General features: G+C 52.3%; 1 protein-coding gene across 6 annotated transcripts; it reads right to left on the bottom strand.

Moving 5' to 3' along the window:
• Positions 1-6,339: 6,339 nt before the first annotated feature.
• On the bottom strand, positions 6,340-219,128 carry CNTFR (ciliary neurotrophic factor receptor). 6 transcript variants are annotated; one of them, XM_030005484.2, is made up of 10 exons: positions 218,916-219,128; positions 164,928-165,032; positions 96,024-96,105; positions 67,217-67,447; positions 30,989-31,106; positions 29,995-30,161; positions 22,520-22,683; positions 10,445-10,625; positions 8,475-8,619; positions 6,340-7,564 (listed from the first exon to the last, which is right to left on the bottom strand). In XM_030005484.2, coding segments are annotated over exons 3-10 (1,089 nt in total). In that variant the 5' UTR covers positions 164,928-165,032; positions 218,916-219,128; the 3' UTR covers positions 6,340-7,563. The 6 variants fall into 6 exon arrangements, with proteins under 6 accessions (XP_029861344.1, XP_029861346.1, XP_029861345.1 ...); XM_030005486.2 differs by having other exon boundaries at positions 164,921-165,032; XM_030005485.2 differs by lacking the exon at positions 218,916-219,128 and adding an exon at positions 178,542-178,560.
• Positions 219,129-286,597: the final 67,469 nt, after the last annotated feature.

A 286,597-nucleotide genomic window follows, 5' to 3' on the forward strand; every position in this document is an offset into this window, starting at 1 on the left:
CCTCTAGTCTCTGCCCAAGGGGTTGCTCCAGGCTCAGACTCTTCCTCAGTAGAGGAGTCGCTGGAAAGCTCTGTTGAGCTGGTCTCCTTCTTCCCCAAAGGAAAGCACACTTGATGGAGCACCTGAGCATGACTTCTCCAACATCCAGAGCCTGGTGAGATGCTGTGGCCACTTTCAAACCCCAATGATTCTCCTGGAGAAGTTGCTCTCCTGCCCTGCAGCCTCTCAGGCAGTATTTGGTGAATGCCAGTGGTTTCCACAGGGGTACCCTGTCTGCATATTGCTCTGCCCTGGTTTAATCCCTGCAAGCCTTAGCTTCTAGCCCTGCATAAAACCTCACCATGCCATTTAGGAGCAGGTCAGAGTCACCAATGCCTTTCAGCTGGCCGGAAAATTGCCTGGTCTGTTGTCAGGCAAGAGCAAGGCAGAAAGTGAGCCAAGGTGAAGCCTGGACACCTGCTCACAAGTGCCCTGTGCTGGGTGGGATCCTGCTGGGAAAGGACCTGGAACAACTGCTTGGCCAGGAAATCTTGGAAGAAGGCGGCACCTGCCTTCTGCACACGAAGGGACAGTGGTTGACCCTGTCCCCAGGGCCGCCTCAGCACCAGGCAACTTCCAAAGGTGGAGGAGATGCCCATGGGGAGCTGGGAGCCATGTACCATCAATGTCCCATGGCAAAGGCTGTGAGGTGGCCACCAAGGTCACACACTGCCATCCTTGACTGCAGGATGGGGACTTCCAGGTGGTGCCTGGCTCTTTCAGCGGGAAGATCCCGTCCCTGCTTCCTGCAGACAGTGGGGATGGAGCAACCTCTCCCCGAACTGGCTGGAGTGCCTGCGCGCAATGACTCTCACCCGGAAAGGAGGAGGGGGGCCGAGGCCTCTTTGTAACCCAATCTCGTCTGCATGGGCCCCTTTGTTGTTATTACATTTATTTATTGATCCCCCTTGGGAAAACCTTAGCGGTGCTGGACTTGCCGGGCTTTATTAATGGGGGTGGGGGGTGAGGGAAGGGGAGGGGGGCCAAACAGAGAGCTCAGACCATCTGTTCCCACCAAAGGGATGGAGCAACAATAGCCATGTTTATAAAACTCCTCTGCAACTCATTGTGTTTGCGAAAGGAGAGCTTCCACATCAAAGGCCATTTCCGCTCCCGCTGCTTGGGGCCCCTCCATCTTCTAACATCCTGCAAGGATCACCCCATCTTGGTCCCCTCCTCCCCCCGGCAGCCCCGGGCGCGTGGTGAGGTGGTGGTGGCATCACCCACGGAGGGACCACCATGGCAGGGGACACCCCAGCCAAAGGGAGCATGTATCAGCCTGCTCTTGTCTGATGGTCCAGAGGGACTTTCCAAGGTGGGGGGTTCTCCTGGAAGCAATAAAACTCTACCGTAAGGCACTGTATAGAGTTTGCCAGGCACTGGTGACGGGAACGCAAATATGCCGAGCACAGGAGGCCTGTCCCCAGGCTGGCTTCATTCAGTCTACTGGAACAGCAATGTTTGTGAAGCCACTTTGGTTTTGCTCAAATTTCAGATGTGGAAAAAAAGGAAGAAAAACAAAAAACAAGCAAGGGAGTGGGGTCTGGCCACGTCAAAGCTGGCTGATGGGGTTGTTCATAATGAAACAACTGTGTTTGGCTTTGCTCTAGGCTTGTATTAGATTATCTGTTACAATCAGACATGAAGTAAGGACCATTAAACAGCAGTGAAATATTTTGACTGAACCAGTATGTTGTTTTTTCTTCCCAAAATGATCTTTATGGACAAGATGAGGGTTTAGTTCTGGCTCAGATCAAAGCTGAATGTCTTCTTGGGGACTTGGAGTTGTCAGCCATCTTCTGACCACAACCTGGCCCTGTGGCTGGGGGACAGGCTGCTGTGGGGTGAGTCTGCAAGCTGGAGGTTTGGGACATGTCCAGGCTGTCACACGTCCCCAGCATGACTCTGAATAATGGCATGTCACCCCCTGGGACTGCAGCTTCTTCCCTGTTTGCTGGTGCTTTATGGTAGCGACTGTCTCCGTGGGGTGATTCACACACGGGTTGGTGACTCTGCTGGGGTTTGTGCCCACCAGGTGTAAGGAATGGGGAAACTTCTCCTAGGGATGTGGGAACGTCCCTGTCTAGCCTTGGACAAAACTGAGGCCTCTGGAAGATGCTGCCAGCCTGCAAGAGGACACTTTGTCACCCACGGGAAAGGCCCCTCTCTGCACCGTCAGGTTGTGCAAAGACCTGATTTCCAGCCTGTAGGAGAGGCACCCTGACAGCAGGCTGGTGGCTTGGCAGGGACAGGCTGTCTCACGCCTTCGAACCACCCCTTCCGTCCTGGAAGGGGGAAACCTTCTCAGAGACTATATGATGCCTTCTTGGGAAGAAGTCCAAGTCTCTGTTGGCTGTGTCCCCTTGACCTGTCCTCCTCCAGCCTGCTGGAGGAGACGTAAGCACGGTCCCTGATCGCTCCTGGCAGGGTGTAGGAAGCACAGTGCTCTCTCACAGCACTTAGCAGCTTCCCCGGGAACTGTGCAGGAAAGAAGAAGAGGAGCCCAGACTTCTGGGAGACACTTTCATTTCATGCCTAAGCCACTACTCTGCTGCTCAGCCACACAGCTCCATTAAGTCCCCTTCTGGCTGTCTTCTTTCCATCAATCACCCCGTCTCCATGAGCAGCCCAGACACCGGATCTGGGTTATAAATAAGACAATCAATCAGCGATGCTATTAGATAAACAGAGTGGCAGAAGCCGAATTAATGCTTGGCTTTTTCTTGAAAGGGAGGAAAAAGGAGTCAATTGCTTATTAGGGGACCCTGCTGTGGTCTGGTCTCTGTGCTGCAGCTGAGGCAGGTGGGCTGTGCTCGGCTGCCGTGTCTGCGTGCAGGGAGGTTTGGGGTGCTGTGAACAGACGGTCTGTGTGGGTCATACTGGCCAGAGCAGGCAAGGGACTGGGGCAGACTGGAGGTGCGCAGGGAGGTCACAGCACTGGGGAGGTGATGGGGAGCTGGGAAGGCAATGGTGGGTGCTGCTCATCCAGCCACAGTGCAGCTTGGGGGCGAGGAGGTGTCAGAGCTGGTCTGGTGGGGAAGGAGGGCATGAGGCTGCAGGGGAAGGTGTCTGGGGACTGGGGACACAGTGCCAGGGCAGAAGCTGATCCATTCAGGATGGACATGAGGAAGAGGAGAGTCACTGTTCAGAGGCTCTTCAAACAACAGACGGCCTCTGCTGGAGAGGCATCAAGTCCTGATCTGGAGCCACCAAGGAATAAGATGGTCCAAGGCTGTCATTTGCAGTCTGCTGTGACCATCTGTCACCTCTTGCTGCTACAAGCCTCTGCCCTAGAGCACTGTGGGGATGCTCGGCACTGCTGTTACCCCCAGGGACCCCCACCTGCAGCTCCGTCTGTGTCTCTGTGTGGTGGTAGCTGAAATCGCTCAAAGCTCCTGGGCTTTTTCCTGCACCACTGGGAGCAGGCAAGAGCCTTTCCTCATGGTGGGACCCTGGTGTCTAAGCCATCCCTCCTGCCACTGGGGGAGAAAGTCCTGGGAGGGAGGCTATAACCTGCCAAGGCCATCCAGTGCTACATCTCTGTACAGGAGACATAGGCATTTTCTGAACCAATACCCTGTGGTTTGGTGTGGGGTCTTGTATTTTGCTAGACTTGACACCATTACAAGTTGAGGACTGGGAGAGTCTGTGCTCCTCCAAGTCAAGCGGACTCTATTTACATCGTCACCCCTCGCAGATGCTGCTCTTCATGCTCTCACCCTGGGGACCACCTTCCACCAGCTCCTGCTGCTTTCGCCCCCCCCCCCCCCCCCCCCCCCATCTCCCTGTTGTTGTGATGGAGGAGGACGTTTGCCCCTGGGGGACCAGGTCTACCCCTGTGCAAATAAGCAGCAGCTCTCCTCTGCCAGCTGGCTTGATGGATCCCACCTGGCATTTTTACCTGGCTGGTCAGGATGCTCTTGCGCTTGGGTCTGGCTGTGCGGCTATCAGTGTGCTTTCTTGGCAGCCGAGCCTGCCTTCACACCCCTCTGCCTCCCTACTGTCACCTGGGACTGTCTAATGTTCTGCCAGAGCCAAAACGCACTGCATCATGCCCACTGCTCATCCTTTATCCACCAAAGCGTGGTACCCCATCAAAGCCCAACAACTCATCTCTGTCAGCCTAATTTGTGATAAATATGCTGCTTGTTATCACCTGGGGTCTCCAGGCTCCTGGGAGGCTGGTGTGGGAGCGGGAAGCTTCTCCGACTATTGGGTTGAGGAAGGTGAGATCTCTGCTGGCACCCGCCTCAGGAAAGGATGCAAGAGGTGCAGTGATTCCGACCCAGTCCACTGTTCAGCCCATCGCTCAAGCGAGGGGTCTTTCTGCTTCCTACGAGGCCTCATGGCTAGGAAATAGCTCCTGCTTTCCAGCCACACTTCTGATCCCTCTTGCAGAGCCTGGGGAGCTCAGTGCAAGGCTGCTCTCGCATCAGCAACAGCCGAAAACAACACCTAAGGTGGGATTTACTGCCACATGTGTGCTGGGAAGATACAGGGACCCGTTGCACCCGGCTGATGTATTGGATTTCAGGTTATGCGATGCACAGGTCTCTCTGAGCACTGTAATTCCCTCTTTCTTCCTGTATGGATTTATACTGCTAAGTGGATGGATTTTCTGCTTGGCAGGGATGCTCCCCTGGGACCTTCCCCAGTTCGAAACATCTCTGCACATCTGTACATAATATTGCTGGGGCACTTCATGAGTGGGCTTTTATGACACCCCTTGCTTTATGGACTGCCACTTAATCCGGCCAGGCACTGCGGAGGGGCTGATGAACGGCATCCCAGAGCCAGTGGCAGGCTCTGTGCCAACTCCAGGTGCCAGAGGGTGCCTGGGGCTGTGTGTGAAAGCCACCGCTCTCAGATGGCTTCTCATACAGCTGTCCTGGACAGTGAGAGCACTGCTCCCTGGGTCCCTGAAACAGCTTGAGACGGACAGGTTTCCTCTGCTTAATAACCTGAGACAGCATGCTTCTGGACCAGGCATGGAGATCCTGGGTGGAGATGAAGGCAATCTGTCTGTCTGGGATGCTTCCCTCAGGCAAGGGCTGGGCCTGACATTTCCATCTCTGCTAAGAGCTGTCCCTTCCCCCTGCCCCAAAGAGCCATCTGCTATGGTAGATTACCCTGGCTTTTAGCACTGTGAATCCATAATTAGTGCATAATTAATTACCAGATGTTTTTAACACTAATGAAACATTAATAAATGACGGAAGCATGTTGTCTGGTAATGGAACATTAACCAGTGAACCAAGCCAGCATGCGGGGCAGTGCTGCTGCTGGTGCAGCCAAGCCGCAGGCAGGGCTGCGTGGGACTGAGCTCTCCTCTAATAAAGCCCCAGCATGGTAAAAATCACAGCAAGTGCCTGGTGGGAGCTAGCAACCTGCTTGGTGCTGCCTTCAGGCCTTGCAGAGCCATGGCTGTGGTTCCTTCACCCCCATCCTTCCTCCTACCCATCCACCCACTCACTCATCCACCCATCTGTCCACCCATGCATCCACCAATCCATCCATCCATCCATCCATCCACCCATCTGCCGACTGGAGAGATGCTGTTGGGGCACTGGGCAGTAATTTGCTAAAAAATTGAGCTTTTTTTGCCCCTGGGATGAACTGCAGCTCGATGACATCTCTGCTCCAGTTGGTGCTCACAAGCAAGGCACATGGGGAGAGGCCAGACCCCGACACGGCCCCCTTTGCTGCACCCATCACCCCCACGCTGGGTCTCTGTGAGCCCTGTCCTGATGGAAGTTTAATTCAGAGCATCTGGGCCAGTGACATTTTCCTAACGTGAAATTATTAATCAGACAAGGAAAGTGCATTAATTGAGACTACGTGCCACCTCCAGCCTCTGGGCTGCAGCGGGGCACAGGCTGGTCTCCATACTCCTGCCTGCCCGAGAGGTGTAAGGGTGCTATCAGACCTCGGGGACACATCAGATCCCCAAGGGCCCATGAACAGGGACATGGGGCACCTTCCCATCGCAGTGCGGGTACCGCACGGGGTGGTGACGACCGTCCCCTTTACGTTATCAGGAGTTATCCAGGGGTGGGCACCCCCCTTGCACCTTCTCAGGATGTCCCAAAGGCCAGTTTTTGGGTCCCTCAGCCCCCCGGGGAGATGATGTTATGGGCTTAAGCCCTGGGGCAGGTTCCAGGGGGTGTTGTGTGTGTGTGTGTGTCCCTCTCACTGCCATCCCCATGTCCTCCCCATCACAGCCAGCACCACGTACGTGAGCAGGCAGCCAAACCCATCCACTCCAGCCAGAGGGGAAATAACACCCAGAGCTGCCAGTCATCATGAAATGATCATTTAATGAAGACCGTCTCTCCTGGTGCATGTGTGTGTGTGCGTGTGTGCATTGTCTCTGTGTGAGCTTTTTTTTATCCCCTCTATTATTATTTTTTTTGATTTTTTTTTTTATATATATACATCTATAAAAAATTCAAATACAGCATGTCAACAGTGGGAATACTAGGACGTACGGTATTAAATACTGCGCTTGGGTCCAGGCAGGGGCAAAAGGAGGTGTCTTTACAAAACAGGGCTTGGGGCAGGATGGGGAGGAGAGCAGAGCAGGCATGGGGACAGCGGGGGATAGCGGGGGACAGCAGGGGACAGCGGGGGACAGGTCTGCAGGGCTCCAGCTCTAAAGGCAACAGCAGAGCTATTCTGCTTTTGTTGGAGAATGAGACAAAGACGTCAATGGGGGCGATTCCCTGTATCCAACGTGGTTAAAAGTTTGGGGCTGATGTGGGGATGGGGTTGGGGGTGGCGAAGGCTCCTGCAGGGTGCAGCAGGGGGGGGAGCTGGAGGGGCAGCTCTCCCAGGTGATTGGCAGGGGGCAGGGGGGTTTTATCGGTGTTTCATTTCCTTTTTTTTCCCATTAAAACCCTGCCAGCTCCCTGCTCCTCACCACACTTGTGAAAGCCACCAGTTCTTCCCTCCATCGTTCCCTTGGAGGGGACCAAGACCCCCCACCTGTGCACCCCTCCAGCTTCGCCACACGGTCAAGAGCTCGGGGGAGCGAGTCCGGTCCTTGGGAGACCCCCTTCTGCCATATGGGGGTACACAGCTGGGAACATCATTCCCCTCACCACCACCCCCATTTTCATATCCCCTTTTCTCGGTGCGCCGTCACGCTCCCTGTCACCCGGGTGGGCGGCGGGGCGGCGGGCACGTCTTTGGCATGGGGGGGTTAGCTGTATGAGCGGGGTCCTCGGCTGCGGTACGGTGCCCGGGCTCGCTTCGCTTTGCTGGGGAAAGGGGGACGGGGATGGGGGGGGACAAGTGCGTCTCCTCGCTCCGGGCTGGGAGAAGATTTTGCAGCTCCCCAGGGGACGGCGGCAGCTCTGTCCTCCTCCGAAGCAATGGCGAGAAGTGTGATACGTCCTCAACGTGTGCAAAATCGAAGAGATAAGAGACTCAACCCGGGAGGGGGGCAGCAGGGCAGGGGGTGGTGGCGGCGGTGGGCGGTGGGAAGGCGTCTGCGCTGGGCTGCGACGGACGGACAGATGGGGATCTGCGAGCAAGGAGGAGAGGAGTCACTGGTCCCGCTCCGGGCTCAGCTGTGCCCAGCCACCAAGGGGACACACCGAGCAGCATCTGGCCTTCTTCCATAGGGTAATTCACCCCTTCCCAGAACCCAGCTGCCCAAACCCATCACCTCCACCTCCTCCTCCCAGGGCTGGACCCTGCCCATCCACCGCCTCTCCCACTGCCACTGCTAACGTCACACGTGGAGATGACACAGCTGGAGGAGAGAAGAGGACACTGCACCCACGGGAACTGCCTTGTGATGGCTCCTGCTTGGGCACCAAAGGATGGGTGGCATGTCCTTTATCCCCCAAAGTGACACATGTGGCTGCTGCCAGGATCGATCCCCCAGTCTTTGGGCAGCATGGGTACAGTGAAAGGGCATGGGGATGGGGGGACCCATGAGACCGCAGCCATGACCCGGAGCGGAATGGGGCATTTGGGGGCTCTCCAGGCCGCCAGCTCTGTTCTAAGCCAAACCAAGGACATTTTTGAGATGCATCTCTGAATTTTCTGATCTCAGACAATTCTTCCATCACTATGCAAAGGCCTTAGACTTCCACGTGGTTTCTTTGCCTCTTAGAAAACAGCAGTGGGAAGGGGGGAGGACTCCTGAGAATGAGGCATCAAAGACTGACTCCTTTGCAGGAAAATGTTTGAAAAGCCATTTTTGAGATCTCCACCAGAACACTCAATCTGGAAAAGCAGCCAGATTTGGTGCATTGACAAAAAACTGCAAGAAAAACCCAAATGGCTTGTTCTCAATGCCCTTCACTCACAGCCTGGTTGGACCACCCCCTTCCCAACCATGCTGGAGCCCCTGAGGTCCCCATATCCCTGCCCCCTCCCAGCACCCACATCCCCTCTCTTACACCCCCAGTTTGGAAGATACTCACTAAATAAAGAGGACACCATAGGCAGCCAAGACCAGTCCAGCTGTCCAACACACTGCCACGGCCCCACTGCCCACCACAGCCCCCTTGTCGCAGATCTTGGTGGTGGGGGGCGGCATGAAAGAGGAGGTGCTAGCGCTTGTTGTCTCTGCAGGGAGGGAGAGTGGATGGTTAGGGGACCCAGGGTGTCCTTGGATGCATCCCATAGGGGCAGCCTCACTCCCATGCCGGTGGTGACACGGTACCGTCCCATCCCCAAATTGCCCCTCTCACTGCCATGCCACACTAGGGCTGAGCTGGGGGCTGGGATGATAAGCCAGGGGATGGTGTGTCCATGAGATCTTCCCTGCTCTGGCACTGGACCTACTGCTCGGAAATGCTTGTACTCCCAGGCAGAGCTGGGTATCCCTCCTGGTCCCATCCTGCCCAGCCAGGCTGCTCTGTGTATCAGCTCTGTAGAGAATTTTAGCTAAGAAGTCAGGATGACATGGCCACGAGTGCTCGGCAGAGAGCATCACCCAGCCAGGGAATGTCCCCCAGACATGGCTGCAGCTGGTGGGCTGGCTCACAGGGCTTGTTCTCCTCTGTACAGGACCAGATGGGTTGCCTGTCCCTGTGGAGGGCTGCAGGATTGCAGGGGGGGCTTGGATGGGCAGTCAGGCTAGGGCAACTTCAGTCACATCCAGAGGGTCTCAGAGTGCTCCCGGCCAGGCTATCTGGGGGGCATGCTGGGGGCCACAGGGGGTCTGTCTTCGTGTCTTTCAGACTCCACTGAGGTGTCACAGTGAGGCTCAGCTGTGGAGCTGGGGTGTCCCACATCAGCCCTGCATGGCTGCACCCAGCTGCACGCACAGGCACATGTGTGCGAGGGACATGTGTGTGAAGGACACGCATGTGCCTGCACAGGGAGCAGGCAGGTGCCATTGGGAGTGGCATTTGCATTTAGCACGATGCAGGTGGGTATAGAAGCAAACCCAAAACTCTGACACCAGCACTGCTGCCAAGGTGTGCCTGCACTCCTTGCGGGGGTTTATGCCCCTGGGGACGAGGGGCTGTAAATCCCTGCTGCTGCCTGAACCCCCAGTTGCTCTATTGGATGCTGTTTCTGCAAAAGGAGGTGTCTCCGTGTAGGAGGCACCTCCACCCGCTGGCAGCGGGGCTTGCACCTACCACATCCCCATGCAGGGAGCATTGCCAGGGCCTACAGAGGTGCGTGCACAGCTCTGGCAGCACACGGCTTGCACGCACGTGCTGGAATCTGTACGCACATCTGGGCTAGAGCTTGGAGGGTGGGGGCACTGAGCACTCCCCCTCCCCACACGCCAGCTCACATGTGCCGCCCCAACTAGAAGCCTGGTCACTGCCTGCCTGCCTGCCTGCACACCAGTGCTTCCCCCTGCCCTGCTGCTGGTGCCAGCCAGGGGAACTGGCGCAGGGTCCGCTCCAGCCCTTCTGGGAAACGGAGGGCTGATAACGCCCATTTGGACACAGTCCCAGCTCTTTCCTAGAAACAGAGGCTTGTTAACTTTGTGGCTTTTATTTTGAATTGGCATCGCTCCGAGCCATTGTGCGGGGTCGGAGGTGTGGAGGGGGTAGGACTGGAGAGGGAGGGCTGGAGGGGGGCAGCACTTGAAAGAATAATAATAGTAGTAGTAGTAGTAGTAATAATAATAATAATAGTAATCCCAGCTTTGTTATCAGACCCCAAGCATCCTGGTGAGGAGGATGCTGGAGCCAGGTGAGCTGAGTCAGCACCCCTCAGGCCACGGTTGCATCCGCTCCCAGGGCCATGGGTGGGGGGGACACAAAGTGTAGGGTGAAGGGCTGCAGCACCCCTGGGTGCTGGGGGGGATCTCCTTGGCTGGGGGTGAAACTTGCACAGAGCCGGACAGGGGGTCTCCTCAGGAGCCAGGACTCCTGGGTTCCCCCCTGCTGTGGGCACAGCCTGTATATACTGGGAGGGGGGCTCTCACCTGTGACCTGGGCCTCCGTGGTGAGATGCTTGGGCTCCTCAGTCCAGGGGGTGGCATGGACGGCCACGCTCCAGTCACTCCACGTGCCGATGTCATTGTCTTTGGCCGCCACCTGGATGATGTACTCCTTCCCAGCATAGGCATCCGTGATGGTGTGTGAAGTCCCGTCCGACAGCTCAACCTGCGGGCAGCAGCGGGGAGGGGGGGACGGTCAGAGGAACCCTTGGTACCGGGAGGTGTAAGACGATCAGTGTGTTCAGCTCGGTTAGAGGATGGTAACGAGACTTTTGCAGCACTTTGGGAAGCGCTATAGGGTTTTGGGCAGAGGCATGAACCCAGGACAGGGATGCAGGGGGAGAATGCTCCAGCTGCAACTAAGCCAAAGGTCTGGTGAGTCCCTGTCCCGCTCCCAAACTCACGGTGCAGGAGCAGAGCGGCTTCCTCTAGAGGTCACCAGAAACTAGCAGATGTGCACACAGGCTCCGCTTGGACATGTTAGGATGGCTGGGAGCCCGACATCCAGGGCAGCGGCTGGGGTGCACGAACACACTTTCTGGGCATCACTGCCACTGCTGGGAGGAGGCTTCCCCCACCAGCACACCTCTGGCCACCCTGCTCCTGTGCCTGCTGGCGTGCCACCAGCTTGGCTTGCATCCCTTTGGCTGGGCCCTTGGACAAGGATCAAGCCGAGTGCAGCCATCTTTCCTAGAAAAATTCCCTCTGTCCTGTTGTCACTGCAGCCTGGGCCATGGGAGGTCCTGCCATCCTCCTGGAGATGCAGCTGCCGGTGCAATGGTTTAACCCCAGATTGAGTCCACACCTTCTGGGGATCTCTGATCCTCTTGGTGCTTGGCTCAAGGACAGAGGGATGCAGGTGCTCAGCAGAAATGCACCCACATCGCATGGCCACCACCAGAGAAAACATGCCTGGGTGATAGAGGAGGAGGGCTCAGCACCCTAGTGACCTTCCAGGGATGGAGCCAGGCTTGGCCTCAGGGTGTTGAGGGCACAGAGGGGACCAGGGCAGGAGCATCCTGCAGAGGCTGCATGGGAGATCACCCTCCATCCAGTCTCTGAGGCTGAGGACCAACACACTGCTGGCTTCATTCCCTCCCTGCACTGCCTGTTCATGGCATGGGGGGGACACAGGGCACCCCTTGTCCTTCCCCTGTGCCCTGGCTGACACAAACCACCTTCTCTCTGGACACATGTTGATAATAAAGATGCTGGGGGGATGAGGGATGGTGTGGGTCTGACGCAGCCCATCTGCAAGTGCTGGTGCCCAGCCAGGGGCTCATGCTGCAGCAGAACAAGCAGCACTTCACGGGTGTGCGGAACTTCATGGTGCAACCCGTGTGGGGTCCTCCACATCTCCCCAGCCACCCAGGCAAAGGTCAGGCAAAGGATCCCACTGCCCTGGGGAGTACCGACAGCTGAGTTTAAGATCTCAGTTCAACGACAGGAGCAAGATGGAGCCAAAAACTTCTGCCTGGTCCTTGATCACATCCCGAAGCCCAAAGAGAGAAAAGCTGCAATGTTGAGGTGCCCGGGGGTACCTGGGCAATGTACCTGGGGGATAAGGCTGCCCTGGCACTGCGGCTTTACACACGCAGGGATGGTGTGCATAGCAGGGATGCATGTGATGGCCCAGCCAGTGGCCAGCATGGTTAATCTCATCACTCTGCTGCTTGCAGGGGTACTTGAAAAGCAGGAAGCCACCCTGAGAAAGACCCAGCCCTTTTCCAGTCCCCCAATACAGCACATGCAACATCCCAGCACAGATTTAATCCCTTTGGCACACAAACTGCAGCCCCCCCCCCCCCCCCCCGACTTTTACAGCTGCTCTGGGGCATCCCTACCAGGGAGGGGTGCACTTTTGCTTTCTTGCTCCAGGTGACAGCCTTTCCTTTCCTTTTTCCCTCTCCCAGGATGGCATCCAGCCTGCTGCCCAGCACAGCAGGGCCCTTGGGCTCTGTGCTCCCAGCTGCCCACACCACCCGGCCCGAGCCCGCCGGAGCTCCACATCTGGAGCACATCTGGAGGCAGGCCTGGCTTGTCCCCTCTCCAGCTGTCAGGGAGCAAAGGGCCTCCTGCCGCCTGCGAGGTGCAAAGCTGCTACCAAACCTCAGCAGGGGAGCAGCATGGAGAAAGGCATGTGTCCGTCTCACCGCTGAAGGTTTTGGGGCTGGATGGGGGGAGGCCGAGTCCTGCCTTTCCTCGCACCGCTGACTTGGGGCTGACACCCATGGTGCCAGTGGGATGCAAACAGGGGATGCTGGTGGTTTCACTGCAGGGCTTGTGCGAAGTTGATACATGCCTAAGCCCTAAAACACCATTAGTCAAAGCACTGGGACAACTGGTGCCCGAGTCCATGCCTTCCATCCAGGGGACACCTTCCCACCGCACCACAGGTCTCACCATCAGGTCTGACTTGTTAGCATGGGGGCAGCTACTTGGGGTACCCACCAAGGGGGTCTGAGGTCAGAGCCTGGCTGGAAGAAACCTGTCATGGGGGGCAGGTGAGCCCAGTGACCCCAGTGGGGCTCCGTGCAGGGTCTCCCTGAGCTTCCAGCACACTGAAGAGGCTGAGAGCCAGCCCTGGGGTCACAAGTGCTGCCTCTTGTCCAGATAACGGGGTCTGGCTTAGAGCAGTTTAGCAGCTTGCAGGTCCCCAGCACAGTCTCTACTGGGGGGTTGCTGCTCCCATCCTGGGGCTGGGCACAGTGCATCCTGCAGGAAAAGGGTTTTGGACCATTTCACTGATGGGATAGGTGAAAACTGAAATCCTGTGAGGTCTCAGCAGAAGGGAAGATGGGGAAAAGAAGATGAGGAGAATGTGGACAAGAAGATGAAGAGGATGCTGGTCCCTCCTGGAGGACATGGCTGTGCATCCTCCAACCCTTGGGGGTCTTGGCTGAGACACATCCCACCAACCCCCAGCCCTGCTCAGCCCAGGACCAAAACCAGAGCTGCATCAGGGTCCTCAGAGGTGACGGGCTCTTGGCAATCACTGCTGCACCCAGCAGAGCTGAGGAGACAACTTCTGCACCCTCTTCTCATAAGGACACACCTTCGTGGCCCAGGCCCAGGGTAGGCAAGACAGGAGACCCACCAGGTTGTGAATCACCCAGCCTGTGCAAAGCATCGCGCTTGGCAGGGCACCTCCCCACAGCCTCGTGGCACACTGAGGCTGTCCCTGCCATCCAGCCCCTGGGATTCAGGCCTCTGCCGCTGGCTCCAGTCACTGCTCGCAGGCATGCTGCTTGGCACAGCAGGATGGGATGCATGTGCAGCACCGTGCACATCACACAGCGGGTACCTGCCTGGATGGGATAAGCCCAGAGCTGTTTTGTGGCATCCACCAATTTACACTGCCAAGGTGATCAAGCTCAATTAATTCCTAATGCCAATTAAATTAAATGAAACCTCACTGGGTGAGCTGCCAGTCCCCTGCAAGCCTGTTTCTCCCAGCCTGGCCTGTGCTTGGCTGTGGATGCCTTGGAAGCAGGGAATGAGCACAGGGCTCAGAAAGATGCTGGGGTTATCTGGCTGGTGTGTGGGTGTCTCTGGGTCTTTCAGCATCCTCTGAGCCCCCCGGCTGCTCCCTGAGCCCCGCAGCAAGCAGGCTGCGGGCAGGTCAGCCCTGCTGAGGTCCTGCTGGCCTGGCCAGGCTGCTGCTCCATCCAGAGTGTTTTCTCCAGCGCAGAGAGCCCTCCTGGCTGAGCGCTTCCTCTTGGGAGCAATTCCTGCCTCTCCCCAGCCGCAGCCAGCCTGCAGCTGAGTGTTTGCAGATGGGGCATCACAAGCACAACAGGGTCAAGGCTGTGCTTTGCCTGGGGGGGGGGATGTTCCTCCAGGACCCAGGCTGGAGGACCTGGAGGACCTTCCTTGTAGGGCCTGGCAAGGTGCTGCACTAAGCCCCTCTTTAGCAGACAAAAAGAGAAGGCATAGACTGCAGCATCCATATCTCCCCACACATAACTACGTCTGCACGTAGCACTTCTGAGCTGGGCAGCCAGGAGACACATCCAACATTTGCCATGGTGGGTAAGTCCCTGGGTGGGTGCCCGTGGCTCAGCACAGAAGTGCAGAAGCAGATGGGAAAGCACACAGGGACCGGGTCCAACTGGACACAGACAGCGAGAGCTGGGGCAGGACACACACTGGGGAGGTCGTGGGGGGATGGATGGACACACAGCATCAAAGGCAGAGGGAGAAATTCCTTAATCCGCGTCCCCGCCACACAGAAACAAAAGTTGGAGGAAGGCTGCACATGGTAATTTTTTTGGCCGGGGGAGTCTGCGTGTCGTTGCCTGCCTTTGTGCAACTGCCAAGAGTCACTCCGGCTGGCTGTGAAGCACTGCCCAGATTAATGAGGGATCAGTAGCCAGTGCAATGCAGAGCTATTAGCATTGGGGAAAAAAAAAAAAAAGAGAGAGAGAGAAATGAAAAAAAGCCCTTGAACCCAATAATTCAGCCGACAGCTTGCTGAGGACAGTGTGGGCTGGGATCCCATTCCCTGCCATGGCCACATACTCCCATCAGCCTGCTTAGAAAGATAACAGGGCTGCCGAGGGATGGCCGGTGCCCATCCACAGCCCAGAGCACCAGGATGAGCCCAGGGGCCAGTGTGATACTGATGGGATTGGGACAGACACCTAGGGTAGGTGAACGGGAGGATTTCCCAGCACCTGGCTTTCCCCCTGTCCGTGCTGATCCCCCCTGCACATGTGCTGGAGGACTGGAGACATCCACATGAGCCATCCACACCATGCACCCCAACAGGGGACATCCATGCGTGCCCTTGTCCCAGTCCCTGCCTGCAGAGTTTTGGCACTGCCTTGCAGTGCTCGGCACAGCAGGAGTTAAAGAAGCCATTCTGCCCCCCACCCCCCAGCTCCCCACCCAGCCCACCCTGCCCCAGGGTGCCCTGGCAGTAAAAAATGTCACTGTGCTCTGTTCCCACCCACACTCTGCTCCTGGTCCAGCGTGACCAGGTAGCAATTACTTGCAAACAGGGTGATGCTCAGGCAGGTCTGAAGCGCAGATGGCCTTTAGAAGGGGATGGAGGGGAAAAAAACCCCAACTCTCCCTGCCCCAGCAGCTGGGCTGGGGGCTGGTATATGTTGGAAGGAGGCGGAGGAGGAGAAGGGGGGATCAGATGCCTCCTTCTCTGCATCCCACATGAAAATGTGTTTGCTGGCTCCCCTGGGGCAGCAGTGGCTCTGCTTTCCATTCTTTGACACCTCCTGCTCCCTAGCGCGGCTCCCAGTGTGGGAAGGGGCTGTTCTTCTGCCAGGAAGGTGGCAATGAGGGGATGGGGGGCTGGCATCCCTCAGTCCCATGGCAGGGATGCACCACCTCTGTGCATGCCAGGACAGAGACCACATGCCTGTCCCAGGTGTTGTATGGAGCCTCAATGAGCCTGCCTTGCCCAAAATAAAAGGAGCACCCCGGCTATTGTAGGGTGAAGCTGATCTGCTGACACAGACTGTGCCACCCACAGCAAGCAGGGGAACGTGGAAGGAAACCCCTCCTAAGAGCACAGACAGGATCTGCCATGCCTCTCACGTCCTCACAACCTCCTCCACCTCTGGATGCTCCCTGGGTTATCCTGGATAATGGGGGAAACGGGAACTGGGAGGGGGACGGGGCATCCCAGTGGGCTTGATTTCACAGCCTCTCTTCCCCATAACAAGTGGCCAGATCCTGCCACCTGGCTGCAAGGTGTTCTGCTGGGACTCATGCTACACAAGTAGCTGCTGTTTCAGGTGCCTTCAGTCCCTGCAATTGTAGGGGGATCCTGGCAGGCTCCCACCTGCTCTGGGGAACAGGCTAAACCAAAAGCAGGAGTAACCCTAAAGCAAGCTGCCCCAATGCTGGGAAGTGCAGGAGCGTCGCTGCAAACAGCCACTGCTGCCTGCGAAGAGATGTCACCAAGCATAAAATAAATGTTCTGGTTTTTCCATTTCAAAGCCGTGTCTGGAGAGCAAATAGGTCTGACATTCATTACTAATAAGCAAGCCCCCAAATACCTCCTCCTTCTGCAGCACTGCAGGAATCAGTTGGGCTAGCCCCAGACAAAACTTTCTGCCTGGACTCTGGAATAACTAAAAGGTTGGGAAAAGTGAATGAACCCCGCTTATTCTCTGCCAGCTGGGTAGTGGAGGAGCCCAGCAGGGTCTGAGCTGCGGTCCCTGCTGTCACCCCCCCAAAAAAGGCTGTTGTGCTGCTGGTCTGGGAGGACAAGTTAACACGAGGCTCCTCTGCAGCCTGCATTGTGTCACACCAGATGCAGTTAAATGACTCCCTTCTGGCTTAAAATAAAGAGCATCTTTGAAAGTGGAGCTGTGAGCTCGTCAATAACGGGACTCTTCCTCCGGATGCACTGTCCCCTCCTGCCAAGTGACAGCTGGCAGAGCTCGCTTTTGCTTCTGGCTGTGGGTAGGATGGGATCAGGGATGCTCAGGGTGCTCAGCACCAGCTCTAACCCCACCCAGCACTGGCATCTGCTGCCCGCAGATGCATTTACCACAGTGACGCAGTGGGCTGGTGGTGAAAGCAGACGGATGCAGCTTGTGTGTGGGCATGGCAGGGCACGGGCATCTGCCCGGCATGGTCTGCATGTGGACAGGGAAACTAAACTTGCCAGCGCCATCCTACCTGCACGTAGCTGTGCGAGCATGGAGGTGAACACAGGCACACGGGTGTGTGCATGAGTGCTCTGCTGCTCAGTGGCACCTTTACAGCTGCCTTTGGAGGCCTGATCCTGCCAGGTGCTCAGAACTTCTCGTCACTAGCAGTTCCCAAGGGGGCTGAGAGCACCCAGACGGTGCCAGCCAACAGTCCCGAGCCCGGCTCCATCCCTCGAGCTGGGGTGGGGATAGAAAAGGTGATTTCTGAGCATTTCCCACCTCCCTCCTCCTCTGAGGCACCCTCTGCTTGAGCCCTGCTTGTCCCATGCCAAGCTGTGAGCGACACTATTACAGCCTCAAAATTTTGCTCCCACCTATTAATTCTTTTTTTTTTTTTCCTTCTTTTTTAATCACTGACTTTGCAGCCAGGAGGGGAAGGGAGAGAAGTGCCGCAATAAAAGCTACCAGGCGTGAAGCTGTAACCCAGCTCACTCAGGGTGACCTCCCTGCCAAGGTTGCCTTGCAAAGAGAGGGAGCGCAGGCAAAGCAGCAGAGGCACAGGGGGATGCAAATGGGCGCGAAGAAGCGCGCCCACCGCAAAGTGACATTGCTGCCACGCCGGCGGGGATGCAGCTGCGGCAGGCGGTGGCACTAATTGCCTTCCCCAGCTCCATCCCTCCCCCTTGGCCGTTGCAGGCAGGATACACATTAACACACACTTTCAGGTTATTCCAGGCTGCCCCAAGGCAGGAACTTACAGAGACAGCCTGTGAGATTCACCTATTTGACTGAAAAATGTTGCTTTGCCTTGGGGGATAAGCCTGAGCCCACCGTGGCAGCCACCCGCCAACATATGAGTGACAGTGGCTGGCCCTGAGAACCGTGCCCTCCTCACACCAATGAACTCTACTACCAAATATTTGGCAATACCCTCATATTGCCCATTCCTGTCCCCAGATCCCCATCTTTTGCCCAGATCAGAGCTGCTCAGCAGTAGAGCCGGCACAGATGCCCGCATCAGGGGCTCTGTGGCCCCAGCTCCTAAAATCCCAGGGTGGTGGGAGCACCTCTGCTTGCTTTTCCAAAGAAGGACGTTTCCAGCCTTTGCAAATGCTCACGGACATGGCTCTAATGCTTCCAAAACAGAAGAGGAAGGAGACAACCCAACCACATTATTAGCTTTAAATATCTCATGACCTTTTACTGCAAATCTCAAGATCTGAGGCGCAGCCCGCCTCACGGTTCATTAACATTTCATGTTGTCAGTGCAGCCAATGGGTTCAATTAGACTTCGCGACGGCATCTGCAAATTGCTGGCAACCCACCGGAGGAAATCCTCCTTCAGCCTGGCCGCCAGCTCTGACGCTGCTTAAGAAATACCTTCTGAGCCTTGCCACGTTCCCGGGACATGCACTGAGCTGTCAGTGCTCAGTGCTTGCGATCTCCCCCCAAAAATTGGGAAAAGGGGAGAGCCTGCTCCAGCAAATGCTATCGGGCGGGAGCAGACTGGGTGCAAGACCTGCCCTGGGCTCCCCAAAGATGCTCGGGATGGTGCCTGGCCACCCGCCTGCATCTAGGGGTACGCATGCAGACATGCTTGCAGGGAGATCACATGTGTGAGCGTGGCGATCGCTGCTGTTGCGAGTTAACTGAAGGAGCCTGTAAAACCAGAAACAGGCTATTAGCAATCCATTAGGAAAGGGTATCCAGTTCCAGCCTAGGTAAGCCATTAGAGGAACATCTGAGAGCATTAGGAGAGCTCGCTTGGGGCCAGGATGGGGCTATAAAACAGAAGAGGAAACCACGCTAATCTGGCTTGAATTACAAACTTAAAAGCAGGAGAAAAATAAAGGATACCCTAAACATTTAATGTTTTATATTTAGGAGACAGAAGGGGAGATTCTGCCAAAAGGAGAGAATAAAAAACCTGTTTAGGCTACAAATATCCCATCTCTCTTCTGGCAGCAGAGAAACCACCAGCCCCTCTTCCAGAAAGGGAGGAGCATGACTTTAAAGTTACTTGGGTTTCAGAGCGAGCTCGGTGCTGGTGGGGCGGAGGGGAGTCACTGGCCACCCGATGTGGCACGATGTGACACGGCTGCATCCTGAACAGCCAGGAAATACCGGTGCCCGGGTTCGACGGAGCTGCTGCGAGGCAGCAAGATGGTGCAAGGAGCATCCAGCACACGCCCCGCTACCCGCTCACGTGGAAACTCATCATCATCATCCCTCCACGATAATAATTCCCAGAGCACATCATCGTAACTCCCAGAGCAAACTGCAACACGAGAGCTGCTAAGTGGCTTGAGCAGAAAGGTGGTGCTGAGCAGGGGAAAGGGAGTGCAAATGGCATGCTGGGGCTCAAACCCACCTTTGCAAAGCACTGGGAAGGGGATGAGGGTGTCCCACCGACCCTGGGTCAGCCCCAGATATTGCTTGATGGAGGGGATGCTTGGGCCAAACATTGCTTGGCTCTCTCTGGGGGGAAATTGCACTTATGGCTAGCTTGCGTAGTGGTGGTCTCAGTAAGATCCACCACTCCCACCACGGATGGCTTCATCTTCTGGTGCCAAGCCCTGGCATTATTAAAATCCTGAAAGGAAGAGCCTGGGAGAAAGCAGGCGCTGATTGAATCAGGCCCTATGGTATTCGACAGCTCGACATCCATCTGATCCTATTAGTGCTCATTCAGTCCTGCCTGCTGAGGTGCTGTGCATAAATCAGACCCTGCAAAGATAACGGGAGGTGGAGGAGAGAAAGGGGAGCTGCTGCTTCTGCCAAGAAATGCCACATGTGAGCAGGGCCTGCATGGATATTCCTGGCTCTGGGCAGTCTCCGGTGCTCCCTTGTGGGTTTGCTCCCACAGGGATGCTGGGCTTCCTGCAGGGCTGCCAAGGGGGTGGCAGGAGATGCTTAAAACCCACGGCCAGTGCATGGATGGGTTGCCACGAGGAGGCAAGGACGGGGCTCAGCATCGGGACCTTGGGCACACAGGGATGGGCCAGAGCATGAGGTTACCCAGCTCCTCCTGGCTGCTGGTGGACACTTCTCCTCTCCGCGCCAGGCTCCCAAGCTGTCATGTTGTCAGCAAGCAAGTTGTGTGCAATGGCTTTTCCATGCCGGCAGCCAGCGGGGACAGCCAGAACCAAGATGGGAGCCAGCTTGTAGCAGGAGACCTTCACCTCGGTTAAGAGAGTTAAGACACCCCCATGCAAGCACGGCATACATGACCATTGCATCCTTTCTCAGGGCACTTGTCCCTTCAAGAGACACCCAACACCACCACCGTAGGATGAGCTGGATGGCTGAGCTAGGCTTGGCCCTACCAAACCATGTCCTTCCCTTTCCTGGCTGGATTTGGGGGAATGGGGACACCCCCCAAAATGCCAACAAGCAATAGGTCAAGCAAAGCAGACCTCAGCATGGCTTGGGCATGCTCCCAGCATGCTGGCATCGGTGGGGTTCACTTTTGGGTGCAAACTCCTGCATTTGCAGGGTGCCCAGCTGGGCTAAGCAGGCTGAGCGTGCCAAGGGGGTCTGGGCTCAGAGCAGCTCTGGCTGCTGCAGCGCTGCCAACCCCTGGTGTTTGGGAGCTGATTGAATTAGGCTTCGCAAATAATTCATCTGATGAATAGTGGCAGTTTTCCTCAAATCATCCACAAATCAGATTTTTCATTACCCAGCCGGTGGGGCAGAGAGTCAGAAAACAAGGCTGGTACCTCACTCACTGAATGCTTGCACTTGCTTGCCGAGCAAATTATTCCCCAAACACACTTCTCCATCAGTCAGTGACGGGGGACATGTCTCTTGCAAGGAGATATTGATTAAAAGCGGTACTCAGGACTGCTGTGCCCTCCTGGGATGCTTGGAAATGAGCCCTTCTTGGCCCTCCTTGCACCTACCATGAGGCATGGTACCTCAAGCCCTCTCTGCAGCTCAGGGTATCTTTAAATAGGAGAAATAAAATTTTTACTGCTCTAGAACTGCCTTTTCCAGCCAGGGTTGCCCTGCCACCAGTGTTGTTAACACCTCCATGTATTTCCCACCATTGCTGCCTGTCTGAGAGCACTGGGGAGGCCACACTGTCCCCCCTGAGGGTGTCGAGGTGGGAGGCAGCTCACTGGCTCTCGCAACATTTTTGGGTGCAAACCCCTACATTTGCAGGGTGCTTGGCTGAATCAGGCTGTGGCAGGATAAAAACATCAGCTTTTTCCACAACAGTTTCACACCCTGAAAAAAATGACATTGTGTTTGGTACTTCCCATTAATTCTTCCCCTTTTCTCACAGCTTCTACAATTCAAGCATTTCCCCCCCAAGTGAAAAAAAGTATCCACAGCAAACTAATACCCAATCTCCACCTCTGCTTTCTTACCCCTCGGGACGGTCCATGGATGCTCTCCTGCTCCCAGGAGGGAAGCTAAGGGCAAAGAGACAAGCAGGAAAACCCTCTCCCAATGATTTTCAAAGCCATCAGCAAACGCTTCAATCTGAAACACAACCTGTGGTGCTGACTTGTCAAAAAACCCAAGGAAGGCAAAATGAAAAAGTCGCTGAGATACTGCCATCTTGCAGAGACACAAACAAATCCTGCCATCCTCTCTCTCAGCCGTTTCTCTCCTTAGGAAAAGCTGGCCGGCAGAAAATCCCCCTCGGCTCCACAACACAAGTGAGCTCCCAGGGGACCGGGTGCTGCCTCCTATTTCTCTTTTTTTGAGGGGGCGGGGGGCAATATGCTTTATCAAGCAAAGAACGTAATTGGCTTTCGACTGGCCCAGCTGAGTGCAGAGGGGATGCTGGATGAGCCATGCCAGCGTAGCAGCAACTCTCCTCGAGCAGCAGATTGCTTTCCTTCACAAGCTGAGCATGCAAGAAGCACACAGAGGAAAAAAAAAAGCCTATTCGTTATCTTCCTGCAGCTAACAAATGAAATCTGTCCTCCAGGCTGCCAAGGATTTCACTGACTATTTTTTTTTTAAAGAAACAAGAAATAAAAGTAAGAAATACGATAACATCGCGGCAATCGCTCCGTGACTGTGCTCTGAGTTACGGCAAGCGGTATTTTATCTTCAGTTCAAAATCTAAATGTGGCAGAGGCGCATTTAAATGTGGTGACATTTATACTTTAAATGCCTTTTACATCTCGTTGGCAGGTTTTATATAGAACATATGTATGGAAAGTAGATAGGGGCCGTGGATGAAAATGCGGAGCAGGGAAAACCTGCAGAGCCATTTGTAGGCAGAATGTGAGTTAAAAGAAAGATGGAGAGGAAGAGAGAAGGGAGGGAGGAGAGACAGAGAAGGAGAGGAAAAAAATCTGGGTTGCCTGGGCAGTAAACAGACATTTTTTTTGGTCCCTGACCACTTGTTCCCAGTGCAACTTGTTCCCAGGCACCAGCTCCCCCCGTTCCCTCCTGTCCCGGACAGCTCAGCATCACTTACGTGTTGCCACTGGTCCAGGATGAGGGGCCGATACCGCAGGAAGAACTTGAGCGGGAAAGACTCGGGGTCGGGCCAGGATGAGGGGTTTTGCCATGACACTTCCAGCCTCCGAGGGTTATTGGGCACGGGTTTGGCCACCACGCTCTCCGGCGGGTCCGGCTTTACTGGAAGAGAAGAGGGTGGCTGGTAAAGGTTTGCACATGGCATCCTTCCCTACACCCCTTGGCACAGCTGCCTGGGCTTTGCGCCGTGTGTTTTCCAAGGGGAGCAGCCAACATACAGAACATCCTTTTCCTAAACTAATTAGATGCAAATCACCTTTTCTTCTCTAGGTCAGTGGTATGGCTGTCCTAGCTCAAAATAACCACCGTCAAGGAGGTGCCACTGCTGAAGAGACATGGAAACAACCTGGCGAGTGTAGAGAGCATCCCTCCTCCCCAGGTCTACTTGGGTCAGAGCGAGGAGCCCACCAAGCCCAAATCCTGCACTTTCCTCACACCTCATGATTTTTGGTGGTCTGACCCACATTCAAACCCACTTACCATGTGGTAATGTGGCAGAGTTTGGCCCTTGGGTTTAGGGCTGGGGTTTGGGGGATTCAAAGTGTTGGCACATCATATTTGCCAAAGGCAAAAGATTGCTGTGGTCACCTTCCACCCTAGGTATCTCTCTCTCAGCCCTGCTCTGCTTTTGAGATACTGGGGTTATTTTCTTGCTACCCGACAAGTATTTCAAGTGAATATTAATTGGCTGCAAGCTACGCAATGTGCTTTGAAGTTGCAGCTACTTTTAGAGTGCTGGGAGCAAATCACAGACGGGCTGTGATGCACGGCATTGCCTGTTGCAGAGTGAGCCTTGCTCCTCACCAAAGGTTTGCTCAACTCCCGACGGCTCAAACTCCCAATTTGCAATAGCAAAGCTACAAAAAGACTGAGATTTGGGTACACCCACGCTTCTCCGTTTCTCATGGCCAGGAAGGAGCTGGGAATGGGGAGCTGGGTGCACTGCTGTGCTGCAGGTGGAAGAGGGCTCTCTCTGTGCACTCTAAGAATAGCCATGCACATGAGTCCTCATGTCCTGAGAGGGCTCTTATCCCCCTCCAAAGTCCACATGCAGGCCAATAGATTCCCCCTGGCCCAAAAATCTCTGGACTAAGTAATGGTCCCCTGGCTCTGACCACCTTGAGCAGCAGCTTGTGAAAGTGCCAGCATCAAACTCCACTCCCAAGCATGGAGGAGGGATGCTGGGGCTGTGGGGAGCCCCTCTCTGCCTGGCAGAGGTCCTGCCCTGCACTCAGAGGTCTTCTCCTCCATGCTGACCCCAGGGGCTCACCAGCTGCGGGTGGCAGGTGATGTCCACACAGGGCCTTTGCCTCCCCTGGGAGAGGAAGGAGGTGGTGGTGATGAGTGAGCTGCTCCCTTGCTAGCCTGCCTGCCTGTTGCCTGCAGCCCTGCCCTATGCATGAAGGGCACCTCTAGCTCTGCTTGAAGCTGTGTGGGACCAGGCATTGATGTGGGGCCAGTCTGCTGCAAGCGGAGTCGTGCGTGTGCCATTCGCTACCTCTGCTTGTTCCTCTTAGGAGAAACCAGCCTGTGATGCCTTCAAACCCGATTTCTTCACTGTGGGTGAGGCAGAGCGTGGCACTGAAATGAAGCCACAGCCCAACCACCTTGGTGGGACCCAGAATTGGCCCTGTTCTCTCCAAGATATAGCCCATCACCACCTCCCTCTCCCCAGCCCTCCTGCTCAGCACCCTGGCAGACACCCTGCTGCAGTCCTTCCTTGTCATCTTCACCACCACCCTGACAGCCTTTTCTGCTTCCCATTGCCTTCCATCTGACATGGTGGGTGCAAGGAGGACTGGACAGCTTCCTCCATCCCCACTGCATTTGGTGTTCAGAGGACGCTCCTGGAGGCTTGGGGAGAGGCTGGTGAGCAAGCACCCATGTGCCTGACCACAGGTGCCTAGTGCCACCTCCCAGCTCCCACTGACCCCTCTCTGCAGCAGGATGGGACACAATTTTCCATTTACAGCTTTATCCTTGGCAGGAGGGATGACTTGCTGGGGCTGCGCCGTGCTGAGCTACTCCAGATGGCTGAGCAATTTCTCTGCTCACTTCGAATCCCAAGGCTCAGGCTGGACATCAGCTTCCATCGATAGGGACTTGGGAGTCCAAATGCATACAGAAAAGTACAAATCCATTGCTGGCTCGGTGGACTCAGTTTGCAAAACAAGTCTGGTCGACTGAACGAATGCAGATGACTGCGAAATGCGGCTCTGCAGTGAGGAAGTGGGAAGGAAAGTGCTGGGCTGGGGATAGATAGACATGATGGGATGCTCCCTGGAGTAACACAGGGAGCCTAGCCCCTGCTTTTTGGCATGCCAGCCTGGAGCCATGGCAGGGGGATGCTTAAATGCAGTTGTGCTGGGAACGGCACATGTGCTTGGGCAGCAATGAGAGATGCCACTATGGTGGATTGGAGAAAAGCAAAAAAAACGGTGACCTGATGCTGAGGTGGAAGTCGCCTGCCTCTTTTGCTGGGATGTGACCCCCCAGGCCCACCCCTTGCAGGTTGGAGACTATCCCTGGCGTGCAGAGGAGGGCTGCCCTGGCTCTGAGTGAGCACGGCAGAGCCCAGCCATTGAAGGCCGCTGCGCTCCTGGCTGCGGCGAGCCTTCAAACAGCGCTGCAGGTTAATGGGAAAATCAGCAGTCCCTGCTACCTCCTCATGCGTCCTCCCATCCGTGGGACTCCTGCCCAGGCTAGAAAGTGGAGCAATGCCAGCCCCTCCAAAAGCACAAAGCCAGAGCTGCTCCTGCCACATCCCTCCAAGTGATGCAAGGACCAGGAGAGGGGACCGCAGCCGGTTCAGTGAGGACAGACCTATGTTTTTTAGGACAGACCTCACCATGCCGTGCTCATCATGGGAAACATCAGGGCTGGTCCTGCAGAGGGTAGTTGAGGAGTGAGGAGTGATGGGCTATGTCCAGCTCCCCGATTTCTACGTGACCTTGAAGGAGTCCTTTATCTTCTGCAGCCTCATGGGTCTGGGCTCCGCACACGGGGACAAGTGCTCCTCCTTCCCTAGCCTTTGTCTGCCTCCATTTAGCCTGCACATGGTGAGGCAGGGGCTGTCTGGCTGTACATCAGCCAGCATAATAGAGCCCTGTCCTCAGTGAGGGCCTGCAGGCAGTAACATAATAAAAGCAATAATAGTAATAATAATAATGGACGATGGGCATTAGGCTGAGTACTGGTTAAGTGGCTACAAAACCAGATGTAATATTATCCCGCAGAGCCGAGGGAGCATCATCAGACATTCCTGGGAAGGGGACTTGGCTGGGAGGCAACTCACAGCTCTTCCCGCTTGGTTTTTGGCTGCTGCATCCAAGGAAGGGCTCAGTGTGCAAGAAGAGCCGCGGAGAGCAGCTTTTCCTAAAGGCTCTGCATACTCACGCTTAACTGCAAATCTTTAGCTACCCACCACCCCTGGTTGTTGTTAGACACATCTCAAAATGAAGCTGGTGTTTCAGAAAAGCAGCTGAGACCCTGCAGCATAGAGGGGCCCGTCGCCCATCCCGCCTCTCCAACGAGCGCTAAAATGGATCCCTTGTGGCCGTTAAATATCCCCTGGCATTTTCCATGAGCAGAGGGATATTAAACTCCATGTCTTAGCCAAATGTCAGTCTAGGTAATTTAATTCTGCCTCCCTAAGTAGTATGAATTGAACTGACCTTCTGCCTAGGCAACTGTATACCCGTGTTCAGAGACTCTGAATTTCGTACAGACATGGGCACGTTTGTCCTCATGCAGCCCCTCCGAGACGCGCTGCATCTTAATCACCCCAGAGTCGGAGCTGAGAGGATCAATGACCTTCCCAAGGTCACACAAGGGATGGGTGGCAGATTTGGGGAAGGCAGCCATGCCTGCAAGGCCCCATCCAAAGCTGCTTTCCTCCTTTTAATGCTGTGCATCTTCTGCTAATTTGCCCCAGGCTCACACAAGGAGAAAGGTGCTGAGGTGGGATGCTGGCTTTGCTGCGTGGTGGTGATGTCCCTGCTTTCCTGGGGATGCGTGTGCCAGCTACCTGGTTCTTGGGCTGAAACACAAGTGAGGAAGGTGGTGGTGTGTCCTGGAGGGCCACAAACGTCCTTATGCTGTCCTAGCCACCATGAGGGAGGTGGCAGCTCCTGACACACCACCTCACTCCTCCTTGGCACCTCCCTCTGCCTGCAGGCTCTCTCCCCTCCAGCTCCTCCAACCCCTTTCCCACCTCCTCCTGCTTTAGGCTGGAGCCCTGATGTCTGCAGGGCTTTGCAGAACTTTGCCCTCCCCATGGTCACCTTTATTAATATCGATACCTTTGCAGAAGACGTAATTATGAAAACAATTTCCAGGAGCAAGATGAGGAGGAAGGCAGCCCAGATCTCCTACCGATGAGGGATGGGGGCCAGAGGGCTGGAAAAGCTTTTCCAGTCATCATTGAAAATGACAATGCAGAGTGACCCCTCGCAGCTGGTTGCTAATAACCAGCACGGCACGACCGCCAGCAAGGCATGGGCTTGGGATAGCAAAAGAAAGTACCAGTCATTTTCCACTCAATTAGAGCCCATCTTCTGAGAGGCTGGGGAAGGGATTTTCTGCTGGGGGCTCCAAGGAGGGAGGAAGGAGAGAGGAAGCAAAACCAAAGGAGGTCACTCCTTCACAGGGGACTTTTTATGTTTGCCCAGGCTGGGTGGGTGGTCCAACCCAGCAGTGGGTCTGCTTCTGGCTCAGATGGTGCCGGGAGGGAGAGCTGGTGGCCCTGCACTGCTCTCGCGTTGGCTCCAGGCTGCTCTGTCCCCAGCAGCGTATGAGATCAGGGCTTCATGGCTGGGGTTTAACCTCCATGCAAAAGGTGTGATGGTTTTCTCTAGGATAAGGGGAAAACACAAGGCAGGCTCTGATATTCCCAACCCTAGGATTTTAGAAGAAGCATCATGCATTTGCTGGTTGACACCGTCTCTCCATTTTAGCAGGATGCGTGCACATGTCGCAATGCTCCCACGCAGCATTTTTCCAATAAGTCGATGCAATGGCTTTGTCCTGAGCCATAGGTTTTCCAGCCCTCCATCTAGCAGAGCAAAACACAGCACAACTTCCAAAATGAGATCTCAGTCCAGCTAGATCCACACTGCCAGCACCCCCATGCTGGGACACAGCCCCAGGTTTGCAGCCGCAGAGAAGAGATCCAAAAGAGACACCGAAATGCGGAGGCTTCTGTAAAGAAAGCAAGCAACCTGGGGCAAAACTGTGTGGCAAAATACAGTAACGCAATGCACTTGTTTTAATTGGAAACACCAGGACGGCACAAGGAGAAGCTCCGTTCAGGGTAGGTGGCTGTTGATTGGCAGCAGCTGAGTTCACCCTGTAATGACTCTGCTAAGCCTGTCGACTGCCTGCTTGAACACTCAATCACCACCGCATCTTTGCTTCTTATGCACGGCGGCCATACCAAATCCTGAGGAAGAGAATTTCATAGCTGTACAGAATGTGGAGATTTTAAGGTCACCAGATATTGAAGCATTTATGCGAGCGGGCTGGCTCTGGGGTGAAGGACACAGCCCTTCCTAACAGCACCGGCACACCGTCCCTTCCCTGAGTGCCGTCTGGAGGGTGTTAGAACATCTGCCAGGTGGTGCCGGGGGGGTCTCACCTCCCACTGCAACAGCCGGGACGTGTCCAGGCACCCTGCACCCCTCCAGGCACTCTTGCAAGAGGCAGCGATATTGCACCCGTGCTAATGGCTGGCTCAGGGCAGCACTGGCCTCTGCTCACTGCTCCTCCGACCCGGGCTGAGTTCAAACTGCTGGGCTGGATCCGGCTTGTGCTGGTGCCGGGATGCCCGGGGCTCGCAGCTGGGTGTGCTTCCCAGGGGGGTTGCCCTTGCGTGCTGGATGGAGGATCAGATGTCTGGGAAGCCAGGGAGGGCATGGGTGGGATGCAGATGTTACAGGATGATGCCCTGAACTCCTGCAGGAGGGAATGCAAGGAACTTGGAAAATGCAGCTTAATTGCTGCCCTGGGCCCCACAGGCTGGAGGTTACCTTCATTTTTAAGGAGTGTATCTTCCACAAACACAACAATTTCCATTTAAAGGCACCCAAGTGACTGAAACTCCACCACTTCTCTGTTAAGCTCCTTGCTTTGTTATCAATGTTCTCAATGCAGTGATGAATACAAGCTCCAGATATCGACTGTGGCTGCAGGGACATGGCAGGACAGTCCCTGCTCCAAAATAATTTCCCCGCTCTGTTCAGAGCTGGCACCTTTTTTATCTTTTGACGTTTTCCAGGCTTTGGGGTAGAAAGGGAAAATCTGGCATAGCAGTGGAGCTCCTCTTCTTGCGCTCCGGCACTTCCAGCCGCCTGGGACTGGGACATGCACCGCACCGAAGGCAAAGACTGACTGCTGGCTGCACTTCAAGGATTCATTTATTTGTTTTTCCGGTCCAGTAATTGCCACATGTAACCAGCAAATTGTTTTTCGACGTGTTCCTGAACTCCTATTCTCTCCCATTTTTCCTGTTCTTTGAGGATGAACACTCTTGTCACAGCACCAGCTGTAATCCGTCTTTGGCTGGTGGCAAAACTGTTGTGCCCAGCTCCCTGCTTTGCCATGCTTGGCACTGAATTCCCCAGTCCATGCTGGTCCTTCACAGTTAGAGGAGCACCCACACCATGGGTCTGGACACAGTCGGGCAGCATCCCTGTGGCACAGCCGGCGGCACAGACACCCCCTCTCCCAGCGCCTGCTGCTCCCCGTCCCACATTGCACAGCATCCACCACCCAGATGGGGCAGTGAAGAGGTGCAAAGGGGGGAATAGGGTTTTTAGGAGCATGTTAGGTAAAGGCTGGTGGAGGATGACTTCAGTAGGGCTTTAGCCTGCCTAGGGATGGGGGCAAGAGGATGGGACATTTCAATTTCTCTTCCAATCCTAACTTCAATGACTCCGCTTCCAGCACAAACACCAAACCTCTCTTTTAGGAATGCTCAGAGGGGCAAGAAGGGCAATACCATTTGGACCACACCAGGTCCACAGCCTGCTGCCCTGGTACATGGCAGCCGCTTCCCCAGCCCCCAAGCAGGGAAGAGCTCAGCAACCGTGGGAGACCTGGACCACTGGGGACCAGGCAGGGTACCAGGCCACTGATGTGACCAGCATGGGGGCTGCCTGTGGGCATCCTGCCTGGGTCCCCCAGGATGCTCAGGTGCCGGCACCAGCTACAGCAGGGCCGGGACAATCAGGGAAGGCTCAAGGAGGATGCCAGAGTGGCTCAGACCCTGGCTCCATCTCATGCACGGATAGGCAGAGTCTCCACCTGGAGAACCTGCTCCTTCCCTGGCCCATCACTCCGGCGGGCAACGCTGCATGCAGAGCAAGCCAACCCCAACACCGACTCGGAGAGGCCAGTTGCTGCCGTGGAAGTTACCTATGGCGAACTCGTCAAAGGTGACAGTGGTGGAGTTTTTGCCCAGAGCGTTCGTGACTGTCAGAGTCACCTTGTACTTCACTGTCGAGAAGAGCTGGAGGTATCTGATGTGACACCTGTTTTTGGGAAAGACATCCTTCTCGCAGACCATCTCTCTCGTGCCGTGTCTGGAAAGCAGGGGTGAGAAGAGCTGTTACCTACAGAGCAGTGCTTGGGGTGGGGATGCAACCATGCTGCTGGAGGCAGGAGGCAGAAAGAACAGCACTGTGTCCCTGCTCTGCCTGCGGTGTCGCATGCACCAGCCCCTGCCACAGCCAAAGGGCTGCTTTCCTCCTGCCGGGGAATTTTGAGGGCTCATGTGTGTGATGTTTTATCTTAAGCCTGCACAGAGACTGTGGTGAATGTCCTCACACTGGCCCCAAGGAAAGGATGAGACGCTGCTGGCATTGGGGTTGGCTCTGTCCCTCCCGTCAGAGGAACAGCATCTCCTTTCTTCTCATGACACAAGCCCCAGAAGAAAATGCATAGCACCAGCATGTATAAAGGCTGTGCCAGGACCTGGGCACAGGGTAGGGGACGATGCCATGCCATGGCCAGTTCTAGGTGAGGGACACTGCTGCTGTCCAGCCACAGCCAGTGTACAGCAGAAGGGAGCATGCCTGTGTCAAATGTGCCAAAATACAGTGGGCACAACCTCCCATGTGGACAAGTGGTGCAGAGAGGATTGCCATGGAAAGGGGATCTGGGAGCTGGGGACTTTCCTGGTCCCCTGTTGGGAAACTGGAACTTTTCTGGGACAAAACCCCATTGCAAAGCATCCAGTTTGGATGTCCCTGGAGCATCCTTCCCCAGGCTCATTTTTGGGACACCAATCTGATACATTCAGCACAGGTCAGACCCACTGCCCCAAGACTTCACGGCACTACTGGGGACCTGCTCCAGGCTGCAGGGACAGAAACTCACCCCACTGCACCCTTCCTTCCCAGGCACTTACATGACAGAGATGTTGAAGGAGTTGGGGATGTAGGTGGGAGTGGGCAGGTGCCAGCTGCAGTAGAAACCTTTTGGGTAGTTGTTGGACCGGCACATCAGCACTGGCTCCTTCGGAGGGGCTGCCGGGGAAAGAGAAAAGAGCAATTATCCGTTGAGGTGGGGTTATCACCAGGTCCTGAACAAGGGGATGTCCCTCCACTCTCAACTGCTGCCAGCTCAGGAGGGGACACAGTTTACAAGGCGAGCCTGGTCTGTGTTTATCAGCTGCTGGAGGCATCTGGGGGCCTTTGTCCCATGTCTGCTGCTGAGGTCCTCCATGAGACCTTGCTTTGGACTGGGCTGTGCACAGCAGCTCGGATTCTCCCCTGGCAGTTCACCAACTCTAATGAGAGATGGAGTGGCAGAGAAGGTTGGCAGGTACCGGGGGAGATCGTCTTCAAGGCTGTGACAGAAACGTTGCTGATGGGGAGGAGGTGCTGCTCTCTTGACCCCATTAAGCTACAGCGCTCACAGCCTTCTCTGCCACGTCCCTGGGGAGTGATAAACTTGTTGAGGGATGATCCTCCAAAAGACCAGAGGTCCTTAAAGGGAGGAAGAAGGACTGCTTATGGCAAGACGAGGAGGAACAACTTGAAACCAGCAGAGAAAATTCAGCTTTGCAGGAGGACTGGCTGTGTTAATGCTTTCAGCAGTGGGGCAGAGCATCCCACCCCAGGGTCCTGCCTCCCAGGGGACACAGACGCAACTGGAGATAGGGCAAGGGCGTGCAGTGGGGAGCAGCCTTCCTCTGGCCTCATCAGCCATTTCTAGAGCTTAGAGGCAGAAGAGGATTTTAAACCCAATCAAGTGTTGGCTTTCCCGGCTATACCTGTACTCTGTGGTCTTTGCAGGAGCACAGCCAGAGCTGCGGGAAGACTCTGCAAAATGCCAAGGGCCAGTGTATGGGGGAGAATGAGATGTGATATCTTTCAGCTGATAAATTTTGCCCATGTAGGTTGGTAAAAATCTTATCTGAACTGACACTGAAGTAAACTCCTCTCAGTACCTGGACACTTGCATTGCTAAGAGCAGAGTTTGGCTCTAACTGCAGCACCTTGGCACAGCACCTTGCAATGAAATACACTCCCCGGGCTGGAGGTGCGCCATGGTTCCCTCGGAAGGGCTGTCTGAACCTGTGGTGGTCCCTCTTTCCCCTCCTTTGTTAGCCCTCGTCCCCATGCATCCACCCAGAATGTCCCAGGACACACTCTTCTCTCCAAGCAGAGGTTTTGAAACAAACATAGCAGATCTGGCAGCCTCAGCGCAAACATCGCTGCGTACCACCCCGCTGCGGTCCCAGCAGCAGTCCCCACCACATGGCTCACCACTTTCCTCCCTGCTGCTGAGGGAGATGCCTTAGCCATGGCCGTTACCAAAAATGAGATGCAAACTGGGATGCAGTAATGCAAGAGTTCAGGGAGCAACCCCAGGCTGGCAAACTCCTTCCCCCAAGGGCTGCAAGGGAAAATCACAAGTCCCACAGCACTGTGCATCCACCATGTGTTGCTATGGAGCATCCCATACTGATGGTGCAGGGAAGCTGTGAACCAACCTAACAGCCCTCTGCATGCCGTGCCAGAGAAGAAAAGGATGCAGCGAGTCGGCTAAGGGTGCCCTCACTGCACCAGTGAGCTGGCAGCACCAGGAGGATGCCAAAGACTCAAGACATCAACGCAAAATGGGACATCCCTGCAGCCATGTCTGTGCAAATCCCCAATGTGGCGCAGAGCCGTGCAGAGCTGCTGGTCTCCTGGATGTCTCCTCAGCCCCACTTAGGCGCAGCCGAGGCCTCACTGATGTAACACACTCAAGGATGCACCCAGGACTGGAGCAGGACCCTGATGGGGAACAGCAGCCCAATTGTGCCCTCTGGAGAGTGCCAACCCGTGAGCACAGGCTGCCAGGGTGGGCTGCTGGGATCCTGGCTTGGCGTTGAAGAGCAGAGCCCATGGTCAGAAAGTAATGATGGGTTTTGCTAGAAAAGATTTCTGGTGGGATGCCCAGACGTCCAGCTGTAGCACCTTACTGCAGTCTACAGGGGGAAACTGAGACATGGGGCTTGCACACACGCTGGCGTCCCTGGGGCAGGGCTGGGGAGGGAGCAAGCAGATGACAAGAGAGCCAAGGGCAGCAGAGTCAGGGAGCAGGGAGAGGGAGAGGGAGAGGGAGAGGGAGAGGGAGAGAGAGAAGGAGAAGGAATGGAGGGGGCTGGCGGGGAGGGGAGGCTGTGCCAGTCCACGACACGTGTTCTTCCTAATGGCTATTCCAGCCTTCAGCCGGCAGACGAAGGCCAGAGCCTGGTTAATGAGCCTCCCAGCTAAATTATTCAAGCAGACCCTCCGCAGCAAAACAGAGCGGCTAATCTTAAGGCCAGAGACAAGTCCCTGCTACAGCTCCATCCTCCTCCTCCTCGCCGGCTCCTTAACCCCTTCCCTGTCCCTCAGCTGCCCCCGGGGTGAGGCGGGAGCAGATGCAGGGCAGCATCGCCCGTTGCAGGGGGCAATGGGGCAGGGTTGGGGGCTCCTGGGAGGTGTTTCGGAGGGGTTGAAGGGGTGGAGGGGATTTAGGGACAGCTCTGGGGTCCGAGCGACCGCGTGGTGGCAGTGTGGGCTAACAGCACCCGCCGGGGACCCGGCAAAGCGGGCTGGGGGCTGGAAATACCGCATGGGAGGGAGGATGCTGGGGATGCTACTGTGGACCTCTCGCCCACTTGCTGCTCGTGCTCAGCTGTGCCGCACGACATCAGGAGCCACACCGGGTAGAGGCAGCCGAGGCTTCAGCGAGCATCCCTGAAGACCTGCACTGTCCCTGCCCGACGAGGAGGCTCTGCCCTACGTGCACAGCCCCAGATGATACACTGCTACTGAGGATAATTTATCTCTGTTGTCTCTGGTATTATGCCGGATCCGGCTCTTGGTCGTCCGTGCTAATTCCTCCACCAAGGAGGCTGGGGTGGGCTCGTGCTTCCAGGTTTGCTTTGCTGGGAGAAGGAGGGCTGCCCAAACACCCTCCCACTTCCATCCCCACTCTGCAACAGCCTTTGAAGATGCCCCATTTTCACAACCTTGAATGCCTTGAAGACCCTGTCCTCTGCTCCAAGACTGGGGTCCCAAATGCAGCCCCTAACCTCTGTGCCCCCAGCATCTTCCACCTTCCATCCTCTGATGCCTTTTAGCAAGCCAGAGGTGGAAGGAGAGGCTGGGGAAGGGGGACAAAATAACCCTCATACCTCTGCTACCGTGGTGCCCATGCAGCATCCTCAGCCCACTGCATCTGAAGGGATGCTGCTGTATGAAGCGTGTCTCGCCCCAGCCATTGTCCTCTCTTTCTGGGCAGGGACAAGCTGTCTCACAGGGACACTCCTGCCACCTCTGTCTCTCCAAAGAGCCATCAGTCCCAGAGCCACAGGTGTTTTGGGAGGGGGATGTCAAACAACTGCCCCACTTTCCACCTTGATGGGCAGAAAGTCCACCCCACGGGAGAGCGCAGGGCCAGTGTGATGTGCCATTTGGGGATGTGACCATGACACCATGCCGGTGACCGTGACCATGACCGCCAGGTGCCACGAAGGAGAGCTGCAAGCCCCTTCTCAGTGGCCACGCTGCATCAGGAGGGCTGTCTTTGCCCACCCTGCCCTGGTGTCTTCTCCAAGCTGGTGGCACGGTCTCCATCTGCCCATAGTAGATGGTGGCTTGCAACCCTGTTCCTCTCCCCTCCTCTCCCAGGAAAGGCACTCGCCAGCACAGCTCATCCTGCCCATCAAAGGCTCTTAAAGAGAGCAAATAAAATTGCAGGCTCCAATCGATCCGGCGCTCCGTAATGCTGTCTTTGGAGGTGGGCCAGCCTGTCGGGCCGATGGAGAGAGCAAGAAAGGCAGTGGAGGAAAACAAAGCCATCAAGGGAGCATTAAAGGTTTTTTCTGCCCTGAGGCTTTGGGCAGTACCTCTGGGTGAGGGCTGTCCCGCCCCAACCTCCTCCATCCTCCCCCAGCTGATGTCCAGATTTCAGCCCCTGCCTGACGCTGAAAACAGCCAGAGCAACACGTTGCCCCTGCATGGGCACTCCTCCCCAGGCTCCAGCACGCAGCCTCCCTAATCCTGGCAAATGTTTACTTCCCCGTCGCCTCATGGAGCTGCTGAACTCTGTAAAGGCAGAGATCCTTTCCTTTCGCTGCAAAAGCGCCTGCCCTCTCTAATCTGTCTATTAACCTCTCGCATGGCAGGAAGCCACTTCTCCCACGCGCTCTGCTGATGTCCTCTCTCCAAACCCGGCATGTTTAATGCCTGGCCGTGGCAGCTTCCCAGCAGCTTGGGCTGCAACCAGGCTTGCTGCAAAAGCTCGGGACAAGAGGATGGAAGGCTGCGCCAGAGCTGGGTGCATCCCACCTGGGCACACTGCTTGCAAGCCATGCAATGCTCCAGCAAAATTCAGAGCTGCAAGAGGCAGCAAAAGCTGGTACCAGGGTCATCATCTCTGCAGACCCAGCAGAAGACTGGTGGCAGGGACGGGGTTGGCTTTCCCACCACACGGTGCCCCAGACTTTGCATCCTGACTGCAGTCTCTCTGGCTTGTTGGAAATAGCTGTCACTTGACCAGCTCCAGCATCTCTGCTCAGCTGGGGAGAGCACAACAAGTGGTCCTCAAGGATGAAACAGCTCTGGATGCATCAGCACAGACACAGATTTTTGTCTCCCTTCCCATCTCTAAAGCCCAGTCGTCCTTGTACCCTGAGTCCCACTGCGCAGGGGAAAAGTGTGACCAATCCATTTTAGAAACCACTAAAAATGATCTACAATAGCTTTTCCTAGCCCTGCTAGGTCATGAGATAATGGACATTAAAATCATGGCATTTTTATATATAGAAAAGTTATTTTAGGTCATTTTTAGAGGTTTCTGAAATGGATCAGTTATAATTTTCCTCTCCTGCTGAGGGCTGAACGCACTAAAGATGCCTTGCTCCACAGGTGGAGACATACAAAAAATAGTACCAATAAAAGTTTTAAGAGGCCTCTCAAACACTTCTGTAGGAAGTATTTCTTCTGGTGCACTAGGGGCACATTCAGGCACCAGGCTGCTGGGGGATACCGATTCTACAGCATGCTTGTAGGGTCACCCGCACAACGCATCATCCTGGTCTTCGGCCAGCAAAGCCTCCAGGGTCCGTGACAGCAGCATGGGTTTGTGCTAGAGCTACAGCCATGACACAGCCTGCCTGCATGTGGGCAAGACCCCCGTGCTGCCCCATGCTGGGGGACAACCCCAGCCCCGATGCTGTCCTGCCACCAGACTCCCACTGTTATCATCCCTGCCTCTCCCCAGTGCCCATGGCAGGATCACTGCCCCATCTCTTGCCTGTGCCTAACATGCCCTCCACATCCTCAGCCGCTGACTTTTTTTGCACCATAGCCACGACCTTGCAGGTGGTGGGTATGTGCTGATAAGTAAAAAGACACCCAAGTGACCAAAAGCAAAGCTATAGAGGCTGGAGGGCACAACGGGGACCTACCCAGGCATGAGATGCCAGCCCCAAGCACGCGGGCACACGTGCATAAGAGCAGCACACCCCACACATCTGCACATGCACCTACGCAGGTGCTTTTGTTATGCATACTCTGGCTGCAAGCACGATGTATTATTTATCTAACACCGCTTTACTAAAATTGTCTGTGTACAGCAGGCTGGTAGGAAACCACAAAGAAACAATGATGAATAAATCATATATCTACTGCCCGGAGGATCAGGGGAGCATCCACCTGCCGTGCACCACCTGTGCTGGAGTGTAGCATGGCTGTGGCTGGGGACGGTTCCTTCCGCCATCCCAAACATTGGGATGTGGCTGTGTTTTGTTGCTGGAGAAAGGGAGGAAGGTGAAGCTCTGAGTTTGCTCTGTTACCCCTTGTCCAGGCTGTTCTTGGATAAGGGTGAGGCTGAGGAGGGGTGCAGAGGACAGCGGCAGGGTGGTACAGAGGCAGGCGATGCTCCCCTGCATTGTGCTTCTGTACTCTGGGAACATCATGTTCATAACCACCACTTCTTCAAGAAGGATTAAGCAAGTTTTTTTTTTTTTTTTAATTAATGCAGCAAAATTCATGTGAGAGAGAATTAGAGAGCCCAGGGGTGTAGGGGCACAGGGTGAGATGGGCTCATCCCTCACTGACCTGCTGGGTGACCTGGGCAAGTGATGGAGATGGGGTTTAGGTCTCTCCCAGTCAGTCTAAGCCATCCCAAGCTTAGCATGAGACATTTTCAGGACACTCCTTCCCCCGAAGTTAGCCACTGACAACGTATCCCTCTGGAGTGTGAGCCACCCCAGCTGAACACCAGAGTTGCCCACATTCAGCCAGCACCTAGCCCAGCCCTGACACCCTCATGCTGCAGGACCTCCCTGGGAGCTCCCAAAATGGGCCAGGGACACCTGCAGCTGTAACTGGAGTCCTCTGGCCCTGTTGCCATCTAGGAGCCACCTCCCCAGTCTCAAAGAGCAAGAATTTATTCCCCAGAAGGTGCCGGAGAAAAGGTGGACTCAGCAAAAGATAAATTTCTAAAAGGCCCTGTTTTACACTGATTGGGGCTCGTAAACCAAGCTATGGATTTTCTCATTTCCCTTGCAGAAAATTCAGCGCGCCCGTCAAGAGGCAGCACTGTAAATTTTTGGGCGAGGCATTACTCATAGAGAAGAGGGAGCTCAGAGCCACGCTTTAAGCCCAAATCACAGTGCAAGCTCCTAGCCCTAAAAGCTGCCTTGAAGCAGGACAGAGTGATAACAGGCTCACCAGACTTTGCTTCATCCTGCACTGCACGAGGCCATGCTATTTGCAGCACAGCAGAGGTGCTCTTCAAACCTGAGAGCTCTCAAGCCTTCAAAAAATTAGCAAGCAAGCCTGGTTAAGCAGCAAGAGGAAAGAGCAAGAGGAGAGGGGCTCCGGCAACTGTGGTACGGGATGGGGTGGCTGGCTGGCACAGCAGCCCTCTCCGGAGATGCTCCCCAAGGTGCGGGATGCTGCGGGAAGGAGATTTAGGCAGGTGAAGCCATCAGGCATCCCACACCCAGAACAGACCCCCATGCTGCCAGCTGCAGAGTTGACTCCCTCCAGTAGTGCCGGCGCTGGGCAGCATTGCTGTCCCAGGGCAATGCCCACATGGCTCCTCGGAGATCCCGCCTGGCACACTGGCACCCCAAACCCAACTGTGCTCCTGCAGGTGACCTGGTCCCCACGGGCCAGGATGCTGGGCTGGATGCCTTAGGGACCGATGCACAGTGGGGATGCTGGGTGCCTCCAGCCTTCGCTTGGGACCGCGCCACAGCAAAAATTCCCTCCTAACCCTCCCCGTCCTCCGTCGGAAACCAAAGAGCAGCTTTGCTCCGAAACAGTATTAAATATTGAACAAAAGAAAGCAAATCTGTTATCTGGGATAATTGGGAGTAAATAAAACATTTAACCAAACCAAATGCAGCTGTTTCTACTTGGAGCCGGCACAACAGCAGGGAAGCCAGCTCAGCTACTCTGCATCCTCGTTACGGCAGCTGATTATTGTTTTGTGTATAACGGTAGCACCGCCAGGCCTCGAGCGAGGCCAGGGCCCACGGTGCTCAGTGCGGCACACCCGGAGGGGTACACCAGCAAGGCAGGACACGGCAGCACAGCGAGCACACCGGGCATGGGAAGTCCTTTGCAGCGCTGGGGTTTGCTCTCCAGCCCAGGGAGTTCACGGCGAGGCCGGCTTTCCTCCCCCAACACCTCTGCGAGGGGATTTGCATGTAACATAAACCATTTCAGAGCCAGGTCACTGGTTCGCACATAGCCCCGGGCAGTAATGACCAAACCTCGTTACCGGCTGCTCTGGGATTGAGCGTGCTGGGCCTTCGTCCAGCTCCTGGAGACCTGGAGAGCTGTGTGGGGTGAGGGACTGTGCAGCTCCCAGGGGAAGGTGCTGGCAAACGGGAGGCTCCGGGGATGGAAAGTACATCCCTGCCAGCAGCTCAGGCTGGGAGCATCCCAGGGCACAGGCTGCCATGCCCAGCCAGCGGGGAAGGGGCTGCAGCCCCTGTGCAGAAAGCAGGGGGCTGATGTGCTCTTTGCTTTCTTAGGGCAGCCATGGGTTTCCCACTACTGGGGTTTAGGGAGGAGAGCTTGACGCCCCCACAGCTCGCACCCAAATGCTGTGCCTATACCTTACAAAATGGCCAGGAAGGATGTGGGACATGAATTGCATGGGATTTTCCAGTCACTCCCAAAATAGTTTCTGCTTCCAGGGGACCCTTCTCCTCGACATGGGGCTGGATGCACTGTGCCAAGGCAATGCAGGGGAAAATGCTTCCTAGCACCCACACGGGTCCCCAGCAGCTGCTCCTCACTCAAAGGAGCTTGTGGTTGATGCACGTGGAAGCTGTGATAGCCCCCATCTCCAGAGAGGAGTAGCTGCCTCCCTTGGTACCTACCCCTCGATAAAAGGCTTGATCAGAGCAGCCCCAAACTGCTCTGAATTGTTGGTTTCTCCTGTGCCCCATCTCAGCCCACACCAGCTGCGAGGAACATGCAGTCCAAGAGCCCGAATCTGTGCAGAACCCTGGAAATCTCCAGGAGCTCAGCTGGAAAAGCTGCCAGCCAGAGAGAGGGAATATCCCCGCCTGTTGTGCCTTTCCCAGTTTGGTTGTGCCGGGGGCATGCAGGGTGCCCCTGAGGACTCCCTGGCAGGTATTGAGGAGACCAAGGATCTGTGCCATGGCAGCCCCTTGCCTCCATGCCTGTGGGGCTTGCAGAAGAAAACTCAGCATCCCCTTCTCCCTCTTTTCCCAGCTCCAGGCACAAATCCCCTGCACAATCTACATCACGCAATGCCCCTGCCCCCTCCATCACCTTATTTAAAGGCTGCAAGAAAGCAATCTGTCCTCCCAGCCTCTCCAGATGGAGAAGACGGGGAAAATACCAGGTGCAATCAGACACAACTGGGACCATCAGCAGCCATGTATCCTCGGCGAAGCTGTCCCACCAGAACTCCTGGAAATTGTATATTTATCCAGGAGGAGCCTCTGGGGGGAAGCTACAAGCACTTTGTCATGCACTGAGCAACAAGCTAGCCACGAATATTACCAGCTATCACTCCCAGCGGGGGAGTGTGGGCTGCCTCTAACAGCCAGCGGCTCTCCAAAAATGCCTCTTCTCTTCTTATTCCTCTCGAGATTCAGCCTGGTTACATCCCCTTCTCTGCTCTGCTCTTCCCCAGGCTGCTCTCCGCACTACCCCAACGAGGTGGGTACCTGCTGGCAGAGGGGTCTCTCACCCCATGGGGAATGGAGAGGAAGAAGTAAGAGATTTCTGACTCTCTGGAGGAGAGAAAGGGATATTTCTGGGCTTCTCTTCTCCTGCCTGGGCAGGAGAAAGAGCTGACAGGAGCGGTTAGTAACCAGACATACCCCCCATCCACTTTCTTCTTGCACCAGCACTGGCTTTTGCATGAAAAGCTCCTTTCCTTCAGCATTTATGGAAAAACACCCTCTCTTTTCTCCCACGTTTTGCTAGAGGAAATGCCACAGGCTGCACTCCTGTCCCCTTACAAGGCAGACCCCACGGCACCCTCCAGCCTACACCAGCTGCTCCACCTTGGGTTCAGTTGGGACAGGGGACCTGGAAGTGGGCATCTGTGTGCAGGTACCCCCCCGCACACCGGGTGTCTGTACAGGATTTGCTCATCCTGAGCCAACCCTGTGTTTGGCCATCCGGATTGCATCCAAGTTTGCTCACACACACTCAGTATCCCCTGGCCACCGACTCACATCCTCAGGACTGCCCTTCTGCCCTGCACCACTGCTCTCCTGGTGAGATGCTACACTGCTCCATGGGGCTGATCTGCAGCCTGTGTCCGCCCCTCAGCCCCAGGAACCATGCAGCCCTTCATGTGCGAGAGCCCCAGCCCCTGCAATGCTGGTGGCTTCACCCAGCTTTGTGTCACTGCTGGGAAACCAACTCCAGGCACCTTGTGAAAACTGCTGGGCTGGAGCCAGAGGTCCCCCAAGAGATGCCAGAGCTGGCACAGGACCAGAAGGAGCCTCATATGGCTTCTTTCTGTGCTGTTCCCACCCCGAATCCATGCAAGTTCCTGCAGCAGCAGCCAGCCTCCTTGGCGTGTCTAGTGAAGCCACCTGGACCATCCCACATGTCCTTCTGCATAATATACCCTGGCAAATCACAGCACCGGACTCTGGTGGGGATGGGGCTGAGATGTTCAGGCTGCTTAGGGATGCTGCTAGCCCACTAATGACATGCATCAGGGAAGATGCTTAATTTGTCCCAGGAAATGAGGTCTCCACACCAGTCCTTAGCTGCCCACTCCCTGGCTTTGAGAAAATACCAGTCAGGCATGTCACTAACAGCAGGAGGGTGCCCAGCTCAAGCCTAAACCCTGCCCTGTGCTGCTGGAACCAAGGGGCAGAGGCAGGAAGGAGGAGGGACCGCAACTGCAGAGCATCAGTCTCTGCAGCTCACCCAAGGGGCATCCTTCAAGGGGATGAAACCCAGAGGAGTGTTGCATTTCTGGAAGGGGTGGGTTGAGATACCAGCTAGGCTAACGCCACTGCTTGACGCCACTGCTCTCTTTACACGTCTTTTTTTTTATCCTCAGGCCTGAATCAGGCCCTGGCCTCATTCTTATCTTACAGCAATGAGGTCCTTGGGATGATGTAAGTCACACAACTTCAGACTTCACTGCATTTGGAAGTAATAGCTGCATCCTTAACTCAGCCGACTTCAAGGGAGGTCCCATTATTCAGCCCATCTGTAAAGAAATGGAGGTAAAAAAAGGCTCTTTGCTTTAAGAAAATGATGCTCATCTCCCTCAAATCCTGGCTTGACACTTAAATCCCCACAAGTGGCAGCAAGCAAGCCCTGGGGGATGCTCCTGGTGTGCATGGCCAGGGCAGCTCAAACAGCTCGAGGGGCTCAGGGAGCCCCTTCCCACCCGCGTGAGAGCCCACAATTTGCAAAATGAAGCGTGAAGCACAAACCGACTCGATTACTCACAGTGACTGTTTTCACCCGTTCTAATCATCACCTGTAAAATCTTTGCAAGGTTGTTTTCATTTTCTTCCCTCTCTGCTTCCGCCAGCTCTGCTCTGCAGCAAGCACCTCACTAAATTCCCTTAATCTTCCCTTTCGGTCATACGCTATCTTCTAATCCGTTAATCAATTTTCCTGTGGACTCCCTGTAATTTATCGATGGCCTTTTAACAACGAAACCCCCAGAAGCGAACGCACTTTTCCTGAGTGCATCGGCACCAGATCAGTGGTGAGAGCAGCATCATTGCCAGCTCTGCCCCGGCAGCAATAATGTGGATGCTCAGCACAACCTGTCCCTCCTCAAGGAGGACAATGGCTTCTCACCTATCCTCTGATTTGCTTCCAACAAAGAACAAATAGCAAGCAATTACTGTTATAAAAAATATTGTTATAAGTATTTTAATTATTTCTTGAGGGCTGGCAGGTCTCCCCCGGGGCAGGCAATCCTCCTGCAAATGCCAAGCACCAGAGCTGGGGACTGAGCTGTCACCCATAGGTCCCCAAATCTCTTTTGGGCAGGGCGAGGGGGGCAGGATGCCAGGATGGGCACTGCACACAGGTGATTGGGGCACTGCTGCTTTTCTGGGGGACGTACTGCACCATTCATGCAGCAGCACTGCCTAGAGCAGCAGGAGACCCTCAAGAGACCTGCGGTAGAGAGGAGAGGAGGGCATGGTGCCCAGATACCCCACTGATGGGCTACGGCTGATTCCTGTCTGGGTCATGGTCTCTGCAAGAGGCTCAGCACAGGATCAAGGAGTTTGGCAGGGAAGCCCAGGGCTGCTCTTTCTTCCCCTGCCTTTCTCACCCCCTCCAAGGTCAAACAGTCCTGGACTCTCAATAAACTGTCGTAGGGGCTCCAGGGGATTTCAGGAGGTATTTGATAGGATTTCAGCAGACCTGAAGCGTGACTTCAGAGGGATGGGGGGGAAATACCCTAGAGCATTATTAGAGTCACTGAAGGATTTTGCTGTGCTCTCTGAAGCATTGCACAGAAAATTGCAGAACAGCAAGCCCCATGGTCAAGACCTTGCCAGCACCAGAAGGATGCTGTGGTGTCCTGGCTCACATGAGCCCCACTGCCCTGTCATGGACCAGGAGCACACTGTTGCTGTGTGCGCTGCAAAAGCCTTCTGCAACAGGGACAACTCTCTCCTCGATGCACACAGATGGCTCAGCATCCTTCCAAGAGGAGGAGAGCAGCAGTGACAGGTCTGAGAGCAGGGGCTCGGCTGCAGATGAGAGCTGCAAGGATGTGCTGGGGAAAAACAGACAGGGCAGGGCAGTCTGGTTTAACCTGAATACCTTGCCATCCTCTCCTGGAGCAGAGAAAGCAGCCCTGGCTGTGTTAATGTCAATGCAGCTAGGTCTGTCCCATAGCATATGTGCCACCAGCAGCACAGGACAAAAGGCAGCATACCTGGAGAAGTGCTATGATGCTGCCAAAGTTTCTCACCTTTCCAGGAGTGACATGGGGTTGAACCTGCCCAAGATCCAGTATGGGAGGATTTGGGGTTTTTCTGCAACAGGGAGATGCTGGAGGCACAGCTTGGTACCTGTCCTGTGCCCAGAAAGTTGTTCACGGGCATTTTCAGAGAACAGTTCCTGTAACATCAACCATGGTGTTATGGCAGAGCAGCTCAGCCACGGCCCAGCATAATGAAATGCAAATGACTTTTGAGGTCACAGCTCACACATGCATCTCGGTGGCTGTCTCTCCTGCTTTCTGCACTAATATGGGCTGGAAAGGCAAGAACTGGGCAAGGACCCGGAGGGCAGATGCATGATCTTTGTTTCTCTTCCCCATCCTCATGCTTTACTTGGACCCTTGGGGAAGTCTGTAGCTTGAACACAGTCCTCGCTGTGAGCCAAATGGGTTGCAAATGTATTGGCATGTGTTGTGTCATCTGCAGCAGTTAATAGGATCCATTTTCCAAGGAAAGGGAAAAGAAAAGGAAGTAGAGGAGGGGAATGCTTAAATCTGCAAAACAAACGTCCATCACCCCTTCTGAAGCACTAAACCCACGGCAATAGATTATATGTGAAAGGTTGGTCTAGAGCAATAATCTACAAGGGCTTCACACAACAATGCAGCTGGATTCAGATGTCAAACCAAAATCCTTAGCACTTAATACCTTCAAAGCCTGTACAAAGAATGGATGTGATGCTGGCCCCGGTGCGGTTATTGGAAGATTTGTCTCTGATTTCACCAGCAGCCCCATTAACACACTAACTCCTGCTGCCCCATGAGAGGGCACGGGACATCCCTGCCCAGGGGCACCTACACCATGCCCCAACTCTAAGACATTGCAGGAGTTGCCTCCCCATGTGGCATTTGCTGCAAAGCCTGGGAAAAGTGATAAATGGGAGAAAAGCACTCTGTGCCACCTTACAGCCAAGGAAATGGAGGTACAGAGCAGCCAAGGGATGGCCACTGCGGACGGAGAGGCTGACTGAGGATGCCTGCTAAATCCCTGGGCCCTGCGTGCACCTCCGCATGTGTTCTGGTGAACCCGGGTGCTCAGTCCACCTCTGCCTGTACGAGATCATTGCTGGGCTCAGCACCAAGCTGCCCAAACCCACGTCACCCCATCTGGCCCCAGGCAGGGCTGGGAGAGCCCTCCTCGCCCGCCCGGCTTCCCCGCAGCCCAAGCAGATGTTCTGGGTCCTGTATCCTGGGACAGATTCCGGCTTGATTTATTACTGGACGTGACTTCTGGAGTTTGTCAAAGGCACCCGCTCCCCCTCCCCTGACTTTCCCCACACCCTTCCCATTTTGTTTTACGTTCACTTTGTGGTCTCCCCGCCATAGCTTGCAATAAACAGAAACTCATTTCCAGTATAAACAACTGCACACTCTGCCCCAGTGAGCCGTACGACCCTGCCTTTCCCTCTCCCCACCCCTGCCTGCTTTGGGCTCTGGGAAAACGGTCTCTTCCTTCTGCTTTTTTTCACCCCCCACCCTCCTGGCCCTTTGCATTTTTTTTCGCTGAGATTTATAACGTGCCAGCCAGAGCTGGAGTGGTCTCTCCCACTCCACGTCACGTACATGCTATTAAAAGTAACTCGACCAATAGATCTCAGTAAAGAAAGCCACCTGAAATCCCAAAGAGCTGGAGACGGAAAGAGGGCTCTGCCTGAGCTGGGGGTTTATACCCAAGATGGGGATGTTGGCCTCACTACGACCAAAAGCCTCCCAAGATGCAGGATGCCTCTCAAGGCATGCAAAAAGGCAGGATCTAGAAAACCTGAGTCATAGGCTCAGTTCTTGTGCACCGATGCATGGGGGCAAGGATGTGCCCAGTGCTGGAGCGGCTGCCAGGTGGCTACTGGGATAATGAGGCTGTTAGAGACCCCGCGCTGCTCGTAATCCAGAGGCGTTAGTGCCGATGGTGTTATACAGGGGGGATGCCAATGGCGTTCCCATGGGGGTTGTGCCTGGGCGATCACCGGCACCTGCCTGCAGCTTCCTGTGGCTGCAGAGCCCTTTCCCCATCTGGCTTTAACAAAATGCCCCCGTGTTGACCACTTTGGCCCAGAACCTGTTTCTGCTCAGACATTCACAAGCTCATGCTTGCTCAACGCAGTGATCCCCTCCGGGGTGCCCTTCCCCCAGTGATGGAGGCGTGCGGGGCAGATCCTGCCTTCCCCAAGACCTGAGTTGGGAGGGATACCAGCGGGATCAGAGGACAGCCTGATGGGAGCCAAGCCCAGGGAGAGAGGCTCTGCAGGAAGGCCATGGAATTGAGGTGAATGGAGTCACCTCTCCGAAGGGCTGGGCTGATGCTCTCAGGGTTGCCTTTATCTATCTTTAACCACCTGGACAGGAGCTGGCCAGGCCAAGCAGTCCGTCTCTGCTCTTGCTGTGCTCAATGGGGACAGACGGGCACATGGGGAAGGCAAACTGAGTCTTTCCTCTACATGGGGTACACAACTGTCTGCAGTGTCTTCATGTTTGTACAGGGAGGGTAGCCAATGCATTTGTGCTGGAAAGCCCCTCAACTTCGCCAACACGATGCCCAACAAATACCTTTGTCGCCCAGGGTGGGCATGAACTGCAAAGCCAAGCTGGCTGTGGCTTAGTGGTGTGGACGATGTACTTGACCCCACTATCCTGAACCTCCATCTGCCAGCGTGAATCCAAGCGGATGAAGCCAAAGCTGCGCAGAGTCAACCAAGAAAAATGGTAAACATTTTTGACACATGGGTAATTAAAGCCTGGAAGAGCTCACCAAAGGCTCCAGTCGATTCCCTGCCACTGGAAGTCTTTAAATCAGGGCTGAATGCTCTCCTGGCAGTAAAACGAGGGATTCATTCAGGGAGTGCCCTGGCAGGGGCCACACAGCACGGCAGGCAACAGCAGCAGTCCCCCACGTCTCCCTCACATCCCACATCAGAGGGATGCTGCAGGGGATGCACACACCTGCCTTTGCCCATGGCACAAGGACATTGGGGGGTCAGTCACCTTGCAGTGCTCAGGGACAAGGCTGCTTGTTCGGCTGCAGCTCCTTGGTTGTGATTTTAGTCTCTATTACCTTCTCTCTGGGACAAGCCAGCCCAGGACCACCAGTGGTTAGGAGTTAGTCATTTAATTCCAGGCAAGGAGCTGGTCAAAGCAGCCGATGGTTTCATTTTTTCTGGGAGATTAAAACAAATAAGGAAATGAGGTGGGTTAGTGGAAATCTGAACCCAAGTGGTTTGGCTGGAGACTATCCCAGCATTGTAAACCGGCCTCTAAGAATGCTGGAAATATCCTTATCCCTGTTGCAGACGCTGCCTGACACCAGGCTCATAGTACTGCCAGCTGGGACTCACTAGCAGCAGGGCTTGTGCAGCCCCAGACAGCTGGATTTTGGATGCTTGTGCAGCATCTCTTCATTTTGCCCCGTCTGGGGTTTTCCATGTTGAAATGAGCACCTCAAGGGGGCTGCAGAGCACTGGGGTGCTGCTGGAGGGCTGTGAAGCACCAGCAGCACTGCACTGGGAGCTCCACACCTGCAAGAAGGTTGCGCTGATTTGGAAAAAAACCCACACGTCATTTACGAGGACATTAAACCTCAATGACTGTCTCTATGCAGAGTCTGAGTGCAAGCAGAGACTGCCGTACCACAGAAAAGCCCTCACAAAGCACTGGGGAGCTCCCAGGCACAGCTCCTGGCAGCTGCACGCTCCCAGCAGCTCTACCAAGCAGGTGGGTTTGCCCATCTTCTCTTGTCCTCAGAGAGCAGCTGATGCTGATAGGGTCTGTAACGCTCCTGAGACAACCCACTGGGCAGGATCCGGGCTGAATCGATATCTCCATTCACCCACTCTAATGCATGAATGTGCTGGACTGAGCCTTGCACTCAACACAAGCTGCTCAATGCAAGTACCAGGCTGCGAGCTGGCCCCAGGGAAGCCGTGTCCTCACAGAGGGAGCTGCTCCAGGTGGTTTAAATTCCCTTGAGCAGGAAGGGACTTGGTGACAGAGCTCTGGTAATGCAAAGCCACCTTGGCGCAGCCTGTTGCTGTCTGTGCTGCAGGTCCAGCAGATGGTCTGCCCATCACATTTGATGGGAAAGCTGAAGGGCATTGGAGGGTTCCTCTGCAAAATGCCCGATTCCGATGGAAGCACAGTGATCAGGATGAAACACTCCAAAAACTTCAAGCAGAAAAATCCCTGGAGTGGACAAAAATTTCTGTTACATGCCGAGACTCATGTTCTCTTGTCAGCTTGGCTATTATCTTGCATCATGTCTCCGTTTGCCGATAGCACAGCATGACGCAGCTCCGTATCATGACAAGAGCAGTTGGCTTTGCAGGTGGCTGTACCATGGCACGAGAGTTACAGCCAGCTACAAGGAACTGTATGGGTCTGCTGGATTCCCTAACAACAAATCTATAGCAATGGATTAGCTGTCTATGGAGATAGCTGGTAGCATTTTATCACACCTTCACACCCCATTGATAAAAGCACTCTTGGTATGAAGGGTGGCCAAGAAACGGCTCTTCTCTCCCATGGATGAGCAGATGAAGCTGTCCCCAGCTGGCTGCAGCCCCTTAGCCTTTGCTTTGTCCACCCAACCAAGCATCTTCAGTGCAGTTAATCACTGCAAGCGTCGAGGCCGGAGACAGCCGAGGCCGCCGAAGCCCAGCACAGTTCGCTGACCCTGGGGAGGAATGCAGCTGACTCACACCATGGGAATCTGACCTCCATCGCGGCCCCCTGCGACTGGCTGAGATCACGGATATCCATCTCCCGGCACTGCGGCTCCTGGCAGTGCTGCAAATGGTCCAGCGTGCCCTTCAGGTCACGGCGGGTCGAGCCTCTAACCTTGCTGCAGTGATGCTCTTTAGGCATCCCGGTGTGCACCGCACACCCTGGCACAGCGCCTGCGCCCCTGTCCCGATCCCCGCTCCTGGTTCGCTCAGGATCATGGGCAGCAGTCCTGGCTCTCTCCAGCACGATATTTGCAGCTAGGAAATGCTCCAAGTGTGCCAGCACTGGAGCTCTGCTGCCTCTGATTCTCCTCCAAGTGACCCACAGGGTCCTGTTAGAGCTGCTGTTATGGTCATTTTTATTTAAACCAATATCTTCCGTGTTGTCCCTGAAGCGCTCACTCCTAATAACCTCTCATCCTCCAAGAATGCCTTCAGCCACGGTCAGATTTGCTTTGCTCTGCATAGAGCTATGGGCCTGCGACACTTCTCCTTTGCAACTCCATCTCTGCCCACACCACCTGGGAATGATTCTGCTTCCACCCCACGCGCAATTCAACCCCTCTGGTGGTCAAAAATATCTGTGGAACTCCCAGCTGGTATTTAAGCTTCCAGCCACTGTGATGGGAGGAGAAAGCTCTGAAAAATCACATTTCCAAAGACTTTCTTTAAGGGCTGGCCCGAGGTGGGAACTGATAAAGCAAATCCCCATGTGTTTGGGTTGAATAGCAGGTTTCAGGTCCAGCACCTGGCTTTTGAATCCTGCCTCTGCAACACTCCTCGTTCATATTTGCACATTCTGGCCCTGCACTTTTGGCCGTGCGATTGCCTGTGTGTCCCTTGGGAGAGCAGGGGCTTGTCTGGCTGGTGTTTCTCAACACAGAGCATGGAAGAATTCTGGGTCACTTGGTCACCTGTGCCAGCAAAAAGGGGCAGGAGAAACCCCCAGGCACTGATGAGATCCTGCTAACTGAGCAGTGCACAAAGAAACGCCCTGGTTTCCCGACATCTTTGAATTTACAAGAATAAATCCTTTCTTGTTTCATCTGAGCAAGTATGGGTGCTTTCCTACCAGAGCTGAAAGGCTTGGCAGATATCCTCTGGGTACAAGCATGGCTCAGCCTGGCAGCCACAGGGGGACAGTCCTGGGGCTGGGGACCTGCCAGCGTGAGGCATGGCCCCGAGTGGACCACAGAAGTAGCCCCGCAGGGACGTGCTGCAAAGCCAACCCTTGCTGCAAAGCACTGTGCCAGGGGTGCTGCAGACCCTTGCAGGAACAGCCCCCCGAAATGAAGCACCGGCCACCATCTCACTTCCTCTGTCCGCGCTGGCTATCCTTCCCCAAATACTTCCCCCAAGATTGTAAAAGCCAAAACCAACAGAGGAAAAAGTGAGGTGTAAACCCGTCACTGCGATGGCAGATCGGTGTGTTACGGATTTCCCATGTCAAAATAATGGATCAAAACTCAAGCTGCTGCCCGGGCTCCAGAAGGGCACCACTGCTCCTGCCCATGGATTATGTTCGATGAAACTGAGTTAGTAGCGTTTTTATCTGTCAATTAGGAACCATGAAACAGTTATTAAATAGAGTCAGAGCCCTCCTTGCTGCTCTCTTGGGCAGTGCAGGAGACACATAACAGCCTGTAATGAAGCATTAAGCAGCAGCAGTTTTGTTTCTGATAGGATTGGAAATGATAAGCCAGCGAGGCATGGCCGGATGGGGGGAGCAGGTCTCTGTCTCAGTGGCCACATACCAGCAGCAGCTATGGGGAAGATCAAGACTGAAATTTCTGCCCCCTGCCCCAGATAAAGTCTCTGCAGGACTGCCACCTCGCTGCCTCTGCTTGCTGGGGGAGAAGCGAGGGCCTGAATTTAATTATCTGCTTTTCCTGGTGCAGCTCTGGGTGATTACCATGGAGCCAGGAGGGCCTTTGGCTGTGTGCAGAGATGTTATCCCAGCCCCGAGGACAAAAAGGGCTGGTTTGAACAAGCTTTAAGAGATAGGGACGGGGCTGTCCAAGGGGATGGAGATAACACAGGCGCAATCCACTCTGGAGGTCATCAGAGTCCAGGGGACGCTGTCACTGCCCTCCCACCACAGATGCAATGCCCTACGGCATCTTTCAGTACGCTGGCGCAGCTTGGGGCCAAAGCTGTCCCCCAGGCCAGACTGGGACGTCTATCTGCCCTCGGGGGCTCTCTGCCCAGGATTTGGCACAGGGCAAGGCCAAATTCTGGGCAGAGGGGTGGTGGTCCTGCAGGGAAGGGGATCCCAGCGAGGGGGAGAGCACCGTCCTAGCACGGGAAGGGGCAGAGGTCCGTGGTCCCAGGGCCAGTGAACACACTTACCCGTCTCCTTCCCACCCCTCCTGTCTCAGGGCTTGGTAAGCCCCTGCTGTGCCCTGGCAGCTCTGCACCTACACCAGCCCCAGGGTGCCCAGAAGGGTGTTTGCTCACCCATCCACCATCACGGACCCATCCCCTCCCCAGCCAGTGCAGGCACACCTGCAGGCAGCGACTGTTTGCAGCCAAGGGGACACCCAAATGGGGATGGAGCAAACTGTCCTCCCTGCAGCTCACCCTGGTGAACACCAGGGATCTGGCCATGCCAAAGGGTTTCACACATTTGTGGCTGCTCTGCAGCTTGTTTGCATCCAACAGAAACACGACAACAGCAGCAGTTTTGTTGCTTCTGGTGATTTTAAATGGAAGGTTGAGTTTCCAGGGTTTTTCCTTTTGGAGCTCCCTCCAATTTCATTAAAAACCTCACCAAACAAAAATAAAATGAGCAAAATCTTGAACCCAAGCACTTAATTCTCTAACTTCCCAATTCACCAAAAACTTTCAGCTGGCTCTGACTTCTAGGGCATTTTTCCGAAGTTGGCAGTGAATAGCAAAACCCATTCATTTCCCCTTTCCGGGCATAATGCTTAGGAATCTGAAAACTAGTGTCTCCCAGTGCAACAAGGGTATCTGCTAGCTCCTTCTCCAATTGCCAGCCTTCAGAAACCAGGAGGGAAATGCACCATGGTGTTATGCTGGCTCATTACAAGCCAACACCATCCACCCCTCACTCCCCAGGGACTTTGCAGAGTGTTGGTGTTTGCAAGATATAAAGGGACTCCCGGACAAGTTGCACCATTGCACCTCTGTGTCCCGAATCCTGCCGCCATGGCATCCTCACAGCACAGTCTGCATTGCCTGGCCTCGAGGCTAAGCCCCCTTCTTTCCTTCCAGCCATGCAGAAATGAGAGGGAGACCTCAGCCCGGCAGAGATCTGTGCTCTCCCTGCATGGAAAAACGTAGCTATAGTAACAAATCGCTCAGGGCTGCAAGGCAATGACAGACAGGTTTCAGCATGGCAGAGGGGAGGGATGCTGGTACCCCAGTGGGTAGGATGCTGGGAGAGGAGCACAGAGGGGATGGTGATGGGCACGCTTCCCAGGGGAAGCTGCCTCCTTCTGCACCCTCTGCCCTGCTGCGTGCCCATGCCATGGGCATGTTGTGCCAGCATGGGGCTCTCTAAACCTCATGGACAGATGCAGACTTATTGGGTGTTGATGGCTACCAAGCCATCTCCAACACCTTCACCTTGCCAATATCAAGAAGATGCCCAGGACACGGCTGAAGCAGTTGTCCCCAACCTGTCTGGGGAAGAAAAGGGGGGAAAAACTTGAAGTGGCAGAAGCAACAGCTGCTGTAAAAGTGAAGGAACCCACAAGACAGGGAAGGCACAGAGCTGTGCCTGCAGAGACCAGCACACCAAGACCCTCTGCTCACCTCTGCATTGCAAGCTGCTCCCTTGAGCGGCTGCTAGCTCAGCCCTCACGCACGGGGATGGGTTGGCATCCAGGGCAGGACTTCCATCCCTGCACCACAGTGGGCTGCACATGGCTTGCAGGCAGCAGGGGAGTCCGACACCACCCAGGCTGGATTTCATTCCAGCTCCTGCTGGCAGCTTGTGTGCAAGCCCCTGTTGTGGTTCAGTATCGGCCAGTGGAGCTGTTGTGGCACAGCTGGGGTGGGCTGTGGAAGGGAAGATGCAGCGGGGACAAGAGAAATGGCAATCCCTGCCTGTTCTGGGTAGACGGCAGGAGGTTTCCAGCCCCCTTCTCACCTCGACTGTGCCAGCAAGATGGCCAGGAGGGAAGCCCATGGTGGGTTGCTGGAGAGAGGCACATTTGTATCCAGTGCACCAACATCAGGACAGGGGGTAAGGAGCAACCCAAGTGGTTCTGCCCACTCTAGCCTGAGGAGGATGCAAAATTAGGGCTAAATGTAGCCCAGGGTCTTTACAAAGCACTACCACCCTCAGCTGCCTGGGGACCTTGGCTTTTGCAGCCCCACCGCAGCAGGATGCTGTCCTCGCTGCACCTCTCCAGCACACACATGGAGGCCCCAGGCTGTTCCTCAGGGATCAGCCTCTGCTTTCAGAAAGCAGCCCAGTGGCAAAACCAGGCTGGAGCCTGCTGCTGGTGCCATAGAGCTGCTCAGCCAAGAGACAAAGCCAGGGCAGGGATGCAGACAGGAAAACCCGTGGGGGGCTCTTTGCAGCAGTGGTGAAAGGGCTCTGCAAACACCTCCATCCCAGCATGAGCATCCTCCGCCTGGCAAGAGGGACTGCTGCCTGACCAGCTCTTCTGTGCCTGCTTCACACCCGGGAGGGATTCTGTGGGCAAGGGAAGGGAAGGTGGTCAACCCCTCCTCCTGCACCTCCCTGGCTTCCCTGAAATTTGCCCAAGAACAAACTCTCAGGGATTAGCAGTGGCCACATCCTGGTGAGAACAATATTAAGGGATTATGAGATTAGAAATACCATTTATGCCGAGAGGAATAACTCTAATTCTTATCTGATTGTCTACAGATGTCAGCAATCAAAGCACCTCTTTCATGCAAAGCAGGGAGCACTGCTGAAGCAATAGGTGAATGAGACTTGGCCCCCTCCTAGCACGAGGAGAGCCAGCTCCTCCTGCCGATATGTGCCCCAGATCGTGTCTGGCAGCAGCCACTGGCATGTTAGCTTCCTTAGTAGGTAAAAGCTGCCCTGCGCTGGGCCTGCATCCTCCTCCTCTTGTGTCTCTGCTGGGCTGCCTGCCCTGTACAGGCTTGCCCGTGCCTGCTGCGTGGACGGTGCTGGTGGAGACCCTGGGGTGGTAGGTGCTGCTTTGCCCATGAGCAATACCAGCCTGAAACCCCACATCTCCAGCTCAGTTGCAAGCCCACCATGGACCATTTGCTACCCTGGACCACCAATTCCTCCTGCCTGGGCTGTGTTCCCCTGTGCAACATCAGCACCTTTGCACAAGGAAGCTGCACCGCAACCTGCAGGGTGCCCAGCATCCCCCGAGGGATGCATGGCTCTTGCTGCTCCTGGGGGTGTCAGATGGCTTCAAAAAGAGACGAACTAACATGGTCTCACCCTAAACCAGTGTGCTGCCCCGCTGCACTCTCACGGACTGCCTTACGCCCAGTTGGAGAGGCTGGGAGTGCCGAGGCTGGAGGTGGCATCGTCGGCTCCGTGGCATGACTGCTCCTGGGCTGGCCGAGCACTTTGTGCCAGCTCGCCTAGGGAGGCAGCTCCTAATGGGGCAGCCTGAGAGGCTCTGCCCGGCCATTAAGGGAGGTAAGTGCTTCTGGGTGTGCTGTGCCAAGCTCTTGTCTGCACACTGGAGGCAGAGGTTAGCGGGGAGCTGCTCACAGCTCCCTCCCCACTGCCATTTGATGGCACATTATCTCCGTTCGGCTCCTAATCAAAAGCTCTCTGTCAATCCCTCATTCGGAGGAGGGCTGCGGGAGCTTCTTCTCCTTCACGCTAATGTCTCACATGAGTCTTTCCTCCCTGTCTCCCTTCCCCCTTCCCTTTCTCAGCTTCGAGCCATCTCATCCCATTTTGGTCCATTTTGCTTTTCTGCCTTCCCTGTGCTTGCAGACACCCCAGTGCTGAGCCACTGCTCGGCTCCTCCTGGCTGGGAGCAGGGTGCACACAAAGCTGAGGCATCAGGGAGCCGGGATGGAGCAGGGCGAGGAGCCGTGATCCTCCTGAGCTCCGCAGGACTGCTGCCGACCGTCCCCTTCCCAGGCATCTTGCTCCAGGGTGCTAGTTCGCAGCTTCCCCCAGTGCCTTGCTTAACCTCCCCGCGCTGGCCTGAGCAGCTCAGTACTGCAGGGAGCACGGCTGGCTGAGACATCTGGAAAGCCACCATCGTTCCCATCCCATCACTGTCCCACAGCATCCCTGCACAGGGTTGGACTAAATCAGTTTAGACCCAGCAAGGGCAGCTCTGCCCTTCCCCACCTCCCTCATTTTGCTCCTTATAAACTCCGCTCTCCTGATGTCTTTCAGGCCAGATATGAGCACCAGTTGTCTCAGAAGATGCAGGGGATGAGGGACATGGTCTCAGCCCTATCCTACGCAGGGACATGCAGCATCCTCCAAATGCCCCACAGCCTGTTGTGCTGCAGGTTTGTCCTCACAGCCCTGCTCTGCACCGCCAAACACCCGACTCACATTATCTGACAAAAGAAACAGCCACCGCGAGGCTAAATCTGCAAGACAGGGATATGCACCTTCCTTAACTCACCAACTTGAAGGCCACAGGAGAAAATTAGTTCATCTCACCTGACCTCCTGGGTTGCACAGGCCATTACGTCCCTCCGTGACTCCTCTATTGAGCCCAATAACTCGTGTTTGACTGAATCATCTTTCAGCAAGGCAGCCAGCCTTGCTCTGCAGATAACAAGCAACAGAGGAGCCGCCACTGCTTTTGGCAGTTTGTTCCGATGCTTAATCATTTTTTCTATTAAAAATATGAGCCTCATTTCTAATTTGAACGTGGCTGTGCTCAGCTTCCAGTCATTGGCTCTAGTTATGGCTTTGCTTGCTGGTTTAGTATACAGTATCTTCTCCGCTTGGAGGTAATTACCAACGGGAGTCAGGGCATCCTTCCAGCTCCTCTTGAAGCCACTGAACAGACTATTTTAAGTCTTTCTCCTTTCAGCAGTTCCCCCTGCTCCCTTTGCATCCTTCTTTACTTTCCCTGCTTTTCCAAGGTCCTTCTCTAACTACTCCTCCCTTAACATCCCAGGACCAATCTACAAGGAGGTAAAATTGTCTCTTTGTTGGACATACGCAGCATTTGGCAGAGCTGGCTCAATCCTGGCTCTGAAAGCCCCAGAATGGTCTTTTTGGCCATCCTGTCCCAATGCAAAGTCACAGTTTGGGGTGTCTCCATCCTGCCACCTTCCTGCAGGACGTATCTTCTGTGCTCTGTGCAATTTTGCTTGTTTTCATCATAATTAAGCCCTGGAGGTGTGTGGCAGCACAGACCTCGCACTGCCACCAGCACCAAGCAGCTGCTCTGCTTGTGCCAAGTGAGAATCATCTCTGAGGTCTGCTCTGATCCACCACTCACTGGGAGACAGGGAAGCGAGAGAAGGGAATGCAGCAAAACAATGCCTGCAACGACTATGTGTCACAGCAGCTTTGCGAGCTTTTTAATGCCTGTGAAAAAGCCCACCACACTTTTTCACTTCTGAACAAAACCCTCAGTGTCCTCCATGGGCCGACACAGCAGCCCCCGCAGCACTACGGCAAAAATCACACCCACAAACACTGCCTTGGCAGCTAAAAAAGTGAGTGGTGTTTCACCTCCTGAGCCTCTGGAGGCAATGGGAGCATTGTTGGTGTGCTTATGCTGCTGCAGCAAGGCAAGCCTCAGTTGCAAAAGCCAAGTGTCACCACCGGCACTTGCAGCAAGGAGCAGCCTGGTGCTCTTGCACAGTCCCCAACCCAGCAGCATTTTCCCACCTGCTTTGCATTAATGTGAATAGCAGGGGTGGCCACCGGACCAGATAGCTCCCTCCATGCTCTCTTCTCCAGGAGGAGTGCAGGGATCTGATTTTGGACCTTATTTCACCACTTATGTCCAATGCAACAGGACAACTGGAGATATGGGAATTCCCCCCTCCGGAGGCTTCACATTTCTGTGTCCCTGCTGCAGGCCAGGAGCTGCTGCAGGGAGCAGAGAGAAGCAGAAATAAACCCACATGCTGGACAGCCATGCTCAGCCAGCTCTGGCTTGCTTGGCCAGGCAGCGGGAGAAGGAGGAGGTATGGGAAGAAGGGTTGGATGACGAAGGCTGTGGCAGAAAGGGGAGCACGTGTGGACATTGCCCATGGGCTATGTCTCCAGGCTGGCTGCCCATGAGCTGTCCCGCTCCACAGTGAGATGCAGGGACCCAGTCCTTTGTGACTAGAGCATGCTGCTTCCCCAGGGTGGGCTGCAGTGGGTCGGAGCCCTGGGGTGGGGGGACCCCAACCCAGCACACCCCAGTTGGGAAGCCATGTAGGGTGAGGAGGGCACTGAACCACTAGTCTGGTTTCTAAGCTTAGTTGTGTGGCTTTGGGAAATCGCTCCCCAGCCTGTGCCTCAGTTTCTGCTTCTTCCTTTTCATTCAGGCTCTGACCCCTCTGCTTCCCACCGAGCCGAGGCTCTTCTCCCTGGCAGGGAGGGGAATGGGAGGTGGCAGGGGCTGCCCTGTGTCCCCAGCGCAGCACTGGAGTCCGGGTCCCTGGGTTTCAGTGAGGGCAAGGGAAGAAGAGGAGGAAGAAGCTGATGAGGCCGAAGAGCTTTTGCAAAGGGCAGCTGCACCTGGCTGGTGACTCAAGGAAGTCAGGCACAGAGGGAAGGGGGAGCAGCTTGGGTCCAAATGCAGAGAGCAGAGAGGAATCCAGCACCAAGGACTGAGCGTTAGGAAATCAATCAGGAGCCAGAAAAGTGCCCACAACAGCCACAGACCCTCCACGCCAGGATCCCCTCTTTGCAAAAGCACATTCAAAGTCATTGCACACAGTCTTTCAAGCAGGCTGGGCCATGCAACCACACCGCTGTACACACAGGGATGCTGCAGCATGCAGGTAGCGATGCACAGGTACACACGGGCAGGTCGTCGTGGCCCGAACCAACAACTGCCCAGACACCTGCATGGGTACCTTTCTGCCCAGCACCCTCCGCTCTGTGCTCAGACGCTCAAACACCTGTGCAGCACCGGATCCTTTGGGCTCTCGCCTTGCCACAGGGATAGCTTTGAGAGCGCAAACCACCTTGCGCACTTCTCCGGGAGAAGTGTGTTTCGGGCCCTGCAGGCCATGCCATCAGTGTGTCCCCCGCCATCAGAGGCAGCGATTCAGGAAGGCAGCTATTGCCCAAAAAAGTGAACGGCACCATGTCAACTCCAAAGACAACAACAGACAATGATTCCCAGCCTGTTCGCCATGCACACAATGTATTTCACAGCTCCCTGGCTCCAGCCTGCCCGGGTCCCCAGGTGTTGGCTCAGACCAACACAGGTTGCACAGCATCCAGAAAGCAGCTGAAAGGCAGAGAGCTGCTCGCAGCCCTCTGCTTTCTTCCCTGACTGAGAGAACATGGCACGTGCACCCATAACACGTGACAACCCATGCTGCACAAGGCTGCTCCTTGTGCAACATGCACTGAGTTGGAGTGTGCTCAGCACGAAGCCACACACAATATAAGGCTGTGGCAAGGAAAAACATCTGGGGTTGGGAATGGTCAAAACAGGGCAGCCCAACATGAGCAAGAATACAGCACCAAGGTCTCGGTTCTGGCTCCTAACCTCCCCGTGGTTTCCTGGCATTGACCCACTGAGTGATATCCTGGCCTCCAGAGATGGACAGCAGCATCATCTCCTCTCCCTACATGTCCGACCTCAGCCATGGAGGCCATCAGGCTTCCCCTGTAGACCTGACTCTGGTCTGGCCCCGGTTTTGTGGTCGCTCTGTCCTCCACATCTCTCAGCGGGGGCAAACTGCAGCACTGGGGAGCGACTGCTGGTCCTGCTGCATGAGGTTCTGTGCAGGCACTGTTGGGCTCCAGCTCTTCACATGCCCAGAGGGAGACCAAATTTCCCCATGCTGCTTGGCACAGCAGGTTGTCATTACTCACTTGCTTTTGGCAAATGCCCCGCACCCCTCTGCCTCCCCTACACCACCAGCAGCCAGGCTGCCCAGTCTGGTACCCTGTGAGCTAGCAGGGAGAGGGATGAACGGCCCGCCGTTAGCCACATCTGCGCTTGGCAGGCTGTGCACGGCTCCCGTCGGTGCAGAGGAAACCATCCTGGAGAGAAAACAAGCAGCCGTCACCCTAGGGATGGTATCTTAAACCATTTTAATAAGGCATTTTGCTCCCCCTCCCCACCATCCCAACTCATGCAAACACTGTCTTGTTTAGTTGGCAGCAAATGATAAAGACCCCCAGGGAGCAGAGAAGGGGGAGAAAAGGGACATCTGTTTAGAGTATTTCTACTGCGTGGCTCTCCCAGGCTATTTCTATCTCTTCTTGTCAAAATTTATCAACTGCGTAATTGTTTAAACAGCATTAAAGTGCTTGGAGCAAGAGCAACTGGAAATTGTCCTGTAGTTGCCTCTGGTACCGATGCTGACAGCTCAGGAGGGGACTGGGGAGAGAAGGGATCCATCGGGCATGGGAACCCTCTGACTTCTTTTCCAGGGGGGAGACACCACCCCATCCTGCTAACGGGAGGGAAATAATCTCGCTTTATTCCCAGCGCCCTTCCCTGCTTTCCAGACCCAAGACTCTCCTCCCTCTCCTCTCCTCCCCGCCCTGACCTGCTGTTAGCACACATTTACTCTGCTAAATTATTTACAGCAGACGCACCAGCTTGAGAAACCATAGCTAATGACAATGTCTTTCACACTGAAGTACACCGGATCCTGCCCTGACCCTGCTGAGCCCTCGGCCAGGACCTCACTGCCTGCCTGGGCCCCACCATGGTTCCCACCCACCACCAGCAGTTTCGGAGAGGGATGGAGAAGCACTGGGAGCTGGGAAAAGATGAGGATTCGTTGTTGCCTGCCATCTCCTCTCTTTCCAGGCGGGAGGGATGCGGTCACAGAGGATCCCCACTGTGGGGTCCTCCTGTCCCTGGAGAGACTACCTGGCCTGGGTCCCTGCAGACATGGGCACATGTGGCCAGTGACAGGCAAGAGCTATTCCTCATGCTGGTGACATAGGCAGGGTTTCTTCTTCCAGCACCGTCTGGGAAGCAGACTGTGATTTTCTTTAAGTGACACAGCCGTGTGGAGCTGTGAGTGGAGAAGGAAAAGCAGCATCCACATGTGGGGGGCATCGACCCCTTTGCTCCCTGCCCCATGGCTGCAGTGACAGGAGGTGGCCGGTCCCTCCCCTCCCAGTGCCCTCGAAGCTGGGGACCCACTGCCGGTGGGTGGCAGGAAGATCACACCAAATATTTTGACAAGGGGCATTTAAGAGCAGCCGAGACAAAACCCTTCCTGGCACAGAGGCCACCCAGCCCTGGGCATCCCTAATTCCAAGCACTGCAGAGCAGGGGCTGTGGGAAGCTGTTTAGACTGGACTTGGGCTTTTTTAATTACGGGGCTGGTTTTGTCATGTTAAGGAGGATAAACAAACCTCAGGAGAACGGGAGGAGGCTGTGCTGCCATCCGCCTGGGACACGGGATGCTGGTGCTGCATGCAGCCTTTGGCATTCGTGCTAGGCAAGGACGGGGAAGGATTCCCAGGATGCTGCCAAGCCCCAAAGCCCTTTTTCCTCTCTCCAGCACAGCAGCTGCTGGGACAGGGCAGGGGGCAAGAGCCAGGCTGCCCCCTGCCCCATCCCATGAGTACGTCCCCAGCCCTGCTGTAGGAGGGGATGCACAGGGAGCCTCTGGGCTCATTCCACATGTAGGTCCAAAGATTGGGACCCCGCTGGGTGCTCACCAAGAGGGTTCTTACACCTCGAGCACCCTCTCTCTAATGGATGCTCCATCCCTGGCTCTGGCTGGTCACCAGCAGCCCCAAAACTCCCCCACCTCCGCGCTGGGGAGTGGGCTGGCAAGGGGGTGACCATCTTCTCCACTTCTTGGTGCCCTCTTGCCATGCGATGCTCCTGTCATGACTCAGGTGAAGCTACGAGCTCTCCATAGCACCCAACCTGGCATGAGCTCATCGGTCAGTGGGATCAAGCATGAGGCCATGTCCCTTTCAGGTACCTGCCATGGGACATGGGACCCTGCATGCGTTGGCCACCTCCCAGGCATGCTCTTCCTTCTGGCAGGGGCTCTGCAGGCCACAGCATCGGCGAGGCCGGGGCAGAGCTGCCGGCGCTGCGGTCTCGTGCTGCGGCACCTAATAAATGCCACGTGCCGCTCCGCTCGCCCCACCGCCGCACGCTCCTCGCTGCCCCCGGCTCCCCCGCACGAAGCAAGGGGCCGCAAGGATGGGAGAGGGGATATTTTTATTGTTTCTGACACCGGCTGCCCCAGATTATCATATTTTACATAGCGAGCCAAAGAAGCATCACTCTGCTATGCTGCAGCTGGGCAGGCTGCCCAGCCCAGCAAGGGAAAGGACGGGAGGAACGCAGCGGGGCGCGGGTGTGTGCATGCGTGGGTGCAAGCGTGCGAGTGCATGCACACGCGGGCCATGGGGCACGGCTTCATTCAGCCCTTCCCGCTGTGGCACGGCAGCATGCATCCCGCCAGATGGGGCAGAAAGGTCACCCGCTGCCTGCAAACGTGTTTGTTTTTCTAGTCCAGCTCCTAATTCGATTAGGACTAATTGCATTTGGGAGCGTGGTGGGGTTTTTGGTTGGGTTTGGGTTTTTTTTTTGCCTTCTCCTTAAAAAGCTGGGATGGCAATTTGCATATTGTTACCCAGCATGCCGTTCCAGCTCCCAGCCAGGCCAAGACCCAAAAGATGGGCACAGGCAGCAAAATTCATCCATTGAATTTTCCCAGCAACGAACAAACAGCTTGGCATGGAAAGGCAGTGATTGGAGAGCCTGCATGCCTCATGAAATAAAGCCGAATTTTGATGAACGAAGCACTCCTGCAACCTGGTTGACCTCGTCCATAAGAGTCTCTTTCTGTGGCTCTTGGGAACCAGGAAGGTGATGCTTGGCTGTGAAGTCTCCCAGGGCCCTTGCAACTACCCAGCCCCCAGTGCCACAGGCATGTGGGGAAAAATCAACCACAACCATAGCAACAAACCCAACAGCTTTGGGGTGCATCTCCCACTGCCGGAGTATCAGCAGCCACATGCTTAAATTTATTAGCTCCATCCCTGCCATAGATTTGGTCGAGGTTAACATAGTCCTGCCCCAAGCGCTGCTTGGGCACAGCCTGGGGGCTGACCTTGCACAGGGCCATCCCCAAGGGGCAGGAGCACATTTGGAGGGTGAGAGGGATGAATCGCAGGGGCAGGCGCTGCTCTCTGCCAGCTGGCCCTGGTGCTGGGGAACGGTCGCAGTCATGTTTAACTTGCTGCTCTCGAAATAGCCTCAGTTTACATGGCTGCGGGAAGGGATTGGATAAGTTCATAGGGGAAAAATCCATCAAAAGGGCTTTTAAAAAAAAAACAAGCCTGGCGTCACAGATCACTGGCCACAAGCAGGGAAATATCTGCACGCGCTGACCCTGAGCCCGTGCTTCTCCATCAGCAGCCGTGCCAGCCGCAGGAGCACTGGCCTGACTGACAGCACCCTGCCCTGTGGCAGAGGCATCCTTGCTGCTGGCTTGTTGGAGCCTGCCAAACCTCTATTTTCCCAAGACAGCATGTCTCCAGTGCCCTCCTGCAGTTTTTCCCACCAAAACAACCAGTGGAAGCAGGTAGGCAGACATCGGTCCCCAGCACTGCTTTCCTCCGCTGTGTAGCCAGTGCCCATCACGGGATGCTCACACCTGCCCTGGTGCTGCCTCCCTCTCCTGGGGAGCTGGAGGTATACGTCTCACATTGAGAGGTTACCTTCTTTGTTTCTTCTTCATTTTGGATGGGTGAAAAAGAAAAAGTTAGAAAAACAACAACAAAAAAAGATGCAAACTGCAGTCCAATCCTCCGGTTGCAGCTGGAGCCCAGCTGGGAGGAAAGGGACTTCTAAGACAGAGAAAAGGGAGGCTCTGATTATTTATTAGTGGCCGATGTTTGATCGCTTGCTAATCAGGCCAGAGAACACACTCGGGCTCTCCCTGCCTCCCTGCTCACATGTGGTTCCTGTTGCTGTGCCCCTTCCCCCCTCCCTCTCTCTGGTTTTGCTTTGTTTGTGTTTCTGTTAATTTGGTTGTTTTTCCATGTCGTTTTCCGTCAAACCGCATGTTTTTTCCCCTTTCTCTCGCCAGCCGCTGCAGTGACAGACATGGAGGAAGGAGGCCAGCCTGGAGCCGCTTGCCCACTGCCAGTGCCTTTCCCACCATCATCTGGGAGGCAGCAATGCCCATGGGGCAGGGCTGGGGCTGGCACCGGGCGATGAGCCCCTGTGCCGCCACGGCAATGCGGAGCGCAACTCCAGTGCCTGCATCCTGACTTGTATCCCTGCTGCTGGAGGGGATTTTTCTGTATTTCCTCTCCCGTGCAGACCCCATCCCTGCCTGCACCCCAGCCCACCAGGCAGCAGCCTCGTTAGGCAGCGGGCAGAGCGAAGGGGGCCAGCAGCACAGCTGGCAGCGCTTGGGCATCCCCAAAGCTGGGCAGAGGGGTGAAAGCAGAGGTGCAAACGGGCAGAGTCGCCGGGTCAGGATGGAGATAAGCAGGTTAGAAAGGGACAGAGGGATGGGAGTGGAAGGACAGACGCCCGCCCTGGCTGCCTCCCTCCCTCCCCTCTTTGCACACAAGGCCTCCCCGCTCCCATGTGCGCTCTCCGGCTTCTGGCAGCCTTTCCGCCGCGCGTTTCCACTCCTCTCTGGCCCATTAGCAGTATTTTTATAACATTCTGTAATGCACGGAGCCGTGTGCCAAACCTCAAGAGCACATTATTTCCCAACGTCTTTGTTATATCCATCCCCGGGCCCTGTGGCCGCGTGTTTCCGAATGCAGAGCTGTGGCTCACGGGGGCAGCCGGGAGCCCAGCGCCATGCTCCCGGTACCCAGAACCTTTCCCTCTCTCCTGCCTGCTCCTGGCGCTCAGTCCCAGGCTTAGGCCAGGGATGCCTGGTGTGCAAAAAGCCCCAGCCCCATCGCCTGCTGCTTCTGACCACGCTCAGGCATCTGCCACTCTCCAGGCTGCAGGGCAGGTGATCCATTGGAGATAAACACAGAGCATCCTGGTTCTTCACCTCGTGCTCAGCTGCCTGAAAAAAGGAGGCAGAGCAACACGTCGCTGCTCGAAGTCTCCTGGAAGAGGCTGCCCTGGAGAAGCACTACCTTCCCCTGGGCCAGTTTGTGCTCGGGATGATTAATGCCCTGGAGATGGGTGATCTGGGACCCTTAGGGATGAGCAAGCCTGTGGGCCCTTCCTCCTCTCCAAGGTGGGCTCTCCATCTGCTGCCCACACCATCCCTGGATGCACATTGTTGCTACTGCATGTGTGCTGGTGTATCCATCTCTGCAGGGGACAAGGTAGTCTGGCTACCCCCAGCCTCTGTGGGGTGCTGCTGGGCTCCCAGCCACATCCCCCATGACGTGGACCCGGGTGTCAAACCCCACCCCAAGGACCAGCTGAACTACCCATGTCCTCCCGCCCGCCTGCTGAAGCACACCAGTGAGACACCTTCAGGCACTGTGTGCCTTTTGCACCATTACGTAGCATCCTGGCCCCTCCAGCATGAAATTCCCACCCCAGAAATCCCCAGGTCCACCCGCAGCTCTCCCCCCACATCCCACCAGAGCTCCTTGGTCCTTGCGGGCCAGAGCCATTACGGTAGACACCACTGAGAGTGGTCCAAAGGCTGATGCTGAAGCTCCCCCATCCCTCCCAGCAGCTCCCCTTTCAGCACAATCTGATCCCCTTTAGCCATTTCCTAAGCCGTGTTCCAACTCTCGTACTAATCCACATTTTCTCTGGTTTAACTCATAATTTCCCATGTGGCATCATAGCAAATACTTCACTGAAGTCAAGACAGATTACATCGACCACATTTCTGGGCTTAGGAAATCAGTTCCCTTATCAAAGAGAGCTATCGGGTTAATCTGGTGTGATATATCCCTGGCAAGTCCCCCTTGTATTTTTCTCCCATTTTCCATTTGTCTCCACATCTTTAATTGCTCCCTCTTCCAAGTGCGCCCTGCGGCCCCACTGTGCTGTGGGGTCAGGCTGTCTGATCAAGATTTTTCCTTCTCTCAAGCACAGGAGACACGTCCCCTCTCCCCACAGCACTGGGTACCGCCACTGATGTCTCAGCTGCTAATGAGCCTTGCTAACGAACAGGAGATGAGGAGATGTTCTCACCTGGGGATGAGGTGCTCCCCAAGACTTCAATGCATCATTTTCTTTGAAGGTGCCTCCACAACAGAGGACCATCTCCAGGTTTTATCCTCCCTCCTCTCCCCCAGCCTGGGCTGCCCTTGCTCTCAGCATTGCTGCTCAGAGTTCATTTGGTATCAGGCTCTGCCGAGCTTACCTTTAATCTCCTCTGAAACCTGGCTGCAGAGCCAGCTCCGCTCTTCTCTCCTTGTTTGCTCCGTATTTATACGGCTAACCCCCCTCTTCATTTCCTCTGCAAGGTCTCGCTCAGCTTGACTCCTGGCAGGTCTCCCTTCATCCCTGTGCTCGCTGACCCCCATGATGGAGCTTGCTTTCCTAATTGAAACTCTTTCCTGGTCCTCGCCGCTTCTCTGCTCCTTCCCCACACCCTTCCTGCGGCATTGTCAGCCCAGGAGCACCCCTGCCTCACTTGGGGTGCATGCTCCAGGTACCGTCACTTATCTAGTGAGATCCCCGACACTTCTCCATGTGCGGCCCCCAGCCCCTCAGTCCTGCTGCCGTCATCTTTCTTGTTGCCCCAGTAAGAGAGGAAAATGCAGGCACAGGCCTGTTTTCATTTAACTTCCCATGCAATTGAAACAAAACAAATCCAAGATCCCTCAAACCCCAGGGCTGGGCTCCCAGCATGCTCAGCTGCAGCAGGGATGCTACCACAGGGCCATGGTGCAAACCTCCCCCAAGCCGCCCATCTCCATCTCCATCAACATGCCCATGCCCATCTCCATCTCCATCTCCATCTCCATCCCCATCCCCTCCTGGGATGCTCCCAAACCTGCTCCTCTGCAGCAGCCTGCGCACCTCCAGGGAATCAATCATGACCTGCAGAGGCAGGAAAGTTGGGGGAGGTGCAGGCAGGGACTGCGGGTGGCAGCGCTGGGAAAAGAAACCTCGTGGAGAACATTAAATTAAAATCCAGGCAATTAAATTAATTACCACTAAAAGCGTCTCACCTGATTAGTTCCTTGCATACTTAATTGTGTTAACAACACCGGGCATTCACTTATTTATTTGTCACCTTCTCTCCTGGGGCTGGTGGCCCCTGCAGTGTACAACCAGGCTCCTCAGCTGCCCAGTGCTCAGGGGGGCTGTGAGCCTCCAGCAAATGGGAACACACGGTAATAGGAAACAGCAGGATTTGGGCTCTAACGCTGAGCAATTCCCACGGGTCCCTGAGCGGATTGACAGGGATTACTATTAGTGAGGTGCTTAGCAGATGGAAGAGCCATTGCAAAGTCACGGCGATGACACAGCTGCAGAGGAGGTAGTTGGAGGCTGCAGCCCCCTCCCCTGTCCCCTTTTTTCCTCCAGACCTAGGCTGCAGCCCCCCATGCACTGGCACAGCCTGGGACCTCTCCTCAGATGGGATCTGCCCAAGCACAGCCTCCTCCTGCTGCCGCCCGCACTACACCCAGCTCCTGCGTTCCCTGTCTCCGAACTACACATGAACACCTCCTCACCCCAACAGCGCAGTTGAGAAGCCCCTGACCCATCTGTCACGGTCTTTTTGTCTGCCATGCTCGCAGCCTTGACACCTACTCGCTGCCATACCCACTGCCCTACGCTGACTGCTCTCCCCTTGCCCGCTTCTCACATTGCCTTTCAGCTTCTTCCAGCACCCCTTCCTCTTGGCCCATGTGCCAGGATCCCTCCCAGCAGACCTGAAACCATGAGTTGGACACCATGCAGCATCCCTCAAACTTGGAATTCTTCAGTTGACCCACAGGTGCAGTAAGCCCCTCCTGCCTGATTTGCAGGGCTTATGCAGGCCTCGGCTGTTCCTCCTGCAACCCTCTGCCCCTGGACCACGGTCTAGGTTGGAAACATCACGTTGGCTCTGATGCAAGGTGCAGAAAGTGAGACAAGGAGCAGAGAACGGCTCTGCTGTGTCCTCCAAACCTGGGAACGTACGGCTACCTACAGGACGCATCCCCACCTGGTGGGGGTCCCAGCTGGTGCCCCGCAGCATCCTCCTCAGCAGTTACCATCCCACAGACAGCTCTGCCGGCTGGTGCTCCCAGACACCTACTGCTGCCAGTTGCAGATGCCGTACTGTGAAACACACAGTTGCTATCAGCTGTACAAACACAGCAGCCCACCGAACACACAGCTGCTGTCAGCTTTCAGCATCATGTGAAATATAGCACAACTCTTATCTCCCACGCCGAGACCTGTGAATCAGTGCGTCTCGAGCTTAAGATATGCAAAATGCTGGGAAACGTGCAGCTGTCCTCCAACACGTCTGCGCAGAGGCTCCTGCAAACACACAGCAACTGCCACCACCTTTTGGCTGCTCCTCTGAAACAACCGTGTTGCAGGAACCCCGGCCAGGACTTCTCCCTCCTGGCTGCAATCCCCTCTGACAGCTCAGCCCCAACTCTTTCCACCTGCAGAGATGGTGGTCGTGGTACTGGGCTGGATGCAGAAGCAACATCCCTTCTCAAATTGTTCCTGGGGCATCATTTAATCTACTGGCTTTGATGCAAAGTTTGGGGCAGGAGGGGCTGCTCCCATCCTGCTCCTGGGATTAGTACGCCACGAGGGGCTCGTATGGCAGGGTGCAGCAGGCAACTGTATGTATGGAAAGTATAGGGGTTGGCATGGCAGGAGGGGGCTGTGAGGGGTCAATATGGGAGCAGAGAGTGTGGCTCTGTCTCCTTCAATGTCACATGCTGGGGTACTCACTTCCCACCCTCAGGTAGGTCTGGTATTTCAGGTGCCAGGAGGAGCCCTCATAGCAGGAGTACTGGCCGCTTTGTGTCAGGTCGACTTTCTTCAGGATCAGGTAGGACCCGTTCAGGTGGGACTCATCAATGTCGGTGCCATTGGCTGTCCAGGTCACGGCTGCGTCCCAGTCCATGGAGCCACACTTCATGGTCACATCCGCGCCTACCCGCTCATACTGGATGTGGCTGTCTGTGGGGAGGAAGAGGAGAAAAACAGGTGAGCTTGGAGCCCCATGGGAACGGCTGCCTTGGCAATAGGATCTTACCATCACATCTAGGAAGCAAGAGAAGGACTGGGGCATGGACTGACACTGTGCTCGTGGCCAGGTTCTCCTCCTGGCCCCGATAATGATTCATTTTAACCTTAGACGAGAGTGGATCAGCTGGCAAAGACCAGGGGATCAGGACTCATGGACCACCTCTATCTCACAGGATGCTTTCCTCTGACCTTTATCTTGGAGGAGACATGTCAGGGCTGCATGTATAGCTCACCAGCCAAATGCCCCATGGCACAGCCAGACACTCAACACCAGCAAGTCATTGCCTCTCCTGTATCTACGTGACTTGTTGCAGGATGCAAACCAAATGCATGCATGAGAAACTCCCAGCAGAGAGATGACAGAGCCCCAGCGCTTACCACCAGCAAACCTGAGTTATTTACTAGCAGAGGTGGAAAGTAGGCCCCTGCCCTTGCAATTCCCTGCCCAGGAAATCAGGTGGAAGGATTGCAACCTACCCGTGCTGGGCTTTGGAAAGGGGCAGCTGCTTGGTGCATGCTATGCTGTTTGTCTCCCTGCCTGGCTTTTCTTCTCTCTCTGCAATAACATGATGCCTTGCTGAGCTGCTTGATTTAGCAGCTTGTGAGTGGGGCAATACAGCTCATTGGGCACCAGCTGCCTAATTGAATTTTCTCAGGTTTCTGGACAGGAGCTCGAGCTGACATTCATTAATGATCCTTAGCAACTGAATCTTTCCTGTGCTGCTACACTGGCTGTGCTAAGCTGCGTGTGGCAAGGATAAAACCATGTGTGTGTGTGTGTGCATGACACGGGGTGAAGCAGGACAGGTGGATGAGCAGGGGACGAGGTTCCTTCAAAGCTTCATCAAGCCTTTGTGCACAGACAAGGCTGGTTCAGTTCTCAAAATACTCCTGGGTTTCAAGAACACATTTGACAAGGTGCCTCCCAAGGAAACCAAGCAGCCCTGACACACGAGGAAAGTCCTTGCAAGGATTTATAGCAGCTAAAGGTCAGGAGACCAAAGGTGAGAACAAGCGGTCAGACGTGGCAGTAGAAGACGTCACCAGTGAAGTTCGACAGACATCAGAGAGGGATCTGAGCTGCCCAACACCCTCATAACTCATGGGGAAAAGGGGGTCGAGGCAGTGAGAGGAGACAGCATGCTCCTGAGGCTGTCAGGGCAGCCAAGTTACAGCTGGGTGCAAAAGCGCTGCAGAACGACCTCATGGTACAGACCCCCCAGGCCATAACACTGTGTCGATAAGCGCCCAGGGATGCACACAGGGCAAATGAAGCCTTGCTTCTCCTAGCACTCATGGCTCCAAATGAGCTGCAGCCTCCATGGAAACATATCTTGGAGTCATCACGCTCACTTCCCTGAAAACAGCTCAGTGGTGACCAAAAACGCAAACCCAATGCTAGGAATTATTCAGAAAGGGATTGAGAACAACATGGAAAGCTCTGTACCCTAAAAGCCATGCACAAATTTGTCCCCATGCTATTAGGAGTACAGTTCAGCTGAAAACAGAGCAGAGAAAGGAAACAGGAATAGCAAAGGCTGGAAAGAGCCCCCGCGTAAGGACGGCTTAGCAGACTTGATCCCTTCATCCATAAAAGGAGACAACTGAGTGGAGACGTGATGGACACCTAAGCAATGATGAGTGACATGGAAAGGATGAATAGAGAAAGACCACTTGCTCCTTGCCCTAATAAAATAATTGGCAGCAAATGAAAACAAGCAGAAGAAAGTGCTTTTTTGCACAAAGTGTGATTAAATTACAGAAACTCATGTCCATCAGATGCTGTGGATGTCAACATTTGGGGGAAAATAGTGATTAAATGAATCCATAACAGAAGACACCACCCAGGGCGGTGAAACACTGAGTTGGCCCAGTGAGCCTGGGGAGGCTGCAGGCAGCTGATGGTGGGGAGGGACAGGAGAAGCACCTCCTGTGCTTGTCCTGCTTCTTTCTCCCTCTCTAGACATCAGCTCCTGGGTCCTTTTGATAGGTGGGACCACATGGGCATGATCCAGCCATTCCTTGTGTGAACGCCCACAGCGTGCGCCTGTCTGCGAAGGAGAGAGCCCCAAGGTGAAGCTGGTCCTGGAGAAGTCCTTGGCAGGTCTGAGTCCTCCTGCAGACGGTCTGTCAGGACAACTACTTCTGACAGGGAAACAGCACCCTTGGGGATGCTATCCCTGCTGGGAAATTGGGTGCTAAGAACAGACGGGGAAAAATTTGGTTGTAGCAAGTCAGATGCTGGTGAGATGCCTCAGGAACATCTCAGACACTAGCCAAGGATGGGGACCTTTGAGAAACTGCATTGATGAGACAAGTGTGTTTCAAGTGTCTTAAAAAAGCTTAGAGCATATACTGACAAGCAGAAAGAGGGGAGAACATAAAACCTGAGGCATCTGTGTGAGGAGGGGCAGCTGGAATGGGCCCAGATAAACAGGCAGACAGGCAGAAGTGTGGAAGAAGATGGATGGGTGGACAGATGAATGAATGTGTGTGATCGCAGACAGACAGACAGCTGGCTGGACGAGCACAGATGGGATGAAGGGAAGTGTATGAAGAAGAAAGGATGGATGGCTATGCAAGTGGATGGATGGATGGATGGATGGGCATATATGGGGATGCAAAGAAGTGCAAGAGGATGGAGGGATAAGCATATAAGCAGCTGGCTGGCTGGCTGCGTATGTGGATGGAGGGATGGGTGGACAGATGTGTGCATGGGTAGAGGGAGGGAGGGATGGAAGGACCAATGTATGGCTGTGGTGTTGGGTGGATGGTTGGCTGTTCAAATGGCTGTGGAGGTGGGTGGATGGAGAGATGGATGGATGACTAGGCAGATGGGTGGAAGGATAGATACAGATAACAGAGTTAAAGTAAGAGTCCCAGCATCTTACTCAAGTTCTCCTCTGATTTCTTCTATTGCATAAGGCAAAGACATTTTCTCTTCCCCTTTCCTGCTAGCTCACAAAAGGCCATTGTCTCTCCTGGCCTTACACTTGGGGATCTGCTCGGCAGAGACACTGGAGACGCTGCACCACCCACCAGCCTTGTGTGGAGAAGTGGACCAGTGCAGCAGTGGACCGACAGACCTGCCTGCCTTGCCTGGCTTCTCTCTGCCCAGTGCCCAGCCCCAGGGAAGGTCTGAGAGTGGGGGAAAGCTCTGGGGTGCCCAGCTCTACTTCTCAGGATTGTGGCTCAGAGCTTGTCTGTAGCTGGTAGCCGCAGGACTAAGTTGGGAAGGGGGAAAAGGCACCTTGAATTATTTCCTATTTGTCCTTAAACACAGTACAAACACGTTGGCACTCATCCAGAAGGGCTGAGGGAGCCATTCCTGGAAGACAGGTCTTTGAAAGCAACGCTCCCTTCCAATGCAATGATTTAAGGCCCCTGGCGAAGGAGAAACCCAAAGCACAGCTTCGGAGGAGGCGTTTCTCCCAGCCAGGTTTGCTGAGGCTCTTACTGGAGCTAAGCCAGGTCCTTACATCCCTCCTGCCCCATGCCAGGCATAGGAGTCCCACCCAACCACACTGCGGTGCGAACACACGGCAGCCCCTTTGGGAATGGGCACCATGGGGACAACCCCCACCCTCACAACGCTGGAGCAGCCCTGTCTCGTGCTGCAGACACCAGTTCTGCTTTAGGATGAGGATGGGCAAGGGTGACCAGAGTGTTTACTGGGAGCCTCCACTTCCCACAGGCTGGGTATGGGCAGGAGTCCCCTCCAAGCCCACCCAGAGCCTCATGGCTCCCTCGAGCAGGGAGGGGAGGGAGGTTTGTCCACCCTCCTGGTCGTCACGTCACTGGTAACACATGGGGTCGATGACCAAGATAGTGCCTGTGCTGAAGGGCCAGCCCTGCTGGATGGACATCGACTGGTGGCATGGGCAGAACGAGGGCCAACAGCCAGGGGCTGCAGCTCAGGAGGTTCGAGCTGGAGATGGAGGAAAATTTATTTTCCAGGAGGGTGGTGTGGTGCTGGGACAGGTACCCACAGAGAGGGGGGATCAACCTTGGAGGTTGTCAGGGCTCTGTTGACAAAGCCATGGCTGATCTGGTCTACTGTTGAGGACAGTCCTTTTCTGAGTGGGACACTGGACTAGACACCTCCAAAGATCCCTTCCCACCAACACTGCTGTCATCATTGGCTAGAAGTGATACGTAGAGATGCTGTCCTACCCCTACCACCTTGCTTCTCCAAAGTATGCTGCTTTTTGGGTTGGGTGAAGCATACATGATTGAAAGGCTGTGATGCAGCACCTCAACCAGCAACATGCCTCTGAGCATTCAACCCCACCAAAAGCCACATCCTCTGCAGCAGCACAGCAGGCCAGCCAGGCACAGCATGGCTTATGATATAAAGTCCCAGAGCTGGAGAGGAGCTGTGGTGATGCATAACGAGGGCAGAAACTCACACTCACAGCCCTGCAAAGCTCCAGTGGAGGGAAGATGGGAGCCACCCATGGGACAGACACACACAGCTCCCGGTGGTGGACCTGGGGCAGCTTGGTGAAATAAGCTGTGACCTGCTTTGCTGCCCTCCTAGCGATGATGAGTGACAACTTGACGGTATGATCTGTGCAACTGCAACACAACGGGGACCAACAGGACAGCGGTCCAGCGGAGAGACATGGAGCGAAGATGAGACAAAGCAGCTGACACACGGGGCCCGTGGGAACACATTTGATCTTTCCCAAACCCATCCTGCTCAGCTGGAGCTCCTCAACAGAAACATGACCCTCATTTTCCTTCTTACTGAATCTAGACCTGCATCGAGACTGCAAGGGCAACAACACAGGGAAATCCCGCAAACCTGAGGACTGCCCTGACGTGCGCCATGCTGGGAAGGAGCAAAACTCCTCTTGGGATCCTCCATCTCCACTGGCTGCTCTCCCTCTGTTCCTGCCAAGGCTCCCACCCTGCCAGCACAGGCATGCTGCTGAGCACTGCCCTATGCAGCATGCATGGAGCCGTGCCACAGATGTGGCCCTGGGTGTCTGTGCCCAGTCGCCCGAGGGGTCTTCTGAACAGCGAGCAGAGGAAATGGAGAAGATGGTTTGCATTCCCAGCGCCCGTGCTCACTGCAGCCCCTCAATGGGGCTCTTTGTGCCAGTGCCTGTTGCAAGCCAACCTCCGGCACGCACACGCAGGGGCCAAAACCGCCCTCACTGTCACAGCAATTTGCAGGCAGACTGGGCCAACTGTTCCCTCCAGAGCCCTCTGCCCAAACGCACTGTGGGGTTGTGGCTGGTGTAAGCAGAGAGTGTGCAAAAGGAAGCCACTGCGGCATTTTTGGGGACAGACACAAGCACTCTTCTCCTCTGCAGGGTGAACAGCCTCTGGCTGTGCCCCTCTTTTGCAGATGGGGAAACTGAGGCAGCAAGAAAGGCCATGTCCCCGCTTCCCCCGACAGGTTGTGGAGCACTTCTGCAGCAGGACAGAGAATTACGTACATGCCTTTGGACAGAGAGGCCTTCACGTCACCCGGTTAGCCTCTGTACCTCCCTCCCACAGCTAAGCAACTACCCACAAATAATTATCTCAGCGGCCAATTAGCTCTCTGTGTATGTATTCATAAATTATACATTTAATATTTACACAGTGCCAGGGCTATGCCAAGAGCTTTCCAAGCAGATAAACCAGCGAGGTCTCACACCCTGCAACTTCCCGTGGTAAATAAGACGAATAAGCCCACAGGAGACGAGCGAGGAGCCCTAAAGGGTGGAGAGGGCAAGGGGAAAGAGAGGTAGCCTGACCATCGTCCCCCTGGAGGGGGAACATTCCTGGCCTTCTCCAGCCATTGGATGGAGTAGTGGCACAACCCTGTGGCTTCTCTCTTGCTCCAGCACCCCTGCTCACCGGCCTGAGCAGCACTGACCGTGTCCACGAGATGCCGGTGGCTCTGCTCCCATCTGCAGCTTCACAGGTCTGCCCTTCTGAAGATGAGACAGCCTCTGGCACCGGAGAGGGTTTCCTGACACCAGCTTCCCACAGCACACCCCAACCTTGATCTCCTCACACCTACTCCCTCTGGTGCCACTTGGTCTTTGCATAGCTTTTGTTGCCAGCAGACACCTTCCCTTCAAGGAGAAGGAATTTCCTGCTTAAGGAGGCAGTTCTTCCATGAGTGATTTAAAACTAGATACATCTTTGTAAGGAAACAGGCGTAATTAAGTGTCATCGATGTAGCCAAAGATATGGACTGTTCAAGTTAATTTTGTCCATTAATGAAGAATTGCAGCAAGCAGAGCCTGCGTTTGTTTGCTCTACTTTGGTAAATCTCTGGAGTCAGCAGCTTTGCTCTCTTGACAAGAAAAAATAATTAGCAAGAAACTTTAATTAAGAGATAACAGATGGGTGCTAAAGGACTTGTACTCAATCACTCCATGATAGCCTGGAAGCCGACCTCAGTTTACTTCAGGAGTGTTGTAAAGGAGGCACTTTCCCACTCCAACATGCTCAGCTCAGGGCAAGCTCCAGGGCAGGAGAGTCTCTTCACTCAGCCTGGATGTGACCACAAAACATCCTCCTGTGAGGGCTGACAAAGCCCTGCTGACCCCGAAGAAGCTCTCCTCCAGCTTTGCAGCAGCTTTACCTCCCACCTCTGTCCTGCAGCAGAACCCACCTCCCTCTGCAGCTACACCCCACACGCAGCTAGGGATGTCCATCATGGGGTGAAAAGGGCCTTTGTGGCCCTTCTGGCTGCTCAGCTGCAAAAGGCTGACGCTTCTTCCATGAAACTTAATGAAATATCTACTGGGACTTTCTGAGAATGAGGGGACACTTTCGCAATTAAATATGCCGTTGTCACAAATGATAATCCACGCCACAGGCTCCCTCTTGGACCTGATGGTTGAGCAGCGGGGAGGTGCGATGCCTGCTCTGCTACCAGCTTGGCATGCTGTCCCCGGGACCAAGCTCCAGGTGGCACAGTTGGGATGGCAGCACAGTCAAGATGGTGGCACTTGCATGGCTCGTGCACGGGGGCCAACAAGGCTATGCAGTGGCAGGGCATAAGCACCCTCCTGGGGAGAAAACACAGTGCTAAACCCAGTGGGAAACCACAGAACAGAGACCCACCGCTGGAAGCAGAAGCGACACAAACTCGCAGCAGAAGCGAGAGCCAAGTCCTTGCTGCAGCACTGGCTCAGCCCCAAGGGATGCGGCAGCTCCCTGTGCCTTGTGGGCTGCGGTCCCACGCTGAGCCCTGGCTGGGAGGCATGGTAGCAGGATGGGGGAAGCTCCCTTAGCACACAAGTAACTTCAGTGTCATTTTTCTGCTTGTATCACATCATTAGGCTGGCTGAACCAACAGCTTTGGCCCTGTCTGAGCGGGATCTCGCTAGGGCAGAGCGTGCCCTTCCTGTGCCAGGACAGGACTGCTATATCCGTGTCTTGTACTGGTCTCGGTGCATTTTTGGCAGCCTTATGTTGGGACAGAACCTCTCTCACAGCTCTTTAGACCTGCCAAACCACATCAGCCTGGGGCCTCATGCTGGCAGTCCTCCTCACTGCACGCCAGAAGGGCTCCATGTAAAAGACAGCCTTGTTTTCCCACATGCCATCACATTCAGCTCTTCTTGGGAGTAGCAGGGGCTGTACAGCAGTGTCCTGCCCCAACATCAACTTGTCCCTCACCACAGGGGACAAGCAAACCTGGGAACCGCAAACCAAGTCCATCCTGCCTCAGTAACAGAGTCTCTCCAGCCCTGCATGGGTAGAAGACCCCAAAGAAGCTGCCCTTTCCCGTAGCTTCAGGGTACGACTGAGCTCTGCCAGAGGGTGCTAATGCTGGTGTGTACTCATCTGCAATGGTTGCACACCTCTAGCACCAACCATCTTGTGTTGCCACAGGCAGGTTCAGGAGAAGATGCACCTCTGCTGATACTTCTGCTTTTCTGTCTCAGCAAGCACTGCAGCAGAGAGGCCTGGATGCTGTTGGGCTGGTGATCTCCACTTTTTTTTTTTTCAGGAGACTTTTCTCTTGCATCCTAGGAGGGGACCTGAGCTCAGGAGTTGATCTGTTTTCCAGCAGGAGGTCTTGGTAAGACCTTCACTTGGATGTCCTAGTTCTTCTGGTCTAAAAATGCCTGTGTCCTGGGACTCCAAGTGCTCTCGTTGCTGGGACAGGCTGAGCTATGACACCATTTTCATCCTAAGGCAAAGGGAAGGCTGGATGGGACCTTGCCCACTTGGCTTCCTTGCAAAGCCAACTTGAGATGCCTCGTCCTGAGGAAAAGCAGTCTCCTGGTGAAGCAGCAACTCCTCCGGCCCCCTGCATCTACATCACGGCTGCCCCAGCAAGTGGGGTGGTATGATATGGAAGGGAAGGTGTTGGAGGACCAGAGGGAGATGAATGGCACTAATGAGAACCAGCACACAGCAGAAAAATCCCACCGATATCCTCCAAGCTGGGCTCACTTGAGCCTTTGCCCTTTGCTGCCAGGTGACTGGTGTTAGCACCACAGATGAATTAAAGGCTTGTTTTCCGGTCCTGCTTTTTCATGCAGGCAGGACAAATAACTCTAGGCCACAAAAGAGTGCTTAGATCAGGCTTTTCAATGCCATTTAAGGGGAAATCAATATGATTCGGAATTAGGTGCCCAAATCACAGCCGTAAACACAAGAAAAGCTCATTGTGGTCCAGCAACAGTGCAAAGATGCCTGTACTTACTGAGCTTTGGGGAGAGGGGGCAGAGCCAGATAGAGACATCGGGGCGCCTCGCACCCGGCTGACCACAACCTGCCTTTTAAGCCTGGTGCACAGCGTACACTTCCCCAACACTGTTTGCCAATGCCCATGTGCCTGCCCTCAAGTAACAGCCTTCCTCCATGTGAATACACTGGGGGCAACTGCTATTTGTTCACATAACAACCCATCTCCTGCTTCACCCCACTCAGGGCTGTGGATTAGCATCAAGCATTGTGCATTATTTTTTTTATTAGCACAGAATTATGGAAGACAGAGGCGTAAAAGACCTGTTGGGTCCCACTCAGTCCATCCTCCTTCTGCCAAGACAGTATTGGTCCCTGCAGCATATTTACTATTTCTCCGGTCTAATTTTACATACTGTACAATCTGTGCAGTGCCAAGTTACGATCCCTGTGTGAGAAGCAGAGCTCTCAATTTCCAGGCTCTTGGGTGTGTAAAATCACAACCGCGATGTTAAATTAACTTTTTTTTTCCTTGCATTTAATCATTTAATAGCTCTAAAATTCAGCCCCTCAGGCTCTTTCTGTCTGTCTGTTGGCTTGGGTTTTGCCTGCTGTAGGCCAGTGGCTTGTCACTTACAGATGTAACGCTCACACCCCTGGGTGGATCAGCAGCAGCTGGGCTTGAAGCTCGGACCACTGCAACTTAACATGTGAACTTCTGTGGCCCGAGGATAGAAAACCTCCTCCGCTTTCTTAACCACAGGTACTGGAGGTTCATGCTCCTCCTTATGGCCCAGCCACAGCAAGGAGGAGGTACTGGGCACACTGCACACAGGGCCAGGACTCAAAGTTATCACTTAGGCTAGATCTAGAAATCAAAGCAGGGGTGCAACCTGTAGCACCGAGACACAGGGGGACAGGGAAGCACTGAAGTATTCCCAAGAACGCCCAACAGAAGCACCAATACTTTTTCCCTCCATCCCTACATCCACTGGAGGTTACACCCCAGGACTCTTTTCTTCCCAAGAGAGGGATTTCTTCTCCCTGCACCAACACCAAGACTTTTCTTTGTGCATGTGGCTACGGGATACCAGAAGAACTGAGCTGCTGCCAGCACAGCACAGTGAACAGAGGGTGGGAAGAATAGATGCTGAAAAAATGGGAAGCATTTTCCCAAGTCTTTCTTTTTTTTTTGGATTCAGTCACCATCACTCAGTTCTCCAAGTAACACTTGCACTTCTGGAGCCTGGTGATGATTTCAAAGCAATATTCATAATAAGGCAACCATCTACTCTGCCCATCAAGGGCTGTATTAAAAATTAAACCAAGGCCTCGGAATTTGCCTTGGTAATAATGAGATATTACACTTGCATTTCATGCCTTTCACTCTGAAGGATCCTCAAGCAAAGCCAAGGCTGGAAGCAATCACCAGCTCGTGCTAAGCTGTGGCACTGCTGCGGAGCCGCAGCCTGACAGTCACACAGATCATCTGCTGGGTGCAAGCACCTCAGGGGTGAAAGATGGCAACATATCAGACCCATGGCACACTGGAAAGAGTGTTACTTCCACCAGAGTCATTAAGATAAACCCCTGAGCTAAAGGAGCACTGCAGACCATGACAGGACCCCAGGACAGAGCTCCTGGGTCTTGAGCAGAGCTTGGAAGCAGCCTCCAGCTGGGGCTGAATGAGGCTGGGTCTCTGGTTATGGGCTGGAAGGTGTATCTGAGCCATGGATGGCATGACTGCAGGATCGTGATCCCCAAATGGTTTCTGAGCTCCTCATGGGGCTCAGCACTATTCCAGAACCCCACAAATCCACAGGCTGCCTGAGTATTTGCAACTTAGTCTACAGTCAGAGAACTATCGAGGGTGGCACAACCTTTTGTACCTGTCTCTGGGCAGGTAGGAGAGACAGGATGTCTTGTGCACTATGTGGATGATCCCTGCAGCAAGATGTATGTCTACGAAAGAGCAGGAGACTGAAAGCACATGATGTTTTGAGGCATACAGACAGAGGCTTTACATGCCTTCTTGTGCAGATGCACACATATCCCTGCAAAGCACAATGCAGAAGCTCACAAGAGACTGTACCACCTCTGAAAAGAAAGCCTTAAGATGAGGATGGTAAGCTGGGAGCTTTCAGCTGGGTTTCCTATTCCCGGCAACAGAACAGAGTGCTTTCAGAGGAGGGTGCACGCAACTCCTTGGAGGGTCATGAACTAAGCCAGCTCCTGCCTGGTCCTGCTCCCTCGTTGGTGCCCCATGCACCAGCATCCATCACCCTTTCCAAAACCTCTGAAGAAGATGCTCTTCATTAAGCAGCTGAGCATTTCCAAGTGGCCCCTACTGGCTGGCTGGCAGCAGAGGCCCCCAGGTTCATCATGCAGAACCCGAAACAACTGCATTGTAATTTCTATATGATGTTGGCTGCCTCTCCGTTTCTGGAAACACCCCCTCCTCCACAGAGCCTTTCCTGCTCGTCTACCCACCACTATTCCCTCTTCGTACCACTTTTATTGCCATCGTTCTGACTAAACTCTCAAAAGCAGAGAGCAGCACTGCTTTCAGGCTCTGTGAAATGGGAGCTCAGCTTGCCTTTGAGAGCATCTCCTACCCTCCAATTACTGATACTGCTGTTTCAGAGAGCCCTTAAGTTGGTGGGGTTTTTTTTTCTTCCCTGTGTTGGGGATGATGAGCAAATGTTAGTTTAGGAGTAGACATTCATTCAGTATGATTTGAACTAATTGCCCATTATTTCCTAAATTTCAACACTTAAAAGCTTCAAGTGTCTTGTTGCAAAACAACAGCTAAAAGGCCAGTTATGTTCATTGACTGAAATACAAATAAACGTGCCCAGTTCTCTGGAGGCTTCTTTGGTTTGAAGCAGAAGAAGATTTTAGGAAAGCATATTTCTGAAAGTAAGATTATACAGAACCTCACCATATCTAGAGCTCCAGTTATCTGAAGGCACTACTGAATTACAACTATTATTAGCAGAAGAGATACTTGAATTCTGGAATTTCTGTCAAACGTTTTGAATTCAGGTTCTGAAGCATTTAAAGGACTTGAGAAAATATCTTTGGCTCCAAGTCAGAAAAGCACTTAGGCAAGCCCTTAACTTTCAGCATGTGTTTAAGTACCTTGCTGACTTGGGGCTTTTAACCCCGGCAAAAAGAAAGCAAAGAGGAAAGAAAAGCCAAAGCAAAAAGTTCTAGTGTGTGTGGAAATCTCCAGGCAAGCCAAAATAATAAGGGAATCTCTTCTGGAAAGTAAGAAAATAAAAACTACTAGTGACTTGCTTTAAAATTAAACACTAGAGGAAGCTTTCTGGAGGGGGGAGAAAGAATCCCAGAACAAATGGAGTATTTCAATGTAGCCTAATGCCGGCTTTGCTCTCCTGCCTCTTCAGCATGCTGAAATTATTTATTGCTGGAAAAAAAAAAAAACACAAACCCAAAACCTGCTTCCCCCTCCCACTTCCAGACTAAGCGTGATGGGAGAGAGAAAAATCTTGGCTTCATTGGTGAAAATACATCTCTGAAATAAGTCAGCTGTGAGAGGCTGTCTCCATCAGGAGGAAGGAAGAGGAGAAGGGATGAGGGAGTGAATGGTAGTAAGGAGGAGGAGGAAATTGCCCACAGGCAGGAGCCTGCAAACAACCCCACACGCTGCCTGCGGGAGGGGGGATACGAGAAAGTCCATAAGGTGAGAAAATCAGTGCAAATCTATGCACACAAGCAGGGAAAGCAGCTACAGGCAGCAAACGGCTCTTGCCCTACCTCCAGCTTAAGCCCATGAATAGAAAACAAACTGAAGCAGAGCAAAAAGAGGATGCTCTGCAGCCCACCCAGGGAGAGCGGCTGCTGGCCCATGGGAAACGGCAATGGGGAGAGCAGCCGCCTGCACAGGGATGGACAAGAGGAGATGCTCCTGCTCCTCTGGGCTCTGGTGCTCGCAGCCCCCCGTGGCTCTGGCACAGCCGGGGCAAGCTCAGGATGCCATGAAGTTGGAAACGCTGCTCCGGCCCCCTTAGGGCACAAGTCCAAACTTCCAGAAATTCTACATTAAAGAAGGGGAAAAAAAAAAGAGCAAAGTTCTTTCCTTCAGAAGGAAACCAAAGGTTTTCATGTATTTTAGTTTTTTTTCTAAACCATTCCACTGTATTGTACAAAAGGCTTTGCAACCCTTTTTTTTTATGGGGAAAGGGGTGTCTATTCAAAGTGAAGAAGCTAACCATTTCTGAAAAATACCAAAAAGACAAACCACAGCCCCCCCCCCCCCCCAACTTCTTTTTTTTCTTTCCCTCTGACAGAGAAACATGATTTTGTAAAACATTCGGACGTTGATGGGACTTCATTTTCCAACAGAAAATGGCTCCCCTGAGGATTTCGCCCGTCAGCTCTGCTCAGGACAGATTGGCAGCAAGCGCTTCACTTCCTGACAGAGATGCTGCTCATGGGAAGCGCAGGGTCCTGGCGCAGGGGATGGAGGCGACTCTTCCCCAGCACTCACGCTGCTAAACTGCCTGCAGACCCCTGGGGATGGGCACCCTGTCACCCACTGCTCTGTGCCAGTACCCAGCAAGATGCAGCTCTTGCCTTAACGAGCTGACAACTCAAACATATGAGACAAACGAGGAGAGCATCGTTCTCCCTGTCTAACAGATGGAGCTGAAGTCCCGAAAGCAGATTAAATGACTGGCCCAAGGGTGCGCAAGTAGTTTGCATCAGAGCTAGGCTCTGGTTTTCCTCCTCCTCTGTGATCCTACGGCAGCTGCTACATTGACGCCAGGGTTTGGCTGGGCTCTCCTGACCCTGATGAAATACAAACATCCAAAGTGCAGGATTCATTTGAGCTGGTGTCTTTTTATCCATCTTGAACTCCTGTACACCCCTTGGGATGCCAGCACTCAGATGCTGCAGGGGTGGCTTGTGGGGCTATGAGATGGCTGCTGTGGCGTACAATGGTGATTCCCCCTAAAGTAGCAAGCAAAAAGCCTTCCATAAATACTGGTTATGCTAAAAAAACTCCTCAGGGCTAAGCAAGTTGAGAAAAATGGCCCGAATTCACTGAAGGAAGGAAAACACAATTAAATCACCTAACAGCCCGTATCCACTAATCCCTTGTGCTACCAGGCTTGACTTGAACGTCTCTGCCTGCTGACACCCACCTCCCACCCCTCTTCCAGCCCTGGCACTGCTTTTCCCAGTACACTGGCAAGGCAGCTGTACATGCCTGTTGTGTGGGAGAGAAAGCCCACCAGATCCCAGGGCTCCCAGCAAGCAGTCACAGCCTTACTGGGATCCCCTGGCAATGGGTTGCGCAAGGACAAACTCAGGAGCTGCTGTCCCAGGCCACAGCACGAATTAAAGACACTCAACATTTGCAGGAGGCTTCAATGTTCACCAGGCTGGGAGACACATTTGCAACACATTAAAAAAGCTGTGACACGCTTTTGGTGGCTCTTGCTATGCGGTCTTCACTCTGGAGCTGTGATTTAGGGCAGGATGAAGAATGTAACAGGATTAAATCTGCCTAACTAAATCCTGAACTTTTCCTTCTGGGTTTATATCCCAAAGTCCTACTCATAGATCAATAGAAGGATGCCCGGGGCCATCTCTGTGGAGCTGCCAAGAAAGAAATTGCAAAAATATGGAGAAAGAAATGCATCACGGATACAAAAGCCCATGGACTCGCAGAGCTCAATGGAAAAGACTTGCCCAGATTATGGAGTGAGATGGACAACTTCAGGTGGAGGGAAGGTTCACCAACACAGAGAAAGGCTGACCACAGGGTATCTTCCTCAGATAGGGTAAACACCTCCATTCTCAAGTGACTGATCCAACCCCCAACCTCCTCCAAATTTCTTGGGGGACAAGGCATGTTCCACTTCCTGAATAGCACTTCTTGGTGGCCCAGGAGTTGCCAGGTGGCTGCTGCACTTGGACAAGGGAGCTGGGAGCAAAGGAAGCACATGGAGGTCCCACGCTTCAATGGCCGTATCTCCTGGTGGGCTGATGGACCCTGCTGCCATGCAGGAGACACGAGCAGCACCTTTGCTAAGGCTAAGTCAAGCTACAACAATGCCAAGAACCAGGAAAAAAAAAAAGGAAAAAACCCAACCTTGCATAAATGTATAAACAAATGTTTCTTCAAAATGACAGCTTCTGAAGTCCCATGTCATTACTATTCCCCCAGGATTTTCCTTTCTGTCTCCCACGTTACCAATGCAGCAGCTATGTAACTTTTGAAGAGCACCGACTGGCAGCATGAAAATGGCTGCGGTGATTGTATTGCAACACTTCACTGCTTCCCTGAGCTGCAGCTCCCTCCTCCACTGTTGGAAGTGAAGTACAATCAATGCTAATTAATTAAGGGCCAGAACCTGCCAACCATGGTCACACCAAGTTCAGTGCTGTTTCTTGAATATTCAGGGCTCACTCTCCATAAAAGCAAGGATCAGTCTCCAGCAACTCGGGTTGAAAACAACAGAAACTCTCTTTGCAAACTGGGAGGGATGGATGGACAAGTCCGTCTCAGGGCTGAGAGCTGGAAGAGTCACCTGCACAGGGACAGAACCAGTGCGCTGCTGCTGTAAATCAGCAAAGTGCCATTGACATGATGGGAAGGGCAGTAAGGCAGCTTGCAGGCATCCCTAAAGGCTCTCTGCCAACAGGAACCATGGAGTTGGCAGAGCTATTACACCCAGCCAAGGCCAAGAGGAGGATGCTTGTGATGGGCCCAGCGCAAGAGCACAAGCAACCTCCAAGACCAAGGAGGAGCAACAGCCTTTCTCTTAGCACCCAAAGGGCTGCGCCCTGTGATGCTGGGAGAGAGCAAGGCAAGGTCTGGTTGTTACTGGGCAAAGCTGGGGGGGTCTCCTCAAGGGCAAAGGAGGCAGAGAAGAGTCCCAGTAAACTGAATGGACTTCCAGGTGGAGCGCCAGTGGGAATGGTGCTGCAGCTCACCAGCAAGTGAGCCTGTGGCCATTGGCAAAGGCCACGGTTCCTCCCCTGCCAAGGGGCTTGTGTGATGCTCTAAGAGCTAGGAGGCACCACTGGGGACCCAAGCTCCTGAGCTGCCCTTCTCCTGTGCCGCACAGCAGGGATCCTCACCCAAAGCGAAAAAAGAGACAAACACAAGGCCTTGTGCTTCCCACTATAAAGTAAAACTAATTTTCAAGTCTGCTAAGCACAGGAAATTGGATGTGATCACCAGCCAGGTGCCTTGCTGCATCCCAGGTAATGCTAACATCCCCTCCCAACAGCAGGAGTCCTGCAGGGCTCAGCAGCCCCATCCCACTCCTGAGCAACATCATTGGATTTTCATGCTTTGCTCCAAGCCTTTCCAGTTGTCCCAGCAGCTGGCACAGGTTGTGGCAGGTCTCCAGACACCCAGTTATGGCCAGACATGGGGGCTTCCCATAAGAAATTGCAGGGAGAGGACTGGACAGACATTAGCTTCTGGATTTAATGTACTCTGACTCCTGTGTGCCTCAGTTTCTCACTTGCACAGCATGTTGTCGGCTGGAGTAACCACACTTGCAGCGTGGGCAAGCCACAGACGCAGCAGAGTCCGACCTGCCAGGGCTTGTGGCTTGGCTGGAGTCAGAGGCTCTCTGTGACTCATCCTACAGAGTCTCAAGTTCACAGCTACGGCTGGAGACTCCCCTCGGGAGCACCCCAGGCTCGGCTTATTATCCCTCTGGGAGCCAGTTTGCACATAAACAATGCGGATGGTGAGCAGAGCTCACCTGCCTGGTTGGAGAAGATCTGCACTTGGACGGATGCATGGACGTGGGGCTACCAGGACAAGCCCCCAGCAGTGGATCCCTGTGCATATGGTCTGCATGATGCAGGTTTGCACCAAGCTGCTGCTTTTGTGAGCCTGCTTTCCTGCCACTCACAACAGGACGGGACTCTGATCCCTCTCCATAGCTCTGTTACCTCTGTGAGGGATGCTCAGCAACTTCCCTGGCTTTATTTCAGTTTGGATCCTGGCGGCAGCAGGCGTGGTCCCCTGCGAGCAGCACAGACTGGCAGAGTACAGAGGGGACCTCTCTCCAGAGAGCAGAAGCGCACTTCGGCATAGCAAAACATCTATTCCACACCAGCTCTCTGCCAGCAGAGCTGTGTTATCCGGCAGCACGCCCGACGCCTGGACATCAGAAATACATGCACACACATGCACACCTCATTACACCTTCGCAAATTCAGCAGGAATCAAGCAAGACACACTACATGCTGCAGCTCTGCTTTAGCTTGTGCATCCCAGTCAGCTCCTCGGTGTGACAGTGCCGGCTCTCTTCTGCCTACAAAGCACACAGATCTTGGCTGGCAGAAGTCCTCCAGGCTTCCAGCCTTGCAGGTCAATGTTTTTCAGCATCAGCTCTGCAGATCTCTGGCTGCTTTGCAACACTCCAGAATAGACAACTAAGAAGAGCCTGGCTACTGGCAGATGGCTTAAGTCTGCTAACACAGATCTGCACTGGGGGAAACACCTCAGGCTTTGCAAGCTAAAAAAGCTAGAAAGGTCAAGTATGTTGAACCTGGGATGAAGGGTGGTGCATGGCTCTGCCAGCCGTGTGCACCCTGCACCAATGTTCTGCCTTTTCCACAGGAATTTTGCAGGTGGATGTATCAGGGATGCAGGTGCATGCAACTGTGCAAGAAAAAGTTGTTAGCCCCTTCCCGTTGTCTCCTGAGTGGAGGTGAAGGCTGTTTTATCTCCATGCTATGAATCACATACACAAAGCTGCTTCCTCAACACCAGCCTCCCCAGTATGGCTCTAAGCAAAGGAAGGCAGTGCAATGAGGCTCCAGACTCTTCAGCTTCAATTAGTATCTGGTGGCAGCTAAGCCTAAATAACAATCTTTCCCAGCAAATCCTACACCAAGAGATCAATGGTCCATACGCTGGACTAATACCCCTGTAACCCCTCCTGCCTCCATCACCGTCGATTGCTTTGCAGTTTCACTTCACTTCTCCACCTGATTGGCCTTCCTGGAGTACTCATTACAAGGTGACACGCATCGCTTTTCCCCTCTGTAACGAGCCTGCCACAGCCCCTCCTCAATCCTTCTTCTCCTTTTCCTTTTAATATGCCACAATTATATTGGCTTCTCTGCATGGATCCACTCCATTTAGTGCTGCCCAAGACTGCTTATCCTGAAAGATGCTCTTTTCATCCACAGGACAGACTGCACATCTTGCAAGTAATTCTTCTGTTTATTTGTTACACTCCAGCATCTCCCACCCAGATCAGGAATCTGGGTATTAGGTATTTCACTTTGCACAGAAATACAGTGTTTGCCCACAGAAATTAAACCCCCCAAAGACTTTGATAATAAAAGTTTGTGCATGTCGTGTCCCATTATCTGCTCTCCTGACCATGCTTCATGGTTCCTTTGCTCTGTTCCCAGCCTAGAAAAATCCTCTCCCCGGGAAGCAGAGATAATGGTGTTTAGGCTCAGTGTCTTGCTCTGGCTATGCTCCCACCATCCAGGGCTCTGCTTGCTCACAGACATGTCACAGGTGGTCTAAAGACAGCAGCAAGTGACTCACTCCACGCTCAACACTACTGATGGATGTGCAGGACCTGAACATCTCAGCCCCAGCCCTGCCTGCCCTTTTGGTCCCGGCGTCTGCCTCACACAACTCTTCTGACACGCTCCAGGGATGATTTGTAGCACCCTCTGCTAAGGTCGTGGGCTCCTGCAAGCAGTGCCCGGAGCTGCCCCCAGAGCTGCAGCACTTTGCTCTTTCAGCCTGACCGGAGATTGGCTTTGCAGTCCCAGGGCAGCCTATGATCTAGGACTTCAGACACTGGAAACCCTTCAAAGGGGATAAATAATGAGTGGCACCTTCAGTCCAAGTTCAGTTGAACACATGTCTCTGAACAGGCTGGCAGGGACCAGGCTGCTTTGGAAATGTGAGATGGCTGGGTCCCTGGGATGGCCACATGTGACTTCCAAGGCGAGACCTTTCTGAGCTTTTGGAGGCTAATTGAAGCCAAACCCCTGAAGCACTAAAGGTTTCCACTCCAACTGTCACTGTTTTATGAGATCTTCCATTTCTGAAGCCTTTGAGAATGTAAAAGCAGGCATAAAAAAACAACAGGCGTAAACCATGGATGAGGATTGCTTCCTCCCTCGCCAAAAGGAGCTCAGTGCTAGGACAGGACACGGCCCTTCTTCAGCAGCCAGAGCTCACACAAAGAGCAAAGCCCACAGCTATTTCCCACGTGCTGGGATATGCCTCAGCTCCCTGGGTCTGAAAATCTGTGCAAATGAGATTTTGGCTTCCACCAGCATTTGGGGGCTCCCAGCTGCTATGGTAATGTCTCGATTTACAACTGAGCGTCAGCAGAGGAAGCAATACTCCTGCTCCACACAGTGGGATGATGCCATCCCGAGAAGTAAATGACCTTTATCCAAACCCTTCCTTCCAGCCCTTCCCCAAAGAGCAGGGCTTGTCCAGCAGTGGGTTTCAGCAAGGATTTGTTGGCAAGGACCCAGCTGGCTTACGCAGATGCTCCATGAACCAAGTGCTGCTCCTCGTCCCACGCTGTCCCCTCTGCACATCCAGGTGTGCCTCCTGCCTCCTCCCTGTGGGTTTTGGCAGCTTTGCCCACGTCAGCAGTAACTCCCAGGGCTTCGTCCTGGGCTGAACACTCTCCAACCAAAGCTCCTCTGGGTGTCTGGGTGGACTACAAACCCCATTCCTCCTCCTTCATTGCTTGTCGTTACGTTTAATGAAGTCTAAGAGACTAGTGAGACATGGTTTTCCTTGCTACTAGCAGAACTAATGAATCCTAGCAGACTGCGATCCTCCCGGTGGTTTCTTCTTCTCACCACACACATGAACTAATTTCACCAGTTTTGTGGGATCACACGCTTGTCCAAAACCTGCCAGATTTACACTCCTTTTTTATTCTTTTACAGCTTTGTGATCTGCTTCAATACACAGGACCTGCAACTGATGGAAGGGTTCATATTTTTGTTAGCATCACAGATATTGCCAACTAGATTTCCTTCCAAGCTCTTGGATGGCTCATGTGGGCCTGAGGACAGATCCCCATTTTACTCCAGAACATCATCTCCACTTTAAATAACTTCTAACATTCCCAGAAGGGGTAAATTCAGTGCAAGTGCTTCCAGACAGACTTGTATAGCAAAAGCAGGCAGATTCTTTGCAATATCCTTTGCATGTCTCCAAATCTTGGTAACTTGCAAAGAGCAGGTCTTCAAAGCCCTGAAGCCACCAAGCTGTGCTCCCTCTCACATAAGTGCCAGTCCCTCTATTTTTCTTCTTGTCCTTCTCCTCTGTCTCCCACCTGCACTTTAAGAGCATCTCTTCTCATACATCCGAGAGCACTTGGCACAATGGGACATCAATCTCACACTGACCTGTGGCTATTTTCCAAGCACAGACCCTAGGCGAGAGCCGTGAGCTCTCCACTCCCTGTCTGACAGGCATGAGCCATGCTCCCACGGCATGCCCCAGCAAGACAGACCACCCTGCTCCGTGCACCAGCAGCTTTCGGTGGTGTGAAATTAACAGACACTACATGGACATCAAACCTCTCGATTTCCCACCTTCCAGACAGGAGAAGCAAGCCTAGGATGTGTGGGGCTATCCTGCACCACTGGCTGGACCCCCACGAGATACTCTGCTCTGGGACCTGTGGGGTGATGAGGCAGCGGGCAAGGAAACACAGGCACTAAAAATAGGCTGTTTGCGGTAGGGGCTGACCACATTTATTAGTAAGCCTGTGCTCCAGCTGACCACAAGGTCAGCCTTTGAGAGCTTGGCCATAATTCACTCTGTGTCTGGGCAGGAAATCTACTTGAGCTCAGAGGCATGTCCAGTAATAGAAAAAGATGTTCCAGGACCTGGGGCTATTTTTGCTGTTTTCTTTTACTTTGCAGACAGAGAACCTTTTGGGAGATGCATCTTGTGCTGGACTGTCCTGGTTTCAGCTGGGATAGAGTTAATTGTCTTCCTAGTAGCTGGTATAGTGCTATGTTTTGGGTTCAGTATGAGAAGAATGTTGATAACACACTGATGTTTTCAGTTGTTGCTAAGTAATGCTTAGACTAAGTCAAGGATTTTTCAGCTTCTCATGCCCAGCCAGCAAGAAGCCTGGAAGGGCACAAGAAACTGGGAGGGAACACAGCCAGGGCAGCTGACCCAAACTGGCCAACAGGGTATTCCATACAATGCGATGCCATGCCTAGCATATAAACTGGGGGGAGTTGGCCTGGGGGGCAGATCACTGCTCAGGAACTAAGTGGGTGTTGGTCAGCAGGTGGTGAGCAATTGCATTGTGCTTCACTTGTTTTGTATATTCCAATCCTTTTATTATTATTATTATTGTCATTATTAGTTTCTTCTTTCCTGTTCTATTAAACCGTTCTTATCTCAGCCCACAAGTTTTACTTTTTTTTTCCCTGATTCTCTCCCCCATCCCACTGGGTGGGGCAGGGAGTGAGTGACCAGCTGTGCTGTGCTTGGTTGCTGGCTGGTGTTAAACCATGACATGGAGGAAAAGAAAAAAAGCCAGGTGCTCTGGGAAAGACAGAGGGGTAGGAAGGAAAAGGGGGGTGGGATGTGTGTGCAGAAGTTTGTGCCTGTTTGAGTCTGAGGTTCTTCTTATCAGAGAGATTTACCTTCACCACGTAGGGCAGGGAAGCAGCCAGGAAAGATCAGAGCAGCAAGGAGGACCCCACACCTTGATGGGCTCTTAAATGCCCTAACAGCATGCAGCAGAGTTTAATGGGTTGCAGCTGGGGTGTCATTGCAGGTGGGGTGAGTTGTTGTTTCTGCTGCTTCCCTGCAGCTGTGGGCTGGCAGGGAATATGGGGAGGCAATGGAGAAAACAATACAGTAATGAATGCCCAGGGATGGAGGTGATGGACCTTCCTTGCAAAGGCATCAGAGGGCAATTTGAACTACAGCCAGGTTGTACCTCTGGCCAGCAGAGGTACCTACAGGATAGGCCAGCAGATTGGCTCCCAGCAGATGCAGCAATCCCACTGGGACGATGCTGGTCCCCAGTGGACGGCCACGAGCTTGGGCTACCTTAGCCCTGAGCAGCAATTATCAAGGCAAAGGAGGCAAAGAGCGGATGCCTGCCCTTGAACGGCAGCCTTCAGAATGATTTAAGCAGGCTCCGTCTCACGGAGAAGCTCGAGTCGTAATCGCTGCACAAAAGCTGCCGGCACTGGAGCCTTGATGTGAGGGGTAACGTGTCCCCGGTGAGTCAGGCTGACTCACCCGCCGGGTACACGAGTTGCCTACAGAAGCGAGATGAATGCTGGGGGGGCCCAGAGGTACAGGCAGCACTGCTCTGCCAGGGGTGCTGCCATCCAGGGGTGCCCTCACCTTCGGCAATGCTTTCCCCTGCTGTCCCAGTGCTTATGTCTTTCCCCTCTTGCAGCTCCAAGGCAGGAGCATCTACTCATGACATGCCCTGGGACCGAGGTTTTCCAGGTACAGCCGGCTCCTTCAGCAATTATGGGAACACCACCATGAACTGAGCTCATTCAGCCTGAGGACAGGCTGAGCTAAGCCCCCTGACTTTGACTGCACTGAGCAAACCCTGATAACATCCTTCCAATGCTAAGACATGTCCTTTTATAGATCCAGCACTATGCCTTGATTCTGGATCTCCAAGCTCTCCACAAAGCAAATTTGAAGAGCATTTTGGCTTTGAGAAGGCTTGCAAAGACTGAGGGATGGTGGGGCAGGTAAAGGCTACCCCAAACCTTGCTTCCTAACTGGAGAGAGGTCCTGGAGATGCTCTGAAACCAGATCACACGCTGAACAGGGCTGCATTTTGGAGCGAGGCTGGTATTTCAGCCAGCTGGATAATGAGAGCATCCAGAGTTATAACAGGAAGGATTAAAAAATGGAATTGCTAATGGGGAATTAATTGTTAATGGGGAATCGTCATTGCAGGAGGGTGTTCCCAGCGCGGCCCTGCAGGGCTCTGTTCTTGGCCAATTGCTAATCACTCGTCTTATCAATTATCTTGAAGGCAACATAAAATTGTTGCTGGCAAAGTTTGCCAGTGACACAAATGTATATAATGGAAAGGACGAGTCCATTGCATGCAGAGCTCCAGAGCAGTTAATATACTAGCCTTCCCTCAGCAAGAGCATGTGTTTTAGGCAGCCAAACACAAATCCATTCATCTCCAGTGGAGAAATGTAGGTCAGACTCGCAGAAGGCAGGGCCGCATCCTGGGGAGGACGACGCTGATAAGGCCTTGGCAGGAGCCACCCGGAGATGAAGTGCCAGCGTGCTGTGATGAGAGCAAAACTTGGCCCGAGACGCAAGGAGGTGTCACGGGAGGTGGGAAGGTGCTTTGTAATGAGGAGACAGAGCTTCCTCCTGCACTGGCCCCAGCCTGAGCGTGAAACAAGGCTCTGCGGGAAGCACACACCATCTCCGGCCACCCGGTCGGCTGCTCAGCACACACACAGGCGCTCCCTTTGACCTTGCCTTCCCCAGCGAGTGCCTGCGCTCGGGCAATTACAAAAATTCCAAAACACTCTGTTGCACATGCATCTTGCCCTGGGGAACGGGTGGAAAAACAAACAACACATGACAGATGTTAGTCATGTCGCTTAATGCATGACTGAAGGGCTCTCCAATAGCGTGGTGGGTGAGAGAGGAGAGGAGAGGAGGGAAGAGGAGAAGGGAAGAAGAGAAGAGAAGAGAAGAGAAGAGAAGAGAAGAGAAGAGAAGAGAAGAGAAGAGAAGAGAAGAGAAGAGAGAAGAGAGAAGAGAGAAGAGAACAGAACAGAACAGAATGTTCTGTACGTGTATTTGGAGAGACTACTCCTGCAGTGCTGTTGTAGGTTGGATGCACTCCACCCCTGCACACCCATGGGCAGAAGACCAAGCTTCCAGGCCCAGGTAGCCCATCGGACCACTTGAATCCAGGCAACTTAACTGAACAGCATTTGCGCAACAACCAAAACCTACTCAGATGTCTACAAACAAACCACACGTTCCTGCATGAATCTACAAACCATCTCCTACACAGAAAACCCAGAGAATACCCCCAAAAGCAAAGCAACTAGTTCAACCGTGCCAGGCAGATGCCCTGGGGAGTTGCATGGGCTGATTGATGGGGGAGGAAGCAGAGTCCAAAAAGAGCTGGTTGCATCCCCATCAGCCAACAAATGCCACACGGAAAACATTGGACAATATGGGGAGGGGAGAGGGGGAGATATCTACAGTTGGTTTCTATTCGAAAAGCCAATTTGCATGGCTTTGCTGTGCATTTTGAAGGCTGTTTACTGGCCCAGGCTTTGTCTTAGCTGAAATGTGGGCAGCATTTCTAACGAGGCGCATGCAAACTGGAGCTCCCGGGAGGCTTTGCAGCAGAACCGATTGCAAAAGATTAGTGCCAGGGCTTAAGAGAGCAAGAGAGAAGGGAAAGTAATGAAACAAAATCTCTCTTTCTTTTCCTCGGTTGAGGAATGATGGGGGCTAATTGCTTGTTGCTGGTGAGAGAGGAGATAGCAGCTTCTGCGCCCATCAATAAATTAACCCCAGCATGTGGCATCTGAAATGCATTCATTTCCAGAGATGCTTATCTGTTTGTCTCCTCTCCTGGGTGAAAACATAATTATTGTTTAAACATGAGTTAATTCAGCAAGGTGAGGATCAATAAAGCAGAATTACTCCTCTCTTAAAAGCAGAGAAATCTCAATCTGAGACAGACGTGGACATAACTCTGGGAGAGCTGACAGATGGGGAAGATGCTTTGGTTGTGGCAGGAGCCTGGGGAAGCAGTGCTCCCTCTTTCCAGGACTGCTGTAGCCCTTGGGTCTACTGGGAACAGCTAAGTCCAGCCATGGGCAGCCACAGCAATGAAGAGAAAGAGCTGAAATCACCCATGCACGTATGTTTTATGGCCTGACACGCAGTTGGGCATCTCCACCATGTACACACTTCCCAGGTAAGGAGCTTTAGCAAAGCCCCAGGGCTCATGCTGTGGCCTCTCCCCTTCCTTTGAGGGTGCCCAAGCCCTGCTAGGGAGAGGGTCTCTGCACTGCAGGGACCCCCGCCAGCACTGCTCTCACATGATGGAGCCCTGGCTAACCAAAGGTGCGAGTGTCGCAGCAGGCAGCATCACTTCTGTGCTCTGCTGAGCTTTCACCATCACCTTCTTCTACTCTGAAATAAATCGGCAGAAACCACTGCCTGGAGAAGGAAACGCACGAAGGAAAACTGAGCTACCCACAATAACGGTGAGGGCACCAGGCTCTTCTGTACGGTCTCAGCCAGTTCTGCCTCCTCTCTCCCCTCCCATTTCTTCTTGCAGCTCCTGTCCATCCCTCTGTGCTGGCCGGGAGCTGTGCTGGTGGGAACAGCCCTGCAGCTGACCAGGGCAATGCCTGTCTCTGGAGGCAGGCCGCCCCCCACCCGGCAGCCCCATCTGAAGGTGGTTTACTTCTAGTGCTTACCCATGCACCTGGGGGACATCCCTGGACCACTTGCCCAGTGAGTCCAGCAGGAGGGCCAAACATCACCCTATGCCAACCTATTCTGGCAGCTAAGCCCTGCAAGCCTCAACTCTTTTTCCCCCACTTTCAATTTTACTCAGTGCATCACCTTTTCCTTTGCTAAATTCAAGAGCACTGAGCTGGCTGTTCAAAACGACCCTGCGCCAGCTGCCCCAGCTGGGCTGGGGAAGGGTGTGCGTTCAATGCAGCGGCAGCGAGCAGCAGCAATCCCACCCACACCGAGCACGCCGTCGGAGCCTGCCAGAGCCACCCAGCGTGAGGGGCTGAGGGACGTGGGGTGACTGGTTCAGCAGCAGTAGGATTAGCCATGAGTGCACCGTGCAACTCCCGTCCGACAGCAGCGCTGGTGGCTCCAGCGGCACCCGTGGTCCCAACCCTGCTGCCCCAAAACACCAGAACCAAAGACCCCATAGTGGACGTGGGCTGGGAGCAATCCCCATTCGATGGCTTGAGCTATTCTAGGGGCGAAGACACAACCTGAGAGAGAAATCAGGGATGTTTCTCCTGGGGGGTGGCATCCCCCACCCACAGCCAGGCATTCTGCTCTATCCACATGCTTCCTGGTCGGGGTGACACAAGGGGCTGTGCTATGGCAGAGCACCTCACGAACACCCTCTTTTGCTGCCCTTCTGCCCTTCCCTGCAGCAGGACACCCAAAACCCAGTGCCCAAGCCAGAGCATTAGTGTAACCCTGCAAGCATCCCCCTGGGGCTGCCCTGAGCGATGGCCCTGGTCTCCCACCACACAGTGCCCACCCCCGAGGGTAGCTGGAAGCAGCAGTGCCCAGCAGGGTGGTGCAGGTGTGACTTTAGCAACCTGCCACAGATGCCAAGCAAGGGAACTCTGTGACCAGAGGGAGGGAGGGTACCCAAACCTGCTGACCTCTGAGCCCCTCCACCCCACCTCACCCCCAACACTGGGGAGCATCCTGGGTTCCCGCATCCCAGACAAATGCACCCTTTGCTCTGCCAGCTCCAAGGAGAAGGACCAAAGGTGAGCAGCAGAGGGGTTAATGCATGAACAGCCTCACCTCCACCGAGCCTGAGCTCCAGTAATCACCAGGGTGCACGTGAGAGCCAGAAGCAGTGGCCAGGCTCCCTGCGCTCGCTGCATCGTGCTCGTGCTCACTTAACAGCTTGTCACATCCTCCTCACTCAAGTATTCAGTGCTAATGCATCTCTTAAAGTGCTTCATGAGCTATTAAAGACAAGCGTGCCTCAAGTGCATGATAAATGGACTCTATGCCAGCGTCCTCCCCCCACTCCACCCAGTCCCTGCCACCAGTGGGATTAATCCATCCTCCCACCCCATTCCTGCTGTGCTTTTCCAGCCTGAGTACCGGGCTGGTGGCGGATGAGCCCCAGGGTTGGCTGGTGAGGGGAGGCTGCAGGGGGGGCAGGGGGTGAGCTCTGGGTGGGGAGGATGGAGCACACCCCTTGGGTCTCCAACGCGGGGCAGACCCTCCCCAACTTCACTTGCATGCGTGCAGCCTCCCCAAGCCAGGCACGGTGGGGTGGGCAGCTCCAAAGTCCCTGCCCAGAACGTCACACCAGTGTTTCAGAGAGGTGCCCAGGAGGGACACATGGTGCCTCTGGGGAACAGATTGAGGACAGTCCTGGAAGTGCCCTACAAACCTTCCTCCAGCTCTTATACCCAGTTTTCCCCCTTCTCTCCTTGTTATGTCCCCCAGTGCAGAGCAGTCTCTCTGGCTCCTGCAGATGGGGAGAGCCCTGCCTCATGCCCCGCTCCCCATTCAGGCGCTCGTTGATGCCCTCAGGTCTCAGCAGCTCTGGTTTCAAGCTGGTGCCCCAGATACCTCCCTCCCGGCTGCAGCCAGGCAAGGGAAAGAGGAGGGACACAGGGATGGGGAGGCTATGCTGCCAAATCCCTGAATCCTGCTGCATCACAGAGCAGAAGGTGACAGTTGTTGCAGCTCGCCTGGCCAGCGGCCTTACCCGGAGCCGTGCTCTCTGTGCCAGCATGCTGCTGCCAGCAGCAAAATGCATGGCTCTGGCCAGTGCTGGCCAGTGTGTTCCTCTGTCTAGACAACACATTTCAAGTATGCATAATCCTGAAGTACCTGGCACTTCTGTGTTTTGTGCATCTTGTGTCTGGGCTGCCATCCCCACAGCATGGAGGGAAACAGCATGGTGCAACTAAAGGATGCTCTGGCAGCCTTGACACTGGCTTCTTCAAGGCTTCCCAGGCAGCAGTCCTGCAAGCAGAGCGGGACCAAGCAGCATTGCTTCTCTGCAGAAAGCATCACACCACCACAAGGAGCACACAGCTCAGCACCCGAATGCTTTCAGCAGGCACCCTGGGAAGGTGCTAGGAACGCTCCTGGAACACCACCCAGCAAGCTCCCTCTGCGTCTGGAGAGTGGATGGGGATGTGCTGCCAAACCCCAGCTGCTTCACGTCCAAGCTGGCAGCTTCCAGCAATGTAAACCCACCCAGATGGATTTAGGGCAACTCAGCAGGGTACTCTGGCTGGGTTCCTTAATCCCACAGAGCCCATGGATGCACAGATGTCCTTACTGGAGTTAATCAGCAAAATTCCCCCCTATAATCCACCAAAAGCAACTACAGCCAGGCTGACTGCCAGGAAAGCCAGCGAATTTTGGAGGTCTGCCATTTTGTCCCATTTTTGCAGGGCTGCCACAGGTAACCCCACAGTGGGACCCAACCATCCCCTGCATAACCTTCCTGCTCCTGCCTAGACCCAACATCACGTGGGGTCCTCCAGCTCCAAATGCCACCAGTGACTCTAAAATGTAGTCTCTCTCAAGCCGTCACTAAGGTAAGCCCTGAATCCTCTGCTAATCTGGAGAGGAGCGAGCTAGTGGTGGGCACCAACATGTGGTGGCAATGGGGACAAAGTCACCCCAAGGAGGTGAGAGCAGGATGAGGCACCCAACACAGTCACCAGGTAGGGTGTCAGGGCTTGGGGCTGTCAGGCTGCTGCTCCTTCCCACCTGCTCATCCCTTCACGGGTGCGTTGCACAGGGCAACATGCAAAAAAGGGGGGGTGCAGAGATGGGAAGAGGTGCCCTGGCTGTAGCGGCACCCTGGGACATGCAGGGATGTGAGCAGGGCGAGGGGCACCAGCAGGCACTGTGGGGGATGCAGGATGCCCAAACCCCACAGCAGTGGGCAGGAGGGGATGCATGTGTCACGGAGAGGAGAAAAGTGACAACATCCAGAAACGTAGTATCAGGCAAGCCAAGAGGGTGCACCCGGCTCGCCCCAGGAGAGACACCAGAGGAGCAGCATTCACATTTTTCAGGACCTCCAAGGTGGGAGAAGAGACTCACCCTGCTGGCTGTGTCTCTGGGCGTACACCACCACCACCGCGGCGAGCACCATGCAGCAGGCTGACGGGACAGGGTTAGCCATCTGTGGAAGCAAACACAGGCAGGAGCAGTCAGGGTTTGCCCCCAGGAGACCTCACACGTGGCATGCCAAGAGCCGGTCCCTCCCAGGCAGCCGCAGGGCGTGATGGGACCACAAGGAGATGGCCACGGAGTGAGACTTCATCTCAGCCACAGGGGAACTCACTGTAAAATGAGGCATTTTCCTAGCACGTGCTTCATCATTCAATAGCCTGTGGCACTTTCCATGGGAGCTGCCAGCACAACCAGGTGCCCGCAGGTTACAATACGCCTTGCACAAATGCTGTATTTTCCTCGTCTCATTTTCAACATTTCCCTTAAGAAAGTCAAACCCTGGTGCTGGGCTCTCCTTGGCAGCTGCAGCATCACCCTAGGAGCACACACTGCCTGCAAGTGGGTTGCACAGGTATTTTGAAGGGATAGGAGCACACCCAGGCACTTCACAGCAGCAGCCGGTGCTTAGGATGTGCAAGGTACAGATCCGAGCATGTGGGCAGCTGCCGCTCCGGTGTGGCCCCTTCTGCTGCTAGCACCAAGCACCGTGCTGTCCGCCAGCCCAGCGCAACAGCAGCAGCAGTATTTCTGGGCATGCCAGGGACTGCGTAACCCTCATCGCAGTGACCGATGGGTGCAGCACGCTGCCTCAGCCACCTGCCATCAACACCCCGCTGGGCTACGGTCAGCCCCGTCTCTCTGGGCTGGGAGAGGGGCTGCTCTGTCGAGGTGAGCCGTGCCGTGTCCCAGGGGATGCTGGGGCGCAGGGAGGTGTGGAAGAGGGGACAGCTAAGAAGGCAGCCGGGTGGAGGCATGCTGAGCTTTAGGGAAAAGCAGGGAACATCCTCCCTGCATCAATGAGCCGCCCTGGGAGTGCCCAAATGGCAGCAGCAACAACTGCAAGGATGCCCTGCACAGGCCTGCCAGGCTTGGAGATGCCCGAACTCTCCTCTTCTTACAGCCAGGGCTGGTAGAGGAGACCGGAGCCGGGAGGGAGCTGCTGGGGACAGCATCGGGGATGCCGGCCCACCCGCCAGGAGGTAAATAACACCATGCGTGAAAAGCAAATTACACCTTCAAAACCGTTTAAACCTCTCTAATCTCCAGCACCGTATCAGTAACGCGTGGAGGATTGCCTTTTAATCTAGAACATGAGTATGGGCTCGTTAGCCAGATGGCATCTATTTAAACCTAAATAAAGGGGGAGCTGTACTGGCCAGAGAAAAAAACCCAGCAAAACATATTCCATTACCCAACACGGCTGTTGCAGGAGCCCAGATGGCCTTGGGTTCGCAGCAGGACATGAGCCTTTGCAGGGCTGGAGGGGAAGGCAAGAGCGGCTGGGAGCGGTATCACGAGCAGATTTTGGGGTGGAGCTGGACCAGCACGGCCTCAAATGCCTCTCAGGGGAAGGGATGCTCAGGGAGATGGGGGGGTCTGAAAATGTGGAGCCTGAAGATGGGCAGAGAGGACCCACAGCCTCGCTGCTGAATTTGCAGTGCTGGGTTTGGGCCGGGAAGGCTGGCAGCGAGAGCCATCCCCAGTGCGCTGTGGCTGCATAGCACAGACATGCCAGCCCCAGAGCCGGCTCCCAACCCAACCCTCCCGGGTCACCTTGAGCAAATCGCTCTCACTGCCTCCCCCGTGCCTCAGTTTCCCCGCCTGTAAAACAGAGATAATGAAGGTGACCTTCCTCTGAAAGCTCTGGGCAAGGAGCGCTAATTACAACATCGTTATCATTCACTCTGCTTCTTCTCTCCTGCTTCTCTTTTTCCCCGTGCATGCTCTCTGCTCTGTCTCCTCCATGTGTCCCCACTGTGCCCACAACGTGGCCCCCGTGCTGCCACGCTGCCTGTGCGCTAGCTCCCATCGCAAGCGGCGGCTCGGGGAGTGGGGTGATGGCCGGGAGCCGAGGTAGGTGGCAATCCCATAACCTGGGGCAGTGCTGGCATGCAGGGCCCCAAGCAGCTTGGGAGGACCTGCCTGCAAACCAGGAGCCGACTCTCCCTACCAACGCCAAATTCATTTTCCACTGAATATTCCCTCCCTGCAACCCTGGAAGTTGGTGGGTGGCACCAGGAATTGAAGCAGGCAAGGAGTTGCACCAGGGCCAGAGCCCCCCCCCCCCGCCGCACCACAGTCCAGGTACCCCCAGGTAGCACAGCCATCCCATCTCTGGGGACAGTGGCAATGATGGGAGGCAGGACAGGATCCCCTCCGACCCCCCTGCAATCACTCTGCTCTTTGAAAAGCATGAGATCTGCTCGCTGCAGCCTTCGGTTTGGCTTGCGCCTGTGCAAATATCATCACCAACCATCACGCTCTACCTCTTGGTCCTGCCGGGGAGCAAAGCCATCCACGCTCCCCTGCTGCTCCTCATCTTATCAGTTGTTAAAGTAATTGCTGCTGCTCCTGCCCACGTGTCTGGCAGCCTCACCCAAGGCTGGAACAGCGTGGAGACAGGCACCACAGTCAGGTGGCAAGGGATGGTTTCTGTCTGGAAGCACTCACACTCTCAAGGGTGATGCTGTTTGGCTACAGGTCTAAAAAGAGAGAGAGGAGGGACCCGGCCGAGGTCCTGGGGACTCTATGGCATGGTCAGGACACAGGCAGAGGCTCCCAGTGCAGGCACAGAGACTTCACTGCTCAGCTGCTTTCGCCCTGCAAAACCTTATTTCTTCTCAGAGATGAGCACTGCCACCAGGCAGGAGCTGGAGTTACTTTAGTGCAAAAAATCTAGCCAGAAAACCAACTTTTTCTCACCCGAATTGCAATTTCGCATGCAGTATTTGCTTTGTTTGCCTGTTTTTCCCAAAGCCATGTTGATTTTTTTTTTCCAAAGCATATAACAAAAGCTTCACAATTTCTGCAGATGCTTCTAAAGCAAATTTCCATTTGCTGTATTTGCTCATTTAATGGTTTTTCTAGCAAAAGCCAGCACCCCAGCATGCAGGCACATGGGCCACTGAGCAGCAGCTCCCCAGGTGTGCAGCTCCCTGGGCTGCATCCCTGTTCTGGCAGGGACCAGCAGAAAGGTGATGGTAGTGAACTGCACTTATTACACAGCAAATCCAGCAGTGGGAAACTCAGCCTTCTGCAGAAAAAGAGGTCAGAGAATATTTGCTTTTGACCCTGTAGTGAATCATCTCTTGGTGCTGGAGGGGAAAGAGGAGCCTGAGCGGGAGTGGAGGGAGGCAAGGGGGCACACGAGATGCAGTGGCCTGGTGGCTCTGGAGCTGGAGCCACCTCCGGCAGCCTTCCTTGCTGTCCCCAGCTTCTTGTTTTGGGAGAAACTAGTTGATCCTTCCCTGCCTTGTCCTCTGCAGCAAGGGTAATGAGGACATCAGTCATGGTCACTCTTAGCAGAAGACAACTCAGCGTGGACATGAATATGGTCCCCTCCAGCAGCTCTTGGTCTAACCAAACGCATTTCCAGTTATGCTTTCCCTGAGCGGGATCAGGCTACGCAGAAGGGGGTTGTGGCCAGACCTACATGAAGACAAGTCCAGAAGCCGCCCCTGCAAGCAGGATTGAAGGGGCACAGTGATGTGACTACTGTGGTGTGATGGGGTGAGGACAGTCCCAAGGTGGGCAGCAAGAGAGAGGGGGATCGTGTATCCAGACAAAAAGTAGGGTGCCACCGTCTGCTGAACAGTCCCAGTGTCCTCTTCTGAGCAGGCAGAGGGAGGAATCTCTCCAGCTCTCCCTTAGAAGGATCCCCAAAGCCTTGGGGATGCTCACTTGGGGTACCAACTGGCAGCTGGCAACAGCAGCTCCAGGGCAGGGCTATCCCTGGCTGGTGAGGGACACGGGCTGCACCCCAGCCTTCCCCCGCAACTCTCACCTGCCACAGCCCCCTCCCAGCAATAATAAATAAGTAAGACCTCATTCTGGAAGTGGGTGGCTCACACACAAAAAAAGTGGTAGTTTCAAAACCTATTGTCTCCAGGACAAAGTCTTCTGTTGGGCAATTCCCCACCAGGTATTGTTACAGGGTCTGGCTATGAAGTGATGAGCTGGGGGAGAAAAAAGCTCCGTTAAGTCGTTTCCTTCCCACACGCCCCCCCTGCAGCCTTGCCTAGAGCCTTCCAAAGGAGCTCGGCAGCGCCTGTACTCCAGGCACCCACTGTAGACACTATGGTGTGCCTGTACTGCAGACAGCAACTGTAGACGCTTTGGTACAATCTCTACTGCGGACAGTGACCGTAGACGCCATGGTACGCCGGTACAGCAGACACCGACTGTAGCTGCTACACTATGCCTGTACTGCAGACACCGACTGCAAATGCTCTGGTGTGCCTGTACTGCAGACACCAACTGTAGATGCTATGATACACCCGTACTGCACACACTGACTGCAGACACTACCGTACACCCGTACTGCAGATGCCAACTGCAGGCACTACAGGACACCTGTACTGCAGATACTGATTGTTGACCTTACAGCACACCTGTACTGCAGATGCTGACTGTAGATGGTACCATACACCTGTACCGCAGATGCTGACCATAGACACTGCAGCACACCTATCCTGCAGGAGAGGTCACAGTCTGCCTGTCCCCAAGATGTGATGTTACGACGCCTGTAGTGCAGACGCCAGCTGTAGGCATTACCAGTGCACCTGCACTGGAGACGCTTGCAGCAGACACCTCCTGGGCCCCAGCCCCACAGAAACACCCTTACCAAAGCCACCCTCAATTGCTCAGCCCAGCCCTTTGCTAGCAGAGATCCTGCCAAACATTCCCCAGCCCCAGGGGGTTTGGGGTTTCTCCAGCGAGATGCCATCACTCCTGGAGGGCAGTGCATGCTGCTGGGACGAACATTTGCTGTGGGCAGGACACCCTCCAGCCCCAGTTCCCACAGGGATTGCACCACTCCTGGGCAGCACTGTGGGCAGGGGGGGCAGCCCTGGGAGCAGCGCTTGGGAGCTCAAAAGCAGAGTGCCGTCTCCTCCCTTCAGATCACCCCTGGCAGCAAGGCAAGGGAAAGGAGAGGAAAAAACAGTTGTCACTTAATGTTGTACACTTGCTAACAGCCCTAAAACCTCCTGGCCTTACAATGCCCCATCAGCGTTGAACTCCACTTTGTGGCTTAAGAGGAGGAGAGAAAAGAGGGGCTTTATCATCTCCTTAATATGTGCACTCAGAAAGCGTTACCTGCAGAGTCAGAGCCCCTGCTGCTTGAAAAGCCTTCTTAAATCTAATTTAAACCCCCACTGTCAACAGGGTGATTAGCACTGCCCCCCTGGACCACGAGCGCCACAGGGATGACTGGGGCCAGCTGAAATTAATTCGCTCATGGCTCTCGCGGACTGCGACTTTCCTCCCTCCACCTCCTCCCTTTCTCCTAACGAAGTGGAGACGCTGAGTGAGTGGATGCCCTGGAGGAAGGAGCCCCCCCACAGCAGAGCCCCTCCATCACTCTGCCTTTGCTGGCCTGGGGAGTGCCACTGGACCCCTGGGCGGCTGCGCAGACCCTCCTGCCCTTGTGGTCTAGGAGCAATGGACAGAAGGTGGAGCGATGGCCCTCAAAAAATATCCCAGCTGCTTTGGTTGAAGATGTGCCCCTGAAGGTAGCCGTAGGCCTGCAGGGCTCTTGGCTCCAACATAAGTGCTGAAGCCTGGAGCTGCTCCATCTTCCCTGGATGTCACTGGTAGGATGCCTCAGTGAGAAAGGCAGCAATCAAAGTTGCTCCCCATGCCCACGGAGATAAATAAAGAGGCTCTCCTGGAGGGACCATCAGCCCAGTTAAAACCAGAGCTGTTTTCCAGGGGGTACTGCAGAGGCCAGGGGCTTCTGGAGTAGCTGGGATGCTTTGGGGAGGAACAAGCAACCCATGAAATGTCTCATACTGTTTGGGAGCCTGCCTGACTGGCAAGCTGGCTCCCAGGACAGGTAATTTCTTGCTCGAGTGGATCACAGTGATGTGCTTGTGCTGGAGCCGGGAGCTATGGAAAGGCCAGCAGGGCCCTGAGACCCCCAGGAGCAAGGTCCCTGCCCTGCAGCTGCAGGGGCTGGGGGATTTCTGCTCCCGGAGCAAGGTGGGTTCCTCTCCTCTCAACCCACACATCGCAGCTCCTCCGAACTGACGAAGCGAGCCCTAACGCATCAGGACACTGCATCCCACACCCTGTTCCCAGTAGGACAAGGGACACACACAGGGCTGCTATGACCTGCCTCCTCCGTAGCCTGAGGAGAGGCAGGGGAACCGTCCTTGTGGCATGGCTCCCTGCCAGCTACAACGTCCACGAGCCATGTCAGGAGAGCACTGCACAGGTACACTGCTGGGAACCTCTCCAGCGACCCTGCCTACCAACAGCCCTTGGTGCCACAGCCATTGTGGGGCAATGCCGCTGCACAGGCAGCTGCCTGCCGCTGCCCGTCCCTTCTTGCTGCTCAGAGCATTGAAGGGGGACGTTTCCCACAGCCTGTACCTGTCCTCGCAACTACCATCGCATTAACCGGCCTTTCTGCAAGCAGAGGGCAGCGGTCCAAGCCCAGCCATCTGCTCCAGCAGTGATAAAAGCCAATGCAAAGCATGGCATACTAATAAGCATCGCCCGTCTTCGAAATCAGCGCTGGGGGAAAGCACAGCAGGGCAGGAGGGGGCCTGAATCCCCACAGCAGTGGTTGCAGAGAAACATTGCCCCAGGCCTATTCCTCAGGGACACCAGTGCCACCCGGACAGGAAGATCAGCTGAGCCACCATACCCACGCCCCACTCCTCCACACCCCACATCCATGCCCAGACAGCCTCCAAGATGGAGGAAAGCTTGGACCAACAATCGGAAATGTCATTTTCCCCCTCTTTTTACTCAACTTTCCTCCGCGCTGAGCATTTCCCAGCTCCCTGCAGATAGAGATTGCAGGAATCAATCGGATGTTTGCTTCTATTAAAGAAGTGCCAAAGATGGTGTTTTTTTCTGGTGCCTCCATTCAAGCGTGGTCTTGGGCTGAGTTTTTCCACTGATGCTTCCCCCAGTGGCATGGAGCTGATGGCACCATGCCAGGGACAGACAGAGGAGATCAGACAGAGACGGGAGGGAGATAGGACATGGGAGATGCTTGCGGTCCAGGCGTCTCCCAGTGCTCCTCCCTGGAAGCTGGAGAAATCACCCAAGACGGACACATCTGGGGGCACATCCTACTCACTCCACCTCTCCAGGCTGTGATTACCATGGGAAGGAGCTCCTGGTGTCGCAATGAATTTTGGCACTTCAATTCCCAGTCTCCACTCACAAAAACAGAATATTAATGATGGGGAACAAGACCCAAAACAAAATGCAAAAGCAAAACCAAACTGCCATACACCGAGCAAACAGCCCCAACCATTTTAGGAAGGTCCTGCTTCCTCACGCCAGGTTCATTTTGTGATTTCCAGGCAAACGCTTGCAGCGTTTCTTATTTTTGTCCGCCAGGATGCATTGCCCTTCAAACGCCCCAGGATTTTGCTCACAACCCTGCTTTTTGCCTTGAGGAGAGTCTGTGGCCAAGCTGCTTTATGAACTTCCCAGCCTCCCTTAAGACGCAAACCTCCAGGGCAGAGAAAAACATCCTAGTGTTAAAATCTGGACTGTGCCATAGTCACGCACTGTCCTGAGCAAAACAAAGAGGAGAGGGAGGACAGATAGAGCTTGTTGTCCAAACTTCCTCCATCAGCTGGATGCCCGTGGCACAGTGGACATGGTGTAGGGCAGCACGGTGTTACCAAAACCTTTCCGAGCCTCAGGAGCCTTGCTGCTGCTAGTGGGGATGTGGGGGGGTCTGGCCACAGACAGGAGCTTTAACATCCCCCTCAGTGGTACCTGGGGACACAGGGACAAAGGGGTTTGGCTTGAAGTATGAAGACTGAACCTCTTAGTAGCCCAAACTTGCTCCTCTGGAGGTCTGTTTTCTGCAGCACCCATGCAAGTGGCTGGACACCAGCATGGGCACTGGGTCCAAAATTGCTGGCGCTGGGGTTACCCCAATGCTACCACGTTGGAGAGGTGAAGGGCACCGCGATGCTGCAGAAGCACAGGGGCAAGTGGGGTACAGCTGCCAGCTGCTGCCCCAACCCAACTGCTGGCACCCTGCAGCCCGCAGGACCCCTTCCCTCCAGCGCAGGCAGGACCACTCTGGCTTGGCCCCAGAAAAACTCCCAGTGGTGATGTTCCCAAGCCAGGGAGAGCTACAGCTCACTCTCAAATCCACAAACACAGCCAAGGACTGAAGCCACAGCATCGCCGCTCAGAATGCTGAGCAGGTTTGCTTTTTGCCAGCATGCTGAGACAAAGCTGGAGGAGGATGAGAGCCTGAAGCCCGTGTTGCAGGGGCTCAGGGACATGAGCATGATCGGAGTGAGGAGCACTGGAAGAGACCTTGGCAGCCCATCTTGTCCAGGGAGGGAATAAGACGCTGGCTTAGCAGCAGGGAGCATAAGGGAGGCAGCATCCAGTTGTATAGAGCTTGCTGGGCATTTAAATTTTGGCTTGTTTATATTTTTGGGCTTTTTTTCTTTAAGTGCTTGGCAAAATGACTCTGACGCTGCCTCCCCCCAGAGATGCCTCAGGATGATTTGTTTTGCTTTGCTTCATCTCTCCCCCATGCCTGCAGTACGAGCTGGCAGGAGGACGGGGCAGGCAGGGGCCAGGCAGCCTCCAAGGCCCAGGGAGGGCAGCGGGTGCTGTTGGAGGCAGTCGAGGGCTCAAGATGCTGGGGACCATGTGCTCCCCACTGGTCTCTGCTTGCTGTCCTTTCCCATCCAAGTCCCATGGGAGATGCTGGCCTCCCCACCCTGCAACCTGTCCACCCGCCCCAGAAGCTCCCTCCATCCCCTGGCATGTGGTCTCCTTCTCAGCACAATGGACCACGGTGGACAGCAAATGGCATGGGGAGAGGATCACGATGGTCTGAGGACCACGGGTCTGGCCAGGCTGTGAGCCTACCACAGCCCTCTCCTCTCACCCACTGCCCCGCAGGGTGCAGGGGGTCCTCTAGACCCTCACCACATAGGGTGCTCCGACGGAGGAATGCTGCTGCAGGTGGGCGAGTGGGATGAAAGGCACTCCTCCGCCGGCTTGAATGCTCACCAAGCTGTTCTGCAGACATCTGCTGATGAAATGCATACAGCTGTACCACAGCCTGCCCAGCTGTACCCTTCATGAGTCCCCCGGCCCCTCTGCACCCCAACCCACCCCACCTCCGCAGCCCCGGGCTCCCCCCCAGCTGACCAGCAGGTTTTGCAGGGGAGATTGCCATGGTGGGTTGTGCCTGATGGCCTGCTGCTTGTGGGTTTGCATGAGCACCACGCATGCCTCCAGCTCCAAACACCTGCAAGAGCACTTGGGGCACGAATTTGCAAACAATGCAATGGGGCAGCATCCTGGACAGTGGTCCCAGCAACGCCTTCACACCACCAACTAGCGTGGGGTCACGAGCACACAAGCTGCTGTGGGGACACAGGCCACCCCAGGCGGCCAGGACAGATGTGACGGTGGGGACATTTGTCTTGCACCTGCATATTACGGGCTGCCCCTGGCCTTCCTCCCCACCGCAATGATGCTGCCCAAAACCTGGGCAGGGAAAAGCACAGGCTGGACAGAAACATTGCCCACCTCGCAGCCAGATGGTGTTTGGTGCTCATTGGTTCTCCCAGTTCCACCCAGTTTCTCCACCCTGCTCACCCCACACTGTCCCACAGGCTCCCAGCACCCCCCGTGCAGCCTGCTGGGGACTGTTCCCAAACGCCACAGTGGCACCCAGTTTTTGCAGCGGGCAACTGAGCTGGCTGCAAGATGGTGAGCTTGCGGAAGCTGAGGCATGGGGCTGCTCCGTGACGCCCTGAGGACAAGTGAGGAGAGCGGTAGCACAGGGAGGGACTAGTCCTTCCCTTTGGCGGGGGCAGCCCACCTCGGGGACTTTCTGCTGCCAGCAGCCCCTGTGGTAGGCACAGGGGTCTGCCCCAGAGCTGAGCCCAGGGCTGGCGCTGGAACTGGGGCGACGTGCCTGACCCCTTTGCCTGCAAACACCCTCCTGGGAAAGCAGGGGGGAGGAATCGACCCCTTTTCGCTCCAACCCCCCCCAAATGGCCCCACTCGCGCATCAAGCCTCGCCATGCACCGGCAGATGTCTAGCCGTCACCGCCGCCTCGGTTTGCAGCAGGACCTCACTGACCCCGGCCCCCCCTGCCCCCCCCCCAGCCTGGCATTGCCTGGATGGAGCTGGGAGAAGGGGAAAAACAGCCGCGGGAGGCTGAAGCGCAGGGTCTCTCGCCCACCGGCATTGCTGAAACGGGCTGGGGGCACCCGCAAGCCCCAGGCTGGTGCTGCTCACCTGGCCTCCAACTGCTGCCTCTTCGGGGGGGGGGGGGCTCTGGCCGCTGCAGCCTGGAGCTGGCAGAGCGCATGGGGTGAGCCCAGTGGGCCACCGAGAGCACCTCTGAAACCCCCTGGGGACCCTCGCCCTCCTTGGGGTCCTGCCCCAGCCCCACACACAGCGTTTGCTGAGAGTGCGCAGAGGATGAGGAGGCAGCAACGGAGTTGGCCCAAGGCAGCTGTGCTGAAATAAAAGTCAAGAAAGTCTCTCGCCCAAAACTACAGGAAAATTTAATTATCAAGGACAAAACACCATCTGTTTGTGTGGACTGTGACCTCCCGCTGCCCCCTGGCTTTAACAGCTCTTAAATTAGCATGTTTGTTAGGGGGTATTAGCTGTCTGACATCAGGGAAGCAGTTCCGACGGGGCGAGGGGGGGGACAGAGCGACCGAAATGCGAAACGCGTGCCGGGGCGGCGTGGGGGGCTTGGCGGCGGTGGGGGAAACAAAACACCCCTTTGGAGATGAGGATCCCCTCTGAGCATGGCTCTTGCTAGCAGCAGCGAGCTCTGGCAAGCCCAGCATCGCTGCGTGCTGCCACTGGCAGGTGAGCTGTGGTGCGAGACTGTATTTAGGTCTCAGCCTCTTTCCGAGAAAGAAAGAGCCAAGAAGATGTACACTCGGAGGAAGATTTTGCATGTAAAGCCAGCAGAACTAAATGAATACTCAATATAAGAGAAATTGGGTTAAAATCCAATTTGTTTCCCGCCCTGCATGGGAGGGAAGATGCACACATTGGTACCAAGCCCTGGAACCGATTTAGTGATGTCAAACCACACAGATCCTTTCTTTCTTTCTCATGGTTTACAGGGTACAGTATCCAAGATGGATATATCATCACCTTCCTACCTATCAACACTGGATGCAGCGAAAAGAAAACAGTCTGAACCCAATCTGGCTATTTAAGAGAAAAACAACTCAGCTGGGAGAGGTCCCACTTTGCAAGATCGCAGTGGCTTTCTTCTCCGTTACCGGAGCTTTGCTCTGCAAGCTCTGCTCCGCTCTCAAGCCCCACAGCTGCCGCAGAGGAGGCTGAAGGCGAGGGCGGCTGCTGCCAGCATTGCTCCTCCAAGACACTTTTTCTACCAGTAAACCACCAAAGCCAAGTGCTAAACTTGAATGCAAGCGGCCACTGTGACTTACTACGGAGACTCGCATCCAGGGAGCACGGATCCAGGCCTAAATCCATGCTGGGGCAATTCTAAGGGCTGTGGCTCCAGAGGTGGCACATGCTGCCAGACCCCAGGAGCGAGCAGGGGAGCACTTGATGCTCCTCCTGCTTGGCCCCACGCTCTCTGCCACTGCTGCTGCACATCACCCTGCTGCCCATCACCGTGTCCCACTGGCCAGGCCCTTGCTGGACTCCCTGGGCTCTCTTTCCTTCCAATCCACAGAATCAGTACCTACCTCCCATCCCTGTGCCCCCGACAGGTCAGCTCCTCTCCAACTCTGCACCACGTTCGTACGCCTCAAAACTAGCAAGGGGTTTTGGCCCTGCACTCAAGACAAGAGCCAGCATCAGGTCTCATCCTGCATATCTGCCCTTCCTCGGGCTCGCTCTCCCTCCAGCCATTGCCCGGTCTCTTCCACCCCCAAAACCATGCCATGTCTTTGCTCCTTCTCACCTTTTACCAGCAGGCAAAACAGCCGGTACATGAAAAGCAGCCCTTGCAATGTCAAACTTTGCTTGGTAGTCCCCCTTGCCCACCTGCACCGCAGTGATCTCCATCCCGGGAGGCTAGTGCTCTTCAAACCTCCTGCCCAGAGCCTGCGCTCATCCCTCCCCTCTCTCTGGGGCCAGGCAGCAGGCAGGGGCCAGGCTGCCACCCCCTGCCCAGCCAGCTGCCTTCCACCATGCATGGCCAGGCAGATGCAGACCATGTGTGTGCTTTATCTCAGGACCCTTCCTGCAAGCTCCAGAACCGAAGGAGGAAAAAAACCAGCAGCCGAGAGCAGCCGTGGAGTCCCTGGCGGCCTCCAGCCCCCTCCCAAACTCTGGCTCAACTCCATCCACTGGGGCAAGACTCAGTTTAGGGGAGGGCTTGCTTTTTAATTAGAAAATATTCATCAGCGTTTAAAAATCAAATAATAAAAAAAAGTGTCAACCAGCTGGGGCTGCGAATGCTGGGGCGTTTTGGCTCCCGACCGAGCACTTTGATAGAAAGGCTCTTTGGAAAACGCTGTAGAAAATATTTAATTTCTCCCAAGGCCTGCATATGGGGCTCATCACTCGTGCATATTGCACAGGAATATTCATGTGCGCTGGCCTCCTGCTACAGGATGACGAGGGTTTGCCGGTGCAGCATGCGAGAGGGGCTCCTTCCCTTCCCTTCTTTTTTTTCCACTTTGGAAGAGGAAAGCACTGTATTTCACTTTCAATCCCCAAATATTCGTCAACGGCAGAACAAAGGAAAAGCTGAGCCAGAGTCAGGTCTACTCGTACTCATCAGCTTGCTGCACTCACCACAGGGTAAAGCCACAGATGAGCAGCAAATGTGAGGATACACATTTCTGTCCCTGGTTTTGCTCCTTTCTGGTTGCCTGAGCCCATTGCAATGCTGCCTGGATAGAGAGCAGGAGCCCGACTTCCACTTCCCTGGCACGGCAGGAGGTTTCAGTTAGAACCCCACTCTCCACCCCAAGGATGCAGAGATGGCTTATCCTGGACCTGCTGCTGGGCATATCCTTTAGTCAATGCCCTTCCACAAAACTCAGGGAGGGTGGAAGTACTCCACCATGGCCACAGAGCTGAATCTGTCCCAGCGAGGGGATGACTGCCATAGCTCACTCGGTCCCTCATCTCCCACCGGTACTGCTGTCTCTCTCCCAATTCACCCTCAGCTTTTGGCTCAGCAGCAATTGAGCTCAGGGTTTTTCTGCAACAAGCCAATGAGCTCTTCTGAAAGGAGCCAACCTTTCATCTTCCTGCCCTCTTGCAGGGATGCTCACCTCCAGTAAACGCTCCCTTTGTCCACTTGAGACCCCCTCTTCCCATGAGCCCCCACCTCCAAGGTGCTCTACCTCCTGCCCCACAGACTGCTCAAGCTGCCCAACCTTCTTTAACCTTTCCTAAACGGTTTGTGCTCCCTTTCCCCATCTCTGGCTGCACCCCTCACACCCATCAAGCTGCTCCCAGCACAGTGTACAACAGCCCTCGCAGAAGCAGATTCTGCTTCTGGCCCCAAAAAAGCTTCCTCCTGGCAGATGAAAACTCAGAGCACTAATTAAGAGAAAGTCTGGGCAAGGAGAGGGGGTAGGAAAATAAACCATCTGAGTTCACTGTCTCTATGGCTGAAGTGAAGCTGAAGGCAGCTCAGGGAGAGGGCACAGCTCCCGCTGGGGCTGCAGAGGAGCCTCTGAGCAGAGCAGCGCATTTGTGCAAGGGTCAGACTGCAGTTCTTAAACAAATTCATGCGAAGTATTAATAAAAAAATCTATTGAATCTTCAAAACAGGAATCATTCCTAAGTAACTGTGCACACAAACATACACACACACATGTACACTTGATTAATTTTGTTATTTTTTGGCAACCTTTCCCAACCAGAGGGGAAATTTGATGCCAGGTACATGCCCAGGCAGGGTCTGCAAGACCCGCTATGGAAAAAAAAATCAAAGAAAAAAAAAGTCCTTCAACCACACCTGGAGCATTGTGCCCAGTTCGGGGGCTCCAGTACAAGATGGGCATTGCTGACCTCCAGCAAGTCCAGTGAAGGGCCATCAGGGTGGTGATGACAACATGGGGACATGGGAGACCACATTAGGATGAGGACAGGCTGAGAAAACAGGGCTTGTCCAGCCCGGAGAAGGGATAGTTTCAGGCAGACATAACAGCAGCCCGACAGTACCTACCAGTAGATTATTGAGAAGACGGAGACAGACCCTTTCCCTCCATGGTGGGAAGATGAGAGACAACAAGCATGAGCCACAACAGGAGAGGTTCGGGCATGCTATAAAGAAGATGTTTTCCTGCGACAGTCACCTGCTGGAAGATGAACCCAGACAGGTTGTGGGATCTCGAGCCCTGGCGGTTTTCAAGACCCAGATGGGCAAACTAAACTGGTCTGCACTCAGTATTCACCCTGCTTGGGACAGGAGGCTGGACTAGAGACCTCCCAAGGTCACTTTTCACCTGGACGGATGTATAAGCACGCTAGTGCTGGGAAAAATTAAATATTGAAAAGTCCCCCACAAATTTTGGGAGGTGGATGTCTCTGCTCAGTGTTCCTTTCAAACATGTTGGAAAGCAAAATCTGACTGAACAAGTCCAACCAGCTCTCTGCCTGGAGTGGGACAGAGACCATGGAGAGGGATGGAGACCTTGGAGCTGCAATGCAGCAGGGCCAGATCCTGCGCTTAGCCCATCCTCATCGATGAAGTGGAGACTGAGGAGAAGGCCGTCTTCCTCTCTTCCAAACCTCCTTCTGTGGGGACTGACTCGCATGACACCGGTAAGTGATTAATGAGCGGCCAAGCCCGTCAGCATGCAGGCTGCGTGCATGGGCGCTTGCGTGTGTGCACGCCGCTCCCCGAGACTTGGCGGGGAGGGCAGCTGGGGGGAAGAGCGCTGACAAGCAGATGATTAATTGAAATGCAAGGGGGAGGAAAAGTAACGTCCGCTAAAACTATCAGGCGGCGCGAGCATGGGAAAGAAACTCAGAGATGCTGTCCCCATCCCTGCTCCGCACGCATTGCACCTCCCAGCTCCAAGCTGCTCGCCAGTCCCTTCCTGGCTTCTATTTTTGCAGGTGCAATTTCATATTTGAAAATAACCATGCTGCACACGCACATATATTTTTTTCCTCCCCGGCCCCCGGCTCATTGCACACGGAAACGGCAGTGATGGGAGAGCAAACTTCCCAGTCTGCGGCACACGGCAGCAATTAGACATCCAAGTGCTCGTTACCCTGCGCCTCTGGGCGAAGGCACCCGCAGCCTGGGCTCTCCACACCGCCTGCACCACCTGCACCTTCCAAGCAGCGGAGGTTTGAAAACACACATAAAGTTACCGTTTTGCACTAAAATAATAATAAGAAAAAAAGAACAAAACAATAAAATAAAAGAGGCTGAAAGCTCAAGCTTGGCTCAGCTCTGAAACCTTGCTTAGAGTCTGTAAATTATACCCCAAGCATTGGAGCTGGCACGATTGCACTATCAGCAAAGAGGATGAGCAAGATTCTGTTCTTCATCTGGTGCAAACAGGCTCAGCTTGGGTCACCAAATAAATAGCATGGAGATGCAAAGTGGTACAAGCTGTTTCCCTACACCACTGCTGGGAAAAGCACAGAGGGGGAAAGTGATGGGAAGGGGGAGGTTTGAAAGAGCAACAAAGGGATCTTGTTATGACCAAGGTCAAGGTTAGCACCCCGGGAACCTCCTGCCTCCAGCTCCTCCTCCAAGGAGGAGGACCAAAGGGAAGACCAAAGGGTCTTCCCACAGAAAGGAGATGATCCTGAGCTTCAAAGCCTTGGGTTGGAAAATTAGGGATGTGATCTCGCTGGTGCCCTTTTGATGCAACCGTGGTGCAGATGACAAACACCAGATCCTTGCCCGAATGAGCACCAAGCGAGCGGGGCTTTACGGAGTCTAGCAGAAGGAGATGTACACTGGGGTAAAACAAGACCCAAATTTGGGCTGCTGGAGCACGGTTATTACCAGCTTTTGCTCAGCAAGCCCATCCCCAGCCAAGACAACTAGCTTGGAAAATTAACTCAGTGAGTTGTTCAGCACTTTGCCACTCAGGTAACGAGCAGAGCTGTAGGCGATTGCATCGGAGGGCTTCACGAACCGCTTGTACCATTGACATGGTTTAACAGACTGCTGTTTATGAGACAGAGCAGTATTTAAAAGACACATTTCTCTCAGAGCCGCACATAAAATTTGATAGCTAAATAGCTGTAAATGCTACTGAAGTCTGACAACTCAAAGAGGAATCGAGGGTCTGTCATGCGGAGTATCCGCCAATACACCCGGCCCCGCAGAGCCAGCGAGACTTCCAGTCTCATAAAACCTTTTTTATATTGGAAGTGAGAATTTGTGCAGCGCATATGAACTCTCTTTTATTGGGCTGGTGTGATGCTGAGAAAATGCAGTTAAAGTTGTACAAGTCCTCCTTGGAGCGCTATCGGGGCGCCTATAAATCAAAAGCTTTATCCTGGAACGGGTTTGCTAAATAAACCTGCTTTAATTCGGGCTTGCGCCGAGCAGCAGGAGCTTGCAGTGGGAGTGGGTGCCTCCCCTCGACGCTGCCCGTTCGCACTGGCAGAGCGGGGCCAGCCCCAAGCGAGAAGGTGTCTGGCCCATCTCCCCAGCCTTGGGGCCAAGAAGAGCATCCCAACAACAGAGCATCCTCTAGAGCCTGCCACCACTCTCCTGTCCTCTAGCATGGGGTTTTTACCCTCCCAAAACATCTATGGCCCCCCACGATGCTCTCAGCTCACAGCCCCAGCCCAGCTGCTGCCCTGAACCCAGTCCAGACCCCTGTGCCTACGCAGCTGATTCGGAGAGCTCCCGGGAGCATCCTGGGCTGGAAGGACCACAGACCCACCTTCGGCACCCAGTGGAAATGGAGTATTTCCGAACCTTCACGAAGGCCTGGAGCGCTCCGGTTGGGGAAGAAGATTTGGGCCAGCTCCCTTATCCCCTGAAGACTCCTACATCTCCACTCTACAGCTGCATTAATTATTTCATCTTAGTCTGGCTTCCTCATTAAGCTAACCTAGACGGCCCGCGGCTGAGTGACAGCAAGCTAGTCTGCAAGAACCGAAGCCAGCAGCGCTGGAAGCCATAGGCTTGATGTGATTTACGCGAACTAATATTACACATATCTCAAACATGCAATCTTTAGAGGACCTGAGGCTGCCGGCTGGATGGAGGAAAGCCCACGCAGAGCCTTCAGCGCAGCATCCAGACCGAGCCTGGGTATTGGCATCTCACCCTGCACTTGGCCAGGAGGGTCAAGCCTGATGGTGGGAGCAATTCCCTCATGGATGCCCTAGAGGCACAGGGAGTGGAAAGCCCAGTCGCTGCTGCCAGCAGATCCAAGTGTGACACAAAACATCTGTGTCAAAGCAAGGACCAGGAAGCACAACTCCTCCGGCACCAGCCACAGGACAGCCCCTTCATCCCACTGATGTGGCTGTGAGTTCAGCTAATTTTGGCATGGGGCTACCCTTGGGATATCTGGCTTTCATGGGCTGTAAGAACGATGCTTCAGGGCATTACGCAGATCCCCTTTTTCCAATACTGCCAAATCCGAGGCTTTTGTGTGAATTCACCACATTTTGCCGTCTCTGCAAACAAGTGTATAGAAATACAAGACTTCAGTCCCCTGGAAGCCTCCAGGGAAAATTCAAAGCAATGAAGAAATATGAGTTGTTTTTCCATGAACCCATCAAAAAAAGAAAAAAAACCCACCCTGAAAAACCCCACGTTACTTTTCAGCCCAGTTTTGCCAGCAGTACAGGTCTTTTTCCCACAGTCTAAGGAATCAACACATTTTCAAATCACTCCTGCTTATGGTATTGAATATCAGAAAACGATTGCCTTTCATTCAGCAGCTGTTTTGGGACACCGAGGGAAAAGGCAAACAGCCTAAACTTAGCAAAACATGAAGAAAGGCTTCGATGCATTTAAAAACTAGTCACAAGGACTGAATGGGAAAGGAGAGGTCTGCAAGGGGCGCATGCAGAGAGGAGTGTTTCAGGGTTGTGGCATCCTTCCACGAGGCCCCAATCTTGCTCGGTAGCAGAGCGACCGTCGCAAGACTGCTCCACTCCTCCAGCTCCTTGGCAAAACACAGGGATGTGTCCTCATTTCCCCAGGAAAATCAGCAGTATCTCCTGATTTACCCACCTTCAGCCTTTCCAACACGCGGTTGCCCTGGCATCTCTCTGCTGCTGGTGGGGAGCGGGGCTCCAAAAATAAACCAAGCGGGTCTGTGCATTAAGAGGAAACCCAAAGGAGGGAATAGCAACAGCAGTTGGAGGATCTGCTGAAATAAGTTTGCCCTGAAGCACTGGAAGGAGACAAGCCCTGGTCTCCTACAGGCTTGTGACATTTAATCCTTCCGTGCCCCCAGCAACAGCTCCAACCTCCTCCTGCTCATCCTGTGTCCCCTGCTTCATCCACAGGGAGGCTACCCAAAGCCCAGAGCTTTCCCGAAACAAGGGCATGGACCCGGCCACCGACTCCAGTGGCCTTCTCTGTCTATAACACCCAGTGGCAATTGGCCAGCAGGATGGCAAGCCTTCACCGGGAAAGGCTGACAGCCCAGCCGACCACAAGAAGGGGAATGAAAGGGAGGGGAGATGGGGACAGCCAAACCTGGCAGGTATCAGCACTCAACTTGGGTTGTGCAGCCCATCAACCTTAATCAAACATCCCCAATGATACCCCTGGGCGAGGGACCAGAGCAGGGCACCTTGTCCCCATCCTATCTGACCCCTGGTTCCCACCTGGCCCCCACAGAGCCACAAAAAGCCTTAATGCTACCAGGTAAGCAAACAGCCACGACCGGCAGGCTTCTAACAAAGACAAACTGCCTCTCTCCTTCCTCCCAGATTGCAAGCAGATGTGTGCTTAAATTACCTGCTGCTGACCGTGACGCTTAGCAAAGCGACGTGGTCTAGGAGCAGAATGAAGAAAAAATGTGTGAAATGAGGGAGGGAAGGATTAGCGGGAATTCAGCTGGCTCTGGGAGGGCAAAGTGTGGCCATTGCAGAAAACAAATGTCACTTCCATTGCAAGAGGTGCATTCATGACAGCTAGCACAAGGGAAATCCTGACTTTGCTAAAGACAGCGATGAAATTAAGAAAGCCTGGGGAAAGGCTGCAGGGTTGGGTCTGGGCTCCCCAAAGGGAATCACTCCCAGCCTACAGCACGCTACAGGAGCAGCCCTGCTTGCATTACATGGCCTTGGCTTCCTCTTCCAAAGAAACTCTTCAGGCCTGCATACCCAGCTGCCTGCATGGCTTGTACACCCTGGCTCTGACCCAGCTGCTGCTGGTGTTGGCTCCTGCAGTGGGCTGCATGCATTTATCCATCCTTCTCCATGGGTTTCCCCAGTGATGCCATGGGAAGCCCACCAGCAGCCCCTGCGCCCAGGAGGGCACAGACACTCAGGGCCCATCTCCAAGGTGCTAAGAACAATGATAGTGGAGGGAAAGCCTGCAGAAAGGTACCCCCACTGCGATGCATGACAAAAATGGGACCCCCGTGCCCTGCACCACCTCTGACCCTACTCAGAGCCAGCATGCACTCGGGCCGGTGGCAGCTTTCCCCTCACGGGAGCCCAGACACTGTGTTTCTACTGCACTGTGGGGGCAGCAGCTTGCTGCAAGGATCTCCGGTCTCTGGAAGAGCATCCAAGGGGGGTCTCCCATCTCCCAGCAGCGTCCTGCACGGCAGGACAGCATTTTGCAAACCGAGCCACAGAAATCAAGCCCAACCTGCTCCCCTTCCCCCTCACTGCTCCTGGCTTGCTCTCTGCCGAGCCCTTGCGGGTCACACGTGGCGTCCCACTTCCCGGCACAGCTCCGCCGGCTGGAGCAAAGAGCAGAGTCAGACCCCAAATTGCAGATTAGTGCGTTGGGTTCATGCACGGGAAACAAAAGATCGGAAATCTCTGAAGTGCACAGCTGGAATCCACACCCTGACCATGTTTTTGTGAGATATCACGTACGTTTTTAAAAGCTATCTAGAGAGGGTTCTGCTTTAAAACAGCCTGGCAGCTGCTGCACTGTCACCACTGCCTGTCATGCTGACCAGGTCCTTTGATTGTTCCCTGTCCCCCACAGGCCATACTCATCTGTAGCCTTTAGCCTTAGGTTATGAAATTATTCAAGGAAAGGATTAAACGTCCTCCTCTGCATTTGTTCAGCACCAGCTGTGGAGGGAGAGTGGGAAGGGAAGGATGTGCGACCCAGAAAAATCACTGCGGGATACTACATGCCAACACCCCAAACTGATGGTCCCCAGAAACCCTGGGGTTTCTCTCTCCATCGTATTTATGGCCTCACAAGGTCACTGCAAGGGATAAGCCCACAAGAAGCCATAAGATGCTCACATGGCACCATGAGGAATGGGGACCGCCAAAGCACTCATCTCCCTCTCGTACCACAAATGTGTCTTCTTCTCCCTTCGAAGATCCTGCAACAGCAACTGTATGTTTATGGGTTGCTAAACTATGAGGTCCTTCTTTGCCCCTTTCCACATACCAGGCTTCTGGGCTAAGAGCGATCCAAGGTGAGATCAAATATCCTTGCGAGATGCTTACTTACCCTGTTCGTCATCACCACTTGTCTCCAAGGAGTTTCTCAACATGCTGCAGGAGTCTGGGCAAGGGTTTAATTCCCCTTAGGGCTTTGTTTCTTCCTCATCACCTCTTCTTCCCATCTCTCATGCTGCCTGAGTTGCAAGCTGCCCTCTCAGCTTAGCTCTGCAGGACGTTTGCTTCACCTTAATTCACAGCCGCCCATCTGTGCGCCCTTCCTGCCTGCATTGCCAGCCAGGAATGACCAGTGAGCCCTGCCTATGCGTGCTCCTTCCCAGGCCTCCTCCTCCCCAAAGCATCATCCACGATAAACTCGCGTCAAGCATTTCCTGCAGGAGAACACAGTTTGCTCCATTCAAACTGACCTGAGAAAAGTGGCAGCTTCTCCACCCCCCCTACCCCCTTCATTTGGACCAGTGGAATCGACATGAGACATTGCATTTCCAATTGAAACAATCAGCTTAAAAGCCCAGTTTGAAATTAAAGGTCCAACCCAGTGATGTGCCACAACCAGCCTCCCCAGAGAGAGAATATTTTGGGAGCCTCTCCAGTGTTAGTCCTTTAGAGACTGTAGAGAAGGTGCAATGCGCTGCCAGGATCCAGCAGACACCATGCTCAATGCACTCGCCCTGCTGGGGCATGGAGCTGGACCCCACACCCTGTTTGGAAAAACACTTTCCCAGCCATATAATAAATACCAGAGCAGCAATACCCAGCAGTACAGCCACAGGCTTACTTTGACACAGGGAACAGCCAGGACAAGCCGACCTGGGACAGCAAAACTGGGAGCAAAAACCCCCTCCAGCAAACATGGGGCCGACAATGAGATGCAGAAAGGATATAAGTCATTGAACGAAGGCGTCTGCTTCTTCCAGCACACGTGTGGAGTTATTCTCACCTGAAATCAGTTTTTGGACAGCTAGAGAGCACATGCTGTTTCAAGCAAAACATGCGCGGGCCACTCTCCCAGGCAGGGAGTTATCTCAGGGTTTATTAATGGGCAAAGCCACCGCGCTGACATGCTTGCAGCATTGTGGTGAGAGTGGCAGGGAAGAAGAAGCAGCAACCCGCTCTGCTCCTCCCTAGGGAAATGATCAAAAAAAGAGCAAGACCGTCACCTGCAGCCAGAGATGCCCAGCACCGTTCGGATGGCTCCAAGCCCGGGCTGCCCTCCCTCCCACGCCAAGATGGGAAACCCATTAAACACTGCAAGCAATGAAGCCTCCACTGCTTCCCTGGAGGCACTTTCACAGTCAACTTGAGGAAATTGTTCCTGATATCCAGCCTAAATTTCCCTTTGTTGATTTTCAGTTGAGCAGCGGAAAGGTGGGAGCTTTAATGAGACAAGCGGGGCCGCTGCAGGGGAAGGAGCCGTCAGTTTGAGCGAGGCAATGCACAGAGCTGCGGTTTAAGTGGAGCAGCTATTGCGAAAAGCCCAGAATCCTACAAACTTGGGATGGAAAATGTCTATTAACTTTCCCAATGGACTAACATGAGATTGTTCCCCCATTTTCTAATTCTTCTCCCAGTCCAGCTATTTGATTGGGACCAGAGCTCTGCAGAATATGAAGGGCTTCTTCTTCTTCTTCTTCTTCTTCTTTTTTTTTTTTTTTTTTTTTAAGGAATTGCTGCGTGTGGAATAAAATGTTGGGTTTTACGGCCAGATTTTCTTGTTTCATTCAAGGGCAAAATTTTTTTATGTTTTGCCTGCTCTACACAGCTTCTTCTGCCCTGCAAAACCCCCCAGAATTCTTCTGGCACATGAGTGAGGGCATGAAGTGCGTGGCAGCAAGTTGCTACCAGCTTGTGTTTGAAAATAAGAGCTTTTGGGAGCGAGAAATGAGACACAAAACTGCAGACAACTGCCTTCTGGGACATGGCTGCTGCTCAGCAAGGCATCACCCACCTCAGGCGCTTCCTTATAGGAGCCCAGCATGACGCTGTACTGCAAACCGGCACGAGGAGAAGTTTGCTAGATATGAAGCCAATGCCATCCTTCACTATTTTTTCCCCCTTTAGCTGTGGAAAAGGCTTTTCATCAGCAGATAAGACACTGCAATGCTCACAGGAGCGTGCCCGGGACATGCAGATTTGTGTGCAAGGAGTATATAAAGGAATGATGGTGCAGCCAAGTGGGCTTGGCCATGGGAAGAGCATGACATCCATTGCTTCCAGCAACAGGGACATCAGGCCCTAAAAATCCAGCTTGAGACATGGGCTTCAGCAAGCAGAGGAGCAATGGTTGGGTCCAGGAGCAACAGGCTCCTCTGCCTTACTCACCTGAACAGCATCAGCACTGTACAACCTTCAATCCCCAAAACAGGCTGGCTGCTTCGGGGTTGCTCTGTGGGTAATGAAGCTCCCAGGCTGTGCTGCACCGCTGCAGCTAGACCCCTTTGCAGCGGACAGGGGTTTGCCCAATACACCCACAGACACCCAATGGGGTCATAGAAACGGAGGCATCGAAGACCCAGGCCATGCAGGACTAACCCACCTCTGGCAGATGTTTGCCTTAATCACACACCATTTTCTTAAATGTCAGGTGCTGCATGGCAGTAGAAGGGCGCTTTTCCACTCTGCTTTTACAGGATTGTAAAGGCAAAGTGGCTGCACGCTCCCTGGAAATGTCAGGCTCTGTTTTCCTGAGGACCTGCCATCCATCAGGTTTTACCAGCAGAAAGAGGAGGGTGTGCTTGGTGGTGCTGAGCGAGGGGCTTGCGCGGGCAGGTGTGGCTGCAATGAGCCAGCCCTCCCTCCCCTTGCACCCACGCTGGGTCAGAGCGATGAATTGCCTCCCCAAAATCAGCACCCAACTTCCCGTGCAGAAAGGGACAGAAGGGATGGCACCAGGGGCTGCGGGCACCCACTCCCTGACGCTAACACCAGGTTTTGCAAGCTTGGCAGGCAACGCTGCTGCGGAGAGCACCCTGCGATTAACCCCGAGCACACAGGCTTGGGATTTCCCCACCATTGCCCTCGCAGTGCCCTGCGGTGTCACAGCAATACCCTCGCAGGATAAAGCCTAAGCACACAGGCTGCAAAAACTTCGATAAGAGAGATCTGTACTACAACATTAAAAAAATCCAACTTCACCCTCCCTGGTTTTGTTGCAAGGTATAGCTGCAGGACAAACCTAAGTGAAGGGGGATGAAATAGAGATTTTCTCCATCTAATTCCTAAACGTCAGATGAGGGAGCATATTGCACGGTACATTGCAAGTTTGGGATGTGGCAAGATACCAACTGCATTTTATGTGTTGCAAAACCACCTCCTCTGTGGCAGCTGAGATTTCAAAGCATAAGCTCCGACCTTGGTAATATTTTTTACATATTGAGTCACTGCCGACACTGGAAATAGCAGGGGAAAAAGGCTGGGATTTCAAAGACTTTAATGCATGGCTGGATCTGCTAAGAACTGGGACAGCCCCAGCTGCCAGCCCGGCCCTCCAGCCCTCTGCCACTCTTCATTATGGGCATAAGGCAGCGACACTGAAACGCTGTGAGGCGACGTAAAGCACTGGCACACCAGACTAGGCAAGAAGAGGATGAGGATTCAAACGAGGATGAGGCTCAGCCCTCCGACATGCCCCACAGGTAGCCCTAAGGGTGATGAGCACAACTGAGGGGGTGACTCCCGATTTTTTATTACCCACCTCCAAGGGAGGTTGGCTTGAACACTCTAGCCCTTTTTTTTCCCTTACGGAACAAATCAGGGCAGGTTCATGTCCTTTGTGAAGGCAAACAACCCAAAACCTACAAGGGGAGAGGAGAGAGGGGACTCAGCAAAGACCCCTTTCCACTGGTGGGAGCAAAGCTAGATGGGCAGATGGATAGGGAAAGAGAGGAATCCTTCTCACACATGACATCCCACCCCATCTGGTCCCTTCAGACTGACCCTCAGCGTGAAGGTCTACTCCTCTCAGACACTTTACCAGGTACAAAATTTGATTCCCTGACTCCCCCCCTTCTCCCAGCAAGGGAATAGCTGTCTCTGATAGCCCTGATTTGCTAAATAAAACACTCCTTGAATGCTCCCCGCAATAACATTTGCACAGAAAATTGACATTCTTCCTCCTCCCACCAGCCCCGACAGTGTTTGTTTGTGAGTTAATAACTTGGACGCTCGGCTGAGCTATTGATCCCTTCTCAGAACAATCATTCTTTTGGGTCCAAAATACACAAAAAATAAAGGAACGAGCTAGTGATGGCAAAACGAACTTGGCGCTGGCACTTGGCCCCATGGCACTGGCACTGCAGGGGGACTCAGGTCCTTCCCAGCCGCTCACGATGTCTTCTACAGATGCAATCATACAAAGTTGGATTTATTTCTCCATCCCTCTCCAACATCAAGGAAGAGCTGTGGCAGCTTGCAGGCAGAAAGTCAGCTTTCATGACCCAAAATTATCATTTAGCTTTAAATATTCATCACCTAACCAGGGCTTTGTAGCAGGACAGCTGGTCCATGTAGGTGTCCAGGCTACAGATCTCCAGCAGCAGTGGTGCATGGGTACCATCACCTTTAGCTATAAGGAAAGGCAGTGTTTCAGAGCTCCAGCTCCCCCGCTGAAGGAGAGAGGGCAACACCAGATCAGACCCTCCATCCAGGGAAGGGTGCCCTTTGGGCTTTTATTATATTAGACAGGACCTGGCATGCCAGAGGCAGAGCAAAGCTACGGGTTTCATCCATTCCCTCCTGCCAGCACTCGCCTGGGAGCGGATCTCCCTCCAATACCTGCTGTAACAAAACCTGACTAAAGGAAACAGTTAAGGTCTCTGCAATGCCCTCATCCTCCTTAACTGCTCCTGTACCAGCAGGGCATTGCACCACCTCTCCCAGGGGAATCCTTGCTCATGCCCTGATGCTGTATTTTTGCTTTGCAAACTGCTCACATGCCTCTGGCTAATTGTTCTTCAGACTGCTCTTTTCAGGGGAGATTTTCATGGCAAACAATCAATTTTTCCTAAGTTGCATTTTTTTCCTTCAAAGCCTTTGATGTCTGGGAAAATAACAGGCAACCTCAACACACGGCTGAGCATCAGGCGAGGGCTGGGAAGCACTAAGCGGAAATGCATTTAGTTGTCTGGGTCAAAAACCATTTCCTTTGTTAAATGATTATTATTGTTCCAAGAGGATTTCAGTGGGAATTGAGGGTGCTTAGATAGATGGATTCACAGGTTTGCTGAGCTTCTATAAGGGTCTCTATATCCTCCACCATAATTCTACATCATAACTTCCAACACCAATAACTCTTCTATGACTCCCAACAGATATTCCTGTGCCTTCCAAAGCAATAACTTCTCAATGAACTCCAGACCTGCCAAATCGACTGTTTTCCCCCTGCGGACGCCTGCTTTTTGGCCCTTCTCACTGCCCTCCTGGGAATCTTGACCCATTTACCTCTCCTTCTGGTTCCAAGCTCAGCGCAAGGGGAGATGAGATCAGAAAGCGATCTGCCTCGGACGTCAACAAATAGCTCTGGCACTAAAAGCTTTCAGTCATCTCCCATTTTCCTGACTGCTCTCAACAGCCGAGGATCCAGATCTGGACCTGCTCGCACCAGGCATCTTTCTGAGCAACCCTCCCCTCATCACATGCAGCCCTTTCTCACATTGCTCATTTCTTCCCACTTGTACCTGAAAATTGCTATGAGCGTGTCGCAGGTCTCCCCTGGAGAAATTACTTAGGTTATTCACTGGGGCTAGAGAACAAACACTTAAAGAAGAAATAAATTGCAATGCATATCTTGGGTCGCCAAGCCTCCCAGTTCAGCCGTAAGAGCAGTGCGCCAGGCACAGCGGCACAGAGCTGCTACCTCTCTGTGCACTTGATCTTAACGATGTGTTAATTAAGCTAAGGTTAGAGCTGCTCGTTACCTTATTATTTTTGGTTCTATCACAGTAATGCTCAGCGGCCTCAATCAGGAACAGGCTTTCCTGCCCCCCCCCCCCCCCAGCCTCTCTGCTTTTAAGTCACAAATTATTTCAAGATCTGGTAAAAATAAATGCACACAAGCAGGCTCTGCTCTTTTCCAGGGGATTTTGCTCTGTGAGGGAAGAAATGTTTCGACTGTGTTTGAATCAAAAATGAACATATGCAAGAGGGGAAGAATGATATGCATCAAAAGTTACCCTTTTTTTGTTGAAAGGTTTTCTTTTAAACAAAGAAAACCCCCAAAAGACTAATCTCACAGCACTAGGTGCTGCGTACAGAGTCAGTTCGTGCTGCAGAGCGAATATTGAGCAAGCTACAAGGCTGCCCAAAGGAGGACAGAGGAAGGATAAGCGATTTGGCTCCATTTTCGGGCTCTCCAGTTGCTATCCCACTCGCTGACCTGCAGACTCCTCCAACTGCTGGGGCCGAGCATGGCCGCCCGCCTCTCAGGTCAACCCCATCCCACGTGCACACGGAAAGCAAGCAGTGCTTCTGCGCCTGAATAAATAACCAAGTTTTAAAAGACGACACTAAATTTGCTGGTAAGCGTGTTAAAGGAGTGTACCCTGGTGTTGGTCTCCCAGTGCCAGGCTGCCTTCACATGGGTGCAATGAGCTGCCAGTTCTCATCAGACCCCTGATGAGCCACCACAGGCACAGCCCTGCCTCACCCCCTCCTGGGGAGTGGGTACCGGGGGGCCAGAACTGGGGAGCAGGAGCTCTGCAAACCATCCCCGTCTGAAAACAAATGGACTCCAGGAGGGAGAAGCAGATGGGGAATGCCACAGGGGTAATTTGGGCAGGTCCTCTTGACCCGCTGCGGGATGCGGGTACCCATCCTCAGGGGGTGATGCTGCTGCCTTGGGAAACCCGAATAGCATTCCCCGCCTCCACTCCCTCCCAGCCAGGGGGAATTGAGTCACGAAAACCTCTCGGGGTCTTTGCAGGAAGGTCTGATGCTTCTAACAGGGTGGGCACCTCCGACCACTGCAGCTGCCAGCTTTTCCTTACAGGTGTCATTACATGTTGATGTAGGGCCAAGCCGAGGAGTCCCGCTGGGAGCACAGGGCTGGCAGCACACCCCCCAAGCTGCACCCCAGCACCCCACAGATGACCTGGGTTACCATCACGCCCACACTATCCAATTACTAATAAACAATTAAGCTGATGATGGACCTCAGGACCACCATGGAAAAATGTGAAAGGCAGCCACCTGCTCAGCACAGGGCCCGGTTTCTGCAAAGGATCTGCAACCCAGCATCACGTCTGTTGTTAAATGGGAGCCAGGACTCTTCCCCTGGTTTTCAACCGAAATCACCCTATGCCATTTCTGGCTGCTTCGGAAAACCATTTGAAAATGTCATCAGGAAATGAAACCTCTAGAAACTGTTAGTGTTTCCCTGCCCTGTGCTGAGATTGTCACTTCCCTTTGTGTTCAGTGCTGCTGTCCTCATCGGGAAAGAGCTGGTTCTGTCCTAAAACTTAACCCTTAACTTTGGAAAACCTCTTGAAAGAAAAAAAAAGCCCTTTCTGGGGATAAGCCATAGGAAAAAGGCTTCAGAGAAGCTCAGCAGTGCTTAAATGGATAATGAAGCAGAAATGGCTCCGGGAACCAGGGCGAGAGTAGACTTTTCTGGGGAGCACAGTGTCTCCTGAAGCAGCAAGTCCCATTGGCTCTAGTTTTCCAAAGAGGTCTCGCAGCATGAAGCGATGCAGGCAGACACGCAACAACTTACTCGGGGGCTCTGGCATCCAGGCTTTGAGCAGGAAGGTGCTGCACAACCGCGCTAATTATCTGCTGAACATCTGTCTCTCCACTACTACAGCGGGGCCAGAGGAGTCCTCTTGCATAGCCGAGGATTAGCGCTGGAAAAGATTTTGTTGACTGCGTGATTTTGCACAGGAGGGGGAGAAAAAAAATCCTGCAGATTCCCTGGAAGGGAGGTATTTCAGGGCAAATCTCTTGGATGAAGGAGGGGAATTCATGGTTGAAACCAGAGACCTTGCTGGAGCAAGCAGCAGGCGCTCGCCCTGCTGTGGGCCGTGGGATTTAGTTCCTTGCTCCAAATTGGGGGGAGCTGGAGCTCTGCTCCTATGGTCCCCCATGCCTCAAGCAACACCAGGGCATCTACTACAATCCAGAGGATCCTGGATTGCAATCCTCCTCCACCCAAACCTCCTCTCATGTTTCCCTACAGCCAAAAATGAAACTGGGGAAGATTAACGGAGCAAAACCACAGAGGCACGGGGGGAGCGGGGCATGGCTGGGCTCCCCCCAACCTCTCGGTCCACGCTTGGTGTGTCGCGATTGGTGTTGGAAGTTAGAACTGCCCTTCAACAAAGCCGCTGGGTTTCGGTGGGAGGGGAGCCCGGGACAGGCAGAGAGCTTGAGCAGGGCTCCTGCTGCGGCACCCAGCCTGCTTCCCCGGCAGCAGGCTTTAAGCAGAGGTTAACTGCCAAAGACCAGTCCGTCCGTGGCCTTCCAAGGACTGCTTCACTTCCCTGGGATGAAGGGGGATTCCCGAGTTCACCAGTGGCTCCAGAATTTACAGCTTTTATGGACAAATCTCTCAAACTTCAAGGAGGAGGGAAACGAAACTGAGCTTTAGATTTACAGCCTTCCCAGGTGGGGAGGGCAAACACTCTAAGACTGCACCATGGGCATGAAGAGGAAAGAAGGTTCAACCTTGCCTGGTCTGCTTCTCCCTACCCAAAAGGCTAGAAAAGGCCAAAAAATAAGACTTCCAGTTGTGGTGTGGTACCTAGGGGAAGGTGTGTATCCTTCTCACTGTCTTGGCCGGGATGCAGTTCTCCCCAGATCCCTCTATAGCCAAGGAGAGAGGCAGCAGCGCAAGGCACATAGGACAGGCTCCTGGCATAAATCACCCCCTAATAAACTGAGGAGCCTCCTTTCTGCACAGGTGATGGAGGGAATCTGGAACTGCAGGCAATGGAGCCGGGTATTGGGAATACATCGTTCATCTTTGGTCTTCATCCCACCAACCTCAAGCGGAAAAAATCTGCCCAACTTTGTGTGACATCTACCACCCATCTTAAGGAGGTGTGTGGAAATCTGTGTGCAAAAAGCCTGACAGAAGCCTAAAAAACAAACCCGTAGTGAAGAGAAGCAAATCCCCCGCTGTTTAATTAGCACAAATGTCTTGTGAGCTGGGAATCTTTTTTTTTTTTCCTTCAAGACCATCAGGGGCCAGAAACTCACACTGTAACACAAACAAAACATCCCTTAAAATCAACTGGTGCTTTTGGCCAAGCAGAAACAGTTGGGATTTCCAAATATGGCCCATGGGAACATCAGCCCAAGCATTCTCGGGAAGCATCTTGGAGCCTGAGCTGTCTCCCAAGAATAAAATCCTTCAGTCCAGCACGACAAAAGAGCCATCGCATGACAGTCGCTATCACACAAGCGCGCAAATTAAGCAATCAATCAAACAAGCAATAACCTGGAAAACAGCAGTGCGTGGTGCACATTGTACTGGCAGCGGGCAAGCAGAGCCGACCCATGGTTGCCTCCCATCACATGTGGGCTGTTGTGTTCCTTTCTCCACCAACATCACAGCAACTGGGGGTTTCTTTTTGGTTTTGGCCTTTTTATCCAAGTTTGGGGAGCAGGACCCTTTCTTGGAGAGAATACAGGTATCCAGCAAAAGCATTTGTTTTGGACTCAGCCGCTATATAAATCAATGGTTATTCTGCAGGGACGTGACAGAGCAAAAAATTAGACATAGAATTTGCCAGACGTCGAGAAACGAGCTAGAAATTGTTGCGGTCTCTCCTGGGTCGGGGAGGGAATCCTGTCTCAAAGGTTTGGGATTGCGTGTGTGCCTCCAGCTTCACATAATCATGTCCCCTGAGGCAAAAAGAGAAGGAAGACTATTTAAAACCTCCCATGACTTCTTGCCTTCCATCTCTTTTAATTGCTTCAAAGGACATCGCCGCTGCCTGTCCACGGACTGAAACCCCAGGAGGTGATTTTTGGAGCCCGGCTGTGCGGCCCCGACACCGGGGCTGAGCAGCTGCTCAGCACCCAGAGGCCCAGATATGTTTGCAAACAGATCGGGCAAACGGCTGCGTGTTTGTGAGTGTATTTTAAAAATCAGATCCTGTTGGCAGGCAACTCTCAGACAGCAAGCGGGGCCAAATCCCATGAATAAATTGCTTGGAGCGAGTAGTTTGACGCGCCATTATTCATAACTAATGCAGTCCTAGTAAACAGAAAATGGAGGCCAAATCTGCCTGTATAGACACCAATGACCTCATCTGTTTTCATCCTATTTACTGAGCAAAATAAGAGCAGAAGAGAGCTACCACCATCCTCTCAAAGGGGAAATGGCGGGTTTGGAGGAACAAATATTCCTGACAGCTCTGGGGTGAGGCAGGAGTCTAGAGAGCAGGGATGCAAGCTGAATTCAGAGTCAGAACAGAAACTTGGTCCCACTTGGTGCAAAGACACAAATAAAACCAACCAAGCACCTCTCCCATCTCCGAGCAGCTTTCGCTCGGGGTTACGAAGAGCACAGCTTGCCTGAGGCAAGAAAAAAGCTGGAGCCGGCGGAGGGGGCACAGCACCCATAGCGCACCCCCCTGAAGACACGTGCTCTGCTCCCATTTCCCAGCCAGCGTTTCAAAGCAGGTTACGCAGAGTGTTTTGGGAGCAGGCAAGCTGCAGAGCACTTCCCACCCTCTCCACAGTGAAGTTATAAGCAAAACAAACAACAAAAGCCGGGAAAGTGAAGAGGGAGCAACTGGCTGCTCCTCCACCCAGCACTGCAATCGCAGGCTGCCCAATACAACCAGCAACCAGTTGGTTAAAGCAAGCACAAGACACAACTCTCATGGTGCTTTCACGCAGTAAAACTCAGCAGAAGTCACTGCCAGGGCACATTGTTTGAGCAAAAACCCCATCCTGATTGCAGAAGGGAAGGGACCTTCAAGAAGCGCAGGTTCGCTGACGCTGATGCAGCCGCTGGAGCAGCAGCCGCTTGCAAGAAGCTCGGAGGCTACAAACCAGAGCACAGACGTGCTATTTCTGCCACGTTTCCTATGCTCTTTAAGAATTATATTTATTTCAATTTGGGCAATACATAGGAAAATTGTGAACACGGCTGTGATCACTTCTCCCTTGCTTCCTTTCCCAATAATACAAATTTTAAAGGCATTTTAGTTGCAAGCTGCTTCCACCACAAAGAGGCCAGCTCAGCACCTCCAGAATTTACCTTAGGGAAAACCAGAGCCATTGACCTGCAGACTGCCACATTCAACTTGAACGCAAAGGGAAATACTTCTGTAAATGACAAAGAAAATTTATTACACTGCTTAAAAGTTACAGCCCATTAAAAAAATTGTCCTGATTTGAATCATTGACTTTTCAAAATAAATACTATTCTTTCATCAATAAGCTCAAAATATAAGCTAACCACAAAACCCTTTGGAAAAAAGAAACATAAAAATGATATCTCTACACATTAATAACATCTATTGATCTAACTGCAAGCATATGTCCACATACATAATTTTACCATATCACACATCAATAATACTCTACACTTTTTTCATATTAAACTACGCTATTCCCATGAAACCAAACTCCTAAGTATTTCCCTAAAAAGGCCCTTGCCATTTAAATGCACAACAGTTGCATTTCAAAGTATTAACACCAAGAGCATATTTGGTTATGCAGACCGGTATTAACCATTCATAAAGTGAATGGGGCAGAGTCATAGGCATGTCAGAAAATGGAAACGCTTTTTATTTGTAATAAAACCAACAGTATTTTCTCTGCCTCCTTTCACTATTACCTTCTTCACGTCTCAGACCCTGAATTTATTAGGCAGCCAAAGCAGCCTGGACCGAGCATGGCATTGCCAGCTCTCTGCACCTTGGTGTTTCGGACAAGGCTTAGCACGTTATAATCTGTTTATTAATGCTTTGAAGAGGGCCAAGCAACGAGGAGGAAAAACTGGCAGATGACAATATTATTTAGGCTAATCAAGAATATGATGGATAGGGGAAACCATCAAAGTGAACAGCAGTGCCAGGCAGTGAGGAAGCCCAGCGTGGTGATAAATGCAAGGCACTGCACGCTGCAAGGGAGATTTTGAGCTAATCACACACATTGCTGCAGTCTAAATTAGCTGGAAACAGCCAGAAAAGTGATGTCAGCCTTTGCTCTGTGGCCACAGCTAAAATGGCAAACAAAATGTTAGGTGACATATAAAGACCCGGGATTATAAAATATGTGATGGTGTAACTCAGCGGTATGCCCTGACCTGGAATGCTCTGATCAATCCTGGATATCCTGCATAAAAAAAACCAGAGGAAAAGTGTTTCTGCTCAGAGACGGGCAATAAAAGCGATGAGATGTAGAGAAAGAGCAGGGTCTGAGACTTTAATTTACAAAGGAGGCGGATAAACAGGAAGAGGAAGGAGGTGCAGGGAGCAACGAAAGACAGCTGGCAAATGCTCTTCAAAAATGGCAAGGGCAGAAGAAGAGTCCACAAAACTGAAAAGGAGACTTGAAGCTGCTTTATTTCTGCACACGTAGCGCCCAGTGCCCAGCCAGCTCCTGGGCTGTGCCACCTCCGAGCATCCTGCAGACCCAAACCAGGGAGAGTTAAGAGCACAAATTAAATGCTTTGATTTCTAAGAAGACTAGTAAGTGTGTGGTGGCACTGGCGGGTGGTGAGTGTAGGAAGGGCCGTGCCAGGGAAAGAGCACCAAGGCTGAGGGAGATGCCACCATGGCCATCATGAGGTCTTATGGACAAAACCTGCATTCAGCCAGGAAAACGTGACCTGTTCCCCACAGGAGGTTGGTCCCAGCTGGGCAGAGCCAAGGGTCAACCCATGTCCTGCAGCAGGCAGGCTCTCCACTGCACCTCTTAGTGCTATTTTAGGTATTTATTGACTTGGGTTCTCTCTCTTCACAGGTCTCCCTCAACGCTTGATAAGGAGCACCGCTTCCAGGGTACCACTATGAATGCAGTGTCCATATGGCTCTCCAGGGCAGCCACTGCTCAGCATGGGGAAACTGAGGCAGAGTCCCCACCTTCCCTGATACCACTGGGTTGCTCCTCAACACTGCGCTCCCCACATCCACCAGCTGCATCCTAAAACCACGGTTGCCCAGGGGTGGACGGGCGGACACAAATCCTTGCACATCTCTCCATCTCTCCCCTCCCCATTTTTCTGAGGTCCAGTGATTTCCCAGCTGATGAACACATTACCACCTCATTCGGCAACGCCTCGGAGGCGCTCACGTTTCAGGCCCCGGCGAGAAAAAGATGAAGTATGAAAATCCCTTTCCTTTCCAATCCAGTCCTCCCAGCACCGGCCAAGGAGCGAACACAAAACGCCTCGGAAAACACACAAAAAACACCGGACGCGAGAGGCCGTGCCGAAGTCGCACCATATGCAGGTGTCGGGGAAAAAGGTCTCCCGTCTCCCACGCCAGCCTGCTATCTCCAGCACACAAAGCCTTCCTGTGAGGGGTTGGTACCTGGAGGGGACCCTCTCCCTCCATCAGCTCATCAGCAACCTGGACCAGGCAGAGAAGAGGCAGAGGATTCACCCAGCTGTGCCCATCAGCACCAAGAAGTATCTGGAGATGGTATCTAGCCTTGGAGGCTTCAAGTACGTCCATGCTGACTTGAAAAGCTGTGCATATGAGCCCTTGCCAAGATACCACCTCACTGCTCAGCTGCAGATATCACTGGGGGCATTTTGATCCCAGGCATCACTGCGGAAAGCACAGTCCCCTTTCCCCACCCTCAGACCTGCAGGAAAGGGAGAAAGGCATCGGGTCAGGCCAGGAGTTAAACACTACCCCAAGGCATCTCCTGGTGACAACCCTGTCTGCAAACGACCGTATTTTTTTTTCAGAGAGGGTGCAGCACATTGAAACCCATGATACATGCCATGAGCTCACCCCGCTTCTGCGGCCACTGGCTCTGGAGCCCCCATTCGGCGTATTACTTAGGAAAAGTGAGACAAGCATCCACAGGGGTGATGGAGAGAATGTCCGGTCCTGCTCCGGGAGAAGGGGGCACGTCGGACAACCTTCACCTTCATCCAGGATCCTTGGGAAAAGGCATCAACTCTGCCAGCACCTCAGGCCAACGGAGCCTGATGCTCCTCAGGCAAGGCCATGAGTCTCCTCCCTGAAACGCTTTTTGGAAAGGGAAGGGGTTTATAGCAATTGTTGCACTGTTCCTCCCCCCAACACCCTCATAAGTCCAAGCAGAACAAAAAACCCTGCAGCTTTGCTCCACGCTGGTTAGAATCTCCCCATAGCTAGAAACGGGTTGGTCACACCAAATTTGTGCAGGATTTTGTGGAAAGTGCAAAAGAAAATGGGACAGAGGTTCGTTTGGTGGCAACAGCCCAGTCCTGCCTCTTTGACATTTGCTCTGAACCAGTGAACTGCACAGCATTTGAACTTTTGTTTAGACAGATAGGTCTGTGTATTTAGAAATCCTTGAAACTCATCCATCTGCAAAGACAGTGACTCTCGATAATGCAAAAGCTCTAGCTGGGATGCTGAACTCAGCAGATCTCTCTACAAATGATTCCTATTAAAGTAAAAAATTACAATGCAAGCGTCTATTAGACAATCCAAGCCTGACATAAAAAAGGAATTAAAAAAACATAATATGTTCATGCCAGCCATCTTTATAGACCACTGAGGAGCTCAGGGAAGGCATTGGGACACCCGTTCTCCATTGCCTGCCCGGTGCCAAAACAGACCCAGAGCAATGCACCCTCCACCACCTCTGGGACCATCCTGGCACAGCCAACCTGATGTAGGTCTGCTCAGCTCTTCAGTGTCTCTTGAGATGGAGACTTGAACCTACTTGCCTGGCAGTCAGTTTGGACATCCATCCACCCTTCCCATGAGGTTCAGCTCTCCTGGCACCCAGCCTGAACTTCCCTCACTGCATTTTACACCCATGGTTTATTGCTCCAGGGACATGAGGGCTGGTTTCCCAGAGAGCTTTTTGCATCTCTGAAAGCTTACAGCTTTTTTGGGTTTTCTCTTCTCCAGCCTCAACATTCCCAAACCGTGGCCTTGGGGATGTGCGACATGCTCACGTCCCTGGCTAGTTTGTCCACCACCAGCATCAGCAAAGCACTGAGAAACTCATCACAGGTGATGGGTGCAGCCACACACCAGCACTGGTCCTGGTCCCACCAGCACAGGCATGAGGCACGGCTATCAGGACCAAAGGAAAAACATAACCATCCTAACCAAGAGCCTCGTGACCACCTGAGGCCAGAGCAAGCTGAAGGAGAGCCCTCCCTGTGGTTTCCCTGGCTGGGCAAGAGGGTGGGATGTGCCAGGGAGACCCCGCTGGCGCAGCGTCCCTTCTCCCTCCCGGCATGCCGGGCAGCAGCAGCGCACTCAGCTTCCAGCTCCCTGCCCCCCCCCCCCCCAAAGCCTAAACCAGCAGATTATCACATTAACGCTTCAAATGTTTAATTTCCTGCTCCAATTACACCAGTTTTGCAGCAGGAGAGGCGGGAGGGGGAACAAACGAAAACAAGCTGGGTCTTTCCAAATAAACCCAGAGCGACTTTGAGACCACCGGGCTTCCCCCTCCACTCTCTGGCTGGAGATGGGGGGACGGTGCTCACGCCAGTGAGGTGGCTGGATGTAGGCATAGGAGCCACCTGAGTGCTGACCTCTCAGGCCAGCAGTGCAGTCGCTCTCCATCCCGCTGCTAAAATGAAAAGGTCCTTTTGTTCAGCGGCTCCCGTGATCTCCACAGCGCTGCGGAAACATTTGCTGCACCGCAAGAAAAACAAGGCAGCTGGTGTTTGCAGAGCAAGACAGTACCCTGCTGCAGAGAGGGGCCGGGGGGAGCGTCGAGGAGAGAAAGGGGATAGGGAAGGAGGAGGGCAAAAATAGTGGGAGTAGGCAGGGGAGGGCGTGGGAGCGCGGGGGAGCAATGGAGCGAAAGATGGAGGGATGAAAAGCACAGAGGGGAACTGAGGGAGAGGGAAGGCGAGAGCACGAGAAAGGGGGAAAGATACTGTGGAGAAAGTGAGGGCGTGGAGAAGGAAAGAGGGACAAGCAAGGAGGAGAAAAGCACTCAGGAAACTTCAGGCTGCGGCCGCATGCAGGCTCCAGTGGAGCTGCCTCCGCCTGGACGCTCCCTCTGCCCCATCCATCGGGTTGCTCAATCCTTCCCAGAGGAAAAGAGAGATCTGGAGTAAAAAAGATATCCCAACCCAGGCGCCTTGCAGGGCAGCAAGTCCAGCTTGAGCTGCTTACAAGGGATATTAAAAAAATAAACCCGTCCCCGAGCAATCACTCAGCCCGAAAGCCCTACTGGCTGCTTGCAGGAAAGAGCGGGGCTCTGGGGCTCAAAATCCCATGGAAAACGCACAATGATGGCTCTGCAGCATCCCAGTTCCCCCCAGGGGGAAGGTGGCCCCCCATTGCCCTCAGCTGGGCTGGGGCAGGGGATCCCGGCTGCCCGCAGAGCCGGGGATGCTTTCCCCTCAATGCCTTTCCCGGAGGCCGCCCACGGCTGCTGTTATTTATAGCTCGCTGAGCGTGCACGTCGCACCGAGCTCACCCGAGCGCGCAGGGAAGGAGGCGAGGAAAAAGGACCGACCTTGGGGTCGGGGCCAGGAATAGCCGCCAGTGGCCAGAAATAGCTAGTGCCATGTTCAGCCCTGGTTCTTCGAGAGCCGCTGGATCAGAGCACGGTGTTTCCAAGATTTCAGCCCCAGCCAGGATAGGATTGATTTCTCCTTCGGACTCATGTTTCCCCCCCCCAAGACCCCCCCATAGCTGCTCTCCAGCTCCAAAAAAGCTGCCGGGTGGACAGAGCAGGTGGGAAGGGGCAGGAAAGCAATCCAGCGGCGGGGAGGGGACGACTGACCTCCAGAAAATGTGCTGGAAAAGCAAGGGAGGCAGGTCGCGAGGAGGGACGGGTTTCAGCACCTGCTGCCGCGAAGCCCGCCGCTGACCTGGGAAGGGGCGACGCAGGGGAGCGGATTCCAGAGGATTTTGGCAGTGTGCAGTGATCGGCGCACAGCTCGATGACTCCTTTGGGTGCCTGCGAGAATTTCAGCACATGAGATCAACACGGACGGCGTGCAAGGCACAGAGACCGTCACGTGTGCGCCTCCGTCCCCCCAAGGAGGCTGCAAGCGGAGACAACCACCTCCTCGCCCCAGGCATGCAAGGTGTGGGCATCCTCCCCATCCATCCAAGCACGTGCACGTATGAACACGCGTGTCCCTTTGCACGTGCAAACACAAAGCCTGGTGCACGCCGCCGCATACAGCCCACACGCAAAGGACTTTCCTGGCTGCCCTGGCAGGACCTGCCTGCAAATGCCCTGGACCCCAGCACACCCCACCACCACCCACCACCCACCTTGCTCCACGCTTGGCTGTGCCAGAGCTGCCTGCCCTGAGGCAGGGCTGGATGCTGCTCCCAGGTCAGGGAACAGTGGCTGAACCCTTCTTGCCAGGATTGCTGGTGGTTAGGGAGATGGTGTGAGATCACGGGAGTGGGAAAGCCTCATCCTGCTGCCTCCAGCACCAGCCTTGGCAGCCCAGCTGCTGCCAGAGGGAGACTTCAATGATTAACCCTCAAGTACCACATCCAGGGACCAATGCTTGGGCAGGTAAGTGGAAGACGAAGGCAGACAGGGGAGCATGGTGCAGCCTGTGCAGAAGGCTGAAAGCCCTGGCTGAGCGGTTCTAGCCCACCGGCTACCTGGCCTGCAAAGAAAACCGCCTCAAGCTCCCTGCGGAGAGGAGTCCCTCACTCCCTACTGACCAAGAGGAGGTTTGAGCAACTCTTCTCCCATCCTTCCTGTGTACTGCCTTCCCTGGAGAGCTTCCCAGCCATCTCCAGGGTGCTGTGGGAGGGATACTGGTGTGGCTGCATGAGTTAGGACTCCTTGTCTTCTCCCTTGCCCCACCACCTCCCAGGAGAAACACAGCCTGTCCCTTCTGCAAGGTCTCCGTGCGTGGCTGCTGCTTTCCTGTGCTCCATGGCCGTAGGGCCCTCACCCTGTGCAGTACTGAAAGGCTGAGCTGCAGGAATAACTGTCCCTGGGCTTTCTTCCATGGGTTTTGAGCCCCATTTTGGAAATAGAGGGAAATCCAGGGCCCACCTGGTCCTGCCCCCCAGCTGGACTATCACAGCACGGACCCACAGCAAAGCGCTAAACCAGCTCCCAGTGCTCCTTCCCACAAGCTCTGGAGGATGCTCTGAGCACTGTCTATCCAATCGCAGCACAGCAGATATCCCCAGTGACAGACGGGGAGAATATTCCACCCCTTGCTCCATAAAGAGCCTCTCCTGCTTAATTTCCTTATCTCGAAGCTGTTCTTCCCAGCCTCTTGCTGCTTTGGTAACCAGTGCTGAGGATGGTTGTGTGAACACACCCGCAAGGAGCCAGGCAGGGCAAAGGTGGGCAGGGAGGGAGGCAGCCCTGGGAAATCTCCCAGCCCAGTGGGATGCGTAGCATCAGACAGGTCTCACCGGGCGGCAGCAGGTTGTGCTCGCACAGCTGGGGAGTGAGGGAAGGGCCAGAGAAGGCAGAGAGAACAAACAGAAAAATAAAGGACGCCCTAAGCAAAGTGTTGAGTAGAAAATACGCCGCACTGGTCCAGACCTTCCTACCTCCTCCAAAAATACACACATGTAGGTAGTTGGCAGTGGGGCGTGTACAGGGCTGGTGGACATGGCTCCTGCAGGTGTCCCCCATCACCTCCAGCTGTCCCATCCTCCCGCGGCAGCTTCGTGCGTGGGTTTGCAGGGTGGCCGGATAGATCTGCTCCCTACCAAAGTGGCCCAAAGAGCTGTGGAGCCAGGCGCTGCCGTGAGCACACAGCAAGTCTGCAGCATGCACCAGCTGGGGGAAAATGTCCATCCAATCGTGCAGCACCAAAGCCCTCTCCCCAAACCCATTCAAAAGCAGCAGCATCCCCTGTTTGCAACACACCTCTAAGCTGAGACCATGTTGGCCCAAGGTCCCAGAGAGCAAAGGCTTAACAGCATCGGCTCCAGGAGAGCCGTGTTACAGCAGGGCCAGGACAAGAGCAGGGAGATTTGTGCACGCACATCTGGGGCAGAGCTGGCCCCGAGGAGCCTGCGGAGGCCTCCCTGCCACCCCAGCATGCAAAACTCAGCCTCTGGTCCTGGGGTGGGTTGGTTTTTTTTTTTGTTTAACGAACTACTCTCCAGCCTTGTAAGGCGAGTCCCCACGGCGCCCAAATAAGCTGAGTATTTTTGGCTGCTCTCCCTGCAGCCTTGGGCTGGCCTTTGGGAAATGCATACCCTGCAGCCCTCCGTGCCCTGGTAATTGAAGAGGCTGCCGCTCCTCCGGGCCAGAAAAGGGATTACAGGACACGCTTAAGGACTTGAATTCATAACCTTCATCCTCCCCCAGAGCTCAGGTCTCTGCCGCCTGAATTGCGGCAGCGGCACCGCTAGCTGGCAGCACCGCCAGCCATCTCCATCCCGGGCATCCGAAGGGCACGGCTGGTGTTTGGGCTTCAAGCTGGGGCAGAGCATGCTGCCCCTCCGGGCTGCTCGCAATTAACTGCTTTTGAGGCTGCAAGGAGACAAACGACTATAATTTCACAAATAGACTTTATCTTAAAACGAGCGCCTTACCCAACACCTATTGATTCCTGCTCCCCCTCCGGAGAACTCTCTGCAATTAAGTTGTCACATCCCTAATGCCCACGTAAAAATGAGCCAGCTCCAGTGTCTCCCAGAAAACCTCGCCCGCATAGGATTGCAAAACACAGCTGCTGAGTTTCCTTTTTACCCCTGAATTAGGCAGAGATGAAATTTATCTCGGTGGTAGACAGCAGAGCTTTCATCTCCATCCCTCCGGCTGCCACGCAGCTCGCAGACAGCTCGTGTTTTGCCTGTTCTCTTCCAAACTGCTGATGGTTTTGCACAAAAGTCAGGAGGATAGTACACTCCACAGGCAGGGCATTGGGGAGAGCAGAAACTCAGTTTTTGGGGCTTGTAGCTCTTGCAGAGCTGATGGGACAGAGGGACATGCTGCAGAGAGGGGCTGTGGCTGGTGGTACCCCATCAACCCGAGGGCTTGGCACAGGGATGTCATGGGCTCCCCTGTCCCACAGCCTGTCCCTGCCCTGCTGGGAGTCCCACTGGCCTGGGACACAGGCTGAGCAGCCCCAAATGCAACACATTAGCATGCCATGCCTCAGTTTCCCCATTGCCACAAACAGTCTGGGTCTTGGTGTCACCTTTGCAAAGCAGAGGAACAGCAGCACGGGTTCCAGGCACACGGTCTGTTTGCAACCAAGGGGGGCCTTCTTTCCTGAGAACAGATGAGGTGGGCATGAGAATTGCTATTTCCCCCCTCAAAGGGCCAATTAAGTTGCTGTTTTTAATACCCAGGCTGGGATCATCACCATGACACAACCACATTTATCTCGCTCCCCGGCAGAGTGGCTCAAAGGTTTGCAAGCTCAGCCAGAGCTGCTGTGTTCTCCCAGGGACCCTGTGGAGAAGCCAAGGGGAGATGGAGGGAAGGTGAAAAAGTCCTGGGCATGCAGTAGCACAGCAGAGTGGGATTCAGCTCCAGGACAGACGATGATGTCTGAAAATCCTGAGGTTTTGCATTTCCAGCGCCCCAGCCCAGCTCAGGGGGAGGATTTCTATCCCCCTGCCACCCACCAGCAGATGGAGGGGGCAGCCGAGGGGAAAGAGAGCACTGAAAAATTTTAACAGCAGCAGTGGGAAAAAGCCACAAGAGAGACCATGGTGCCAGAGATTAGGAAGGGATCTTTGAGATTTAACAGAGATTGGGGAGCTAGAACTAATTACACGCCACGCACTCCGGCAGCGAGCCACTGGCTGCTGTTCGTTTCACCGATGCAGCGTATAGATTTGATAATTGCTGCCACGTAGTGGGGATAATCTTCCCCTCACCATCTCCCGGCACTTATTTCGCTGCAGGGAGAGTTGCAGCCTCTCTCTGCAGAGAACCCTGCACCCGTTGGAAGATCTGGGAAAGTTTAGGGGTGCAGACATGTGCATCCAGGTGAGTGCTCAGCCCTGCAGCGTGAGTGCACCGTGGCGGTGCTGGGCAGGGTGTGTGGCCGTCTCTGTAGGAGCATCCCACCCCAAAACCTGCTTGCAAGGGAGGACTTGGTCCTCTCCACCAGTGAAGCCAGTGTCATTTATTGATAGTGTCCCCTTGAGGCAGGCAGGGGACTAAGCAGATGCGTGAGAAAGGCTCTGCAAAGCATAATAAAAGCAAGAGGAAAAGCCACGCTCATAAAACACTGAACGCCAGGAGTTAATAGGGGGCACCGGGGGTGCCACAGCTCTCTTCTCCGCCCTGAAAGGACCCCGAAGGAGCTTAGCATTGCAATCATTTTACCCTTAGCATGAAACCCGGGCATCTCTTGCTTGTTCCTAGGAGGACGAAGCGGCCCCCGTGCCCCAAGTGGCAGGGCTGGATCCCCGCCGGCGCTGCCGGGAGTGCGGTGGCAGGCGTGGAGAGGCGAGCCCCCCCGGCCCCCGGCTCCCGTCCTCCCTGGAACGTCAATCAGGCACCTGCCAGCGCGGCCAATTCACTTCCATTTGGAAAATTAAAGAAATAAAATGAATCGTTTGCTTAATTTGAAAGGGTGGCAGGAAGCAAAGACGCCTTGGGCCCGTGCCAGCGCGCGGAGGTCTGCCGCTTCTGGCTCGACCGCAGGGTTTCGCTAGAGGAAACATCAGCTTCTTCCCCTTCTCTGCTTGCTGGACCAAACAGCCCCCTGCCCAGGGCCTCCCAGTCCGCTCCCACCAGCCCCTGTGCTCCAAAACTGGGCAGGGGTGGGCAAGCACATGGGTGCTGAGAACACTGAGTCTCCCCACAAACCACGTCCGAGGGCCACTGGGACCAGTTGCCCTGGGAACGCTGCCCCACCACCGGACGGGAGGGTGAAACAGCCGGGTCTGCTCGGCATCACTGCCTCCTCGGGGGTACCTGGGGTTTGGGCTCTGCCCTGCCAGGGTGCTGGTCCCCGGGATCCACTGCCACAGTGCAAGATGGGAAGGAGGGAGCAAAGGTGGCGGTGCAAATGATAGGGAGGTGCAGGGCAAGCACCTCCAAAAATGTCTTCTCTCTGCACCCCTATGGGCTCAGCTCTGGAAATGCCACCCCCCAGCCCCTCAATTTTCATGATTTTGGGGACATTACAGGCAATAGTTGCTATTGCTCCCTGTCTCAGCCGATCTGAGCTCCGGGGCAAACTTCTGCTCACAGGAGCTGGCCTCATCCGGGCTCTGCAGCCCCAGGGCCTGTAGGATCCACTCCTGCTTTGTCCCAGGGAAGGCAGAAGGTGCCACCAGGAGAGGACCCTGCCCTCCAGCCAGCTCTCCGAGACTGGACTGAACCCTGGGTTCTGCCCTTCCCCCTCTCCGACATGTCTTCCTCACTTGCAAGACAAAACATCATCTCTCATTGCTTTTTTCCTCTTCCCCCCTCCAACCAAGGCGAATCCCCAAATCCCAGCTCCTTCCTGCCAAACACACGTGCACCTGCAGAGCAGCTGGTGCCAACATCCAGAGCAGAGCCAAGCACAACAAACGGGCTAAAGAGCCCTCACTACACAGAGACCAGCTTACAAAAACAACCGTATTTCACCCAAACTCTATTAAACTGTCTTGGGTTATTGCTCCATTTCCTTTCCCACCACTGAGGATCAAATGAGATTTCTGTGGCTACACAGAGATGCTCACATGTCTTCCCTTCAGCTGCCCCTTCTGTGCTCCGTGCAGGGTGAAACCCACCATGGGGTGGCACAGCCTTGCATGCAAATAATTTCCTCTCAATGATGACTTTTTCACATTGGGAAAAATACAACTGGGAACACGCTCCCGTGCATGGTTACCCAATGGGGCACCCAAACCATTTGCAAGAGCCCAAGAGAGTCCTGCAAGCTGGGGTCTCCTTGCAAAGCCTGTGCAATGGGGTTACACAGGCTTCAAAGCCAAGAGGGACCGGTGTGATGGTGATACCAACTGGCATGGCTCTGCTGTGTCCTGACACTCTTCACCTGAGGGTGCCCGCAAGCTCTGACCCCACTCTTTGTGTGGCAATTAATGCAATGAGGCATTAACTGAGGAACACGGCACCACTCCCTTCCCCTTCCCTGTGAGCATCCCTCTCCTTTTACTTTCAAGCTTTTGGGTTTTCCTCTGGTAGACTTGAAAGCCAGCTGCAAACTAGGCTCCCTGTTTACAAGTCAGAGAATTTAAAAGCCATGCAGGAGATTTGGGGCACAGCTCCCATTAATTTCAACAAGTTTTACACATCTAAGCCTCAGCCATCAGTTTCTAACAAAAAAGAGGCTCGCTTCAAGGCAAAAAATAGCCAAGAAAAATGAACTTTGCTTCCACAGGCTTTTTGAAATAAAAGTACCTGAAATGCAACAGTTCTTGCAGGCACTTGGAAGGCTTTGCAAATAGATAAGGGCGTTTGGAAACTAAAATCATGAAAATTTCCGCCGCCTGTCTTGTCCCACAGTATCTGCACACACACACACACCTCCCCCGGCTCAGCCATCAGCAGTGTCTGGAGAGAAAAAGTCCAAGAAGTTTAATGAACTGTCACAGCTTAACAAACTAATCCCTGCTTATGCTCACCTCATCCCAAATGAGAGGCTGGGAAAAAAACAAGTGTGTAACATAAGGCAGCTATCTCTTATCTGCTCTGTTCCTCTGTATGGGCAGATGATTTAGCAGAGACTCCTGGGTCACGGCAAGGCATCGCTTGCTCCTCCGCAATGCGTGGCCAGAACTGAGCAAATACCTTGCAATAATTTCCCATGAAAAGTTTGCATCTGTTTTCCAGAAATACTTCAGCTAAAGGTAAGAAATATGCATGGGAGCAGCATGGCTTACGAAATGCTCGTGGAAAGACGGCTTTGAACTCGGACATGAACATGCATTTGGCAGACTGGGTGTAGAAAGACAGTCCTCACCCTTGTGCTATTCATTCATGGCACTGGAGTTGTCTTCTGCTGAGAGCAAGACCACTGCTGAGCAAGCCAAGGTGGAGGCAGAGCAAAGGGACAAAAAGGAGGAGGTGTTTTCCTCCTGCCTGCACCAAGAAAGATTTTGCAAAAGTTTTGGGGAGAACACTGTGCCCCAAGAAAAACCTAAAGCAGGAGCCACCAGCACATCAGCTGCCCTCCCTGAAGATGCAGGGAGCCCAGCACCTTCATTCCAGCATCCTCATCCTCGAGAAGCACGGCTGGGCGCCTCGCTGGCAACCAGAAAAAACAATGCAAGGCAGGCTGCTGCTGCCAAAAACTGTGGACAAGCTGCTCCTGAGCAGTGTAAACACTTGCTGGCAGGAAGCACTGGGTAAATAACTCGCAGCAGGGCAAACAACAGCAAGTAGCGTTTTCTTGGTAAAGCAGCACCCAGGCTTTCAATCAAAGCTCAAGGCTGTATTTTCTTAGGCCCTTTATTGAGGTATCAGAAGGCTTTACCTCTCCCATCTCCCTTATAAACGTTCACATGCACATATGCACGAGCTCCTGGTCCCCAACATCTTCCCCTCTACATGAACTGCTTCCTGGCAATTCCTGGAGCAGAAAGGGAAGAAATTCATTGTGTGAAACATCACCCGCTCCCGACCGGCAGCTCCGATCTTCGTAAAAGCCAGTGCCTGAACACAGCATCATATTCTCATAACGTGGGCAATGTTTCAGAGATGCCTGCAGGACAGCTGGTACCAAACTGGAAATGACTGCAATGGCACTGGGATGCAGGTTTAGCTGAGCAACAAAGCCTGGATGTAGATGCTAAATCAGATGGCAATGCTATATCTCAGCAAGAATGTAGGGTTTATTTGGCATCTTTTTTTGCATCTAGGTAATGCTTTTCTGATATTGCAAAGAAAATCCTGGTTCCAGCTGATGCTGGCTTGCTCTAAGGTAGTGGAAATACCAGCTATGTTGTCAATTTGTCTCACGGGGGTGACATTTTGTCTCCCCTTTCTGGGAGACAAGTTTCTAGGAATAGGTTAAAAATTTTCAAGAAAAACTAACGTGCACAGAACAGCAAAAAAGAAGTGAGTGGGGAAGCTGGTGGTGGTCCCCAGGGGAGTGGCGAGGAGGTAGGAGGTTAGGTAACGCAGCACAGATTTGCTTTTCATGTCTTCTCCAAGAAGACATCCAGCGGCTTCAGCTCAGACTCCTGTTGCTGCTGACACACAACACCCTGAAGAAATGATTCTCTGCAGGAAAGCAAATGGGGTGACAGGATCTGCTGCCAAACTCTTACATCTCACAGGGGGAGAGAAGGGAGAGCAAGAGGAAATGAAAAACAAATCCTAGAGCCGGGGATGTGCCAAGGGGTGGCTGCAGCACGGTGTTATCTTTGTCGGCAGGGTGGACTCCGCGGGGGTCACCACGGGAGAGGGGATTAAGCACTTGCATCCAGACAAGTGGACGTGCCTCCGTAAAGGCGGGTGGAAAGGGGAAGCTGCTCCAAAAACCAGTAGGAGGGCAGGTCTCACTGGGATGGTTTTATCCCTGCAGGCTGCATGGTTGGCAAAAGCACTGGTGGGACCTGGAGAAGATAAGCATGTTGGTGGTCTCCCTGACTGGACTCTGCCAGCCAGCCTTCCCATGGAGGAGACAACCCCGCGTGAAGGGATGATTCCCACATGGTTTGGTGCAGCCAGCCTAGGAAGAATGAAGGGGATGCACATGGAGGAAGAAAGGGAAAAGGAAGAGGTGAGAGCATTAAAATATAAATGAGACAAGATGGTTATGCAGATACTTTTAAACCTACCCAGATGGGAAGCCACAAGTAACCAGGTCCCCACACACCAATAGCACATCACTTATTAATCACCCATTAATGAAATGGCTGCAGATACCAGAGTCCCATCTTCTACTACTATAATATTTTTCAGCCATTCCTCCTTCCCCCTCCAATTTTATTTCCAGAAATTCCTCCAAAAGCTAATACCCAAGAGCTGTGCTTTAATTTCTCTTTTCCTTTCTTTCAACCAAAGCTTTAAAAGAAACAAACACAAGCAGAAGCAGCTCCACAGCAAGTTTCCATCTAGTCCTTTTTCCATGCAGGACTTGCTGCGCGCTGATGAAAGCCCAGAGTCCCTTTGGAAACTTGCACATAGCTTCTCTCTCCAGCTCTGCCCACAAAAGCACATTCAAACCTCTAACCTTTTTTATTCCAGGCAAATTACTTGCAAACCGAGCCCAAGCCCCCTAGAACACGTTACGTTTCTCTTATTATTTGCAGAACAGCTTCAATGGGCCAGCAAGAAAGTGTCTGGTTTTCACCCATAACGTCTGCGGGCTGACTGCCTCTTGTACTGTGGATGAGGCACCTAAGAATAATCCTGCACTGGTGTTGAAAATAACAGCACCTACTGATAATATGTATATGTTGTAAGGCATGAGTATCTATATTGCCCTCTTCTCGTTTCAGAGAAACAACTTGCTTTCTGGATTCAGTAATAATTTCAGCAAAACCATGGTCGCAAGAGATGCAGTTTTGGAAGAAGCAAGCAACATATCGCTCCGCTATTTATAAAACTTTAAAAATACATGTACAAACATAAAAGCCCCTGCTCATACATATACCACCTTATTTGATCAGACCTCATAAAAACCAGATGCTATCTTGGAAACTAACTTCCTTGGGAAAATAAACCGCCTGTAGTAAATCCCAGGGCCAGCACGGGCAGCTGCCCTGGTGTGCTGTCTGCGCGAGGCTTGCCACTTTGCAGAGTCTCGGGACAAACAGGGCAGCATTAAAGCTCTCTGCAAAGCAGGAAAAAAACAGAGAGAAGCCATGAAACTCTCACAGCAACCGCTAGCAGGGAGCTGGGCTGGGTGCTGGGGTTTTGGGGTGATGGAGGCAGCCAAGCAAATAAAAACAACCCCACGACCCATGGATGTCAGCAGGTTGTCAGTGTCTCGGAGGCACCGCCATAAAATTCGCAAGCAGCAAAGGGCTTGCGGGTCGGCGGGAGGGCTGGCGAGAAAGAAAACAACACGCCGGGTGACAGCGGAGGCTCCGCGCGGGGAGGCTGTCAGCGCCCGGAGGTGGCAGAGAGCCTCCTGCTCCACCAGCCCAGCCTCCAGCGAACCACGCTGGAGCGTGCAAGCGGGAGGGCAGCGATTGCACGCAGACTCGAAAGCGTGCGATGCTGCTTTCCTGCGGGCACGGAGTGCCGGTGGTCTTGCACAGACCGGAGCCGGTTGCATCACGCTGCCATCAGCCAGGCAAAGCGCACTGGCGGGGTGGAGGGTCAGAGCCGGTGCTCAGATGCTTGGCGAAGCTTCCCAAGCTCGCCGACGGAAATGAAAGCGCGCTGAGCGCGGAGGGATGCCTGTCCCGGATATTCGGCGCAAGGAAGAATGTGGAGTTCTTGGAGCGGGCACGGCCACCCGCAGCTGTGCAAACAACCCTGCGGAGAAGGTGACTTACCTTGGCCCCCGGCCGAGATCGCAGACCCCCCGCCTCCAGGAAGCCTTTCCCCTTGCCTAAAGACGGGACAAAGCCGAGGGCTGTTTCCCAGCGGGAAGCTACCGTTTCACGGACCAGCGCGTTAAACAAGCTGGCTCGGGTTAGGACCGAGCATCGATAGCCACCGTCAGCCTGACCCAGCCCAGCACATAGTTGCTCCTCAGTTTTAGTTTATCCCTGCAGTCAAGGCAAGTTTCTCTGCCACGGCAGAGACTGCAGGCGAGAGGGCTCGCTGCGCCGCTTGGGTGTCATCCCCCACCGCAGCATCCCCCAGCGCTGCAGCCCAGGAGGGATCCCACATCCAGTTGGATGGACAGGAGGAATGCGAGGCCCCGATCCAGGAAAGCACATGCTGATCCGTCAGCACCCGAGTACTCCTGACCCCTGTCATCTACAGGAAACTAAATTCAGATGGTAGGAGAGGCAGGAAGGGAGAATGATCCGCACCAGATCCGGGGGGAATCGGATGCCCTGGGGCGGGCTGGTTGGAGGTCGCACAGGAAAACGCCGTCTTGGAACCTGGATGCAACCCCGAATGTCGGCAGGTCCCAGCCCAGTCCCCAGAAGACCGTACCAGGCACCACAGGCAGGAGAGGAAGAGAAAGGGATGGCCAGCAATCTGGGAGGCGCGGGCCATGCTCCTGGCTCCACCGCAGCTTCCCAGCCCCGACTCTGGAGGTGTGGAGCCCAGGAAGGATGAAGGTGCTACCAGCTCTGCCCTCCCCACCTCCAAATATAGGGAAAATACTATTTTTCTCCTATTTTGCCTCCCCAGACTACCTATCGCGGACAATAGATGGAGTCTGTAGGCCCTACAGTAAATAAAGATGGAAGGGTTTTTAATCGCACAATTACACTATTTTTCAGAGATGGGGTGAGGAGGAGGAGCGGGGACCCAGCACAATCTTTAAATCTTTGTTTCCCCAGGCTCCCTCAGCCTGTTTCCTCCCAAGCTTTTGTGCTACTTCAACCAACTTTTATTTTTGGAAAAATAAACCAGAACAAATGGCAATAAATACAGGCAGGCTTAGGGGGAAACTGCTGGGAGAGCTCCGGATCCTGGCGGTGATCTCCTGATGCTGCTGAAACCCCGGGGCCCATTTCTCCCTGGTGGGAGACAAGGACCGTGGTGGGAGATGTGTGGACCGCAGCGGCAAGCCCTGCTGGGTGAACCTCTTGCCCTGGCCAGGGAGCAGCTCGCCCAGCCCCAGCCAGGAAGGGGCTCTCCCCAAGCTCCCGGGCTCGGTGTGACTTTTCACTGCATGCAGCTATTGGATCCAGATGGGGAGAGGAGATGAAGAGCTGCTGGGCTGTCGCGGAACAGGCACAGCAACGAGGCCACGGGGTATCGTGGCTTGACCCTGGGGAAGGAGCCTGGTCTGGTGGCAGCAGAAATCACCAGCTGCAGCAGGCTGGGTGGATGGGGGCTTCCCTCCCCAACATCCCTGGGAGGGGAGAGGGATGCTGTGCTGTGCAACAGGCTAGGTTGAATTCAGGCTTTTCAGGGTTGGGACCAGGGATGCTGTTGTATGACAAAGAACTAGTTTATCCAGAGCAAGTCAGTGCCCGCAGCCATGCAAAATCCTACAGCTCTGAGGTTACTCATATCACATGAGTATATCTATCATATTTTCCTATGTCTCAGCTTAGAGACCCCTCTAACCCCTGCCAACAGAACCTAGCAACGGCTGAGAATCTCAGGTAACTAATGCCAACTGAAAAAAACAGAATAAATATTCAAATTAATCAGAAAAATAAAAATGAGAGAGGGAGGAAGACCCGGCAACAGGCTAGTTCCTGCCTGACACTGGGAGCACTAACTTAAATGATCCAATGACCAAGCCATCACACAAAACCCCAACTGCAATCACTTCCTTCTCTTCTCAAAGCCCTTTTACAAGCTTTGAGGACCCCTTCCAATAAAAATGGTCCGCTCAAGGCGATGGAAACCAAAAAACCCAGAACACAAACCCTTTGTTCAACTGCAAACCCAGCCATGGAGACACAGCTGACCCACAAACTCAACACCAAGCAGCACATGAGCTGATGGTCATCCCTCGCTGACCACCACAGCCTCAGCATGTCTTTACTTCACCTTGCATCCGTGACAGAGTCTCCTCATTTGTCTTCTTGCACTGGACTGTATAAAAGAAGTTTACAGAAAAAGACAAATACATCACAGCCACCGCCCTGAGTCCACCCTACTGGCCTAGTTGAAATGATACCAAATACACATATTTCCCAAGCAAGGCAAGAGTCAGACCAGCACAAAAGAGTAAGCCAGACCACAGAGAAGAGAAATGGGCAGGCAAAAAGACCAACCAAAAAAGCCATACTCTTAGGATGGGTTTCAGGAGATGACTCTGAAAACTGCTATTTTATTCCAAAGCCAGAGATTGCCTTTTACCAGATTAGCTGGGGTTAGCCCTGCCCTGGTGCCATATCTACTTGATTGCACCAGTTTGGAGGTACAGCAGCCCCCAAAGCGACTCTCTGGGAGCCTCCTGAATTTGCCCTGGGCTGCAAAGATCCCACAATGCCATCTGTGTGACCAACTCCATCCAGCTTTATCACTTCTAAGGAGGTGACTTGCCACCTTGGTGCTGGCAGAGTCATCTGAATCTGTTTTCAACACTGAACAAGCACCAAAAAACCACCCCAAAACCCAGCCTTTATTGTAGCAGAGCAGAGGGTTAAAGTCCCAATTACAGAATTGGAAACACTGTTACCCAAGAGAAAAATAAACCAATTACAAAAAAAGCCAAAAACACAATTCCAGATTATATTTAACACTCAAATTCCTCCTTAATTGCTCCAGTGTCTCAGCCAGCTTGCAGGGGAGGAGTGGGGGCTGGCAAATTAGCTCCCCCCAGGGCTGCTTCTCCCTGGGGAGCTTTCCCAATTTACATTCCCATTGTGTTCTTTAATTAGTACATTCCTACAGCTTTTCTGAGAGTCCCAACACTTCCAGGGCTGTGACAGTACTTTATAAATAATAAATCGGAGGGAATATTCAATGTACCCTGCTTCACTCCTCCCAGTGTCCCAGTCAGTGGCTGGCAGCTTTCTCAGGGACCACACACGGGCTAGAGCAGCCCACCACCGCCAGCCCCAGAGGTGGCCTTTGGTGGGGACCTCAATAACTTCCTTTCTGCTTCTTCTTCCCACCTTGCAAGCCTCTTATTTGGGGTCCCGCTTCCCGGATGGACTTCTCCCAGGCAAAGTGTTTGGAGCCCATAGTGTGGTCCCCATGCTGGTGAGAAGGGCTGGGAGGACACCTCGAGAGAAGGTCCCTGCAGCCCTTGGGCTGTCCGGTGGCTAGGCAGGATGCTGCCCACAGGCATCGTTGGCTCAGCCAGGGTTTGTGACTCAGGCTTTACCCTGAGCCATCCCAACCCCAGCATCAGCGAGCATGCAGCGTGCTGCTCCTCTGCACCAGGACCCAGCAATACCCTCCTGGTATTGGCACCCTCCTGACTTCTGGCACCCTAGCGATGCACGAACTACTTCCTTAAGGACAAAAAAAGGAGGAAAATGCATTTAGTCTGCAGCACATCAGCCAGCCCTTGCCAGGAACAGAGACTGGGCAGAGCTCAGGACCCCTCACCACCCAGAGCAGTAGGAAAGCCTCCAGCACCTTCAGCCTCACAAAGGTTTCACCCAGATAACCCTAAAAATCAAATGGGAAAAAATCCCAAAGTAAAGGAAAGACAGCACAGCCATGATCAGAGGCTCCAACCCAACATTTTCCCAAGTCTCATTAGGGATGATTTATGAAGGCTGACACTGTCGTTAACCTCTGACCACGTCCCCACTGCCTGCAGGGCATTTCGCAGCCTGCCTGGGACTGTCCGGCAGGAACGTGGGGGGATGATTGCATTTTTATCTCCCCCGTTAGCACAATTAGGTGCTTTGAAGGAGACCCATTGGATCATCTTACCTGCAGCAACTCGGCCGCTTCTCCCACGCTCGCTCCCAGGACGAGCCCTGTGCGCAGCAGTGCTGCTCACACCGGAGTGCTTGCACACATTTGCAGCACCGCTTGGCACAGGTGGCGGGCACTAATAACCTGCCATTTGCAACCCCATCTGGTTCTGACATGCCCATTATTCAAAAGCATTTGGCAAAGACCTTGGGCAACTCATTTGCAGAGTCCGGGTCAGTTCACAAGCTCATGAATTCCCAAACTATTCGCTGGTCATGCCCGTAGCCAAGCTGTGAATAGGTTTTTGGCAGATTTGAAAGGAGCTACTGTTTTCTGAAAACACCTGCCTTCAGAGACTGCTAAAGCCCACAGATTTCCATTCCTGTTTAAGATGCGCATCTAGTCCTCCCAGAGGCAGGAATAAGATGAAAACTTGTCTGCAATTACAGAGCATCCCCTACCTTTTAGCATTCTCAAGGGAGATCAAGTGACATCAGGGCCCCTGAGCCAGGGGTGCAAGTCTCACCTCACCTCACCTCACCCTTCCCTGCCCACCCAGGGATGGAAACCGGGCAGAACAGAAGCAGCTCCTGGTCTGGCACCCTCCCCAGTCCCTCTGCCTGGCCCCTCTCATCTCGCTTACGACAAGAGGGGGATAAAGGATGCAATCGGCTGCCTGTGCTTCCAGCCAAGCCCCAACCCCAGAAAGATGCCCTGGGAGCACAGGCAGCAGCAGCCTTGGGAGCATACTCCTGGTCCTGCACCTCCCACATCAGGATAATACACCAGCTGGAGCCTCACGGGAGACCTGCAAAAAGCATACTCAGCACCTTTACTTCCAGCCAACTCCTATCATGCTTTCCTCTCCCTCGACCCACCAGAGCTGCAGCACATTGCGAAGTGCAGACCATTGGGGTTTGCCGTCTCACACGTGCAAAGACGCAGCAAGTTCTTCCCTCTTGACCCGCAGCCAAGGTTCTGCTCTTCTCCTCCTCAGCTGCATTGCTTGGTGCAAAACCCCGCTGAGGTTTGCTCAAACAGCGGGCAACCCTTCTCCACCTCAAACAGCAGCCCACGAGGTTCTCTGAGATCAGGCGGTATCACACACCCGCTCAGAGGAGTGGGAGGCGCAGGCAGGGGAATACGAGACGTGGTTTGCTCAGAGACAGCTCTGTGCTTTTGGCAGGACTCGAGGGCATTTGTTTTGAAGCTGTGTTTACATGCCTTTGATCAGACGTGTTTAACTTTTCTGGTGCGTGACAGCAGCAAAACAAGTTTGATACAAGGATAATGAAACACATTGTGCGCCTGTACGTGTAAACGGCTATAACAAGGCTGCACACATCAGTAATTCAAACTGGGGGGGGGGGGGGGGGGGGGGGGGGGGGGAAACGTGAAGACAGGGAGATGCATCACGACAATGCCAATAAGTTAAATATATAAAACACTAACCCAGCAACAACAGCTCAATCTCAGCTGCTGGAGTTGGCCAAGTGGAATCTGCCCTGAGCCCAGTGCAGAAGTAAAACTCCCTCCAACATTGCAGGGAGCTTTTCATTAGCAGCTAAACAGGGCAGGAGCATCGCAGCTCGGGAGGGCTCAGGGCTTGCTCGCAGCAGCACCCCAGGGCACTGGTGTGGAGCAGTACATGCCTTTTCCAGCCTCTGAGGTTTATCAGCATCTCTCAAAGTCAGACCCATCTTTTGAGACATGCCGGCACAAGACTGGAGAGCAAAAAGGAAAGGCAGCTTTCAGAGATGCTCCTAAAATAGCTGCTCTCAGAAATGCTACGGCACACCTGGCACAATTACCAAGGACGTACTTGCATATGTTTAGACCAACTGGACCACTAAACACCCTGCCGTCATTTCAAGCCTCGTCATTTCAAGCCTCGCAAGGCAATAAGAGCTCTCTCCCAGCATGCCAGGGAAACGCAGAGCACTGCCGGCATCCTTTCAGCACGGGAGGATGACATGGGAGCCATGTGTATGGCCATAAGCTGGGAAATGTTTCCAGGTGCTGCAATGCGAACAGCCGCGTGTTGAACCGCTAATGCAGTCCCTGCCACGGGGCAAAGCCTCAGCACAGACCAGGGGCTGCTCCCACAGAGCAGTTTGGATGCAATAATCCTATTTTGGAGGTTAAAGGAGACGTGGAATAGTGTGGATGCTCTAGTCTCTGCTAGAGAGCAAACACAAGCATGTTTAATTTACTAGTGCAAATGCCAGCAGAGAGACTTTATAATACAGTCCCATGCTGACCATGCTTCAAGATGAGAGATGCCACCATCTCTCCGTGCTTAGCGCAGCAAATGAGTGGAGCACATTGGCACAAGAGGTTTCCTAATGGCATGCCACCTCACTACGCAACCTGTCAAGCCGACACAGGCTTAAGCAGTGGATCTTAGTTGGCAATAGAGGGGGAAGTGAATACTCAGCTGTGATAAATATTTAACGTGCTTTTAGTCCTGAAGAAGTGTAGCACTGAGGCCATCATCCTGTAAGTGAAAACCAAGGCTGATTAATGGGGGAAGGTACTCCCATTTATGGGAGGTTAGGATCAATCCCAATTCTCAGCTATTTGTTGAATCTTTAATGCACTTTTTCGAGAGCAGAGTTCCTTGGTGAAGGGCAGCATCCTAATAAGGCTGCTTTAACGGCATGGATGTTAAGGGGATATAAATAAAAGCCCCCTGTGAAAAATAAACAATGAGATGAAAAAGGAAGGTTTCATGTGGTCACTGCGTTTGGCTGGCTCAGAAAAAAAAAATTTGAGGTCTTCTCTCTTCCTTAGAGGATGGGTTTACTTCTTTCAGAGATTGTCCTGGCATCTCATATCTGAGCTCAAGGTTACCCCCAGACCCTCCTCTCTGCCAGGCCAAAGACAAGCTGCTACTTTGGGGAGGAGGGAGTGCTGGTGCCAGCCCAACACCCTGTGTTTGATCTTTCCACATCCTTCACTCCATGCTAGAAAGGTCTCCACCTTAGTCCACACCTCAGCCTTCTTCTCAGACCTGCGGTTTCACCATCTCATGCTCTACCTCTTCCTTCTCCGAGCAAGGTGGCCCCATACCACCTTCCATCTCACCAGCCAAGACAAATCCCCTGCCTCTGCAGTTGTATCAGCATCAACCATACCCCCTCTCGTGCTCTCAAACACCCCCCTTCACTTCTCCTTTCTCCAGAGCACCTAGGGTGAACAGACAGCTTGCAAGGCATTTCCCAGGGGTGCATCCCTCTTGGTCACTTTTGGCTCTTCCATCACATCACCCTCCCGCATCCCTCTGCTCCCATGCTCGCTTTCCATAATAAATCCCTTTTTGCTTTTCTCTGCCTCACCATCCAGTAGGACCGGCCCTGCCACCTGCAATCAAAACTCTCCCTGCACACCTCTGCTCGCTGGCCATCCCTCCCTTGCTGGCAAGCAGCACAGAACCAAGACCACAGACACGAGCCTTGTAACGAAGACAAAGAGCCACATATTCTTGCCACCCCTCTCCATCTGCCTCTGCCTTCCTGGTTGCATTATGCCTCATGTTGTTTCTTGTCTGAATCTAAACATCAGCTCCTTCCCAGCCATGCCATTCCCCTCGCCTACACCCTTTGCCAGGGATGATGAGGCTACGGGAGGTGCAAAAAGGCAGGGATGAAAAGTAAGCCAGGAAAGGTGACAGCAAGAGGCAGTGAGGTAGAGAGCGCGTTTGCAGCAAGGGAGACCAAAGACTCTGGAGCCAAGCGCAGGTTCCCATTCACGACTGGGGCTGGCGCACCCCTGCTGAGCCACTACAGCTCCATCAAACCACCAGCTGGAACAGAGTCAGTTCTCTGAGGTGAGAAAGGGCACTGGCTTCTCCCCGCGGTGACAGCAACTGGGCAACAAGAAGGCAATACCAACCCCAGGCAGGAGCCCAGAGTCTCCCTGGCCTCCAAAGCCTTTTCTCCTCCAAACAGCAAGGGGACCAACCTTCAAAATCCATTCTCTCCATCCAGCCCTGGGTCTGCTGTGATGGTCCTTAGAGGCCCCCCCTCAAAATGAGACTGACCCAAAAGCAGGCAGCATAGTTGGATAACCTCCCTCCAGGGCTGCAAGTGCAGAAACTGGAAGAGTGAGGCAGAGGGCTGCACCCTCTCACTGTTGTACGCACACACTATACATCCCTTGTACTCCCACCAGCCAGGCTGGACCACTAACCATGCACCAGGATCAATCAGCATCTCTCCCCCTACAAGCCATCTCCACTGTAATTGTCTTTCCTCATCCACCGTTGTGAACAGGGATTAGCAGTAAAGATACCAGGCTAAGCCTCTGCTGCAGATTAACCTGCACATTGTCCTCAGTGACAATGCAAGTGCCAGACATCTGTCCTTGCCCTGTGACAGGCCTCAAACATGCCTCCCTGTGTTGCCATAAGACTTTCAGAGAGATGCTATGAGACACGCTCCTCTACCCAACCTTAGCAAGCTGTCCCAGGCACTCCTCGAGCTCCCAGCAAAAATGCAAGGAAGCAGAAGTATTCTGCTGTGTCCCTACAAGCTGGCAGAGACAGAAGCTGCTATGCAACCTGATGGCATTAGGGGAAAGATCAGCACCAGACAAACAGCTGCATCCCAAGGGGGACAGCATCACACCCGATGCCCCTGTGGGACTTTGCATATCCACTGCCAAGCAGCACAGTCAGATTCACCGCATGGCAATGCCAAGCAGCGGAAGGATGCTCCCAGCCCAGGGCAGGCACTACCAAGTCCTAGTCTGCAGCCAAACTGCCCAGGTGCTCTGGCTTCTCGCCCCAAACCAGGAGACCCTTTGGCAGAACCACGTGTTTGGGAAGACGATGCCTGTGCAAACATTAGAGACAGAGCTGCTTTTGTTTACAGGCCGCTGGCAATGGCGCTGCGCACCCCACATCCTCCCCCAGCCAGAAGCGAGCTCCAAGAAAGGAAATTACACGAGCCAGAAGGTTTGATGGAATGAGCCCATTGGGCGGCTTGAAGATAGCTATTAATGGAGAGCTTTCTCTAATTGCTTTTGTATAATCTGGGGCTGCTAGGCGGAACTGGGTAATAAATGAAATCCAATTACATTTTCTCTCAGTATTTATTTTATTAAGTAGAATTCATCAGCTGATGAAGGGCCCCTCGAGGTAATAGCTCATGACCTAGTGGAAGGTACTTTTTTTATTATTATTATTTTCCCCACTCGGGGAAGCAGATAATTCAGTTCCCCAGTAAATGCAGACTGTTCCCTCTGCATTGTGGCAAGAGTGACAGGTCCCAGGGCAGGGGGGATCCCACACGGTGCCCAGCACCCACAATGTCCTTCCAAGCAGGATCCCTGCTCTGACTGCTGGAGTCCTAATGAGCACAACAGGTGACTGAACCTCAGCTTCAGTGTGCCAGCCAAAACGGAGATGGATCTACAGCGTGCAGCTTGCATGGTGTGCTCCAGAGGGATGCAGCAGGGATTAGTCCCACTGGGGCTGCAGCAAGAATCAGTCTCAGTCTGTGTCTGCTTCCCTGGAGCCTGTAGATTTTGGTGCCAGCACTGCTTCCCTGGCATGGATGTCCCATGTGCGGGCTCAGACTTTGGGCTCAGTAGAGGAGTATGACTGAACAGGCTGTGAACACCAGCGACTCAGATCCATCATACCCAGCCCTGTGCTCCAGCACATCCATAAGGACCAGCCTTGTATCGCTCTGCAACGCAGCACCTCAACCACCACTCGCTGGTGGCTTGAGACCCAGTTGCTGGTGGTACAGACACAGTTGCTTCCCTGAATGCCCAGCGAGGCCACCAACAGCATTGGTCTCGCTCAGAGGTGCCCAGCCAAGCCTTGTGCCACCGTTTGCAAGGTGGTGCCAGCAGGTGAGGCATGGCAGGGATGTCTGGTGGTGGCACTGCTGAAGCACAGTTCTCAGGCCCTGGCACACAGTGGCTTCTCTGGGCTGTGGAAGGCAGCAAAACCCAGTGTGGGTCAAGGAGGGGTTGCTTTAAGTGTATCCATCTGAGCTCCAGCCCGTGTCCCTGTGGAGCAGGGGTGGCCACCACGGTGCAAGCCCCTTCCTCCTCCCCCTCCCTCCACATCAAAAAGCAGCAATGGGGCTGGGGTTTGCCACATAACGGTGGCGTCTGGTGCAGCACTGCTGCGACTGGGGATCTTGCGATCGACTGCTGGGCTTTTCACCATCCTGCTTCCCATCCAGATATTGACTAATGTTCGCCCCTTGCTCCCAAACCCAGCGCCGACAGCCACGGCTCGCCCAGCATTCACTGCCATCTTGTCATACAAGCAATTTATCACCTGCCAGTGAGTGCTCATTACAGACGACAGACTCCAGTGTCCATTAATTAATGGGAAATACTTAGAGAGGCATATACACACGCACAAATCTGTCTGAGCCGTTTCCTACGGCACCTACCACGGGCGTATCCATGAGCTGCAAAGAGCAAGCACAGGCTCCAGGAGCCACAACACGGTAGCCAGCAGCAGCCAGCCTCAAAACAAAGAAGAATCAACACTACAGCCATGGAGGTGACAGAGTGGCATTGTTTTATTCCTGAATTAATAAGAAACTACTCAGTTTAAGGGATCAAAAAAAAATGACGATTCAAGAAAAGGGGGGCAAGCAAGCCATGCCCCACCTGCTGAGGCTTTGGGGTGAAGGTTACTCCATAGGACACCTCCACAAGGCCTGCACACTCTTTTCCCGCAGAAACAGCTAATGTTTTGCCTAACCTTGCACAGGGGATGAGGCGTTGTTGGTTGCTGTCATCCCCCCCAAGCCTTCCAGGGGTCCAGCGAGGCAGGATAAGCCCAGTCCCCCTGTGCAGGAGCAAACCCAGAGGTGCAAGAGCTGCCCCTTCCACAGCCTTACACGTCCCAGCCCCCAGCTTAGCAGCACCGCACAAACGCCCACCAGCGCCTGAGCCTTGACACCGCTGGGTGAACTAAAAATAAATGAAGTACGGGTTCGCAGCGAGTCAGCGCCAGGTTTAAGAAGTGCCATGTTTCGCTGCTTCACTGCAGAAGCCAGGCACAGAGGGCGAGGAAAAAGGGTTTCAGAGGGATCTTCTGAAACTCGGCTGGCTTTTTGATTTGGGAAGAAAACCTAAAACTGGTTTGAAAGGAGATCTAAACATTGTGTCAAAACCCAGCGCTTGATCTTTTTCAGAAGTGGGCTTTCACTTTCTTCTGCTGCGGCTATTCACCAAGCACAACACAGAAACACAAGCTATTCCCGTTGATCCAAAACTATTTTTCACCAAGTAAGCCATTCATCTGAAATCTTTTTGCCCAGCTCTGCTGTAGGAGAAGCTATCTGCTCACGGCAGCCCAGGATTTATGCTCAAATGAGCATTTGTGACTAACAGACAGACTAGATTCATAGTGAAATGCATCATCAATAAATCAGTCAATCACTTCTCCTGCCCTCAGCACCGGGCTGAAGTCTCGAGTAACTACTCAGCACTTTGTCAACCTTTACTCCAGCAAAGTCTGGGTAAGAGACCTCAGGATTTAGCCTATTGATTGCTTACTATTGTTTGTGATGCCCTGCATGCGTTAGACATGCTCCCTTCAAGCAAGATTAAATACCTGGCTTACGGCATTGCGTTCAAGGGAAATTATCTTTTACAAGCACGGGAATGGACAAGTCAAATTGCCTTGTGCAATGGTCCATCATGGTGCAAAGGTGACCTGAACCCCCTCCATCTTGCTGCCAGGGAGGGTGGCACATGGCAGTGCCGGCTCTCCCTAGGGCTGGTGTAGGGAGCCCTATGGCTGTAGCACATTTCTGCTAGTTAAATGCAATTTTGGCTGTGGCTCCAGAGTCTCTGAGGCTCTCAGCTCCTCCGGTAGTGTTTTGTTGCAAGAACAATAGAGTGACAGCTCCCCAGCAGCTTTGAGTAGCATCTCCAGCTCAAAGGCAGCCTTAATACCTCTGCCGTTCTCGAGCCTTTCAGTTTTTACATTCGTTTGAAGTTAAGCTGATCTAACTTGGGTGAGTGGGCGCAGACGGAGTCATTCAACCAAAGCCGAAGCATGTCGCAGCAGGGCTGCTGCAGACACTTGGCAGCAAAGCAGACGCCCCTCTGCCCAAGGACCGGTGCTTGTCCCCCACGCACCATCATGTATATTGAATGTATTAATATAGATGGACATAATGACCATCCTGTCCCACCAAAGGGCAAGCCAGGGATATTTCCTCCCCTCACAACCATGAAGCAAGGAAATATAGCAACCATTTGCAACGCAGAACACCTCTTATTAACCCTCTGAATGCTGCCCGCCCCCCCCCCCCCCCAGCACCTCCCTCCCTATACCAAGGAGGCAGAAAAATTGATGCCACTAGCCTTCAGCCTCCAGATCCAAGCCTGATGTCCAAACGAAGCCAGGAGATGACCCAACCGTCCCTGCAGCACATAGGCAGAGTGCTGAAAACCAAGCTGAGAAAACAAGACTGCAAATAACTTTCTCACGGGAGTCACAGTGCTCCTGGGATTTGCCCAGAGCAGCCCCAACTCCAGTACCGCTGGTGCCATGGTTGGGATGACAACAAGACCTCAGCCAGCCCAGGATGAGAGTCTGCTAGCTCTCCCACCTCTGGGGAGCTGGATCTATCCGCTCTGTATGGCACAGGTTGCTTCAGGGTTTTACTGATTGCCAGTGCAGAGGCAAGGACAGGGACCCCACCACCTCCCCAAGCACCCCTACTATGGGCTGAACATTGCTAGGGATGGAAGGTGCTTAGAAGGATGATGAAGTCTCACTTTCTAAGCATGCTTCTTCCTGCTGATACCACCCAGCATACAGGGAAAAACCTGCAGCAACTAAAAACCTGCAATTCCCCCTGCAAAACACAGCCTGCAGCAGCACCCTGCAACTTTGCAGGGGGAGGGGGAGGGGGAAAAAAAAAAAAAGAGATATCAAGGATTTACAGCATCCAAACTCAGACCACCTGCCGCTCTCTCAACCCCACGGCATGCCCATGCACAGGAGACGGCACACCGATTCCCAGGCTTCACCCACGCATCCCCCTGCAAGGCAAGCTGATTTCTGACGCTTGTCCCGCCTCCCGCCTTGTTTTATTTCTGCCTGGTGCCCGACCTCCCCCTCTCCTCTGGGTACTTTTTCTGCTGCCGTTTGTTCCTGTCCTTTACAACTCTGCCTGCTGTCACTCGTGTAACCTTGTCTGTTTGGTAATTTGTGGCAATAAAGTGTCACTGTGGGGAAAAAATACAGCGTCGCAGCGGCATATAAATCTCTGATCCATAAATTGTGCTGGCCCCCACGTGCATGCCCCTCCTTTTCAATGTAAAGTGCAACAATTTAGGGCAAGAGGAAGCAAAAAGAGCTGGTAATATGTGATCTTACTGAAGGGCAGCACTGAGCCGTCCTTGTTAGGGGCTGTAACAAATGCTGAGGGGCTGGTGTGTGCTGTAAATTGCCCTGAAGACATGGGGCCTCAGTGCAGGCTTCCTAGACCTATCCAGAGCTTAAAAAGAGTCATCCTAAAGGGAAAAATAATGCAGTAAACATTGTTAAGGGGTGCCATCAGCACTGCACTCTCTCTCCTCTATAAACAGCCTTCCTGGTGCTGAGCAAACATGACCCTGGGAGCACCATGGCCATGGAAGGGATCCAGGTGTGTGCAGCTGAGCCCTTCGCTCCTCTTCCCACCCAGATGTGGGATCCTGCCCATCTCCATCGCAGCTGAACAGCTCCTCCCATGGATCCCCACCAGCACCCACTCTCCTTCGGCATTAAGGGGGGCCATGAGGAGGCAGGTCTGCATGTTGCCCCTCTCCATCTGATGCAGCAGGTCCCGGCTTTACGCAGCTATATGCCCACCTCCAGGTTGATGACGGTGCCCCATAGCTCAGAGCCAGGACTCAGTGGGGCAGCTCCCACCCCAGGCAAATGCACCCCACATTTGTGGCCCCGCGATCCTCAGCTCTACTGCACAGAGTATGGGGCATCCACCACCGTGGTTCTCCAGGAGCCACGAAACCTGCAGCAGCCATGACACCATCTAAAATGGTTTCACAGGGAGTAAGTCCCTCTTGCTGATGGTTATTTCTTTTAATTGGAAAACACTGCTTGCCTCCATAGGAGCCCTCATTTACTGAATGATCATCTCAGTCACGCTGCAGCTCAGCATCCTGGGCCAGCTGTAAAAAGTCACCTCCAGCACTACTGCTGCCTCTCTCCCGAGCCACGGCTCCTGTGCCAGACCCAGCAGACAGTCCCTTTCCTACACCCACAGTCCTTGGCACGTTGGGCTCTCATCCACCACCCGTCACACAGAACAGCAGGAAGCCTTGCATTAAAGCCTTCTCCTGACACTAACATCTTTCTTGACATCTATGGCCCACCTGAGCAGCTAAGTAACACTCCTGTGAATATAAACAAGCGGGGAAAAGTGCATTCACTAGACAGATAGCTTGGGGAAGTGTCATCACCTGTTGAATGCCCATATGTGGTTTTGTAACAAAGGTATTTGCTTCCTGTCTTCCCCACTCATCAGAGGAATATATGAGCAAAGCTAAGCAGCACCCTGGAGACAGACTAAAACCAAGTGGAGAGCAAGGGATGCTCAGAGCACTCGGCAGGAGCCATGCAGACGAACACATTATGAACACCCTGGGGAGGAGAAATCTCCTTTCTCCCAGGCTTGGGAATGGCACAGAGCCAGAAGCCATCATGCAACTATCCTGCACCTGATCAAGAGGATGTGTTAAAAAAAAAAAAAAAAAAAAAGAGTCAGGTCTTGGTCCCCAAACCTGCCCATGGACAACTTCCTTCCTGCAGCCACAATCCACTGAAGCCTACAAAAAATGCACTTATTGTGAAATATCCAGCCCATTGCCATGGTGTCGTGCAGGGCTTAGGCATAGGGACACCCACCCTATGCCAGCGTGGGTCCTGGCAGACAGCGAGCCCTGCACGAGCCAGCCGCACTGCCCCAGCAGCAAAGGGGGCCAACAGCAGGCTGGGCTGCGGGAGCAGTGCCACAGCCAGCAGCTCATGCAGCACTTGGACCACATCAAGACATTGCTCCTAGTTTTGGGAGCCCCAAGACAAGACACATGTTGATTAACTGGAGCCAATTCAGCAGGGGCCACTGAGATGGCCAGGGGAGTTGTTGAGAAGACTGAGCCAGGCTCTCCACAACAATACATAGCAAGAGGATGAGTCACAGCAGGCAGCAGCTGAAACAGAAGGTCCCCACTGGATGCAGGGAGAAACTTTCCCCCCCTCGAGAGCCCACCAGCACTGGAACAGTGGCCCTAACAGAGTATGCTCTTTCCATACACAGGGGCTTTCAGGAAGAGGCTGGACAAAGCCCTGAGCAGCCATGTCCAATCTCAGCCTCCTGCTCAGGACAGAGCCTCTGCTGGACATGAGACCTCTGAGTTGCCTTCCAAACTGGATGGTTTTGCAAGTCTGTTGTGAAAAACTGTGGCTGCAATGTCACATCAGGCCGCTGCTTCCTAGGGTCATAACTGAGGGAAAACCACCACAGCACCTTTAACGACAACACTCAAAGCTAGGCAGAATGAAGCCTTTGCCCTTCTCCCGTTCCCAGTTTCATGACTATTGTGACAAAGCAATGTATGGAAGCAAATGAAGTGCAACTCTATCATATGAGCACAGGCACTCCTTCATGCCAGGAACTGAATCTAAAGGTGGTGACCCATTTCACCCCACCCTTTTCACCATTCCATCAAAAACCATACACTCACTGAAGATGTATGTGCACATACACGGCAAGACCTGTGCTAACGTGGCCTGAGGAACCACTCCAAACATGCAGTTTGCATAGCTCGTACTGATTCAAATGTCCTTGACAGTATTTGATGAAGGAGGAAAGTGCATGAGATGCAACATGGCAGTGGCCACATGTTGCTGCTTGGGAGGTTTAGGGTGAACAGAAGGAAAAACCTCTTTGCTGGGAGGGTGGCATGACTGAGGGCCAGGTACCCTGGGAGATGGGGGATGTCCTTGCTTAAGCTGTGAACGCTCAGCTAAACAGCCACACTGATCTGATGTAGCATTGGTGGCATTTCTGCTCTGGAGACCTCCGAGGTCCCTGTGGGTCTATGAAGATGCAAGAACAAGATGAGGGATTGCTGGTCAGACCTTATCTTGGTCACTGACCCCACAAGCACCTACAAGAACTCCCAGCCACTTCATTTGTCCCATCTGTTTTGGGTTTGTGTGGTGGGGTTTTGGTAGCGGGGCAGGGGCCGCAGGGGTGTCTCCTGTGAGAAGGTGCCAGAAGCTTCCCCGGCTCCAAGCCGGACCCGCCGCTGGCCCAGGGTGAGCCCATCAGCGATGGTGGTAGTGCCTCTGGGAGAACGGATTTAAGAAGGGGAACCTGTGGTGGGTAGGGGGATTGGAATGTGAGAGGAACCTCTCTGCGGATACCGAGGTCAGTGAGGAAGGAGGGGAGGAGGAGCGGGGAGGAGGGGATGCTCCCGCAGCCCGTGGTGGGACAGCAGGCTGTCCCCCCCCAGCCCACGGAGGGGAGACGGGGAGCAGATGCCCCCAAGATGGCCGCGACTCCATGGGAAAGGCCGCGCTGCAGCAGGCTGTGACTGAAGATCGGCCTGCGGAAAGGACCCACGCCAGGGAACTTTGTGAGGAACTGCAGCCCGCGTTGGAGAAGTTCATGGAGGACTGCCTCCTGTGGGATGGACCCCACGGTGGAGCAGGGCCGAGTGAGGAGTCTTCCCCCTGAGGAGGAAGGAGCGGCAGAGACAAGGTGTGAGGAACCGACCCCAACCACCATTCCCCGTCCCCCTGTGCTGCTGGGGGGAGGAGGGAGAGACAACCGGGACTGAAGCTGTGCTGGGGAAGAAGGGAAGGGTGGGGGCAAGGTGTTTTAAGATCTGGTTTTACTTCCCATTATCCTGTTTTGATTTGATTTGCAGTAAACTAAACTGATTTTGTTTCTTCCCAAGTTGAGTCTGTTTTGCCCATGCCCATACTTGGTGAGTGATCCCTCCCTGTCCTTGTCTCGACCCACAAGCTTTTTGTTATATTTTTTCCTCCTAATCCCACCAGCGGGGAGGAGTGAGCGAGCTCCTGCGTGGTGCTTTGCTGCCAGCTGGGCCTAAACCACCACACCATCCAAAAAGCAGGTCCCTACTTGAAGGAACGACAGATCCCAGCTCAAAGCAGTACCACAGTGTGCTGTACCTGGACGGGACGCACCTAAGCCAGAAGGTAGAACAGCTTCCTTCAGACCCAAACACTGCTAAACACTCAAAAACTGCATAATCAAGTGACAGCAGCAGAGCTTTGGCAAGACATCTGTCCATCTATAAATAGAGCCCAACCGTGTGTCCTTATCACAGGGCTTTGATGCGTTTGGGGAGAGTATTTTTTTCCCCTTTGCCGCCGAGTCCCAGGCAGCACAGATAATGGGCTTGAATCGATCCAGCTCAAGTATTACTAAACTTCCTACCACCGTGGCAGCACGCCAGCCTCAAATAGGACAAGAGAACATGTGTCTGTTCAGAGCCAACCACAAGGAGCAGGCAGAAAATTGCTTTAGACTTTAAAAAAAACAGGTGCTTTTTGCAGATTTGTAGATCAATCTACAATGTATTTTAGAGGTTTAAGAAAGTCAATAGAAACAAGATGTATCATTGCTGCACAAGAACCCAAGAATTTGTATTTCTATTTATGGTGCTACTAGCACTGCAACCGCGGGCTCATTGTCCTGCTGCTCCCTGCCACAGTCCCACATCATGACTTCTCTGGCAGCAAAGTCGAGGGAGGGGGCTCCCTCCCCTGCTGCAGTTCACCACTCTGTTGGTTTTGCCAGCACAACTTAGCCCTGGGTCTGGTTGGGGTCTGAGATATCCTAAAAGTGTCACCACTGCACCTTGTGCCTTGCTTGCAGCAAGAGGATGCAGGGACAGCTGGCAGCATCCAGGCTGACCTCCCACAAACTGGAGCTCATCTCTGCAGGTCTCCATCCATGTGGGCTCAGTACACAAGTTCACTCAAGACTCTTGGGATGCTCCAGGCAGCGCTGAGACAATCCCTTGGGATTTGTTGCTCAACCTGGTGCTGCTGCAGAACCACACAGGGCAGCAGCCTGCCCTCTGCAATCTCATCCCCAGGGATGTGACATGCCGGTCCTCTCCCGCAGACACGTCTGCCGTGTACCCACCATATCTCTTGCACCATCGTGGCATGACTTGGAGAGGCCTTGCACAGACCCCCTTGCAAGCCCTCTGCCACTGCCACCTCCGCTGCACAGCACTACAAAGCATATTCAGAATTTTTCTTCCCCTTTTTTATTAGTATTAAATGAGCCACATGACATGCCTTATCAAACCAGACCTAAATCATGCCTGCCCCTCCCTAGATCCTGTGTAATGCGCTAGCCATTAACCATGCAATTAGCCTGCAATTGCAAATCCGTAAGAGGCTCTCACCGGCTGTCCATCGCTCATGAGCAGGACCACTCGCATCCCTCTGACGGAGCCTGTCCTAATGAGCCACCAGGAAGCAGATCCCACTGGAACCAGCCACATCCATTTCCCAGCTTCCACAAGGCACAAAAAACATCTCCTGGCTTCCACCCTCTGCCTCAGAGGGGGAAGGATAATGTGTGTGTCTGGACTGCAAAGAGTTGGCCGTACACCCTTGGTGAACAGGCAAAGCCCCCATGCTGTGGGATCCCCAGCTCTAGTCATCCTTCTGCCCCAGAGCCCAGCTGGGCATGGGAAAACAGGTCAGGCTACAACATGGGAAGCAGAAACTGGCTTTCTACCCTCCCTAAGAGGCTAAAACTTCTGCAAACACCTGCTATACATCCCAGCCGAACCCCATCGATGCTCCCTTTGGGAGAAAACCTGGGAGAGGAAGCCCACGGCCGTGACGCAAGGAAGGGACCAGCGGCTGAGGCACCAAGGCTGGCAGGAGTACCAGCCTGCCATTGCTTCTCCAGTCCCCTTCCCATCTCTCTGCCAGGCTCGAGCTAGTCCAACAGCACATCAACGGGGCTGGGCTTTTATTCCTCCGCTGCCGCGTACGGGAGGGCGCCAGGGGACGTATCATTCAGCAAAGCCGAGCAAGAAACAAGCAGCGTTAACCGTTAGCATGTGTGTACGGAGACCCCTCATAAACTCTTTTTTCCCTTGCTCCCATCTGCCTTGCTCTGGGCCACTAAATCCAATTCAGCAGCGCTCAGAGCTTGTACCGAAGCTGCGACACATTTGTCAGATCCCTGACTAGACCCATGGCTAATTTTACAATGCTAATTTATCTCACTGTATTATATCGCTTTCATTTCATCCCCCTGGATCCCATTACTGCCAGTGTACCTTGTAGCCAGCATGTAACAGTAATTGGTATTATTAGCGACGTACCCTCCTCGAGCTGCTCTATTTGCAGAGCTGTGAGGAGTCCCATGGGTGGGTCGGTCCATAACGAGGATGGGGAGGGAAGGGGTCCTTATCCCACAGCACTCCATGGATGACACCACCGGGCAATGCTGAGGGCAGCGTTTTGCTGCTGCAGAGCACCTCTGCATGCCCAGACCCCAGCCCGCTCCCCACTGCGGCTCCATCAGGTGCTGCCCATGCCTGCGGTCCCTTAACTTTGAGCTTTTAACTCCACAGCCCACGTTCAGCCTTGCACACAGGGAGCATTTCTGTCCTTGCCTGTGGCTTCAGAGGATACAGGACTCTGCCAAACCAGGGTGAAAGGGGCTGCAAAACACCCCTGGGAAGCACGATGTGGGGGAAGAGGGCAGGGGAGCTGCACAGGGAAAATTCATGACACTTTTTGCTATTTTTGCCAACAGTTTCTCCTCTTGAGTGTAAGCTATTGCTTTTTCAAGATCAACGTAATTAAAGCCACTCAGTTTTAGCTAAGTGGGAGGCTGCACTAGTCAAACAGTGACAATTCCCACTTAAGATGTCCTTGCCTGGCATTTAGAGACTTGTTAAATTTTAATTCATCATTTTAATTTCTCAAGCATAGCACCAGCAAGCATCGGCTTCCCCAGCATGGCTCCACAGGGTCTGCGTCCCCAGATGGGGCAGCCCCATCCACAGGCCCCTCCCCTGCTCCACCATGGTCCCCATGGCTTGAAGAAGATGACCCCAAACCTCTCCTCAAGCAACACTATGTTATCACTATGTTATCCCATACAAAGAACACATGCAACGTGTCTCAGAGGTGGAGCAACCCCTTGACCATGGCTGCTGATAGTGGTGGTCTCCCAGGGGGATGCAGCCCTTTTTCAGCAGAGCAGAGCCCAGGGAAGTTCATCACATCTATGATGCTGCAGCCTCCAGTGCAGGAAAGCAGAAAAAACACTCAGCAGAGCTGAGAGCTTGAGGTTGTGCTTGTCTGTGAGAGGTGGCACCTCACCTCCCACCACAAAGCAGGGCTGGGTAATACTTACCCGCTCCAGAGCAGTTCAGCCATCATGGAATCTCTGCTACCCCAGTCAGACCACACATCCCTGAGCTGTCCTAAGGGCTTTGAAGTGGAAGGGCTCTCTACGGAGAAGCCTCCCATGTACAGTCCACGTCATCTGCATTTTCCAAGCTGTTCTCACAAACCTGGCCCTCCACAACCTAAATAACCACTGTCAGTATCTGCCCTCTTTGCACAGTGGCCATGGGGCTGCTCACACACCAGAGCCAGGAAGAGCCTTTTGCCACACTTTAATAAACGCCATCCTAGTCAAAAGACATATGGCCCGCAGCTCAACCACAGCCACGTGGCCCAGAGCACACCAAATGAGGACAAATCAGATGAGCAAGTGTTTTAACCCACCTCTTACCTCTCAACCAGTCCAGAGTCCTTGGGGTGTCCCCAATTTTTCATCCACGTCTGGGGGATTCTTCTGGCTGCTTGACCAATCCTCGCCGCTCAGATCTGGGATTTTCTTCAACAAAACAGAAGAGACAACCTGTCAGGTTACCAGGTGGAGCTCCGCCACCACTTCAGGTTTAGAAAACAACCAAGGGAGGAGGGCATCTGTTTTCCAGCCCTGACAGCTGGGGGTAACCGGTGTAAACATGAGGCTAGTTTAGATGAAGAGCCCTCCCACATGAGCATCACAGTCCAGCCCCAAAGCATGCATTTGCTTAAATATTTTGATTTAGAGACATGAAAGGGGAGAGGGGAAAAAAAAATACTGCAGCTTGGGCCATCTCTGATCTTCTTTAAAGACAGACAGCAATGCTCCCCAGCCAAAACAGTGTTACAGCACTAAAACGTCAGCCCAGCACCAAGGCATTTGCCCACGAGGTCTTGCACTGCCTAAGCCCTAATCCTGCAAAGCCTCACACACGTGTTAAACCACGCAGGGAGAGGCCAATCCGACTGAACCTGGGAGTGTAAAGAGGAAAGCACGCACGTATGGCTTTGCAGCACGGACACTGAGGACTGGAAACAGGAGAGAGACTTTCTGTGCTATGTGTGACGTGCTGCCTAGTGAGGTGGAGTCTGAGGCATTACTGTAACCAGCCGTGCCTTCAGTTATAGCAGCAAATACGCTTTTTTTGTGCTAGACAAACAAATTATCAGTCAAGATCTGTGCTCATTATCTAGCTCTTGTGGCTGAGCTTGTGTTGTTCTCCCCCTCCTTTTTAAACAGTTTGAGGAAAAAAAAGTCTTATGGTTCTGCCTTATTAAAAACGAAAATAGGAGCCAAACTCCGCTGGCAAGAGGTAAGTCTGGGAGTCACTCCTGCAGAGCCGCTTTCCCACGGGTGACAGCGACTCCATGCCTGGAACACCATGTGCTTTAGTTAGCACCCGACCCCGAGTCTACGAGCTTCTCCAAAGGCCCCCCCCCGGGACCCCACCCAAAGCCCAGATGAGTCAGCCAGAGGATGCTACAGAAAACCCAAACTACAACTCCCACCCACCCCACCACCACCTACAAAACCTCAATAAATAAATAAACTCCCCCAAACTCTGCTGGGTGCCTGATGGAGAAACCCTCATTTGCAAAGCGCTGGGAAATAATTAAAAAGTTTTCCCAGAGCTTAAAAGGAGGGAAGCGGACCGTTTGTCATGCCGGCAGCCATGGTGTGCCGCAATTTATCATGCTTGTCAGGTGTCAGCCAACGAAGAAATTTAACTCCAGCTGCCCCAAGCCCAACACCCGCAACGCCCCATCACTCAAAAGCTGCTCTGCCAGGCACCCCAGAGCTGACAAGTGACTGGCAAGAAGGGGAGAGGGCTCCTCCCCACCAAGCCTCCCCTTGCTTTGCAATGCCAATGTAACTTTTTATTTTTTATTTTTTTTTACTCGCAGATGAAGCGGAACAGAAGAGACCAGACTACAGCAAGCGGCAAGGCTCATTCGTCACTACCTGCCAGAGACCTGCCTGGGCTGTCGCTCCAGCTTGGCAGGGATATGACAAGAGAGATGGGTTTAGCACTGAGCACCCTTGGGGAGGTTTTTGCAGCATCCTCTGCACAAGCCATAAGGACGTAGCTCTTGCAGGGACAGTGTGTTATGCTGGGTACAAAGTGCAAAATCCCGATGCCTTTGCTGAGAGATGTCCCTGGAACCTGCTCATATGGAAAGGACTGACACCCCCTGACACCTCTGTGCCTCATCCTGATGAGATGCGCGAGCCCTGCCACAGGTCCAGCACTCCAGCTTTCCCCATGGAAGTCAAAGCATGGATTTGTTTTTTAAGAACCCCAGACTGAGGTCAAATTGGGTTTTGGAGGAGCTCAGCACGCCCAAAGTAGGTCACCAGCTGAAGGACCTGGCTCAGGGCATGAGCTCCCACTGAGCCAGCGAGAAGATCTGTGAGCTAAACTGCCCCAAAAAGAGGGGACAGCCTTGACCGCAGCTCAGGTGAGGAGCAAGTATCACCAGCCATAGAGCAGGGACAAGTCCTGTGGCAGGTCCTTGCAGGAGGGTTTGCACCAGTCTTGAGCTCACCCCACATCACCAGGACTCCAGGTCCCAGCAATACCACACTCAGGACACTTCACCAATGCGACATCTGCTTTATAGGGCCTGACTGGGCTGCCCCCAGAAATACTCTTGGCAATTTCTGTAGCAACAAGCTGAGTTAGGAGAAACCTGCAATCGTTGCAATGCAAAAGCAGTAACTGTTCAAACAAGTCCCTTGAAAACCCTGAAGGAAGCCCAGCACGCATTGCATGCTGTATGTCTCACACGACGCATCTGCATGCTACAGCAAGGGCTAAAGGCGTAACTGAACCACTTCTTGCAAAAAAACCCAAAAGCCAAATACACAGCATTTGCCAAAAATCTTTCTACCCAGCACAAGCCAGGGCTATGTCAATCAGGGATCAATGAGTTTTACTTGTACCAACAGAAGGGGCCCACAGTTTCCCAGGAGCAAGGCATCCCGTGCAAGAGCTGGGGCGTAGGTTTTGCACTCACATGTGCTCAAAGCAGCGCAGTTCCTGATGTGGGAGCAGAGCGGCTGCTACCTCCCTGCACACGCCATATATAATACACCCACACAGCAGTGTTTTTCAGAGGCTCACAACTTGGCGCACGGAAAGTGAATTTTCATGGCGTCAGCAACAAGCAGATCCTTGACACCTGGCTGAAAATCTTCCCCATAACTATCAGACCCGCTCTCACAGCGCGAAGATACTAGAGTTTCTTCGGTACAACAACTGTAAGAATTTTTCTTTTCTTTTCTTTTTTCAAGCTGTGGATAAACTAATGCCTTTTTCTCCCCCAAACTGCATTCTGAGAGCAGCTTAAAACCCTCTTTGCTAAAATTTTCCAAAAAAATTCAGCCGGAGGCAGAGACATGTGAAGTTTCAGTCCAAATGGTTAAAGGCTGGCGTAGTTTCAAGCAACTGAAGACAGGGGCTTATAATCAGAAGTGTCAGGCAACCTTAATTATATTATTTCCTGAAGGAAATAGTTTTCCCTGCCGAAGTCCAGAAGTTATTAAAAAAAGTTGACCTCACTGGAACCAATCAAGATGGAGACAAGAAGCCTGTGATGGATTTTTAAGGCAGGCGAGTTCACGCATCTGTATTTTTGGGGGTCCAGGATTTTTGGACAGGTGTTCCCGGACAAGCCTGGCCCTGCAATAGCCCCACGGCCAGCAGCCAGGAGGCAAAGCCCCCTCCATCCATCCTCCCAAAGTCCCCCAGGCAGGGGGACATGGAAGCCCCACGCACCCAAGGAAGGTGCTCGCCTGCGCCCGGATCGATAGCTTCGCCAACGTGAGCGAAGAAAAACAGCCGGCTGCTTTGTAGCTGTCAGGAGCACACAGGCTTTTTGTCCGTCTCTTCCCCTGCGCCCATAAATAAAAGTGACAGCAACTTTATTTAGGACTTCTTCCAGTTAAGAGGGGATGGAAGAAAAGTGAAAAATGAAATTGTAGCTCAGCAAAGGTGGAGGGGGAGGATTCTGGGGGCACAGCTCAGGCTGTGCTGTGGCTGCAGCAGTCTGGGCTTGTGGCAGCCCTCGCACTCCCCAAACCAGTATCTCCTCATCCCCATCAGTGCACCCTTCTCCTCCGCCCTTCCAGGCAAAGAAACCCCACCCCACATGCCCCTGTCTCCTGCTGTCCATCAACTCCCCAGCGCTAGCCGAGGGACTCAAGTGTCTGGAGGGAGTCAGAGGTGAGTTAACTGTGTCTTCTTTCATCCTGAAAGAGATTAAAAAAACCCCAAATAATTCAGAGGAGAAAGTCACCTATTCCCCACACATATGCACACATATGCAAAGCTTGTACTCGTAGCATCAACAGCAGCCCCAAAAGGCAGCTCAGACCTGCGCAGCTTGTCAGCATGGCTGAGCAGTGAGTGCAGCATCTCCACCAGCATCAAGCACCACAAGAGGTCCTGGCTGTTTTGGCTATAACCTCCAAGGAGTCTTTTACAAATGAGGAAAGACATCCTTTCTATAAAAAGCACAGAAAGTGACTCAAAAGGCAAGAGAAGAGGTGAAGGCTGCTCTATGAGACATCTGAGCATCTAGCAGAGCTGGCCCCAGGCAATACCCCAGCACAAGGCAACACAGCCAGGGTTTGAGCATCCCAGGTCTGGTCTCCCCCAGCTCCCTGCAGCACCTCCCAGCAGCACAGCACCTCGTGTATCACAATGGTATTGCAACGCGCTGATAATACAAGCTTTGTTTCAACCTTCATCCTGTTTGCACCACTGCTAGGCCAGAGCTATGTCGCACGCCGGAATCCAGTCCCCAACAGCGGCTGCAGGGCTCCTGCCATCTGCGCCATGGGGCCAGTTCCCAGATGCTTAGGAGCTTGACTGGAGCTAGACTGAAGTTATGCCATGCACCTTCACCTGCACACAAACACACTCAGGGCAGGCGTATAGGGACACCCACCATCCCTGGGGATGGGCACCCACCCCATCTGGAAAGGTTCAGGGTAGAAGTTCTGTGCAGCTCCCTGGGGAGAGAAGCTGCGAGTGACCTCATGGGTTTCTTCCACCACTGCCCTCTCCGCTGCCGTGAGTCAGAGATTAACGACAGGCCATTTGTCAGCACTGGTGGCATCATCGCCAATCTCATTTCTGAGCAGACATCTGACCTTGCTTGCATCCCCAAGACCCGTGTTACCGCACGGCTCAGGCAGCCTCCTGACAGCTCCCAGGGGATGCAACGCAAGGCAGAGGACCAGGTTATGACACAGCCTGATCCTGACTCATGATGCACAAGACAAACTTTTCAGCTGTGGGACAAGTGGTGAGCGTTCGTAGGCTTGTCCCACTGCCCTACATTTCTCCCAGCTGGTACCCAAGCAAGGGTCTCCCTTGCTGAGCACTGGATTAGGTTACGGAGAAGGGAGATCTGCCCCCGAGGAGAAGGGCTCAGGCAAAGCCAGCCTTGCCTGAATCTCGGGGAGGTGGGTTGAGGGGGGAAGACCTTTTTTGCAAGCCTGCAGCATCCTGTGTCTCAGCCCCACGCAACCCAGCCAGCTGGGGGGTTCAGTGTGCAGTACTAACTGTGGCACCCACACCTTCTCCACAGCCAACCACAACCCAGGCTGAATTTTAACCCAGATCTCACTCAGTGAGGAGACCAGGTAAAATCCAGACACAGATCCACCCTGCATTTCTGAGCAGAGCTTGTACAAGTGTCCTGCAGAGTAGGTGAGCTATGCCACAGGGTCCAGCACCCCTCTAACCCAAACCAGACCATGTTGCCACTGTACAAGTCTACTATGCAACTGTCACTTGGACACCACACACGGCTCTGGTCCTCACACCTCCAAAAGGGAGCAGTGAGACTGCAAGAGGTACAGGGGAAGGGGAACAAAACAGCTTCTGCATCAGGGCACACCAAGCACACCAAGACTTTTCAGCCTGGGAAGAGGGAAAGGGAAGAAGGAGGAGACAGGACTTAGCCACAGGACCTCAGGCTGGACACACTGTGTTGGCCAAACCATGATGTTCACACAGCTCCTTATTAAATGGCAGAAAACATGGCAGAAAAATTATTTCAGGAGGAGCAGGGAAAATTCAAGGAGAACAGGTCCTCTGACAAATCCTGGTCCTGATGCAAGCTTTGCCTCAACACAACCCTCAGCCTTAAACAGCCAGATGCTGGGAGGATTGCATCCCCACTGGGAGGGATGAGACAACCACCAGGACGGCTCTTCATCTGCACCGAGTCAAGCCAGTCCTGGCTCTCATACTTCTCATAAGAGGAATGAATCAAAATGATGTGGGACTGGGAAAAGACACACTCAGTTAAGATGAAGAAATCAGTGCCATTAAACATCATTAGAATAATATGCCCAGAAAGCTTCATAAAAGGAGATACCATATGATTGAATGCTCTCCAGACCCTCATTTTACACAGACCCAAAACACCAACTGAGACTGTCTTCTAACAGCCAACTCTCACAACTATCGGAAGGTTTTTTGGTTTTGTTTTGTGGGTTTTTTTTCCTGAGGAGCTTTTTGGGTTTGCAGTTGAAACTACAATTCTTTTAGTTCCTGAGGAAAAAAAAAAAATCATTTTTCATTAAGCTGAAGCAAATGGCATTTTTGCTTGTCAAAAATATTTGACACAACTCTGACAGACTCGACCAGACATATAAATAAAAGATTTAAACCCTTCTGCTTCAGAGCTTAAGAAAAACCCACTGTCAGTCCCATGCCAGTACAAGCTCTCTCCTGTAGGTCATGCTCCCTGGGGGCTGCCAGTACCATCCCAGTGCCGATGCTGGGATGGAGGGCAGGTACCAGCCACACCAGCCCATTCATGCAAGTAAAACCCCACCAGCCCACGTTATCCCGCTGCAGGCTGCTGTCTCCCAGGCTGGATCAGCCCCCCCACCCCTGGTTCAACAAGCAAACAGCCAGCTCTGGTGGCAGGGAGGTGAGCGGCATTGATCCCCTCCCTCTCCTGCCACCATCCGTATCCGATAACGGCATCGACCGAGAAGCGCTGCATGCTTTATTTCCTCAGCCACCCGGGCTGTGCATCAGCAGCCATCGGGCCTCCTTCCCCATCCGTCGTGTCAGCGATGCGGCCGCAGACGCTGTGACAAGACGCAGAGCGGTGTCGAAGCCCATTTCGAAATCCTTCTATCCTATTCAAGCCAGAAAGGCTTATCTGCATGGATTTATACTGTTTGCCCCAATATTTAGCTACTGAGCTGACTAATCTGTGTGCAAGAAAAATCCCGGTGGCTCAGAGGCTGAGCAATCTACATCATTCATCATTTAGATTAGCTATTGTCTTAATCCTCTTTAAACTACTGTATAATACATAAGGGAATGGATGTCCTATATGCTCGGGATATGCAGAAAAAACCCAGGCTGAAGCTCAGAAACTTGGACAGAAGCTAGAATGACAAATTCTACCAAGCCACAGAAGAAAAAGGAAACCTGTTGCATCCCCTGACAGCTGGTTTAACTTCTTCTTGCTCTCTCCACCCTAGCTGCCTTTAATTATTTCCTAGCCAGCTTCCTAAAGCAACACATAGCTCCACTGCCCTCACATCACAACACCGTTATGAATTAGGGATCTCAAGCTGCGCCAGCCCATGCAATGTGGTCTTGCTAAAGCTGCTGCCCCAAGGATGAGCTCCTCTGCATCCCAGGAGCTGGGACATCCCAAGCCAGCATCAGCCATGGCCGTCTTGGAAGGGCAACAGCTCTGCACAGCCCAGTGTCACGCTTTGGGCCCTGCCTTGCAAACAGGCAGGCTCAGGTCAAGGATTAAAGTCCGCTTTGCTATCCAGGATCATGCCGTGCACTGCTGTGGTGCCCGGCACGAGGATGAACAAACAACAGGTTTCTTTATGGAAACAGCAAGGAGTTTGTGGGGAGAAGGAGGGGGTGCAACAAGGCAGTAGCAAATGAGGCTTTAGTACGCTGCCCGCCAGAGCTGAGGGAGCTAATAAACAGACAGATGAGAGCTAAGTTGTCTTCTGAACCTCTGTATCAGTATTCACATTACAGAGGCTGCTTCCAGCAATTCCAGCGTATTAATAATAAATGCTACATAATTACAGGAGACTTGCTTTTGTCCTCTCTTCCTGTTTACTGTCAATGTCTGCTTAACCCTGTGCAGCCCACAGTCGGCTCTCCACCAACACCAGCCCCTCCGTGGCTGGCACAGCCCTGGCACCCAAGAGAGGGTGCCTCTCCCAGCTCCCTCCTGGGCTGGACAGGGCACGAGGAGATGTGAAGGAAAGCTCAAGTGCTGATGACAGTCCGCAGTGATCACCTTCTACCTGTCAAAGCTGTGACAGTGTTGCTGCAGGGCATGAAAAAGAAGTATTTGGGGCCTCAGTGGCAGCCCCAGGCTGGGATGAGTTGGGGACTGTGCCAAGGGCATCTCCAAAGCACTGAGGAGCACGGAGTCACCAACAGCGTCTTAATAGCAAATAGAGTTTATGGCCTCTCCTAGTTTTAATTTCCTCCAGACTTGCACCTGGAGATGCCTTCCCTACAGAGATGTTTTTGGGGTGCCTCTGCCCCAGCCCACTGGGAGCCGTCCCGCTGCACCCATGGTCAGAGGGCTGTCGGTGGTGACAGCTCCCCAGGATGCACAGCCAGGAGCAGTGACACTGCACACTGCTGGGAGCTAGCAGCAGGCTCTGGGGCAACCCCAGGAGGAAGCAACTGTGGGAAGACATGGGAGATGACCCACAGGTCCCAACTCTGGCACCCAGGTAAGGAAGAACAAAGTTTTTGTGTAATCAGGTCCCAGACCGAAACATTTCCAGCTTGTGCAGCGCTGCAGCCATCTCCCCATGCTTGTCCCTTGTTCTCTGCAGCACCAGGGCCCCTTGGATCCAGTTGCTCTTCCCAAGCACCCTTCTTCCTAGGCAAGCTATACCAAAACGCTATGCCCCATGTGATCATTTCATGAGGTGATTCAAATGAGTGTTAAAGACCCTATGGCACTTTTCCCCTGAATTTTAGAAGCATTTCATCCAATATAGCTGCAAACTGAACTCTGGAGCCTGTTTTGCTTCCCACAGGACCATCTCTGTGAGCATTTCTTCCTCAGTTGCAGGCAAAGAGCATCAGAACTCTGGAGAAGGGTCCACGTTAACAGTACAACAGCTTTTTATAGCAGAGCACAGGTTTAATTTGCACCTTTCAGGATAGCTCTCTTTTCCCAGCCTTGCAGGGAGGCTGCCATGCCCCCTAACATGGCTTCAATAATAGAAGAGAACTGATACCTCAAAGGGGATTTCTGCAAGGAGAAACCAACATGCAAAACAAAGCATGCCTGCCTTCCAGTGCAAATTAACTCAGCTTCTGCCCCAGCTGCAGACTTTTCCAGACATGAGACCCACTGGATGGCAAACGCATGCCAAGCAACTCAGATGCAAATCTCTCCCTGCACAGAGAGAGCCTCAAATGCTAAGGGAACACTTGGCTCGAACAGCTGAGCATTGAGAAGCGTTGAAATGGAAAAAAAACCCAACTGAAACCCAGCTACATCACTCACACAGGGAAGACAAGGCTGGATTAACATAAGATCATCTGTCCCTCAGACACCGGTGTCCCATCCAACCTGGGACACGCACAGCATCCCCCAGCCCTGGCATCCTGCCACTGTTCTCCAATGGTTCCCACGGCTGCACATATCCACTTCACGTTTTCTCTGCCGTCTCCTCTGCAATGTGAAGCATAGAAGCTTTCTCCTCCCCATACATGTCATAGTCACTTTTTTGGAGTTCTCAGAAAATGAAGCAGCAACAAGTCATTCAGGAATAAATGCTGAAGAAAAAGAAACACAGCTCTTCTGTCCTACAACAAGTACAGCACGGAGAAAAGTGAGAGGGACAGACCGTGCAGGGGATCAGAGGAACACACAAGGCAGGAGCCGTCTGGGCTGCTCACATGGAGCAGGCATGCCAGAGAAGGATGGAGCAGAATATGGAACAGGAAGAAGGAGGATCATCATCATCATCATATCAAGCTATTCTTTTCAGGAGAGTATCAGGAAGGCTACTTTGAGAGCAACATGGTCAGTAGATAGCCACAGGGTGTGAGGAAGGCTAAGTTCATCCCTGCTGGGTGGCCCTGGGCCAGTTGCATCTCTGTGGGCTGCCTCTCTCTTCACTCGCTGCCACTTTTGGCAGGGCAGCCTGAATTTCTGCACTGCAGGGAACTTTGCTCCCTGTGCAAAAGGCACTCAGCAGGCTGGAGTCCCCACACACCACCGTGAGCTGGTGCACCTGGGAAAGCAGTAAGCCATAAGGACAGGGAAGGGAAACCCACCAAAAGCTGCAAGGAAGATGACGTACGTCAACCCCAGAAAGGAAGATCCCAAGCTGGACTGCAGCTCTGGGACACACGCACCCTGTGCGGCTGGAGGAGCTCCCACACGCAGAGGGAAGCGATGGACCTGTCAGCCCCTCGCATCACCTGCCAGACACGCGGACAACCTCCAGCACTGCTGGGCTGGCTGTCACAGCAGGATTGCAAGTGCGGGAGGATAGTGAAGCACCCAGACTGCTCTGCATGCCCCTCTCAACAAGGCACACCCAAGCCAAGCCCAGATCTTCCCAGAATGGATCCCTGCATGGTGGTGCCACAGGCTGAAGCAAGATTTGCCCCAGGATTATCAGCCAGCTCCCCTAGATGCGAAGACAGAAAAGCATTAGACTTCGAGCCCTCAGACTCACCTCTAGGACAGCCTGCATCACACCCCCCCTGCCAGGGCTGTTTCCCTGCTTTCCAACAACCTTCATGTCCAAACCCACCTCCCCAAATCTCAGGATGCTCCTCGGCAGTTGATGGCAGCACACTGCAGGCTGCGTGAGCCTCTTGTGTTGGCCCCCTCCGCAAGCCATTTCAAAAAACATCAAGTTATTAATTACAAATTAAGCTGCTAATCGATACTAAGCTCTGTTAGCTCTAGGGGAAACAGAGGCAGAGCTACGCTCCTCACACACCATGGCTCACTGACTGCAACTGCAATATGGGGGGCCTGCGCTCCCTGGGAAAGCTGCTGCAGGCACAGTTGCACCGCTTTCAGCTCGAGCTGCAGACGCCAGCCCAGGGATCTCCTAATGCTTCACTTCTAGCCCTGACCTGCCTCCAACCACTGTGACAACCAAAGGTTCAAACACCCCCTCCTAGCTGATGGTCAGACGCAAGTGCAAATCCGAAGTCAGCACTCACAAGCACCAGCAATTGCCTCCACCAAGCTTCTTCTGTAACACAGCAATTAGCTGTGAGAGCCCCAGGGCTCCACCCAAATAAAGATCTCCTTGCTTGGAGCGGGTGAACAGTTTCCCTATCACCACATCCCAGCAGCACTTAAAGGTTTGTACAGTGACAAATACCCATCTCGCTTGGCCCTATGCGGACTTCTGCATCTTGCAGAGGATGAGGCGATGAAGCATCAGTCCATGCCAGACAGGTAAGATTAGGCCAGCTGAGATTCTAGAGCTGAAGAAACCCCTCCTGCCACAAGTTTCTCAGCTCCACCTTTTGGAAAGCTCAGAAACACAGTGCAGAATTACCTCCTCTCTTAATAAGTAACAGATAATAAGTAATTAAATAGTACTATTAATAAATAATGAATAATAAATCCTCAATAAGGGGCAGTAAAGCTTTAAGTATTGCATCCCTTTGCCCCAACTTTGAATAACATGGGAAGCTCCTCTCTTGCACAGGGAAGCACAGCACTTGCCCACGCCAGACAGACCTGCCTTGTGCAGGGGCTCTGATGGAGCAGGACCAGTTGTGCTGGGTTTGACCATCAAGCAGCTGGTGCTGAGGTCTCCATCAGCTCTCTCACTGACCCTCTCCTTGGGCAGCTCAATTAAGCCTAACGATTTACATCCAGCAGAAGTCATGAGCAAACACAGGAAGACTTGGCGACCGTGGTGCTGTGCAAGCAGAAGGTGAATAAATAAAATTGACTCAAGCTGACAGAAAACTGCACAGTGAAGCTCGTTAGAAGATGCCAATTCAGTGACAGAGATTCTGTAGTGAAGCATCTGTTTGGGTGACTTTGGCTCACAAGGGGGCAAAAAGAAAATGTGACAAAAGCCAATTCTACCTTTAAATAGGAAAAACTCCAGAGAAGTTTTATGCTATTTCAACATTTAAGTTTAAAAAAAAAAAAAAAAAGTTTAACCAAGAAGAAAGAAAATATCGCTAGTTACTAGAATGGATTTAGGATCAGAGCTGTAGAATAACCTAGGTTGGCCCAGATCTCAACCTAATGCCATGCAGGTGGAGCAGGACCAGCCAGCTCAGGTCACACGGGGGCTGCTGCAGGTCAGGGCTGAGCATCTCAAAGGCTAGACCCTTCCCATCTCTTATTCCTTTTGCAGTGTTTGAATGCACTCATGGGGACAAGATGCTTCTCAGTGCCTGTTAGGTAATTAGATGCTCCAAACTGGGCTGCTGCCTGCTGCCCTGTCCCTGGGTGTTTCCAAAAATGAGTCCAACTCCTGCCTCTCCTCACCCATCAAGACGCTCAAAAGAGCAATAAGATCCCCCCAACACCCTGCTTCACCTTCCCATCCCCAGGCTGCACAGACCCACTGCTCCCAGCATCTCCGACACCATTCTTCCCCTCCACTAACCCTCTGAGTTTCCCTGCTGACAACCACCAACAAGTTTTCACATCACATTCCCATGGGAGATGGTGGTGGGGAAATATTGTAAACCAAGACAGACTGCACAGCTTCCTAGAGGGCAAGAAACCCTTCCCAAATCTAGGCGCAGCCATAACCGACTGTCACAGTTTTCCTTTCAAAAAACAAAGAGCCCTGCTCCACGACGATGCAAACAGTTGCCGTTTCATCACAGTTCCGCTCCCCCACCCCCCCGCTTCCTTCAATTTGAAGTCAATTATGGCAAGGTTAATGGGGCAGAGAGGATGCCAGTCGGCTGGGTAATGATGTCAAAGCACCTGGCATTGCCTGGGCAACAGCTAGGCAGCGGGGATGCAAATGAAAGCGCAGGATTGCACTTGGTCCCTGGAAGCGAGCTGATGCAATTGAGCGTATCAGCATTAATGAACATGGAAATAACGAGAGAGCACCCAGAGAAATAAGACACTGATGGGGGGTGGGGGCTGCACCCAGCAAGAAGATACAGCTACAGGGACCACATGCTACGTGTCAATGGGAGTGGGCTCCATGATGCTGACCTTCCTCCAAGTCTTTACCCAGAGGTGCTTCCCATGGCTTAACACTCCAGTTTTGCACACCCAAGACCAACCATGTCGTTGTTGTTCTGCTGAAGTCTCTTCTCCAGCACCTCCTGGCTCCTCTCCAGGCAAGCTGTGACAGGGAGAGCAAGAGGGGAGCTGTGTGCGTCAAGAGGTCACATCTTAGAGTGATTCAATAAATGTGGGGCCAAGGCAGCAAAGACCAAGGGGCAAGAGGTGCACTGGGGCAGAGGTGCTTGAGGGAATTTCACTGCAAGGAGCAGTGACCTGCTCAGCAAGAAGGCCGTTCCAGCAGTGCAGCCCAGCTTCTCCAAAGCTTGCAGTCCCCACATCATCTGCAATTAATATTTTGAACCTTGCAGGCAGAGCAACAGGAGCTGCTATATGGGATGTTGTCTGCCAGGACAGCACTTGGCACAACACGCTTCCACAGACCAGGACTACAGGGTAGCAGATAACAGTGCTGCAAGCCTCAGACACCAGCAAACCATTTCCAGCTTTGGTCCACCATCCAACTGCTGTATCTTCTCCCTAGTTCACGAGCTCCATCAGATCCCACTCAGCACATTTACTACTTGGAAAACCTTCACTCCTATACTGTAACATTCAGTGCTTTTCTATCCCTGGCCTTTAAGCCCACCCCATGCCACCACTCTCCCTCTTTCTTGACTCCACTCACACTCCAGCACAGCTGCAGTGATGCAGCTGCCTTTGGTCCCCAAGCAGAAGCATCCCTCCACATCTCGGTGGCACAGCTGGGCTGGTGCCCCACAACCACCCTCTCGTGCTTTCTGCTCACCTTCTTCAACACTTCACAGCCCACTCCCAAAATATGCTCCAGGGCAGCAACAGCTCCACCAGCAGCCACAGTGAGGTTCCACAGCGGTTCTCCTGCCCCAAGAAAAGCTACATTAGATGGGCAGGGGCAAGCTGACAGCATTTCTCACACCAGTGACTAGCAGAGCTTGCACAGTTGAGATGCAGCTGTGCAAATGAGATGCCAGTAACCACCCCCCAGCCCCGGTGATTCTCCACAGGCATGAAGAGTAGTATCAAGGACACAAAGCAGCCGACAGCACAGGGGAGCAGTTGGGTCACGCATCCATTTACAAGGTCATCACCCTGTGGCTCTTTAAAGCCCTTCACTTTCACCCGAGCAAGTCAAGGTGACTTGCACAGGCCGTGCTGCTGCTGCTCCTGCTCCCACCAATGCTCTCTGCTATCCCCTGCCCTTGCGCTGTGAGCCCCTCTGAGCTGACAGCATCTTTCTCCGCTCTCTGGAAATGGCCCAGTAAAGCAGCAGCCTGTGCCATAAATAACACTGGCAATGGGCAAGAGCTGAGCAGCCGTGGGCTCTGCAGGGACCGGAGCATCCCTGGCCAACCCATGCCCAGGCTCTGCAGGACACAGGGCTTGCCCTGAGCAAACACCTTCCAAGCATCCTCCCTGCCCACCACAGCAGGACCGGGCACACCTGGGCTCACAGCGGTGCCATCCCCAATGCCAGGTCTCTCCTTGAGTCCCAGCATGTTGCTTTTAAACGTCAGCAGTAAAACCAGCTACACTAAGGGAATGAAATGGAGGAGGAGGGGAAAAAAAAAAAAAAAAGACGAAAGAGAAAGGGAGAAGAGACAGCTCTGCTAATAGCGAGTCAGCCAGAAGTCTCCGAATCCATTTGAAATGCGTAGGGCTTAATTTAACTTAATGGTTTTGTCAAACATTGGCACTCTGTTAAAAGCACAGGAGAGCTGGTAATCCAAATGCCAGTGGCTTTGCCTTTGCTAGTTGCAAGAAAGCTGCTGTTCAAGTCCCCAGATAGATCCATCTGGCTTCACACAGGCAGCAAGCATGGCCCTGGCTACTGCAGTCACTCATTAGGGCAGCTCTGTATTTACTTAGCACTGGCAGCAGCCCTGGCTTTGCCCAGAACACAAAAACAAACACAACCACTGCATTTCTGAGCTTGTACATGTCTTAAGGCAGCTCCAGGCTTCTCCTGCAAACACAGCTCAGTCAGGGGAAGAGAGATTTGCAACTTCCCCTCGGGAAGACAAAATGAAATCTCTCACCTACGTGGACTTTGGAAAGAAGTTGGAAGAAAAAAAAACAGAAAAGCAAACTCCTTGCTCACAGGCAGGCAGAGAAAGCCATGAGCTGAGCTGCAAAAGCTTGATTCCCACCCAGCCTGCTCTCCCTCCTCTCTCCAGCAGTGCTAGGTCAAGGGACCCCAGCAGCCCTCACAAGATGGGACGGGGCTCAACCCCAGGGGAAACCAAGCAGCACCAGCTCTGCTGCTGTCAAACCCTCTTCTAGAGGGAAAAATAGAAATATCAACCTGCCATTTAAGATGATCTTCCCTCTGTGGACAGGAGAGTGAGCCCATCCCTAAACACAGTAAGGACAAGACAGAGGGTGTTTAAGCAGCTTCACCTGCCCCGATGCCCTATTCTGGCAGCAGATGGGGAATTCAGAACACCTCACATGCTGCCTTGTGGTCTTGCCCCTCCTCTGAGGGCACCTGTGGATGACTTGCAGCACCAGGCACTGTGTGATTCAAGCCACTGAGACACACACACACCGGGGACAGGGACCAGGGTACTCTCCCCTTTGCAGCGACAACTGTCCCAAAAGGTCAAGCTTGCTTGTAGTGTCCTGGGAGGAGGCTAAAACATTGCTTTCAACCTTGCAACTGTCTGCAGGACATTAGCGAGCCACAGATCTGTCCTCCGCACCCACATCCTCCCATGCACCAGCAGCCACCACAAACTGGTGAGACCAGAAACGTTGGGAGCACAGCTCTGCCCACTTCCCCAGCCCCATGTGCTCGCAACAGCGGATCCCAGAAACCTCCCCTTCCCCAGGGCAGAGTCGCCATTTCCCAGCCCATCCCTCAACCGTCCCTCTGGCTCAGTGCAGGGCACGCTCCCTGCCACGTACCCCAGGCAGCGGGGTTTGTTCAAAGGGCCAGCGCTACAGGAAGCACTGCTGCCAACCCCCAGCCGCTCAGGGCAGCCCCAAAGCAAAGGGCTACAGAAGGAAAACAAGCCCTAAACTCCAGGGCCATGGGCACATCCCCGCCTCCACACGGTGCAGGTGGGGAAGGGGCTCCAGGAAAACTCAGGGGGGGCAGCAGAGGCTTTTGAGCCTGTGCATCCCCTTAAACCTCCCCCTCCATCCCAGGACCTGGATTCCTGTTTGATTTAAGACACAAATGGAATCGAGTTTAAAGGTCTCAGCCTGGCCCTTGACTCCTTGGTGGGAGTCTTTCCACATCACAAAACCACCAGACAATTCAGCCTGATTGACAGCCTTTCAGGCAAAGAGGCCCGGGGCTGGAGGGAGGGGGCCGTGGGTCAGGGCTAAGCGGGGGCAGCCAGAGCTGTGCATGGGGCTGGGAGAGCCGGGGATGGCTACGAGGTGGACACGATGCTCACGGTTTGTGCTTCCACAGGAAAAAGGTTTCTGGGGAAGGATGAGAGAGACTAGAGCATCCCTCAGGGATGCAGTTCCACTTAATACTGGCAAAAGCCAAATTGCAGATAGCACATACAACGGGAAAAAAGAGAGTCGGTTTAATGCACTTTTTCCCTAGGTAAGTGGGTAGCAGTGTACACCATCAAAAGCAGGGAGCTGAGGACCAGGCAGAAGGGGGATCCCAGGCTCAGAGAGGGGAGACAGGTCAGTGACAGTTAAGAGCCAGGAGGCATCAGGGATGGGAAAGCAAGAGAACAAAGCCAGAGCTCAATGACCCAGGCCTCAGCCATTGAGGCCACAGCAAAGGCTGAGATGGCAGCATGGAAGCACACACATGTGGACATGTGCACCCTGTGCCATATTCTGCCTTGTGCCCCATCCCTGCTCTCCAGCCCCAGCAAAACCCAGCTTGGCAAAGGGACATCACCAAGTCTCCCCTGCAGCAACAGGCAGAATCCCCAGAACAGCCAGCAAAAAAGATGAAGTGCTTCCTCATCTCCTCCACCCTCCTCCTCCTCACACCCCAGCTTAGGAGAGCTGGGCACAACCCATAGCTCCCTCCAACACTGCTTTCCCCCTGTACCAGGGCCAATGCCAACACCCTCCATGCAGAGCCCAGTCTTCAGCTGTATGTGGCCAGCCCCCTTCCAAACCCACTTATGTTGCTAATTTGGGGAGAAGGTTCCCTTAAAAGCACTCTCATCTTGCAGTCTGGGTCAAACCCATGTTTGCCAGCCCCTCGTCTCAAGAGGACACAATGCACCTCTGCAACAAACCGAGAGTCATCACTTGGGGAGACCAAGCAAGGGAATGTAAGACAACCACAGATACTTGTCATGCTATCTTATTTATCCCCCCTTCTGCACACAGGAAACCCTTTCTCCTACCTTTTTTTTTTTTCTCCTTTAAATAAAAGAGAAAAATTTTAAGCTGGTGCTTTAAAGCACAGCAACCGCCAGCCCATCTCCATGGCTTGCCAAGAGAGCAATTCATCCTCTGCCTCTATTCTGCAGTAGGTAAAGCCCCCCCCCTCGCTTTTGTTCATCTCCCCGCTCTTTTGTCTGGCCCTGAAAGCGTTGATCACTCCTGCATGAGGAATGTGAAACTGATGTGATGTGATAGGAACAATGCTCCAGCCCCAGCTCCTCGCAGCCACATCAAAGTCCCCATTTGCATGGCTTCCCCTTGCCTGCCTGTCCCCCTCTGCCCCCGGCCGTGCTCTGGCTGCTTCAGCGCCTTCATTGTCCTCCCAGCTTCGAGAAGCAGCCTTGGCCTCCTGCTAAAAGGCACTCGATGGCCTCCCCATGCCTGCTGCTGCCTCCTCTTGCCCATGGGAGATGGGACTCACGGGCAGCATCTGGCTAGCAGATGTGGCATCTGCAGGTGGCACTGATACCAGCTAGGATACACCAAGACAACGTCTTTTTTAATCCTGCTGCCGTCTGGTACCTCCTCCCAGATGGATGCTTCTCCCCACGGCACTGCCAGCCTGGGGTGGGGGATCTAAGCAAAGGGATGGGGGGGTGAGGAAGAGCCAATAAATCAGGAGGTGTGGGGCAGCGAGGTCCAGCCCTGCTAGAAGAGAAAGGGGAAGCGTGTGGAGGGCATTAACGTAGAAATTAGGACACTTCTTCAGCACAGAGGGAGTTCACACTGAAAATGCCCTGCTCTTGCAGCGTCTGTGGGAGGCAGATCCCTACCTGTCCTTCTGGTGCAGGAGGAGAGACCAGGAGGACACGACCTGACAGCCAGACACCACTGCACCTGTAGCACTGCCAGCCCACGCAGCACCCTCCGGCACTGGCAGCAGCATGGGGCTCAGTGGATGCTGCAAAAGCTACCGGAGCAGCTGGATAAACACAGCTCTGGGTCCAGGCAGCCTCCTGCCAGGCTGCTGAGCCCAGGCACGCTGCCACCAGGTAAAAATCTTGCTGCTACCCTGTAATGAACAGCCACAACCCAATGCTAAGAGATGCCCTTCCCAGAGCATGCTTCACGAGGAGTCCAGCTTCTCCAGACCTCACCAGGTCAAAGGCTTTAACCCAGGGCCAGCAAAGGAGGCTGCCGAGAGAAAACAAACCCTCCCGTGACACAGAGAGCCTCTCCCCAGTCCCTCCATCACAAGCCTGTGCTGACAAGACAGCAGCTGGAAAGTGATAGCTTTCCAGCTCCCCAAGGCACCGGCTGCCTCCAAGTCCCCTGGGAGCACCAGGCAAGCAAGTGCCATGTCCCCTTAGGGGACAGCCAGGTGCCTGCTGCCAGGCAGGGGGATGCAGGCAGCACCCTGGCCGGGAAGGGGAAAGCCAGGCACTGGCCGTGCCACCTGGGGTGCAAGGGGGAGGCTGGCACAGGACAAGACCAGAGGAAAGCAGTGGTGGTACCACACAGGTAGCACCAGGCTACACTGGAAACAGGAGGGACACTAATGCCCCTGCAAAACCGAGGTGCTGCTGCTAACACCTCACAGGCTGAAGGATTTAATTTTTGTTGACAGTGTATACACTTACGTTACCCTTATCACTGAGACCAGTGTAAGATTGATTTCCTCCCATTCTCATCCTGAAGCATGGGACTTCCACTTAACCTTAACAACAACCATGATGCCGAGCCAGTCTGTGTCACCAGCCAACACACAGAGACTGCCAGCATCTGTCTACAGAAAAAACAGGCTTCTCGCTCCAGCCATTTCCAACACAGCAAGCAAGATCCAGGTAATCAAGGCTTTGAGCCCAAGCACATCTCCAGTTTGCACCTCATACAGAAGATCAGTGATCCAGAGGGACTCCAGGTGTTTTGACTTCAAATGCACAGAAAATGCAAACCAACTGTCCAAGAGCCATTTCTGGATTATCAGCCCACAGATCAAAATGCAGCATGGGTTATGCTGTAGGATGTACTGCTCTAATGTTAAACAGGCACTTCTTAAGCACTTCCCAGGCCACCTGTACCCAAGCAGCCTCCCAAATCTTGAGAGCCCCTACCTCTTTCTTTAGTTTTTACCTGGTTACTCCAGCCCCCTATTCAAGCCCCTCTGCTCTTCATCTCCAGCTGAAGTTCAGCAGCCTGCCAAGGGACACAGCACTGGCAACTGTTCCTGATTCATACTGATAGAGAATATAACTTCCCTTTAAAAAAGTAAATAGAGCTACTACCAAGAGGCAGAGCACAACCTTTTTTATTAACGAGCATATTTCTGCCTCAGTGCTGCCAACACTGCCAACAGGGGAAGCAAGACAGTCAATGTGGAAGAACTAAGCCCACCTTCCTAACACCTTGGGTCAGATTCACTACACAAAAGCCCTCTGTTGTGTGTTAGACCTGGCCAATGTCACACCTGGTTAAGAAAGAAGATTCTCTGCTAGAGGAATATGTTGGGGTGTGATTAAGGAGGACATTTCAATCTGGCATTCAAATTTTTCCCTGCCAAGCTGGTTTACCTTAGGATAACACCAGAAAGGCTGTTTTGCTGCAGCTGTCCTCACACACTAACCAGAGCCCCCCAGCAGACCCGAGCCTCCTTCATCAGGTTGGGGGGAGCACAGCACACCGAACTGTGCTGCCCACCACCCTGCTGGGCCCCCAGCTGGTGACCTCCCAGGGGATGAAGCTCAGAGCCCCCTCTGTGTCCCCAGGAAGAAAGGAGTCCCCTGTGGTGGGTTGACCCTGGCTGGATGCCAGGTGCCCACCAAAGCCGCTCTCTCACTCCCCCCCTCATCTGGACAGGGGAGAGAAAATATAATGAAAGGCTCTTGAGTTAAGATAAGGACAGGGAGAGATCACTCACCAATTATCATCACGGGCAAAACAGACTCCACTCAGGGAAATTAGTATAATTTATTACCAGTCAGAGTAGGATAATGAGAAATAAAAACCAAACCTTAAACCACCTTCTCCACACCTGCCCCTTCTTCCTGGGCTCAACTCCACTCCCAATTTCTCCACCTCCTCCACTCCAGCGGTGCAGGGGCACAGGGAATGGGGGTTGCCATCAGTTCTTCACACCTTGTCTCTGCCGCTCCTTCCTCCTCAGGGGCAGGACTCCTCCCTCGTCCCCTGCTCCAGCATGGGGTCCCTCCCATGGCAGGCAGTTCTCCACAAACTTTTCCAGCGTGGGTCCTTCCCACGGGCTGCAGTCCTTCAGGCACAGACTGCTCCAGCGCGGGCCTTCCCATGGAGTCCCAACCACCTTGGGGGGCATCCTCCTGCTCCAGCGTGGGCTCCTCCCCAGGCTGCAGGTGGGCATCTGCTCCCCCACTCACCCCCCTGGGCTGCAGGGGGACTCACCATGGTCTTCCCCACGGGCTGCAGGGGAATCTCTGCTCCGGCGCCTGGATCCCCTCCTCCCCCTCCTTCTGCACTGACCTGGGGGTCTGCAGGGTTGCTGCTCTCATGTATTCTCACTCCTCTCTCTGGCTGCCATTGCTGTTGCGCAGCAACTTTTCCCCCTTCTTAAATACCTTATCCCAGAGGCACTACAACCATCACTGATGGGCTCGGCCTTGGCCAGTGCTGGGTCTCTCCTGGAGCCGGCTGGCACTGGCTCTGTTGGACACAGGGGAAACTTCCCGCAGCTTCTCACAGAAACCACACCTGTAGCCCCCCCGCTACCAAAACATTGCCATGCAAACCTAATACATCCTCCCAGCCCAGGATGGAAGGTGGCATCAGTCCTTTTTGGTAACTATAATGGTGCCGCTTTGCTCAGAGAGATGAAAACCTGCAGAACACCAGGACAACAGCCTTGGTCTCATGTTGCTGGCAGGGAGGTGTTGCAGAAGAGGTCACAGATAAGGTGCTGTACACCTCTCCAGTACAGCACCTGCCCAGCTCTCCACACAGCTGTCAGCAAGGCAGGATAGGTCCCACTTTATCAGAAGGGGCCCTGCCGATGCTGCATCAAGAACAGGGAGCAAAATGCTTTGTGCCAATAAGGGAGGAAACACTATGATCCTCGCACAGTGCTCACTGGGGAGTTAAATTCATCCCCTAAAAGGTGGTGAAACGCTGGAGAACCCTGCCCAAGCAGGGCTGGGTATCACTCCTCTCCTGGGGATCAGGGACCAGGAGACATCTGTCCTTTTCCCTTGCTCTATCCCAGTGGTCCCCACTGGCTCCTGGTCTCCTCCAGCACCTGGTGCTGACCACATGGGATGTTGCATCCACAGGAATCCCCCTCAGCTTGCCTTACACCAGCATTGCAGCTTGCTGGAGCCCAACAGTACCACTCGAGCATACCCCAGGCAGGCACCCCTAACCCTTCTAGCGCACGTATAGAGATAAAAGGCAGCAAGGCAGTTAAACAGAGCCACCTCGCTCACTGCATTCAATTGCCATTGGAGGCATGCCACAGGTGAACAGAACCTTGAATACAGCTAGACAGATGTTGTTTCAGGGCTCGCTAATTCTCTGTCCCTAATTCATTCCTGGTTTCTGCAAGATACAGTCAATTCTTGACCAGCCACCGCACATGCATGTTTCTTTGCTTTCAATTCGGCCAGCAAAATCCATTTACCGTGCCTGTCTCATCCGGTTTCCGTCAAGCCTGCTGAATTCTCCTTCAGTGAAATAAGGAAGTTTACTGTAACACCCTCTTTTGTAAGAGCACGGCTAAAATGACAGTCTTTCTGGTGCCTGACTCTTTCCCTTCACAGCAGGAGCTAAACACTGCTTGTTTCCAATTGTGAACTGTTCCGACTTCTTGAAATGCATGAAAGTACCAAGGGGGGCAATTTAACTGGGAAAAAGAGGTTTCTAAAAGAGAATTATTTATTTACTTTGCAGTTTGCTATGGAGAAGTTTAGGCTGGTAATTTACTAGCCAAGGATGTGGGGGTCTCCGGGTGAACATGAGAGAGCGAAGAGATGCAACTCAACATCTGCCTTGTCCAACACTGGGCACGAGCAGCCAGAAACCAAATAGTTGGTTTAAGGTTTCCAGCTGCAAAGCCCTGCCCCACTTGGTGGGTCTGGGGGAGGCAGGGCAAAAGCCCCCTCACTTGCACAGCCCAGGGTTTTTTGGCTTTCGGTACCAGAGCCACACGCCACCTTTGTGCCTCAGAACATGGTCCCAGTCCTCTGCAGCATGTGATTTCCACCTCAAGGCACCTCCTAAGGGTTTCCCAGACTGAGTTTGGGGCAGGACAGAGGGAACAGAAAACCCACACCCCCTACTCCCTCCTTATCGCTTTTCTGGTGACACGTATCCATGGCAAAGGAGCTACAAGACACCAAACATTATTGGCCCTGTGCTAAATGCTGCCAAATAAGTAGCATGTGAGACAGAGTGACCCTTTTATTCAAAAACAGCTGGAGAACCAGGCCAAGCTGCTATCTTGCAAGCACCTGGAAGACCCACACTATTAACTTCTGCCCAGAAGTAGCCACCAGCAGCTTCAGAGCAGGGGGGCAGTCCCCAGGGATGCACACCAAAGGAGGAGACCACCAGAGAGCTCTCCTCCCATCCCCACTCCTGCCTGAGTGGGACAACTGTACATCTGGAGCCAGGCAGCTGATGGGAACCCAGCATGGGGCACACCAAGTCCTGCACAAGGAAACCTAGCCTTTGTACTCCATTTGCAAAACGCTTGAAGCCTGATGCTTTCAGCACAGGAAACGTCCAAAGTCCTTACACTTTAGGGTTGAATTCCCCCCTGCAGTAGCGTGCAGTTTTCATTTCTCATCCTCTCAGGTTATAGTTTCCTTACACTCTTTTCACATCCTTGCTATTTTTTTGGCGGTTCCTCAAGTTTCATTCTCTTTTCCAAGTTACACGAGCTGAATTTAAGACTTCTGCTACTCCTCCCTGCTCATTAGCAGGCATAAATTAAAAGCAGAATTAAAGAGATTATTTGCAATACCACTTGAGACACCTTCAAGCCTCTTACTGCCTTGCCACGTACTATGAATTCTGACCCACCAAGGGACTTTACATCCAGACCTTGCCAAGTGTTTATCTACATCCTGTTAGGTAGGTTTGGGGGAAGAGCTCTCATCCTTCTCAGAAATAAGATAATCCTGAGGCTTTCCTGAAAGGTTTTGGTTCCTGCATCAAGTTTGTTGCAAAAGGGTTTCCACCTGCTAAGGTCTTTTGTCACTGAACAGCAGATATGACCCACTTGCAGAAAAAACTTGCAACAAATTTTTTTTTTTTTTTTTTTTCCCTTTCACGGAATTTGGGTAGGATATTGCCAGACCTGCATGGGAAACTGAGCTACTGCCTGCAGGGCCCTGATCAGCCACAGCCTCCCACAGGGACCACTGCTACAGGGAGCCAAGGAAAATCACTGCACACCAGCCTGCTGCCAGGACCAACAGCATCCTGTTGATTTCCAGGAGCCAAACAATTGAGGACCTGCAGATTTTTATTGCTATGCTCCACTGCACCATACCCTCCCCTCTGCGATCCTGTGTGTCAGGGAAGAGCCTGAGAGATGCTGGTTGCTGCACGCTCAGGACCCAATGTGCTGACATTAGCACCCAGAAACTCAGGGAGGTTGTTTGAGTGCAATCAAAGCTATTTCTGAAGTCTCATATGATGCTCACGGGTACAGCCCCTGCTGTTAAAAGCTCAGTTGGCACAAACCAGTGGGCACAGGGCTTGCAGACCCCTGCCTGTCCCACAGCACCGTTCACACCCTGAGAGTCACTTATGGATCCAGGCAAGATGCAAAACTGAGCTCAAGTGTCCCAGGGAGGAAGGGCTTGGGGCAGAGCACCCAACCGCCTGTGGGAAAAGAGCAGCAAGGACTGAGCATGTGTCACAAGATATTCTACCCCAGCTGGTCACCGGAAAGGAGCTGGGAGTGATGAGGACAAAGCACAAAGCCAACAGCTCAACAACTGTCAGCTCAGAGCGCCAAGGCACGGCAAGAGCACACGGGCCATCACTGCTACGTAAGACACCACATGCCTTAATCTCTCCCCGGGGAGAGAACCTCTTCCAGCCCAGACTGTTTGTGTATTCAGCTAATTCTGTTGCCTGACTTTCCACCTACTTGCTCAGCGGAAAACCGATCCTCCCAAGTAATCATCACTATTTCATCCCTACCCTCAGATGCAAGGCCACAGCATAAGCAAAACCCTGCTCCGCTGCATCAGCTGCAAACCCAGTGTCACAAGGGCAACTGGCTCCCCTTGCCGTGTCCTCTTTGCTGAAGCTCCTCTCCCAGTCTGAGCACCATGTATGCCAGCACGGCCAAATACTGCACCCCCCTTGTTGGTCTAAGTAAGCCTCATATACCCTAAAATGCAGTTCCAAATCTTCTCCATGGCTCCTACACACAAGTCAGGCTGTTCAAGGTCAGTGTATAATTAAGGGGAAAAAATACCCTGCATACACCAGGGAGCATCCTGAACAGCATGAGCTTAGTATTAGCTCTTGCTGGAGCACAGTGAGACTATTCCTGCCTGCTGCCTTCAATGCTGGTGTCCACACTCACAAAAAAAGAGGTTGTAGAAGTGGAACAGCTTCCAAGAAGAATTAGGAGAATGAGTCGGGAACTGGAAAGCCTGCTGTGCAGCCACAGGCTCAATTGGTTCAACTAAGCCAAGAGACAATCAGGATAGGACTTAATCACCCCCTGCAAAAGTACCAGTGTAGAGAGAAGATTTCTGCTGGCAGTGGAACCCCCCCTCCAGGGCTGCTCAGATCCCACACAATGAAGGCAAAGGAGACAACTCAGCTTGTGGGTCACTGTAAGAGGGCAAACAAACTACCCTGGGCTGGGAAGTATTATGCTCAGGTCTCGGCTCCAGTTGCAAGTCATCCCACCCTTAAGCCCTAAGCTGGTAACAGTGGAAGGCAGATGAGCAGTGGAGATGTCCTGGTTCCCTCCCTCCAGGCCAGCCAAAGATGAACCAGAAGCCAAGCCACATAGCAACACCAAGGGCATCTACCCACAAGTAGTCAAGATGTCCCTCTGCACCTTCCTTTAGCTCTTCATTTCACATGCAGGAGTTACCAAAGGAGACAGCCCATGTTCCCACTAAAGACAGTCAGGCCGACGGTCATTTGGAAAAAGGGAAGGCAGATTATGTTGTTTTTAAAATGCAAGTCAGCTATCCTCACTGGATCAGCAGGGGGATCAATTAGGACAGACCAGCAACCTTAAGAGGTCAGAACAGGCATCCCATGTGCTTCTCCAGCACTTTGAAGTCTCACTGTCCTTTCATTCCTGCTTCCATATTGAAACCATTTTCACCAGGGAAGCTTTGCATCAAACACTGCTCTAAAACCCAGCTGCAACACTGAAACCTGCTCTTCACTCCTCCCTCCAATTACAGTGCTCACTTCACCTTCAAAGCAAGGCTGCCCATGATGCCTGCTTGAGCTGAGTAACAAATGGCACAGATCAGCTGCTGCCAGACTGGGGCTGTAATCCCATCGAAGAGCTGCATCCTGGAGTCAAACTGCAAGCGAGACAGCAGAGGCATCACACCTCTTCCTGCAGGGACAGGGAAAGCGACAGGTTTCCAGAAAAAACGACAAACCCATCTTATCCCTCAGACTGGTACCCACTCTGCACTGTCAACAACCCTGGCACCAGACTCCCATCTTCTTAAAGCAAAGGGACACCAGCTACTTACATTCAACCACTAATTCCCTGAAGAGTATTTACTGAGGTTAGCCGAGCATTTGAGATGCTTGCAAACTACCCTCAAGCTTTCCTTAATAGCTATTTCTGTAGAGTCATCTTTTGTTCCCAGTCTCCCCCACACCTCTTTGGACTTTTTTTAATCTAGCTAAAGACAGGTATAAAGAGATGCTGAGGATCTCTGTCACTTGAGAAGGGAAAAGAAATTGGTAAGAAACCAATTCTATTTAATAGACCTATTGTATCCCTTGTATTTTCTTCTCCCCAGCAGTACTTTGAAAAAGCCTTTCTCCCTCCTTCCATCACCAGCTGGAAGGGCTGAGATCATACAGCTCAGACACCTCCACACCATAACATAAGATTCATCCTGTCGCATTCAAAAGGGTCCACCCTCCAACGCTCCTCTCTGGCATCCAGCAGCATCCCAGCAGACATTACAAGTTTTTAATAGCTTGACCACTCTTCCCATCCCCCCAGAAAACCATATACAAGCACTCTTCTGTTCTCCATTTTACATCCCTCACTGCTGCACTTTCTGTCCTGATTTCTTGCTTTCCTGGTTCTTTCCCTGATACAATCCTCTAGGGGCACTTCACACCTCACAGAGCCTGTCATTTGTAAGTCCACTTTCTACTTCAGTTTCCCCAGGTACTGAATCATTGATCTAAAAATGCAACTGGGCAAGGTATTCTGGGGATATAAAACTTCCTACACCATCCCAGCAAGAATCCTGCCTCAGGGATTTCTTACCCCATAACAGTCCTTCACTGATTGATCACAGCCTTCCAATCATGTTCTCTTGAAGGATGCTAGAACCAGTACAAGTTCTTTGGTCCCCAGGCTTCTGTTTACCTGCAATGCCAGCACCTCAACAGCAGCCTCCCAGGCTTGCTGCATCAGCCAGGGCAGTGCCAAACCATCTTGTCCCCACTATCCATTTGTGCTCTTGTCTCTGCAGCATGCCTAGAGCCTCCAGCTGAGACAGCAGCTCCAACACCACACACACAGCAAGAGGCCCTGCCTGGAAAGATTTACAGCCTACACTGCCACAGCAGGTAGGGGAAAAAAACACAGGTCTGGAGAGAGGAAGGCAACTAGTTGCAGGCCACTGAGCAGACCATGCTGCATGCTCCTTCTCCACTGCCTCATGTGCTAATCTGCAATCATTTCTGCAGGACTGGTGGAGATTGGAGCAGCCCAGTTCAAACATCTTTGCACAAGCATGGCTTTCAGGCATCAGTGCAAAGAAATGCCTGTGAGAGTAGGGAGGGAGGGAATCAGACTTGAAGCACCAGCCAAGAAAAGGCTGTTTTGGTTTTGCATGAACTCTACCCACCCTTCACCTTCAAGGGCACTTCCTCCCCTTGCCACAAGTAACAAGCACAGATAATTGAAGGAAAACATCATTTCCCAGAGCACTTCTGATCCGTATTATCCATGCTTATTACAAGCTGTGAGGCTCGTTCTGGTCTCCACCAGCTCCAAGCACAAACAGGAAAGACTGCAGCACACGGACAAGGGGCAGAAGAGCTGCTGAGAATGCTACAAACCAAACTGAGCCACTTAATAGCTCTTGAAGGACCTGCAGCCACAGAGACACATGGGCCTGTACTCGGACCACGACATCAAAGGCCCAGGGTCATTTGCCCAGCTCAAGTTGCCTCCTAGAGCTTATGCAGGAGAGTGGATTTAACTGGGCAGTGCTGCAGCACCAGAGGCAGATTTCAATTCCCATCTGCCCATTGACTCACATGGGTTTTGTCCTCGCATCCTCCAGGCTGCCTCCTCACCTTAGCAACAGTACCTTGCTGGTGAGTCTGAGAAAAAGATGACTTGGAAAAGGAAGTTTTTCTTCCTCTTCAGTCATTTTTTTAAGCTTTGGGGTCTTTTTTTGCCATTGCATGAGCGCAAGGGAGCTCTTCTCTGCTAATAAGCTTTAGCTACTTCTACTCTGCTGCCACAGCTGGTTGGAGCCTCCCAGGGGTAGCTGCATAGACATGTGGGCCCCAGGTCACTCACTGTCCCACCCCTGGCATCTCACAGCTCCCCGTCACTTAGAGGATCTTCAAAAAGGTGTTCAGGGACCACATTTCACTAGCTCACTGCAAAAATGCCCTATGCTCAGCAGTGCTGAAAGCTGGGTAGAGCAGGAGGTATTAGCAGACGTGCAGAAAAAAGTAGCTAAGCAGGAAGACTTACAGGAAAACAATTTGCTTTGGCAGAACATTCCAGGTCCCTTTTTCCAGAAGAGCCCTGAAGAGAAGATCCAGAAGCGATGCTACACACAGCCCATGTGCTAAAACCAGACAGCACTTTTTTATAGCATTAGCCTCAATCAGGGAAGCAGCAGAGGTCTGGCCAACCTGGACAGAGGGTAGCTGCATATGGGACTACCCCCAGCAGCGCTGTTTTCCTCTGCCGGACGGTGGGATGCACAGACCTGGAACCATCACCCACCTCCAAGCCAGCTCCTGCAGCCCCTGTGCCAAATGCTGAGCAATGGGAAGAGGCAGTGACATGCTGCAGCAATACACCACCTTCCTTCCAAACAGTCTTGCTGCATGCAGAGCCAGGCTCCTGCTTGCTTAACTTTCACTCCTCCCCAGAAATCATCTCCCACTCACTCAAGCCTCAGCTCCCCTCCCCCCCTTCAGCCCTTCTTCTCCTTTTCCCTCTGCACTCCCATCAGGGTCAGGAAACTCTCTGGTTCAGCATCTTCCAAGTGTGATTTATACCATCTCCAGCCTGGTAAACTATAAGATACTGGAGAAGATCCAGGATCACAGGAAGCAGGTCTGCCCTGGCAAAGACAAGAGACAGAGGAAGAAACTAGATGGGAACTAGATGGGCTCTTCCTTCACCTAGCACCCCCACACTTCTTCTCCAAGTCTTGTGATTTATCTCTCTCCAGACCATCTCTGCAGGAACCAGGTCCATTACGGAAATTAAAATGAGCTATTGCCAGCAGCTGGCAAGATCAAATCCTCAGCAAGCCTGTCCCCTCCAAGCAGAGATGGCAGACACCACAGGGCTTGCAGCCAAGTGCATGGGAGCAGGTGCCAAGAGAAGCTCCTGCACTGCACCCTAACAGGCCACCAGCTTTGGCATCTGCTGGCCAGTGGCACAGCTCAGAGGGCAAGTGGGATACCAGTCTGAAGCTGGACTCTGGCACAGCCTGGCTTCCAGGAGTGGCCGAGGGCAAGCATGGACTCTCTGTGCCATTGCATGCAACCCTCAGCATGAGCACATCCAAGGTGTTAGAGACACCTGAGGATGCTTCAGCACTGAGGGACTGAGTTTGGGGTGGGGGGAAGAAGAAAGCCCTTTCCCTTTTCTCCACAGCTTCCCCTACTAGGGAAATATCCCCAGTATGAAGACCCCTGAATCAAGGAAATATTCATCTCCCAGGATTAATAACTATCACAGGAGGTTGGAGGCTGCAGGTACCGCTAGAAGACATGACCAACCAAGAGATCCTTCCCTGAAAAAAAGGCTTCAGCTTCACACAGAGTGAGCCACAGGCACCCTTAGAAGATGCAGCCTGATGTTTCATTGACCTCAAACACAGCAAGGTCATTATCATCCCCCAGAAAAATCTTTTTCCCTCATGTATTACCAAATGATAACACAAGAGCATTCAATCCTGAAAAGGTTTGTGCTCCAAGCTGGTGACAGCTCTGGAGAAAGCACAGAAATAAATGCCTGTGGAAGCATATTAGAAGGGCTCAAAGCTAGCAAGGCAGGGACAAACGTCTCCTGAGCAAAATGAGCTCATTCAGGCGTTACTGACTGACACAAGAAAGAAATGCAACCCATGCTAGGAGAGGTTTTCCATGTGCTGCTCTCCCTTGCCAGCCCCATGCAGCAGCACGGAGCTCCCCAAACCAGCACTTCTCAACCTGAGACATTGAAGGCATCACAGAGCAGCACAAGCACAGCTGCAAAGGCAAAACCTCGCACCCATACAGCAGCACTTGCGCACACAAGCAGCTATAGGAGAGAGCAAGTTTGTAAGCAGAAAAGTGTTGTAACACTTCACAAAACATCCCACAGATGTTTGTCAAAAAAGGCGAGGTGGCCTTTAAAAAGCCAAGGAATACTGTCCTAAAGGCTCAGATCTTTGTGGCCACAGCAAGACCAGGAAAGAAAAAAGCCTTATAACCAAGGGGGCCTCAAAACTCCCACGGCTTCCCTGATGGAGCAGGGACACAGGCGATGTACACACACTTTGGCCTTAACGGCAGGACACGGTGTCCTTATGCATTTGAGCACCAAAACAGTAGCTTGTTCCACTTGAGGTTCTGCTGGCTTAAGCTCTTGTACAGCCAAAGGTCAGATGAGAAACAATCAGCTTTGGAAAAATATCAGGCAATTGCTTTTTAAATTCGTTTCCTGCAAACAGACTTTTTACTTAAGACAAAAAAGTTGGAAGTTATCACCTGGACAGTCACAGCACTGACAGTCAGCCTAATCCGTCTGATTAGAAGAGGATTTGGAAAAAAAACAGGAGGGGAAATTTACTTCCTTCCTTCCACAGCATTTCAAAGAAACCCACTGTGTGCTCTGCCACAAGGTAACCTTTTGCCAGGCTGTCCTCAGCCCAGCCTAGACACAACAGGGTGCCAAGCACAGTATCTGAGGCCAGAGACCTAATTCTTTGGTGTCTCTGAAAGCGTCCTGTTAAAGCCATCACAGTAACCTTCACTGTACTGCCCACACAACAGCAATATCCTCCTGCAGATCACCTGGGAGTGCCCAGGGTGACAATAACCTTGGCTGGATTTCAGCTCTGACCTCCCAGTCCCCTTTCTGACCTGCCATACTCTGCTCCCCGCATTGCCATGATATCTCGCTTCTGGGTACAGGGAACCTGCCAGGATTGCTAACCAGTTGCGTGATCTGTTTAAGAGAAGAGCAAAGCACACCAGCCAGCTCCCTTTACAGGCTGTGCCATTTCTTCCCTATGCTCCTCATCTCTCAGGGGAGGCACCAAGGCCAGCCAGGTGGGCTGCAGGTAGCACTGGGTGGGCTTAGCCATGCCTGTCCCCCAGGAGCTGGAAGACACTGGAGCAACTTGGCAGCTTTGCATCCAAGCGTCCTGTGGAAAACAACAGAAGGGAAAGCAAAAGTGCCTTTGGCAGGCCCCGTCCCCCAGGGAAAAGCACTTGGGCCGGCAGATTCAGGGAGCCGGGCACGGTGGGGCTGTCCATCAGCTGCCAACAGCCCAGATGCTTCATCCTCCATCAGCAGGAATGCCTGGGCAGCCCTGCACAAGCTTCTTGCGTACTCTGGAGCAGCACCAAGTGACAGTTTGCCCTCATCCTCCCATCCTTGCCAGCCTCCTGACCATCCACTCCCTAAATAGCTCAGAGCATTTCAATGGAAGGGTACAAGGAACAAAAAGAAAAAAAAAAATTCTCTTCTCCCTCACCTGCCTGTGCAGCATCTCTTGGACAGAAGATGCAGGTCACACACCCTCCTTTGGTTCAAGCGTGAACAGAGAGCTGTGATTTTTAAGTGACCATCCATGACCTAGAGTTGCCGGGTGGAGGAAGTGGATGCATCTTAAGTTGATCAGATTTTGTATTACACTTACATGGAGAAAGCAGAGAAATCCCCCAAGCACTTCACAGCCAGCTGTAATAGCAATGTGAGACGTACTGGGATGCAAGGAACATGCTTTTCTCTGGCTGCAGTTTGGTTGCTCAGACCCTGCCTCATCCATGGGAGCACAAGCCAGCAGGTACTTGCTTTTTGCCTAAGGAAAGAGCTACAACCACTCAGCTTTTGGTTAACCAGACATGTAGGCACACTGCTACCAGGGCTGCAACCCACCACGTCTGCAGGATAGGCCCAGGTGAGGGTTAACCTGACCCAAAAGCACCAAGCAAGCCTTCCATGATCTACATGGGGACCAAGAGACTGCAAACAGCCTTCTGCCTGCAGCTCAGCAGTCCAGGCCTAGAGCAGCTGGGGAGCAAGACCAAAACATCCCATCTGCCTGAGCATCACTCCCAGCAAAGCACAAGAGGCACATGGTGCAGCCGGGAGCTCCCAGCATCTTTCCTGTTGGTGCTTCCCCTCTGGGCACAAGGCAGCTCATCCGTGCTCTGCAGACATCCTCGCACATCACTGCTCCAGCCAAGAGCCATGCTCTGCAGCTCAAGGGCAAGCAGATGGTAGAAAGCCACACTTGCAGCGGGAGCAGGGCAGGAAGCTTGCAAATCAGGCTACAAATGCAATACGGGCCACGCTGCTCCGACTGGCAAGCCCTATGACATGCGTAAGTAGAACTCATTGCCTCCCAGGGACCTGCACACTGCCTTCAATTCACAGCTTATGTGACAGGAATGATAGTCACCATCAGGACAGCTAGCAAGAAGTGAAGGGTATGACAGGTCCCCCTGGTGTAAGTGTCATGTTAACACATGATGACAGCAATTAACACACCATCACCAATGGATTAAGACTGGGTGATCAATCGAATGATCACAGCCTCCTTCCAGCCCCCCAGGATAACTTCTTGCAATGCAAGAGTCACCCCAATCCCTTTTCCTCCTGATCAAAAGGGGACTGCCAAAGGCTCACCAGAATGGGTGCTGCCGTTTGCAGCTTTTCTTTTTTAATTTAAAATTGTATAGAGAAGTCTATGAGGTATTTTTCAGGCTGAGATGTTGACATTTTATTTGCCCAGTATGAGAGTCCTCAGTTGCTTTATTGCCAAAACATAATTGAACAAAGCTCCAAGAACAGAGCGAGCCACGGAAAATCTCAGTGACATGCGGCTGGGCTGTGCCTCACGGCTGCAGCACAACAGCCCAGCATGTGCACATGAGACCCCAGGAGCAACTTACACCCAGCTGCAGCTGCTGCCTCCCTGCAGAAACAAGCTGATCTTTCAGCTGTCACACATCAGCACTGGAGATGTGCAACCGGACATCTGTGGCACAACATGAAACAGGTGCCTGGAGAGGCTTGACAAGGCATGGCCAGGCAGGGAAGGGATGCAGCATGAGGCTGGGGTGCACAGTATCATGCAAGACTCCTCATAGCACAGAGCCTTGCTGGAAGATACCTTGCAGCTGCAGGGCTGAAGGTACACAAGCACAGGCTTTGCACTGGTGGAGTGTGAGGCATGAGTCTTCCACTCAGCCCCTGACAGCACCCAAGCCCCCACAGCAGCAGACGGAAAAAGCCAGCAGACAGCAGGTCCCTGGCAACTCAGAAAGGACCAGCCCTTCACAAGAGGTGTAGGAGAGTGGTGCAATTCCTGGTTGAAGGATGCTGCAGGTGATCAAGACTTGCTTTCCTGAATCTATGCACTTGGACGAATTCACAGGAGAGGAGAAAAAAAAAAAAAAAAAAAAAAAATCTCTTTACTTCTGGCTGAAGACATTTGAGCCATAGGTTGTCAAAAACTGGAGCTACACAGGGCACCCTCACCCTGTTCTTATGCCTTTCCTTGCATGTCCACTACTGTCCACTGTCAGGGACAGGATCTCAGGACATTTGGCTGTACTGATCAAGCCACTCTCAGGGAACAAGCCAGCCTGAAGCATGCAGCAGGAAAGCACTGGGGCAGATATTTTGATTCACATTTGCAAGGGCTTTTGACAGGAGTAAAGAAAGAACATTTTAAGCATTCCTTTCAGCCAGTATGCATCCCTGGCCCATGAGACCCCTCCTGGGGCGAGGCACAAGAACAATCTCGCTTTCAGATCAAAGGCTCCTTTGTCACCCTGCTGCAAGCCATTTGACCTTCAGAGTCAGAAGCAAGCTCATATCACAAGTGGTCTGATGGGCCTGGGTTGGGAGCAAGCCCAGGCACTCAAGAAGGACCGCAGCCCAGCTGCCAACCCCAGCATCTCAGCAGGGAGATCAACAGATCCCAAGCTTGAGAGCTCAGCTCTGGAAATGCTTGTTTCAGCTCAGCACATTTCCTCCAGCAGCTAGACACAGAAAGTCACCCAGGCCAGCATTTCCATTTACAAGAATATCCTTGCCAAGAAAGAACAGACCCAGGCCAGGCTATGCCAGGGTATCCAGAGAAGGTCTAAGCCTTTGAAATAGAAGTTAGCCTTCATTTCATCATCAGCACCTTCACATTTCTTCAAAGTGCACCAATTCCCTCCCATCCCTGCTTTGAGGACAGAGCCTACAAACACCTCCTCATTCTTTTGCAGCCCCCCCTTCAATTGTCCCACCTTAAAAATTTGGAGCTGTCTTCCCTGAACCTAATCACAGAGGTATTACTTACAGAGCACAGCACTTCTGAATGACACATCAAGGAGACAGCTGACCCACACACAGGTCAAGAGCCAGCACAGCTTCTGCCCCAAAATTTAGCAAGTACCCTCCCGCACAGCCTCTTGAGCACTGCTTGCTAAGGACAACACAAGCTGCTCCCCGCATCAGACACCTCGACAAAGTAAGAGTTGACACAAGTTGTTATTGCTGTAAGATACCTTACGTGCAGCCAAGCTGCCAGAGATTCCTCTCCCCATGGGCTGTGTGCCTCCTGCTCTGCACCAAGGCAGGTCCAAAGCACCCTCCAAGTCACTGCAGTGCCCAGCCAGCCTCCAAAATGCTTGTCTTCTCCCAACCCTTAGACACTGGGCCCTAGCAGAGCATCTCTAACCAGCCAAAACTTTAAATGCGTGCCTCAGATATATTTGCACACAGGGGCTGCTCACTGATGCAGAAATATCAGCACTGGCACTGTGCTCCAGGACAGGGCTCACTGGCGTTGCAATTACCCGGCTACCCTGATTTCCACACCCCCACCACTGCCTTTCGCCTGGGGCCCCAAAGGATATTGTCTAACACCAGTCCAGCCAATATTCTCCTTCAAACCTGCCTTGCAATGACTGAAACCATGACAATGAAAACAACAGTTTTTACAAGCAGGCAGGAACAAATTTGAGCACCAGGCACCAGCCAGAAGGAAGACGCGGCTACGTGGACACTGCAGAAAGCTAATCTTGGACAGTGCCTGGGTCAGTGTGAGCAAGGTACACACCAGCCTGCATGCCAGCTTCTCCAGAAATGGGAAATGTGTGACAGATGCATTGTGTTTACGTAGCAGAACCACCAGCCTCACTCCCACAGAGCCCTGTCAGTGTGTTGGCATACAGGCACACACTTCAGGTCCACGCGTGTAGCCTTCCCAGCCTACCCAGGCACCGAGGAGGTGTTACAATACACATTTACCTAATTCAATTACAAAAAAAAAAAAAAAAAAATAGGGCACACAGCCTGTGATTAAGGAGAATTTCTTTCCCAATGTGCTGGCAACACGCCTGCAATTAGCAAGCCCTTGATTCTCTGAATTCCCCAGAGATCAACAGCACCTGATACTGGCATGTCCTTGGGTCTTTCATAACTCAGAAGGCTGCTCCCCCACCCCTCTCTGTTTCAACACTGGTGAGATTTTTCACACCTTGCAGCTCAGAAACACTTAAACCTCGGACACCCTGATCCCAGCTCCGCAGGTCACACCAAATCCACCAGTGTAATTGGCAGCACAGGTGGGCTGCAGCTGATAGAAGCCAGGGCAAAATTACTCTCATTAAAAGCAGCAAAGCAAGACCACGCTCAATGCGATGGAAGGAAAATTGCTTCCAACACTGGCTCTGCCGAGCCAACCACCAGGAGGACTGCAAAGGCAAGAGTTAGAGCAGCCCTCCTGCTAATAAGATCCCCCAGAAATGCAAGCATTGGCCAAAGTAGCTGCATGAAGGGAGGACAGAAGACTGGGGAGAGCCAGATGGCTTTTCCCAGCAAACAGCCCCAGCTGCCATAGGGTTAAATCAATGCATGAAGCTATTAAAGGGGGTGGAAATGTTTTAACATGGTTGAGTGAAATTCCTCACACTTTTAAGTCGACAAGGAACCCCATTGGGGCTTAATAGGCTAACACAGCCCATCCCATTACAGGTTGTTAACACACACAGAAGCCTTGGGAAGAGGGGCAATTAAGGGCTCCCACTCACCACTGCAAGGGGGACTCCCACCCCAGCTTTGAATCCCACTGATGGGGAAAAGGGATGGACGAGGGGGCCATCCCCTCCTCTGCCCCCTGCACCTACTCCACCTGGAAAGGCACAAACAGCAAGATCTTGCAGCAGGTTGAGGTCTCATCAGGTCAAAGGAGCAGAAAATAGGTCCCCAGGGCAAGGTGCAGTGCAGAAAGCTCCCAATCAAAACTCCTCTGCAGGAGGGCATCACTCCTCCCCACTTTCCTCTCTCTCCCCATAGTCCTGTCCCCAGACTAAAGGCAGAGGAGCCACTGTCCATCACACACCTCACAGCAAGAACAAGGAGACACCAGCAAAGCATCTGTCCTGGGGAAGCAGTGGGCTGCTCCCCAGAGACTAGAGTGCAGTGCCAGAATTATTGGAGCCCTCAATTTCTGCCCTCTGGAGTATAGTATTTCCAGCCTACAAATAAGGTTAAGACTCCTCAGGAACTTAAGAATAGGTATATACCAGTTATTTTCCACTGGTAAGAAAACAGTAACTAAAGCTCAGGTAGAAGGAGGGTCAGAACAAAAAGCAGAAAAGACTCATCGCATTACCCCTTAAACTACCAGGTTAGAGCACCTTGCCCTGCTCTCCTCCAGACATCCCCAAGGAGGACAACTGCAGGTGTCAGCATGGTGGGGTGGAAGCCCTGCAACTGCAGACCTGGAACTAAAAACAGGAGAAAAGTGGCCCACAAAAGTGACTGCCAGCTTCTCCTACAGTGGTAGATCCGTACAGCCAGCTTGGGGGAGGGTCTGAAATACCGATGTGCTGAACAGGCTCTGCAAATTCAGAACCAAGCCCAATCCACAGCATCAAGGCCTTGCTCAGCCCAGAGCAGAGAACAAGCTGGGAAAGGCTCTGGGTGGCTGCAAGAAGGGCTGTGGATGGGAGAGAAAGACCACCCCTGAGGGAGGATGCCTGGAGCAGTCCCCAAAAAAGTGAAGAAAAATCCTACATGCAGAGTGTAGACAGTCTTGGACAAGATGATTTGGCAGATTAGGATTTTACTGTGACAGAGCTGCTATTTGTTTTTTCTTCCCTCCCATAAAAGGGTCCAAAGCTCCCATAGAAAATGTAATAAGGAACAAGCCCCAAGGGTCTGCTTCCCTCAAATACCTCCTCCTTTGGGCATCCAGCCCTGTCCACAATCTAAACATCCCCATCTCTCACAACACATGCAGCCCATCAGGGCTTTGGTCTCTCACAGATAGCGTTTCACCTCCTTGCCTATCTCAAGATCAGGGTAAGATCATTGTAGCAGCACCATTCACTGCAGGCAGTAAAGTGACTCTGGACTTGCATCAGTCCAGCCAGGACCCAGCTCCAGCCCTTTCCACTCTCCTCTGTCGGCAGGCACCTACCAAACATTAAGGAGACCCCACACACAGCCCTTTGGTGGCTGTGTGAAGTAAGATGCAGCAGTATCACTCCGACATCTCCTCATGGAGACCTAGGCTGTCCCTTCCAATTCAGCCCAGCACAAGCCAGTTTCCCAGCTCTCTCCAGACGCCTCTGCAGCATCTATACTCTCATCCTGACCATCACCTGCTCACCACAGTACCTCCCTGGCCCAGTGACATCAGCTGTAACACCACTCTACCCCTCTGGCTGCACCCAGCTCCTCCAGGCTCCCACTTTCTCACCTGCTCATCACTGCAGCTGCCTTCCCTTGGGAAAATGGGCCCCGCTCAGATCCCACCAGCCCCTAGCTGCAAATACTCCCCTCTTTGCGTCCTCCTCCAAGCCCCTTCTCAGGATCCCTTTTTCCCCCAAAGGAAAACACTGCTCATCACCTATAGCAAGGCTCCCCAGGATGCCCACAGGACAGCCTAATGTTCATAGACAAGCCACTTCATGCTTTGTTCCCATTATCCTGAGAAGGAGCCCCAGAAACACGTACAGAAGCATCGCACCTGCACCAGGTTTGCTCTGATGCTTCAGAAGTGACCAAGAAACTGCCATGAAGCCACTTGCAATCACCTCCATTTCTTCTGCCCCAGGGCTGAGGCACCAGGGCTGGTTTGCACCAAAAGCCACCTGTGCTTGTACAAGGCAGGGAGCTAGAAGCACAGCCCAGCAGGGCTAGGCCACGTCCACAAACGAGAACAAGCTGCAAGTTGCTGGCTTGCCCTGCCTTTGGCTGAGGAAGGGCAGAAGCACCTGCAAACTCCACAGCCGAGACAAAATCAAAGCAATGGACTTTCTTGCTGTCCCCTTGCACAGGGACAGATTCAGATGAAAAGGACGGCAAGGGGACACTTAGTCCATGCCCTATCTCCCAGGAAAGGCTCTTGACCCAACCACCCCAACAGGAAGGGCTGGAATGAGCAGCACTAGGAGACACCCAGCCCCTTCCAGAAGTCCACGAAAGCAGCTGGAGCCCCTTGGAGGGACGAGCGCTTAGCCAGGCATGAGCCACATGTTGCAGCAAACCATTTGGCTGCTTTTGTTCTGCAAAGACCAGGGCGAGATCAGCCTGCAAAGGCTCCAGCAGGTCTCCTAGTGCAGGCAACCCCACGCTGTCTTCTGCCAGAATTAGAGCTTGAAGACAGCACAAGGGCATGGACTTCCTCCCTGCTCCCCCCAGGAGACATTACCTGCCCTCATATCATCACAGATGTTCAACAGAGATGGAAACCAAGACAGGGCAATTGAAGGGATCCTCCCAGACGGCTAGGGGCACTACTCTAACCCTACTTTTGCCCTGCTTACATAGGAAGCACTGCCAAACAAGCAGCACGGCCAGGTCTGCTCATCCTGCTGCGGCACTGCCAGAGGAGCACGGAGCACTTCCCCAGTTGATCTGCGACGCGTTGGTTTTGTGTTTCAGGCACCGGCAGGTCTTATTTGTAAGATCATGAAACGGTCTGAAGCCTTACACGAACACACCAATTAGATGCTCCAAACCCCACGCTCAGCAGAAGGTCAAGCGCGTGGTGTGCCGTCTGGCTGGTGCTCAGCTGCACGCTCCCCGCGTCAGTCGGGCTCCTCTGATGGGGTGTCTTCGGAAGAGGGCTTACAACAGCATCCACCGCTTTGTTGTGTGAGGAATTGGCTTACAACTGGCAGCGTTGGGGGGGGGGGGGGGGGGTTGGTGAGGAGGGAGGGAAGGTGAATAAAAGTCGATTTTTTTGTTTTAAACATGCAGGCCAGACGTGTAACAGCCTCCCAACTTCGAGCCGTTTTCATCCAGCCAGCCCCCTCTCTGCTGAGTTCTGGCAGGAGACAGGCACAAAGCACCAATTAAACAAAGACCAGTTATGCTTTTTCTGTCAAGCAAAAAAGAAGGTGGTGGTGGGGGGAGATGATGTGGCAGGGGAGGGGAAAAAAAAGGAATCCAGGCCTGGAGTCATTTTGCTTTCAAAACAAGCTGTCAAGGCAGCCCCCTCTCCTCCCATCTCCCGCGGAGGAAGAGCGAGGGAGCACCCGTGCGCTTGCCGAGGACGCGTGGCATCAGTCATCAGACCACACCATCAGTCACTTGGCACATCAGGCCGAGCCATGCCCTCGCTTTCCCTCGGGCATCCGTCAAAGCCTGTGACAGGCAGCGAGAGCAGCAGATTCCTAGCGAAGATGCGCTGAGCACGAGCCCCACCAGCTCTGCTGACACGAATCCCTACTTGTGGGCCATTAAGCTGGGGGAAAACAAAACTCAAGAGCAGCAAGGGCTCAACGCACTAGCTCATCTGGCCGCATCAGCTGCTCACTTTCTCCATGGCAGAAGAATGCACAGCTGGCACAAGCATGCAGACGCTGCCTCTTCTGCCATATAGATTACCAGGTTTGAAGTCCCCCTGCACAGCCTGCAGCTCTCCTGGCTCGTGGCTGAGCTCAGGACAGCAAGCTGAGAGCTGCCCCTGTATATTCCACACCACTGCTTGGTTCAAAGCAAGGCTACCTGCCATTGCAACATACTGCTGAGGTACCACAGCGCCCAGCGTGGACGCAGCAAGCTCTCCATCGCTTGGGGCTCTACCAGCTCTGAACTTACCCTGAGCACCTGCAAGCCGTGCCCAGATCTCACCCAGCAAGCATTGGTCCTGCAGCTGGCCAGATTGGAAGATCACAAAGATCTCTCCAGGCTTCATTTTTGCATGCGACTGAGGAAGATAAATAGCAAGCACAGCCACTTCTAGGGTGGAAAAGGGCAGGCTTTTTAGCAGTGCACAATCACCAACCCCAGCTTTAATATCCTATTTGCTTCATTAGCAGAGTCCCCTTTGCAGAGCCCATTGGTACCAATTAGGGCACCGTCTTCACTCCCACCTCTTCCTTCCTGGGCTCTCTGAAAGCAGCAGCTAACTACAGCAGCAGAGGCACCCCCAGGAGCTAATGCAAACTCTCATTTCAACAGGCTGGCACCCATGCTGGGCTGACCTCTCCCAAGGAGGGTAACCCTCTGCCACATAGCAGGGAGCAATATACAGGCTGGTCTTCTCGGCTGGATCCATCCCACAATTAGCAGAGATGAGGAGGGAAGAGCATCTCTGTTCCAGTTAGGTTTGCTTGGGCTGGCGGCACGCACTCCCAGCTTGCTAGCGAGTGCCCTGCTCATTAGCATGGGGTCACTCAGCTGCAGCAGGGCACAAGCACCACTTGGCTATTGCAACACCACTCACGTCCACGGCTGTGGAAGTGTTGAATTTCCTTTAAGAGCTCTGAAGCTCTCGGTTTGAATTTAAGTGAGGAAAAAAAAAATCTCACAAAGAATTGCAGGATCTCTGTAAACATACCAGAAGAAAAAAGAAAGTTAATCTTTGAGCCTCTTGACCTTGACAATGTCTTTATAATTACAAGACTATTTATTTTCAGTTAAACCCCAACTATTGAACAGACAGTGTCAAGTTGTTTTTTTCTGAGCAGGTGATTATCCTCCCCGACTAATCTAATGAAAATTATCAGGAGGCTACTGACCTCCTGCTACACACACTAAATAATGTACAAAGCTTCAGGATCAGACAGGCAAATCATAACCCTGCCTTATCTTAATCACTTTCTGTACAGCTCCAGGCTTGTTCCACTCATGTTTGGCTGTGTTAGCCAAATGCTATCTCAGTGGAAACCACAGCAGAGCCAGCCCCGAGAACTGCACAGCAAAAAGTTACCTCCGTAAGATTTATTTTTGTAGAAGCCAAGAGCTGCAGCAGCAGATATATTTAGTTTTTAAGCCACTGTCTAGCTCCCAAGCTTGTAGCATGAGGTGGTGGTCCCCTGGCACTGGGCTTTGGGAAAAGCAGCATCATCCTGCTCCTTTGACAAAGTGCACAAGGAAGCACGGTCTATAAAAGGAGTGCTTAAAGGGGCTCATCGGTGCAGATGGGAAGAGCCACCCTTTCCACACCATCCTCTTGGAACCCCCCCGTTTCTGCATCCTCCTGCAGACAGGGCCACCCACCCCCTTTGGAGGTGTCACAGCACAGCCAGCTGCACGAGAACTAGGGCAAAGCAAGAGGACTTGACACTGGGGATGCTCTGTCCCCAGCTCAGGGCACACTGTAGGGGCCAGAGGATCTGCAGCAATCCTGTCCCACTTACTGCAATCCTCCTCTCCTCCAGGAGAGACAAACAAGAGCAGCAGCTGGAAGAGATAAAAACTACAACTAGCAATTAAGGAGGCAAGACCTAAACAAGGAGCCACAAAAAAAGTTATCGCACACTCCTCACACAGCCTCAACTTGAGCAGTACACACAGCTAGAGGAATAGATTGCACAGGCATAACTTCAAGCCTAAAATAAATTTCCACTTGGGAAGCTACAGAGAACTGTGGAAAAACACTGCTAAAGGACAAGCTGACTAGCTTTTATCCCCCCCCCCCCCCCCCCCCGAAACCCCAGCTACAACACCACAGAGTAGATACTCCTCTTATCCAGCCTGGCCTCAAAGCCTCACCCTTTTACACACCCATCACCTCTTAGTCCTTCACACCCCCCACCCCATACAAGAGGTCCCAGCTTACCGCCGGTCACCGCTGCAGCCAGGAGCTTCACCCTGCAGCCCTTGCAAATTGCTGCTAGCTTTAGCAGCCTGCTCCTGCCCTACAACCCTTCTTTCCCTGCAAGGCTCTCCCCACCCCCAAAACACCTGATTTATCCTCCCACTCTGGCTATCATGGGACTTGAGTTGCTTTTCTCCAGCTGGGGAGGTGCTAAGCAAGACACAGGTGGACAGGTTTTCTCATCTTTTAAATGGCTGATTCCTCCCTTCTTACAACCTTTTAGAACAAGAGGGACAAATACTCTCCTCTAAAGTGAGCAGAAACAAAGACCAAGGTGGGTTTAGGCATAACAGAAGAGGGAGCAAGAGAAATTGTAGAAAGACAGGCAGGAAATAGCACAAGATACAGCTTTGGGAAAATACCAGCTAACACATGCAAGGAAAATGATCCATAGCAGAGATATTCAAAGGGAAGCAGAAATCTGGGAAAAATTAATGTCCACAGCAGCAATTGTAGGGGGACAGTGAGCAGGCAGGGCTTTGAAATGGAGCACTACCAAGGCAGCCGCTCTACCTAGGGCAGATCCCACCTCTGCAGCAGGGAGGAGGTGCTGTCCTGCTGCTCTGTGGACATGGCTGTGCCCAAGGGTGTCTTCAGAGACATGATCATGAGCTCTAGGGAGCCTGGTCACACCATCTGGGCACACTATGGCTGAAAGGGTTAACCGGCCAGGACTCAGCAAAAGGAGAGGTCCTTTGGTTTAGTCCCCTCCTTTCAATTTTAGAAAGCTGTCTGTTGCTGAGGCATCCAAGCTACTTCTGGAAGAAGTTAGAATGATAATTAAATTCCTCCATCTCCTAGCCTAGGTGACAGGAGCAACCTCGGGCTTCTGGTTGTTGAAGCCAACACTATAATTGCTTGTGTCACAGCCTTGCTCCAACCATGTGTGCTGACTCTGCCCTTAAAAGCCAAGGTGTGGGTCAGTTCGTGTCTCTGCTGTCTAGCAGCTGCTTGGTGTCCTCCGTGGGCACGGCGGTGAGTGCCAGGGCTGCAAGAGGGCCATTGGCTGGGTTAAACTGGCATCACCCTGCTGAGTTATGTGGTGTCCTCTGAACTGCCATCCCTCCTGGAAAATGCTGCTCAGGGACAGCTGAGACAGCTGCCAAGAGACACCACGCAGGGTCTGGTGGGTGTAAAGAGAGAGGCGACAGCCTGGCAAAAGCCAGTAAACTACAGCTGTGTCAGGATTGACTTTATCATCAGGTCTGGTCAGGGAGGAGTCTTGCACAAGAAGAAGGGATGGATTTAAAACCCTACTGCACGAAGCCCTCAAAAATGCTTGGAGAACTGAAGCTGGCTGCTGGTGCTGGGACCGAGGGATGGCTCCAGCACCTGCACCCAGCCCTGGTTCTCTGCACCGGGTGCTCCTGAGCAGAGGTGACACCATCCCGTTCTCATGCCAAGAGACGGGTGCCCAGTGACATCTCCTCCCAGCTCATGCGGTGGCAGAAGGTTGCGACTGCTGGGAGGGACTATGACACACCAGAGCTTGCAAATGCGTGTTCTGGGGAAGTTTCTCCTATCCCCAAGCTGACTTCCAGCTGGAGAGATGTGTCTGTGCTTGTCCCCAAGGCAGACAGCAGTAATAGAGGCATCCTCTGGTGCTGATCCCTGCCAGCAGAGCATGGCAAAGCATTAGAGTGACAGCCTCCGGGGACAAGAGAGCAATTTACTCACCACACACAGACAAGTGCTTGCCTTCCTTGCTGAAATCCAGCAGGCGAGGTACTGATTAGTGTCACTCGTCCTGGTTGTCTCAAGGCAGACACCCAGCCTGCTGGGACTCTGCTGAGAACCCACCAGCTCATTGCACGCATGCTCCCCACTAAGCCCTAGGTCAGATGCAGGCTGGAGGAGGAGGAAGGCATTGCATGCAAGTCCCTACCATTGCATCCCAGCACCTCTTTTCCAGTGCAAGCCCTGACTCCATCTGCTGCTGATTCCAGCATGGCCCAAGCAACAGGGAAAAAAGAAGCTAAAATCTGTTTCTCTTCATGCATCCACCAGCAGAGCTGTGGCTCCAGCCCCCATGCGTTACTGCCAGTGACAGCAGAGGCAGGAGGAACCCAGCTGGACTCCTCCAAGGCAGGGATGGAGTAGGGTGAGCTGTTGCAGGGCCAGCACTTAGGAGAAAAGCATCTTCAGCTTGACAACTCAGCAAATTTGATCTGGAACTGGCAAGAGAGAAAAAATGTAAAGCCTTTAAATGTCATCTCAGGGGTTTGGCTGCCAGAAGAACTAGAGACAGACAGACAGATAAGCACACAGCGCTGCGCAGAGAGCCGGATGCCCTGCTTTGGTCTATGCAGAGTATTTACTAATGTGTCCTGCAGCTGGCATGAGCTGTGCGCAACTCAAGAAATCTGGTTTTCTGCCACCAGCTCTGCTCTGGGACCTCAAGGAAATCCCAAAGCCACTCCAGGTTTCAGTTTCCCCTTTCTGCAGGCAATGATGCTTCCCTGCAACCCCAGGTGGTGGCGAGGTTAAAGGCTGACCCTGGTAATGTACTATAGCAAGCAGCCTTGGGGAACCCTCCAAGCCTAACTGCAGATGTGCAATAAGCCTAACCTCTTGTTTGGGTCCTAGACCCTCAGACAGGTCAGGCCATCCCAATTCCTTATTGTAAGAGGGAAAGTCAAAATCAACCCCCCCCCCCCCCCTTTTTTTTTCCATTAACACCTCTGACCTGGGCAAGTCACATCATCTTCTCCTTCCTCCCTCTGCCAGCCCTGGGGAGATAGCAAGCCCATCAGTGCACAACTGGCTCTCCTCTGTGCATGAGGCAGCCCTACTTGGAAAAAACAGCACTGCTGGCCTGACTGCAGGTGAAGGTGTGCCAAAACTAGGAAGCACAAATACTGCATGCCCTTGAAGTATAGGACCCACCAAGGCTGTTGGAGAAGTTACTCTTCATCCTTGCTTTGTGGAGGAGGAAGCTAGGGTGAACCTGAAGTTGTTGATCCAAGGTAAAGTGGGCCAGGGTGCAGTAGATGTGTCTATACAGCAAAAAGCACTGTGCAGAGTGGGGATATGGAGCACCGATGATTCCCCTTCCAGTCCTTGTCCTGTCTAAACAAGCCCCAAGAACTTGGTGTGTTTCAGCATTGCTTGGAGAGGGCAACGCACACCAAACCAGAGCCCAGCAAGCAGGGTGTGCGGATAGGAAATGGTTGATGGCAGCTTGCTGGACTTCTAAAGGATGGATACCTTCACTGGGAGTCCCAGGTGCAAGCCTGGTATGTCCTGCAACACTTGGGTTTCACAGAGCTCAAACTGCACCTTCTCCTGGCAAAATAACTCCAACCGCAGCCAAAAAGGGGAAGCCCCCAAAATCTTCTGGTATTTGAGACATTACAGAAATGCCCCATCAAAAGGGCAAGGGGTTTCTGCCAGGTAGCACAGCACATCTGTGGCATGGCCAAAAATATTGCCCAGCCAATATGCTCCCTCCTGCAGAGGTTTCAGCATTAGCTGGTGCTCTGTGCCCCGTCACAGTACTTACTTTCATGCACAAAATAAAAACTAGACTCGCCAACGTACCCAATGGGCCTGTCAAACTAATCATGTTAGGGGGACTGGAAACACACCAGCAGCAAGAGCTGGCCCCTGCTCCAGAGCCCTTGCAGAAATCACGCATCCAAGAGACGGAAAAGCCTCTGTCGTTCCCGGAACCAGGTCAATAAAAGCACAGACAACTCCATCCAGAGAGAGACTTTTTTATGAATCACAAGAAAGAGCAGCTTCAGCTCCCCTAGCTGCAAATAGGTGGGCAGGCACAAAGAGCCAGCACGGAAACGTGTCTGTGCAACACGTGTGGGGAATCAGCCGCCCCGCACATGTCCGGGGTATGGGGTGAGAGGAAACCGCTCCGAACCACGGCACAGGAGAGCTGTGAAAAACAGCGGCCGCTGTTTGGTGCGACTTCTCCCCACCCCCCAGCTGGGTTCCCAAATCAAACAGCCTCCTACCAATACAGGCATTTAGCATGCCAGGGACAGAGAACAGGCTAGGCGAGGATTTCAAAGCTGAGCAATCCCAGGTGGCTTTGAAGGGGCTCATATTCAGGGAGTGAGAATAACCCACCCTTTTGGGAGCAAAAAAAATCCAAAATCCACTTCATCTAGGTGCCTCCAGAACAAAACTGTGCCCTCCCCAAACCCACAGTTATTCATGGGTGCACTTTTGCCATAATGCTGTTATTTCTAGAGCTCTTTGCTAAGTGCGAACCCCGGAGGACTGGACAGAGCTTTTCTTTTTTTTGATCGAATCTCAGAGCAGCAGCAGCGTTTTGTTCTCTCTCCTTCTTTTTAATGTATTTATTTTTCAAGGCCTTAGTTCACATCCACAGAGGAGGGTAAATCACATATTGGCAAAGTCTGGCACAGGCTGCCTGCCCTTCGCATCTCGGAACCACACTCTAACCACAGGAGAGGATGTGTCCTCATTATCACCAGCATTTTTTAGGCCGTGGACAAAAGGACCATGGTGCAGAGAGTGTACCTATATTCCAAGTAGACACAAGGTTGTTTTATTATATGTAATATTATTTAATTTCACAAGCGAACGCTTGCGCCTAGCCCCGAGGAAGCCAGCCCAGCCTGCCTTCTCCAAGCAGGCAGGCAGGAGCAGCAGATCCCTCCTTCTGCATTGATCAGCTTGCAAAGCTCCAGCAAAGGGAGCTTTACACCTCTCACAGATGATCCCATGCAGCATGCAATAGCTGCTGTGCCTGCACGGGACTGGGGCAGGGATCAGCCTAGCTTGTCCACAGCTGTGCTGCTGGGCATTTGCGAAGCACGTAGCCTTGGTGGTCACCCCAAAAGAAGTTCTTTCTGGAGCAAAGAAGATGTAGTGGTCAAAAAGCAGCTACCTTCTCTACCTTCCCATCCAGCATCTATAACATGGCACCATGGCACCCCAAATGCAGTGTCCTCCACTGCAGCACTGAGAAGCCATGGCAATAGCATGGATTAGGGATAGCTGGATGGGTCAGCCCTGCAAGGCCGTGGCAGGGTCCTGCAAGTTACTACATCCAGTCTCCAAGTTATTCTCACCCATGGACCAGAGACCGGGAAAGCCACCAGAGATCACAAGAAGTAGGAAAATGCCAGGCTGCAACTTCGTGAACAAAATGCATTCACTGGCTTAACACCCACATAATTAAAAGCAGGCACATCCCTTGATAACTGCTAGCACAGTTGTGCATGTACGTGGTTGGTTGTGTGTTTGCTTTAGGGGGCCTGTGATAGTACCTACAAAAGCAAAGCCGGCCACCAGTCCCTCTGCAGAGCGAGGCTGCTCACAGCACTGATGAAGCAAAGAGCTGACCCAAGGATCTCCTTCTCTTCCCATCAAAACAGGAATAACAGTAGCTCTTTCCTCCCCAAAGAGGTCTGAGCCACCCACTGCTACTCCCAGAGATGAGCATTGTCCCTGGGGATATTTGGGTGCTGAGGGGCTGGATTCAAACCCTCCTGGCAATTCAGAGGGCTCGGACAGTGGTGGGGACCTCAGCCCTGATGGAGGAGAGGATGCTTTCACCCACTGATGCTGGGAATGACAGCAGGCCATGCTCTCCACACTCATCCACTAGCCTACTCCGTGGCTCCACCTGGCTCCTACTGGCTCTTAGCACCGCTGGTGGGAACAGGCAACTCATACTGTCCTCTCCTCACAGGATGGGGTGAACTGACACAGTAAATACCAATTGACTCGATGGATAAAAAGCAGGGAGTGAGAGCAGCCCTGGAGCAGCCCCCAGTCCCTCCTCTCGGAGGGGGCCAACCACCCACCACCCAGGTTTGGGCCAGCAGAGGTCCGGGTTGTGAGTTGCTTCCTGCATCGGGGCAAAGCCTCCCCAGCAACCTCTCCCTCTCACCCAGCATTTCTTGTGCCGCTTCCCCCACCAGTTCCCCTCTCACAGGATGTGTTGCATAGTATTTAAATGCAACCAGGTCTGGGCAAGCCAGATTTCAGTTTATCCCATGTCCCCTCTGGAAGGCAATGCTAAGAGAGAGGACACAATCCCTCCACCAGCTGCTGCAGACACAGCCGTGACTATAGTACAGCATCATTTACTGCAAACCCTTACAGCCTTCCTCCTCCAGCTTCCCCCGAGTGGGGAGCAGCAGAAAGCGATCCCCCCAGGGGAAAAAGAGAGGAGATTTCCACAAAATGGACACAGTATTCATTCTTCCAACCGCTGCAGCATTCCTTTCATTCTGCAACTTTATGAACACCACTTGATGCTGGCAGCAGCCCCAGAAGGCATCGCAAGTCACCTGAAGAAAAACAACTTCTTCCAGCGCCAGCATCCGGGCTACCTCCGAAGCAGAGGGCAGCAGCCCCAGCCATGCATGGCCAAGCTGCCCAGACAGCTCACAGCCACCAGCCACGTTGCCGGATCAGCGGTGCCTCAAAAGGTCTTCGATGACATCTTTAGGGTGTCACGGCTAATTAGAGCCCTGACTATACCCTCTAATTAGGTAACACCATGTCACGCCTTCGCATAGAATCCCTAATTGACTTAAAAGTAGACTTGGCACTTCTTCCCGGACCTCCTTCCACTTCACAAGGTATTTCAAAATAAATAAACCCCTGGTCCTCAGTCCTGGCTCAGAAACCAGCTGCGGAAGTGCCCTCGTATCTGCACAGGCACGTACCCACACAGCCAGACACAAAACCTCCATCAGAGGCAAGCAAATGCACTGAGGCAGCAGCATCCGCCTCCTCTGATCTCTCATTTCTAGCCATCCTAGTGCTACTTTCAACAACAGTCAGCAAAGTCTTTTCTAGGAGAACAGGAGTATTTGTGATGCGTCAGTGTCCTACTAAAAATATTGCCTGGGGGCTTGCAAGAGAAGCAGTGCTCCAGCAAAGGAGCCTGGTATCTGGCGACAGAAGGCATTAAAAAAACTAACCATTTAGAAATTAATATGCCAGGATGTTATCAAGCATCAACATTTCAATCCAGAAGCTTGATTTCTGTTTTCATTAAGTAATGAATAAACTGCAACGATCTGAATGTTTTCAGTTTTCCACTAGCACAAAATTTTAAGTAGATAGGAAAAAAACCCTCCACCATCATAACTGTAAACATGCTGAACAAAAACTATCAAAATTCATAGAAGATAAATATTGAGTCCTTCCAAGCCTGCTATGAGAACAATGTCTCTTTATTTGCTTTTCACAAGGTTTGTTATAACAAGAGAGAGAGACTCCAGTATACAGTGTTTTAATATACATACATGCATTCACAGCTGGAATAATAGATTTTAAGGACAGAAGACAATATTACAGCTGAATGTACGCAGAAATGCATAAAGATACCTTCAAAACCACATTCTTTGCACCCTACCCACATATATACATGGACACATATGTATATTATTTTTATATATATATATACACACACACACACCCCCTCACCATGTTTCAGATCAATCAGAACTGTTCATTAAATCAGACTCTCTAAAGTTTCTGCTGTTTTGGGAAAACATGACCCTGAGGAGACATCACACGTGAACTTAACATCCAGCAGAAAATGAAACCATAATACACTGCATCTTGAAAGCCAGCCCTGAACCTAACTTAATCCCTGCTCTGGACAGTGCCTCCAGAGAGGCATTAAAACCATGCTAGGTGTTTTCCTGGATTTCCCAAATTCCCCAGAGATTCCCTGGCACTCTGGCTGCATCCATCTCCTCCTCGCTTCGGAGATGTTTCCGGCTGAGCGCTCCCATCCTTACTCCTGCTGCTCTCCCACGGCCGGCGACGCACAGATCCAGCGGAGCAGCATCCATCCGGAGAGCCGCGTCCTGCCCTTGCCGCAGGACGAGGTACCCGGGGAGAGCCCGTGGGGTTTAACACTCGGATTCCTGCAAAATGTGCAGGCGGATGATGTACAGGGGGATGATGTAGGGGGCTTGAAGGGTCAAGAGCGGCTTTGCATCCTCCTTTCCCCATTCCCGACAAAGGGATTCCAGCAGATCTCGTGCCCCCTAGTGTCATCCTGGCGAACGGACCGGCACCGGCACCGGGCACCGGGGACCACCTGGCCCTGGCAGTGCCCTTACTTATCCCACAGTCAAGCCGCCACCGTGTCCTGCTGGTACCTAAACCACAGTTAAATGCCATTTCCAACAGTTCAGGTGAAGGGCAGTGTGAGCTCGCTGGCCCTCCCGAACACCCTTGGGGCAGCAATAGCCCCCCAAGTGTCCCCGTGCCCGGCTCAGTGCCACCTCCGTTACGCTCCCACAGAGCCTCAACCAGATCTGCCCCACCGGCAGATAGCCTGAGCGGTGTCCCTGGCGAGGGGCCAAGAGGAGGAGGCAGAGAGCATCTGCGGTGGACACTGTCCAGAATACAACTCCTCCTAAAAATAGATGGTCCCTGGAAGGGCACGGCCCTTCCAGGGAATGGGAATGCTCGGTGCTAGGAGCTCAGGGTTTGGGGTGGCAGAACTTAAAAGTGCATGAATGCAAGACGCCGCTGCCTTTGCACAAAGTCCACGCTTCTTCCCTGTGCGAGCACCTGTGGCATCAAGCTCTGGCCATTAGCACGAAAAGCAGTGCACAAAACCAGCCCAGAACCCAGCATCCCTGCCTGCCAGCCTGCTCTGACCAAGCGACAAGGTCCAGTATCTCCTGGGAAAATGCCCGTGCTGGCTGCAATACTAATGGGTGCAACTGTTCCCGGACCCCACACACGGAGCACCTAAACAAGAGGCGTGTGCTAGACAGGAGCACAGGAATTGTGCATTGAGCCCATGCATGTGCCTCAGTTTCCCCATCTGTCCAGCAGCCCCGATGCAGCTTGCCCTCTCTTATTTTGCTCAACCCTCCCTGTTCAGCTATTAGCTGTTGTGAGGAGAGGCACCCCACGGACATCACCTAGAGCACTAGCCCTTTCCGGCATGCGCTAGCAGCATGCAAGCAAACCTCGGCAACTCATCGCCAAAATTTGGAGGAATTCTCCCCAGGGCACTGACCTGGGTATGCTGCTTTCTTCTGCAACACCGAGCAGGGACTATAGCTTAGAATAATGGGGAAGTAACTCAGTTCAGTGCTGACAAAGCATCACAAGCCCCAGCGGGGTGGGAGGGGAGGAGGTGTCCTTCCCTTACGCTGCCATGCCTGGTATACATCATGTTTAGGGCCAGGCATACGTCACCGACACAAAATGGACAAATTGGAGGGATTTCAGAAAAACGAGTGACAAAAATGATCAGGAGGCAGAAGGGATTGATTTACAAGGGGAGATTAAAAGAGCTGCGATCAGTCTAGCTGGGCTGAGCAAGTACTGACAGAAGCAGTCAGATGCTAATCTGCAAATGGGATGAAAACGATATGGGAAGGAATAATTTAGCATCTTCAGCAGTAATGGGATGAAATTAAGGGGAACTTGGGGCTGAGCAGGTAGGCAAAAAAAAACCCCAAACCCAACCCAAAATAAAACTCCTTTCCTAGTTGTGTATTGCCTCTATCAAAACACACACTCCCCAAACTCTTTCTGCCTAGGACAAGGACCCTTCAGAGCAACCGTCTGTCCGTACCTAAGAAGGTGTGCACGCACATGCACACACACACGCACACACACACACACAGAGCCCTTCCCCACCCCTGACTCACACTCAGGAAAGCAGCCGGCCTCCACGTTAACCCTAGAGGACAGAGGCTTCACGCTTGCAGGGAAGCAGCAGAGAGCGAAGACTAAAGCTGCCGAGAGCGGTGGGAAGGTCCCCACAGAAGGATGCCTTTGCACTCTCAGGTCTTCATGGGGGGGAAAGGTGCTGAGACGGCTTCCTGCAAAGTCACAGGAGTGAGCTCAGCTGCGAGCACTCAGATATTTACACACAAACAGCACATTACTCAGCAACTCCCATTTGTCAGGCATAATGGCAGCGGCAGCAATAATAAACGACAGAGCCGAGAGACAGGCTCCCCAGGCGCACACCCAGCCCCAGCCTGAGCTGGAGCAGGATGCATTCCTCCGGCTTGCGGGGAATTAACTGAGAGTGGCTGGGAGCTGGGGCTCGCACCCACAAAACTCCTGCTGCTGGCTTCAGAGCGTCAGCCACATCTCTCAAAGCTGAGCCTTGGCTGCACAGTTATTTGTACGTGTACGTACACAAGCTTTGCGGCTGTGAGAGGTACCAGGGCTTTTTCCTTCCCAAGTCCAGGAGGTGCTGAGCACCTTCCATGGGGATGGGGACGCAGTGCCTTGGCAGGATTGGGTCCTCTCGGGGTAAATCAGACCAAAGATAACGCACGATCGTGAGATCGTGGCTTGGCCTGCTCTGACATCAGGCTCTGATGAAGTTGCCCAAAAGGGCTGTTGCAAAGAAGTCTGCTAGGCACGGGGCTCTCATTTCAAAAGCACAGCCCGTCTCGGAAAAGTCCACCCTCCCCAGCGAGCCCCAGCAAGCTCTGGTCCCAGGACCTGGTCCCAGCAAGATGCCGGGTCGGACATGAGCATCCCTTGCACATCTCCAGCCATCACAGCAAAGCTCTAACTCCTCACAGAGGGGCAGGGCAGGGAGCAGGGAGCAAGAACGGCTGCTCCCACATATTTGCACGTTTCGCAGGAAGCAGCCAGTGTCCCTGCCTCGCTCGCTGCCTGCACACACAGCCGGCAGGACCGGCAACGGCATGTGCGGGTCCTGTGCCTCACAGAGGTAAACAACGTGTGTGCACTGAGAGTGGGCACGGTCACAGTTAAACAAGCAAAATCCTAGCAAAAGTCAGCAAGTTCCTGAGCAAAACGCAGTCTGAGGAGAGGACCTCCTGGACTACCCCACAAATTAAAACACAAAGAGACGTGAAAAGGAAATCAAATAGCTTTGCAGGCAATCCGCTTTCTGCAACCTGCGCTCAGTACAGACCCTATGCATGTGCCTATAAGCATGGGTTAGGGAAGAAAGGGGCTTTCGAAAAGAATGAAGGAGAAGTGCCGATCATTATATCAAAAAAGTTTAGCCAATTAAGAAACAACTGCCAGAGGAGCCAGGGGAGCTGAAACAGGCAGACCAGGTTCTGTCCCCAGCAAAGGCAGCACAAATTAGCTCACGCTCTGGTTGGAGTCCCAATCTGGTTTTAAGATTGCAGTGGGGGGGAAGTCACCAAGATCTGGAAATGTCAGGGAGTTTGAGCAGCAAAGGGATCGGTGTGTATTATGCAATTCTGGAAGGCAGCCCTCGTACTCACGCTCGGGATGAACTGCCTAACCCGGGGAGAGCAGTTCCACAGAAGCGCCATCCAGACGCTTTTCTTATAAAATCACACCACCCCCTCAAAAAAAAAAAAAAAAAAAAAAAAAAAAATCAGCACTGCCACAGCAGAGGAAAGAGCAGGTTGCGCCTTTTGGAGAAACGAAGAAAAAGTCTGCTCTCCCGCCCAGGAAATCCAGGGGCTCCGGTTTACAAAGAGCCACCCCGCAACCTCGGCTCCAGCCCTGCTCATGCAATGCAGCAGGCAGGAGAGCTCATCCCTTCCCAGCCTTCAACCTGATGCCGTTCCCAGCGGCCGCGATGCCTTCCCCGCTCGGGTGGGGGGTCCCGACGTGCCTTCCCGCCGCGGACCCGCTGCCCCGGGGGGGTGCGGACCCGCTCCAACCCCCTGCCCCCCCGCCCCAATATCCGTCCCCCGCCGGGAACGCCCGGCCGGGGCGCAGGGCGGACACACACGCACGGCGGAGCAGGAAAGTAAGTTGCCCAAATTGTTTCCTCACGGGCTTCGCCCCTGCCCCGGCGGCGCGGGGGGCGGACGAGCGGCCCACGGCGGGGCGCGGACACGCGTGGGCGCGCTGGGGAAAGGTGCGCGGCTGCGGGGCGGGAGGGAACACCAGGCGCGGGGAGGGGGTGGGGGGAAGCAAGCGTTCCCGATCCCCCCCCCCACCCCCTCCCCGTTTTCGCCTCCCAGAAAGGCAGCGGAGCTTCGGCGGCGGGCACCGGGTCTGGCCTCCGCTGACCCCCGCGCCCACCCGCCCGCCGCCTCCCCCCGTCCCTCGGGTGGTGGGGGGGGGGGGGGGGGGGGACGACGGGGGGGACACCCCGCACCGCCCTCCGGCCCCGGCCGCCCGGTACTCACGGCGCCGTCCTCGCCGCCGCTCCCGGCGTTACCCCATGCAACCACCGGCTGCTTCTACACCGGCTCGGGGGCTATAAGCTCTTTTAAACTCCAGCACATAACCCATGTGACCGCAGAAGCCACTGGTAAGGAGCGCCGGGGAGCCAGCGATGAGCTCAGCCCGCACCCCCCGGCACAGCGCCGCGGACGCGCTCCCGGCCCCGCCGCGCCGCGCGCACCCGCCCCACGCACACACACACGCACACGCACACGCACACACACGCGCGCACACACGCGCCCACCCCCACGCACACCCCCCCCCCCCCCCCACGCGCGGCCGCCGCCGACCACGCGCGCCCTGGCCCACGCCCCTGCGGACACGCAGCCTCCCCCTCCCCGCGGATGCTGAGCCGGAGGGAGGCAGAGCACACGCGTGCACACGCACACACACACACACGCGCGCGCGCGCACCCCCCCCCCCCCCCTCCCCTGCGCAGATGCGCACGGCGGAGCACACTCGTGAAAGCGCCGTGAGCCACACGCGCACGCACCCCCCCCCCCCCACCCCCCGCGCACAGCACAGTCCCTGCGTGTGCATGGGCAGGGGGCAGGCCGCAACTCCCCCCACCTCCCCCGAGGTGCAGACCCGAGCGAAGGCAGCACGCTCGCAGCCCCCCTGCGCGCACATGCACACTCACGCGTGGCCCGCGCGCGTGGGGCCACGCGCGCACCGCTTCGCACAAGTGCACCCTCCGCACGCTCACCCCCCCCCCCCCATCGAGAGATGCAGACCCAAACGAAGGCAGTGCACTAACAGTTCCGTGCACACCCTCACACACACCCCCCCCCCGCTTGTGAGTGCCACACCCCCTTGCACAAGCACCCTCTCAGAGTGCACAACGAAAGCGGCACGCGCCGATGCAGAGCGAAATGGAAGCACCCGCACCCCTCTCGCACACGCACTGCACACGCAACCGAACGCGCAGCGCACACGAGACTCTGCTCCCACACCCTCTTGCACAACCGATGCGCAAGCGAGGCCGCCCGCCCACACGCGCACCCACCTTTCCCACTCGAATGCAACCTGCTGGTGCGTGCCCAACAAGCCCACCCTGCCCATCCGTTGCACCCCCGCGGCTGCAGGGTCCCCCGTGGCGTGTGGGGTCGCCCCGTTTCCCATCGGAGGTTAAAGACAGTGAGCTGTCGCACACGGGGTGGGGGTCTGCAGGGCAAAGAGGACAGGTGTCCCCCTGTGCTGTGCACAACGACTCCGGACGAGGCAGAAGCCGAAGGGATGGCCATGCGGCTGGGCCACGGTTGCCAGGCCAGGGCACCCGCTCCAGCCGTGGCACGATGGAATTCGGGAGCGCCGGGACGAAATGTGCCAAGGGGGGGACGGGAGCCGGGTGTGAGGCATTGGTGTGCAAAAGGCTGGGACAGGCAGGCCTGGCCGGGCAGGTGCAGGCGTGTGCTGCTGGGGCACGCCAGCAACACGTGTGAGAAGGCAGAGCTGGCAGGCAGAGGGCTTTGCTGTGAGCTGAGTTATGGAAAATGACTCTTTCCAAGGAATTGCTAAAATTAAAGCGGCAGCGAGGCCAAACGAGCAGGAGCCAAAGGGAAGGGTGAGCAAGGACAGCCGAGCAGCCTGAGGGTGAGGAAGGGCAGGGTGGGCAAGGGGCCGAGGAGAAGGCATCCTCACAGGGCTCCTACCTCCCCCCAGCTCCCGCTGCCCGCACAGGCAATTGCAAACACCCCGGGGGTTGAACTGGGGAAAGGCTGATTGGCACCGTGGTGACGCTGGCTGGGGGGTGCCATGGGGTAGGGGGGTCTGCAAGGAATAGCCCTTCCCAGCCACATCCCCCCCTTGGCTGCCAGCGTACAGATAAATACCTCTGTTTCCCCAGCCTGGAAGAGACAAGTGCCCATGGAGAAACAGCCTGCTCACTGCCAGGAGCTAGTTGCCAGTGAGGGGCAGAGACCGGTGCTGATGGGGGCTTGTTGGGGAGCCCTGCAGAGCCCTACAACTCGTTATGGGAGTCCCCTGCCCTGGCCCCCACCCCAGGGGCTGTGGAAAGGCTGGGGTGCTGCTCCCTGGACATCAGCATTCGGGTCGGCAGTAAGGGCTGTTTCAGCTTCCAGATAATCTGAGCGTTCCCAGCACAAATCCCCGTGACTCAGGAAATAACACATGCGAGAAAACTCCGCAGAGAGGACTTGGGAGAAATACTCCTATTGGCATGTTCCCACTTTCCCTGGCATCCCAGGACTTCTCCTGGGCTGCAGAAAACAACAGTAGTAACAACAACAACAACAACACTTTCTTCCTGATCTTCGTGTTAAAGTTAAAAAAAAAAAAAAAAGGAGAAGGTTATCTTTAGGCAAACCTACAAAAGCGGATCTGTTTTCTTCCAACTAGATGTATGTTGATCAAATTAAAGATACCACCTCTCCCTGCAGTCCTGGCCTCACACAGACAGTGTCACACAGGCAGGGGAAGGGGGCTGGGTGGAAGCCAGGTTTCGTCTAGTTTTTCATTGATGTTACTAAAAGCCACTATTAATTGGATGGAAATAATGATGTTTTGTCTCAGACAAAGGTCCACAATACATTATCTGTTTATTGTTACTGGTTTTGTCCATGAAGAATAACGAACATGTTGGGGCTCTGGGGGTGTTTGTGGTAGATAATAGCAGGTCCTGAAAAAACAGGAGGGAAAACTAAGATCAGAGAGGGGATGTGTCCAAGGCTGTTCAGCAGGTTGCAGCAGAGCTGGAGAAAGACCCTCCTGCCCAGAAACTCTGGACCAGATGGAAATAGTCACAAAACGGAAGAAGAGGAAAGAAAATCCCAACCCCTTTTTCTCCCTCTTCATCCCTCCAGCCCTGCTGTCAGCCAGGATCAGGGCTGAAAAAGAAGGACTAAAGGCTGTGTCAGTTGCTTGAAGCAGCAACTCTCAGATGCCACTGGGAAACACGTCAGGAAAGCAGGTGGTTTCATGGGGACAGGGATGGAAAGATGCTGCAGCACCAATAGGTCCAGGAAGAGAGCTGGACCCAAGGAAATGATTCACCGCTAGCTTACAAGCCAGGATCAGGCCATCACCATGGGGTGCTTTTCCCATCCGCTGTATCCCAATAGGAGCCACTCGGATAAAGCAAGGGGCTCGTCACAAGCCTGTACATTGATGTTCAACCAGGCGACTATCACCAAAAACATCGCTCTAGCCCATTACGTGCCGCCCACTTGCCTCCAGCAGCAGTGGTACCCCAAGCAGGAGAGTGGATGCTTCACAGCTGTATGGCTGTGAGCTGAGCCATGGTCGGATCCTGAACTTTTTGGGCTGGACTTGGACAGCTGTAAAAAAACACAGATCCCTTGGACATCTGGGGCCAAAGCTCAGGGGATAGCATTTGCCTGGTTGTACCCCAAAACTGAGTATATGTAAGGCAAGAGTCTGAGCCAGTGTCTTTCCAAACTGTTTATTTGATACTTCATGGCAAACATCTGACTAAATTACTCACACTCACAGATTATTCAACCATCGGGAGAGCTGATTGAATGATTACTGGTGAATCATTTGTTCAAAGTAAAATGCCCAAATTCCTACACTGAACTACTGGCAGGCAACACACAGATGAGTTTCAGTCCTCCAAAATCCCCGAGTTCACATCAGCCCCTAAGACTGCACTCCTCGCTCACGGCTTCCCCAAAATATCCCCCCCCCTGCCCGACCCCTTGCTACCGGCAGGAGCAAGGTGAATGGGAGACGTGGGGAACCATTCCTTGAATTCCTGCTGGACTTCAGGCAAACAACAACACAGCAGGCTGAGCTAGGAGCCTTGTCTCTCGCTTTTGCACAAAAGAGATTCTCTGGGGGGGGGGGAACCCCACAACAATGGTGAGGAAACGTACAGGGTAGGCAAAGAAAGCAGCTGACCTGGCATGCCGCAGCCCAGAAAAAAGTACAAATGATCTTGCAAAGAAGCAGGAAAAGATGGGAGCTATGGAGCCGACGAGCTTTTTACCAGCCCGATTTAATCATCTTCTCAGCAAATGCTCCCCACGAGGAACAAGAGGGGAAAGCAAGATCATGAAAAGATTGCAGGCAAAGGAAGTCTGCTGGTACTCCTGGACTGATTAAAATTCCTCAGGACTCATGGCAAGAGAGATTATTTATGTAAAACTTCGCCTTGTCTTTATTACATTTGCCAAACTTCTTCCTGTGTAGATAGCGGGGAATGGCAGGAGGTGCGTGTGAAAGACAAAGGTGGAGATAGTAAGTACAGGACTTGGCTGTAGCCTTCCAGCCTGTTACCCATTTGCCTGGGAAGGCTGATGGTGGTGAGTGTCTGTGTGCGTGCACACAGCAAGGTGCGAGCGAGGAAAGGCCATGGGGACCTCCCAGAGCCTGACAGAGTGTGGTGTGGCCATATGTGCGTGCAAAGGCGTGGGAGAAAATCACGTCCTCGGATGCAACCCTGATCATGGGCATCAAATGGCTTGGACGTGCGTGATTAGCATGATTTGGGATGCAGAGGAGTGCAGAAGGAACGAGGTCCCACCGGTCAGCTAAAATATGTGAGTAAGTTTCCATGTGCAGCGAGGATGTCAAGTTCGGTGCATGCTGTTATCAAACTGCTCCTGGAAAACAGAGATTGGCATATGGCGAGACCCCTCGCTGCTACTGCCGGGTAAGATTTCGATGACAAAGTACCGCCTGACACCTGTTATAAATAACGTCCATCCCATCACCCACTCAGCACGTGGCCCACTGCTGCCAGCTCCTCACTCGGAAGAGGCTCAGCGTGGAATGAAAGCCATATTTAAAATACATTTTCGCATATGTCTTTCTGAGCAAGGAACAACAGGAGAGAGGGGTCTGGAAAAGGTTTCCCCCAGTGCTTTTTTCCCTTGGTGCCACAAGCACAACCATATAATCTCAGGCAAGCATCAAGACCTTACAGCAATCATGTTTTGCATCACTGTTTCTTGAATATCCTGAATTAGAGGATAGATGTTGCAACGCTCCTGGAACTGGGAAATTAGCACCAAGATCCTGTGTTTTTGCCATGTGGGGTGTTTTTCCCGCCATGGATCAGGACATCTTACCGGGGTGGGCCAGTGCTGTCCCACTGTCAGGATTGGGGGCTGTAGAGGTGTCCAGAGGGAAGTGGCTGGCACGAGGAACACACACAGGCTAGTGCGCATCTTCAGGAGGGGACCCAGGCATCCTGCCTCCAGCCCCTCCTGTACCGGGACTGCACCCGAACCACCATAGGGTCTGCAGTCTTTTACACATGGCAGAGGTGCCTTCATTGCCATTGAAAAAGCAAGGATGTCCTGATGGTTATGGCTTTTGCTTGGACTGGCAACCCCCGACACAAAACCCTTCCAGTCACCAGCCATGTGTGAGCACATCCCAATCTGTGGCCCATGCTGGCATGGCTGGTTTGTCCCCCATGATCTCTGTGCGGATTAACACCTTGAGGCAGCCCAGCATCTGCTGCAGCATAGCTCCTTGCTCTGGCTGTGGGACTGGCTTCTATCAAGAATCATCTTCCTTGCATAGAAAGCAGAAGCCAGGGATTAGAGCGGTTTGAAGTTTTTTAGCATGAAAAGGTTGGGTTTAAAAGAAAAAAGTGAAAGAGCTGCTTTTTGAATGTTTTTTGGTGAGGAATTTGCAAACCCCTGCCCCCACGATTTTCAAAAGTTTGTTTTTTTTTTTAAGGGAGGGAGATTAATTTTGTTTCACTTTCTTTCTTTTGCCTTTAACTGAAAAGCATGATTCCCCCAGAAACCCACATTTGGGGTAGATATAATATTGCAGTTAAAAAAATTCTGGGAAATGTCAGGAAAAATCGAGGGTGACTCAGTTTCAAACTCTGCAAGTCAGAAACACCTGGGAAACATCAGTGCTGGGTGCGGGGAGCAGGGGAAGAGAGGAGGGGGAGCTACCCATCTCTGCCAGCAGCCCCCATGAGCTCCTGTTTGCTGCATTCGGGGTGGAGTGCCACAGTAGGAAATCACCATCCCAAATATGATGCCTGGAAAGAGATGCCACCACTGCCTCCGTTCCTATGCCCCCCACTATTTGGCTCTCAGTGAGTATTAACCTTTCAAAGATGCATTTCTTGTAATGATTTGCTGGGTTTCTCCTCCTTAGCCTTGAGGGTAAACTCCTATAAGCCCAGAAGCTCAATCAAGCAAGTGAAACTCTCTTGGGCCAAGACCCATCCACACCCCACAGCTCCTTGGTGCCTCTACGTGGGGCATGTCTGTACCATGAGGAAGAGTGGCTCCTGTAGTCACTAACGAAGACAGTATGGACACAGCTATGCACCATATAGCCCTTATACAGCAAAGGAGAAATACCCCCTCTTATTGCTGCTCCTGCAACCTCTGCCATCTTCCTCCATCTCCTCTCCTTCATTAGCCATGTCCCAGCCATCCCTTCCTCCAGCCTCACCACTGCTAGGACCAAACTGTACAAATGTTTACTTTCCTCTCCCACAACCTGGCAAAATCACAGGGCGTTAAGCACACCTGCCTATTTACCCCATGTTGAAATGTTTCAGTTGTGACCCTTTAACACTGCTTTTTTTTTCAGTATAGATTCATTTGGCTCCTGCTCAAAAATGAGAAGCAGACCCTTTCTTTGCAAAAATGCCAGAATGGGACATTAAGACAATTTGTATAATTGCTTTTTATCATCGCCTCAGAGCAGGAAGGGAACCAACACATTCCTGTTCTCGAAACTTCAGTTTTGAGAATTTCCAATTGAAAAACATCTTTCTTTCCCCCCCAAAATAGTCTCAAATAGCTTCAGTATGGAGTCTTTTATCTGAGCCCAAACACATCTGTTTTCACAAGAGAATTGATGGGTGTCTTCTCACTGGGTTTGTGTGATATCACCTGTTTTGGGAACACCTTGCTGCCTGGGACAATACACTGCTGGGGAGCAGAAACACTGGTCCTGGGAGCATTCAGTAACATCATCTGCTGAGAAGACCTAATGGTCCAAGCATTCTCCCTGAAACACAAAACTATCCCAACCAAAACTGTTCAGCTGTGACTTCCTGCAAGGTGTTGAAAAATCTGGCAGGGTGTGGAAAAGCCCATGAAATTTCCTTGGATAATTGGGTTGGCATCACAAAAGGCTGCTGAAATTTCTCAGTTTTGTCCAGGTGGAGATTCAAGCTCTCATGAGAAACAAGAAAGTCTGCACCTCCCCCAGTACCTCGATGCAAAACAGAGAGTTAGCAAAACTTCAGGTGCTGTAAATTTGGATTCCTTGACAGCGACTTTAGCAAAACTTCCCACCTAGGGGGGGAAATTCATTATACTTGCACAGGTTATTATTTGAACTGAAAAAAAGTTCCCATGGAACTTTTGGGTAATTTTGGAACTGGAGGAAGCTGCAGTTGAAATACTGATGCTCCAGAGGGTTCGAGGCAGGGTCTGAGACTGCAGACCCCCTGCATGGAGATGGCTGTCTTCATCCCCTAAGGACAGGAACAGACTTCCCCCCCCCCCCCCTCCATCCCTCTTTGCTCGGATGCTGATAGAGATATGCCAGCTATTTCCAGCCATCTCTCGCGCGCCCACTGCCTCGTTAGCAGCAAGCTTCGCTTGGCACGAAAGAAATGCTAATAAGCAGCGAGGATGCAGCCATCACAGGTGACAAGAGGAGAATTTTTCCAGCAGGGTCTCAGGGGAAGGAGGGGAAAACACAAATAAAAGGACTCTTTTGCTTCGGCAACTCCTGCCACCCTCGGTGTGCCGCGGCATAATTCTCCTTGCTTGCAGTGCCATCTCCCGGCAGGGCCTGCTCGGGGACCGCCTGAGGATGCTCTGCGCTTGCCGAGCGGCTGTGGGGGGCGAGGGTGGGCGCCTATTTCGGGTGGGCAATGCTCAGCCTGGGCTGCTTCCCCCAGCCTGCCAGGGGCTGGGCTGAGCACCGAGGGGCTGAGCTTGCAGGGAAAAAAAAAAAAAAAAACCCACAAAAAAAACCAAAAACACAAACAACCCCCAAGCCCTCAGTTTTCTCAGACCTTTCCCTGCATTAATATAAGAGATGCCTTGTATGAGGGGCCTCTGAATGAGACAAGCTTTCTCTGACATGTAGGGTGACAGAGACCTTTGCTAAATCTGATGCCTGGACAGAAGGGGAAGACTAATGCTGGACATTGCAGCATGGTGCAAATGAGAAGCTCTGAGGGTGGCCGTGTGCTGTCCCTACATCCTTCCCCTGTCATTTGCCTGTTCTTGCAGCTATGTGGAGAAGCAAGGGCTTGTACTTCTCCTGTGTCTGCAAAGTATCAAGCAGTGGCCTCTGAGCTCTGCAGGCACTCCTGGGAGAGCAGCAGTCGTATGGAGGAGGAGAAGAGTTGAAAAGCACTAGTTTCCACCCCTACAAGTGGCCTTTGCTCCATCAATGGGTTTGAGCACCAGTTTTGCTTCTGGGACTGTGTACTTGGACTTAGGAGTGTGGGGGCTCTCATCTGAGACCTGCAGTGGCTGCTGCAGCAGAGGTATACTCAGCACAGGACCTGGCTTCCAATGTGAACTGGCCCTGGAACATCTGTGGAGAGAGAAAAGGGGGGTAGCAGGTACCCACGAGCCAGCTGGTAAGGCTAGTCTTCCCCCAAGGATACACAGCCCGTCAGATAAGGCAGACAGAGGCAAGAGGAGAGATCAGGGAACAGAGAAGCAACCAAATTTCCTTATGGAGCTGGGGGAGCCCAGACCTTGGTGTTCCAGATCCCAGCTTGTCCCCACCAGTGGTCCTGCTCAGCATTGTCTGTGCCCAGGTCAGCAACATCCCATATGTGTATCCCATGGGCTGGATTCTTCCCACGAGCTCCTGCCACCTCTGAGCTGGCCAGGGAGCAAACCGTGATTTAGGACTTTGCCTTTCATTGCCTCTCAGCACCTCCCAAGCATTTGGATCCTGTTGGGAACAGAGAAAAGGTGCTTTCCCACCCCCACCCCTGATCAGCACCATTTGAAGCCCATGCTATGAATGTGCCATAATCCTGGTACATGGGGTGTAACAGCTCCTGCCATGTCACTCGCTACAGTAATAAGTGATAAATAATTGCAGTGACCTCACCTGTAGACCACAGCTGTACTTAGAGGCCTCTGTGGAGGTCAGGGCTCTGGGCGAGGTGTGCTGGGTACTAATGGCTGTCCCCACAGTGCTAATTTAAGTAGGGATGGAAACAAAAGCACATCAACTCTTATTTTCAGGTAATGGGCTGAGAGGAGAGGGGTAAGAGCATTTTGCCAAGCAGTGAAGATCAAGGTCTTGGATTCCCTCCCCTTCTCTTCTGGCTCAGTGTTTTGGCTTTTCCTCCTGGCATATCCTTCATGATCTGGGAGCCCTGGGCCCAGAAGTGGGTGCAGAAGTGGGTCCTCACTATCTCTGGGGCAAGCACAAGGTGTCCTTTTATTCAAAGACTTTATAAGTCAGCTTAACCTCCACTTATGGATCACAGAAGAGGACGGGAGACTCGCCATTCTCTTGACCTCTCTGTATCAATACAGGCTGTTTTCCTAAAAGAGGTACAAAAGTCCTGTGTGTGATGCAGGAGTCGTCAGGCTGGCAGGAGGGACCAGGTTTGCACCAAACAAGAAGTCAGACCAGATGATCAAAATGGTCCTTGCTGGCCTTAAAGTTTATGAATACTGTTTAAAGGCTTGGGACCTCTTGCTTCAGTCAGCTGGTTTAAGCAAAAAACTTGAATTTCAGTTGCTTTCCCATTCAGCTAAATCCCAATTCAATTTCTTCTGGACAAGTTTATCATCTTATTCCTGCCAGCCAGGCGCTTTAATCTCTAACATTGTCTTCTTTCACCCATCTAGTTCAGGCTGCTTCAGCCTTTTTCACGCAAACCCAGATGAAAAGGGCCATCTCGGGACAGGCAGCTCTGCCTGCCAGCTTGCCCCCAAACCCTATGTCAGCTCTGCCAGAAGCAGGCAGGGATTGTGGGGCTGGTTAGCACCATGATCACAACCATGTCAATACCCTGTATCCCAAACATCCTTAAAACTAAAGCAGGGAGGGAGAGGACTGCCAGCGATAGATTAGTCTTGGCTGCTGACAGGGAATCAGCCAGGCAAGAAAAAGAACTGGAAAAAGGAGCAAGATGAGATATGAATGCACTCAGCTGCAAGGGAACAATGTTTCTTGTACCAGCAATGAACGTGGCAACAGGAAAAGGCTTTGGATGTAAGCATCCCCATTTTTTAAAGTATGGTCCTGCTGCCACTGTAGCACCATGTGCTTGCAGATAAAGGGTGTTTGGGAGGAGTGTGACAAGCGGGAGCACAGTTCCCCAAGTAATTTCATTTCTTCCACAGAGGTCTGCAGTATGGGAGCAGACAGCACAGGCTGCACCACAATCTTGCAAGGGATGTGGTCAGCACAGCATGCACCAAAATCTTGGCCTTCGCTTAGGGAGGATTGTGAATGAATGAAGGTCCTCTGGTGGTTTCCTTGTGGACCAGAGCTTTCTCCTCTTGCAAAGGCTGCTGAGGGCATCTGCCAGCCTTGGGCTGCAGAGCAGAGGTGAGGAAGGGAATATAGCTGGAAACAGGCAGCAACATGGTGCAGATGGGTTCTGGAGGCAGCTACACATGTGATGAGCTGGCAGAAATAGTTAATTCAAGGAGGAGGAGATGACATTTCCAGGAAACCTTCAGTGCCTGGAGTCTTGGGCGCACTGACACTCTATGGGCTGGTCCTGGGGCACCTCTCAGCAGCACAGCCCTTGTGTTCCTCCACCTTGTCTCCATCATCAGATATATGCAGGGCTATCCTGTGCTTACACCTGGGGGATCCTGATTTCAAAGCACCCCCCATGAGCCCTTCTGCAGCACTACGAGGCTGCCTTGGATGCAGGACAAGGACCGCATCTCCCATGACATGGATGAGGCAATTCTCCATGCCAGGCAAAGCACAGGGCAAGCAGAGGATGTGGGAAGTGATACATTAAAGCCCTATTTATTGTCTGTCCACCACCCAGACAACATGGGTGGGAAGAGCACAGACACCACAAGCATTAAAAGTCTTTCTGCTGGGAGAGCCTTTCTCTGCTCGAGCTTGTCTCAGCAAGAAGCAGCTCTCGATAAAACTCTTTCAGCAGTGCTGATGGCTGACTGAAGCGGAGCAGCAAACACAACCCCAGCAGGAGACCGTTTAGGTTATTATTTTAATTAATTGCACATGTAGCTAAACTGAAAGAAAAATAGAGACGTGACACCCAATTATTCAAATCAGTTCCTGCCAGTCACACACCGCTGCTGCTACCACAGTCCCAATGCGAAGCTCTGCCCTCTGCTACCTCCAGAAATGCCAGAGATTTGCATCTCAAGGTTGGCAAGATGTTGTCTTGCAATGTTTCTTGCTGTGCAAAAGGGATGAGGAGTTGTAAATCTACCAGCGTGGTCCCACAAGGGATTGCATTTCCTAGAGCCAGTGAATTAACCTTTCCTATGGCAGAGTTTCCCCCCAAAAGCCTCATTCTTCACAATCCAGCACAGACTGCTCCAGACAAGCTTCCCGGTGACTCAGGGAGACACTGGAAGATGCAGCCCCATAGCCAGGAGAAGGACTCAGTGAGAACAAGCATTGGGCTCCTGAAGGGAAATACCCTCAAAGCAATGTCCAGCTCCAAGGAGATCCTTACCCAGCTACAATCACTTGGGATGAGTTCAGAAAGTTAAAGCAGAGTGCTTCAGGTTGGGAAAGCTGCAAGTTTTCTTCTGTAGTGACCAAAAATGTGAAAATGAGACTGTCAGGCTTTTCAGGACTTGAGCTTTTGAACATAAGTCCCCCTCTAGAGCAGGTGTTGCTGGGTTTTACAGCTGCCCGTTCCTGTTCTCCCACCGTGGGTGCAGACATGCCTATTTCTCTTCAGTGGTGCCGGGCACAAATCCCTCTTTAGCTCCCAAGCAGCAGCCCTGGGGCTGTGATCCCCAAATGGTCTCTCAGTGAGCAGGGTGGTTTCCTGATTTCCTGCAGCACATTTCCCCCAAAGCAACAGCTCAGTGAGGTCTCTGGTGATGCCTCCGCCGGAGAAAAATCAGAGATTTCAGTAGAATGAAAAATTCCCATCTCTGGTCACCTCTGATGTGTCTGTGAAGCCCAGTAAGGCCACCCATCAGAGTGCTCATCCCAGCCCAGCTCAGCTCTGAAGTTTCTTGGGGTGCAGCGTTTTCCCCTGTACCTAAGCCATGCCCCTGGCACCCAGTGGGGATGAGAGCTGCAGCAGCAAAACCAGGCAGACCCTGCCCCAGGAGACCTGCTGCCTGAACTTGGCAGGTGAATGGGTAATTTGCCTGATTTTATTCTATTTTTTAAAATCAATCTGGTGCAATCTGGTGAGCTGCCTGTGCTCCTGCATCATTAGCTTGGTGGGGCAGGGGACAGGCTCTCCCCTATGCTGCAGGTATCAGCTACTTCTTCGCTCCAACCATCTAGCTTATTAACAAGTCCAATTAAACTGCCAGCCATGCTTCCCCATTTGCATTTTCCTTTGAAGTGTGCTCCTTGTATTTGAGACCTGGAAAAGGTCTGGCGTGCTCCAAAAACAGTTGCTTTTTTCCGACTATGCTAGTTAGTCTGATGGTAGTTAAATTTCCCTTAAACTCTGGTTTTGCCTAGATGCTTCAATTGTCACAGCAATGAAACCACTGCCACCTTCTTCCTACGTGTGCAGGTAGTTTGCTTGTTGCATTATTCACAGCTACCTGCTGGCTACCTGTTGGTCCTCTGCCTCCACCCACTGTGTCTCACCCCATGGTTTCAATGTAAGCCCTTCAGAGCAGATGCTCTCCCTGGGTTGCACTGTTCAGAGATCGGGGAACAATTTTAACCATCCCACTTTAGAAACGGATGGAGTTAATTAAAGTCATTCCCCTTCTCCTGATAGCCTCTGTCCCAGAGAGGCTGGCTGCAGCAAAAGCAGACTGGCAGGGATTTCCTATAGCCTGTATTTCCTGTAGGCACCATTTGAAGTCTCCATCTTCATACCTGCTAGGTCTGCCCTGGCACATTGGGAGGGAGACCAGATGGAGAGGCACAGCGCCTGTTTCTACACTGTGGGCACCAATCAGCCTGGGGGTTGAACAGTCTTTTCCATGGCATGGTTTGCCTCGCCAACACCACCACTGTTGCAGTGCGGGTGCTGCAGAGCTGGGGGTGATGCCTGCCCCACGGGTGCCCTGCCTGTTTGTATACCGGCAACACATCATCAAAGCATCATTTCGCAGGTAACAGCTTTCTAGGTGAGGCTTTGATCACAGCCAGTTTGATTCCACACCCCACACCCCTCCTGCCTTCTTCTTTATTGTTACAAAGACATTTTTAAACATTGCGAGTTTTTATTTTTAAATCAGTGCCCTCCTGGAGCGGTGTTAACTCCTCTCCTTCCTGCAGAGCTGGGGCTTGGGTCCTGCCCCACTCAATTCCAAATGTCCCTCAATTTGTAGGGACATTTCACCCTGCCCCAGATTTAACCTACCAATCTGGTGGCTTCTTTAGGGAGGCCAAAAAAACCAGGCTACGGACAGAATTTCTCCTGCAGCCTTCACCGGAGAGATTGTCATTAAAAAATATACCTCCCCAAACCATCCCGCAACTACATACGTAGGTAACCCTGCTTTTCTCAGTTCCTTTGTGAATTTAAAAAGACAGCTAGAAACACTTGTAGCCCTGCCTCATACGCTGTCTGGTCACCAGTGGGGTGATGGACAGGAGGGAGAGGTTTTTGGGAAGCTGGAGGGCTCCTTCCCTCATTGGGGCGCCTCTCGAGCCCTGCAGCTGCCCTGTAGCATCTGGGCTTCAGCTCCACGCTGCAGCCTGCACTAAGCCCCTTTCCCATAGAATCCCATTGCCCCAGACTCACTGAAATGCAGGGGGAAGCGCAGAACCAGCCTGGCATGCTCAGGTTTATGTACCTCCTGAGCCGGGGCAGATTTGCAGCAGTTATGGTCGGTCTCATGTGCAATGAATACGAAGTTAACTGTACCTTCAAAAGCTGCTTTTTCCCTTCTTGAAGTGCTGGGGAAAGTACTCATGTGGAAACCTCAGAAGTCAGTCCAGGTCTGCTCTCCTTCACCTGTGATTAGCTCCAGAGCAAAACAGTCCTTCCCTGTCTCCTATTGAGTTTCCACGTGTACCAGGGCTATTTGCAGCCCCAGATATCGCTATGGGGCAGACCAGCCTGCCGTGTGCCAGCCCAGTGCTCAGTCCAGTGCTGCGCTGGCTGTTGGCGATGCTACAACCTCATCAGGACCTTGCTGTATGTGCCTCGGGGGGCTTGCGCCTGCCGCTGGCCAGCTCTGCTGAGACCGCAGCAAGCACAACATGCTGGCGTCTCGCAGACAAGCCCTGCGTTTTCCTTCTCACGCAGGGCTGGTCCAAAATGGTGGGAATAGACATGAGTCTCTGTGGAAGTCCTTAATCCAGAGTCATTCCTGAACGAGGCCGGGGAGAAACTGCTTTCCCGTCTCAGATGTGGAGAAGCGAGGCAGGCCTGGGTACAGGACGTGCCCCGGACCACGCAGTGACTGAGCGGCACAGACACGAGGAATTGCTGCTGAGCCCCAGCCAGGTGCACCAACCAGCACAGCACCCAGCCTGGTGTCAGCCCAGCTTGGTCCTCCCTGTGCAGACCAGCAGAGCCCTTCCCGGGCCGTGTCCTTGTCCCCATACACGATCCACCTCCAGCACTGGCAAGGCATGCTGAGCTGCGGCTGGGTTATATTGCTCCAGCCCGGGAGGTGCATGAATAAAGTCTTTGCAGGCAGATTCATCAATCTCCATGGCTTACAGCCCGAACAAGCCCATATCCCATCTTGAAGGAAGCAGGGCAATTTTCACGTTTGGGTTTTTTTTTTTTTTTATAATGACGAAATCCAGATGGGCTCGTGGAAGTGAGATCCCCAGGCAAATCCTGCTGAGCTGGTGCCTCATGCCCCAGCCTCCCAGGGCAGACCAAGGGCTCACTTGCTGGGGGACTGCCTGGATCCCCAGCTTGCTGAATGGCCAAGAATCAGCTCTTGCCACGTCCACGAGGCTTCCACCAGCCTTTCCTGCACCACCGGTGACTGTCAGCCCAGGCTTACCTTATCTTCCTCATCTTCCTCAAATTCCTCATCTTCCTCTGTACCCAGAACACCCTTCAGTACATGCACTGATGTAGCATTTCTGCTTGGGAGGGCTTAAAAAAAGCTCTCTTGCATTATTCCTCAAATGGACAACAGCATCAAAAGAAAAGGAAAAAAACCCCCAAACAGCTCTATCACGGGACTTATCACAGACATATTACAGGGAAAAAAAGAGAAACTCTTCCAGGTCAGGCCAATTTTCTCCTGCCTCCTCCAGAAAGTGGGTGACCAGTACCAAGATGAACCCAGAGCCCAGCAGACCGGGTAAAAATGCAGCTTCTGCCACAAGGAAGCTCTTCTGAAATCTAAACAGGGAGCAGTGGAAGGAGGAGGAGGAGATGGCCCTGAAGGAAAGATGGCTCCGAAGAAGGGCAGGCTTGGCTTGGGACAATGCCTGCGGATGGCTCAGATTTATTTGCAACAGGCAAGTTTTCCAAAACAAAAGGAGAAGAAGCTGTTTCAGTAGAATCCAAACCTTTTGCCAGAAAGGTATCATTCTGGTAACATATTTAGGGGAAACCATTCAATTTGAAGTTTAGATTTATACTTCATATTCTGTTGCGACTCACTCACAATATGTTATGTAATATATATCACACACCCAATTTGCATGCTGAATTTTAATGTAACAAAAATGCTGAGAAAGTGTCATTTCAATTTTCCAGAACAGCCCTGAGGAATGTTTGCTTGACCAGAAATTTACATTTTTTATTCCTATTTGGAACAACAACAACAAAGAGGTCAATATTTCCCACGAAACAGGACTCTGGGGCTCCGACATGCTCTCCTAGACAGTCTGGGGAGACGGACTTTAAAGGCAAAGCAGGCAAAATGCTCTTGATGCTTTCTGTTCCCCGTCCTGTCCCGCACCGTAAGAACTTGATGTCTTCAAAAGAAACAGCTCCTCGAAGTCACAGGAAGAGCAAAAACCCTGAAACAGGCCCGCCGTGCCCCGAAACCATTCCTCTTCAGAGAGCACTCCCTCTGGGTAAATGAACTTCAAATAATTCCTCCCTCTCTCCCCCTCCAAAGAAGCCCTAATGACACCTTGTCCGTGAACTTAATGTGTTTTAAACTATCTCCATGCCTGGCCACATACTTGGAATGTCCCCTAAGGACTGCTAAAAAGTCACAAGCAGGAAAAAAAAAAAAGACAAAAGCTTCAGTCTGGGTCCCTGGGCTCCCGCCCCCGCGGAGGGGAGGGTTTGCCGGTGCTCGGCATTACCTTTTGCACACCCGGGCAAGGCTCCTGGTACGTGGAGCCGGGCACGAAAGCCACTCTGGGGCACAAGGCTGGGTTTGAACTTTTCACCATCCCCCCCTACCCCCCCCCCCCCCCAACCGTCTTGAGGGGGAATTTTTTCTTTTTGGTTTGAAAAAAATCCCTTCAGGAAATGATTTAGGAGCAGAGAGCATGGTCAGCTAATGGGCTGCAGCTGAGGCAACGCGAGGCTACGCTCCTGTCCCTGCAACGGCTTCCCGGCTTCACATGCGTGGGGGCTCTCCCCGTGCACACGCGCGTGCCCACGCACGCCTGGCACACCCTGGCTCCTTGGCCGGGCAGCGCTGGAAACGCTCCAGAAAATAATCAAAATCCCTAAACACTCTGAACGGCAGCTCCCCTCCATGTGAGTTGTTGGGAAATAGGGACTAAACAACTCGTGCCCTTCCCCTCCAGCACTTGCCATGTGTCCCTGCCGATGTTGCCTTGCCCTTGCTCAATGTGCTCCCAAGTGACCCTACAATAACAAACCAGTGATCGCTGCCCAAAACGCAGCACAGTTCCTGTATCCCCAATCTCTGGGCAGAGCTCTGGGTTGATATCAGGGAGAGTTTGGGGCTGGGAGCATTTATGACTTCCCAACCGTGGGTTGTCCGCTCCCAGAAAAGCGAGCCAGGCTTCAGGCACGAGCAGTACGACAGCAGCCTCTGCCAAGTGCCATCTGTCTGGGAAGCACAAAGACTTTTGGAGTCACAGATTGCCCTGCGTTCTCTCCTCACCCCTCCATCACCCGTGCCTTGAATTATCATCTTTATTTCCCTGTTGATTTAGAGAGGCAAATTGCATCTTGCGACAGGGCAGCAATGGCACAGCACCCCAGAGTCCTGGTGGCACAGGTCTCTTTTCTGTTTGTCTTTTGGAGGGAATAATGGTTGAGATACCCACTCCCAAGACACCACATTGTTATTCCAGAGCCCCTGTCTGCCCATTAGCTGCAAAGACAGCTATGGCATGGGTGATGGGCAGGACACAGGGCAAAGGCATGTTGCTACTGGGAAGGCAACAGGGTAGGTGACATCTGATCAGGTCCCCATGCTCTCCACTGTGCGTTAGAAGATGGAAGCATCTGCTCCCAGGAAGGAACATCTCTCCGGGTTTTCTCCACACTGGCACTTGGACTCGAGTGCGCATGTAGACACCTAAATGTGTTTGAAAACCAGTTGTACCTTGTAGGTTGCTCCTAGAAATTATTTCCTTTGAGCCTACCTAATAAAGAAAGGACCATGGGTGAAGGGAAGCCTGTGCCATGCCTGGCCCTTGAATAAATCCTGGCATTTCCCACCTGGATGTCCCTAGCTTTAGGTTCACCTTGAGTGGAAAGGATGGATGACTGCCCTCCATCATGGTAGCAGACAAGAAATGATGAGCCTCCGCTCGAAGGCCAGTGCCACCACCACGGATAAAACCCCTGGAAGTGAGAGATCCATGGGGTACAGGAGAGCCTGGACAATGCAGAGACCCTCTTCTTTGGCTAGCATCTTGCAGCTCTCGGTGGTGTTACAAAGCAGCCCAAACCTCCCTGCCAGCTCTGTCTCCTTAGGCTTTCTGTATTTAATGCAGACCCAGCCCTCCAGACAAAGATTTCCACTTCATTCACAATCTTTCAGGTTCCCAATTAAAAACTGCAAAATTCTGAACATTAAAGCAGGCAACCACGCAACCCCTAGGGTAATTTTACCATGCGCTAAAAAAAACCAAAAAAAATCTAGAAAATATTAGAAAAACCGAAAACAATTCCTCTGCCCTTTAGAAAAGCCTTACCATTTCCCAGCTAGCTCAACCCAGATGCTGTAGGAATCAAACTGATCTGCAGAACGAGTCTGGGGCTGTCTCTGGGGCATGTGACCCTCCATCCCCAAAATGCGTGGCTTCTGCCAGCAGGCAGTGAGGGCTATAGGGCAGGAGAGAGGAGGGCAAGGGCACATGTATGTTTGGGCGAGATGGATGTTGCTTAGGCAAGAGTTTGGCTTCTCTTTTCTTTTTTCCGCAGCTCTGGAGGCTGGAGACAGTGCGCGGTTCCTCTGAGACAGGGGCACTGCTGGATGGTGGCTGAGGACCAGGCTCTGGGATGGCACTGGGGTGTGGAGATGGAGTGAGAAACCAGAGGGGAGCACCGTGGGGTTGAGCTGTGGCCATGGGGGCTGTGACTACCCAGGGAGCTCGTGCAGCACTTGCCTGCCTGTCCTTCCTCTGGTGCCAGCTGCTTTCTTCTCTGCCTTCCCTGGTCTTTTCCACCAAATTAAATTAACGTTGTCTCTCAGTGGCTTGCCATGGATATCTATTTATTTATTTTCTTCCAATGTGCTAGCAGGGAAGACTTAAAGTTGCCCAATTTGCTTCCCCCTGCCTCCAGCCAGTCCCATCGTAATTAACAAAACATTGCTGTTAACTCATGTGACACCATCAGCGGGTTGAGGGGCAGAGACACCCCTGGAGCCAGACCTTGTCCTCACTCTTTTTGGAGTCCCTTCTTTTTGGAGAAGCAAGCAAGGTCTCAATGTGGAGTGATGGGACTGCCACCTCTGCCCTCCTGCATGCCTGCTCTTTCCCTACGCTCAGCTCCTCAGCGGGTGAGGAGCTTCTCTGTGGCTGCACAGGCAGCAATGGGGAAAAAAAAGAAGGTTTTGTCATTTGGTTTTTTTTTTTAATTTTAAAATTATGCTTTTAATTTTTTTTCAAACTAAAAATACCCTTTCATTTTAAAGTTTCCAAGCACAATGACCTGAAGAAGCAAGAATGACAGATGCTGCCGAGTACAGATGTTTTGCTTTCCTTTTTTTAATTTTAATTAGTAATATTTTCCACACCAAAACTCACAGATGGCTATTCGCGTCCCTGTGACTGGGTCAGGCCAGGACCAGAATGACCTGCTGGGGACATGGCCTAACCACCCTCCAGCACAGTGGTTATATTTAGGCAGGACTTCGTCTCTGCCTTATTAACCTATTAGTTTCCATTGCCTATCTGGGCACATCTGAACTGCCCTCATCCTCATCTCCAAGACCTCCTGCTTCCTTTCACTACAGGTCTTCTGGGTGGTCGGCTCCCCAAATAATTCAGCAAGCAAACGCCTGAGCTGACCCCATCATACGGCTCTTCTCACACCCCTGCGTCCACCCTCACATGCACATCCATCCATGCTATGTGATTTTGGGGGGAGAATTCATAATTTCAAACCAGTCCTTTGCCTTTCACCCTTTAGGTGTCATGTATGCTTTTCTAACACAACACTGCAACGTGCAGCAGGGCAGCAAGGGTGCAGAGACGGGCTTTGGACAACACATGGTGAGATGCTACCACAAGGGTGGCTGGGGACAGCACTGGCAGGGAGGATTTACCCCCTCTTCCCTGGGCTTCATATGCCACAACTGCCTCGCAGAGCAGTGGTGTCTCTTCCCTGCATGGCTCCTGCTTCCTAGTGGGACTCTTTGCTCCAAGAAGCTCTTCTGGAAAGCCACCTTCCTACAGTGAGCATCACAATTCCTGTTTCACTGCCTTCTTGCACACCCACACATGTGCGCTGACCCATGTGGAGGACTCATTGCTCCCAGGGAGGGAAAAATACAAGAGCAACATCAACTGATTTCAAACTGTCCTGCTGGGAAGGTTTGTGCTAGCAGCCTGGAGCAGTGATGAGTTTATAGAGAGCACTGCTCTCCACATGAAACCTGGCTGTGGGGAATGGAGAGACGGCAGGAAGAGAGGGCAGGCTCTGCAGGGTGTACTTATGTATATTATACAGCAGGTGTTAGTCAGGAGTCCCTCTCGCTGCCCCATCAGCCTACTGGAAGAATATTAAAAAGGCTTCCTTAGGTTTTTAGAGCACTTCCTTTGCTCTGATCAAGGCACTGCTGCACAGGAACAAAATCGTGGAGCTGCAGACACCTCTGTGAGATGTCAGCTTGGTGAATTGTGGTGATAAAAACTGCAAAGCAAGAGGCAGGAATTATTAGGAAGCACCTGCTGATGCCATTATGGTGCAGGATAGAACCACATACACCTCCGCCTGGGGCACAGGGTGCAGCTCCGATCCTCGTCTTTCAGCGAGATAAAGGTGGAAAAGGTTCAGAGGAGACTGGCAAAAATGAGCAGAGGGCTGTTTTTTGGGTGGGGAGCAGCTACCTAGGCTGGGGGTCTTCTGCAGCAGAAGGGGTGGCTGGAGGGAGAGGGAAGCAGGGTGTGATTACCTGGGGTTGTAAAGTGTATCTGAGCAGAGCACCCCATCTGCAGTGCTTGTGGAGCCGTGGACAGGTCCCTGCACTAAAACAAACCCAAATTCCCCAGGACAGGTCACCTCTGCTCTGGCGGCTCGTATGCACCTGGGGACTTGCCTTATCCTGCATCTTTGATGGAGATGTCGAGGTCCATCAGCAACCAAGCATAGCCCAGAGCCCAGCATTGGAGGAGGAATGGTCAGAGGAGGGGAAGGCTCACACGAGGCTGGGAAAAGAAAAAAGAAAGGTTTTGCTCATGGAGATGCTGAATAGCACAGTCTGAAAGAGCCCAGAGGTCCTGCAGCTCAGGAATGAGATATGCCTAGCGAATGCTAACTAATCAGCCCTAATTGCAGAGTTCTCAATCTCCCTCTCTGTGTGACATGCATTACAAGACATCAAAGCAGAGGACAGAAGACAACCCATTTTCTTGGCTCTGGGCATGCATGTTAGCCCCTAGTCCCCTCCCTAGAGCCACTTGCTGGTTAACAAAGCTCATGCATCTTCTGAACCAGACTGGCAAGAATTCAAACCAAACAGAGCCACCAGCCACAGCACCATGAGAACACACAGGCTTGGGCTGTACCAGCCATCTGGGGAGCCTTGAGCTGCTGGGGCTGGACTACAAGTGGGGGGATGTGGAAAGCAGAAAGGGGGGGCAGCATGAAAGCCATAATAAAAAAAAAACCACAACAGGCAGCCAGACTGGGAAGGACTGGGCATGACTGTTGTGGCACCTACAGGAGCATCCAGGTCTCCTGGGCAGATATCTTAAGATCTCAGGGAGAGCCAACTTGCAGGAGAGCCTGCCAGGTGGCTGTAACTGGGTGAACCTATGCTAGCAGCAGCCCTGCTTAATGTCAGTAAATGGAGCTGAAATCCTCTGCCTTCCCCAGGCCATGGAGTTTCGTGTAATAGACCCCAAGTGCTCCAAAGCCCAGCCAGGTTTATGTTGCGGGGATATGGCTGTCTGCCTTTTATTGTGTTTTGCTCTGCTATTCTATTATACTGCACAATAAAACGCCAGCTTCCTCCTCTCATTAGCCATTTGCTTGTGCTTGAAGCGCACTGAACGTTTTCACGTGCCTGTGAAGAGAAGTGTAATCTGCTCTTTGGGAGTCGCTCACCTCCCTGCAGAGCCCCGGCACACCGCCTGCATTGCAAGTGTGGCCACAGCATGTGTATGTATGTCTGGCTGCGTGTACAGCTACAGCGGCATCACATAAAATCTGCTCTGAAAGTACATTCCTTGGGCTGCAGGGTCAAACAGGCGAAAACTGGGAAAAGGGAAATTCATGATTATCTGGGTAAATTTAATTTGTCCTCTTTATGCATCTACCTCCTGGATTAAATGAGGTATAGGCACCTATAAAAAATAGTAAAATTGAGTGCCATTGAAAGCAGCACAGGTGGAAAGGGGCAGAAATAAGGTACTCCGGCAACAGTGAATCTGGTGGGTTTTTTTACTTTGCTGCCTTAGATACAGCTTTTCCCTCATAGATTTTGCTTTCTGTTCGGTTGATTTTTGCTTTTAGCATTTTTGTGATGCCTCTTAAATAAAAATAAGGTTATATTAAAGGTGCAGCTGTCCAGCACCTTATGATGCCCCTTGGGTGGTGGGAGGAAAGCAAAGCTAACTGCGGGCTTTGGGCATCAAATGGCCAATCCAGGCAGAGTTTGTAACAGGCAGGGGTTGTGCTAGGGGAGAGATAAAGCATCAATTTTCCTTTTGCTTTCCTACAGGGATGTGTGTGTATTGAGGAGAAGAGAACCATCTTGGTGCAGGAGATGACTAAGAGAGGCAGCAAGAGCTCCCATCACCCTACGCAAGACCAGGCAGGGCTTGGTATCTGCTGGATGGACTCTAATTTGGAGGATGAAACAGGTCTGCAAGCTTGCAAACACCTCCTGCCACCTCAGGACATGTGACCCCCAGTGCAGACCAGAGCTACCCCTGTATGTGTGCCCTGAAGATCTGCAAAACTTCCCAGCTTCAAAGTGACCTGTCTCCAGCAAGGGCCAATAGTTCCCTCTGCTGGGAGGACGATGAAGAAATGCCTTTGAGCTCCTTTTCCCATTTGAGGAGGACAGAAAAATCAGATGTCCCATTCCTGGAGCATCCTCCCCACAAGCACCTCCAGAAACATCCTTCCCCAGGCATTACAACCCCCTCTCCTTGCTGTCCTGCTAGCTGTACAGATGGAAAGACAATGCACAGTTCCTGCCATTTAATCAGTTTATTTGATGGTATTAATTTTTCTGAAGCCCTCCCCCATGGTGGAAATGGGCTCTTTCCAGGAAATTTCAGCTGTTTTTTTTAGTTTCTAGAGTAGAGTCTTTTGCTTTCCTAGTTGCGGAGAAAAGCTGGCCAATGTATTCCTAAAATAACAAAGAGCAAATGCTTCCCATTTTTTAGATCTTGCAAAGCTTTTTTAAGCTGATCTGCAGACTCTGATAACTAAGGGGTTTTAAAAGCTGGATGATATTAACAACCAAACAGAGCATCCAGCAGCTCCTCTCCTTCATTTCTGGTTCTCAACAGGTAATTCTTCATTAGTTTGAGGCATGTGGTTACGTTTCTCAGTCAGATAAAATATCCTTTTCTGAGTCCTGTCAGCCTGAAATCCCATTAATTTTATCTGGAGTGATTGGTAAGAATGTATGGGATGTTTCTCTTTCCTTGACCCAATAAATGAAGGACCAAATTAAGAGCAGTGAGAGGAGGAAGAGGAAGAAGGGGTGTGCTGAGGAAGCAGAGGCTGTGTGTCTTCCAGGAGGGCCAGCAGCAGGCTTGGGGAGAAGAGAGTGTCTTAAGACATCCTTAAAAACCAGCTCAGCAAACAGCAGAGACATTAATATTTTACCAGCCTAAAGCAAGCCCTGTGCCACCTTGCCCTGACTGATTTTGGGGTGCAGAAACTCAGTGGCTGAATTAGGTTGTTGCTTCCATACCATGACTTGACACAGTTAGGAAAGTTACAACGAGTAGCCTGTAGCTCTGCTGGCTCTGTGTGGCTCGTGCAAATGTGAAGTGATGCAGCTGGGGAAAAACCAAGAGATGCACACAGCTGTATCCAACAGAGAACAAGCTATTATCCTCCTGAAAGTGGATTTGGTGTGGACAGATTTACCAGTCTTAATCTCCTGGTCATTAGCAGTCAAAGAAGCAAACAGAAAGTTGTGCCTTATTAGGAGAGGAATGGAGAAGATGGATGTGTGATTGCATGGACCACGGTGAAGCTGCATCTCAGATTCGGCATGTGGCCTTGACCTCTGTCTCAGACAAAACACAGAGCTGGGAACAGCAGAGGGAAAGGTGACAGGACTAATCAGAGGCACAGAACAGCTCTGGACACAAAGTGACTGAATTGGTTACGAATCTGCAGGTCAGAAGAAAAGCTGAATAGAGACGTCGGGAAAAACCTGACAGGTTTAAAGAAGGTAGCAAATGAAGTATTTCTCTTTGCTGTTGCTTACAATGCAAGGGCAAAGAAGCATCCAGGGAATTCACCAGGCAACGGACTTCAAATAAACACAAAAGGGTGCTTTTTTTCCCCAATATGTATTTAAATTGTGGAGTTTGTTGCCAGCAGATCTTGTAGATGACAAGAGTTTTGACTGTTTCCAAAAGCAACTAAGCAACGTGTTTGGGAAAAAAAAAAAAAAATCCCATCAAGAGCTATTAAGGGCAAAGATACCCTCTTGAGAGGCTATGGCCATATGCGCCTTGTCTTTTGTGCTTCTGTCCAAAATTTTCACTAGTGGGAAGTGGCAGAGGGCAGATTTGGGAGAAGGCAGCTGGTTCTGACCCTCACTGACCATCCTTATGGTCTTTGGTAGACACTTGGGGTGGGGCTGGGGGCAGGTCATGGGCAGAAGCAGAGCTAAGCACCATTTAGGCCCAAATGATGAAAAGACTGGCAGGCAGTAGAAGAAACCGAGGTCTAGCCTTACCCCATCTGCATTTCAGCTTGCCTCCTTAACAAGGTGTGCCATTGCTCTCAACCCTCTCTGTAGTCAGTAGAGATGGAGGCACTGTCACAGGGTGGATGATAAGGGTGACCGTACCGAGGCTCACCGAGGTCCCTGACAGCAGCCAGGAGTGTCCACCTCAAACAAATACGATAGGACAAGCATGTAGTGGTGCTTCCCCAGCATATCCTCCCTGCTGCCAGCAATCCGCTGCTCTGAGACTTCCTTAGCAGTGAGCAGTTCTCTGTTCGCTAATTCCATCACAAATTTTGTGACTGCAAAAGGCTGCAATGCCATTAGCCAGTGACAGGCAGATGCCCAGCTGCCTGGTGAATCTCTGCGTGCTGTAGATCTCAGCTGATTTATTCCAGCTGAAGATCTGATGGGGCATGGAGTCAGGAGCCATGCGTTGTCTCATCTCCCTTTTCTCCACATGAGCATTAAGCACTGTGCACTTCCCAGAGGGGTGGCACCTCCCTGTCTAGTCCAGGTTACTGCTGCAATTTCAACCCACACACCCCATGGTGCTGAAGGCATGGAGCAGTGCCCAGGAAGGTTCACACAGCAGCACAACACCCATACCACAAGCCCAAGGTCATGAAAGCACTTCTAGCTTTGATATTTGAGGAAAAGTATCAGCCTGGGAGCTCAGCAGAAAGCTCCGGCATGCCAGGCAGGCAGGGAATAGGCAGCCCTTGGCCAGAGGAGCTTCATGACGCATCATTGTTTTGCAGCCTGAAAGACAAAAGAAGGACTTCCTCATGCCAAGTCCACACAAAGTGCCCATGTCACAGCCACAACATGACCCCCTGTCCATGGTTCCCAGCCCACACAAGAGCATTTGTGCTAAACACTTTGGCCTCTTTATCAGAGACATCATCTGCGTCTAGGTGCATTCAGCCTGTTTAGAACATGTCCATCCTGCAAAACAGAGCACAGCACAGAGATCCAAGCCAAGACAAACCCGAAACAGCAAGTCCACATCACATAGTGAAGTACTCTGAAGCCTTACTGTCTCAGGCCAGGGGCAGCTGGGTCTTGGTAACCCAAGCACACACATCCTGACTTTTAGCAGTCTTGATTTGCTTGGATGGTGCCTAGGCACAAGGAGCTTCACACCCTGTTGCCTCAGCCTACACTGAACTCACCAGCCAGGCTGGAATTTGCAAGCACAGGTTTGTCAGTGCAGACGTGGTCTTAAATTAAATCAGCTGAAAGAGAAAGGAAGACAGAGGGAGATGTGGTCCCCCAGCTTACCTTCCCCAGCCTGGAGACCCCAGCAGTGGGCTGGCGGCCCGCTAGCAGCCAGGAACACACAGGCAGACCCAACAGCAATCGATACCGCTAGCTGGAGGGAAAGTGAGACCTGTATTTCCCCGTCTCTGGCCACATCCCTGGCAATGTGATCAGACTCCCTCCCTGAGACGCCCATGGTTGGAACCAGGAAAACAGAGAGCACTCTGGGGCACCTGTGTTTGTACCAAGCAATGCCTGCCCTGTGAAAGGCGATTATTAGGTTGTTCTCAGCTGTGATGACAGTCTCGCCTCTCTGCTCTCACTTCTGCCTTTCCCATATTTCCAAGAGATAATGATCTCATCTCCGAAACTGTTGAAGATCACTCCTTCTCTGCTTTTCCCCTCCCTGTCCCCCTCCTCTGTTCATTATGGGATAGAAATGTTATCGACCAACAATCACTAGATGTCAAAAAACCTTATCGCAGAATCCAGCTGCCAACATAGCCTAAACGTGCTTAGGAAATGCCAGTAAATTACAGGAGAGAGAGAAAGTGAGTGAGGGAGGAAACATTAGGACGAGCAGTGAACTGCAATTAACTGCTCCACATTTGGAAGAAGCAGGAAATGTATGGAGGAAAGCAGAGCTAAGGGGTCATTGATCTCAGTAATTGAGGGGAAACTGAGAAATTGATGGTTTAATGGGGTTCAGCTGGGAGGAGAGTGTGCTTTGTGGGCCATACTGGGGCAGGGAGACCACTGCTGCTGGGCACAAGGCTTAGGACCCATCCTAGTTAGGTCACAGTACTGGAGGTACACCCCAGCCTTCCTTAGAAGCATCTTGTCTGTGTTGTTCATCTTGACACCTCTCTGGAAAGGACTTCTTGTCTCATGGCCAAGTATAGACTATGTTCTTGCATTGGCAAAGACCTGTGATCAGCCTTCTTTCCAAACTGACTGGATACCAGGTCTTGGGGATGGGCTTGTCAGTGCGGCAGTTTGGGATCAGTCATCTCTAAAGGCATGTCCAAGAGACAAGTCCTGTCCTGGAGAGGGGTCAAGCCAAGCCTGCTCAGTCTGAGACTGCCTTCATTTATCCTGTAATTCCTTCAGGCAACAACATGTGGAAGATAGTCCCCAATCAACCCTGGCACAGCCTTCCCCTACTGCCCTGAGATACACTGGGTGGCTGTTTAACAGCCCTGAGGACAGGATGTGAATAATTTAATGAGGGGCTCCAAACATACTTGAGGGTTACCCATGCAGCTCCTACTGCCTGTCCCAAGAACACAACAAGGGTTCAGCCCTGCAAAGCCCTAGCACAGCCAGATCATTGGTGGAAGCCAGCAGCTCACAGGCCCTGCCTTATTATACCATGGTGTTCAAGGGATCCTGCCATGCTATCTTCTGCTATGGTAAGATGTGATTGCTATCACCTCAGCTGGCCAGGAGATTGGGTGGTCCCACACAGTAGTGTCCAGTAGTGGGTCCTGCTAGGAGAATGGGCTCTTCTCTCTTTGAATGCAAATCTCTTCACAGAGATTGGATAACATAGCCTTCTCCAAGCTGCCTGGAAGCCAGGAACTCGTGTCAGATCTGCATGATCTGGGATCACAAAGGTATCTCATGGAGTAATCTACTCTCTCCCTCCCTCCAAGGCAGGATCAAGCATCTCTGGAGAAGTCCTGAACTTTCATCTTCTCTTTTTCAACACCACTGCCTGATTGTTCCCCATACACTTGTCTTCAAATATTTTGACCCACAGGAGCAGGCCTTAGACAATGCAAACTGCCACAAAGATCTGGAGGCTATCCTACAGACCCATCTGGCCTCTTTCCCTCCATCTCCATCTCTCCTTCTTCTGTATTGTTATATCTCCCTAAACCAAGCTTCCAGTCCCTGGACCATTTTCATCCCCCAGCCTCCTAATGCATGCTCCACCTTCCCTAGCCCCTGCTAGCCACCCTATCTCTGCTTTTTATCACACATCCCACATCCTCCTGATTTTCCATCCTGCACACACCCTCCCCATGCTGTGAAAGATGCTGCAGAGAATGGAGCAGATCTAGAATGGAAAACATGAAATAATGCACAAACACATTGCCGTGACCTGGCTGCTCCATGGGAACAGTTCGACCTTGGGTGTTATCCCGTGGCAGAGGCAAAATGTTGTAAGGCTGTTTGTATGCCTGAGGAAGAAACACTGACTAGTACAGTTCCCGAGGACGACCACAGGTCCTCTGCTGTGACTTCCTTGTCATGCTGTAGACACCAGGTCCCCTTGTGGGAACCATAGCCCTGATGTCCTGCAAGCATGGGTACCACTTACTCCATTAGGAAGATGTCCAGGTCAGACAGCTCATCACCTGCTAGATTAAATAATCACTTGCAAAATTCACAGGCCCCTTGGAGATGTCAGTGTCTACTAGTACAAGATCATTGCTTGTCACTGCGGCTCTGCTCAGCTCATGCTTTGCACAGCTGAGGCAGGCACCAAGAGGCACTGACCTGTGTTCCTCCATATGCTCTCTGCCCTGCCTGCAGCTGTTGCCGCAGCCGGGAGCTGCACGGCTCAGAGATGCTATGCCTCCAACTTTCTCCAGGGCTTTTCATGGCTGCAAAAGCACAGTCAGGTCCAGGATTCCCTTTAAAACCTGCACAATCTAGGTAAGGCTGGGACAGGTTAATAATTTTCCCTAAATGGACTAGAGGATGAGCAGAGTATTGTTCTTCCACGGGGTCATTTCCCCACTCTTTACAATGAGACACTGCCATTTAAGAAATAACAGATCACATTTATTTGGCCAGTGAGTGCATCCAAGAGAGATGCTAAGGGTTTGGAAAAAGATGCTTACCCTCCTCCAGGAGATGATGACATTTCAGTTTTTCTAATTAAGTTTGTGTCCCAGGCCAGCAGAATCTGGAAGATATAAATCTCATTTTTCCCTCCTTTGTATTAAATTGAATTTAATGTTTGTGTAAGATAAAGAGCTTATAGCCTTGGATGTCTTGGTTCTAGCTCCCCATGGACATTGCTTGGGGCAGCATGGTCCTCTCCTCCCTGGCCCCTGGTCCTTAGGCTTTCAGCTGCAGCTGCTGATAGCCCAGCTATGGCATGCTCATAGTGCAACCACCTCTCGTTGGGCAATCAGGGAGAGACTTAGACTTCTCAAGGAGTTTCAGGCAGTGACCCCCAGCAGAGGAAAGGGAAAGCACGATAAACACCACAGAAGCTTGTCCTACCCAGGGTGCCTAGCTAGGTGAAATAGCCCTTGTGGCTGTGACACCTGTGCTGTTGTGTAGGGTTGGAGAGTAGTGACAGAAAAAAAGCTGAAACTCTAGAAATCAAAAGCAACCTCTCCTGAGACAATTTCTGTCTGCAAGTGACCTGAAATAAGGCAAGTATCTAGATAACAGCTACCACTGCGAAGCTCTCAACGCCTGGACAGAGCACCTTGTCCCACCATGAGTGAAGGTGAATCTTCAAAACCATCCATAATGACACTGCTTTCCCAAGATTTCCAACCATTCACTGAAAAAAATGACTTGACTGCATATGGTTCTGCTCCTTAGTGCTGGCAAATCCCATCACCATCCAGCCATTATTTGCTGACATGTAGATCACCAAGGTCCTGTAAGCTTGCGCTGTTTTTTCTCTGTTCTACCGGGCACAGCTGGACCTATAGACCTGCCCTTCCTTCTTCCTTACATATCTGTGAATGTAACAGAGCTAGTGGTGAGCCTGAAGCATATTTGCTACAGAGCTGAAAAAAACAGTGAGAAAATCCTTTGCAGCAGCACTCTAGCAGTGGAAGCTAGCACTGCTCCCGTGGAGACCTGCCCTTGGGTTGTGTTTGGTGTGCTGCACTGAATGTTGCGGGGTTTCAAGTGTAGAGAGGTTGGTCCTGTCTTTTGGCCACAAGAAATATTCAACACCCCAAATTTGGACAGCTTCATCCTTTCCTTCGCTGTACGCTGGGAACTAACGCCTGTGAATCTGCCTGCACCCAACTGGGCACCAGCTGGGGCCCTTGCATTAACATTGCCCCGCAGAAGGAGCAGCCTGTCTTCCCAGCCACACAGATTTTCTCTTGCCTTATGCTACTGCAGAGAGGTTCCCTGACCACAACAGCCTTCAAACCCCATGAAGCACCTGGTGTGTGATAGCTGAACTCAAAATCCAGCTGCTGCTCAGAAACTCCTCTGCTCCTCCAGGGTCTCCAATGCTGCCTTATCTTCCTCCTCCCTCTGCTCCTGCTGTGATGGTGGAAGGAGCAGGTCATGGACCCCTGGGAACACACCGTCCTCTCCCCCTGCTCTCGCTGAGCAGCCTTCCCTGCCCTGTGCAATTACTAAGGTGTCACTGTTCATTTGGCTGAGCCTGCCGTGCGACAAACTCGCGTAGCCCTCGAGGGACTCAAAAGTCAAGACAATTTCAGAGGCAAAGTAGAAGCTTCCACTTGCAATTTTCTCATTCTTTCCCATCTGCTCCACTTCAGTGATGGGAGGGTGGAAGGAGAAGGAACACACGATGTGGCTGAAATACATCAAACCCAGAAGCTTCATTAACCATGCTCAAGAGTTATTATTCAGACCTTCCTGGTGCTCCAAGGCTGCTTGTAGTTGGCTGAAAGCTTTTAAGTGCAGAGCCACTGGATATGGGCCAAATTGTGTGACTGTGATGCTGTCCATGACCTCCTTCAGGCTCCCTGGACTTTTTACCTCCCAGGTGTTCCAGCTGACCTGTAAAATCAATACACTAGGACTGTATATTTAACTGAGTGCTTGTCTTGGGCCAAGGCCTTCAAGACATAGATCACTGCTCAGTATTTCTGGAAAAAGACAACTGGGAAGCAAGAATGAAACGGGTGTAAACATTGGCGCAAGAAGGGACTAAGCTCACGATCTTGAGCAGAAATAGCACAGTCCCCCTTCTTGCTCCAGAAACAATCTCACACTGCCCATGCATAGCCTGGAAGATCCAATGGACTGCAGACCTTTTCACATGTTTCAGTCATCCTGATATTTGGGCAGTCTCCTGAGAGTGGGAGACTTGAGGTCCATCTCTCCACTGAGTCACTCATATCCTATGCAGGTACACATGAGACTAGGGGCTGTCCTGCTTTGGATAAACTGTTCAGTATTCATCAATATCCATCCTTCCTCCAAAGGTCTCTGGACTTTACTAATACAGTGCTTGTTTGGCCAACAGGAGCCTGGTACTCAAATCACTGACCAGAGCAAAAAAGGGTATATATTTTTCATTTGCAAACCTGTAGTGACAAAGGGTGGATGGGGGAGAATGCAGGTTTTCTCATCTTTTATCCCTAGGATCTGCAAGGCCTTCAAAGCCCACTTGCTTTCTAAACTCATAAAGCTGCTGTGATCCCAGCTTAGCACAAGCTGAGATCGCTAGCCAGTCTAGCAAGCAGCTAGGGAACATAACAGATAGCATTTCTGCAAAGACAACTTAAGGCAGTACAAGAGTAGTACCTACATGTGCCTGTTCTAACTTTGTATTAATTACTGCTGTTAAAGCAGTACCCAGGTGAGATCAAGCCCTCTGAAAAACAAGGGATGGTGCTTGCTCCAAGTCTCCATCTCCATCTGAGCGTCCAGAATTACAGTCTGCCTTGAGACAAAAGGTAACGAGGATTAAATAAGTCTGAAAGTGTTATAAAAGTGAGAGGGGCAGCTCAGCATGGCCCCATGTGCCTTTGCTGAAGACATTCTGGAGAGCGATCCATTTCAGAAGCCAGCCTGTGGGTTTGTGCTTCCACCCTGGTGCTTCCCCAGTGGAGAAAATCTCATTTCCCACCACTAATTGATGCACAGAGCCACTCAGCTCACTGAAATTACAGAGAAGAAAGGGGTTTGGGTATTTTTTATTGGCCATCTATTAGCATTTTTAATTTGCTACATGAGGTAAGTTTCAAAAGGTGCCAGAGAGCAGTTTAAGAAATTAGCTGTTCTTAGCATTTTCTCTTCTTTCTGCCTGACTTGGGTCCTCAAAGCCTTAATTAAAACTAGGGAGTGCTTCCAATGCAAGACACTGCAGACAACGCACGGCAGGGCAAGGTGTAGCCCTCTGCAGAGCATCATGCTCCTCCGGGACTTCTGATGGGAGGAGGGAGCATGAGAGAGCAGAGGGGAGGTGGTCACCTCAATCCTCCACAGGTGTAGGAGGCACATGGGCTGTGGAGTGGGACCACAACTTCAGGAGCTGCTGCAGGAAGCAGTGCTGGATCCAGGGCTGGGTGAGAGGGGCAGGCAGGTAAGTATCACACCCTCAGTGGGAGACTGTTGGGGTTTCTCTCTTACTCCCTGACTCTAGGGAGTAGATAGATACACTTACTGGAGGAATTTCCCTACTGGCCACTCATTACTAGGAAACATTTCTCCTCCTTCCTCCTGAGCCCCTCATCGTATCCCTTGCTGTCAAGCAGCAGCATCACTGGACACTTTGAGGTGCCTGGAGGAACAAAAGGGTTTTGCAGAGCTTTTCAAGTACCTTGTATCATAATGTGGGAGAGAAACTTGCTGTAGGTTGGGTCGCTTAAGGCCAAGAGCTAGGTTAAAGCAAGAGCAAATACCAACTTGCAAAGATGAATAAGTTGCCAAAATTTAAAAAAAAAGAAAGAAAGGGCAGACTATCAAGATGGTACGTAATGTTTAGGTTCCTCCTCAGCTGCTTCAGCCCCTCCTTAGCTTCCTTCCTCATTCTGGTAAGTCAAGAGGGACACTTTCTCCACCAACTCAGAATAGGTTTTCTTTGTCTCAGCTGACTGATGCCTTTCACTCCCCACTGGCCAGCCCTGCTGGGCATCCAATCTCAGAGATCTGGGAAGAAGCCACACTGCTGCCGACACATGTCACAGCTGCAGCCTTGCTCTTAGCCTCTGCCATGTGATTAAAGACAGCAAGCACATCTCCACCTGCTCACCATGGGCCTTAGCCCTGCACTACTCTCTGTACCAGGGCAGGAGAAGGGTAGAAGGCTGGAAAAGTGAAGGGCATGTCCTCCTTCCAGCAGTAGGGAAGTGGCCAAGGGAGAAGCTGCAGGGAGCTGTAGCCCAGCCACAAAGCATAGCGACTGCTTTGCTTGATGCTTGTCTTAGCATTTTTGTTAGAGAACAAAAATGTATTTTGGAAGAAGTTTGGGTGTGGAAGTAAATGTTGGCTAAGCCAGGGACAGAAGAGGGACCACCTGCCTTTTGCAGCATGAAGCAGGCATGCACAGATGGGATGGTATCCTTTGAAGAGACAGTAATCACCATGATCTTCCAGGAATGGAAAATTTGGATCACTTTGCTCCACATGACCCTACCTGTTGAAATCCAGGGACACAGCATGGCTGGAGCTGCTCATGGTGTGGATTTACAGACTCTGGATGGAAGCTGTCCCCAGCTGTCTGTTTGGCAATTGCTTTCTCAGCAAGCTGTGTCAGGGCCACCCAGGGCCATCAACCTCTGGGACATGCATTTTTAGCTGTAGTTGAAACAGCATCTTTAGATTGTCTGCAGTGAACGTCTCCAGGGTTAAGCCCCTCATTTTGTGTCCTGCCCCAGTTCCTGCCCCTTGACTGCTACCATAGTGCAAGGACTTGACTTAGCAGTAGAGAGGGTATCCTTCCCCTTTCCCTTGTTCTTTGGCTGGCGGTGGTCAGCGGTGACCACAGTAGATGAGAATGAAATTCTGTACTGGACTACACCGGGCTCTCCGTCAAGAAAGTGACCTGAATATTTTGGAGTAACCGGTGCATCTTCCAGTGTAGGACAAAGGCTGTGTCTCCAGGTGTCACAGTTCAAAACTGTCCCCAACTGGAGACTCCCCTTCTGTTTTGCTTCATGCCAGGATTTCACTCAGCCTTTCTCCTGCACCTGGGCATTGAATAACTGCACAGAGCTGTCACGCTTACGTCAGGTCTGCACAGGAACACTCTTATATCTTGCCATCAAAGAGGAATCAATGACTTCTGTCTGCCTCCATGCTAAGGGCTGAAGCAGGAGACATCCCCTCTTAGGTATCTCCTTGCTGTGCATACAGGAACACATGGAGATGGCTCTGCAGAGGATGTGACTGGTGCTGTCATTAGGCACGAGGCAGCATGTGCAGTAAGCAGGAACTTCTGCATATCCTCCAGACCCCGGGAGTCTTGCTGCATGTAGCTGGGTACCATCTGTTCCTGCCTTTGCCACCGACTGTTCATCCCTCTCACATCCATAGGGCTCTTGTTAACACAGCTCTCCACTGATCGAACCCTGCCGTCATGCTGGGCTCAGTTTTCCTCTCCCTCCTCCTCCTCCTCCTCTGAGGAGTCTTCTGGGGGTTACTCCATCCCAGCTTTAATTAACACTGGGGAGAAAGTGAAAACAGCTCTTAGTTGATCGTGGCAGGGGAGGAGACCTAATAAACCCCAGGAGAGGAAGACTGTCTGCAGAAATCAGGGTAGTAAAATCAGAAACCTCTGAAGCAAGGCTGGGCTTGGGCTCTGCAGCCGGTTAGTATTCAGCTGGAACGCCACGTTGTTACAGACAATGCATTAACATCAAAGCCGCTGGGTCAGCGGTTTTAGTTAAGTGATATATTTGGTATTATATTTTTATTGTGTGTTTTTTACACCGTGTTTTTATTTTTATGTTTTCATGTTCGAGTTTTTGCAAGAATTTAGTGCTGCTGAAAAGCACTCTATCGACAGTCCCGGAGATTGAAGATCTTTGTCTATATCCAGAGAAGGCAGCGTGTTAGCAGCCTGCTGGCACCACGCTGGCTCTCTGCCTCAATCCCACTCACAGGGATCACCTTTGGAGATGTGGGAGCAGTACTGTTGGCACTGCTAGCAGAGAAGGACAAGGAGATGTATTTGTAGGGCCCCAGCCTAGGCTAAGACACTCTGAAGCCCAGTTTGCCAAAAGCCCTTATGCTCCTACACCCCACTGTGCCAGAGGGAGTCAGGTACATCACATTGGGATTTCAGGGTGATGGGTGTCACGGATGCTTTTGACCTGCAAGCCAAAAGTCTTCTCTAATAGCGGGGTTCGGGAAATCCCATCTGCTGCAGAGAAATGAAGACATCAGTCCCCCTCCTGTAGGACCAAGATCTGTGCAAGAAAAAGCTGAAATTGAGCTTGGTTGGGTGATGGGTCAGTGGCAGAGTGAAGTCCCCCATCTCCTCTGGCACTGGTCAAGGGCACAGGGTGACATGGGTCATTGGTGCTGCTCAGTGGCTCTCCTCCCTCCCTCCTCTCCTCCCCAACACATTGCTTTCCCCTTGCTCATAAAAAGCTGAATTGACAGGAGAGGAGAGGATTAACCTTCGCCACCTGTGTAGGCTACTGCGTACAAATATTTCTCTCCAAAGCATCAAGTAATAAATGAGTCTTCATCTTTGTCAAACACCTTGGAGTCCATTTGCCATGTCTCCCCAAAGGCAGCACAGCGGGGCAAGGCAGTGTGTGAAATACAGGAGGACTATAAATCTCTCCAACACTGTATGGGCATTTTACAGCTTGCAGTTTTCACTGAGAAGTGGCTGTAAATAATGGAGGGGGAAATCTGCCACCTGTCTCCAGGGGAGGATTTATTTGGGTGTAAGTGCTATAGATCTTCATATGTATGCTGCTGCTGTAAATAAGCAAAGTTTAAGCAGTGACCGGGGTCTGTCTCTCTCCTCCATACTCTCTCTCTCTCTGTTGTTTCACCTGTTTGTTCCTCTCTGTTTCCCTGCTGTTACAGAGTACGGCTCACTCCTGAGGTGGGCATATGCCTGGAGAGTCACTTGAGGAAGGAAGAGGGTTGCTGTGATCGAGTATACATTTTGCTTTCACATTCAGCCCATGCGAAGGATTAGAGGGGAAGAGAAGCTGATAGGATTCAGGACCTGCTGCTATGTACTCTTCAAATGCTCCTTTGAGTTCTTGATTCAGGATTTTAATGATGCTGTTATTCTTGTGCAGAAGCATATGGTTTGCTCCAGTCTTTGCTGTGGTGCAGTACGCCCGCCCCTGTTTCAAGTCACTGCACTCAGGGAGCTGCTGAGAGTATCTGGAGGGAAGTTAACTCTTTGAAGACCTCCTCAGGCATCGAAAGCGCCAGTCCGTGGAGCGTGCTGGGGACACCCCTGGGAAGTAGGGTGCGCCCTGGCCACCGTAGCCAAGAGGCTTTGCAGAGGGCCAGCGCTGTCAGGAGATGCCAGGCTGGCTAAGAGGCGAGATGTATATCCCTCAGGCATGGGGCCAAGTTGCAAGGCAAGTCCAAGCACATGCAGCTTCACTTGTGGAGATGGTGAAGGACCTGAAGAAGTCACTGTTGATGGACATAGCAAAGCAGCCCTCAAAGGGACTGCAAGCCCAGTACTTGGTTTCACAGTACTTGTACGCAACATACAGTCCAGCTGTCCCCTGCAACCAAGACCCAAGCAGAAGGTGACCTATTTCTTAGGCTACATTTGGGAGCAGAGAAGCAGATCTTGGACATACCTAGCTACAGACTGGAAAGGCTACTCTTAGGCTGTGCACGCTGTATTGGAGGAGGAGCACATGGCCTGTGGGTTTTGCCGTCGGGAGGTGGTGTCTGTTGCTCACAGTGTTGCAAGAAAGCCACTCACCTGAAGCTACCAGTCACCGCCAATCCAGAAGCATCTTCCTTTCACACCTGGCTCCACATGTTCCTCCAGAGACTCCCTGAGCTCCTCTCAAACTCCAGAAGAAGAAATGCAGATGTATGGTCAGAGCCTCCCAGATATTTTGCAGCTCTTGGCAAGCCAGAAAGAAACCAGACATCATAAGAGTAACAAAAGCAGTCACCCCACTGATGTGGGGTGAGAGCAGAACCCCGTCCCCGTCAGCTTGGCACTGCACACATGTGCAATAAAAAGGCAGACCCAGTTCAAAACAGCTTGTAGCAATCTCTGCAATGCAATATTAAGCACTGCCCTTCCCTTGCCCTTCAATATCTTTATAAATTCTACCCTCCCTTCCTGCCCGCGGAGCGTCTTACAGAAATCAGAGGAGAAACAAAGAGCCGAGGACAACGAGACCCAGCATCCCGCAACAAAGAGCTCTGCGATTTCTTCAGGAGATCCCCATAGCGCGATTAGCATCTCTTTACAGCAACATCATCTCTCCTTCTTTTGTGTCCCCAGAGGAAGATAAAATTGTCACCAAGTGCCAGAAAATGAAGCTTGATGAATACTGAAAAGACATTCACCTGCAAACTGGGTTGAACTGGTCCCAGATGGGGACTGATGGGTGACCACTTTTAATTAGCATTTTCAGAAGCTGGGGGGAGAGGAAGAAATATCAGGGGTCAGTGTTGCAAGGGGAGTGCAAGGGAACAGGGCTGGCATTAATGAGGAAGGACAAGCGGTATGGTCTGAGGTGTGGGCACACGTCCTATTCCCAGGCACACATCCTACTCCCCTCTGCTCCCACAGACTCAAAGCAAAAGGGTGGTGGACATGGGTGGTAGAACACAGCCCTGTCCCAAAGCCAACCCTCTAGGCTCCCACACCATGGGTTCCTCTAACCATAAGTTTGGGTGAAGAGCTGTGGCTTCACCCTGCACTTCATTAGAGGCAAGGAGCTCCTAGTCATCTTTGGCTGCCTCATATTTCCTTTCCCACATCTCCATGAACCAGAAAACACTTCCAAGGGAGACAACAGACTTGCTATTGCTAATTTCATTTTGTGTTCCCCCACTTTTTTTTAAACCAGCAACTCTCAAAAATGTGTTAAAGAAGGTCGATTTTATTAAATGCTGTTGCTGAACTGAAATTTGCAGTCAGTTTTAGGGCAGCTTGGACTCTGTCTTGTCCCTTCCCAGTGACTTCTCATATTGATGTTTCCTATAGTGACTCATTGTCCTCTGTATAAGTATCCCTGAGTGACTGGAGTGAAAAGGCTCAATTAGAGAAGGGTTCCTCTATGGGTCCCCTGAAATTACAGTGGTTTAAATTGCTGCCCAGCAACCAGGAGCTAAATTACAGTGCTTCAGCACTCCTGGCAATTGCTGTTTCTCCATTCACATGCCAGGAACTGATGGGTTCAAACAAAGAGAGCTTCAGTGATGGAAGGAGAGGAGGAGATGCGTAGGAGAGCCATGGAATACCTTAGTAACAGATTCCAGCCCTCTCACCACAAGGAGTGGCTGTTGAACCCCAATTACATCATGCTCAGAGTCTATTAGAGGTAAATTTGGACAGCTCCCTCTGGCCTCAAAGACACAGACAGTTTAATGGGGTTTGGCCATCTGGTGTGGGTGAGGAGATACAGCTTTAGAACTAGTTTAGGAGGTCCACCTGGAGCTCCTCCATGAGGGTGATCCTCCTGGTGGAACCAAGCAGACTCAGCATCTCAAAGCAGCCTGTTTGTCCATCAGCTCGCCAGTCACTACTGCTCCTATCTGGTCTCCATGACCTCAAATTCATCTTCTATGTATGTCTGGGGCCTATAAATTCATCATATGTCTTCTGCTGCTTGTGGCTGCAGTTTTCTAGTGCCATGGTACTCCCTCAGTGCGAGTAGTTTTGGGAAAGGTTTGGAGAAAGGCAAAAATAGCAAGCGAAGCACTAGAACTGCAGCTGTGTGGAAAAACAAACAAATAAGCCAAGACTAAGATTTGGCAAACTGGTAACCAAGGTGTGAGAAAGGTCTGCAAGACTGTGAGGTGGAAGGAAGGGATGGAGAGTAGTCAGTTGTTTTCTGTTCCTTACAATGGAAGAATTAGGATACATCAAATGAAAACTGTAGGTGACAGATTGGAAATAAAGTAGATCTTTTTAAACAACACATCATTTGCCTGTGGAACTCCTTACACAGAATCACAGGCTGGCTAAGGCTGGCAGGGACCTCTGGAGGTCATTTTGTCCAACCCCTCTGCCCAAGCAGAACCAGCTAGAACAGGCTGTCCAGGACTGTGTTCAGATGGCTTTTGAATATCTCAAAGGATGGAGAGTCCTGTCTGGGCAACCTGGTCCAGCGCTTGGTCACCCTCACAGTAAAAAAGTGTTTCTTGACGTTCAGAGAGAACCTCCTGTCTTTAAATTTGTGCCCATTGGCTCTGTTCCTTTCACTGGGCACACTGGAAAGAGCTTAGCTCTGTCCTCTTTACAACTTCCATTCAGGTATTTATACAAATTGATGAGATCCCCTCTCAGTGTTTTCTCCAGGCTGAACTGTCCCAGCTGTCTCTCAGCCTTTCCTCATAAGAAATGCTCCAGTTGCTTCATCATCCTTGTGGTCCTTCACTGGACTCTCTCCTGTGTGTCCAGTCTCTCTCATACTGCGGAACCCAGAACTGGACACAGCACTCCAGCTGTGGCCTCACCAGTTCTGAGTAGAGGGGAAGTATCAGCTTCCTCGACCTGATGGCAATACTTTGCCTAATGCACCCCAAGATACTGTTGGCCGCCTTTGTGGCAAGGGCACATTGCTGGCTTATGGCCAAGCGGGTGTCGACCAGGACCCCAAGGCCTTTTCTTCCAAGCTGCTTTCCAGCTGGGTGGCCCCCAGCGTATATTGGTGCATGGGTTGCTCATCCACAAACTGCATGATATTGTTGATATGAAACATTTACATGGGTCCAAAAATAAATTATATGAAAGGTGTGTGTGGGGGGTGGATTTATTGTGATTGTTAGCTACAAGGATGCCAGTATTGGTTTGGGATGTCTGGGAGAGTTGTCTTCTCCTTGTTATCTTCCTTAGACTTTGCTGGTGGCCATAGTGCGAGCTGTGAGGGACATGTCCACATCACTGTGCAGAAGTCAGTTTGTGCTCAGAGCTGAGCTGGGCCACATCTTAGTGGGAACTAGCAAATAAAAACATAGGCTGGGCCAGGACAGGAGATCCGTCACTGGTCTGGGACATGAACCAGAGCCTCTGATAAGAGGGCTGTCAAGACACTGGTGAAGAGGAATTTGGTACAGAAACTCAATTCAATCCATTCCACCATCAGGTAACCCCTGGTGGGACACTTTTCTTGTCTAAGACTGGGTGACCCCTCTGCAACCCAGCAGGCACTGCCTGCAAGATGGCCTATCTCCATGCGCCCTTTGAGCCCACAGGTTAGTGACATTTCCATACACCCTCATTTCTCAGCTTACCCATCTGGACAGGACACCCCAGGCTGTCACAGCACTGGTAGGGAGGTGAGAGCTGGCTTTTTGACTTCTGTTTTCAACTCTTTTTCTCTTAAAATATCTTGAAAAGTGCTCAAATAAATTTTTCCAGCAGCAGTTTATTTGGTTTTGCTCACAAAGCCATATTTATCTACAAAAGAGAAGTCAAACCTCCCAAATGCTTGAAACACAAGAATGTGGGGCTGGCAAGGACTTCCAAACTTGCCAAATCCAATCCCTGCTGTTGCAGCAACACATCACAACGCCCTTTCAGATCTGGAGTCCACTCTTTCTTAAAAGCTATTTGGATTTCTGCCCCCATGGCTCCTACTGGGCGGCTGCTCCAAACCCAATTGCTGTAATGGTTCGAGGCCCTCCACTAATTTCCAGCCCAGTTTATTCACGGCCAGTTTATATACATTTGTTCTCATGCCAGCACTGTCCTTTGGCTGAAATAGCTCTCCTGCCTCCATGGTACTTATTCCCCTGACGTATTTATAGAAAACCATCCCCAGCCTCTGTTAATACACCACAATTTTTTTTTTTGCCTGTCATTCTGCAGAGGATACAGTCTCCTGACAGCTCGCTGCACTTTAGCTGCTCTGGTCCTCATGCCATTGCAAGCTCACCTTCAGTTTCCTCCGACCCTGGCTGGAAAGGAACATGGAGTCTGTAAGAGATTCTGTTTTCCCTGGGAAACTGGACCTTGGTGTGGGTCCTAAGAGAAACCCCATCCCTTTTCTGGGCCTTTCCCCCTCCTGGTATATTCCTGGAAGGAGCAACAGTGTCTCAGCGAGCATCTCTTATAAAACCTTACACAAAACCAGCTCCAAGAATAGCAGCAGCTTCCGGCAACAGCAACACTATGAGAAGCAATGGAAGGGGTAACTGCAAATTATTTGAAAATATGTAAATCTGCTCATTAAATAATACACATGAATTGTCACACAGAAGGTGGAAAAAAACCTTGGCAGCTGTGTATATCCTTTCTCTATCAAAGCCACACTGTATCGGCAGCTGCCGTTCTCTTTCATCCTCAGATTTTTCTCTTTCTGCTCTCCACATTTCAACCTCCCCTTTCTACTCCATCACCTGATACTGGGGTTTCCAGAGCGCTCATACCGTCAGGCAACATCTTCCCCTCATTTCCCTCCTTTTTGTTCTGCAGCCTCCCTTAAATTGTTTCCATCCTTGGTGGAACGTCTCTCAGGATCACCAGGAAATGAGATTCCCATATAACTTGGGCTTTTCTACATCAGCAAGGAAAAGATAAAGACGCCATGTCCTGAGGGTTATTTCTGCAGTACTCTGACCTTACTGGGTGAGGTGGCTGATAACTGTGTCTGGACAAGCTCCATTTCTGACTGTAACTGATGGGAAGGCTCCTATCGGTTGCAGCTAAGACTCACCCTGCATCCTGCCCTGTGGTGTTCCCAGCATTGCCAGGACTGTGTCCTAACGGAGGGGCAAGGCAGGGCACTGACAAGAGCTGCACACACTCCTTGAGAAAAAAAATTCCTCCAGTGAGATGGGGATGCAGGTCCTGAATCCCAACTTATGGGAGAGGAGCTCAGGGAAACTTAAAAGTGAAACAAAAGACCAGCAAATATTGATTTTGGAAGGAAAGAGTTTAAGGAAAATAGGGGATGAGAAGCTGCTGGGCTCTCATTTCTGGGTGATGGACATTTGAAAGGGATTCCCCTCAGACACTCCACACAAATGGTTTATACCTATCTTCAAGTCACTAAGGTACAGCCCAGTGCTGGCACATTCAGAAGAAGACACAGTTGGTTTAATGCATATGTTCATTTTCCTTCTCTTGTCCTTCAGTCAGGGGTTTCCCAAGCTTCATGTCATCAGGGCATGGGGAACTCCTCTCTAAGAAGGCCACTCTTTGTACCTCAGTCCTTTACCCTTGATGGTTTTCTATCAGTAGCATACCCGTGCAGTCCCCACACAGATGATGGGATTCTGGCAGAATAGGAGCCTGGCCCAGAGCTATTTTCCCATTCCGTGAACATTTTTAAGATAGAAAAAAAAAAAGAAAAGGAGAAAAAAGAAAACAAACAAAATGTCTATTCCAGATTGGGCTAGAACAGGAATAATAATCCTTCAAGACTGGTTTGGCACAATAGAAGTATTTCACTCCTGTCATTGCCGACTGCTCTGCTCCTGCCTCAAACATTTCTGTTACCCTGGGGTTGCATTTCTAAGTGAGCACTGAAAGAAGTCAGACACCCTTAGTTTTACAATTCCAAAAGGTATTGGGAACAATTACTTTAGAGTTGGGAAATCCATCAATCCCAACCATTTCCCAAGGCAAGTTTTGGTTTTGAGAAATCAGAATTTATTTTTTGGATGGGGGGAAAAATCATAAGATTTCCCAAACATCTCCAAGCCAATCCCCTTGAGCCAGAGGATTTCACGGTGCTGTTTCCTTGTCTTCTGGCAGTGAAAGGCAACCACGGGTAATGAAATGGGTAAGCAAAATAAGAGACAGCTCTGGGATCAGATATCCCTTGGCTGGGCCACTCCAAACACCCCAGATTTGTTTCTTTACGAGGCCCTGTATAGTCAGGCTATTCCTCTGCTGGCACCTGGCTCTGACAATATGTTATTTTCATACTCTGATCACCAAAGCATTGATAACCTCGTGGGGAATTGAGATAGATCTCTGTTTAGTAGATCTTCCTTCATTCTCAGCAGGTATTTTCCCATCTGCCCTTTTACCTGTCAGTTATGATGGCAGAGCGCGAAGTGAAGAGACTCAGTCACTTTTCTTTTTCTTTTTTTTGGTGTCGTTTATAATTTTTACTGAGAAAAGCAAGACATGCTCCATAAATCAGCCTGCAAGTTAGAGAGTCACACTGTGGAGTATGCAGCGGGATGAGACACCAGCTGCTCTTTGCAGATGATAAAGCTGTAAATATAATGCTGGTTTACGAAGGCAGCCTGTAGGTTGTGACACCACGTGCCTTTGCACCCCCCGTGAGTATTTCACAAGAGGCTCTCCAAGCTATTTGAACAGCCCCATTGGGACAGGCTGCTAGGTCCATGCCAGCCACTTCCACAAAACCAGTCACCTGCATGGGTGCGCAGGGACTGGAAACACGCTCAGACCTTCCCGAAGGTCACAGCAGTCAAATATCGTGCCTGGATTAATTCAATATGCAGCAGGGAGCAGGAACAGACTCCGCTCCTCTTTTATAGGACCTTGAGTTGTTTGATGTAAGGCCGCATGCAAATCACTGCCCAAGGATGTGTTTGTCATATAATTAATATTAGCTCCCACCCTGGAGCACGTTTCTGTCAACATGGAATAAATATTACCCATCAGGAGGAGGGTTGGGGAGATCAGGACTTGAAGCGCTTGGATAGGTCTGTGCTAGCCATCAAGGATCACTTCCCTGGTACTTCAAGGAAACCAGTGAACTACAAGATCGCTCTTTTTTTTTTTCCAAGAGTTTTTGGGTTGGGGTTTTTTTTTAATGATTTGACCCAGTTTTCCCTTTGGGAGTGGCCTCTCCCTTCCCCAGGAGCTGATTGAAAGCCCATCGTCTGGAGATTTCCAGCACAGTTATGGACATGGAGGGGAACGGAGAGCAAGTCTGGCTCTGTACCCAAACATGAGCACTGTGGTCTGGTGTTAGAGCAAGAGACAGATCTTTTTTTTTTTTTTTTGCATGGGGTGCGATAAATTGTTCATTCATTGGAAAACGTATCTGGGGAGAGGGTGTAATGAACTTTCAGATTAAACTTGGCAAGTGTTTCCAAGTTGAAGAGGGGATGTTTAATCACGTTTTCTTGCAGAGAAGGCTGAATGTTGAGTTTCAGCAGAATTTCTAAATGAAATGTCTCCATTTTTTTCAGTGATGCTTGTGCTTCTCAGCCTGACGATGTGTTGAAGGGGCTTAGCGAGGGATCTCAATAATTAGTTGAAACACCCTTGCAGAGCCTTCACTCACAGTTTCTGGGCTTTAGTACTTTCTGATCAGAAGAAATGCTGAATGAGCCAAAGACCAGCAAGATTTGTCTCTGCCTAGCACACCTCCACCCACATGACACTGGGCACCATCCCCTGCCTGAACCCAGAGCCACGGGCTTTAAAGCCAAAGGGACCTACAATGGCCCTGCAGGGCTGAGATAGGCTGTGGATACATGCAGGCTACGGCACGGGAGCTGGGGCTGGGTGCAGGAAGTATTTGCTCTGCAGGGATGGTGGCTCCAGCCAGAGCGGTGACCCCCCCAGCTTCTCCCCCTTCCAAGACTTCGGTTGTAATTGCATTGCGAGGCTCCCGGGAGCTGTTGTTTTCTGATGACAGTAAACACAGAATGTTTTGCTGGTGCTTAAACAGAGGCTGCCAAGATAGCACAGACAAGAAAGTTTTAGTTTTTAAAAAAAATTCCCAAGCAAAAAACTAAAAAAAAACAAACCAAAACAAAAAAACCACACACAAAAAAGATTATGCAAATGCCTCAGAGAAGATGAAAAATTAAGCATTCAAACTAGCAAATAATTCAGTCTTCTCAGTCTCTTCTTTCTGTTCCCTTGCCTGCATGGGATCTGAAATTACATTTTACCACCTGCCTTGCTGAATTGTCCTTGTACCTTCCCTGCCAAGTTTCACTCCCCCAGGGGACACCAGCTCCCCGGGCTGAGGCACACCGCGCTCTCCTTGTCCATTTTCCTCAGGGACAGACATCTGCCCAAGCACTGCCTCTGTGAAGATGTTCATGGGGGGCTGCTGTGCCTCCCTTCTCCATTTTGGAGCATGCAGACCAGTTTCAACCCATTTGACAGGAGAGAGGGCATGTGAAGAGCGAGAAGCCTCTGGGATATTGCAGTGGGCACCAGGTGGAGGAGAGGAAATCCTGTAAATGTTCCTGTTCACAGAAAGACCCCGTGGTATGGTGGTGGTGCTCACACTTTACTAGCCAAAGGAGAATCCACCCAGCTGCAGGTCCAAGCCCCACTGCCTCCAGCCCAATGCAAGCTCCAGGAGAGTCACCCCACCGAAATGCAGGACCCCTGGTTGTATGTGTATCACCTACACAGCCCTGAGCTTGCAAAGGCTGGGCAGAAGGAAGTTCGACTGCAAGCTCCCATTTTGCAGAAGGGAGATGGAGTCCCAGACATAAGTAACGTGCCAAGCAGTGGAGTGCACAGTTCACAGTGTACTGACCCCCCACTTTTTTCTCCCCAAGCAGTATGGGCAATTTTAGCGTAAGCGCTTCTGTTGCAGGGCAGCTTTCACAGTGTGGACCGTCAGTGCCAGCAGGTAGGAGAAAGCAGCTGTTTTGCTCTTGGCTGAGGTTCTTAGCCCCCTCACTTGCAGTCGAACAACCGCTTCTGGCTCAGCCTTTATCTCCATCTGCACCACGCTGAGTTACCACAGCTCAGCTGGCACACAGTGCTCGGCGAGTCAAAGCAACTTGCTCTGGGGGCTCAGCCTGATAAAATGCACACAAGGGAGCAGCTAGCAGCAGGAACAAGAACACGACACCCCAGGATCCTCAGCCAAAATGTTCATCCACACCTGTCTGTTAGTAATACTTCTGGCAATGGAAAAGGAAACTTAAATAAGGTGACCTTCAGCACCTGTTGGTGGTCCCCCATCGTCTTCAGACTCCTAGCATGAAACTCTTTCCAGCCTTGCCATAGATCATTCCGCTGAGCTTTGTCTCCTTGCACTCACTTGCCTTCAATCTTTTCACAAGAGTCCTTGGGGATGCCAGGTTGCTCCCCCACTGTGCACTGCCAGCTCCCCCAGCTCAGCAGCCCCCCCACTGCTGTGGGAAGCCCACCCTGGGTTCCTGCTCTTCAGCTTCTGCCCCTGCATCAAGCTGCTTTTGCAGAGCAATGGCTGTATTTAACTCTAGGAGGGTTTGTCTAAAAGATCTGCTGCAAATAAAATACCTGTTTTACCACAGCTGTCTTGCACAAAGCAGAGGGTAAAGGAAATTTATGCTGAAGATTAGGCAGGAGTGCTCTCAGAGAGAGCTGGTTTTGGCTATCGAACCCCCTCCATAGGAAAGTGTCAGAGGACTTGCTGCTTAAGTGATTTAACGGCAGGCTAGACAGATCACAGTGCTTGTTCATGGCAAATGGCGGAAATTATGGGAAAGCATCCCCTTTTTCCGAAGCCAAACGACAACCCCAGTCAGCGAACTGACGGAAAGTAAGCTGCCTGTATAGGTATATGTATCAAAATACAGAAATACGCACGTGCACCTATATTTAAGCCAGATCAGCTCCAGTTCGTCATCTGGCCTCACAACCAGTTGTGCAAATGTGTCTAGGGAAATGGTGCAGAGAGGGGAGAAAGAGCTGCTGGAGGCAGAGGAGACGGTGAGAGATGTGTTCACTGGTACGGCTGGTAAGAGAAGTGTTTGTGGACTGCAGCCTGACTCACTTGGTGTCCATCCTGGGGACTTTGGTACTGCTTGGTACTTTGTTTTCTTGAAGCTGCTAGCAACTGGAGTCTTGTGAAAAATCTCAGCCTGCTTGTTTTATTTAGAGCCATTGTGATTTCATGGCTAAACTTGAAGATGTGAACGCTGATGAGTGAAAGGCCAGCAGACAAATCAATAGATCCAACACATGCTCAAAGTCTCTTCATTTCAGGAGCTTTATTTCATCATTTCCAAATGCGCAGGACAGATTTAACAAAGGGCAGAGAGGAGGGAGGTGGTGAGCCGTGCCAAGGAGAGGTGGAGCAGGGGCTGCTGTGGGGCCACACCAGTGCAGCAGCCAACCTGTGCAGCAGCAATTAACACCCAGCAGAGTTGCCAGCCTCTAACAAACCTGTGCCTGTGTTATCGTACGGACCTTTGCCTGCTGCTGGTCCTGTCCCACGCTTTGTGTGTTGTGGTCTCTTCCTCCCACCTACTGCAGGTCTTGCCATTTCCTCAACAAAGATGAATTTCAGGGAAGAGTAAGAAGAGGAAAGAAGGAAGGCTGGAGAAATCTCTCCTCATTGCAGCTCCCTTTGATCATGAGTGAAGATGTAACCCTTTAAAGGCATACTTGGTGTCATATTTGTGTCTACGTTAGCTGCAGATGCTCAGTTTGACTCCATTAAAATTTTCATTGGCTTTGCCATTTTACACTGGTTTTCAGTCCTCTGCTGATATTCATGGGAGACCAGGCTTCTGAAAGTGTGTGTGAAAACCCAGCAACCAACCAACCAGGCTAGTAAGCAGGGAAAAGTTTACAGCTTGCAAGTTCTTTAGGTACACTGAGCTTCTGTATCTGTTTTATGTCAGCCCACACAGCCCCCCAAAGAGCATCGCAGAGCCCTGCTTCAGAGGTAGCCTTGTGAGACAGAGGGGTTAGCGCAGTGGCTGGGGGATGAATTAAATACAACACTAAAGCAAATGCATGCCGGGGGCAGGTTCAGCTGCAGGGTGCCTCAGGGATGGAGCATGCCTTGCACACAGCAGGTTCTGGGGATAATGCGGTGGGATTCATTCTGGAGCTGGAGGCTGCATCCTTGCAGGAGACGCACCACAGGGCTAACCAGCTTTGTGTCATGGCAAGCTAGGGCAGGTCTTCTGCTTCCAGCTTCCCAGCTGACCCTCCTGCACACTGCACTGGAGTTTGTTTTATGCTCTTGAACACATACAGACATGCCCTAAGTTGCTCACATTGCTAGACAATCTACCTAGCATCACTCTGCAGTAGCATGCAAAAGTAGTAGTGATGCAGCAGTGATGGCAGCTCAGGGTTTTCAAGCAGGGGGTCTGGGCTGTGTTACTGCTGCAGAGTGGAGAAGAAAAATGTTCTGCTACTGCAGCATCTCCCCAAGCAGCAAATGCTATACAGTGGCCACCAGTCTGCTGATTTCTGGCCCACAAATGGATCCAGCACCCTCCCGCAGGGACCAGAGTAGCTGCGTTAACTCACACAGCACGGCCGGTGGGATGGCTGCCCGGCCCGGCCGGCTCCTGCAGAAAGCTCAGTGGCACTGATATAGAGCAGACTCCTCGTTGCGGTACACACACATAACGGCAGCAACACACAACGGCGCTGTCTGCCAAGCTGCCCATTCCCATCGTAGCCTAGATGCAAATCTTCAGTCTTGTTTTCCCAAGCTGGGGAAGGTAAAACATTGCACTGGCTTTGGCTGCAGTGATTAACAGGAAAGAAACCCCAGCGCAATGAATGAGAGGGATGGGAATGTTACAGGAGGCTTTGCCATGTAATTAAAACCAGAGCAGCAAAGATCAGAAATTGCAATGCTGCCTCCCTGTCTCAGCTGCTTCTGGTCTCCCCCACCTCACAGCTTTAATTTTAACTAGCCTCCCATCCCTGTCTCTTGCTCCTTTGCTCTGCAAACCCACTGCTGTTTTCTCTCCTTTCTGCTTGTCCCCTGGGTCGTTTCCACCCTTGATTACTTTCAGCCAAAGCTTGCAGAACCTGTGCATGCGCATGTTTTCAAACCCCAACAGTGTGCACTGCAAGCCAGGGCCACAGAGGAGCAGAAGGAGGGAGGACATTGCTAGCCTGGGTCTTGGTGCCTTGGGGAGCAAGCAAAGCTGCGTGAGGGACTCTTAGCAGCTGTGCGAGGCAGGTCTTCTTGCATCGTGCATGGTGGAGGACAGGAGGAAACACTGGGGAAGGGCATCCCAGACTGCATGGGCTTTCTCCAGCGTGCTCCTGCAGCTGGTCCCCAAGCTCCACGCTGCCACTGATGCCCTTAGCCTCTTACCAAAGCTATGTCTGGGACTAGGGCCACACTGTGCCCATTGAACCAGCTCCACAGGTAAAGTTAGTGGATACAGGTGAAGAGTTTATCCCAGACAGAGCCGTAGAAAGCCCCTGGCAAGGCAGGGAATAAACTGACATCCCTCCCTGTGGTCCTATCCTCATGGAAACAGCTACTGAGGACATCAGCAACATCTACCACTACGTAGTTTCTTCTTGAGGCTACATCTTGTCCTCTTCCATTGGGCTCAGTGTTGCACCCTGTGGTAAGGACATGTTTCTGCCATCTCTCCTCAGAGAGTCTAGGTCTCCTCCTGGACCACAGAGGAAGAATGTCATTTCACCCCATGCAGACAGCTTTCCTCAAGATGTTTCCCATTGTGAGCTCCTTGGGGAACCAACATAGGTAAGCCCATGCTGCTTCCTAACACCTTGCTAGCTCTGCTCCCAGGTTACACCAGCATATTAGCAGCAATCATGGAGTTGCTTTGCCAGCCTGTTCCTGGGAAGCAAACACAAAAGGCAAAGAGACAATTCATTAGAAATTCAAGCCCCTGGAAAGTGTTGTTTGCGGTTTTTTTTGCCGCAGAATCCACCCACTTCTATGATTTTCACCTTATTATGCAATGCTGCACAGATATAAAAATACAAATACTTCTTTACATATAGGGATCAGAAGAACTCAAGACTATCAGAACAACTTTATTAAGTCAGATCAAAGGCCAGATATCTCAGCAGCCTCATAAAAGTGGATGTGTAGGGAAGGCATAATATCATGGCAACGATATTGATGCTCCCCTCCTGCACTCTTCCCAGGCTACAAATATTAGAGACTTACAGGGTTGATCCTCAGTGGATCTCTCTTTCATGAACTCATTCAATGTCCCCGTAGACCCAGGTAAACTTTTAGCAGCCACAGCATCCTCTGGCAAGGAGTTCCCCAGCTAAATGAAGACCTGTCACCTCTGATTTGTTTTGAAGCTGTTCTGTGCCAGCTTTGCTTAATGCCCTGCAGCTCTTGAGTCATAAGAGGTCTGCAGACAGAGCCCAGGTCCCAAGATTTTGTCTTATAGCCTCCTGCAAGGTTTGTCCTTTCTGCTCTGTACAGAGCCTAGCACATTGGAGACCGCAGGCCATTCCCGTAATACAACAAACAAAGCAAAATGCTCTGCCTTTGTTCCTGTTCACTGCAATAGGCCCCATCTCTGCTGCTCATTGTTTTAAGACTCTTTTCTATTAATAGCAGAAACAGACATGCCATTTCAATAATTCTATTCAAATTAATGCCTTTCATTATACTCCAAACACAACATCAAAGGCTTAGATTGCACCCTGGCCCTTTGTGAGACAGAAAGAGTTCTGGTATAAAGATTTCCATCAGAATAGATATTTGATGGGGGAAAGCTTTTTTGTCCATCAGGAAAGATAAGTTTCTTAATGGGATTAGAGGATTTGGTTCTTGTGAATGAGTGACTGCAACAGCCTAGGAGGTCCTTTCCAATGGCAAATTTTGTCCCAGTTTACTGTGATGGAAACATTTCACTGTTGGGCATATTTTATTTTTACTCTGTTCTCTTCTGTGAGAGAAGGGTCTCCTTTCCCAGGACTGCCAGGCCCTGGTGTTGGCTGGCATGACATAGGGATCATGCTGTGTCTTGGAGAGAGCTGGGACTGCACACCTCCGATGGCCAAGAGAAGATAAGCTGCAGAGACCACTGTGTCTGCAAGGATCCCTTTGCAGGCTTTGCCAGCCACCCTTCTCTACTAGCAGATGCAGCCAGTAAAGAAAGAGGGTCAAGACCAATTATAGTGGAGGGGGTCTTCTCCTGGAGTGCAGCAGGGCCAGATCGTAGAGCTATATTTGTCCCCTGACTCTGTCCATGACCTTTTGCCTTCCAACAAGGGAAGCACTGCAGGATTTGGGATCATTTGCATGGTCCCTCCACCCCCTGGATTAGGCATGTAGAGGGAGAGGTGGCTTGGTAGCTGTGGTCTTGCGTCCTCCTGAAGCACCTGCAGGTGGGGAGACATCCACCTCAGGCTCAGCTCTGGGAGCATCCAGGCATGTGGCTGGTCCTGCAGAGAGTGCAAAATGTGCACAGTGGGCTCCTTGGAGCATGGGCAGGGCTGGATCTTATCCCTTTGCAGAACCATGCTGCAGTTTCTCTCTCCCTCCCAGACCCCATGCTCCAGAGGCATCCATCATCCACCCAGACTCTCACACCTACCTCACTGCATTTTGTAAAACAAGGTGGATGTACTCCATCCCAGACAGGACTGATCCTTTGGAATGCTGACACCTCCCCGGGCTTTTGCTTCTTTGTGCATATGTTTTTATTATGCAAATTAACACTAAATGTCTTTGTAAGTAAAGGAAGAAACTACAACTCAGTTCATTGCAGGGAATGGGCTCACACATTCCTGGTATGTAATAAATTCTGATTTTCCTACTTTGCTGTTTTCTCTTCATCAGGAACCCTTGATTGGGTTACTCTTCCCCTTTTGGTCTATAAAGGCTCTTAATGAAGCCCTGTTATTGAACTAAACAGAAACATTTACTCCTTAAAGGACTTCATTATGCAATTGTAGCTAAGCAGAACCTGCTGAAATGCCTCTCTGCATGTTCCTAGTTAAAAAGTCCAGTCTGTGTTTGAAAGAGCAAAGGAACCACAGGGTCACCCACTCTGTCCAGTGGTAACATGGAGGGCAGAGCTTCACCTGGTTACCGTCACTGGGAGATGTTCCCTCACTTCACGTAGCCCAATTCCACCCCATTTTGGATGCATGTGTGGCTCCTTATGGTATCTCAGCCAGACCAGTATGTGAGCAGGGCTGGAAAAGAAACCACTGCTTCCTTGATTGGTCGTTTCAGTGGTTAATCAGTCTCACAGTGAAAAACCGGCGCTTTTCCTTCTGAATTGAATTTTGCCTACCTGAACTGAATTCTAGCTGCTGGTTCTGGCTGGTACCGTCCTTCGCTAGATTGAAAAAAACAGTATTTATTCCTCATGAAGGTGTTTACACAATTTATTTGCCCCACGTCTCCATCTCTTTTTCGATCAGCTACCTTGGGTGAATTGCCTTCATGTAATAAGACTCTTTTTATTCCCAGCCCTCCAGTCTTGCTGTTCCAAAGCCGTTTAAAAATGTGTGTGGTGAGAGCAGAGCCAGGGTCCAGCCTCACACTGAGAACCCCACTCACAGTCCTGGGTTTCAGCCTGCAGCCTCCTGCAGCTCTGCCATCAACCAAGGGATTTTATAGGAAAATTTATGCTTATTTTCCTTTTTTCAGCTAGGGAACTATGCAACACCTTCATTAAAGCAGAGCTCACTAAAAAGGCTACTGAAATAATAGAAACCTTCCCCATGGTTTACATGGCCTTAAACATGGCCTTTACTGGTGGATCCTGAAGAAGCTGGCCCTTTTTTTTTTCTCTTTTTCTTAATTTGAAAGGAAGATGTTTCATGTCTGTTTTCTAATCCATTTATTTTAATTTTTCTCCAGATGTCTTCCCATGGATCACCAAGAAACATTCAAGCAAACACATAAGTGAAGTATTGTCTTTTAAAGACCAGATATTGTCCCTGATGCCTAAATGGCAGATTATTTGCTACACCGTTAACTCATACTGCGGTATGTGAGAAAGGCTTCGCATCTATTCTCACGGAGGTAATGCAACAGTTTGTAGCCCTGGGAACACAGTTAGAGAATCCAACACAATGAACAGCAGCGAGGAGAGCAAAGACCCACCCCACTAATTTCTGCATCAGTCACATAATATTTGTGTGCACCAGAGGACATCCCCAGTATCGACTTTAAGATGAGTAGGGAACACCCCCTAAAGCCCCCCTCTGGTTATCCCCTCAGTTTTTGCACTCTTTTCCCAGTGTGACTGCATTTCTGCTTCCTACCAATGGATTTTTGTCTGTCTTTTTCCAATAGATCAAAGTACCATTTATTTCCCCAGACCTTTTTTCAATGCCCAGACCCATAGGCCATGACCAAATTGCCTCTTAATCTTCCCTTGGATAAATAACATAAGTGAATTTCTCAGTAGAAGACAACCTTCCCAAAATCAAGTCATTATAGCAGCAATTTTCTCATCCCCTTCTAATTAATTAAAGCTCTTTTTTGAAAGTGGAAACCCAGAATTGGACACAATATTAAATAACAAGATAGCAGCAATCTCCTAGTTCCTGCCTACTGTCTTGTTGCTGAAAGATTCGAAGATATCATTCACTCCCTTCCTTATAGCAGTGCAAAGACAGCCCTCAGTGAACTGAATATCTATTATGAACCTTCAGTCATTTCAAGACTGACTGCCTTCTGAGGTATAGTTCCCTGCCTTCATTTTAAGGTTTGCTGGCCTGGATGTGAAATTCCTCAATAGAGTTTGCAGTAGAAGAGAGGGCTTATTAATGGGAGCAGCAGTGATGCCCGAGGAAGAGCATCTCATTGTGTGAGATTAATGTTACATCCTGAATATGGTGTAAGCCAGCTCTGAGCTGATGCAAATAGAAATGGCTAAATACTTCTCAATGGACATGTCCAACTGACACTCATTTTAGGTCTCAGAGCTGTCACTCAGGAACATGACCTGGATACTGTGCATTCATTTATGCCAAAGCAGTGTGTTATTAGTGTCACTTGATACTGGGAGATGAGAGGAAACTGTTGCTACCTTTGCCCTTCCTACACTTATCTTGAATTGGTGGTTCTCAAAGCTCTGGATTGCTGGATCCCTCTCACATGTCAAGGTTTCTTATCATCAAACCTACAATTGAGAACATGAAGGGTAGGCTGTGTCTCCTCCCACTTTAGCTAGGTGTATAGACTAAATGAACCCTTTGGGCTACTCTACTATCAGTGGAGAAAAATAGGCATCTCCAGAGGGTGAGGTGATGCACTGATCAGAGACACTTCTATGAGGGTGGGATGAACTGCTCCTCAGCAGGGCCAGGCTCTCTTGGCGGGTTGTTAGACAACTACCATAGCTCAGAGACATAACCTTCAGCTACCTAAAGCCAAATAATGCATATTCCACCCTTCACGTTAATCTGATAAATCAGTTAAACTGGTGTCCTGGACATCCTGGCTTTGAACGACTCTAGCCCCGTTTACTGTAGTCTTATTCCAGCCTACAATGCCCCCAGACTAACATCGTGCCTGATCTGCAGCATAAAGATCACACTACACACCCAACTGCTTCTTTCTGAGCCCATCAAGGAGACCCAGGTCTGTGCTTTACCAGTCACCTGCCTCCATGGTGTCTCATGAGTTAAAGCAGATTCTGATCAGCAGCAGATGCTGCACCTTGCTCTTGCTGTGATCAGCATCTGGCAGAGAGAAAATGGCTTAAACTAGACTCTGGAAAAATTAATTGCTGAAATTTAAGTGACAGAATAATAATTATTATAATTGCAATAATTGCAATAATTGATAGTAACGATTCCTCTTAGAATGCCCCTGGGGAACTTGCATTGCAGGCCAGCTCTGGGAGGTGTTCTATAAACACACAACAAGGAGATTTTCCTGGAAATCGAGGCACAAAAGCGTGCCCAGTTCCTGTTCTCACCCTTTGCATTGGCTCTCAGCCACTGCCAAAGATGGGCGGCAGGACTAAAAGGACCTTTGGGCTGCCCAGTTTTGGGTTCACATGGAAACCTTGCTTTCCTAATGCAAGGCATGAAATACTGGGAAGTGGCAGACATTTGGGGGGAATGCATCAAAACAATGAGACCAGTTTCAGGCAGTGGTCTTAGGGCACAGGCAGCCGTGGTTTGTCAATATTGGGGTAAACATCACAGCAAAAGCCAACATGGTGAAGGGAATACACAAACACAAGCCCCATTGGGGGAAACACTCAAGGTGGCTGGTTTGGGAAGAGCTCAGCTGGGGAGATGCCAGGATAGAGAGATGACGGTTGGAGGGAGTCCACTGCCCAGCTCTGGGAGGTGATGGGCAGGGAGGGATCAGCCTCAGGCATCCTTTCCATATGTGTGCAATTGAGACAAGAGCAGTGGGGAAGGGTGCTATGGGGTTCAGTGCTGCCTCTCTGTTCCCAAAGGCCATCTGCAGAGGGCAAGGGAAAAGGACATTGTGGCAATTTTTCTTTTATATATATTTTCAACCTAAAAAGAGGTTTCTGCTATGCAGCTCTTAATAGTCATGTCTTAGAAGCGTGGTGGAGAAAGGGCCGTGGAGATTCAGGGAATTTAAGTCAGACAGTGCAATTATGGTAATTGGTTTTGACCTCCTGCAGGACCTGATCCGTGGAATTACAGCAGTCCTGCATGGTGCTCGCGACTGGGCACTGATGTGGGATGTGCACTTCAGAAAGCCATCCAGTCTTGACTTCAGAACCTCGAGTGATGGATAATCTTTTCCATTCTTGCAAATTGCTCCAGTGGTTAATTGCTCTGCCTATTAAAAAAAAAGCTGCACCTTATTTCCACCTTTAATTTTTCCAGCTTCGGCTTCCAGCCATTGGACCTCATTTTGCTTTGTCTGCTCAATTAAAGAGCACTGTAATATCAAATACCATCTTCCTGTGTAGATACCTACAGGTCAAATTGCTTTTTACCCTTCACTCTGCTAGGCTAAATAGAATAACTTCCTTCACACTCATTTCCAAGGGTTTTTTTCTAGGCCTCCCATCATTTTTACAGCTGTTTTGTTCACTCATTCAGTTTTTAACATCTTTCTAAAAGCTGAATACCAAACTTAAAGATGATGTTCAAAGATCTTGCCAATGTCTTATATACCAAGAAATCATGTTTTGTTTCATTCTAACTGCAACCCTGTCCCATGCAGGCAAATGCAAAGATCAGCTGGTTTGCAAAATGATAATATATTTTTCCTTTTCTTGAATTTCATTTATACTTGTTTTTAAAACTGTGATGTCAAAAAAAGGTTTTTTTCTATTTGAAAAAGGATTTTTTTCTATTTGAAAAAGACTTATGATTGATTGCCTAAAAGATCCCATAAAAAAAAACATGAACATAACAAAGTCCTACAGACAGAAACTTAAAAATGAAGCAAAAACAACAAATGAAAGATAAAGAGAATTAAACAAAATCTGAAAAGATGCAAGGAAGTAATTTTTCTCTTCTCAATACACTTTCCATAGGGGAGATCAGGCTAATGAAAGTGGGAACTTTCTCCACAGTTTTTTGCTTATTATAAAAACCCTCCCTGTGTTAAGACGGCACCATGTTCTGGAGTCCTTTGGGTCTTTGGTCTGCTAGGATCCTGAGGGATCCAGCACTGGGTGAGGCCCTCAGAGCATCCCAGCCCTGCAGACATCTGGTCATTTCTGAACAGACAGCACACTGGGAAGAGCACGAACACAGCAGACCCAGAAAACTATGACTTCTGAGCCTGCCAAAACCTGGGAAAGAGTTAATACAGAAAATGGGATAAAGGGCACTTCTGGACATAATTTACTTGGATTTTTCTAAAGGCTTTTTGATGGAGTCCCTCACAGGAGACTCTTAAGGAAAATAAATATCTGCAGGGTAAGGGGCAGCATCCTGTTGTGGGTCAAAAACTGCTCGAGCGACGGGATACAAAGGGTTGGAGTGAATGAATGGTTCTTGGAGCAGGGAGGGGTTAAATGGGAGAGACTCGAGGGACTAGCTTTGGGAGGGGTGTGGCTGAAAATATTTATTAATGGTTTGGAGAAGCAAGAGGACAGAGCAGGAGGTGAAATCTGTCCAGGTGGCATCAAACTATTTAGGGTTTTATTTGTTAATGGAAGAAGGAAAGAAACTGATGAAAGGAGGAAAGAAATATGAAGAATTGTGAGAAGCCTAGAAAGATTTGATCAAACTGGGAGATGGAGCAGCTGGAGAACTCTAAGTGAGATAAATGCAAAAGTGCGTAGCCATGGAAGCCTGTCTGTGCTTCACATGGGCTCTGCAGGGATGGACTTAAGCTAGCAGAGTCCTCTTAGGGGACAACAAGCCTGTGGCCACGGCATCTAGCAGAAGGAAGAGCTGGCAGTAAGCAGTAGCTGCTAGAGTTTAGAAAAGACAAATTGAAAGCAATCCCCCAAAATCTAATGCCCAAGCTTGGAGGTGAAGTTCTTAACCCAGCTCCAGGAATGAATCTCTCCTCATTGTGTCACCAGAGGTGGGAAGGGATAGAGGGATAGAAACACCTGGAGGTGTAAAAAAAATTCCAGTTGTAAAAAATATTGCTGCAATTCTGTACCCCTCATAAGAGTATGAGATAAGCAAGCCTGAGGACCACATGAGTGTCGCATCCCTCATGCCACTGCAGACTCAAGAAAAGCTTGCCAAGGGGCACCAGGGTGAGGACAGTTCTGTCTCCAACTTGCACAAGTCGTTGGAAAAGTGGTCAGAGGTTGGACTCATAAAACCCTTAGACATCTCAGAGCACCTGCTCTGGGGACAAAGGAGAGCTGTAACCCTCGTTTTGCTGGATGCCCAGAGATATCCAGTGATTTTAGCAGTTTATTGTACAAGGGGCTTTGATAGAGCTGCAAAGACGACCCTGCTGCCCTGAACACCATGGTAACACTCAGAGCCTGAACAGGAGTCCTTTGGCTGGTGAGGAAGAAGGTGGCAGAGTGAGAAAATGATAAGAGAGCCTAAAAGACTTATCTTCAAGTGGTGTTACATGGTGTGCATGTAGTCATCTCCTGGCCACAGCATGTATCCTGGCCATGGTATGTCTCCTGGCCATGGTGTGTTCCTGGCTATGGTTTGCCTGCTGGCCACAGCATGTTGGCAGGCTACAGCAAGCACCAAGAGCTGGCATTGCTGGGCTGGCATTTTGTATGCCATGCTGCTGTGCATTTTGTACTCATGCCAGAGGCCAGCCTGCCCTGTCAGCAAAGTGATAACACTCTTGCTAAGATGAATTGTTCCTGTGTTGACCAGAGGATGTCCACAAAGCCCAGGTTCCCCTGACTGGGAAGCACAGAGCAATAGCTTCGAAGCTTGCAACAGTGTGAAGTCCAGAGCAGCATTGGTATTTTATCCACAACTATGGCCAATGAAATAAAATTTTCCTGAATTTCTTTCCCCCACTCAGCCATTCTAAATTAAGTTTCTCAATATTTAACATTTTGGGTTCTGCACCGCCTATGACAGTAGCTACATTTTCTTGATGATGCCTGACTGGAAGGGAACCAGCATTTTCCTCTGAGTGTCCAAGGCTCTTTTGAACATGCAGTGCCTTTTCCCTAGCCTTCTGTTGTCAGGCATGTTTTCTGCTGCCGTTCATCATCCTTCACATTTTGCAGTTAGCTCAAATATGTATTGAGAGAAACCAGCAAAAATATTCCTCATTTCTATCTAGGATGAAGATCTGAGTTGCCTGTGCTGTCACATAGCCAGAGCCTGTTTTCCAACAAACACATCACAAGCAGCAAATAACCTCACCTTGGCCTTCAATGCTGCTTTCCATACACCAGCATGACTACCAAGACTTGCTCCTTCAAAAGTGTTTTAAAGCCTGCTGTTAGAGCTCCTCACAGCATGGCATCCCTCACCTCCAGACCTGTTGGAATGCCATTTGCTGTTGTTGCTGAGTTTGCTTTGAAACAAAACCTCTCAATGCAGTGAGTTTCCAACCGGCAAATGACTGCCTCTGGGCCACATGGAAACCATCTAATTCAAGTGTTATGTGTGATTGCTATAGCATCTCAGCACTTGTCAGCACTTATCCCTGCAATGCCCCTGCAAAGTGGACAAGTGCAACTGACCTCCTTTTATAGATGGGGAACTTCACCCCCCTCAAACCCCAAATGCTTTGCTCATGAGCATCAACAAAACTCCCAGCGAAACAGGGACTTGAAAGCAAACCCTATCCTTTCTTAATTCTTAAACTCCTCTTCATCCAAGCTCTTCACAAGATTTAAAGCATTTTATATCTGCTGATAAAAAAAAAATACTCCAGCTGCTGCACTGGAAAACATGTAAATAATTCTTGCATTTTGCCTCTTGCTACTTTCCCTGTGACAAATTCTAGCCAGGGTGGGGGATGAGGAGCACTTTCACCCAGCCACTGCAGGAGCAAGTTGGCAGTCAGTTTTAAGCAGCTAGTTTGTATCTCCAGCGTTACACAGAGTTCTCCTCTCAAAAGTTTGCCTGCCTGCTGTACTGCAGCTTCTTTAACAAGTTGCGTGAGTCTTGTTTTTATCCTCAGGAAGCCATCACAGTGCCCTCAGAAGAAACTATTTCTTCCATGACATATCACTGTCAGGAGTGGCTTTCCAGGTTTAGCTGCATAATGTGATAACTGCAAGCAAGCAGTAACAACATTATTTAAGCCATGGCTCCCACTCTTCAGGTGTGCTGTCAGGGACTGCAGCTTTCAAAACTCCTTTCTCTCCCCAACCTCCTGATTTCAGGAGTGAGCAGAAATTCTGATGGTTTTTTTGGACATGACCTTTAACACCCAAGCTCGGTCCTTGCAGCCTCCCACGTTGTACTGACCTTTTGGCCGTGGTAGAGCTGCTTTAGAGCACTGATAAAAATTCCGAAATCTTAAGGCCAGATGGGAACATTGGATCAGTTCTTCAAACCGGCAGTGTAACACGTACAACAGAGTTTCATCCAATTATGCCAGCACGGAGCCTAGGAACATGTGATCATTGCAACTGGTTGAAAAAATACTAATTACTTTTCAGAGGATATATATGCTAACATATGCAACATATGCAAATTTTATTGTGTGCAAAAAATAAAAATGTAGGAGTGTTCAGAATGTTTTTGCTGTCAGTGTACATGTCAGTTTGGAGCATTATGAAAGGGTTCCTGAAATGAAAGGTATGTTTTCTTTCCCGGTGAAATTCCTGAAAACAGTATCTAGGATGTAATTCCTTAGGAAAATGCCCGTTTTGTTTAAAAAAAAGAAAATGTGAACCAACTCCAGCTGCTTTTCTACTCTGTGACCTTGAGGGAGGAGTTCACGTATCTGGTGGAGGTTTCCAGCCCCTGGGGAGATGTCCAGGAGATCCCACCTGCTCTTCATAAAGCTGCAAAGGTTTGGGTCCTCTACTGTATCTGTCAGCCCTGCTCAGATGTTTTGGGTCCTTGGGGGTGTCCCCAAGGGCACTAGAGGCCATCTCTCCCATTGCGATAAGGCATATGTACACAATACAGCAGAAAATGCAGAATGGTTGGGAAACTATACTCTACAGAGAGACTTGCTGATGGATGCCTCCATCTTTGGCTCACAAATAATCTGGAGACAGTCGTTTTAATTCCTGTGACACCTTCCACCCTCAGCCATGCTGCTCCCCACAAGTCATTCAGATGACAGTCTCTGCATGAGCTGCATCAGCATTTAGCTGGTCTCAGCTCACCGCAGCCTCCAAGGGGGCACATTTGCACAAAACCTGCTTTACTTCCCTGGGCATCCAGGGGACAGGGTGCTGCAAGGTGCTACCCTCCCTCCTAAAACTGCTGCAAGACAGAGCTGGTGAGAGACTGCAATTTCAAGTGCAGGCAGGGAAGCAGGCATCTCCAACATTTCCTACCCCTCATGGTGCAGGCAGCTGGTTCCCCTCCTCCCCCGAGTGCAAAGCACCCTACAGAGTCCTCGCCTGCCTTAGCAAGTTTTTTTTTCCCCAAACCACTGGAAGATGTGGGAGCCTCTAATCCTATATGGTCTCATCCCATGACCTTAATGCAAATTGTTTGAGACTAAGGACATAATAGGAAAGAAACTGGGAACTGAGCCATGCTGTAAGGGTAAGTGACTTGTCAGGTTATTGCAGTTATATCTTGTCCTTTACACAAGGAACAGCCTTAGGAGACTGAGACAGGGCTGCCAGAGTGTGCATGGGAGGGACACAAAAGAGGTGCTGGGAACAGGGTGGCCTGCCAATACCCTGGCCAGTGGGCAAAAGAAGGTGTCATTCACCACAAAGGACATGATAGGATGCCCAGAACAAACGTGACCCATCTCCCATGGAGCTGCCAGCCCTGGAGGGGTTGTGCCTCAGAAAACTAATAAAGCACGTTGACCCTCTGCTGTGTGGTTTCAGTTCTTGGCCCAGTCATCACAAGCCAGGAGGAACACCATGCTCACTGTACTAGTCCCCTCTGCAGTAGGAACCAGGGGTTTTTTTGGCAGATTTTGCTGGTGGTGATCCATGAACCTGTCTTCATTATGGAAACATAAAGCATCGTTTCAGGGGAGCAGCAGGTCAATGCTCCTCAGTGTAAATCTGCAGACACGTCTGCAAAAGCTCCAATGGTGTGTTGGTGCGGTGAGAGCCAGGGGTCTGGAAAGCAACCAGTGCCCCTGGATGCCTGAATGAGAAGCCAGTGTGGTGGCATTTTGGCTGTAACTGAGGGGCTCAGCTCCATGCTTGGCACCATTTATGTCTCTTGACCTCAAGTCAAAAAAGTTAGTTCTCCCATGCAGAGCACAAGGGTCACTCATTTGATTCTAACTTCCTCTCCCACTCAGCAAAATCTCCCCTGGATCTCCTCTCTGACTGCACAGCTTTGGCACTTCACATATCAATGCCACTGAGAGGACCGATTTCTGATTTACAGTCAGTTATACCTGGGAGGGTCCTGGAATAGGGATGATGTGTCCTGCAAAAATGTCCCCCCTCAGCTTCACCCTGGTGCAGTCCTTTCCTCCACCAGGCAACCCAGAGAGATGCCTCTGGGGAAAGATGCGCCTGTGATGTTTGTAGAGGGGTCAAGGTCATGGATGGACATGGTCCTTCACAGGAGGGGCGATGAGGCATGTGACCCCATCCAAACCTCTCCTAGCCTCCCTCTAGCACCTAGCACACCCCCTCCCTTGCAGGACTGTTGGAATTTTTTGCAAGTATGGGTTTTCTGGTTGCAGCTTGGATGTGCAACAGTATGCTGCTGGTAAGGTAGGCCACCCAGAGAGCTACTTTTCCAGCTCATGTTTTCTGGGTTTTAAATGCTTGGAGATTGCCTTCAGTGTTGTAGTGCTCACATCTCAGTGAGTCCCACAGCCCACGTGCTACCAAAAACATGGGCTGCAGTGTCCGACACTGATTTCTTCCTGGGAAGTCTGGCCAGGAACACGGCCATCTCAGATCAGCATGGACACGGTGGCTGTTCTCATTGCAGATCCCCAGGAACATCTCCACTAATGGGAACAGTGGACAGAAATCTTTTTTTCCTGGCTTGCAATGCTGCTGGATGACATTATTAATAGCACATTCTACCATGCTGGACCCCATGGGTCACAGCCTGCTCCAGCTGAGAGAGGCTTAGAGCTGATTGCAGGTGTCAGCAGACAGGGAACTGGTGTAAATGAAGTCATCAAAGTTTAAGAAAGAGGAAAACCAGGCACAGTCAGGGCTGCAAGGGAAGGAAAAATTATTTTAGCAGGTGGGTGGGAGGGGAGGGAAGAGGAAAGCAGGACAGCCTCAATACTAAGGCATTAGAGTCCCTTTTCTCAATACCCAGCTGCTGCTTGGTGGGTCCTCTCCACGCTGCCCTTGGCCACTTTCCCTCCCTGTGGGGACAGGGAGCTGGGGCAATTGAACTAAACCATCCACTTCTTGTCCACCCCTAAGCAAGCTGCTCTGCTTTCCCCGTGCCTCAACTTCCCCAGCTGCACAGCGGCTGTGTCGCACCCTCACAGCGAGCCAGCAAGGCTGGCCTAACCGATCTTTGCAAATTGCTTTCTAATCCCCAGAGAGAATGGCAAAGTATGATTAATATGACTATTTATTTTGCAGGCATGCGGGAGGTAAAGGTGGAAGTGCTGAGACATATATTTGATTTGGCAAATTAACACATCATAAGACATAACCATAAAAAATGCGCAGCCTCCTAAATTGCTTCACTACCCCCCCCATCCTTGCTGGATGAGCTGTAATGAGAGAATAAGGTAAGAGAGCTGTCAAGATAATCTTCCTTGTTATACTCCATGTAGTTGCAGGGATGGAAGTTGCAAAAATAACACGCTTTGCAGTCTTCAGGCTAGACCTCCCCATTAGTGAGCAAGGCTGCACAGCCCTGGAGTTTCCAGGCGCTTGCTCCATATAATGAGTGCCACCCACTGTGGAGTGAACTGTTCTCCATGCCTGTAGATCACCCCATCCAACAGAGACATGCAGAGGGAGCGAGTCAGTGCAAGACATTGCCTCCCTCCTGAGCAAGGCTCATTCTCGAAGGTACCCCCCCCCAGGCAAAAGCACTGGGTTGGATCAGCCACTCATGGAAATCCTGGGTCAGCTGCGGATTTGGGAGAACTCTTCTCCCCAGGGGTCTGATGCCCTCCTGCTTACTGCTGCCATTTGGTAGAAAGCTGATGAAAGGTTTTAATATTCAAGCCACTTGGGTGGCCATAGGGGTGGCCCTCAGAGGGGCAGCTCCGGCTCAGCATCACGACAGGAGTGTCCTCACATGCTGGCGAGGCAGCTGGGAGGTGCCAGGGGTCAGCAATGCTGGGGCAGATCCCGCCTCCCCAGAGTTGGACACTGAAAAACCAAGTCATTTAATCCAGACCCAACCACCTCTGCCTCCCTTTCCTAGGCGTAGATTGCAAGTCTTGCTTGAGCTCCCTGCTGTAGGGTGAAGTTGATCATGAGACATAAGTTTATTTCTCTCCACAGATGAGAAGGGGAACCTGTGATGACAAGTGAAATTTCAACACTTACAAGCTGGAATTGCAGCGTTGGCGCCTAGAGTAGGGGGCATTGCCAAAAACAGTGTGTATCTCCAGCCTGGTGGGCCTATGCCTGAGACAGGTTGGCATGAAGTCTTTTAGAGCCAGAAGGAGAAAGCTGTAAGCTGGCAGGTCTGGCACCGTGGCCCAGGCTTAAGTTTTCAGTCTCAGCCATAATAAGATGGCTTATTCTCTGCACCACCAAGATTGACATGGGTTTCTGGGGAAGCCCTTAGCAAATGTATATATCCTATCTGAAGTACCTACTGCTTCCCACCTTGTGGTGGTCACCAGCCAGCTGGGTCTGGCAGAGAGGTCCTGGAGCAGGACGAAAGTGTGGCTGTGGTGGATGAGAGCCAGGGATGCATCTCTGGGTAAAGGGGTGAGACTGCACAGAACCAAACCTGACTTGTGGCTTCATGCCATGGTTATCACCAGTGATACTGCTGCCTGGTTTCTTGTGTGTTTCAAAGCAGGCTGCAGTTCTGGCCTAGCATTCGGAAGCTCGGCTGGCTCTTGCAGTTAACAGCTTGGCTTTTCACATCCACCTTGCAGCTCACGGCTGGTGAGAACGGCATTCTACTCCTGCCAATTTTCCAAGCGCAGGTCAGGGCTGCACGAGCAGCAATTTTCCTTAATGATAACACGGTACAGGTTTGGAATAAAATGTCAACTTAATTCTAAATCAAGGGGTTTGCCATTCACAGGCTGCTGCAGCCCCCCTAATAACCCCATTACATTTCAAGGCAGAGCTGGATGCTTTTTCCCTCAGATACCCTGTGCCCAAGACTATCCTATTAATGCTGGCAAGCAGGAGGCAGCCATATATTCCTCACAGCCCCGGGACCACACAGGTCCCCAAAGGGGCTGCGTGGCTTTGCCACCTATACAGGATTTTGTAGTGAGCTGATGGGAGGACATCTCCTCACATGAGCAGGGCAATGGTAGACTTCATGTAATGAGTACTGAATTTCTAATAGGAGTTGTCCACAGCAGCTTCCCCACTTGATTGGTGGCATGGTCAGTGTTGCAGAGAGTGAGGCCCGCTGGGATCCTGCCACCAGGTCTAGCTGCGTGGAGCTGAGAAAGTACAACTTTGTTTCCACCCAGCCGCACCGGGCTGTGGCAACCCAAAACCAGGGAGTGCTCCCATCACTGTGCAAGCTGGGGACTGACCCTGGAGCACATGAAAGGGAAACAGCATTAGTAAGAGTGAAATCTAGAGCCTGTCTGCAAATGCATGTGCTGTTGCCAATAAGGAGGGGAATTATTTTGAATTCAGTTGAGGTTTCTCTGGCTCAGGGTGACCTTTAGAGAGCCCACGTCCCAGTTCACCGTTTCCAGCATAGCTGGCATTGCAGTCAGCTCTCCGTTCTCATCATGACTTTTTTTTTTCTTTTTCAGCTGAAATATTTATGCAGGTTTTTAGGGGTGTAGCTTTCATCACTCCAACCAAGAGGAAATGGTCAGATCACAAAGTAGGCTACAGTATACGGCCCTGGGGATAGCATGGCCTTTGGTAACACTCCTTCCCATGGCCCTTCTCCTAGGAAACCTAAGAGCAGGAAGGTTTATGAAGCTGATCCCATCAGACCCCACGGAGAGACTTAGCCTAAACATCTGAAGGATGAGAGTTGCAGAGAAAAGAGAGTAGAGGGAGAAAGTTTGTAGCAACAGCTTGAAATAGGAGGGAAGATTAGGACAAGAACATAAAGGAAGTTGGAGAAATAACACCATCTCATTTACCACTCAAGCACGCAGTGTTTGTCATATTAAAATAAAAACAGTGGGGAACGATTCCCCAAGGAGACCTTCTTATCTGACTGCATTAATGCAAGATAGACCCTTGTGTGCATGCAGGCAGTAAGAGAGACACTCACGCAGACACACACACTCACACACAAAGGATTGCCTCGAGAATGGGAAGGGAACAAGGCAAGAAATCTTTAATCTACACTTGCAGAGCAATAAACAAGTGCGTCAACACCTCTGTGCTGCCCACAAAAATGGACACCATCCATCCCCCGCCCCTCCTCCGTAGGAGAATGGCTCTGGTAAGGAAGGGCTGCCTCACTGCATAGCCATACAAGAGCTTGAATTCAGCAGGGAAAGTACCTTGCAGAATGGCAGCAAGAGAAATCTCTTGCAAAACTGGCCCTCAGTTTGTCTGACATCCTGGGAGAGCCCACAGGGATGCTATGGGCACTGGAAGCCCCAGGACACCAGAGCCACCCTCCTTCAAAATGCAGGGCTGCAAACCTGAGCGGGTGGAGTGGCTCTGTCCCCCGCTCAGCCATCCCTGCAGCAGGACCCACAGCCTGCTGGAAACAAACATTTAGCTGTGCCATGGGTTTGCCTCTGAGGATCTTTTCTGCATCAGTTGATGCTCTGCTTTCCTTTACCACCCCAAAATCCACTGCTTTACACTAATCCTGCAGCTTTGTCTGGGATCCAGCTGGCTCAGCCTAGGGCTTTTCCAAGCTGCTGGCAATCCTGCCCCATCTCACTCCTTGCTGAAAGCTGGGGAGAAGAGCAAGGTGTTCTCCATCACATACAATAACAGGCCCTTACAAAACTGATTTGCCAAGGTCATCTCTGTACAGCACCTAGTACAGAGTGGCTGAGATCAACGCTGAGCCTGTTGCTGATTTTATCCAATGCAAACACATAACTACCAGCAACCTTGATGCTACAGTGTTGGAAAATGATGTTTTAAACACAACCCTTTTAAAAGCAACAGAGACCAAGCAAACGGATGCCCTAAGAGCTAAACAAAAACTCAAATCCTCTTCAGGGGGAAATTAGCAAGCACTGCTGCTGGCTGGATCCAATTTATTAAGGTCTCAGAGCAGGCAATCATGAAGAAAAGAGATAAATAATCTTCAGAGAGAACAATTGCAGATCGGTTGTGACATAATCAGGAGACCAGTTTCTCAGGGCTGGGGAGAGGGGATGCCAGGCCTTTCTCTCATTAATCAGAAATAAAAGCCAGAAATATGTGTCTATCTCTGCTCTACAGCAGTGCTGCAATTGATTGTTAATTGTTCTCTTTGAAGATTATTTATCTCTTTCCCTCAGGATCGTTCCCTCCTCCCCTCTCTGCTCCTTCCCATAAAAAAGAATGACCCTAATGTATCTTGAAAGTAGAATTTGCAGAGCAAGAGACACTTCACAGTGTCATTATGAGCTCCCAAGCAGCTGGATGGGGAAAGAAGTTAGCCATTACGGTCACAGTTGTGTCTGTTTAGTGGGAAAGGGCAGATTGTAGCTTTAAGAGAGGCATCAGAGAGTTGATAGATGGGAAATCAAACTGCATTTTCTTCTCTCTGGCTCTCGGTGCTGTGGGTTAGGCACTGTGTGATGTATGGAGCAAGGTTTGGAGCCCTGAGAGCGCTAATCCGGTAATGCTGGTAACAGCAGGGTCCTGGCAAAGACCTCCCGAAACCTCTTGCTGTTCAGCAAATTAAGCACAGTTGAGTCTAAGAGGGAGACTGGGGTATCGGTATTTGAGGGTTATCTTATTTCTTAAAGATTTTATTTAAGAGGTTTTCTTTTTAGAGTTTTATTGTATTCCAGAAATCTTATTGTGGCTGAAGTACATTATTAGAGATATCAACCCAGTAAGTAGGGATGCCAACCAGAAACTTATAAACCCTGCTTCAACCCTCTGCCCAGCAAGTACTAGGAATGGGAATATGCCAGGGATGAGATCAGTAACAGTGCTTTTGGGAGGTAGCATGAGGTGTGTTGTACCTGGAAAGGTAAATACCTGCCCATTAGCCTGGTCTCCACATTCTTGCTGCTGCATGGAGAGAGCAGGATGACCAAGTGGCACAGTGTGGCCCCCTGAGACCGCTGGGATGATGATATTCACACCTGGAAGTCTGTGCGAGACATGGGACGGGAGGGACTGTGCTGGGGAAGAACACAGCAAAACACTCCCCTTTCCTGCCTGGGTGGAGGGAGAGGAGGAAGCCCAGAGGAGCAGCTCCTCTGCCCTGTCCTGGGTGAGGAGGGCTCGGTTCCCCTGGCACGGCTCATTTCTAAACACGGGGCTGGCAGCTGCCAAGTTGTTCCTCACTCGCTCTGCCTGTGACATGCCCCAACATGCCGCGATAAAGCTCCTTCGGTGTCCAATGCGCTCAGAGACAGTGTGTCATCCACTTGTTTCTTTTTTCTGGCAGGGTTTCTGGGTCTGGAGTGGAGTATTTCTCCCCTTTCCTTTGCCAGACTGTGCTTGCTCGTGCCACCCAGCAGGGCCGGCGTGAGGACCGGCTGCAAATAAGTCTGTGGGGCAGAGCAGAACACTTCTGCCCTGGCAAGCAGCAACATGGGCACCCTGGGACCTTGCATGCA

This window comes from Aquila chrysaetos, chromosome Z, assembly GCF_900496995.4.
Source record: "Aquila chrysaetos chrysaetos chromosome Z, bAquChr1.4, whole genome shotgun sequence".
NCBI classification, from domain to species: Eukaryota; Metazoa; Chordata; class Aves; order Accipitriformes; family Accipitridae; genus Aquila; species Aquila chrysaetos.

Bases quoted from the DNA above. Each gene is read 5' to 3' on its own strand.
- CNTFR (XM_030005483.2), bottom strand. From the start codon at position 149,116: ATGCAGCTGAGGAGGAGAAGAGCAGAACCTTGGCTGCGG. The intron at 31,107-67,216 runs GTGAGTACCCCA...TTTCCCCGGCAG, and splicing joins GACCTACCTGAGGGTGGGAA to CCCCTCCGAAGGAGCCAGTG. The intron at 10,626-22,519 runs GTAAGTGATGCT...TGCTGCCCGCAG, and splicing joins TCCTGGACCAGTGGCAACAC to GTTGAGCTGTCGGACGGGAC.